Here is a 284,915-nt window from a genome sequence, read left to right as displayed (position 1 = left end):
AGCTCAGCAGGCACACAGCCCAGCGTGAGGCCCGCACCCCTGAATCCCCCGCCCAGGTCAGGAGCTCATCAGGTTAGTGGGAGAGGACTTCCCGGGGAGTCCTGACAACAGTGGGGACGCTCCAAAAGGAGCCACACACCCACCAGTCGCTCTCCCCAGATACGGCAGCCGCCAGGGCTGGCTCATGAAGCTAAAATCCCGGCTAGTTTTCAGGCAACAGAAACCCTCTCTGGGGACCCACCAGCGGGCTCAACAAACACGGTTTGGCAGGTCGGGAGTGGCTGACCTCGGGCTGCGCACGGCCTGGGTTCAGGGTTACTGGTAGACCCGGGGCTTCACCATCGCACAGACACAATGCTGGAACACAACCGCTCCCGCCTGCGACTGCACCACAGGATGGAAACGCCGGGAACGTTGGAGAGCCCAGTTGGCGGGGCTCAGACCACACATGCCACACGTCTGGGCGGCAAAGGGACTGAATCTCTTTTTAGGTGGTGTCCCCCTGCAAGCAATTCTAAAGGACACTCGCTCCCTCCCCATTTCTGCACACCACCTGTGGCTACAAGCTGACTGGCCACACGACTGTGTGTCAGAGGTCTTGTCGATGGCCCAAGACGTTAAGATATTCCACGACAGTGCCTCAATCTCCGAAGGGATTGCCAGGGCCTCGGAGATCCCCAAGCCACGTTCAGGGCTGGCCTCGAAGTCTGGGGCCGGGCTCCGCACTGGATTTCAGACGAGCGCCCGGGCAGTCAGTGCGGGCTTTGCCACGGTGCTCTTCACTCCATGGTGATCAGGCAATGGTTGGTTAAACGTGCTCTACCTGACTTCTAAGCCATCCTCTACCGGTCCTGCTAACATCGCCCCCCCCCCCCCCCGGGGGGTTCCCGGCATCACAGCAGGGGCTGACTGTCCCCAGGGGCTCTCCCCCTCACTCACTCACACACACTCACACACACACACACACACACACACACACACACACACACACACACACTCTCTCTCTCTCTCTCTCTGCATCACAGCAGGGGCTGATCTAGGGCTCGGGTTGTAAGGAAGCATCTGACTAGAGCTGGTGATCCCCAGGGCCTCCCTTCCAGAACCGTCCCCAGGGGCTCTCCCCCCCCCACACACACACACAGAACCGTCCCCAGGGGCTCTCCCCCCCCCCCCCACACACACACACTGCATCACAGCAGGGGCTGATCTAGGGCTCGGGTTGTAAGGAAGCATCTGACTAGAGCTGGTGATCCCCAGGGCCTCCCTTCCAGAACCGCTGCCTCAAATAAACCCTCCGCCAGCTTGCCTCTCCACCGCCACAGCCCCGCTTCCCTGTGTTTTGGAGATCTCACCCTTTGACCTCATTTTTCCCTTTCCAGGCTTTCATTCCCATGCGTCTGGTTGAAATTCACCGATAAAGAGGGAGTCCGGGAAACGCCGGGCACGGGCATCCCGGAGTCCCCAGGGGATGTGGCTGCACCTGGGGTGAGCTCCCCGCTCTGCAGAGCCCCGCTCACGGAGGAACGACCCCTGCCCCACAGAGCCCACCATCCAGAGGCAGAAGGAGAGGCCCGCGCAGGACAGAGTTTCCAACAGCACGGCAGCCCAGGTGCCCGGGGGGAGCGCGGAGCAGGGCGCACACCTGACGCTCGTTAGGAGGCCGGCTACTCTCGGGCCCACAACGCCAGGCCTGCGGGTCATCGTCCTTGATTTCTTTTGCCTGCGCAGACTGAGCAGGGCCCCTGGCAGCGCTCCCTCTAACGTGCTCCGGGCCGCGGGGCAGGAGGACAGGGCCTCCACATCCGTGCAGGGCAGGGCCCTGGAGGTCACTCGTCAGGGGGAGTGCATCCCCGAGGCCCACTACCTTGGGGGTCCCCGCACTCGGTCACCAGCAGCTCTGGTCCGTAGCAGCACCTCCCTCCACCCGCCCTGGCCAGTGGCCAGGCCCAGGAGCCCTGCTTTCGGCCCTCTCCCCGGCACATTCTCCCCGGCTTTGCCGGGTGGGCACGTCTCCCGAGCCTTCCCGTGGAACAGCCCCTGGGCCTTCTGCCTAACAGTGGTGCCCTCCCTCTGCAGCACCTTCTTCTGCACCTTCTATCCCCACCCCGACCCCGCAGACCCACTCGGCATTTCTGCCTCATCGACTGTGGCCCAGGGCTGGTTTCGGTGCTCCTGGGAGCCATCTTGGCAGCCCGGGGGGCACCATCCCCTGGGGGCCTGGCCAGGGGCCTCAACCTGTACCCTGGAAGAGTGCTCCCCAATCAACAAAATCTCCCTCCTCCAGGGGGAGGTCCTTCCCCCCTTGACCCTGAGTACTTACTGGCTGGGTCCTACCGGACCCTTGGGGAACAGCTTCCTTCAGCTCTTACCAGGCCTGGCACAGCCTCAGGGCTGGGGGTGAGGGGGCCAGTGCCGGGGTGTCTGCTGGCCTGCAGGGCCCTGACCTAACGGCAGGCCTGTGCCGGCCTTGGTCAGCCTTGGAACCTGGCGGCGCTGTGACTCAGTCCCGGACCCAGGCCTCAGCTTTCCTCCCCAGGCGGACTGTGGAGGGGGGGCGCCTGCTCCCGAGCTCCCAACAAGGCACGCGGGCTTTCACAGCGAGCTTTTAATTGCCCAAGAATCGCTCTCAGCTTTTCCTTTTCTTTCCCCAAAACTTAACTGGGCTTAGCAACAGCCACGCCATTTCACGGTCCTTATGGTTTCTCCCTCCCTCGAGGTTTTTCAAACTCCTGACGCCCGGAAAGCCCTGGTGAGTTCTCTCCGGCCAGAAGAGCACCCCAGGTCATCAGCGGTAAACATTTTAACAACTTCATGGTTACCTTGTTGCAGGGGCACAGAGGCCAGGAGTCTCCCTGCCAGCCCGCGCCCCCTGGTCCAGCTCAGAACCCCACACTGTAGCTGCCTTCTGGGGCCGACTCCTAGATGAAGCTCCCCATAAAGAAAGCGTATCAGAGGGCGCTCCCTACCTGGTTCAGGAGCGGCAGCTGCTGGAGAGGGAAAAGTTGTGAGAGGAGATGAGGCCTTTATAAACCCGCGGCCAATCAGGGCTGCGGGCTGCCTGGCAAGGAGGCAGGGCCTGGCTCTCAATGATTCTCTGCAGCTGAGGAAATGCCCAGAAAGGACGGAGAGCGGAGAGCTGCCTGGGGTGTCCACCACCCCTGTGTAAGCCGTCCCAGGATCCAGCAGGCTGGATAGGGCTGATAGGTGGCCAGGAACTAGTGAGACATTGTCCAGAGGTGAATGATGAACATTCTCGTCTGATCACTTCCGATGTTTCAGGTGGGTAGAAGCAAGTTCCTCTGTGCCCGGACACAGAGAAGGTGGGGAGCGCGCACTGAGTCAAACGCGCCTGACTCGGAACAAGAATATGGGGCAGCAGATCCTGTCTTCCAGAGGCTCTGTTTGCAGATGGGGACAGACTCCTGGTTCAATTGTGGACAGTTCGATTACCTGTACTTAACTGAGAGCAAAAATGTGTATTTGGAACATGGACATGTAAACCAACCTTTTCCACTGTAATTTTTAAGAAACTGAAATGTGGATCAAGTATTCCTTTCGAGATCTGAGCGTCTTGCTTGAGATGGGCTGTAAAGTGCAAGTTACACACTGGAGTTCAAAGACCAAGTATGAGAAAAAGAATGGAAAATAAACCGTTAATTCTAAAACACTGATTACATGTTGAAATAATAGGTACTTATACTGGGTTAAATAAAATATAGTAATAAAATTAAATCACCTATTTCTTTTTACTTTTTTGGTAAGGCTAGCGGGTAATGCAAAAATCACGGATTTGGCTTACCTTCGGTTTTGCACACACCCAGTTAGAAGGAAGTGAAGACGCAAGGCACTGCCATGTGGTTCTCGCACTGGCCACTAGGTGGCAACCTTAACCCAGGTCTGCGATTTTCAGATTCCAGGAGGCAGCTTCTGCCAAGATCAATCTCGAGGGAAATCTAGAGGAAAAGGTGGAGACAGGGAGAAAAGTGGGAGAAAGACCCGGGAGAGGAAAGGACGCTCCGAACTGCGGGTTGTGTGTGGCCATGACTGTGACCAATGGCAGGAGGCCGTGTTTCAGCTCCGGGAGAATAAAATAGAAGTGCATTGTCTAAGAGTGCCTGGGTGGCTCAGTGGGTTAAGCCGCTGCCTTCGGCTCAGGTCATGATCCCAGGGTCCTGGGATTGAGTCCCGCATCGGGCTCTCTGCTCAGCAGGGAGCCTGCTTCCCTCTCTCTCTCTCTGCCTGCCTCTCTACTTGTGATCTCTCTCTGTCAAGTAAATAAATAAAATCTTAAAAAAAAAAAAAAAGAATTTACCTTTAAATATTTCTTTGCTCTGCCCACTAGAAAGGCCTAGAATTCAACACAATAATCATGAGTGTCCCCTGCACCCAGACTGTGGTCTTGAAATTCCTTTTCCAACTAAAAGAAACCAGAGAGGTTTTAGACAAAGAGCTGACTCAGGCTGGGGGCATCTCGTCACCCCTGACTCAGGCTGGGGGCATCTCGTCACCCCAGACCGTGAGGAAACCCTGAAACCCTGTTTCAGTTGTCAGCGCACCTCTGAGCCAAGGGGAGAAGCATCCGCCGGTCGAGGCAGCATGGTCTGAGCTTCAATAAGGACAATAATTACAACAGGGCAAAACCCTCGTACACATTTAAATGTTTATCTTTTTAATATTTTTTAAAGTTTTTTTTTGTTTGCCTGTTTTTTGTTTGTTTTTTTTTAAAGATTTTATTTATTTATTTGACAGAGAGAGAGATCACAAGTAGGCAGAGAGGCAGGCAGAGAGAGAGGAGGAAGCAGGCTCCCCGCAGAGCAGAGAGCCCGATGTGGGGCTCGATCCCAGGACCCTGAGATCATGACCTGAGCCTAAGGCAGCGGCTTAATCCACTGAGCCACCCAGGCGCCCCTGTTTGTTTGTTTTTGACAGACCGAGATCACAAGTAGGCGGAGCGGCAGGCAGAGAGAGAGGAGGAAGCAGGCTCTCCACGGAGCAGGGAGCCCGATGCGGGGCTCGACCCCAGGACCCTGGGATTGTGACCTGAGCCAAAGGCAGAGGCTTTAACCCACTGAGCCACCCAGGCACCCCTATCTTTTTATTTTTAGAGGGGCTGGGAAGGGGCCAAGGGCAAGGGAGGGAGAGAATCTTAAGCAGCTCCAGGTCAGCATGGAGCCTGATGCAGGGCTTGATCTCACGACCCCGGGACCATGATGTGAGCTGAAATCAAGAGCCAGACACTTAACCGCCTGAGTCCCCGAGAGGCCCCCACCATTGTATACACTGAAATCTGCAGGAATGTCGTAATTCTAGAACACAAAAACATAAAGGGCTGGGTCACTTTTGGAGGATGATTGAGAACAACCATCCTGAAAATCAGTGAGAGAAAAAGTGTTAAAAACTCTGTAAAGGAGTAAAGAGGCACCGAGTGTCTCAGTGTGTGGGGCAGCTGACTCTCGATTCCAGCTGAGCTCATGACCTCAAGGTCATGAGACAGAGCCCTACATTGGGCTCTGCCCTCAGTGCAGAGTCTGCTTGGAGTCTCTCCCTCCTCTCCCCTGCCCCTCCCCAGTGAGCACATGCTCTCTCTCTCAAATATATGTCTTACCAAAAAACCTGCAAAGGAAAAGCTGGTAATCATTTCCCTTCCACGTGCTCTAGGAAAAGCACTGCTGGGCAACTGACTGAAAGATGGGGGTGTCCCTCTGGAACTATTCCAGACAACAGAGGAGAAATCCATGTTAAAACTAAGCTGCCCCCATGGCACAAGTCCCAGACGAACCAGCGAATCCAGGAGGCGAGCATCGGATCAGCTCACCTAATAAGAGAGGCAGCCAGTCCTAACTGCTTTGATGAAGGAAGCCAGCTCCCCCCTACAGCAGGGCCAATGGCATTGAACCTGAGTCTGACCCAGCCTCTAGATTTAACTGCTGAATCCCAGAAATAGAGGACAAGGAGGGAGCTGAAAGGACAGCGGTGCCAAGCTCTGGTACTGGACTGGAGATCTCCCGAGCTATGGAGGCATACGCGTGTCCAGCCTGCATGGGCGCAGGATCCCAGGCAGGGAAGGGCCAAGGGCGCTGGGTACGGCGGGAGCTAAAGGCAAGCGAAGGGGCCTGGAGCACGTGGTCGCAGGAGAAGGCTTCGTGGGCCGGCTATCTTGGTAAGGACTGCCACCTTCCAGAAAGCTCCTTGGGTAAAGCTGGGTCCAGTAAGTAGCACCCAGCTGGAGCCCATGGTAGAGTCCTGAGCAGGGAGGAGGAGAATCAGAGCTTCCCTAAGAAGGCGGGAATGCGAACGGAGAAGGTGATACGGCCGCCTGGGCAGGTGACAGAGACTCAGCCCCACGCCTCCCAGACCATCAGAGACACACGTGAGCTCGGTGCTTCCTTCGTATGCTTTTATTGGAAACACACGGGCTCAGCAGAGTAGGAACCCCGGGCTCAGTTGGCAGCAAGTATTTCCCGAACCCAAGGGATGAGCTCGGTGACGCGGGCGTACACAGCAGGAACAGAGGTGGAACAGACGCTGCTGCCCCAGGACACGACGCCCACCAGGGTCCAGACTCCGTCGTTCTGGCAGACCAAGGGGCCCCCAGAGTCACCCTGCAGGAGGACAAAGGACTTGTTTCCAAGCCCGAAGCGGGGTGCCACGGCCCCAGGGTGCCCTGACCTGCCCCAGCCCAGGTTCTATGCAGAGAAATGACACGCCTGGGCACAGTGACCGAGCAGGAGACCCTTCAATGTGGGCCCCACGGCAGCCCCGGCTCCGTCACCAACTCCCAGAGGGCCCGGGGCAGGTGGCCACCCTCTGACCTGGGCAGTGCCTGTGCAACGGGCCACAAAATCCCGGCTCCCGGGGGCTGGCATAAGAGGGCTGTGGCCACCGCGGCCCCGCAACACGCCCAGGCCAGAGAGCGCCCTCGGGCGGAGGCCCCTGCTCCTGCGGGTCCGGGTCCGGGCTGGGGCCCGGGCAGCTGGCCTGACTGAGGGGGCCAAGGCACGCGCAGAGAGGACCTGCCCTCTGGGCTGAGCAGGGGCGGCGCGAGGTCCGAGGGGGAGCACCAGGGTGGCAGAGCCGGGCCATACCGAGCAGGAGGACGCGCCGCTGGCGCCCGCGCAGACCATCACGTCGGTGACCTTGCTGCCCCAGAACTTCGTGCACTCGGCGTTGGACAGGAGGGGCAGGGCCGCCTGCTGCAGCTTGTCGGGGCCCTGGTAGGCTGGAGGGACACAGCAGGCCCGGAGGGGTCAGGGCCCCTCCCCCGCCCACCCCGCCGGACTCCCAGGGTCCCAAAGCACACCAGGACGTCACACTCCCGGCCTGGACCCCCTGGGCAGCGCCACACACAGCCACCGGCCTCGAGTCTGGAGAGAAGTCGGGCCTGGAAGTGGGGCATGGCAGTGAGGGGGGCCACGCTTGCCGGTGCTTCCGCTTCCATGCTTCTCCACAAGGTGGTCTTCAAGGATAGAGTGCTTAAGCTCATCTTTTTTTTTTTTCCTTTTTTTAAAGATTTTATCCATTTATTTGAGAGAGAGAGAGAGACAGCAAAGCAGGGGGAACAGCAGGCAGAGGGAGAAGCAGACCCGCTGCTCAGCAGGGAGCCTAACGTGGATCTCAATCTCAGGACCCCGGGATAGTGACCAAGGCCCAACCGACTGAGCCACCCAGGCGTCCCTAAGCTCATCTCTATTCATGTTTGGTAGGTTTCCCATTAAGAGGGTTTTAAATAAAGAAATGGCAAGATTTACAGCTGTGATGCAATTTAGACAAGAAAAAAAGGAAAAGCCACAGGGGTGGCCCTCCCCACCCCGAGACGCCCAAGCACACACACGTCTCCTGGGTGGAAACACGGGTCGTGCTCACCATTGTACTTGGTCCTTCCCCAGCCAGAGGTGGCGCACAGCAAACCAGGGGGAAATTCGTCTGTCACCTCAGGCAGGCACACGGGGGACACCGTCTGGGAGAAGCGGGCAGGCGTGGCCAGCTTCAGCAGGGCAATGTCGTGGCTGACGGTGAACATGTTGAACTTGGGGTTGTTGAAAACCTATAGGGCAGAGTCAAAACAACAAAATTAGGCCCTCGGGTTCACTGGCAATCTGCAGGTTGCAAGGAGATCAGCTCTTTCTCTGGCGGCCCCCGTGCAGGAAAGAGACCCACAGGAGCCCGTAATGAGAATTCAGAGGGCATCCCCATCCACGCTGGGCTCCTGTGTCTCCACCAGCCCTCGGGTCCTGTCCTTCCTGCTCCTCACCCCGCCCCCTCGGCTGAGCCCCCCAGGCCAGTCCCACCAGGCTCGGGCGTACCTGGGCGATCTTCAGGACCTGGATGTTCTCCTCATTTGAGCGCTGGTTAAACTCCCCAGCCACGACGAGGTGAGACGTACTAGGGTGATCACATGGACATTAAGGACTGGGAGTGGCCCTGCTCCCTCCTCACTCCCAAATGTGGGCAGAAACAGCTCTGAGCCTGCCCAGGCCTCACCTGACCCCGCAGTGGGCGGCAGTGACCACCCAGTCCTCGCTGATGAGGGAGCCCCCGCAGAAGTGGAAGCCAGTGCTGTCCTGGAGGAAGACGGGGAGGGGTCTGTGTTGGCTGGACGCCAGCAGCCCCCGGCCTGGCTAATACCGCAGTGTGTCTCCCACTCACCTGCAGGGACACCTGCCAGGGCCAGGAGCCCGGGACAGCGTCCTCCCCATTGACGATCCTGGACAGGCCACTCAGCACAGGCTTGATGGCGGGGACCCCGCAGTCTGGGGTGGGGCAGGAGGAGGGAGAAGAAGGTTGAGGCCCAGGGCCAATCTGCAGGACTCCTGGTTTCTTCCAGGCCGGTGCCGGACCCTGTACCACACTCCTCCCAGCCCCACACGACTGCTGCCGCACTCTTCAACCTGTAGGCACGATGGTCCCCCATGCAGCCTGCTCGCCCCACTCACACTGCCCTGCCCGGGGACTTCCTTTAAAGATTTTTATTTATTTGACAGACAGATCACAAGTAGGCAGAGAAGCCGGCAGAGAGAGACAGGAAGAAGCAGGTTCCCCGCTGAGCAGGGAGCCCCATGCGGGGGCTCGATCCCAGAACCCTGGGATCATGACGTGAGCTGAAGGCAGAGGCTTAACCCACTGAGCCACCCAGGCGGCCCCGGGGCCTTCCTGATGAAGGAGCAGAAAACAGGCGGAAAAATCAGACTGCGGGGCTGGACGCCTAGCCTGCTTGCTGTGAGCCCTCAGAGGGTCCCCGAATCGCCACTGCTCGCTTCCTCAGCAAGCCAGGGAGCAAACGAGGCTCACCGCTCGGGTCAAAACTCACCTGTTGAGTCGGGGAGTGAAATTAAAACTGGCTAACCCAAGTGCACAGGGGACCCTGGAACGTGGATGCCTGCCTTGGCGAAGCGGGTAGGAAATGGGGCCTTCCTCCCTGCTGAATTGTCTTTTCCAGAGATTTCAGGAACTATTCATGCATCAAGTTTACATTTCTTAATTATTAGAGAAAACAGGACTTCGGTTCCGCCCCATCGAATGACACACGGGGAACACACAAAACGTGGGGTTGAATTGTCCCAGGCGCTAAGACAGGTGTCTGTCCTTACTATGCCCGTGAGGACCGGGGGAATTCTCGGCACCTGTGCAAGCAACGCTGGGCTCCCGCAGCCCTCCCCTGGGCAACACAGGCCAGCACCCGCCCTGCTGCCCCTGGGTTACCCAACACAGCAGATTCTTGCCAAAACACGTCAGCATACGGATCGCTTTCTCTGTAACAGCAAAGATGTTAGAACTAACCCAGGATGAATTTACACAGCTGACTGCTTTACAGTGAACGGGTATCCGCACCAGTGGGGATAAATCTGTAACATAACACAGGCGGGGAAAAGCACTTTGTCTTTTGTTTTTTAAGTACGCTCTACGCAGCATGGGGCTTGAACTCTCCACCCTGAGATCTAGGGCGGCATGCTCCAAGCCAGGTGCCCCGCGCACGCTTTAAAATTGACGTAGTGTGGGGCGCCTGGGTGGCTCAGTCATGATCCCAGCGTCCTGGGATCGAGCCCCACATCGGGCTCCCTGCTCAGCGGGGAGCCTGCTTCTCCCTTTCCCACACTCCCTGCTTGTGCTCCTTCTCTCTCTGTGTCGCCCCTAGTTCATGTTTTAAGAAGAAAGTAATACTTGCAAAACCGTGATGGTAGATTCGTGGTTATCATATTATTTCCTGTACTTTTTACCATTTCTTCTTCTTTTTTAGTGGAAAATAAAGGACTTCACATGTGCCTGGCACAACAGATGAAAATCCGAGAGAGGCACTGAGAGTCTCCTGTGACCGCACCCCGCTCTGCTCACAGTACCCCTGCCTGAGCCATGCCTGGGGCCGTAGGACTCAGCAGAGCCCGGACTGGGCTCTGGCACCCTCCTGGCTCAGAGAGCCCGAGAAGGACCCCGGTGTTCCCAGAAGCCTCTGGGGAGAGGCCCCCGGGAGCAGGGAAAGGGGCTCCAAACTCCCTTGTGGCCAGGTCCTAGGGCTCGCCCTGGACAGAGCCCCCGAGCTCCTTCTGTGGGGCTGGCGGCAGAGCGACTGAGGGCTCGGGCCTCCTCCTCAGCCTGCTCCAGGTCTGGTAGGCCCACCCCCGGGGTCCCGACACTCACAACCAGAGGCAGCCCCCACAAGGGCAAAGCAGGAGAGAAGCCAGAGAAAGGCCATGTTGCTGCCGTCAGAATGATATGGGACAACCGTGCTGGGGGCCCTGCTTTTAAGTCCCCTGGGCAACCCCGAGCCCTGCCGGGACACTCTGGCCCTGCCCAGCCAGAGGAGCCCGAGATCCATCCTCCCTGTTATCAAAGGACCTTGAGCGATAAGTGGGGGTCAAGCCCCCGGCACAGCCGGGCTGGGCTCTCAGCCCGGAACGCCCCAGCCCCTGGGAAAAGGGCAGCTGGTCTGATGCATTGTCACCCCTAAGACTTGGCAATGCCTGGCATCCCAAAGGCTGAGTGTGCGGTGCTAGGACCCCAGCCAGGAGCTCGGGTCCCGCAGAGCCCAGCTCTGTGCAGCCTTTAGCCAGTGTCAGACGCGGGGACCAGCCACTGCCAGGGCAACGGGGAGCAATCCCAGGTCCTAACCATAGGCAATCCCACCACGGGGTTCAAAGAACCCCGGCTGTGGTCACCAGGAGGCCTCCAGTACACTGAACATAGGCAGCAGGTGTTCAGCAAACTGTATTTTCAGTGAGGGGAGCCTGGGTGGCTCAGTGGGTTAAGCCTCTGCCTTTCGCTCAGGTCATGATCTCAGGGTCCTGGGATCGAGCCCCACACCGGGCTCTCTGCTCAGCAGGGGGCCTGCTTCCTCCTCTCTCTCTCTGCCTGCCTCTGCCTACCTGTGATCTCTGTCTGTCAAATAAATAAATAAAATAAAATCTTTTAAAAAAAGAGTATTTTCAGCGCAATGTCATCTAGAAGTGTTCTACAGGTGGTCCAGGTCATCGAGGGGGTCCCCTTCAAACCAGCCCAGCCAGGCAGCTCCTGAGTGTGGCTGAGGGGGGGTGTGGGGGTGAGGGGGCATCGCCCTCACGGAAGCCACAAGCAGGTTCTAGGTGAGCAAACACGTTGACAGGCCATCGTGCCCCTAGCCCTGGGCTCAACTCGGTCTCTTTCTGTGGTAACTCACAGCGTAAGGAGCTCGTCAGTGTAGACAGCTCCACGTCCCGTAAAATGGGGCACTGGTTCCACACCATTAAATGAGCCACAGGGAAACAACAGCACGATGTCGGCGATCCCAGAACACTGAGAAAAGAAGGGGCAGGTCATCGGATGGCGATGCATTTGCCAGAAATAGGGGCCCAGTGACCTCTTGGCAGACCCTGGTGTAGACGCCAGGCTGGGTGCTCCGCAGCACACAGCACACGGTGCCCCTGTCCTCGTGAGGCCTGGAGCCTAGTGACAGAGTCACACACCGAAGCGACAGAAATATGACGCGGTGAGTCCCATTGTCCAGGCAGGGCAAGGGGAGCGCTATGGTTTTGGAAGGTGTTTTGGAATTCAGCCCTGAGCCGGTTTGTCGGGGAAGCTAGGGTGGCCAGAGGGGTCTCCTCCTGAGGCCTCTGGGCGCTGTGCTCCCCAGGCCTGCGTCACCCCGGGAGAGGCCCGCCAGAGCGAGTGGCGCGGGGTCACTGCTCCCGATCGGAACTCCAGCAGCAGCAGGTTTTGTCTTGGTCTGTGTGCGCTCGGCATGGAGTTTGTTCAAAATGCTTCCCGGGGGGTAAGCAGGAAGCAGGGGCTGTGACCTGTGGGGACAGTGGCCACGGCCGGGGCAGGCTTCCGGAGGGACCCCGTCTCTAGGGGAGAGCCGAGGGAGCCACATTTCCAGGAAGGTAGAGAGCCCCCCGAAGCTTTTTGACACCCCCCACTGTGTGTCCCCTCCCCCCCGACCCTGGGGGGTCCCAGCCGAGTGTCCACCTTGGCTGCGAGTGTGAGGAGTCCGAAGTTAAGGTCCACGTCAGGGTCATTTACATTTGCTGGGTTTTTTTTTCTTTTTTTCCTTCGCTCATTCTAAGCAGGTAGCCCAGCCACTTGTATTTTCCTTGCCTCGGGAACTTCTCCAGAGCAGAAAGCAGAAGGAGCTGGAAGTCTCCGGCTCTTTGGGTCTGTTGCAAAAGTAAACTCCTGGCCCACTGGAGTGTAAGAGGAATCTTCTGGAAAGGCAGGGAGAGCTCCCCCAGTTGCAGAGGTGAGCGTGGGTGAGGCTCGGAGCCACGAGGTCACGGCTGCTCCCATCTGCTGCCACGTCTCCTACTTTGACAGTAAACCAGGCCGTGAGCTGAGCCCTCCCGGGCCGCAGCCAGGCCTCCGCGGTGCCTGCCTGAGCCCTTCCCCCTTCTCCACACAGAGGGCTGCCGCAGAGGGTCAGCTCGCCCCAGCTCTCAGCCGGGAGGGGAGGCTCTGACTAGTATCCCTGGGTCTCCCCAGAGGGCTGTGGCGAAGCCAGCCCCGCTCCGCTGCGCCCAGGGGTCTCGTGGGCATGTGCCGCTTGGCCCGCGGGCCGCCATCTGGAGACCCTGACTCGGGACCATGACACCCTCTACCCCAAACTCCCAGGGGAACCTGCCGCCGCAAGCTCCGTGAGAAGCTCCTGTGACTAGAGCCCTGGGCACCTCACCAGCCTCGTTTTCCCTAAACCCTGCCCACACCTTCATAAAGTTCCCTTCATTTAAATTCACCTCAATAACCCAATTTTGAGGGGCACCTGGATGGCTCAGTGGGCTAAAGCCTCTGCCTTCAGCTCAGGTCATGATCCCGGGGTCCCGGGATCGAGCCCCGCATCGGGCTCTCTGCTCAGCAGGGAGCCTGCTTCCCCTCCTCTCTCTCTGCCTGCCTCTGTGCCTACCTGTGATCTCTGTCTGTCAAATAAATACAATCTAAAAAATAACAAATTAAAAAATAACCCATTTTGAGGGTGCCACCCGTTCTCCGGCAAGACCGTGACTGAGGTAGTGCTTGTGTCCCCGGGTTCTGGGAAGGCATTGCTCACAGACTGGAGAAGTCCATGGGCAACCTCTTTGTCAGAGAAGAGGAGACCCCGCTGGCCCACGGGGTGAGGCGGTGGCATCGCCAATTAGCATCGGCGGAGGCAGAGGCCGAAGGGCAGGTGGAAACAGGCCCTCGGAGGCAGGTGGCTATGGCACCAAGTCCCTCCAGGGTCAGCAGTGATCATAGATCCCGGGGAGTTGGACCAGCGATGCAGGAGGACACAAGAAGCTGATGAAAACCACCAGTCATCAGGGACATGTACGTCGAAACCACAGTGAGATACACACAGCTCATATCCACACAGGATGGCAAATAGAAGCCAAAACCAACAAAACAAAGCGAACAAAACATGCAAGCAAACAAGCAAACAAAAACCCAGGAAATAAGAATGAGAAAGGATGTGGAGAAATGGGGTCCCTACACACTGTCGATTCCTCAAAAAAAGAAAAACAGATTTACCCCATGATCTCACAATCCACCTTGGCGTATACACCCAGAAGAATTCAAAGCAGATATTTGTGCACCCGTGTTTGTATCAACATTGTCTGTGGTATCGAAGACATGGGAGTAACACACGTCTAACCACAGATGAACACAGAAACAGAAGGTGCTCTATGTAGAGAAGGGAATATCATTCAGCCTTAAAAAGGAAGGAAATCCCAGGGCGCCTGGGTGGCTCAGTGGGTTAAGCCTTTGCCTTCAGCTCAGGTCATGGTCTCAGGGTCCTGGGATCAAGCCCCACATCGTGCTCTCTGCTCAGCGGGGAAACTGCTTCCCCCTCTCACTCTGCCTGCTTCTCTGCCTATTTGTGATCTCTCTCTGTGTGTCAAATAAATAAATACAATCTTAAAAAAAAAAAAAAAAGGAAGGAAATCCCAACACAGGCTACAGCATGGACAAACCTGTAGGGTGTCAGGCTCACTCAAAGAAGCTAGTCACGAAAAGGCAAACTCGGTATGATTCCATTTATAAGTCATCGGACAGCAAGTAGAATGATGGCTGCCGGGGGCTGGCGGGGGAGACAATAGAAGGTTATAGTGTAACAGATGCAGAGTTTCATTGTAGCAAGATGAAGAGAGTTCTGGACGAAGTGGGGGGCGTACACCAGTGGGAAAGCACTTAATACCACTGACGGAGCTCTTTGCTCGAACATGGTTCAGACAGCAAATTTTATTTGCATTTTACCACAATTTGAAAATTAAGAAAAACACACACAGTGAGATGCTGCTTCACACCTACCATGATGGCGATGATTTTTTAAAAGGGAAAAAAAGAGGTTTTGGCAAGGATGTGGAGAAACTGGAATCCTTGCACATTGCTGGAGGGGATGGACAAATGGGGTAGTCTCTGTGGAAAACGGTACGATGGCTCCTCAAAGAGCTAAACATTGAATTACCATATGATCCAGCAATTTCACTCCTAGGTATATATATTCCCTCCAAAAATGAGAGCAGGGATTCAAACAGATACTTGTAAACCAATGTTCATAACAACCCAAAGCTCGAAACAACCCAAATGTCCATCAGGGGACCAATGGATAAATGAACTGGGCAGCCACGCAATGGAATATTACTCAGCCATGAAAAAGAAGAGAGTACAGCTATATCCTACAACACGGGTCAACCTCGAAAACGTTACACTCAAAGACACAAGCCGGTCCCAGTGGCCCACCTAGTGCACGATTCCAGTTCTGTGAGACATCCATAATGGACAAATCCATAGAGACGTACATGAAATTGAGGTTACCAGGGCTGGGGGAGAGGAAAATTGGCATTATCCTTCAGGGGACACACTTGAAGTGGTGAGAACGTTTTGGGACTAGGGGGCATGGTTGTGTAAATTGGGAATGTAATTACTGCCGCTGATCTGTACACTTAAAAATGGTGAAAATGGGGGCACCTGGCTGGCTCAGTGGATTAAAGCCTCTGCCTTCAGCTCAGGTCATGATCCCAGGGTCCTGGGATCGAGCCCCCCATCGGGCTCTCTGCTCCGCGGGAAGCCTGCTTTCTCCTCTCTCTCTGCCTGCTTGTGGTCTCTGTCTGTCAAATAAATAAATAAAATCTTTAAAAAAAAATGGTGAAAATGGATGGACACTGGGGAGGGTATATGCTATGGTGAGTGCTGTGAATTGTGTAAGACCCATGAATCACAGACCCGTACCCCTGGGGCAAATAATACATTATAAGTTAATAAAAAAATTTTTTTAATGGTGAAATGGGACATTTCATGTTATATATATTTTATTACAATTTTTAAAAACTAATGCAATAAACCTAAAACCACTGCTTCATCCACTTGAAATGGGTGAACTGTACGGCCCGTGATTTACACCATGCGGCCACAGATGAGCCTGGAGCCTGACTTCCGGCTTGGAGGCTTGCAGAGCCTGACAGACACTCAACCCCACCAGGTAAGGAGCTGGTGGGGCAGGAGTGGGGTACTTTAGGCAGACAGAGCAAGGCTGGAGAACTCTGAACCCCCAAATCTCCGTGAAGCCCCCCTTGCCAATACAGGTGCTCCCCGCCCCTGTCGGAGGAAGCCAGTTTCCATCTGCACAAATGCTCTGTGCCCACCTGGGGCAGCCGCCTTCTGAGAGAGAGCCAGATCTCCGCAGAACCTACCCCACCCATCCACACCCCTACCCCCGCCCATGGCAAGAGTAGGTCCTTTCCATTTCCCTGTACCCACACCTTTCACCCTTAAACTTAAGTGGCAGGTGAGACACTGAAGATACAAACGGATGAGAACCAGACCACAGAGAACAGAGGTCTGCCCCCTCCACGTCCCCCAAACCCCCCCAGTCTGCAGCAACCACCCCACCCTTTCTCCAAGACAAAGCTTTCCCCTGCGCCTGTCTGCCTTCGAGTTTGTGCCTGAGGCCAGTGATGGGGACAGACCACCTCTCGCTGTGGACAGCAAGCTCTGAATGAAGACCCCCCGTTCCCCTTGGGGCGGTCTTCACCATCTTCCACAAAGGCCAAGCTCCCATGGGAGGCCTCCCCCAGGCGTCCCCCCACCAACCCCACGGGGTGCAACGGACGCCACCTGCATTTCCAGCCAAGAACACAAGTGAATCACAAAACCATTTGGCTGAGTGAAAAGAATCCACATACAAAGACAACATATAGTCCGGTTCCGTGTATATCAATTTCTAGAACAGGCAAAACTAATCTGTGGCGAAAGAAATCGGAACAGTGGTTGCTGGTTGCCTGGGGGGGGGGGTAGCTGGAAAGAGGCATAAGGGAACTTTCTGGTATGGCATTACCTTATATCCCGGTTGTGGTGTTTGTTACACTATGGGGTGTGTGTGTGTGTGTGTGTGTGTGTGTGTGTGTGGTGTTTGTTACACTATGGGGTGTGTGTGTGCGTGTGTGTGTGTGTGTCTATTCGTCCCTCTGTCCCTCTGTTCACTTAAGACCTGTGCATCTCACCACATGTAAATACTTCAATATACGTTATTTTTAATATAAAGAAGAGTCTGGGATTTGACCTCCTGAGAGGCAGGGCTTCAAGAACAGGGGCCCCTTCACTTAAGGAAACTGACATTTGAGTTTCGGCCTCGAGCAACACCCCAGTCTTAGACCTGTCAGCGGTGGAAGGCCGCACTCGCTCCGCGCCGGGCAGAACCTGGACAACCCCCCACCCCGCCCCGCACAACCCCATCCAGAAGCCAGATTCTAGGAGGCAGCCTGGCAGGGACTGGCTCAGGGCCTGCTGTCCCCAGCAAAGCACAGGCGTCCCTGGAAAGAGTGTTCCCCTGCTGTTTGTTCCCAGGGCGCACTCGGAGCGGGTCGTCCTGAGCCACCGCCCCCCTTTTCCAGGAATTTCTTCAGCACCGGCCGCCAAACACACCAGCTGCTGCGCCCTTGCAACGAGGTGACCCGTGCAGAATTCAGCCTTTCTGAGATGGCACGCCACCCGCCAACAGGGCCATACCTTCTCCCTTGGGGTGTGCAGTAGAGACGGGTGCGCTCCAGGAGCCCAGGACGCAGGGTTCCAAACCCGAGGGTGGGAAGTTAGAAACAGCGAAAAATGGAAACCAGGGAAATACTCGATACTGTCAGTTTCGTTGGCTGAACAGCCGGGTCCAGACACCCGGAGGCTCACCTTGGGACCCTGACGACTGGCTGCTCGTCCCAGGCCTCACCGCGCGAGCGCGGCGGAGCCCCACGTTGTGAAAGGACCGGAAGGGCGCGGGCCAAGGGGTCGTTCCTCGGGCTCTGGGGTAGCGACGCCCCTGGCTGGAGGGCGTTGGGCCCCGCCCCCCGCAGGAGTGCGTGCACGTGCGGCCCGCCCCGCCCCCCGCAGGAGTGCGTGCACGTGCGGCCCGCCCTCCCCGCCCCCACCTGCAGCTGCGCGCGTTCCCAGACCTCCGCCGCCCTTGCGCGAGGGGCGTGGGGTGGGCGGGGTCCCGGCGCTCCAAGGCCGCGGCCCCACCCCCATCCCCCGCGCCCCTCCCACCTAGAGTCCTGCGGGCCCTCCCTCCGACCCACCGTGGCCACCTCGCCTGCTTTGGTATTAATCATGGTAACTCCTTCGCTGGTAGGAATGTACATTTTACTTTTTTTCTCCTCTTTTCAGTAAATTCTCCCACTCCTTTCCCCAAGCAGGAGAAATCTGTGTTTCTTTTCTTTTGATCCAGCCCGCTCTGGGCCTGGTAAGCTAGGCTGGAAAGGATAAACGGGTTTGCATGGATAGCAGGTCTCACAGAGGGGCCACCCTCCGCCTCCTGTTTCATGCCCTGCTTTCCCGCCTGATACAGTGTGGCCACCCCTCGCTGTCATTAGACAGTTTTCTAGAATGCGGCAAGGGCACCGATAGGAATTTGGAGAAGTACAGAGGACCAACCAACATGGATTGTGCGTTAGGCTGGGTCCTAGCACAGTATGGGTCATGCCCTTTCATAATGTGGACAAGCATCCCCATTTCACTACTTAGAAACAAAACCAGAGAGGTCACAAACCTGCCCAAGTCTGCACAGCTGTTCTGTGCGGAGCCCTGTACTGCGGAGCAGGCTACCATCAGTGTGACGGAAATTAAAAGCAGCCACGAGTTATGATTTTCTGTGTGTGTTTTGTGGGACTCACGCTGTACCTCACGCTCGCACCCTCTCCCTCAAATTTCTCCTTCCCTGGGTTCTCAAGTGCTGAGCAAGGGCCCCACCGTCCACCCTGTCACCCAAACCAGAAGCAGTCCTCCTTGCCTGCCCCCCTAACTCCCGTTTCCTCCTGCCTGACCCAGCCTCCACCAGTTCTCACTGACGGCATAACCCCAGGAGGCCCCATGCTCGATTCCAGGGGTCCGTGGCATCTGGGTGAAGAGACCCGGCCTGGTGTGAACAGGCAGAGGGTGCCTTGCCCCTCTGAGCTACGCTGCACGTAGCCCAAGTGACCACCCCAGATACCGAACAGACCCTCACAGAGCCTTCTTGACCATCCCCAAGGCCAAAGGAACATTCTCAGCCCTGGCCAGCTGTGCCTTGGTCCCCACTCCTCCTCCCTCCGTGACCACACTGCCCAGGGCTTTAGAATAACTAACACACCAACTCAATTACTCGTCCGAGGTTCTCCAGCGCATGAGAGAGTAGGCTGGGGCTCAAACCCTGCCCAGGCCTGGCTGCTGTCCCGAAGTCCCTTCCTGGAAGAGGAAGCCCAAGTTCTCTGAGCTGTTCTCCATGGCTACCTTGTTTGGAACCACCTTTGCCCTTGACCCAGACCCAAGCAGGACCATGGGCCACAGCTGCTGCCATCACACACCCCGATGCCAGCCTGGCTCTGGCACATTCTACCTCCGCGGGCACATGCCCAGGAAAGGGATTGCCACCTCAAGGTTTGCAGATAACAGCTTGGTGCACAGGGATATAATGGGGAGCTCCGCAGGCAGGCGTCCTACAGCTCTCTGACCCCAGCACCATGGCCTTCCTCTGGCTTCTCTCCTGCTGCGCCCTCCTGAGCACAGCCTTCGGTGAGTTCGGGGCAGGCAGAGGCCTGGAGGGAGGTCTCTGCTCCCCTACAACCCTGGGGCCAGAAGGGGCAACAGGGTCCCTGCTCCCTGTTCAGCTGCACGCGGTGGTGTGAGCCTGAGCGGGTCTCTCTCCCCCTCTAAGCCTCACCAGCCCCATGGCCACAATGGGACCAGGATGGGACCTGGTCCAATCACCCCCAGGAGGACAGGGAGGCCAAGTCCAGAGGGAGTGAAAATTCTTCTGAACAGCTAGTGGCTCCCAGTTAGGCTCAGAGGCCGAGCAGGCAGGTGGCTTGGCCTCCACCAGCTCTTTGCGACCCTCGAACCCAGTACTTTGAAACTTGCGTCCGTGGAGCCCTTAATCTGTGCCAGGAACAGAGCAAGTTCCTGCTTTGCCTGCTGAGTCTTCTTGCAGCCTTTTTTTTTTTTTTTAAGGATTTATTTATTTGAGAGAGAATTTGAGTGAGGGGAGGGGCAGAGGGAGAGGGAGAGAGAGAGTGAAGCGGACTGCTCTGAGCATAGAGCCAGACAGGGGGCCTGACCTCAGGGGCCCGAGATCACGACCTGAGCTGAAATCCAGAGTCAGATGTTCAACCCAGGCACCAGGTCTTCCTGCATCCGTATCCCAGCTCTGTGAGGGTAGCAGCTGTATGATCCCCTCTCTGCAGATGGAAAGATGCTCAGAACAGTAAGGCTAGGCAGTGGGGGGGCTGGGCCCACACCCCCGGATCCCTGCCTCCAGCCCGTGCTCGGATCCGGCCACCACCTTGCAGCCAACCTGCTGGGCTTGTCTAGGCTGAAGCACACGTCAGACTGAGTTGTCCCTGGGGGTTCCTGGGAGAGTGGGACCTGGGTGGGGAGCCCGGGCCCCCATCCCTTACCCCATGCTCCCACCCCAGGCTGCGGGGTTCCTGCCATCCACCCCGTGCTGAGTGGCCTGTCCCGGATCGTCAATGGGGAGGACGCTGTCCCCGGCTCCTGGCCCTGGCAGGTGTCCCTGCAGGTAAGGGGGGAGTTCTACCCCTGAGTGGGGGGCACACTGGGGTATTGGCTCACCTGGCGTCAGTCTGGGGGGGGCTGCTGGCGTCCAGCCAACACAGACCCCTCCCCGTCTTCCTCCAGGACAGCACTGGCTTCCACTTCTGCGGGGGCTCCCTCATCAGCGAGGACTGGGTGGTCACTGCTGCCCACTGCGGGGTCAGGTGAGGACTCAAGGTCCCCAGGAAACCCCTTGGTTGGGGGGAAACTCTCAGCACTGAGGGCTGGACCTTTAACTCCTTGTGCCTCAGTTTCCTTGTTTGGGAACATGTAGAAAACCCAACTCGTGCTGGTCTCCCAAGGGTCCCCGGGAAGGAAACACCCAGCGGGCTGTAGGGGCAGGTGCTCCAGGGGCAGTTACTGATATTTTGAGGTCCCATCTCCGGATCGACAACTCGGAGCACATGCACACGGCGCACACGCTAACACACGCAGCCTGCACCCGCCGCATGTGCCCCCTGCCTCACAGCAGGCCCCCCTTTCTCTCTTGGGCCCTCTCCAGAACCTCCCACCAGGTCGTGGCTGGGGAGTTTGACCAGGGCTCCGATGCTGAGGACATCCAAGTGCTGAAGATTGCCAAGGTATGGTGGCCTGGAGTCCAGGTGTGACCCCGGGGTGGGGCAGGGGGGCCCGGCCCTAAGGAGTGTGGTGCCCGGGCTGATGCCTGAACACCCCCAGCTGCTCCCAGCCTCCGCGGAATCCCATCGTGACAGGGCAAAGCAGAAAGCACGGTGTCCTGGGCCTGGCCCCAGGCTCCTCCTGGGGCCGCAGAAGGGGTTGCCATGTTGAAGACAGAAGCACTGGGGTGATCTGGGGTGGCCCAGTGCCCTGGTTCAGCCCCGTGTCAGCCTCTTCCCGGACCCCAACCACAGCCACCCGCCCCTGCCCCCGCAGGTCTTCAAGAACCCCAAGTTCAACATATTCACCGTCAACAACGACATCACCCTGCTGAAGCTGGCCACGCCCGCCCGCTTCTCCCAGACCGTGTCCCCCGTGTGCCTGCCCAATGAGAACGACGACTTCCCTGCGGGGACCCTGTGCGCCACCACTGGCTGGGGCCTGACCAAACACACCAGTGAGCGCCCTTCAGCCGGGTGCGTGGGAGACGGGGGGCCGGGCTGCGGTCACTGACTGCCACCCCTATCCTTCCAGATGCCAACACCCCTGACAAGCTGCAGCAGGCGGCCCTGCCCCTCCTGTCCAACACCGAGTGCAAGAAGTTCTGGGGCAACAAGATCACCAACCTCATGGTCTGCGCTGGGGCCAGCGGCGTGTCCTCCTGCATGGTACGGTCTCTTGAACTCTCCCCGCACCCCTCCCCTCCCAGCCCGGCGTGGGTTCCAGCAAAAGCCCAGGTCAGGGGCTTGGCCAGAGAGAGGACGTAGAAACCACACGCAGACCTCTTTGGACAGCCCGACACTCTCTCCCTGGAATTCCCGCTTGAGCTGTTGTAAAAATGCTTAGTTCTCCTGGCCGAATGCCCCCGCCCCCGGGAGCAGTGCTGGGTACAGCCTGGGTAGTGGACCGTGGCGCCCAGAGGTCTCCAGACGGGGTTGGGCTCCGTGGCCGGCCCGCACCACCCCTGCTTCCTCCCTGCCAATCAAACCAGCTTTATTAGGCGTCTATCACAGGGTCCCAGGCGATGGCCCAGACTTGCAGGGGCACAAACCACGCAAGGAGCTGCTGTAGCTTCTTTCGTAATCCTTTGTAATCCCTCCAATAGGCATGTGCCGCGTGTCCACGGGCTGCCAGGCCCCGGTCGGGGCTCTGGAACAATGTCCGGGGGCCCCTGGGCCAGGCCGCCTGGGCTGCCAGATCCAAGCCCCCCGTCTCTCTCCCTGTAGGGCGACTCTGGGGGTCCCCTGGTCTGCCAGAAGGATGGAGCCTGGACCCTGGTGGGCATCGTGTCCTGGGGCAGCGGCACCTGTTCCACCTCCAGTCCTGGCGTGTACGCCCGCGTCACCGAGCTCATGCCCTGGGTACGGCAGATTCTGGAAGCCAACTGAGTCTCCAGCCTCCCCCTGCCATCCCTGCTGACCTGCTCCCACAAAGCCTCAATAAATCAATAAAAGACACATTGATGATGTGCTCTCCTGTGTTGGGGCCCCTGAGACCTCATTCTGCTCGTGAACTTGGGTCTTCACTGAGACGAATGGCGGGAGGTACTGGAGAGCCTGCCTTTGGTCTTGCTCCTAAGAGATGACACGGGACCATGGCCCCCACTCCTGGCTCCACACTTCCGCCCCAGGAAGCAGCAGGGGCCTGGCCCTCCAAGCCCCGCTCAGGGTGCTCAGGGCCCCGCCCCGGGGAGTGGGCTGCTGGGGGATGGGCCAGCGGCCGGCCGCACACACCTGTGGTTCCAAGGAACCTTCCCAGAAGAAGCCGCCCAGGCCTGCCCAGGAACCAGGTGCTTCTCAGCCCAGGGATTCATGATAACGAAGGGGATGGCGAGGCAGGCTGCCATTGGTGGGCTGGGGAATATAACGAGGGTCCTTCAGGCAGACCCCATTCCACCTCCTGAGCCACACGCCATGGCCTTTCTCTGGGTTGTCCTTGGCTTTCTCCTCTTCGGTGGCAGCTCCGGTAAGTGCAAAGTTCGGGGGGCGAGGCAGCCCCACACCAAGCCTCTCTCACCCCCACGCCCACACCCCCAGAAGCTGGGACCTGGAGGGCCATGTCATAGCACCTGTCCTCACCTGCCCCGCCTGACCCCGGCCAGCCCTGCTGGCTCCCCTCAGCCGCTCTGGGTGCCTCTCCTGGGCTCCCCACTCCTGCTCTGCCTAGAGGTCCCTCGGGTCCCTCAGACTCCACGGCTCATGCTGGACCTGCCTCATCTCGGCCTCCTCCGTTGGCTCAGAAGCGGGGGTCGTCTGGGCTCCTTCAGCATCCACATCCGTCCCCGAGCCACTGGAGTTCGTCCTCCGGAAGGTCTCCCACGCCGGTCCCTTTGGCCCTGCCCCTTCCGCCCTGACTCCGGCAGCCTCCTGGGTTTATGCTGTTCTGGTGGGAGTAACACTCCGACCTTGACCGCAGACTCAGGGGCCGTGAGAGCACCAGGGACTCAAGCAGGATGTCTCAGCCCAATGACCCAGGACCCTGGGTTTGGAGCAGGATGGAGGCTCCTCTTGGGGCACACAGTGGGTTGGGGAGCTGGCTATGTCGGGTCTCCAGACCCAGGCTTATAGCTCTGGGCCCCAGAGCCACTGGAGTTAGTCCCGACTCCGGATGTCCCCAGCCTACAGGACCCTCCACAAGGGCACCAGGGCAGCCGCTGGCCGGGTCAGGAGGGGCTGGGTGCTGGGTGGCTACAGAGGCCGGTTCTTCCGCCTCGGCCCCCGTCCATTGACCAGCTACCCTGGCCCTGGCCCCCAGGCTGCGGGGTCCCTGCCATCCACCCTAAGCTGAGTGGCCTGTCCCGGATCGTCAATGGGGAGGACGCTGTGCCCAGCTCCTGGCCCTGGCAGGTATCCCTGCAGGTGAGGGGGAAGCTGAGGAGGGGGCGGGTTGGACTGGGAGGGGTCAGGCAGGAGCGGCGAGGCTGACTGTCCCGCTCCCCTCTCCCCAGACCGGCTCGGGCTTACACTTCTGCGGGGGCTCCCTCATCAGCCAGGACTGGGTGCTCACCGCTGCCCACTGCAGGGTCAGGTGAGGCCCAGGCTCGGGCAGCAGGGGCCCCCTGGGTGTCAGGGAACAGTCCTCACTCCCTCCCCAGGCCCCCTCCCAGGCACCACGCCCTGACGGGAAGGGTCTGAGGCCAAGGGCAGGTGGGGAAGACGCTGTTCCTACCTCCTAGCCACAGGCAGAGCCATCGCCTGCAGGAGAAAATCCCAACACTGTGCCCCCTGCCGCCTTGGACCCCCCGCTTGGTCCGGGAGCGGCCCTAGTCCGGTGCCTTCAGTGCACACCTGGGGAGCCAGGCCGCCGGTCCTCGTGGGAGGGAGAGGTTCAGCCGGGGCTTCCTGCACCGGGCACGGTGCCCGGGCACCCCTCCGGCACCTGAGCACCCTCTGCCACCTCCTCTCTCCCCAGGAAGAGCCACCGTGTGGTGGCCGGCGTGTCTGATCACGGCTCTGATGGCGAGGCTGTCCAGGTGTTGAGGATCGCAGAGGTACTGAGAGGGCGGGTGGGTGGGGAGGCTGCCCCTGCGGCCCCGGGACGAGGGAGGGGCAAGGTGGGCAGGGGGTGCGGGCACGGATGACCCTGGCCAACCCCCTCGGGCCTCACCCCTGCACTTCTCAGTCCAGAGCCTTCTTTCCCAAGGAGAAAGCTCCTTTACAAATACGGAATGCTGCTTCTGATGGTAAGGTGAAACTTTGCTCATTGTAGAAAAGCACAAAAATACAAAAACTAAATATCACCGACGTGTCAAACGCCAGTTTCCGGAGATTTTGTCTGTGCAGCTCCATCTGTGCTCCTTCCTCAACGACCGCCCGCCTGGCGCGGAGCCCTCTGCGTCTCCAGACCTCTGCCCCTCCCCACGTCAACCCCCCCCCCAAGTCCTCCCTCTGAGCTCTGCCCAGCCCCCACCACGTCTCCCCAGGTTTTTGAACACCCGCTGTGGGACAGGATTTTGGACACCAACGACATCGCCCTGCTGAAGCTGGCCACGCCCGCCCTGCTCTCCAGCACCGTGTCCCCCGTGTGCCTGCCCCGCGCCAACACCAGCTTCCCCCCGGGCTCCATCTGCGCCACCACGGGCTGGGGCAAGACCCACTACTACTGTGAGTGGCCTTGCAGGGCCTTTTCGGAAGGGAGCCTCATTCTGATTTTGGTCTAAATCCCAAGCATGTAAATTGCAAACCATACATCTTTCTGTTCATTTCTTTAAAACCCTCTTAATGAAAAATCTACCAAACATGAGTAGAGATGACCTTAGCGGTGCCTGGGTGGCTCAGCTGGTTGGGCGGGCGACTGCCTCTGGCTGGGGTCAGATGGAAACCAGTCTCCTGTGGGGTTCCCTGCTCAGCAGAGGGTCTGCTTGTCCCTCTCCCCTGCCTGCTGCTCCCCCTGCTTCACTCTCTCTCTCTCAAATAAATAGATAAGATCTAAAAAGGGGGGGACACCTGGGTGGCTCATCCGATTAAAAGTCTGCCTTTGGCTCAGGTCATGATTCCAGGGTCCTGGGATGGAGACCAGAATCTGGCTCCCTGCTCAGCAGGAAGCCTGCTTCCTCCTCTCTCTCTGCCTGCCATTCCCTCTGCTTCTGCTTTCTCTGTCAAATAAATAAATTAAATACTTTAAAAAAAAAAAAAAAAGGTGAGCTTAAGCACTCTGTCCTTGAAGACCACCTTGCAGAGCACGGAAGCACCGGCAAGCGTGGCCCCCCTCACTGCCATGCCCCACTTCCAGGCCCGACTTCTCTCCAGACTCGAGGCCGGTGGCTGTGTGTGGCGCTGCCCAGGGGGTCTGGGCGGGGGAGGGGCCCTGACCCCTCCGGGCCTGCTGTGTCCCTCCAGCCTACCAGGGCCCCGACAAGCTGCAGCAGGCGGCCCTGCCCCTCCTGTCCAACGCCGAGTGCACGAAGTTCTGGGGCAGCAAGGTCACCGACGTGATGGTCTGCGCGGGCGCCAGCGGCGCGTCCTCCTGCTCGGTATGGCCCGGCTCTGCCACCCTGGTGCTCCCCCTCGGACCTCGCGCCGCCCCTGCTCAGCCCAGAGGGCAGGTCCTCTCTGCGCGTGCCTTGGCCCCCTCAGTCAGGCCAGCTGCCCGGGCCCCAGCCCGGACCCGGACCCGCAGGAGCAGGGGCCTCCGCCCGAGGGCGCTCTCTGGCCTGGGCGTGTTGCGGGGCTCCCGGGGGCCTCAGCCCCCAGACCAGCCCCCACAAACCAGGGGTTTGTGGCCCGTTGCACAGGCACTGCCCGGGTCAGAGGGTGGCCACCTGCCCCAGGCCCTCCGGGAGTTGGTGACGGAGCCGGGGCTGCCGTGGGGCCCACATTGCAGGGTCTCCTGCTCGGTCACCGTGCCCGGGCGTGTCATTTCTCTGCACAGAACCTGGGCTGGGGCAGGTCAGGGCACCCTGGAGCCTTGGCACCCCGCTTCGGGCTTGGAAACAAGTCCTTTGTCCTCCTGCAGGGCGACTCTGGAGGCCCCTTGGTCTGCCGGAACGACGGAGTCTGGACCCTGGTGGGCGTCGTGTCCTGGGGCAGCAGCTGGTGCAACCCATTCTCACCAGGGGTGTACACCCGCGTGTCTAAGTTCATTCCCTGGGTTCGTGAGGTTCTGGAGGCCAACTGAACCCCTGCCCCACCCCCCAACTCCTACAAAACCCAAATAAAACTCTGAGAGCAACCACATGCCTTTTTCCTTCTCTGTCATCGCCAGGGTGCTGAGGGGTGGGCGGATGGCTGCCTTCACTGGGGTCCCCGCTGTGGAGGGTTGACAGATCCTGCCCTTCTTCTTAGGGGTAGGAGACCGGGGCCCAAGGTCACATGCAGAACAGTCAGGGCTAGGAGCGGCAGTTCCTGAAACCCAGGGCAAGGGCCCTGTGGATCCCCAAGTCCCAACTTAGAGGCCAAGTCTATGTGTAATTCAAGTAAGACGCTCCGGAGTAAGTCCCTGGGTGAAATTATGAGCTTCTAAGAGCATAGCTCTGGGTGAGGTCTGTGAAAACAAGTTTCTGTGGTGTCCTCCACGGGTTCTCTGCCTTGGAGCACGGGCCCCGGTGGAGCCCGGTGTGCTCTGGGAGCTGCTTCAGTCCACGCTGGCTTCCCGCCGACCTGGCCACGGGCGCACCCCTCCTTGGCCATCGCGCCCTGTTGTTTGAGGATGACTCAGCTTCTCTCCAGCAGCCTTGGCTCTCAAGGTCTCGGGGTCATTGGCAGACCTGCCTCCACCTTGCAGGAGATCCCTGGCCTCACGTCCTTGGCCGGGCTCCTGAAGGGAACCACTTGGTCTTCACCCTCCCAAGAAGCTTCCCACAGCTTCATCCCAAATCCCCTCCGTCTGTGGCTCCTACCCCGTGGCATCCGAGAGCAAGGACACCCCTGCCTGCATCCATGAGGCCTGTTGGCTCTCATTCCTCTCACACCAGAGGCTTTCCATTTTTAAAATTTTATTTAAATGTAGACTATTAGTCAAATGATTGGAAAATCAATAATGAAAAATAGTGTTTTAGAGTTTTTCTCCTGGTACAGTGGCGCTTGCGGTGTGGGGGGGCAAGGGACAGGGCCCCCCTGTGGGGCTAGGATCAGCTCAAGGGGTCCTCTGAGGCCATGTGGATCGAGGGGTCGTTGGGCCCCGGCGCCCAGTGTACGCAGGAAGACCACCAGCCTACTCCTCAGCCTTGGCTCCCGGGGGCCCAGCTCTGCTTGGGCTCTGCTGAGGAAATGCTGTCCCATATCCTGCCCCATCATAAATATGTACAAATCCCTGGACAGTCTGGGGCACCAGGCCCGGGCAGAGCTGGGGTGCCTGTCCCCACGCCTGCAGCATGGCAACTCTCTGGGGGCAGGTGTCCTCCCAACCCCCATCCCTCCGGTCACCTGCTCTCAGGCTGCTGCCAGCTGGCCCAGGACTCGGCGGAATTGCTGGGTGCTGTGGCCCAACTCCTTGACCCTGTCCACCATGTCCTGGGCGGCGGCGGGGGACGGGTACTGCAGGGCAGCGGCCTTGGTCGTGGCCACGATGCCACGCAGAAGGTCACACAGCAGGTTGCTGTAGTGGGTCACCTGGCTGCGCACGTCAGCCGCCTTGGCCTGCCGCGACAGCGTGTCCCCGATGAACACCAGCTTGTGGGCGCTGAGGATGACAAACTTGCTGTGTGCCACGAAGATCTTGGGGGGCTGGTTGGTGGCCACGGCAGTGAAGAAGGCGTCCACTGCGTTGGTGAGGGTGGTCAGGTTGGCCTCGCACTGCTCCAAGTAGAAAAGCAGCAGCTGCCGGTCCGAGGGCCCCAGGCTGCCTGTCCGCCCCGGGGCCAGTGGCTGCGCCGGGCTCCAGTTGGCCAGGTCGTGCTCTATGGGCCGGGACACCTCCTGCTCCAGCCGCTCGAACTGCTTCAGCTGCGGCAGAGGGAGAGCAGAGTGAGAACCGCGGCTGCGCTGCGCCAAAGCAGAGAACGGGACGGCTCCCAGCGGGAGCGGGGTCACGCGCCATCTCTAGGCCACAGGCAGAGCACGCGTCGGCAGCCGCCTCCCTGACACTCGCCAGTGACTTCTGCCAATCTCAAAAGGTAGGATTCCGTTTATGTAACATTTCTGAAACCACGAAATGATCGACACAGAACAAATGAGCAGTCGCCGTGGTTGGGGACATCAGTCTCTGCTTACTCAGGAAGCAATTAGTGCAGGAAAGTGCGTGAAGGGGACACGGGCCTGCTTTGTACTCTCTGCAGCTTCCTAGGAAGCTATCCATACTTCACAATGAATTTTAAAAGCCCCACATTTTGTCTTTAACATATATGTTGTCAAAAGATTCAAATGGGGACACCTGGGTGGCTCAGTCAGTTAAGCATCTGACTCTTGATTTGGGCTCAGGTCATGACCTTGGGGTCATGGGATGGAGCCCTGTGTACAGCGGGCTCAGCAGGGAGTCTGCCTGATTCTCTCCCTCCCTCTGCCCCTCCCCCTAGTCACTCTTTAAATAAATTCATCAATTCTTAAAAAAGAAAAACTTCAAATACACCAAGCAGAAGACAAGACAGTTGTCTGCTGGAATCTCGGTCCCCGGAAGTCACCCCTGGTGGAATACAATCCCGGTCAATTATCTTTTAGAACCAAACACTGAAGTATTTGCAGACGAAAGGCTGTAACGTCTCCAAGATGGTTTGTGGGGCAAGGCTGCCAGATACCCAGCTTAGAAGCTGTACTGAGAGGGGCTGGGAGTGGGTGAACGCACCCAGGGAACTGCCTTCTTTAGTTTTAGAAGTGAATTAAATTTCCCATTATAAAAACTTTAAACAGAAGAGATGTAGTGGGGTGTGCCTGGCTGGCTTAGCTAGGAGAGCGTGCAACTCTCGATCGCAGAGCTGTGAGTCTGAGTCCCACAGTAGCAATTACTTAAAATAAAATCTTAAAAAAAAGAAGAAAAAGAAAGGTCATGGTATTTGTAAAACTTGTTACATGTACCAAATGCTGTTTTCTTACAATACATAATTTTTTCAGTATTTCTAGGCTACATGGTTCATCTGCATGTTTTTTCAAACTGTCTTAGTCTCTAAAATACTTCTCCAATGTACTTATTAAAACAAAACTCCAGCTCTAAGCGGACCCATGCAGTTCACGCCCATGGTGTTTGAGGGCCTACTGCTATATGTTCTCCTTCCAGCCCCGAGCCAGAGGGCAGGGGCCCGCCGTCAGCTGCGTAAGTCCAGGGGGAGAGGGGCTCTCCATGACCCGCAGCCCCCGCCATGCAAGCTGCCTGTGTGGACTGAGCTGGTTCTGACCAGGGGCCTGCAGGGCTGTGATCAGATGTGCACAGGCTCAGGGACAGACAAGTTCTGTTTCATCCAAGATTCCAAGCCTTCATTTAATTAGCAAAACCAACATAGAATTGCCCCTTCCTCATCCCCGACACAATCGGCGGCAACCTGGGGAGATGCACCATTCAGCCCCCTCAGCCAGGGAGAGGCCGCACCCTCACTTTCAGTTCAAACTCTTCCATTCTTTGAGAATTTTTTTTTTTTTTTAAAGATTTTATTCATTTACTTGACACAGAGACAGAGATCACAAGTAGGCAGAGAGGCAGGCAGAAAGAGGGGGGAAAGCAGGCTCCCCGCTGAGCAGAGAGCCCGATGCGGGAATCCCAGGACCCTGAGATCATGACCTGAGCCGAAGGCAGAGGCTTAACCCACTGAGCCACTCAGGCACCCCTCTTCTTTGACAATTCTTAATAGCTACATAAGATTCTACGGTATTGTTGTTTTATTTATTCAAGCAATACTCTGGGGCGGGGGGCTCCAGATTTTTCACTGATGTGGAAATGCGACAACCGACACGCATGTCTGCATTTCATGAGCCTGTGCTGTACTGGTGCTTTAGGTCCCTGGCCGAAGAGCACGCGACCTTCCTAGAGCTTTTCATGTATATTCCTGTATCATCTCCCAGCTTCTAGTAATTTACCTTTGGGATCAAGCAGGTTGGTGAAGTGCCGTTCACAAAAGTAACTCTGGGAATACCCGAAACGTCCCACCAACAGGGACTAGATAAATAAATGCTGGCACAGTCCAGAGAAGACACAGAGTCTGATAAAGCGCAAGTGCGTTTCTTCAATCAGTGCAGATTCCATACATCAGACAGATGATGGGTGGATGGATAGAGATACCTCTAATTATGAACTTTTATCCCTTTACGGAGTATGTTCCATGGGCCAGGCTCCTGCTCTTTCCTCCCTTAATCCCCACACTGACCCTGAGATGGACCCGCTATGGTCCGTACCTGATAGCTGGGCCAATGGTGGCTCTGCTGGGGGCAGGTGGAGCTGGGAAGCTCTCCTCGCTCTGCGATCCTCCCCATGCCCGGGGCGGGGGTGGGTGTGGGGTGCGGAAAACCTGATGGGTGATTTTTCTGTGCTTACTTCGTGCTCGTCTGTATTTTTTTTTCATCTTCATCATCAGAATAAAAGTACCTTATTTATTTTTAAAATCCCTTTCCTACCCTTAGGAAATGATCCGAAGTATGAAGAAATTCTGTATCTGCACGCAAGTACGGCAGTACTGTTATAATCAGGGAAACTGGGTACGATGTAAGCATTTAATACTCAGAAATGTCCCGCGACCTTTAAAAACAACTGAGGAGGAATGTTTAATGCCATGGGACAATTTTGAAATAAAAGCAGATGTTCTGGGGCGCCTGGGTGACTCAGTGGGTTAAAGCTTCTGCCTTCGGCACAGGTCATGATCTCGGGGTCCTGGGATCGAGCCCCACACTGGGCTCTCTGCTCAGCAGGGAGCCTGCTTCACCCCTCTCTCTGCCTGCCTCTCTGCCTACTTGTGATCTCTGTCTGTCAAATAAATAAATAAAATCTTAAAAAAAAAAAAAAAAAAGCAGCTGTTCCCGCTCACAAACTCAAGAACACAAACACAGAGGCCATTCTGGACGCAGGAGCGGAGCTACAAACCAGCCCCAGGGCACCCCCACTGCCTCGGGGGCCTTGTTTCCTGCCTTTTTACACTTTCCTCTGTGTTCCCATGTCTATCACGATCACTCTGGTAATAACTCACACAGAAATCCAGCAGCCACACGGAGACAGTTCTGTGGCAGGGAGGGCCGTGGGAGGCTCGGCTCCGGAGGGGCCAACCGGCGGCCCCAGCCCAGAGAAGCCGGAGAACCCCGACGTGCTTACCTGCTGCAGCTCCAGCTGGCCCTTCCCCTGCCGCATGATGTTGCCCTTTTCCAGCAGCTCCTTCTGGGTCTTCTCAAACTCTTCCTTCCCCTGGAGGCAAGGCACAAGGACTGGGCTGAGTCAGGAGCCCCCACTGGCCTGGGGGAGTGCAAGGCCCCGTTGGCAGCCAGCGGCTGGCACTGCACGCCAGACCCAGGCTCGCACTGCAGGCACCTGGCCCTCAGCAGGAACAGCCTCCCAGGAGGGCGCTCTCCAGGCCCCTTCCACCAACTGCCGGTCCCTCCAGATGGCCAGGCCATCCGCCCTGCCTGGGCTCCCATACCAGGAATCACATTCAAACCCTTCCCTTTGGCGTACACGGCCTGTCCATCCATCCCTGACCACTGGGCCTTGGCACCTGCTGACTCAACCTGAAATGTTCCCTACTGGGGAACTCGGCTGGCACCCAGGTCTCTGTGCTCAGAGGCCCACCTTCCCATCTCCTGGTTTTCCTTCTTTCCCAATGCCCGTAATACTCTTTGTCTTTGCTTATACTTCAAAATCCCTCTCCCCACACCCAAGAGAGCTGCTTCTGTCCTGCTCACTGGAGCAGCTCAGCCCCTGCAAGTGCTCAAGAGCCGTTCCCGGCTGGCACTGCAGGGCCTCTGAAGACCTGGCCACGTCAGCCCAGAGGCCTGAGGCGGGTAGAGGAAGGGGTCTGGGTGGGGGATGCATCTGGCCTGGAAGGTCAGAGAGTGTGCACAGGGACTCACTGAGGCCTAGTGGAGCCCAGATTCTTCTTCTGGCCACAAGACTCAGTGTGGAGGGGATCAAGGTGCCCACGACAGGGACAGCAAACTTAGAGACCTGAGGAGGCCAGCAGGCTTCCCCAGGATGCTGCCCTGGGAGCCGGGACAGGGCTGGCACTTACCTGTAGGTGGACGTAGTCGTAATCCTCCATCCAGCCCCCCTCACTGTTCTCATACTGCCCATCTGGGGAGTCCTGCGAGGTGAACTTAGGGGGTGAGGGCAGGGGCCGGGACTGGATGCTGCTGGCCTTGTCGATGGGGTTGGGGTGCAGGGGGCCGCCCCCCTCTGGCCCCCCCATGGGGGCCTTGGTCCGTCTGAAGAGCAGCGAGGCGTTGCCGTGCAAGAAGGAGGCCAGCTGCTTGGCGTCCTCGGGCACAGCCCGCGAGCAGGCCACCAGGCGGTCCACGTCTTCGGGAGTGGTCCCCGTGCCTCCGCGGCCCCCCTCGAGGGCCTGCCCGTGGGCCACCAGCGTCTGGTACACGTCCTCCATCTTCTGCAGCTGCCGGCTAAGCTTGGCGTGCAGCGTGCGGTCTGACGTGTGCGCGGCATTGCCTATGGCGCCGCGGGCGAACTCCAGCAGCTCGTGGACGGCGCCCTGCACGGCGGCCACAGCGGCCCGCAGGTCCTGTCCCGGCGGCTCCTGGGGCTCGGGGGCGCCACGCCAGCCCCCGCCGGTGCCCGCGCTGCCCGCCAGGTCCAGCAGCTGGGCAACGGTGGCGCTCACGGCCTGCTGCAGCCGCGCCAGGGCCTCCACCGCCACCTCCAGTTCCAGCGGCTCGCGGCCCGGCCCGGCGGCCTCCAGGGAGGAGGCCGACTGGCTGCTGCGCGTGCTGCCCGTGCTGGAGGCCGACAGCCGCTTGGCCTCGCTCGGGGCCTCTCGCTCCGCGGGCGGCGGCACCGCGTACACGCTGTCGTCGGCCACGCTGCCGTCGGCCGCCTCGGCGGGGAGGAGCCGCTCGCGGGGCACGTCGTAGAGGGGGCCGGGGCCGGGCCGCCGCAAGCCAGGGGGCACGTCGTAGAGGTCAGGAGCGGGCGGGGGCACGTCGTACACATCCTCGGCTGGCAGCGAGTCCGGGGGCGGCGCGGCCAGGATCAGTGGGTGGCGGGTCGGGTCGAAGGGCTTGGCCTTGGCGAAGGCGGGGGGCACGTCGTAGGTCTCCTCACGGAGCAGCGGGCCATCGGGCACGTCCTTGCTCACGGACGGAGGGACATCGTACACCTGGCGGGCAGAGGATCGGTCAAGGCTGCCTGTCCACCCGCCCAGCTGGAGCCCCCGGGGCGGGACTGGGCCGCCCGTACAGACACAGTACCCGGTGTCCCGGTTCCCACCCACACAGGTTACCGTTAAAGCCCAACTCTGGAGTCAGCCCTGAGCTCAGAATCCCAGCTCCACCGCTGACTGGCTGTGTGACTTAAGGCAGGTGACTCAACCTCTCTGAGCCTGTCTGCGGAGCTGTCGGAGGGGAGAACCCACTCACAGGTTTGTGACCAGGATTACAGGAGTTTGTTCACTGTGTAACTACAAACACGTGCTGAGAGGCAGCTGTTACACCCCCTCACCCCATCACCCCCGTGAGGTCTCTGCTCTGCGCCAGGAACCTGGCTGATTTGGGTGTTGTATTTAGAATGACAACACGCTGGTTCACCCAGGACAGTGACGGCTTGTTCCTGATGCCCCCTCATAATTCCTGGTCCCCGCTCACTCTCAGAAGGGTCCTGCTTTGAAGAACGAATTCTGTGGTCTCCCTGCTAATATCCTGTGTGAGCCCCTCAAGAACCCGTGAAAGGCCCATGAGAGGGTCTTTGCAGAGGAGAGGAAGCGAGGCTGCAGCACTCAGTCTGCACTTCGGTCTCCGACTGAGGGGCAGAGCCGGGGCTGCAGACATGGGTCCCCACCCCCGGCCCACTCTGTCCCACCCAGCCCTGCACACACCAGGCCCAGCACGCCCCGACTGCTCACCGCGTGGTGGGTGGACAGCGGCAGGCCCTTCTCCACACTGGGGGGCACATCGTATACATCCAGTGACGGGTCCCGGCCATTAGGACCCTTGACAGCCATGGGTGGCGTGTCATAGACCTGAGGCAGAAAAGGTGTGGTGACACGGCGCCAGTGCAGGGCCCCCGGAGGGTATGGGAGAACAGAACCACCACAGCACCAGCCCCGGGACAACCCTGGCCGGGGCAGGGGTAGCCCAGCTCCCTAAGCGGGGCTGGACCGAGGTGCCCCCAACTCCTAGACCCAGTACCTACCTCTTGGCCATACTGGCTGGGCAGCAGGCCCCGAGCAGGGGGCACGTCGTAGATGTCCTGGGGCCCCGGGGCCAGCAGGTGGCGGGGGATGTCGTACTCATCCTGCTCTGGCTGGGAGGCCTCAAACACATAGCCCTGGCCCACACGGGTGGGCACCACCACCTGTGGGCAAGAGCCGTCTGTCATCAACCTGTCACCACCGGCCCGGAAACCATCTTCCAGGACCCACCCTCAGGTCCCCAGGGAGAGTCGACGCAACGGGGGCGGTCTCCAAGGGTGGGCTTGGAGGCCAGTGAGAGACAAGGGTATTGTCATCCTCTGTGTTCTTTACCCTTTCTTCAATGTGATACAGCATCTGGAGAGCACACGAACCCCCAGGGTTTGTCCAGAGTTGTCTGGTTCTGGCCAGGAAATGACAGTAGTCTACAGCTGCATGACCTGGGAAGTCCCAGACGAGGGTCTGCCCTGGACTGAGATGGCCCTGCCTGATGTCACCTCCTAGCTGCCCCCTCCCAACTTGGGGGGGACAAATGGAGACGATGGTGCCAGGCTGTGCCCACCGAGAGGCAGCCTGCAGGAGGTTCCAGTGGCTGGGGCGTGGTGCCTCCAGAAGCTGGTGTCCCTGCCCTCAGCCACTGAGCACAGCCTGGGAAGACTCCTGAAGGCAGGACCACCAAGGACTCCCACTGAGGGCCGTTCCTGGGCCCTGCTGGAAAGCTGGGCGTGGGCGTGAGGGAGGGGTCAAGACAGAGCCAAGAACCCTGAACTCCCCAGTACACCACATCCACAGGGCCACCCAGACCATCTCTAACCCAAAAAGGGTAAGACCTAAGTCAGGGGATGCTGGCTCAGAGAAGGGGCCAACACATTCCCCTCTCTGGTATCTTTCCCTGGCCTGCTGGCCTGGCATCCAGGACAGCAAGCTGCCGAAAGCGCCCCGCAACAGCCTCTTCTTTCCCGGCAAGCACCCTGGCCCTGTGGGGCCAGAGTGGGGTCTGGGGTCTGGGAGCCCCCACCCAGTGGAAGGGGCTGGCAGGATCTAACCCAGTGCTGGGCAGGGCACGCCTCCCCCACAAGGCTCCCTGCTCAGCGCTCTGGGACAGAAAGGCCTTTTGTTCCCTAGTCAAAGGGGATGTCTGGAACAGAGTTGACTCAGGCCCTCCCCACACATCTCTGGGGGTAGCAGGGCTGGCCCTCGGGCTCGGTGCTCCCAGAATCCTGCATCCCGTGCCTGCAGCGGGCCCCACGGCACTGACAGGCGGCCCCGCACGCCCGTGTCCTGTGGATCTGCAAGCACTGGTTACTCCGGGAGCAGCAGAGCACCCCAGGCCTGGGGTGTGGCGACTGGCACTTTTCTGCGCAGCCTCGGGCTTGGCACGGCCTCCACTGATGCAGCCTGTGCCCTCCTCCCAGGCAGCACGGCAGACAGTTAGTTGCTTGGGTGAGTGCCTGGGGGAGTATTCCCCACCCACCACACCCCACCCCCAGCGTGTCTGGCAGTGGAGCTGGCGGCCCTCCCCAGACTCATCTCCCTCCTTGAGCCCCAGACTTGAGTCTCCTCCAGAGCTATTTTTAGCCGCTAGAACCTGCCAACAACAGGACAGGCGGGGCAGGCGGGGGCTGGCGGGACGTGGCAGGTTGGCAGGGCTTTGGGGTGAGACCCGAGGCGTCTCCAGGCCCTGAAGATTCCAGATGCCCCACGAAGAGCCCCCACAGTGCGTCCCGAAGACAGAGACAGTGGGGAGCACAGGCAGAGGGGCTCCGGGGCCGGACCCCGGGCCCAGGCCATCGGCAGCCTGCCATCCCCTGCTGCAGCCGAGCCGCGACAGGAAGCAGCTGGCCGGGCCAGCAAGTGCTCTCCGGCAGAAGGAAGCGGGAAGGCAGCCCCCGGTGAGGAAAAGCTTGTCAGGGAAACCTACTCTCCGGGGAGCTGCTGAGCCCGCTAATCACAGGCTGCCCCACTCTGCACCTGAGGCCCCATGAGCAGGCCCCCGAGGTCCCCGGGGAGCTGGGTGACACAGCCAGAGCCCGGGAGGACACACAGAACTCCTGACCCAAGGCCCGTAAGCTCTCACACAGACACATCTCAACAGACAGAGAACACACAAAGACACACGCGAGACCCAGGCTGGGCTGGGCGTGTGCAGGGAGCAGGGGTGAGCCCAGAGATCCCACTGGGAAAGGCCAAACCCTCTGCCGCCTTCTGCCTGGGCCAGCCGGCCCCCCCCTCCAGGCCGCTCAGCTACTGGTCTCCCCCCTTCTGCAGAAGGGACGTCACCCCACGTGACCCAGGGTGGCTCCGGCTCTGGCCCACTCCCCTCTAGAAGCCTCGGCATCTTCCTCTGGAGCGCTGCTGGAGCGCTGCGGGACTGAGTAAGTGACAATCTAACCTCTCATCCAGACTGAGGGACGCGCTGGACACGGGTCCCCTTCCGAGCTCCTGGGCTCCCGGGAGGTACAGGCCTGAGCTCAGCTGCGTCTGCCCAGGCGCCTGACCCAGCACCACAGCTGTCCCCTCAGCACAGCTGCGGCCCCTAACCCAGAGGCACTCCCCCACGAGCGACCTCACCAAACACGTCCCTCTCTGGGGCCCCATCTGTTTCTGCCGTCTGTGTCCTCTGGCTACGCCCCAGCCTGGAGGATGCTAATGCAGCGGTGTGGGGGTGCCTCTCCCCAGCCACACGTGCCACTGGGCCCCAGGCTCCTGGCATCGATCTGACCCTTCCCCTCCCGGCCAGCGGCATCACTCGCCCCTGCTTCCTGGGGAGCAGGGCCTCCTACCTCACCCACAGTCCTGGCAGGGTCCCTCCTCACCCAACCTCACCTCTACCCCCCACCCCCGAACTAAGAGCCCCTGTTTCCCAGACTTCTCAGGAGCAGCACAAGGTTTATGAAAGCACAACCCTGAAATGTGGGCAAAGGGGCCTGTACCGAGACTTACTGTAATCCAGATCCGTGCGATCAGAAAGGTCCTGGAGCCCGCCCCAAGGGGAGGGGCGACACAACGAATCTGGGGTGCCCATTACAATCACCTTAAGGACCCAAGAAAATGCTTCTGACATCTGTGGGACTTACGGTCTCAAAAATGCAAAAGTCGGCGTACAAATCTGTTTAAGACAGATAAAAAATATGCAAAGATAAAATGTGCCCAAATTTCCACCGATCACCTCTTGACTGGGGAAGCTCCTCTCCAGGATTTTTCTTTTCAAGACTTAATTTACTGATTTGAGAGAGTGAGAAACAGAGTACAAGCAGGGGGCAATGGGAGAGGGAGAAGCAGACTCCGTACCGAGCAGAGAGCCCAAAGCGGGTCTCGATCCCAGGACCCTGGGATCAGGACCTGAGCCAAGGGCAGACACTTCACCAACGAAGCCACCCAGGTGCCCATCTCCAGACTTTTTCATAGAGTATATGTTTTCTAAGACAAACGAGCACTGCTTTCATGATCAGAACATAAAAGCAGAAGCTCTCGAAGGTGCCTAGACCCGGAAAAACGAGGCTTCGCAGGGGAGGGCAACCCGCCAGGCCAGGGCCCTTGGGACACAGTCCCGAGCAGCACTACCCCCAGGCCCAGCCGGCTGAGCCCAGAGGTCACCTGAGAGCCAGCACCTCACTTGGGAGGGACACAGAACCCACAGCCAAATTGTGGGCTCAGGCCCACAGCCCAGCGCATGGCTCCCGCTGCTGTTTCCTGGCCCACGGGCTTCCAGTGCTTGGAAGGACTAGGGCACCAGGACCAGCCTGTCGGTTTAGGGAGGGAAGTGGGAAGGGGAAAAGGCATGCCCCCCCGGGGTGTGTGTGAAGCGTGGATTGTGTGTGTGTGTGTGTGTGAGTGTGACCAAGTGTGAGTGTGCAGGGGATGGACTCTGGCCTGTCCTGAGGCTCTCCAGCTGGGCACTGCTCCCTGGGCCTCCCCACGGGGCAGGTGTTTCCCTGGCAGGGCTCTGCTTCTCTCCCTAAAGCCACCTTGGGAATGGCCTATCTGGGCACTTCCAGTCCCGCGCGGGGCGCTTCTGCCATCGGCCAGGCTCTTGCCAGGCCGCTGAAGGAGCAAGTAGGTCAAGAAGTGTGGCTAGTGACCCTGGTGACCAGGGTCCAGGCGCCTCACCTCAGCCAGCCAGCCTGATCCCTGGCCAGGTCTCCTGGTCACCGTGCTGTGCCCCGAGAGCAGGCCTCCCCATTGGCCCTGGACACACCCTGAGGACAGAGGCTCAGGAGCACGGGGGGAGCGCCCACTCAGCCACTGTCTCTCCGGGCACAGTGGCTCGAGAGGAGGCACAAACACGAGGCCCGGTCTGCGGCAGGGAGTGGATGCTCCAAGTTCAGCTACTGCCCCGGCACCTGGGCTCTCCGCCAGGGCTTCTGGGGCATGCTGGCTGCTGGGGTCTCTCCTCTGCAGGGGGCTGAGCTGGGCAGCGGGCGCTGGGCGGGCTGAGGGCCCTCCCTGCTGGCACAGGCTGCGTTTCGCAAGGTCCTCCTAGAGAAGCTGGAATGCAGAACAGCCATGGAGGGGACAGGGAGAGCCGGTGTGGCAACCCGGTCCTCCAAAGTATATGGGACACCCCCTCTGCTTCTGGGCTCCCAGGAATTCCACTCTGCAAATCTTCAAGGGATGTGGGCAAGGAAAGACACAGGCCAAAGGCGAAAAGAGGCTGCTCCTGTCTCGGCCGAGAGTGGGCTAGTGGCTCCCTCTTCGGTCGGCCTCCTTCTCACGCGCAGATGGACTTGGGGGTACAATGCACAGGCAGGCCGGTGTGGAGCCAAGGGCGCTGCGCCCAGGGCCCTATCCCCCAGCCCGGCATCCCCTGGCAACAGCCCACACGGGACCTCTGAGAGGCCCTCCTCCGGCGATGCTGCAGGCAGTGTCCTCCCCACGGCCTGGGCGCCGGTGGAGCCAGGAACGGCCGGAAGATGTGTTCCACGCCCACCCAAGGAGCAGACACGCACACCCAGAGGACTCATGGGAGCCCCTGGGCACAAGGTGGCCGGCCTCTCTGCTCCGTGTGCCTCCCTCCCCTGTTGGCAGGGATGCCGACCCGCTGGCTGGAGCTCACGCGGCAGCCATCGGGGCCAGGGAGATGCAAGCCCCTGGCTGAGGACGGCGGTGTTAACAAGACGGACTGGCGGGGGCGCGGCGCGGCGCTGAGACTCGTGGAGGGGCCTCCTGCGCCCTACGCCGCTCACTTCCGAACGGTGACACGGGAGAAAGCTAAGTCTCTTACTCCATCTCCTCCGATGGATTTTCGGCCGTGCCTGCCCCACTGCCACACTGAGCTCCTTCCTTCTAGTGCTGCCCCCGGGGACCCCTTGCTCTTCTGGGTGCTCCCCACCCCACTGGGCCCTGTACTCTGCCCTCTGTGGACTGCATAACATCACTAGAACATGGAGCCGGCAAGTCCCTTCTCAAAACCGCCCACCCTCAGGCAGGGGTCTGGTTGTTCTGGAGCATCAGGCCCCCTGCTGGGCTGACCACCGTGTCCCCCCTGCCCCCCCACACTGCTGCTTAGGGTTCATCTGCCCAGTCCTGCCGGCCCACCCCTTCCAGACTTCCAGGCCTTTGACAGACACTGCATCCTTTGCTGGGGACACCCTCCCACTGGGGTCTGTCTGCTGAAGGCCACCTCACGGTCCAAGGCCAGCTGGGATCTCTTCTCTGGGAGCTGCCTGTCCATCTTCAGTAGCCAGATAACATAGTCCCCAAACACTCACCTCCTGTCCCCGCCCAGACCAAACAAGCAGCTGTTGCTGGAGCCCTCGAGACCCCAAGGGTCTGGCCTGGGCCCAGAAACCAAAGCCTGGGGATGGATTGCCGGCTCAGGCCAAGACTGCCTTACCTTTGCTGGTGGCTTCGTCCCCTCCCAGCTGCGTGTGTCCATAGATGGGGGCACCTGGTAGATGTCATGCCCTATCCCAGCAGCAGGTGGCACCTGGTAAATGTCCTGGGCGGGGCTGCCAGGCCCTGGGGGCACCTGGTAAAGGTCTGGGGCTGGGCTGGGAAAAGGGTGATGGGGCATTTGCTTTGAAAATGTCGATGTCTGCTTCGCTGGCGGAGACTGGAACTGTGGGCTGGGCCCAGGCGCTTGGTAGAGGCCTTGCTGAGTCTTGCTGGGAGTGGGCACCAGGTAGACGCTGTCGGGCTGGGGCTGGTATGTGGCGGGAAGCATGGGCGTGTACTGGGCAGCCGGGGTGTGGAGGCCAGGCTGGGGTTGGGCCGCGGTGGCAGGTGGGCCAGGTCCGGGTCCTGCCGGCTTCTTGTCATGCATGCCCACCAGGATCTTAAGGCGGTTTCCGGGCACAATGCCTTGGCGCCCATGCAGTGAGCAGAGCCACCAGCCATCCAGGCCCTGTGTGTCCCGCTCTAGCACGGTCATGATGTCACCCTTGCGGAAGGAGAGCTCATCTGGGGACTCGGCCACGTTGTCATAGAGGGCTTTGGCCAGCACGTTCTGGGGAGAGAGGACACAGGGGTGCATGAGGATGGGTGCTGGGGGCTCGGCGGACCGCCCAGCTGCAACCCGAGGCAACTCATCTTGGCACTGAGAAAGGATGGTTTGAGGAGATCCTGGGGCCTCTGCCCCTCCTGCTTCCAGCGTCTCTCAAGTAAGCCTGGACACTACCTCACAATCCTCCGGAATGCAGCTACCCTCTACACGCCAGGGACGGCGCTCCACATACTCTTGGAAACTGCTCCAAAGTCACGCCACAACCCGCACCAACGCTGGGGAGGACAGCAGTAGTGACAACGCTGACCAGCAGGTTCTGGGAAGAAAACAGGATGCACACCCTCCCTGCTCCAACCCCAGGGTCCTGCTGCCCCGCCAGCCAAGAGGAAAACACGGGAGTGTGTGGGGAGGGCACCTGCCGGGACAAAGTGGTCATCGTCTGCAGACCACAGGACCAGCTCCCCAGTAACTGCAACAGACCAGAACCGGCAACTGATGAGAGAGAAACACAGACAAGTGGCACCAGCAGCAGCAGCAGCTACTCGTTACTTAGGAATTAATCAAGCAAAGACAGCAGGAGACCTCAGGGCAAAAAGTGTGCACGTTCTGCCAAAGGCTCAAGGAAAAAACCTGAATAAAAGAGAAAACACACCAAGTTCATGGTGGGATGACTAAGCACTATGAAAGGCCAATTTGCCTGAGCTCACTTAATAAGTTACAATGGTAACAAAAATGCCAGTTGTTTTTTTTTTTAAAGGAATTTAACCAAAGAAAAAGAATCCTTCTAGAATTAATGGAGAAATAGAGATCCTTGAATAAGCAGGTCAGTTCTGAAAATGAAATGCAACGGAGCACACTCTTTTTGGCGTATGAGGACATGCCAGGACTTTGCATCAGCGAGCGCGCTGGGGACCAGCGCCCCAGGACAGGGCTGGCAGACAGCCCCACGGGCAACCCCTCATGGCAGCACCCCAGGGCAGAGGGCAGGCCAGGGCTCTTTCACGGGTGGTATTAGGAAACTCATTCACCGTAGGAAGAAAAATCAATTCGCACACTTGCCTCAAGTTATAAACAAAAAACAATTAAAGACCCAAGAGTCAAAGATACAACTCTAGCTCTAACAAAAGAAAAAACTGGGGAGAATATCTTCATGACCTTGAAGTGGGAAAAAATTATGACATACAAGTCTAAAAACAAAGACCGCGAAAGCACAAAACACAAGGCTAACACTGAGGTCAAGCAGACAGATCCAACCTCACCAAGGCGGAATGGTTTCCACCGGGGGGGGGGGGGGGGGGGCGCGGGGGGGCGCGGGGGGGCGGGGCAGGTAACACAAAGCTGATGGGGTCACAGGTCACCAAACGATGAGAGAGGGATGAACCTAGAATCTGTGGCATTCTACATATCAGCAAGGCAAAGACAAGACAGACACCAATGGAAAACCAACAAGATACAAACAGCACGTTGTCTGGAGCAGAAAAGGCTGGCTAAGAGCACCACGGAGGCTGCGCAGGGTCCCCGCCGGCACGTGAGGACACCTCTGCCACTCTGCTCGGGCTCCAGCAGGTGCCCAGGCGTCCGGGGAGGGAGGCCGGCCACACCCCCCTGACACAACCCTTTATGTCAACATTATAAACGTCCATGAAACATTCTACGTATTTTCCAGCAGGACTGCAGACACACCACACCGGCATGGATGCTTCTGGAAAAGGGACAGGCAACAGGAATCAATGAGGAAGATACAGCAAAACAAGAAAGGGGTCTCATACGGACAGCAGATGGCCGAAGAAAAGCAGTACCCTCCCCTGGCCCTACTTTTTACCCTGTCACTCTCCTGCTAATTCTCCCAGCCACCCAAGAAGAGGCACTGCCGCGGGGCTTAGTCAGCAAACCCTCCTGGAGAGGGGACAGGAGCTGCACATGGCCCGGGCACAGAGAGGCCGCGTTGCTAAGCAGCCTGCGTGTGACCTGGGAAGGGCCTTGGGGGAGATGGGGTAGAGGCAGGAGGACCCCAGCACTGGCGGACACCAAGCCGGCAGGCCCAGAACCCCGCTGGCTCCTGTGTTCTCCGTCCTCAGTCTCTGCCCTGCCACTCCCCTCTGGCAGGTGCCAGGATCAGGGTGGACCCAGAGATTTCAGAGGGTCCCAGAAGGGGGTAGGAGTGAAGGAAGCACCTGGGTGACAGGAGGCCAAGGGCCGCTTGGGCCTCCCAGGGAAGGGACGAATGGGGATCAGCTGGGAAGCCATTTCTCCAGAGCCACTCAGAGTCTCCAGACCCAGAAAGAGCCAGACGCTGGGGGCCAGGCGGGCAGCTCACAGAGAGCACAGAAGGCGGGTTCACCTCGGCACCGTGGCTAGCACCGGGGCAAAGCCCTCGGAACTGCTGGGTGCTGCAACACTGCCCACATTACGACTGTGATGGTCACAGACGCACGGAAGCATTAACTACACAGTCACAAAATGTCACCTGAACTTAAAAAAAAAAATGGAGAGAGGGTAAGAATAACAGTGTGAGTGTTTGGGACAATGGGGGATGCTTTCTCTTCCTGTTTTTCAGAATTTCTCAGTTTGTATTTAATAAGCATTTCTTGGCTTGGGCTTTGAAAAAATACACATCCTGAAAAAGAACAGCGGACTACCTCCCTGGCTCCAAGGCAGGATGGGACAGAGGCGGCTGAAGCGGGTCCAGCGGCCACAGCCCCAGGAGGAGCAGGCAGGGGCAAGGGCCGTCCTGCAGCACGTGGGGGCCCATGGGCCCCATCCCCAGGCTGCCTGCAAGAAAAGCAAGTTTCCCAAATATGGTCTGCAGCCTGCCTTGGGGAATCACATCCCGTCAGGGGGCGGGACACCCGGCCCACCCTCCTCCCCCTGTGACCCCAGAACACAGAGAGCCACCCCACTGAGTCCCCCCCAGCCCCTGCCCTGGTGACCACAGGAAGTGCCAGCAGAGTGAGTCACAGGAAAATTCCCCTCTAGCCCAGTCAGAGGGGGCGGGGTGCAGACGGAAGGGACTGCCCCTCAGAGGCCCCTCACCTCTCAGGACGGCAGCTCAGGGAAGGCTGGCAGAGGGGTCTCGGCCAGACCCCCCCAGGCAGTGCCGGCTGCTCGGGAAAGCTGGGAGGCTCTGCTGAGGGCAAGGTCCAGTGGGGAAGAGGGAAGGAGGGGGAGGGTCTGCCCAGGCCCAGGAGAGCTACTGGGGCCTCCTGCACCCAGGGTGGCCAGCCCCCACCCCCTTGACGTGAGCTCACTGAGCAGTCAAGGCCAACAACGACTGCAACTGTATAGTCTGGGGCGGCTGGAGCCAGGCCGGGAAGCACCTCCAGAGCTGGGCACGTGGCACAGAGTGCCTGGCACCAGGGGCGCCTCCGTCTGCATCAGCGGGTGCCCCCACCAGGAGCCCCAGAGGCAGTCTCTCTGCAGCCGCCTTGCTCCAGCTGGCCAAGCACCCCGGCTTTGGGCCTCTAAGCCTCCCCAGCTGTTCCTGAGACACGTTCCTCCTTGCTCCTCCTTCCTTCGGAGTCGCTCAGCAGCAGCTCAAACCAGTCCTGGGTCTGGCCTTCCCTCCGCTGCTGGGTGACTCTGAACAAGTCCGTGAGCCTCCGTGAATATCCAGATCCCCATGCTAAAAGGACAGTCCTGATTTCATAGGATCGTTCCTTTGTTCCACAAAAAATCTGACCGGCTCCTGCTCTCTGCCAGGTGCTGGGCCAGGCTCTGCAAGACGGCACAGGCCTAGCTTACGCAGGACCCTGTCTGCATGGGGCTTACAGTTCAGTGAAGCAAAGCGCAAACGATTTGTTAGGGCACGGGGGGGGAAACCGGGGCACCCAAAATAATGTGGGAGACAGGGCCACTGGACATAGGGCAGTCAGAGAGGACCTCCCCAAGGAGGTGACATTCCAGATGACTCGTGAAGATGAAAACCAGGCACTGTGACACCGGCTAGGGAAGCGTGCACAGGCAGAGGATGGACAAGAGCCAAGCCCCCCAACCCCAATTAAAAAAATTTAAAAAGTAAAATAGCGAAAAAAAGAGCCAAGGCCCCCGGGGGAGGAAGAGGCTGGAGGGAGACAGGTTGCGGCCCTGCAGTGGCAGGTAGGCCGGTACGGCGAAGGCTCTGGGACAGTGCCTGAGAGCTCAGGAAATGTCATCAAACGGTGGCCGCCCACGGCAGGTAGGGCCAGCCAGGGCAAAGCCTTCAGACAGCACGTGAGCTACTCCAGACGCACCCCCAGGACCCAGAGTCTCACCCCAGCATGCAAGAAGGGCCAGCCCCCCAGAGCCTGGGCCAATCAGGTGCTTCTCCCCACCTGGTAAGGGGGCTCAGCCGTGACCTCTAGAGGTGCCATCACGGTCTGGGCGGACGCTGCCAGCCATCTGTGCACAGGGACCACAGAGAGCACTGCCTGACTCACCCCAAGGTTTTGGCCAACCTCATTCCTGCCTCAGGAAACCTTCCACAGTGCCCCACTCCTCCAGGGACGTTACCAGGCCTCTTCTTGGGCACGCACTCCCTCTCACCCCCAACTCCAAGAGATGACCAGAACGTCTTGTTACTGCCTACTTTGTGCCTCTGACCCCCGCGCCCAGGATGGGGGTTGGGGCTGTGTCCTTCAGCACGGACCCCGCAGGCACACGAGCATGGGGCCTGGTCCTCAATGGGCAGGCTTAGCGAGAAGTACCCCTTGCAGAAGCCCGAATCCTAGTCTCTCTGGGAGCCGCTAGGAAGACCCTCTGGGGCTCACTCACCCCAGAAGGACGGGGAGAGAAGAACCCCCAGCCTGATGCCAACACTTCCCAGGCAGAGGCCGGCCCGCCAGGCCCGCTCAGAACAACACCCTGGTTGTTGCACACGGAAGCCCACAGGGCCGCCCCACAGACCCTGCCTGGCTCTTAGAATAGCACGCATTGTGTCCTTGGGGCCTGTGGGCACCAGACCCCCCGGGCGGGGCAGGCTCTCAGACAAGGAGTCGCTGGGCTTTAGCCACAGGTGGGTGCATGTCTGGAGGACTGCAGCAGCCATCCAACGGCTTTGTGGGACTCCTCCTTGGCTTCGCCAGTTGTCTTGGGGAGTGCTGGATACGTTCTCGGTATATCCCCAAACCCTGACTGTGCCAGAAGGCGTGACCTGGTGGTTGGGACTGGTGAGAAGAAACATGACTGACAGGTTCACAACAATAACAGTAACGACGAGCTCTGCCGGGAGCAAGCTCTTTGCATACTCGAATCATCCCTTTGAGCCTTACGGGACACGGATACTTCCGCCTTACAGACAGGGAAACCGAGCAGAACTGTGACCTGACTTGCTAGGGACACAGTCGGGAAGCTGCACGGGCAGACCTGCGCCCGGTGATAAAGCAGAGCTGGACGGCTCCCGCAGCGAGCTTAGCTTCCTAGAAGGCAGGAGGGAGATCTGACAGGACTCTTCCTCTCCCCCATCCCTCAGTCCCAATGGAACACCCTAACACACACACACACACACACACACACACACACACACACACACACCCCAGCCCCAAGCACAGAGCTTCACACACAGTAGTCACTTGGGAAACACTAGCTCCCTTCATACCCAGAACCATCTCACACTCGGGCCAAGATTATTTCTGGGGTATTCTGTTTGCTTGTCCCAAGGAGCCCCCATGGCTAATGGACAGAGGCCCAATGCCCGTGTGTCTGAATGGTAGCCCGCATCCACAACCCCTACTCACTGGTGCCCTGGGACTCCCCCTGGAAAGACAGCAGCCAGGGGCCCACTGGTCAGGGTCCTGACCATCCCCTCCTACTCTTGAGGACAGTCTCTTCCCTTCCCAGAGGTCCTTGGCGGAACTCCGTCCCAGCCAGCCTGATCATCACTCCTCTAATACACCCAGGAACAACCGATTAGCCAGCGTCTGGGCTCAAGTCCTCAGTGTTGACTACCAAGGAGCAAAACCGTGGGCAAGCCTCTATTCCAGAGCCGGCCCAAGGGGAGCGCAGCTCCTGTCCTACCCACCTCAGGACAGGGCTGGGACAGTATGCGAGTCCTCAGCCCTCTGTCCGACACTCAGCACCTAGAGGGCAGCTCTGCTGAAGGAAGGACTAAGAGCCCGCATGTGCTGGCCGTCGCCAGCGGCTCCCTTCCGCAAACACGAGCTCTGGCTGCAGCAGCTGCAGGGCAGGCTTCCCTGTCCCAGGCCGGCTCAGGACTGGAGACAGCACCCTGCCCCCACCCCTGCCAGGGCATCCCAGGCACTGTCCCGGGGAGGCTGGGCAGAGAAGGAAAAGGGGCATGGGCAGGGCCCTCCTGCCAGGGCACAGAGCACCTGCAGCTCCCACACACCGCAGATGGTGACCGCAAGCAAACCGGAGTAAGGGTACCCAGAGGGTAGGGAGGCAAAGTCCTGGATCCTGCAGCCCACTCCCACTGCCAGCAGCTTGGGAAGGGTCCCCCAACCCCTCTAGAACCCTTCCCACTGCCACCCAGCCCAGGCAAGTGACCCAGGCTGGCAGAACCCTGACCTGCACACTTGACTACCCATTCATTACTCTCCTTCTCTGTTCCTGGAACCTTGCTGGAAGGACTCTGGATTCTGGAATGGCTGGCTGGCTCACTACCGGCATTTGGTCTCTAGGAGAGTCTCGGCATGAAGCAGACCTTCACTTCAGGGACAACACCAGCCCCAGATATGCCATCATGGAGGGGAAGAGGCAGAAGGAACAGCCCTAGCAGGGACAGGAGGGACCTCACTCCTTCTAAGACCCCAGTTTCTCTCCCTTGACCTCTAAAGCCCCCTGCAGCAGCTCTACCACTCTCCAGTCCTGAATGGTAACTTTCCGCAACCCTTTAAGCAGCACCAACCAACTCAGCAGGAACGGAGGGGAACACAACGGTACAAAAGTGGGGTTCTCACTCAAATAAAAGTACCAAATCCCTGATTTCTGGGATGCACAGTAGAGATGACGGTCTGAGATGGGGCCCTGCCACACACCCCCACCCCTGCCCCAGGCCAGTACCTCACTCCTCACTTAGAAGTGGAAGGAATCAGAGCAGCAAGACAGGAGAGCCAAGGCCTCTCTCCAGTGCCGGAGGGCCCAGCCCTGCCCCCCTCCTTGAAGGGCAACCACCCTTCAGCCCCTTATTTGGGGGCCCTGAGGGCCCAGAGAAAGAGAAGCTTGCCCAGTGTCTTTGCTGGAGAACAATCCCTATCACCCCAGCCCTACACCTTGCTCTCCAAGTGTCCCTCACCCCTCTGGGAAGCCTCCCGGGGAGCACACCTGGACTCTGCTTCTGGCCCCCCCAACTGGTTGTGGGCTCTTGGGAGCTGGGGGAGGGAGTTTTCCAGGCCCATGAGAAAAGGCTGATGGGAACTCCCAGAACAATGGATGCCAGGAGGGGACCACAAAAGCACAGTCCCGGACCCAGAAGGACCTCACCAAGTTGGCAGCCAGCAGAGCATGGCAGCCCCCCAGGGCCCAGAGCACTCCCAACCCAGGGGTGGGGGCGGGAGAGCACACAGGAGGCCGGGCATGGGGCTGTCTTGGGAGACTATGCTCTGAATCCAAGCCCATGAGAACAAGTACCTGTCCCTCTCTGTGCCTCGGTCTCCCCGTGTGGATGACAACAGGGAGAGCAGCTGTCTCAGGGGCCCTTCCCGCTCAGGAGGCCCTAGTGCTGCTGCCCTTACTTCTCGCCCCTGCCTGGGCCCGAGGAGATGGTCCTGGCAGCCCACAACCCTCACACCCTGGTTCAGCACAAACTGTAATGGCCAGAGGCTCCAGCTCTCCTCCTGGAACCAAGGCTGACTGTCCCGGCAGAACCTGGCCCTGCCCTGCCTCCACCCAGTTCCCACGGGGCTCCTTCGTGGCTCCGGGCAGGCGGGTAGTGGGTGCCGCTGCCAGGAGGGCATGCCAGCAGCTCCTCCCAGCACCCAGCACACACCTGCTTTTCTAGGCCCTGCCCCCCGGGACCCCACATCAGCAGCTCTGGAGCCGGGAAAGGAAATGGGACACAGGAGGGTATGTCTCCCCGCCCCAAAGATGAGGAACATGTCCCAGCCTGGAAGAAATCTGGAGTCATGCAAACGGGGAGAGTGCCTCCCAGCCTAGACCTTCAGGGCAGGGTAGAGAGAAAGAAGCCCCATGTCCCCAAGATTGACAAGTGAGCTGCTACCCCCACCCAGTCCGGGACCCAAGACCCCAAAATCTCCCCAGGCAATAACCCGCCAGGGACCCCAAGCACCCCAGCCCTCAGCAAGTCTTAGCTTCTCCAACTCCTTCAACAGGGCTCTGAGATGCACCTCGTGCAACAGTGAGGGGCTGGGCACTCTGGGGGGACACCAAGTGGCGGCCTGCTCCTCCCCCAGCTCCACGCTCTGAGACCTCAAACGCTGGGACCCAGGGTCACAGTGTGGCCCTGGATGTCGCCGCCAGGTGGCTTCTACCTCAGTATCTGCAACCAGGGTAGGTAAAGGCGGAAAAGCGCCTATCCCCAGGCCGCGGATCCAAGCGCACACAGGCCGGGGGTGAATCATTAACAGACCCAGGATCTGCTCTGCCGCAGCACCGACACCTCCGTCACCGCGCACTTGTTCGCTGGATCCCTAGCCTGGGGGCGGGGAGGGGCAGCTCCCCACGCCAAAACACACAAATGGACCAAGGATGGATTACCACCCCCGCGTCATGGAAATCCACGCCTCCTGGAAGTTCACCGTCCAGGGATCTCTGACCTGTCCCTGTTGCTGAGGAACCTGAGGCTCGGAGACGGGTCTCGCAGGCCCAAGGTCACCCAGCAGGCGGCGGCCGGCAGGGGGAGAGCGGGACTCCGGCCAGCAACTTTCCCGGATCCAGGAACTTTCCTGCCGGCCAGCGGCCCCTGAGTCCCGCCCTTCCAACCGCCCCGTGAGCACACAGGCTCTGGGATCCTCCGCAGTCTTCGCCTCCGCGCGCTCCCGCCACGGCGGAAGAGGGGCTCCAGGACCTCGGACCCCTGCCTGGTCGCGGCCCCGCGGAGACTCCAGCGGCCAGCGGTTCCCAGGACCCGCAGGTCCGGCAGGAAATGCCACTCATTTAACTCTTTCTCGCTAGGGACCGCCCCGGGCGCGGGCTGGGCCGCCGCCTGGAAGCCGGTACGCGGACGCCGGCCGGCGCCGGCAGGAGCCCGGACCCCGCCCCGCGCTCCCGGACCCCCGCCGCGTCGGCCGCACTCACCAGGTAGTTCATCGTGTCCGGCCGGACTGGGGCCCCGCCTCCCCGCAGGAGCGCACACCAAGCTGCCCGTGCCGCGCTCTCTCTGGGCCCCGAGAAGGCCGCAGCCGCCCGGGTCCCGGCCTGGGTCCGACCGCTTCAGCCACCACGCTGGCTGCCGCCACCACCGCCCAGAGAAGGTCCCAGCTCGCTCCGCCCGCCGCCGCCGCCGCCGCCACCGCCACCGCCGCCGCGGCCCGACCGGCCCAGCCCGGCTCCCAGCATGCCCGGCCGCGCGCGCCCATTGGCCACTGTGGCTCCCCATGCAAATGAGCCGCCTGCCGGCCCTAGGGGCGCGGGCGCGCGCCGCCCAGTGGGACCGCCCCAACCCCCCTCACCGGGTACCGGGCTCCAGGCGCCCGCCTGCTACCAGTCTTCGAGGCTGGCACGGGGAATGTCACTTTTCTCCAAATGCACGTCCCCCGTCCTCCGCAAGGACTAAGCAAACGCATCCTCTTCTGGGAAGACCGCCGGGATTACCCCCCCTCCCAACATGCGCCCCTGCAGCCCCCATGCAGCCCTCAAGATGCTGGCCTCAAGTCGACTTCTGCCTTCACCTCCCACCAAACCGTGGGCATTACGCACGTGTCCATAGGACCGTCCGACTCAGATACGAATCTATTAACAAGAAGGGGGTGGGACGCCTGGGTAGCTCAGTTGGTTAAGCAGCTGCCTTCGGCTCAGGTCATGATCCTAGCGTCCTGGGATCGAGTCCCATATCGGGCTCCTTGCTCGGCAGGGAGCCTGCTTCTCCCTCTGCCTCAGCCTACCTCTCTGCCTACTTGTGATCTTTCTCTCTCTGTCTATCTCTCTCTGATAAATAAATAAAATCTTTAAAAAAAAAAAAAGAAGGGGGCATACCGCAGCTGGCAGAAAACTAATAATGATCCCCCTCACCAACTCTGGTCAGGCCCACCGTGAAAGCCCCAGGAAATGACGACTCAAGGCAGGAGGCTGGGAACTCCAACAGGTCCCATAATCCATGAGGCACAGAGCCACAGTTCCACCAGACATGCCTGAGGGTCCAGACCTACTCAGGGTCAAGGAGCTCACCACCTCCCACCTTCTCCAGTGAAACGAACCAAGTGACCCTGAATCGTCCCCCATGGTCTCGGTTCTGTCCTAGGAGATCTGCTCCCACCCCAATCCCTCAGTCAGTGCTGTCCAGGCCTAACGGCATGCCCAACAACATGGGGGTGGGAGGTTGCCAGGAATGAGAGGGAAGGACGAGGCACCACAGGGAAACTGAGGGGAGAGCACCTTGGTTTTAGGGAGCCCCCCTCCCTAGGCTGCAGGACAGTGACCGTCACCCCACACAACACAATCAGGGTGTGCCAGAGTCCCTGAGCACCTCCAGGGTTGCACAATGGTCTGCAGCGAGGTCTAGGGTAGAACCAGACCGTGCAGCGCCTTATCTCCAGGATCCTCAGCTGTCCTCCTAGACCATTGGCTGAGCCTACAGACCCCATTAGGCAGCTCACAGTGCCAGGGAAGCAGGGGGTCAGACCTGGCTTTGTCCTGCAGGGAACCCTCCGGCATGGCCTACAAAATACATACAAGCCCAAGGTGGACCCACAGCTGCCCCTACACCTGAAGCACGTACCAGACACCCAGGGCTCGGCTGACTCAGTCCCTGGCCAGGTGTGCTGCCTCAGCCTTCTCCCATCTGTAAAAGGAAGGCATTGGGCTAAAGACCCCTGGACAGCTTGTTCAAAATCACATTCCTTGGGGCACCTGGCTGGCTCAGTAGAGCATGTAACTCTTGATCTCAGGGTTGTGAGTTCAAGCCCCACACTGGGTGCAGAGATTACTTAAAAATAAAATCTTAAAAAAAAAAAAAAGATTCCTACTTCTCCCTCCTTCAGAAAAACTGGGTGGGGGGGACCTAAACATCTGGGTTTCCTCAAAACTTCACAGGACCCACCAGACAGAACTCATGGCCTGGGGGGAGGGGGAAGTAAACAGTGGGATTTGTGGCCCAGAGTCCTCAAGAAGGAATGGGGCAACTAGCTGCCACCCTACACCCTCCCCAAGACAGGCCCCTTTATCACTCTTTTTTTTTTTTTTTAAGATTTTTATTTATTTATTTGACAGAGATCAAAGTAAGCAGAGAGGCAGGCAGAGAGAGAGAGAGGAGGAAGCAGGCTCCCTGCTGAGCAGAGAGCCCGACGCGGGACTCGATTCCAGGACCCTGAGATCATGACCTGAGCCGAAGGCAGCGGCTTTACCCACTGAACCACCAGGTGTGCCCCCCCCCCCCATCACTCTTAAACTGCCCGCTTCCCTACAAGAGGAACCAGTTGTCAGGAAATGTCTCTGCCCCAAAGTCAGTCATGGAGCCGTGGGCCCAGCCCCTCCTAAAAACCCTGACCCTGTCCTCAGCCCAGCTAGCACCGGAGGTTCCAAAGAGGCAGTTCAGAACCAACGGGGCCATCCGTGAGAATCTGTCCGTGCTGAATGCTCGAGAGTTGTCCCGGGTCTCCACTCTTGTGGGCGGAGGAGGTGAGACCAGGCCTCACAGCCCGGCAGAGAACCCAGCCTGCAGGGCTCCAGGCGGGTCTCTGCAGGGGTGGGCGGGGACACAAAAGGCCTGGCCCTCAGCGGGCTGGCCCTACTCCATCCTAGCCGGCCTTGGGAGAGAAAGGAGGTGGCTGGCTGGGACCTAGGGAACTGGAGACCCTCCCGACTCTGGCTCTGGATTAAAGCAGTGCTGGAGGCGGGGTCGCTGGTGTGGGCCAGCAGGCGGGGGAGGGGAACCCTGCTCAGGCAGAGGCATTTCAAAAATTTGCTCCTTTTCCACTTAAACTCCCTCCCACTCCCCAGGCCTGTGCCTCCCAGAATGGCATTTCCGCTTTGTAATCAAGGCCCTGGAATCTCTGCCCCACTGTGATGGAAGGGAGGTAACTGCAAGGGAAGAGGAATGCCCACTCCCAGGTCTGCAGGTAGATGGGAGGGGGAGGGGCACCAACTGAGCAGGTTCTGGCTGGGGTGTTTGGGGAACCAGACCCTCAGTGTCAAGAAGCTCTGACAGGGATTACAGCCCCCAGGACAGCCTCCATGCTGGCCCTAGACCAAGGGCTCTATCTATGACCATGTGCTCATTTCATGCCCACAGCAATCCTGCAAAACAGGCTTCATGATTAGCCCCATTTTCCTGATGAAGAGGTTGAGACCCAGTTTACGGCCCCCAGCCTCATCCTATCGGCTCCCAGCCATGAAGCGATCAGAGCTGGTGACCAGGGAAGGGACGATGAGGCTGCTACACAGGTGGGGCTCTGGGACAGGGCAGGAAGGGAGCAAAGGAGGCACTAGGGCTCAGAAAGCCAAAGAAGCTGTCACACTAAGAGACCCCAAAGGACAAGCAGCACTCCCCCAAACATGGCTGAGTTCAGAACCGGGGCCCCGTGCCCTCACTCCGACACGAAGGGCAGGGCACTGTGGGGGCGATGAGGCGGGGAAGGGACTACTGGCTGGAGGCAGCCCGGCATCTCCCGCCTGCTGGTGGACTCCCAGCTCACAGGCTGGAGGGCGACTGTCACCAACCCCTCTCCTGGGGCCCAGATCAGTGGGAAACCTGGTGGGACCAGCACAGGGGGGCAATGGCTCCCATCTATCCATTAAAGTGCCCACAGGGGTGGGCGCTGCTGCTAATCCCAGACCCTAAATGGAGAGGAGAGCTCGGAACCCTGCTCCCGCTCTCTGGGCTTTTGGGGTCCTCTTCTTCGGTTGGACCCGCCGCACGAAGAACTATTCTTGCTTTAGGGCCAACAATGTCTGTTGCAGTGTTCGTAAGAGCAAACAAAAGGGGGGCCTAACCTAAAGGTCCAGCTTAGACGACCACGGCCTCTCCACGGAACACCGTGCGGCTATTACGGTGGCCACGTTCAAAGGCCGGAATCTCGCGAGAAGATGCCAGTGACGACGGGCAGTGAAAAGAGCAGGCTAAAATGGCTGGCGCGGTGTGCCTGCAGGCAGCCCCTTTCCCAGCAGCGCGAGAGGGTGGCTGGATGGGTCAGCTGATGGCCAGCTCTGGGAGCTGCAGCAGGAAAGGATTTCCTGAGGCCGGAGGTGAGTCCTGCCAGCCCTGGGGACAGGAAGAAATGATGTATCTGGAGGGCCACAGGGTGTTGACGCCGTCCCCCAGCGCTGGGCGCTCACACTGGCAAGCTCACGACCAGCCTGTGCGCTGAAGCCAGCTGCCATCGGCCCCGGAAAGCCGGGCGTCCAGCTGCGTCCAGAACCTCTGCCGCACACGGGCTGGACCCCCGCACACGGGCTGGACCCCCGCACGTGGGCCGGCAGAACTGCCACTCCCCAGAGCCCCAGACAGGGGACATGCTGGGCCCAGGTCCCAGCACCAGAACTGAGCTACGACTACAGCCCACCCACCCAGTGACCCAGGTGTGTCCCCGCGGAAAAGCACCCCAGGAGACCCCAAACACGGCAGAGCACGTACTCCTAGGGTGAGGTGGCGATGTCCGACATGAAAAGCTGTCCCATTCGCCTCTGTTCTCTGAGGACAGAGTGACCAGTGGCCAGTGGGGCAGTTCATTCGTGGTGGTGAGTGGGACTGGGGGAAGGTGGGCGGGCACACCAGCCTGGAGCCAAATGGCAGCCTGCCATCCTCCTCCACGTCCCTGCAGGCCAGCGCCCGGAGACCTGGGTTCCAGGGTGAGGGCAGGGTGCCACCGCCAGGGCCAGGGCCACAGCCAGTGCGGGCCGAGGGCTGACTAGCCTCCCAGGTCCGAGCTCCAGGCCTGGCTCCCAGCCACTGCAATGCCCCCGCTTCTCACAGCTGCCTCCCCTCCTGCTCTGGCTCTTTCAAGGAGCGAACTCGAGGGAACTCAATACTCCTCTAATTCTTTTTCCGATGCTTTTCTAATTTGAAAATTAAAGACCAGCAGAGGCACCTGCAGGGTGGTGCCTGCTTGGGAGAGGGGCTCTGTTCCCAGCAGGCCCCAGGCTGGAGCTGCTGAACGGGGCTGGGTCCCGGAGCACTTCCCAGAGGCTTCCTGCCACACCCAGGGCACTGACTCCCTGTGGCCCAAGTTCCCTTTCTCCCCTGCACCCCTTCTCCCTCATCTTCCTCTGAGACCACCTCTCCCGACGGGATCCCCCTGCGTGCTGGCAGGCAGGTGGAGGCTTGGACCAAGAACCAGGCCCCTCAGGTGAGTAAGGAGAAGGTTAGGGCCTGGGTGCACCTGCCCTGTCTGCTGGGGCCAGAACACTACTCCCTGCACCCTCACTGCCCCCCCCACAAACACTGCCTGGGAGAGGAATGCAGAAGAGCCTGCAGGAGAAATGGGGGCAGGGGAGAGAGGAGCAAGGTCCTGGCTGGAAGTGGGGGATGAAGACAAGTCCCCGTCCCCAGAGAAAAAGCCTAGCTGCTGGTGGCTGCCCAGGCCTGGCTGACAGCCTGAGCCGGCGGGGACAAGGCGGGGACAAGGCGGTCAAGAAGCCACCCCAGCTAGCCATCTGCTCTCGCCTCTCCCCATAGCAACCGGCCCAGAGCATCAGGGCAGTTGGAGGGGGACGACTTCAAATGCCATCTGCCAACCCCCCCCAGCCTACTTCCGCAGGAACACAGGTGCCCACACCCACAGAGACCCAGGAGGGGCAGAACAATGTGGCCCAGCCACTTGGCTTGTGGGCAGGGGGAGACGCGAGGGGGCAGTGGAGTGACAGAAGGGGACTCTGGGGGCAGCTCCGGCAGGCAGGCACCGGGAAGGCGCTGCTGCTGCTGCTCCCTCCCTGGACAGTACTGTTGGGGCGTCCCACCCACCCTACTCCACTCCAGTCCACAGAGAAAGGTTCCATGGACCCCAGGACAGCCTGACCCCAGTCCTCACCCAGCTGGAACCCACAAGGACAGAGGCCGAGACTGTAAATGGCTCCAGCTGGCGTGGGACTCCCAGCCATCCCTGTACCTTTCAGAGCCTTGGCTGGTGCCTGTGTTCAGAGTAACGATACCAGCCCGTCACCGGGCCATGAGACTGCCGTGGATCAAGGCACTCTGGTGTCAGCAGCCCAGACAGGCACCTGCCGGTCACACAGCAGCCCCACGTGGGGCTGGCACGGGGCGGGGGCGGGGGGCCTCCCTGGGGCACTCCACTAAGCCCTCCCAACTCTCCCAGCCTCCGCTCAGGTGCCCTGAGCTTCCCTGAGTCCCTGAACCACAAGAGGAATAAAACCTCCTCTGACACCCTTGGACAAAACCTTCCTGTGAAACCCCATTGCCCCCACCTGGACCAGCCAAGGCTGGGGGCGCTGGCCGTCCGGGGAGGGGCCGGTTACGGGGTCTCTCACTGCCCACGTCCCAGTGCGCCGGGGATGCCTTCAGCACCCGTCACTACCAGCATAGAGCTGCCGTGAAATCGGGTCCCTGGCCTGGGGGAGGCGGGGGTGGGGGGAGACACACACGCAAACATGGGAACGCCTGTGGGGACGAGAGCCCTGGAGGGGACTGCAGCAGACCGCAGGGGACGGCAGGGGCTGTGTTATACAAGGTGCTGGGGCGGGGGGGGCTCTTGGAGAAGGTGGCATTTAACAGATGTGCGGATCTTCTACCAGGCTCATTATGCAGAAAACATAACAGTAAAGATTAGTAAAAATAGCACAGGCTAGTCAGTGCCCTCTGTGTGAAGTGCCCTGGATGCAGAGAGCAGTTCTCAAGCAGTCCCTCCCCCATTCCTTGAGTAGGGGGGTGTCCCCCACCCTGGGGCTCCCCAGAGTTGAAGCAGAGCAACCCTGAGTGTCTGCCCAGTGCGGTTTCTCGGAACAAAGAGCAGCGAGCCCAGGAATCTGTCTGGACCCGAGAGAGTGGAGGGACAGGGGCAGCTCCCAGGTGAGGCTCCAGCCTTTCTTCCCTCCTGCTCTCCCAGAGGCGTCTCCCCGCCAGGACCACTGGAATGGACTGGATGAACACGGGGGACTCTAAAACCTAAGACACTTCACCTCCGGGACAACCTAGCAAGAGGGAACACAAACCCGAGATACCTGGACAGGGCTGAACACAAAGGTGTGGGGTCACACCGCTTCCTGAACCGGATGGAACTTTGGGGGACCCCCAGGATCTGGAAGCGCAGACAACTCTCTGGGCACATGTGCTTGGATATCAGGTTTTATAAAATATTGAAATGGAGTATTACGCCAACGGCAGTGCCAGTGTCCCAGTACTTAAAAATAGCCAGCATACAAAAACCAGAGGCAGACATCCATCGGCAAGAGGAGGGCTAAGTACATAAGTTCATATTCATAAATGGAACACTACTCAACACAGCAGAGAGGAAAGAACTCTCGGTACACACTGCACGGACGAAAACAAGCAGACCTCAAAGAGCGCATCGCTATATGCTTCCGCTCACAGAAAATTCGAGAACAGGGGTGCCTGGGTGGCTCCACGGGTGGAGCGTCTGACTCTAGGTTTCCAGCTCAGGTCATGATTTCAGGCTCTGTGCTCAGCAGAGGGTCTGCCTGGGATTCTCTCTCTCACCCCCCTCCCCTCCCCCAACACGCATGTGCTAGTATGTTCTAAGATAAATAAATAAATCTTTAAAAAAAAAAGAAAGCTCAAGAACAAGCTAAACTAAGCCACAGTGTATGAAATCAGAATGCAGGCCACCTTACAGAGGGCTGGGGACAAGTGACTACAAAAGGGACACTTTCAAACTTTCTGAGATGCTGGAGATGTTAATTATCCTGATTTGACTGATGGTTACATGGGGTCTGCATTTGTCAAAACTCATCTAACATCTGTCCATTTCAATATATATAAAATATTCTTTAATAAAAAGAGTCTCATTGGTAAAAATAAAACAAAACACAGAGGAAAAAACACGTGGAATCAGGAATACCAAAGATAGGTATCGCAATCCTAAACCCACCGTGTTACCCTTTTTGCCCTGACTGTTAGGGAGCTTAAAGTGACTTATGTCTACCTTCCTCAAACATTACATAGCTCTGGATCTTTTGACCATCCCAGACTCTTTGTGTCTTTCACTATAATCTGCTTCAAATCCTTCTTGGAACTTGGAGAGGTTTAAATAATAAATTTAGATTACTGAAAAGCCCCTTCAGGCTCTAATCTCCTTTAGAGAAGGGATTAATTTTAGAGCTGCAACTTGTGACCATCAATCCGGCCAGAGCAGGCATCCAACACCACTTCTACCACAGTCCTCAACCTGTCCCTAGCCATTTTTCTTTTTCTTGAAGGGAGGGAGAAAATGGTCCTGCAAATAGTGACTAAGAGTAAACCAAAGAAAACAATGGGGTTGGACCAGGATGCAATCAGTGCAGGCAGCTGGGACAAAGCCCGAGTCAAAGGCTGGGGAGGCGACAGTGACCCAGTGGTGAAGGTGACACAGTGGCATGCTGGGGGGTGGGGGGAGGGGCAGGAGCCCAGGCACCCCTGACCAGGGAGCACAGCCTCATGCCTGAAGGTGGGAAGTGGGGGCTCGGTGAGTGTTGCTCTTATGGCCCGCTTGGCTCACTCCCAGGCTTAAGCCCCCCGAATGTGCCTCCTTCCTACAGAGGGGCTAGTCCCTTCCTGAGCAGGCGGCCGCAGATCACACCTGAGGACAGACTGCAGGGCCCCAGGCTTCTACCGCCTGCCGGTCTGTACCCACTCCTGGTGGCATGCAGCACAGGGCGTGCCTACCTGGCCTGGGGCCCAGCGGGCCAGCTGGTGGCCATAACAGAGGTCACTGTGTCAGTGGGATGAGGACAAGTACCTGGCCATCCAAAGCCCAAGAGGCAGGGGTCCTGTAGGCAAGGGGAGAAGGCGAGGGTCTAGGGTCACCCCATGCCAAGGTCTTGGCAGGAAACACACCAAGCAGCCAGCAGTGCAGAATAAAGATCATAACCTCAACCAAAGGAATTGCTATGACTTATTAGCCTCTTACTAAAAGCTTTCTGCAACCCTTGCCAAGTTCTCACAAAACTCCATGAGTTAGTGTGGTTAAGCTCCCCGTAATACAGACGGGGAGACAGGCTCAGAGGGCTTCAGTAAGAGCTCAAGGTGTAGACAAGCCAGCACGATTCATTCTGGAGCCCTTGCCCTCAACCCACCCTAAGTCCTCCCCATCCCGAAGCAGCCTCTCTGGGAACCCTCATTCGGCCCCCAGCCAGGCCTCCAGGACAGCAGCAGAGGCGCCCGGCCCCCGGGCTGCCTGCCCGTGGGGCTCCCCATACCCCACTGCCTGCTCTGCAGGCAGTCGGGGCCTGCTAGGGCAACGGAGCAGACATAGGCGAGCCAAGCAGGCCCAAGTCCGACCTCGAGGAAGCCTGCAGCCTGGGGAGGGAGCCTGACAGCAACCAGATAACCCCAACAATAAACATGCAATCACAGATGTGAGTCCCAGATGGCTCTGCAGAATGGTGCCCTCTGCCTGAGCACTTGAGGGTGAGCAGGAGTGAGCAGGAGTGACCTGGTGAGCAAGGCAGTGGCTGGAGATCACTTCCTACAGAGGGAGGGCCGGGCAGAACCATGGCCAGGTAGGAGGAGGGGCAAGCCAGGTGCTTTGGAGACTGACCAGAGGACTTTGGTCTAAGACCTGGCCTCCTCCACTGTCCTCTTCTGAGCCCAATCCATCAGGCCTCAGCTGTCCACAGCCTGGAGCAGTGAACCCAGAGCAGAGCCTCCCCGCTTCCTGGCCAGCTCTCCCATCACAGTGCTGGACAGCATGGAACCAGCCACCCCTGGTTCCTGGGATCGCTGGTGGATCAACCAGGTGCCACACCTGGTCCATTGATCTCCACCAATTGCAGCCGGGACCTCACGGGACTAGATCCACCCAGCCGCAGAGCTCGCAGTGCTTGGGGCCAGCTGCCTGGCCTCTCCGAGTCTCAGCTGCCTTATCTCCCCAGGGTGCCGAAGGGGTTACACAAACTCATTCTTGAAAAGCCACAAGCAGAGGGTCAGGCTCTTAGCAGCCTTGGCCTCTGCGGACAGCTCAACAGGCCGCAGCCCCCGCAATTAGAGAGGCCATGCAGGATGATGCTCACTTTCCGGCTCTGCGTCCTGCCAGACCCGGCTCCCACCCCGTCGTCGTCTCTCAGTGGCCACGAAACCCTGGCAAGACACAGGTTCTCCTCGACCCTGTGAAGCCTAGAGCCCAGCTCCTGGCACGCACATCAGCACCTTCACTCCTTGAAAGGACCCACTGGTAACCAGTAAAGGAGCAGAAGGAAAGAAGGTATTAATTTTAAAAAGAAAAATAAAAAGTAAGATTAAAATAAATGAATAAATAAAATATAAAGGGGCTGAGAGGTTAGCATGGTTGCGTCCATTTCACAGACAGGAAAGGAGTGGCAGGAACAGACATCAGGGGACTTATCCACAAGCTGGAAGCTGGGCTCTTGCCTCACAGCGCCGGGGGCAGGCAGCACCTTGTCGCTCCTACACATAAATCATGCCAATGCCCACCAGGGTTCTCGGGGGGGGGGGTGGCACAGCGGTTTGCCTTTCAAACGCTTCCTGCCTGACCAGAGGGAAGGGACAGGCCTGGGGTGCCAGATGGCCAAGCCCAAGAAGAAGGCCAATGTCAGGGAGCAGCCAGGAAGTAAATCTCCAGGTGCTATGTGGGCACTTCCCTCCGCTCAGGGAAGAGGAAGGAGCAACTGAGCAGGGATGCAGGGTGCCCCCGTGTGCCCTCCCGCCTCTGGGCCCCAGAGCCCCTGTGGGTCAAATATCAGAGTGAGACCAGCTAATCCCTGCCCAAGTCCCTGCTCTAAGAGAAACTCACTCCTGGCTCAACCTGGCCCATCCCAGCCTTTTCTCTCCCTGCCACCACCTCCCATTCCATTCTGAAGCATCTCATAATTTATATGGGCCAAAGTGCCTGCGTCAGCCCCATCCAGGAAAAGACTGCCCAAATGAATGGGTGAGCTTAAAACCCAAACACATCCGAGAGGACCACACGGGCAGTCACCATTCTGGCTTAAGGAGGCGCGGCTTAGCCTGGAAGCCTCCAAGGGGCCACACCACTCACAAGCACATGAAAGCAATTTTCAGAACATTTCACGGCAGGTCCAAAAATGAATCTCTCCTCCCCGCCCCACCAGCTTATACCCTGCCCAAGGTCCCAGGAGAGGGCCAAGGTACTCTGACAGCCCAGCCACTAGGGGCAGATGGTGAGACCCCCCCCCCCCCCATCCACCCCCTGCAGAACCCCCAGGGGCTGCGGCTCTAGGCAGGAGTGAGCGGAGTGACTCGGAGCTGGCAGTGATGTGGATGGCCTGGGCAGACCACGGCTTCAGGTCTATACAGCAGGTGTCCACAGCAGGGCCTAAGTCAGACCCCGCCCCCTGCCATACGTCTCCCTCTACAGAGGGGGCCACTGAGGTACAGAGCCCAGGACGGCTGCCCAGAGTCCTGTAAGGCAAGGGGTCTGGCTGCCATCCTGGACTCTGTGTCCAGACTATGACTGTGGACGCAGACCTCCCAAACTGAGACCATTCCAGCTGGTGATGTGGCCTGAGTCACATCCCCTGTTCACTACTGCCCTAGAGCGCCAGGCCCTCAAGCAGGCTCAGATGGTCCACTTCCCCTCCAGCCAGTATCTACAGGGTCACAGCCTGTCCCTTGATGCCCTGGGCCAGAAAAGATCCAGAGCTTTGCCGGACAGCGGAGCAGGAAGGAAGGGGGCTTGACAGGCATTTTCTGTCTTCTTTCTTTCTTTGTAAAGATGAGGCAGTTATGCTCTGAACCAGAGCAGGTGCTGGGGGATTCAGGGGCGGGGGAGGGGTGCAGTTCACCTCAGCACAGTCTGGGAGACTTACTTTTTTCATCTGTAACTCTGCATTAGCGCTCTGGGGGCGGCAGGAGCTGGGGGTTTCTGGTTCCATAATACCAGTGCTTTGCACTTACACAGCTCCTCCGCTCTCTACGCCTGCAGGATGGTTGGCCAAGAGGCCCCTGCCCTGCCAAGAAGCCCCTCCTGTCTGCCTCACCCTAAGAGTGGGGTCGAGAGTGAGGAGCAGTCTCAAAAAGGTGGTCAGGTGGGCAGGCGCTGGCCTACTGCGCCTTCCTGTCAGAGGGAAGAGACCTGAAGTCAGCAGAAACAATGGCTGAAAGCCACCGCTCTCCAGCCTGCAGGTGGCGCCCCTTCCGGGGAGGATCCAGGACTTGAGCCCCTACCTCAGTCTGTCCATCTGTAAAGCGGGCGGGGGCCCGCACCTGAGGCCTGCTGACTAGGGGTGGCCACGACTTGACACCCTCAGGAGGCGGCACCAAAGCCTCCAGATGCAGGCCTATGCCGGCGCCACGATGGCCTGGGAACTGGCCAAGCCTGCCTGGCTGGGCCAGAAAGGGAAGGTGACAGGCGAGAGAAGCCCCCGTGGTTAGGAGGAAGGGCTGGTCCCAGCACCCAGAGAAAAATTTCCTGGGAAAGTGAGTGCATCAGCCTTTCTGGGGGCAGGCACAGATCCGCACTCCGACCAGCAGTCCTGGGGGGCGGGCTGTCCCGGGAGAGATACAGAGCCGGCCCCAGGCCTGGCCATCCCGGGGACGTCCCTGGAGCACACCAGGGCAGCTATCCCGGGTGGTTTCCTGTGGGCGGCACAGACCTCCCCCCTTCACCCGGCCCAGTCGTCCTGGAGGGGAGTTCCCGGCGGGAGACACTGACCTCTCCCCGCTGGGCCTGGCCATCCCCCCATCCCTGGTGGGGGAAGGGGTTCTGCGGGACAGCACGAACTCCGGCTTGGCCCGGCCGTCCCAGGGTTTTCACAGGGCCCACAAAGGCCCCCGCGAAGCCAGCCGTCCTGGGGGGCTCCCGGAGGGAACAGCACGGGGCCCGGACGGAGCCGGCTCCTGGGAGATGGAAAGAAAGGCAGAGGCAGAGAGGCCGGCTTGGGGGAGACGCCCCCACGCTAACTCCCATGCCTGGCCCAGGAAGCCCCCAGGTGGGGTGACCCCCGCCCTAATGCCCGGAGCCCCCGCGGCATTAGGCCCGCAGCGGGCGGCGCGAGGTCTCAGGCCCGGCCGGGGGCAGCAGACCCGGGGTCCCGGCCGGCGGTCGGTACTCACCGGCACGGACATCTTGGCCGCCGCTCCCGGGCCCCGGGCGGGCAGCGGCGCCGGCAAGCTGGGGGCTCCGGTCCGCCGCGCCGCTCAGAGCCCCCCGCGCGGGATCCCGGTGCTCTCGGGGTTCCCCGCGGGCTCCTGCGCGCTCCCGGCGGCCGGACTGTCCAGCGGCTCCAGCCCGCCCCGCGCATGCGCCGCCTCGCACCGCCCCTCCCCCTCCCGTCTCCTCCCCGGGGGCGCGTTAAAGGCGAGGACCCCGGACCGCGGCATTTTTCTGTCGGCCCAACGCGGCCAGGAGGCTCGGTCTCCACCCCTCACCCAACCTTCAAGGGCCACCTTGAGTCGCATCATCTCCAGCTCTCCCACCCGGTTCTGGAGACGAGAGCCCCCAACCCCCACGTCGGCCAACCCAGGATGCTGGGCGCCTGCCCTGCGGTCTGGCGGGGCTCCCAGTCCCTGTGCCTGAAGACGATTGCAGGTCAGCCTCGCAGGGCTCCTAGAAACCGTCCCGCTCCTCCCGCTGAAAGCCCAGAGACCCAGGCACCCCCACGCTGCGCTGCCCAGACCTCCTCCGCCCGCCGTGTCCTCCCCCTCTGCCCCTCCCTCGGTGGTGGGGAGCTCCTGACTGCCTGGGAACAGCCCAGCGCATTGTCGGGTCATCTGACAAATAGAGCGGATAGAGCTGGACTGGCTTTTAGGGAGGATCCTGCCTCCCCATAACCCCCACTCAAGGGCCACCCACTGTCAGGCCACCCAGGGCCAAGGCTAAGCCCTCAGACGCTGGAAGAGGGCCTTAGCGGCCCCAGCCTTTCCTCTCCAAGGTTAAGCATCCCCAATTTCTTCCGCTGTTCCACATCTGCCATGGTGTCCACTGATAGCAGCCCTACCTGTGTACCCTAATTTCCCCCACCCCCTGCCAGGTGGGCCTTGCTGCTCTCATGTTACATTTAATAAACCGAGGCTCTGAAATCCCTCAGCTACCAGAAGGCAGAACCAGGAGTCTGACCACTCGGGTCCACCGCTTATGGTACACAGCCCATCCCTGTTCCCTGGTGACCCTTCCTGGGCAAAGCTGCACCCAGGGAAAGGGCTATTACCGCCCAGGAAGGATGAGTGAGCACATAGTCCAAGATTACGGGGCCAGGTCAGTCCAGGAAGATCAGCACTATTGCCCGCCCCCCACTCGGTGGAGGAGAGGTAGAGCGGGCTCCATGAGGCGGCCTGGCCACGGATGTGCTTCATGGTAGGACCTGGGGGACAGAGCTCAGGCTCTCAAAGAGGTCTGTGGGAGCAAGTGCCCAGGGCTACAGGCTCTTCCGTCCGCCAGGTGTGCAGTGCCAGGAGTCCTAAGGTCATTGAACAGAGGGACAAAGTCCAGCTGAGAAGCCTTCCTCAGAGACTCAGATCTGGCCCCAGGTCCCCAGGCCTCAAAACCCCCCAATGGCAGATCATCCTTTGGGGTTTAGGAGGCATTCCAGCCTTCTTCCCCCAAGAGGTGGGGCTGCCTTCGTCTTTCTCTAGGATGCTCCTAGGAAAGTCCTAACAGCAGGCCCCAGCAATGAGAGGGGTACTAGATGTGCAAGAAAGGGGGGAAACCGAAGCCTGCTATGAAGCCCAAGTCCCGATTCTAGGACTGATGAGCTGGGGTCCCTTCCTGCTGCACCTAAGCAGGGTTGTCCGCCCCTTGGAGCAGGCGTTGTCAAGCATGTGCCTCAGTTTCTCCAGCCCCGGTACTTGGTAAGGCATTGCTGGAGGGAGCAGGCAGGGCCACTGCAAACAGAGGGGGTTCTGGGCCGACAGCTGCCACCTCCTCAAAGGGCGCTCTGTGTGTGTGTCTGGCAGGCAGCCCTGCCCGTGCCCACCCGACCGCATCCAGCTGGCACTGGGGCTCCTGAGCTGGGAGCAGCAGCTCAGCCTGGCGCCTGGGCTCCCAGCCACATGCTCCCGCTGTCTCGGAGGCCCCCACTGCCACCCTGGCCCCTCCCTCCCTGAGCCCAGGCTGCTCCTCCTTCCTTCTCTCCAGCTTCGGCTGGATTCTTTTCGCCCACTGCTTCTGTGTTCTTTCCCATCAGCCCCTTCTCTAGGAGCCCAGGCCAGAACGGGGCATACAGTGGGGAAAGACCCCCTCCACACCCCTGAGTATAGGGAAATGGAAATCCCGGGGAGGGGTGGAGCAGGGGTCATGACCTCCAAACTGTCTAGCCCCGGCCTCCATCTGGCCCCCGACAATGGCTTACAGCTGCTTGTTCGGGGACGGTGTCACTAACTCATCCCTTAGCACAGGAAGAGGGATCTCTGGCCAGAGCCTCACTTACTCCAAGGCAGGGATCCAGCACTCTGGGAAGGGGGTTGTCCCCTCCCACCCCGACTGCATTCCCCCATTCCCCAGCAGGCAAATGATCCCAGCATGACTCAGTCCCACGGAAGACAGGCTCTGGAGGCCTCACAACTAGCAATTCACACCAGAAGGAACAGCTGGGGTGCCTGACCAGTTGCCAGCACCCCGAGAGGATCCTTGAGGGCCAACCAGGGCTCCAGGGAGACAACGGTTATTGTTGTTCCTGGCGCTGGGAGGGAAGGGAATTTGGACCCGGCCATGGAGTAAATCTGGACAGAGACAAGCTTCATATTCAGGTGTCTGGACACCGAGGCCTCTGTCCCCAGGGCCTTGCCACGTCTAGAAGGCGGAGGCCTGGGAGGTGGCTCCTTCTCCCCACCCCCACGCAGGTAACCAGGGACCTCTCTAACAGAGGGACTCCAGGCCCAGGAGAGCACAGTGAGCCTTTTGGGGCATTTGTGGTCCCCGTGTGATAGTCCTACATTAGCATTGTGCTTTTGTCACCATTGATGAACTGACATCAATACACCCTCATTAGCTAATGTTTAACTCTGTTCAGACTGCCTTAGTTTCCCCCCACTGTCCTTGTCCTTTTTCTGTTCCCAGATCCCATCAAGAACCCCACATTACATTTAGCTGTCATGTCTCCTTAGGCTCCAATGGGCTGTGGCCATTTCTCGGACTTTCCTTGCTTTGGATGACCCTGCCAGTCTTCATGAGTACTGGTCAGGGATTTTGTGGAATGTCCCTCGACTGGGATTTGCCTGGTGTTTTTCTTATGGTTAGACTGGGGTTATGGATTTTTGGGAAGACCTCCGAAGTAAAAAATCATTCTTGCTACATCATATCAAGGATGGATACTGTCAACGGGACAACTTACTATAGTCACGTCGGCCTTGATCATGCGGCTGACACAGCATCTGTCCGGTTTTCTAGTCTGTGCTCTTTGGAAGGGATGAGGATTTATGCTGCATCTCCTGAGCACAGAGTATCCACGTAAAAACGTTGGGAACTCTTCTGTGGGAAATATCTCTCTTCCTTTTTTTTTTTTTTTTAAAGATTTTATTTATTTATTTGACAGACAGAGATTACAAGTAGGCAGAGAGGCAGGCAGAGAGAGAGGAAAGAAAGCAGGCTTCCCGCTGAGCAGAGAGCCCAATGCAGGCTTGATCCCAGGACCCTGGGATCATGACCTGAGCCAAAGGCAGAGGCTTTAACCCACTGAGCCACCCAGGCGCCCCAGAAATGTCTCTCTTCTTCATTTATTCATTTTCTTATATCAGTACGAACTGATGGATATTCATTTTATACCTTATTGTTTTTTGCATGTATTGATCTTGCTTCGGCAATATGGAGTTCTTTCAGTTGGTGCATCAGATTTTCTCAAGTGAATCTAAAACCCAGATTGTTTTTTAAAATCACTGGATTTTGAAACGTGGACTGAGTGAGCCACACAGAATGCTTTCACAGGCCAATCTCAGGCAGCTCATGGCTCTGGTGTCAGAGTACCTGGTTTGAGTCCGGCTCTCCTGCTTGCTCCTGAATCATTTTGGGCAGGTGCATGAGTTCATCTGTCTGGGGCTCTGTTTCCCTCATCTGTGAAATGGGAGGATGATACTTCCTGGGTGGTTGAGATGATTCAGTTGAATGACTCAGGGAAGGTTTGGGGCACTGGGGCTGGCACAGAGCCCCTGCTCTGTAAACGGCGGGGACCATCATTGCCACATGCACGAGCCAGGCAGCTTCCTATGGAGAGCAAGATCTGGGCTTGTTTGAAGGAGACCTAGAAGAAGCCTTTAGGATTGGGGGTGGCCAAGGGACCCCGTGAGCTCTGGAGTGGATGAGAACAGGGACTACCACCCAAGCCTGGTTTTCAACTTAAAAGTTGATTTCTACTACTCTGTAGTAACACCACATTGATGGGGGGGGGGCGGTGTACCCAGACTAGATGTCCTTACTTACTCTAAAGTGTGAATGACTACCTCTCCCAGGGATGGCAAGTCAGCCTGGCACAGAAAGTGATGTTCAGCTTAGTGACATGTGTGGGGAACCCACCGGTCCACCAGGTGAGACCTTGGCGGTCTGTCTTGGCATCACTTCAGACTTATCCTGTGACCTTAAGCAAGTCCAGTTTCCAGTATCCTTGAGGGTAATTCCACAGTCTCCTGGAGGGTGGGCCCTAGGGGCTAGGGAAGGGCACTTCCTTGTGTCTCCCCATTCACAGAACCTTCGGTATGCTCTGCCTGAGAAGCTTCTGGTTAGGAGAGGGGGTTAATGTTCAGGTCACCAGATGGCTGCGTACAGAGGGAGACCATTGTGCCCCTGACAAGGCATCTTTAGGACCTGATGGCAGGAGGGAGATAGATGTATTAGTTTTTTGGTTTTTTTTTAAGATTTTATTTATTCATTTGTGTGACAGAGAGATCACAAGTAGGCAGAGAGGCAGGCGGAGAGAGAGGGGAAGGGAAGCAGGCTCCTGGCTGAGCAGAGAGCCCGATGTGGGGCTCGATCCCAGGACCCTGGGATCATGACCTGAGACGAAGGCAGAGGCTTTAACCCACTGAGCCACCCAGGCGCCCCTAGATGTATTAGTTTCTTATTGACGCTGTAACAAATTCCTACACACTCAGTGGCTTAACAATATGAACGTAGTATCCTATAGTTCTGGAGGTTGAAAGTCCAAAATGGGCTGGTGGGGCTACCTTTCTTCTGGAGGCTCTAGGAGAGGATAGCTTCTCTTGACTTTTTCAGCTTCTAGAGACTGCCTGCATCCCTTGGCTTGGGGCCCCTCATCACTCCAACCTCTGCTTCCCTCCTCCCATCTTCTCTGCCTTTGGCCCTCCTGACTTCCTCTTATAAAGAACTTTGTGACTTCCATTCAGGTAATCCAGGACAACCTCTCCATCTCCAGATCCTTAATTGAGTCAGAGCTCCAAAGCACCCTTTGCCTTGTAATGTAACCTAATCATAGTCTTCAGGGGTTCAGATGTGTACGGGAGGGCCCCTGGCCCCCCAAACTGCTCCCCATCTGAGCCCCACAGCTTGAATCCTGGCAATGGCTGAGTGTGGCCAGAGCAGGAACGTTCTTACTCAGCTCAAGCGGCATCTCTTGCTGGTGGTAGGAAAAGTTATAAATGACCTATGGCTCCCGCATACCATCTGGCAAGACAAGGCAAAGAAGCCCAACAGGCAGGGACCCCTTGACCCTGAAATTCCAGACATTTATCTTTAAAAATCCACTCATGAGAAGCCAAAGATATACATGACAAGGCTGTCTCTGGCAGCTCTCCTTATTAGCAGGAAAACCTGGGAACAACTTACATAGTCAATACTGGGCTCTGCTTAAATAAATCATGTAATATTGACATGATAGAATTCCATCCTGGCCATCACCACCAATGACAGAGAGTGACGTGGAAATATGTTTACTATAGAGTGTTAAGTGAAGAAAAATAGGCTTCCAAATAAGCATGGTCAGATCCTATTTTCATAAAACTTCACATATTCATATTTATGTCATATATTTGCATTGGGGAAAATGGTGGAAGGGTAGATAACACAGTTACCAGCCGTGGTTATCTCGGGGTGGGGTGAGATTTTGGTCACTATGTGTAATAGTTAGAGAGGGCCTATTGGGAGCTCGGATTGTGCTCGTTAATAAGGAGGGTTTTATCTGTCTTCGTGGATCAGAATTTCACAGGAGACTGTTTTCAGAGGAGGGAATGGGGTTTTGTTGTAACTAAAATTATTTTCTCTGTTTTCCAATGTTTTTCTAATGAACATCATTACTTGTGTGTGTTTTTTTAATAGTATATACTTTTTAAAATTGTGGTAAAACACACATAACATGAAATTTAACGTTTCAGCTAGGTTTTTTTGTTTGTTTTGGGTTTTTTTTAGATTTTATTTATTTATTTGACAGACAGAGATCACAAGTAGGCAGAGAGGCAGGCAGAGAGAGAGGGAGAGAGAGGGAAGCAGGCTCCCTGCTGAGCAGAGAGCCTGATGCAGGACTCGATCCCAGGACCCTGAGATCGTGACCTGAGCTGAAGGCAGAGGCTTAACCCACTGAGCCACCCGGGCGCCCCTCAGCTGGTTTTTTTTTTTTTTTTAATTTATTTATTTAAGTAAACTCTACAGCCAATGCTGTGCTCGAACTCACGGCCCTTGAGATCGAGAGTCACACGCTCTTCTCACTGAGCCAGCCGGGTGTACCTCATTTTAACTATTTCTAAGTGTACAATTCATGTCTAGAACTTTCTCATCATCCCACACAGAAACTATGTCTCGTCAAACCAAAACTCCCTCTCTCCCCTTTCCCAGCCCCTGGCAGGCACCATTCCACCTTCTGTCTCTAAGAGTTTGCCTGTTCTTAGGTGATTTTTTTTTTTTTTAAGACAGGCTTGGGAGGGGGAAATGCAACTGCCAAGTCCTAGGAAAGGCCAGCCACCGTGGACTGGTTCCCATGGACACTCTGGGGCCGGACACCCAGGAGATCCAAGCGAACAGCCAACAGAGCGAAGGCCCTGGGGTCAGTCCCCCGTGGATCCCGCTGCCCAATTGCTGCCCCTGCCCCCGTGCCCAGCAGGCAGGAGGCGGAGGGGAAGGGACTGGCCAAGGGCTCCCAGAACCGGACAGCTGAGCTGGGAGGAACCACAGGCTCCCACCTCAGCTAGCTCCGAGGGCCCTGGCCGTTGGCCTCCTGGTTTTCTAGGATGTTTGTAAACACCCAGAGACCAGAGCCCCTTCCAGGAACAGGCCTGCGTTCTCAGTGACTGTGACAAGTGGAATTTCACTGTCCGCTGGAAACAATCCCCAGGGCATTTTGTTTCTGAATCAAGGGATGAAGCTGCCTGCCTGAATAGTATGCATTCTCTACATTAGTAAGGAGCCCCAAAGAGCTGTCGCCACATCGAGATCACGAGCGTGAGTCCCCAGAGCAGCCGTTCGGTTCCCAGTGAGGCAGCCAGGCTGGCCCTCACACCCCCATCAGCTGCTCTGCTGCCTGGAGGCCAAGGGTCTGCCACAGGGGCACTGGCAAAGTCTCCCTGCTCCCCGGCACTGAGACGGACCCTTGTGGAAACAGGACGGAACTCATGGTAGGGAGTGAGATATGCACTTTGGCAAGAAGCTGGCCTCCCTGTCACCTTTGGCCTCTGGGGGCAGGACAGGACCCGGGTTCTGGTCCTGCCTTATGAACCTCAGCATGGTCCTTATGCTCTAAGCATGTTTTCATCCCCTCTGTCCAATGGGGCTTAATAAAGCAGCAAAGCGGCCCCCAGCTCCAGGAAGCCCCCTCCCTATTTCATTCTACATGAAAGCCACCCCCCCACCCCACCACCGCCGAGAACTGCGCAGTTCGTGGCCCTGGCTCGCACGTCCTGGAAGGACCGGGTCTACGGCAGACAAGGGCTGCTGTGGCACCCAATGGGGAGATACCCGTTAGCTGCTGCGTGGGAGCTGGAATCAGTGACATACCTCTCCACCCACCAGCCGGCCTTCTCTGGCCAGGAACTTTCTACTTCAGCTCCCCTGAGGCAGGAGTGGCCCCGCCCATCCTGATGGGGCTAAGAGGGGAGGCTAATAAAGATGGTGGAGGCTGGCCCAAGTCTTGGCCTCGAGGGTAACCTCTGGCAAGTTCTTTGCACAAGGCCTTGGGCTCAATGTGTGATGGGAACAATGTCTGGCAGAAGGTTCTAGAAAGACAAGGCTCCGTATCACTAGGATGACAGACCTTCCCAGTGGAACATAGTGATGCTTACTGCGGGGCATCCCAACAATGCCAGGCTAAGACCTGGAGACCCAGATAGAGGAGTGGAATTGGGCTCTGCCCTCCTGGCCTGCCTGCGATGGCAGGGGCTTCCTGGAGGAGGCAGCCCTCAAACAGGACCATGAAGGATGTGCAAGAGTTCAGGGGGCCTCTGTGGGCAGCAAAACTGGTGTGGAGAGGGGCTCCCTTCCAGGGTCCAACAGCCTGAGACCCACCCATTCCTGGGGAGAGACAAACCAAGGTTTCTGAAAGCAGACCCTTAGTGGGGAGGCCTGCATTCAAAGCACCACGGAGCTAAGGCTAGGACCCAGGTTTTCTGACTTCTAGTTCTTTCCCTGCTGGGGAGAATGCCCATGTAAGGAGGACCAGAGTCTCCCTTTCATCAGGGTAAGAGAGGGAAACCTCCCTTGGTGAGCGCAGGGAGAATCCCCTCTTACTCTCCAGCCTCTGGGCACATGGATTTATGTTGCTGAATAACCCAGGCCGCAGTGAGATGAGGGAACAAGGACACAGCAACCCCTGGGCCAGCCGGCAGCTGGAGGGTGCCTCATGGCCATGACTCAGCTTGGAGAGAAGCCAGGGCAGCTGCCCGAGAGCTCTGTGCGTTCTGGGGTATTGTTCTTGCTGCCAGCATCTCAGGCTCTTGAAAAGGATCTGCCTTTGGCTTGATTTAATTTAACTTAATAAATATATTTGAGAGACAGCGAGAGAGAGTGAGGGGCTGGGGCAGAGAGGGAGGGAGAGAGAGAATCTCAAGCAGATTCCCCGTGGCGCAGGGAGCCTGATGTGGGGTTTGATCCTATGACCCTGAGATCGCGATCTGAACCAAAACCGAGAGCCAGATGCCCAACCGACTGAGACACCCAGGTGCTTCATGGTTGGTTTTAAATGGTTTCCTTCCAGACAATCTCTGTAGCCAATCTCCAAGGAAGGAGCCTTCAGCAGCCCTGAGGCCCGGGATAGCCTAAGCCCAGCTCCTCCCAGGGGGCCTGGGGCCTTGCCGTAGTTGGCAATGAACCAGTTTGCCATCAGCATGCACAGAAGCCCCGGCCCGCTCTGGGTATCCTGCTGCCCCAGCCTCGCGGGCTGCCTCTTGTCCAAGGGCCCCCTGAGTGGGATGGTTGCCGTAGCCCCAGTCTGTACTGCTTTATACCTGCCAGGAAGCACCCCCATCTCACAGAGTAAAAGCAAAGTTAAATAAGAAACAATGGTGCCAGGACTGATGGTTGGGGTGTGGTCCCAGCTCAATGTCAAGGTCAAGGTCAAGGTGGCAGACCTGGAGAACACACAAAGAGGCTGAGATGAGAAAAGGGCCTGGCAAGCCATTGGAAGGAGGGGGATGGACACCTGGCTGGCTCCATCAGTAGAGCACCAGACTCTTGATCTGAGGTTTGTGGGTTCGAGCCCCACGTTGAGTATGGACATTACTTAAAATCTTTAAAAAAAAAGAGGAGAAAGAAGCCTTAGTTTGGGAAGATAAAGACAGAGAGGGATTGAGATTGGAGATTGAGCAGTCGGGAATAATACTTTAAGGAAAATTCAGACTTGCTACTAGACCTCAGAACCGCTGGGCAAGTGTGAAAGAAGGGTAGTGAAGGCCCCTCTTTTCTTTTCTTTTCTTTTCTTTTTTTTAAAGCAAGGTCTACACCCAACATAGGACTTGAACTCACGACCCTGAGATCAAGAGGCACACATTCTATGGACTGAACCAGCCAGGCACCCCTTGAAGGCCCATCTCTTAACTGCATAAAACCCATCTGCTCCGGGGCACCTGAGTGGCTCAGTCATTTAAGTGTCTGCCTTCAGCTCAGGTCATGATCCCAGGGTCCTGGGATCGAGCCCCATGTCGGGTTCCCTGCTCAGTGGGGAGTCTGCTTTTCCCTCTTCCTACTTGTGCTTTCTCTCTCATGTTCTAATAAATAAAATTAAAGAAAAAAACCAAACTCATCTGCCCTGAGAGGTAAGGCTATCTGGATTCAAAAAACCTTGAGAGCGACTCAGATGAACGCACCACAAAACTAGGTTTATGATGAATCAGGTCCTGGGGCATATTCCTGCTACATTTGTCGGATTCTTCAGAGAAGCAGAAGCAGCAGGAGACAGAGAGGCTGCCAAGTCCCATGGTTGGCCATCCGTGGGCATGAGACCCCAGGGAGCCAGGGTTGGGGGGAGCTGATGGTCTATGTCCAGTCCAAGTCTGGAGGCTCCTGGAAATAGGAGCACTGGTGGGTGGGAGAAGGTGTCTGTCTGAGCTCAGGGAGAGAGCAAATTTGCCTTTCTCCACCTTTTGTTCTATCCAGACCCTCAGTAGATTTGATGATGTCCACCCACACTGGTGACAAGGGTCTTTACTCAGTCTACCTATTCAAATGCTAATCTCTTCCAGAAAAAGCCCTTACAGACACCAGTGCAGTCCAATGTAGTTCTATGATGATGGAAACATTGGGTGCCCGCGCCGTGGACAATGATAGCCCCTAGTCACATGATTACTGAGCACTTGAAATCTTTGGTCTGTGTGAGAAACTGAATTTTGAGTTCTTTTCTTTTTCCTTTTGGATTTTGAAGGCTAATGAATTTAAATTTTAAATTTAGGGGCACCTGGCTGGCTCAGTCGTTAGACCATGTGACTCTTGATCTTGGGGTTGTGAGTTCAAGCCCTACTTTGAGCATGAAGTCTACTAAAAAAATTTTTTTTTCTTAAATATCCACACGTGGTCAGTAGCTTCTGTATTGAGCTGCGTGGGTATGAGTATAATTCCAATTGCCTTAAGAAAAGTTCTGTAAAAACACGGGGAAATGTCTGTAAGTACCTCGAAACGTAGCAGTTTTCTCTGTTGATAAGATATGAGAGATTTTAAATCCTGTTTGGTTTTTCTGCTTCCAAATTTTCCAGCAATGAGTGGTTTCCTTCTGTGATCAGAGGAAGGGAGAAGAGGGAGAGGAGAAGCCTGGAGCAGGCCAAGCTCATGCTGGCAGGAAGGCCACGGTGCGGGCTGGGCTGGCGGGAACTGGCCCATCCACCTCTCATGGGGCATGTTTTGACAGGAGTGTTGTGCCTCTGGTGGCTTGGGGCTTCTCCAAGCTGCAAGGCAACCTAGCTGACACACGGCAGAGCCCGTTTAGCGGGTGTGAGCACGTGTGTGTGCATGGGGGCCTCCGTCTGTTGCCAGCCTGCAGCGCCGTGTTCCCTCCTCAGCTGTTTGCTGGGACCTGGGTAGATTTTGTCGTCTGATTTGCTTGCTTGCTTTCCCTGGAGCCTTCCTTCAGCTGCTTTTCCCAGTGACTGCTAACTTTAAGGGGCTTCCTGCTAAGCTCTCTACGGGGGCCTCCGAAGACTCCTCGAAGTTGGAGAAAGTTCCTGCGGGTGCCCGGCGTACTCATTACGGTTTGCTGATGCGTCAGGAATTTAGGAGGCTGAATTATTTGAAGTGGCAAGACTAAAGGAAGATGGAATTTTCCTAAATATGCAGCTGGAGGCTTTTTTATTTTTAATAAGTAGGGAGGCGACGTGCAGGGGTTCTCCAGCTTGAGCGGGTCAGCGTCACCCGGCTGCTTGTGGGAAACGAGATTCCTAGTGTTCGCCCCCCCGCCCCAGCCCCGGGACTGTTTAATCCTTCCCCTTTGCTTTACAGATATAGAAATGCGGGGAAGGGGAGGCAAGAGGCCAAGCCATGTACCCAAGCAGGTCGCTCTCTGATGAAGGTGTCTCCCTAGACCGCGCCGGGGTGGGGGGGTGGGTGTAAGATGACTGGGAATGGGCAGAATCCCCTCCCTGTGTCTCAGGACTCCAACCTCAAATTCAAAGGCCCCATAATGGAGCTCAACAGCAGAGCATAACGGAATCGTGGGGTCTGGCTTGAGACAGCAGTAAAGACAGGGCAATCTTGATGAGGCAACTGAGACCCAGAGGGTCGCCCCTGCCCCAGATGGCCGTTCTCTGAACCCCAGAGCTTCCAGACTTAAAATGTGATTGTCAGTCCTGGGGCCTCCAACACAGGTGGGTTTGGGTTATAACGCGAAGATGTTAGGGTGCGAAAGGGAGGGCTGAAGAGAGCAGAGCGGCTGGGCAGCGACCCTCCGCACTCTGAAGACTCTGGCCACCCCTCCCTCTGAGGGGGCACCCGCAGCAGCCCCATGTCACAGCTGTGGCCCAAGCGCTGGGGACAGCTTGGGACACTGGGCCCAGTTTGAAGACAGGCAGCTCCATAACTTCTACTAGAAAACCCACACACTGTGATTCATTTTGGTGCCTTCAAATTTGAAGCTCGTTTCTCTGGGTCAGGGACTATTTATCTGCATCTAACATGTCGAGGCTCGCCGCATCTTCCCAACATATGGCCTGTGTGTGTCCTGTCTCCATGCAATCTGTCAAGGCCACGTGGGCAAGGGGAAGGCTGACTCGGCGGTGCTGGAACCACAGGCTATGCTGGGAGGGGGCACTTGGCCTCGCATGGACTCATCGGCTTCCCAGCCTTCCATCCTGGTTTTCAGAGAAAGGAAGTTCAGGGGCACCTGGTAGTTTACCTGAGGGAGTCCCTCGTCTCCTAGGGAAACGTTCCAGGGGCCATTTGGAAGATCATTCTGGAATGCTTGCTAGCCCAGGATGGGACACAGTGAAAACCCCCTGACACCTAGCAAGCTCATCGCCACGGCAAGCCCGCATCCCTGTGCTGCCCACCCCTCGGACACCTGTGAGATGGACAGGGGGAGTCTAAACGGGAGGTTGTCTTTCTTTTTTAAAAAATTATCTTCAAATACTTCAGAAAATAAAGGCATAATGAATAACCTTTATTTATGAAAAATCCATGTCCTCACCTCCCAATTTAAGATGTAAAACCACATCTGTTAACAAAGCTCCTTTTCTTTCTCTGATCATAGAACCTTCCCTATCCCGTGAGAGGTAACGGCTATGCGGAGTGTAGTGTCCATCACCCATTCATTATATATAATTATACTTATATACATGTTATATATGTGTAATTATATACCCTTCTTATGTTCTGAACCAAGGTATAATATCTTTTGCAAGTTAAAACATTTTTTTTGAGGTGGGAGTCACGTAACATAAAATCAACCATCTCAAAGTGTAAAATTCAGTGGTATTTAGTGCATTGGCAGTGTGGGGCAACCATCACTTTCATGTTCGTGTTTTTGAACTTGAATAACGGGGATCACACGTTAGGACTGATGCTGCTGGCTTTTCGCCTCGGCGCTGCTTACGAGGCTCATCTGTGCTGACGCGCCGCCCTTCCTCACTCGGTCACCGCTGTCCCGGGTCGCACTGTGTGACTGCTTCACGACCAATCCCTTCTCCTGGTGGCTACCGGGTGGACTCCAGGTTTTAATGTTCACCAAGGGGCCTGCCTCCTTGTGCTGCTTCTCCAGGATGTCAACCCGGGAGTAAAGTTGCGGTGTCAGGGGCTGAGAGCAGTCCCAGATTAGACATCGCCGAAGCGCTCCTCCAAGTGCTAATTTATGTTCACAGAAGCCTGGCCCGGCTGTCTTGGGGAGCTGGGGGCCAGGTGCACGATGTAATTAGAGTAACCTAATACTTGGAGAGTGTGCTTCGTTTCATAAGATTGAGGGAGGCTCTCAGCAGCTCCTGAACAAGGTGTCTGAGACTCAGAGGGACTCGGCCCTGGATCCCAGCACAGGCTTAGGATTGAAGGTTAGAGGCAGGACAACCTGGGACGGTGCTCTCTCCCCCCGCCCCCTTGTACCTTACTTCAGCATGGGTCACAGTGGACCCCGTCAGCCTTCTGAGGTGACAACACAATGAACGCCGGCTGGCAGACCACGGAGAGGAGACCCTGAAAGGCTCTCGGTGGTGTGGGCCATTCCAGGCTGCAGGGAAGCAGGGCGGACTCTCCTGGACTCGCACATTCCATTTTCCTTGTGGTGGTCGACGCGCCTGTGCACGAAGATCGCGGCTGATGGTATTTTGGGATCTAAGTTGCCCTGGGAGGGCACCAAAAAAAGAAAAGGCTTTACAGAGAAGTCGGAGGGAGGAAGTGTGAACACACCCAGGGAAGGAGGTACTGTGGGAGAGACAGTTAGGATTCCCGGACTGTCCAAGTTACTGTCAACTGGGCACCGGGTCCGTCCTCCCTGCACTCCCTGAAACCAGGTGGCCTCCTAAGAGGGCAACCCTGTGTACCTTGCTTAGCACAGAAACCTGGTTCTGGAGCAGAGCTTAAGCCTCAAGTGACACTTGAGCAGAGGCCTGTCTGGACAAGGCCTGGGGGTGTCTCCGTTGCAGAGAGTGGCTGGGCCGCTGCCCCAGGGCGGGGGCAGACTTGGAAGCCCAAGGGGTATGCCCATACCCCTGGGGTCCTTCTGCCACAAACTTTCGGCACCGGCAGCGCCAGCGGCCACTCCCTAAGCGCAAGCACCCCCCCGTCTTTGGTTCTTCCGGCCCCGCACCCAGGTCTGTGGGTCTGGAGCCAGAAGGCGGTGAAAGGCAGTTTCGCTTGGCCTGCCCGGCCCCCATCTGACCCTCCAGTCACGAGATGTAGGTGTGATCACCGGTGGTTTTGCAGTCTGACCTCAGGCAAGTTTCCTCTTGTGGAAAATGAGGAGGATCTGACAGATGGCCCGCGAGGAAGCAGCTGGTGGTGGGACCTCTCCGCCACTTGCCCGCAGGGGCTCCCAGCCCAGGTCCCCCGCATCCGCTCCCACGGGCGTTCAGCTCACGCACCATTCAGCTCCCCATGGCCATGCCGTCTCCTCTTCCCTAGAGACCTTATGGCTCACTCCTAATCGGAGCACCATGTTTCTCAGGAAATAGGTGAGCAGAATCGCATGAGGAAGCTCGTTTTATTCTTTGACCTTATGCTGTTCTGGGGCAGTTTTTTCAACACTGGGAAGGCATCAGATGCCCTAGAAATCTGACTCACCCATCTGGGGCAAGGAGAAGACAGACTGACGGCAGAGCAGGGCCAGGAAACAACCTTCAGGGATTCCACAGGCCAAGGCCCAGCCAGGAGGTGTCCTTGGGCCACCCCGCTGCTGTTCGCACCAGGCCATGGCCCCAAGGCCCACGGCGTCCTGCCCAACTGCCTCTTAGCACTGACTCGGTCTTTCCACTTCCCTACCCCAGGGCAAAGGGAAATTGTTTCCTTCTGAGTTGGGCAGGAGACTTTTCACTAAATGTGGATGTGAAGAGCTAGATACAACATTATCCACTTGTTCTTAAAAACTGTGGGCTAGGTGGTGCCTGGTGGCTCAGTTGTTAAGCATCTGCCTTTGGCTCAGGTCATATACCAGGTTCCTGGGATCGAGCCCCCTGTTGCGCTTCCTGCTCAGCCGGCAGGCTGCTTCTCCCTCTCCTTCTGCCCATCTGCAACCCCACCCCGTCCCCTGCTCGTGCACTCTCTCAAGTAAATAAATAAGATCTTTAAAAAAAAATAAAATAAAAAATAAAAAAAAAACCTGTGGGCTAGATGATGTCTGCCACGGTTCAGTCAGGACAGATGGAAAAGAGGATTCTGGATTGAACACGGTTAACACCTCTGTTGGCCCCGCTACCCTGCTGGCCTCAGGGGGTCCACCAGGAAAGGCCAGGCATTCACTGAGGCAGCTCTCAGGCCTTGGAGAGCGAGGTAGGTAGAGATGGGGACAGGTGGCCACGCTGGCCATGAAGGCAGGTGCCACCAAGGGCATGGACAGGGCTTAGGCAGGAGCATAGCTGACCAAGAGGAAGGCCCGAGGGTGGTCACAGGAGACCTGAGGCCCATGCCACTCTGCAGCCAGAGCCCCCGGCATGCTGCGCGCGGTCAGGTAGGGCTGGGAAGACTCCCCTCTCCCGGGGCCTGGTGTACACTTAGGATAAACAGCCATTCATGCCCCTGTCCCAGCACCAGTCTCGCCGGCCGGGTTCTGTCGCTGGGAACTGAGCCACAACAGCGAGCAAACATAGGGGGCAGAGAGGTCCAGGAGATGGGACATGTAATTTGCAAAGACCAGGCTCCAAGTTGTTAAAACAAGCCCAGGATCTGGGGAGGCGGGGAGTGTTCCCGCCACTACATTCCTGGCCACGGTCAGACCTGCGGGGTGGGAGCGGGGCTCTGGAAAGCCGCCCATTCTGCCCTGGAGCAGCTGGGCACTTCTTAGTCCTTTCCTGTACCTAGCTCCGTTCTCTCTCTGGCACAATTGAAAAACAAAGCCAAAAACAATTCATTATTAAAAACTCAAACCCAAAGAGAAGTACAGAGAACAGTGTAAAGGACGGCCTGTCTTCCTCACCCAGATTCAACAACCACCAACACATGGCCCATCACTTCTCATTTCTGAGCCCACCCACTCCTTGGTGACAATTTTAAGGACCAAATGGAGAAACGCCTGTTGGTTTATTATGAAGAATTGAGTGTTCTGGGTACCACTGTTTGGCTGACTTATCACCGATCACCTAATTCCACCCCCCTCTTCCACAACACGCTCCAGCCTCTGCTCCCGCTGGGGGCAGTCAGATGATCCAGCGTCGGCCAGTGAGACACACACGGCAGCCGGCTTCAAAGCTGCTTTTAAAAGTCTCATTGCAGGATGACACACGTGGGCACACACAGACACACCCACACCTGTATCAGCCACAGGAAGCGAGTTCATCAATATGATGAACTTAGTTCAACACAAGTGACTTTTCTTTTTTTTTAAGATTTTATTTTTAAGCCAACTCTACACCCAACCTCAGGCTTGAACTTAGAACCCCGAGATCAAGAGTCACACGCTCTACCAACTGAGCCATACAGACGCCCCAATGCAGGTGGCTTTTCAAGAGGTCCAATGGAGATGAAGAGAGAGGCAGTTGAAGTCAAGGCAAATGAAACTGCTTTAACTGTGAATGTCTGGGAACACGGAGGCAAGGTGCACAAATCTGGCAGAAAGGGCATCTGTAACAAGAATGGGGTAAGAAAGGCGCCTGGGTAGCTCAGTGGGTTGAGCCTCTGCCTTAGGCTGAGGTCATGATCTCAAGGTCCTGGGATAGAGCTCCGCGTTGGGCTCTCTGCTCAGCAGGGATCCTGCTTTCCCCCACCCCCGCCTGCCTCTCTGTGTACTTGTGAGCTCTCTCTCTCCATCAAATAAATAAATGAAATCTTAAAAAAAAAAAGAATGGAGGGGCACCTGGGTGGCTCAGTGGTTAAAGCCTCTGCCTTCGGCTCAGGTCGTGATCTCAGGGTCCTGGGATCGAGCCCCGCATCGGGCTCTCTGCTCGGCGGGGAGCCTGTTTCCTCCCTTCTCTCTCTCTGCCTGCCTCTCTGCCTACTTGTGATCTATCAAATAAATAAATAAAATCTTAAAAAAAAAAAAAAAGAATGGAGTAAATAGCTGCACATTCCTTGATAAGTGGCTGGATTCTGCCAAAAGGGGTGAGGCTGGAGGGGCTTTCTGTTTCACTGGCCACTTGGAGTTTACTTTCCACTTAGAGCAAGACACATGGTTCCAGGGTGTCAGGAAGGCTTGCATGTGGCTGTCAATTTCATCTAACGTAGGGCTCAGCAGGGATGCCTGTGTGAGGGCCGGCTCGTGGACAGAAACCGAAGGGCAAGCACGTTAGTGGGCTCGTCCGCCTTCTCTCTCCGCACCGTGGAGCACAGCAATAGCAAACCCTCCGTGCCAAGAACCCAGGGTGCTCTTGCAGCTGCTGTCCTAATCTCGGTGGCTTCAACGGCGTGAAGATTTGCTAAAGAAATAAAACCCTAACTTGCGATGGGCTCAGCACCGTTTATTTGGGGGGATTCCAGATCATTTCTCAACCCCGAAGAGGCACCGGTTCTCGCACCACTGCTGCGGCCCAGCAGCTGAGACGAAGAACCGTGGGAGGGAGCGCGGGCTGGAGGCCTCAGGACCCGGAAGGGGAGAGGCAGTGAGCAGAGGACGATGCCTGGAGGAGGCCACGTGGCAGGACTGGCGTCTCAGTCTGGGCTGTGGCTCCTGCGGGTCTGGACGTCCTTGCTCTGACCAGAGCGCTGCCTTGCCTTACCTTGCAGCACTTCCCCGTTACTCCTGTATCCTGCACAGGACTGTAACCGAGGTCTCACAGCCACCTGTTCTGATGTGGCCCAAAGGGCTCTCTGGCCACTTCAAAAATCCTTTATCGGAGTGGATGTGAACAGACAACGTGTTCACAACAGTAAACTGGCTGCATTGCTGAGTAGTAAGGTCCATGGCCCCCTAACCATGCAGTGTGCAGGATGAGGGCTTGGCTGCCATGAGCGTCTGACCACGTATCCGAGGACTGGATGTGGGAACCCCAGGTGTGTCATTTGCTCATTTCAGCCTTACTACGAAGTAGTGGTGTTCCTCGTACCATTTACAGACCAGAAAACAGAGGCTCAGAAAGCCCAGCTGTGGTCAAGGTCACAAGGCTGGTACATGTCCAGGCAGGGACTGGCTCCCAGTCTTCGGAACACGACCTTCCCCTAAACCTGTCCGGGTTACTCAGGACACCCTGACAAACACACCCCAAAAGCAAACTGTGGGGTTTACTGCTTTACTACTATTAAGTTTGGAATTGAAATTTTCCTCAGGAGTACACAAAAGTCTTCTGCAGTCTTCTATGACTGATAAAACAATTACTGAGGTGGGGGCACATCTTAACCTGACTTGAAACTTTGGGAAGAGGAAAACAATGTCTCTAATTCAGCAATAATACATGCTTATTTTCAGCCTAACCTTACACTAGTTACGTGGGAATCCCGTTCAGAGAGCGGGAATCCCGTTCAGGAGAGAAGCAGCAGCGGATCAAGAACAAACTGCCAGGGACTTGGCATTCCACCCACCCTCGGGAGCCTCCCTCCCCCTTGGTCTCTGGGGCAAGGCCGACTCCAGAACAGGCCCCAGAAATCCACCCCTAGGGTGGCCGGTTCTCCTCCCGGGGGCCAGTGCAGGCAGGCCGGGACGCGCGGGTCTGGCTGGTGGCCTTCGCAGGAGAACAAAGGGAAGGCCAGTGCTGTCCTCATCTTCACCAGCCTCTCGCAGAACCAACTTTTATTTTTATTTTTTTCAAGGACAAACTTTTAAAAGTAAAATGGATGAAGCCACGTGAGGTCAAGATACAAAGACAGAAATTCAACGTAGAAAAAAGACCTCGCTGGGAAACAGTTGGATGAGAAACACCGGAAACATTTCACAGACGCACCAGAAGCTCACATTGTAAACAGGATTAAGCTGCTATTGGTTTCCCGCATTAACATCAGGGTTTCATTTTGCTCAGCCTGAGATCTCGCTCGATTTCGAACTGCCTGTGGTCCACTCGGTCTAGAAAAGCCTTCCGTTCAATGTACCTGGAAGAAAATATAGGATGTTTGTGAGCAGACTCCTGTAGGAGAAAACCGTCTCCCGTGCACTGTCCCGCCTCCAGGTATCCCCTTGACCGGCGGGCTCCCCGAGTTAGAGCAAACGCAAACAGATGACCACAGCTGGTGTCTGGAGTGACCACCCACGACTCGCCCAGGAATATCCAGAGCACTCGCATTTGGTCTCAACAATGATGCTTCTGGCTCCGAGGTCACTGCAAGTAAAATGGAAAAGAGAAAGCAACCACCTGTCCGGGGGTTCGGCGGCAGGAACACGCGGTGGTTTTGTAACAAGGTTTTGGGTACAGAAGAACACAGGCTGAGTCAAGCGAGGACTCAGTGGGGGCCTCTGTTACCCATCAGCTGCGCTGTGCTGGTCAAAGGCTCAACACCTCTCAGCCTCATTTTTCTCAAGAGCAAAAGAGTGATGCTCTTTTTCTTGGTCTCGGTGGTGGGCTGAGATGGTCGGGGAGAGGAAAGTATGCATCCTGCCTATCCACGGTACATCAAACCGAGAAAAGGAGCACCTGACAATGGAAGAAACAGGGCTTGGTAGGAACGACTTTCTGGGGCTGTCGTGACGCTCCGGTGGGCACATAAAGCGCTCACTTTAAAGGGATTCCACTGCCTTCAGTGCTCTCCTTCCTTCCCCTGCTCCTCTCTGCTGTCCTCTGCCCACTTGGGTCCAGAAGAGGCCTCCCCGAAGTTTCTATAGGGGAATGAGAACAAGAACAGCCACCCAGAGTCCACCTACGGGGGCCCCTTAAAAGGTTGGTGGTCGGCATCCGGGTCAGGTTCAGCAGACACGGCTTCCCAGGTCCTCCCAGGCAAGATGGGAAGGAAGGAGGCGCAGGGCAGAAGCAGGCAGAGGGGGAGTGGCCGGCAGCTTAATGAGACACAGCTGCATTTTAATGTACCTTCTTGCCATAAAGTGGGCCGTGTCCTGCCCAGCGCGGGGGCGGGGGGGGGGTGTCTCTTCAGCTAATTAATCTATTGAGAGAGCAAAACTGCCATTGAAAATAGCAGACATAATTGAATCTCTGCACTCATTTTTCTTTTGTTACACTGTGTAAAATGTGCATCTTTTCATTACAAGGTCATTATGTTTATGGCGAGAATGTCAGCAGGCTCAGGAGCCTGTATTCCTTGGTGGGGTTTGGGGCCTGCTTGCCCTCCTGGGCTGCCCTGCGAGCTGTGGCCCGTCCCCACGACTTCCGCAGAGGCAGAGGTGGCTCTGAGTTCAAACCCTGACTGCCACTGGCCAGCTGTGGGACTCTGCTTAAAACACATAACTCTGGGGGCGCCTGGGTGGCTCAGTGGGTTAGGCCACTGCCTTTGGCTCAGGTCATGATCTCAGGGTCCTGGGATCGAGTCCCGCATCAGGTTCTCTGCTTGGCAGGGAGCCTGCTTCCTCCTCTCTCTCTGCCTGCCTCTCTGCCTACTTGTGATTTCTCTCTGTCAAATAAATAAATAAAATCTTTAAAAAAAAAAAAAACCACATAACTCTGCCAATTCTGCTTCCTAATCTGCCAAGAGAAGAAAAGAAAACGAATCACCATCCATACTCTGGAGGGCTGCTGTGTGCACTGAACGAAACTGTCCAATGTCAGGAGCAGAAGCTCCAGAAAATGGCAGCTATTGCTGTCACTGTCCTTTTTGGGAAGCCAGCTTCTGCCAGGGTCCTGAGGACAACAGATCCCAGAGGGGAGCAGCCAGGTCTCTTGATGGGTATTATCAGCGACCAGGTCAGGGATCAGGAATAAGCTGATGTGTCCACACCACCAATCAGAGGCCAGAATGGCTGGGAAGAAACAGTAGGACCTGCTCCTGGGTTTGACATAAGCCCTCAGATTTATGTCATTGATTTAGCCATCAGATTTAGCCACTGAAACACAGGACGCCTGGCTAAATGGAAATTTCAGGTTCCCCGGCAGACAGGAAAGCCACAGACACCACGGACCCCCTTTTGATAAAGAGAGAAGACAAGGCAGACTGTGGCGGGGAAGCAGACAGCCGACAACTTGCTTGCCTTCCACCCATCACCAAGGGGGCCGTGATTCTCCAGAGGGGGCTGCTAACCAAAATGGACCGAAGGGCTCGGCCACACTACAACCACCGTCCTCCCCCACTGTGGTTCCCCAGCCCTGGATGAAGGTCGAGACAGGAATCAGTACTTTGATAGCCCTAACTGCCCCTTGAAGTTCAGCAGGAAAGAAAGGGTGCACCCTGGCTAGAGAGGAATTTAGGACGTGTTTTAAGAGAATCACTACCCAGTGCTATCTGTCAGAGTGCGTGGAGGGAAGGAAGAGGAAGTATGTGGCTTTGAGCATTTATGGTCCTTCTTCTTGATTGTCCTCGAAGGAGGAAGTGAGACTTCAATGAGGATCTCACCGAGCATGAATGACAGACAGCCCGGCCGGTTCCTGGAGCGGTGCCAGGTCCAGCCGACTTGGAGACTCTCAAGACTGAAGCCAGGCTGGGGGCTACTCAGGCAGGTGCAGGCGGATCTCAGGTTCAGGGGAGGATTCAGGCAGCCAGGAGGGGTGCATGTGCGGAACACAACTGAATTCTCCAGGGCGACCCAGACAAAGGCCATCAAGGCAGGCCTGGCGACTTCATCTCCCCATTCAGAGCCATGTGCAGCTGCTAACAGCATCCAGCCAAGAGCTGCCCAGGAACCGAACTTCTATCGGACGGACATGGACCACCCCCTTCCCCGCTTCCCCCCGCCGCCGGCCGAGACAGGAAAGGTGCCGAGGATGAGAGTGGCTCTGATATTTACTATTTGTTTGCATTGGGCAAGATACGTAATTTCCGTGCCTTATTTTTCTTCTCTGTCAAACAGGAATAAAAATGATAGTACCCCGAGGACAGTGCCGTGAGCCTGTGGGAAGTGCTCTGTAAACAAAAAGAACAGCTGAGCACTGAGGGTTCTCGCTACCCATTTCTGACCTGACAGCATCACTACCAAGCCTCATACCCCGGGACAGCTGCAACAGGGGCCAGGAGACAAAGGGTTTGTGGGGCAGGCCGCCTCCTCCAAGGTGGCCCAGGTAGATGGCCTACTTAAATCGTGCTTCAGGAAGTTTTCAGGCACCCTAAGTGGGTTACAGCCCCAGAACACAAGCATCAGCTGTCGAGAGCAGGGGTACCTTTCTGGCCTGGGTCTGGCACTCCTGGGACCCAGCCTGATTGGGCCCAGTCCGCTGGGGAGCTGGGGGCTGTGGGTGGGGGACATCATCCCTTCCTGTCACTACTGCTCTACGTGGCCCATTTACGAGGAGGTGGCTCTTTACTTTCATTAATCAAACATGCTAATAGCACCAAAACCTAAGGGACTTTCTAGCATTTCCTTTCAGAACCAGGTTAGATACAACAGGTTCTGGCATCTTTTGATCTTCCGACCCAAATTACTTTTCTGGTACCAATTGTTTGAGATCCAGGCCAACAAGGAGGGACAGTGTGCGACCTGGAAACCTCCTGAGGGCCAGAGTAGAAGAATGGTGACTTTAATGAAGTTTCTCCCCCTGCTTTCCTCCCATCTCACCAGATGCTGGTGCTGAGAGCGTGACTCCTGGGGTCATGGAGGGAGACTGGAGAAAAAATGATTTTCTCTGGGCTCTCCTTCATGCCTCTCCGCATCACAAATACACCTGGTTTCCAAACATCTTGCTCCCTGACCTTCAGCTGACCTTCCCTGATCTTCAATTTGCTTGCCAGCGGCAGCCAAGCCCAGGCCTGCAGTCCCCTCAGGCACTGTGCCACAATTCCTCCCCCAGGCCTGCCAGCCTCTGGCTCAGCTGGCCATGCCCACTGCCGGGGAAGCTGTGTGGTCAGGGATGGGGCTGGAGGCAGCAAGTGCTAAATGCTGCTCCAGAAACGCTGGGCCGGCCGGGGGGTCTGGGGCTCAGGGCAAGAGCAGCGGCTCTCTGCTGGGCGGATGACTGACCGTCTTGGGTACAGGCATTTTAAACAACTCTGCTGCCTGGAAAGGATGCCTGGGCAGAGACATCACTCTGATGGATCATCCCCTCTTCTCTGGAGGGGCTGATTCTTGTCCCACTGGGTTCCATAACGAAGTCATGACTGTCTGGGGGCCACTGGGTCAGGCATCTAGACAGTGAGGAGGCTCAGCACCTGCTCTGTGCGGGGTCCTCTTCTGGGTGCTGGTGGAGGCTCACTGCATACGAAACAGGAGATGACGACACACTCCAACACCGTGATATGACTGACGGTTCCTGGGGGGGTTATTCCAGAGAGTGGCATCCGAGTCAAACCCTGAGTGACAAGAGCATGCCATCGTGGACAAGGAGCTGGAGGAGCCCTACAGAGGCTGAGCCATCATAAGCAGGGCAGAAGGGGGTATGAGGTGGGCAGGGGGAGCTCCGGAAGAGCCTAGAATGCTAGGGGAAGGAGCTGAACACTGACTGCAAGGGCTGCTGGGGGGTTCCAGCAGGGAAGAGAGGAAAAAATAGTTTGCATTAAAAAAACCCTTCTAGCTACTGTGGGGGAGGAGGGAGGGAAGGGGATGGACAGACAGAAGCAGGGACCACGACAGATGTCTATGGCTTGTACTGGAGTGGTGGCAGTGGGGCTGGTCAGAGGGCATGGACTAAAGTATTTTACGATAAGACTGTCTACTGGCTTTTCAGCATGTGAACTGAAAGAGGAAAGCAACGATGACTCTATGGTTTTTAACAGTTGAGGGGGTGGTAATGGTGTCATTTTCTGAGAAGTCTGAGGAAGGAGAGTTCATGGAAAGAAGGGCAGGTATTTGGTTTTGCAGGCAAAGTTTGCGGTGTGTCTTGGACATCAAATGGAGATGTCAACCCAACAGCTGGTATGGGAGTCTGGAGCTCAGTGGAATGGTCGTGCAGGGGAGAGCTCTTCTGGGAGTCATCAGCAGAATGCGGCACCTAAGCTGTGGAACTAGTGAGCTCTGCAGGATGGGGGGTGGTCTGCAGGGAATGCGAGGACAGACAGCTGCCCAGAGCTCAGCCCTGGGACTTCCCAAGTTTAAAAGCCTAGGGAAGGAAGAGGGAATAGCCAGGGAGGCTGGAAGGACATGCCCCCAAGCCATATTTGCCACCTCTGTGGAAAGTATTCCTGAAGGGTTGACACAAAGACATCATGAGGGAATTTAAAGGAATAAGGCACCCAGCTTCCCATCTGCAGTGACGCCCCTGACAGTGTGGTCAGGAATGGCAGATGGGAGAAAGAAGAGTGAGCAGAAGACTCCCGACATTTATAAACACACCAGACAACCCCTGTTCTTATTTAATTCTCATCATAAACTTGAGAGGTATAGTATACTGAAGAATTTCTGCTTTATAGACGAAGACATGGGCTATAGCACACGGAAGATTGGTAGCAGAGCCAGGATTTAAATTCAACCGCAATTTTTTTTTTTTTGTTTTTTAGATTAATCTGAGAGAGAGAGAGAAAGAGAGATGGAGCCCATGAGCGAGTTGGGCTGGGGAGGGGCAGAAGGAGAGAGAGTCTCTAGCAGACTCTCCACTGAGCGAAGAGCCCAACACAGGGCTGGATCTCACAACCCTGAGATCGTGACTTGAGCTGAAATCAAGAGTCGGACACCTGACCAACCGCACCACCCAGGTGCCCCAGTTTCAATTCAGTTTTGCCATAAAATGTAACACACAGATTAAAGTGAATAAAACGGGGAAGGCAAACGCCCTGTCATAAAGCAAGTGTTCACGTGGCCATCGGCAGATGAAGAAACGGAATGCACGAAGCCCGGAGGAGGCCCCTGCATAACTCTCCCGCCAATGCCAGCCCGGCCAGGTGCGAACTTGCTTGCATTTGAAGGCTCTGTGCTCTCAACATTATGGCCCAGTTGTGCCTAATTCTGAACTTGACATAAATAGACTTATACTGGGAATTCTTCTGTGACTTGCTTCTTTCACAAAGTGAGTCAACAGATGCACTACTTCTGCCTGTTTTTGACCTTTATATAAATGAGATCATGCTGTGTGAACTCGCGTTACTGTTATTGAAGTTTATCCACGTTCGTTCCAATTGCTAAAGAGTATCCCCGTCTATAAACTATTAAAACCTGAGGCCCCAAATCGTGTCACGTAGGTTAAAATCCCAAGTCAGTCAACCCAGACTTAATACCTAACCTCACTGCAGTTTCAACCCTCCAGGAATGTAACCTTTCCCCAGTCAGTCAGGAATTTTCTGGTCAGCACCGATAAGGTTATATATGTCACATGGGCCTTCATCCTCCAAAGGAAGGTGAGGTAATCCACCTCCTAAAACCCTTTTGTCCCCAGATGGAGGTGACCTCACCTGAAATAATCCTTCTTTCTATTTATGACTTCCTTGTCCTGCCTTTAACAGCCTTTCCCTTTCTGCAGCCCTCTGGCGCTCCCCTCTACCTGGCAGATGCTTGTGTGTGTCTTTCAAGATGGCAAAACTGCCTTTAAAATAACTGGACGATGATAACCCAACACTGACCAATATACTTCAAATTCTATCCGGTCTTTACAAAGGGAAAGATGTGTTAGCATCGACTGAATTGGAGTTAGTACCAAAACATAAAAAGCATGACACAAGCTTTTACTCTCAATCCAATCTTATTTAACTCAGGACTGTGTAACAGGAATATTTTACCACCCTTTATGACTTGAATTCTTGTATAAGAGATCAATTTAATTTTGGTACTTGCGAAAAGGTCTTACAGACAGCAGAGTTCAATCAACACTCACAGGGAGCTCTGCTGAGATGTTACCAAGTATGACTTCCCCGCTTCTTGGCTTCAGCAAAGAGGACTTTTACTCTAGGGGATGCCCTTGGGACTCTCCACATACTCCCTCAGAGTATTCCCTCTCGGGTAGTGCCTTTGCTATGGCTGGCATCTGTGTAAGAGAATTCGGGGGCCTGACTTGCCTCTGCGCAAACAGACCTTACAGGTTTGGTTCTCGTCCTTCCTTCCCTTCAACACTGTGGCACTCACTGGCCACACATCTCTGGAGAAATCTTCTTGCCTTCTTGACATTCCTGGTTTTGAACCTGAGTTTCTAGTTATGTATGTGTTGGAAAGGCTCAGCCAGCAGCTCTTACTCTCATCTCTAGAATTTCGAAGCTACCGTCTAGTGATTCTCAACCCTGGCTGTGCATCAGAAGCGCCCGAGGAGTGAGTTAAAGATACAAGTCTCTGTGACTCTCAATTCAGCAGCTCTACATAGGAGTGGCCCTGTCACCCCAACTCTGAAACCAGCCCCCCAAGACGATTCTCATGCTAAGCCGGGGTAAGAACCAGAGCTACACCCTGTTCCCTGAAGGTTGGGCCCCTTTAATCTTCTTGCAAAAGCTAGGAAAGGCAAGTGAGTGGAGGTGTGGGGGCAGGCACTAGAGAGAAGGTGAGAAGAGCCCAAGGCAAGCAAAGAAGTCATCAGATCTGCACTGGAAAACACAATCAGATGGGTCGAATCGTCTGGTGCGGGTAAGAATCTCAGAGAAGGCGGGGAAAGCAGGGCGCTTAAAAGCTGTTAGTAGTTCCTGAACCCAGTTACGTGATATTCCATTGCCTGAAAAGTCATCATTGGGCAGATGTCCTTTTAATCTTGTTTTCTCTTCCAGTCTACATATTACTAGCTCTGCTTATCTTCAACGGCTCCACTCCCTACTTTTATAAGACCTCTATTAACCTGAGCAGAAAGAACATTGTCCGACCCATATAATCAATACTCAGGGGACCAATAAAGCGTCGTACACACTGGCAGGTCCCTGCTGCCTTAGATCATCGGGCAGACGTGGAGAAGAGGAACGAGCTGTGAGCAACCAGAGTGGAGTCAAAGATGAGGTCTGGGGCAGACCTCAGAGGCCTTCTCTAGCCAACAGCAGCTCCTGCCTGTGCTTTGTCCTGGGCCTTCCTCAGAGGACTCTGGCACTTCTGCCTCTGTCCTGTGGCACTCCATCTTCGACAGACTGATTCAGAAGTCTGATGGTGAACCAAGCCCATAAAGTCACTTAACAGAAAAATTTTTTAAACATACTGATCAGCTTTCTAAGTTCATTCAAATAACCTCAAAGCCAAATTTAGAAATGTGACCCAGAAAATAAAGTCACCTATCTGTATTATAACTTAGCTGACATAGAACCTAATGACTACCACTTAATTTACGTTTTGTGCTCTGCAAAGCATGTATGTGCTCCGTGTGCATTACACGTATGCATCATACACGCGCTACACACGTTACCAGGAGAGCCTCACACTCACCCCCAGTGCGGGATCATTACCCCAATTAGCAGGCAAAGGGGCTGAGCTTCAGAAATGTTCTGTGTGCTGCAGGGAGAGCCCTTCCTGGTGAGGGGCTGGGGCAGGGAGGACCCAGACTGACAGCCACCTGACACTTTTCACCGTTAGCAGAAGGGAGTGATGACCTCGAGCCATAGACCCTGGTCTGCAGTAACTTTGCTTCTTAGCTCCTCCTGAGGTTCCTAAGTGCTCACTGAACACTGCCTTTCTCGATATTCTGGACTACAGAGTGTATCGACAGCCTCTTCGTATTCCAAAGTGAAGAGGAGGGGTGCAAGTGACAGCCAGGGGCCGTGTGAGGGCTGGCATGTCACACAGGTTGGAGCCCCGGCCTGGGCCACAATGACATGGACAGAAACAATCCGCAATAAGACAACATCCAGGCATTCTGTTGGCTCTGCTCTGGAAGCCCGGGGCCGGTCTGGCTCCTCAGAAGACCTAATCACTCTGATCAGGCCAAGGCTGATAGGGCGAGCCAGAGATGAACATGTGACAAACGAGGCGACTTACAGTTCACGGCAGCTGCCTGTCATTCGGCGAGCTCGGCTTGGCAAATATGATCGGCCCGAGAGCGGGGCTCTTCCCATACCGCTCCCCCACGGTTCTTCTCACCCAGAGCACGGGCCCCACGTTAGAACAGAGCTTTGCCGACAAACTGACAAAATTCGCTTCACCATGAAAAGTGCATGCTTATTTAAACTGGGTGGCCTGTCTACAATCAACTATTTCAGATTTTTTAGAGTTGTCAGAGCAGTAGAATCTACCAGTTCTTACCCCTCCTTCCCTCGATTATGGATGGCTAGTTCCTCGCCAATGCCCTCTTCCTCCTTGAAGCTCTCCCAGTCCAATTTGGACTTCTCCAGGGTGCTCATCTTCTGCTTCTTGGCTCCAATTTTCCCCAAAAGGCTGCTCATGCCACTTGGTCTTTTTAACCTAGAGAAAGTGAAAAAAATGAAATGTGTACCACGTAAGAACTATCAGACTCTTAATTCATGTCTTTTACTGGTTGGCACGGGGTCCCCTAGATTCGGGCTATTTATCTTAATGGAAACGATTTTTGTATGTAGGACACTTCCTGTCTGCTGTGGAGAACACTCTAAGTAGACCGGAATTCAGATGCACTTTTCCCGCCTACCAACTCTGACCGCTCCAAGGACCCAGGGAAAGGAAACCCTGCAGCCCTCTGTATGCTCTGTAGGACAGGTCTGTGCTCGCAGGCAGGGAGAAGCACAGCATGAGTCAGACACGACTTTGGAATCACATGCCTACATTCATATTCCAGCTCTAAGTGTGTGACTTCAGGCTACTGAACCGCATCTGCCCTGGCTTCCTATCACCCACCGAGTGAACAGTGACTCAGAGCACTGCAGTGTATTTTCTTTTTTTTTTTTTTTAAAGATTTTATTTATTTATTTGACAGATAGAGATCACAAGTAGGGAGAGAGGCAGGCAGAGAGAGAGAGAGGAGGAAGCAGGCTCCCTGCCAAGCAGAGAGCCCGATGCGGGGCTCGATCCCAGGACCCTGGGATCATGACCTGAGCGAAAGGCAGAGGCTTTAACCCACTGAGCCACCCAGGCTCCCTGCAGTGTATTTTCTATGTCAAGTGCTTTACGACAGCACCTGGCACGGAGCAAAGGTGCAATAAATGCCAGCCACCCTGAGTCAGTCATCACTCGTGCCCTCAAACCCTAGGGAATGCTTGTAAAAGAGAAACAGATCCCAACACTGATGGGCAGAAAGTCACAGTATCTCAAAAGGACTCTTAAGGTCAGTTTCCTTTCCACTCCTGTGAGTCAGAACCCTGGGTTTTCCCAGGAGGTGGAGAACATTCCTCACCCTGAAACGAGGGAACATACAGCCTGTGTTCCCCTTGCTGGTGACATGATCATGGACTGTGGGAGAAACCCTACATGCCCAAGTTCAAGTCTTGGCAGGTCACATGTTTCCAGTCATTGTTAAATGCAGGAGGAAAAATAAGGAAAACAGAATGTACCTAGTTAGTAAGAAGGTGGTATTAAGGGAAAGAACTATGGAAGGGACATGGCCCTTGGTTTCTTTAGGAAACTAAAATTTGTCGTATGCCACTATGCAGGAAAGTTTGGAAGTGACTTCTGTTTTCCTGGGAAATGTAAGAGAGGCAAACGTGTACAACTTCTGTAAGCTAGCATCACAAGGCCTTCTGATAACAGCAACAGTAATACCTTTCACTTGCCTACAATGCTAATTCTCCAGGTGCTTTATTCACTATTTTCTCATCGTCCTCTCACAAGGGCCTATATGAAGGAGGACCACTGAGCTCTGGATAGCGGGAAGAGCCTTCGAGGGAATCGAGTGTCATGCTACCCCTTCTGGAACCCACCTCTCTGCAGCACAGGGCCAGTGAAGGACGCCCTGTTCCTGCCCTGGAGCGAGCAGACAGGCAGGTGTCCACACTGAACACAAGACTCTCGGGGCCGAACCATGACCCTCCACACCCTCGTCCTATTCACGCTGGTCAGGAGGATGTCTGCTTCCCTGTTGTGGGCATTTCCCACCACACGCTGTTAGCTTAACACCGACTCAGAACAGGCTGGGCAGGCAATCATCATTCTCATTTTGAGTTGGACAAATAACCAGAGTTCAGAGAGGTTAAATGACACAACAAAGGTCAAGCCAATAGAAAACGCAGAACCAGGACAAAGCAAGGTCTTTCTGACTCCCAGCCTGGTGCCCTGGGCTGTCTCACGACTAAGCTAGAACTCAGCGGAGATATTTTCTCACAGCTCTTTTACCTTCCGGTTTGCTTCACAATCTTCCACACGGCTCTATGAGCTTTCAGTTCACATCTTCTAAAAATTCATTTCTAGATAACTCGCTCCCCACACCAATCTCTCATCTACGCATGCGCACACGCACACGCACACAGGCTGTATTTACCAGGAGCAGAGCATGAGTGAGGACAGAGAAACTCAGGATGTGTCCCCTGCTCTCCCTGTTACAGCCTCTCGCCCGGAGAACTGCAGTCTCTCCACTGGTCTCCCTGACTTTAGTCTGTCCCACACTCACTCACCTGCTCACCCTCACATCCCTTCCACATAGTGTCATTAGGGTGATTTTTCTAGAACAGAAACCTTACCGTGTCTTTCTGCTTCAATGTGTCTTCCCTGACTCCTTATTTGCTCTTGCAACGAAGACTACGCCCTTTCCCTGGTGAAGTTCTTCCTGATCTTCCCTCACCACATCTACCCTCGCCATCTAAGCGTCAACCGTACAGTCCTGAACCTACACTTCATCTCCCATTCATCTGGTCTTATCTCAGCCTAGAGGCCACTTCGTCCAGGAAGCCTCCTGGGACCCTGCCCCAATCTCTGGATGAGATGCCTCGCGGTGGTGTTTCTAGTGCACAGAGTCCTTCTCCCATTACCGCACCGATGCCTCTCTCAGCAGACGCTCAAGGACTCAGATTCCAGCTGCCGCCATACTGGCCAATTCTGTGCAAGTTCAGAGTCAGTGCTGACAAGATGCCCCAAAAGCACACACCTCGAGGCTTTCCTCTGCTGCCTGCAGGGCCTCCTCTGACCCTGCCTACAAGTCAGAAGCACTGCCTGGGCAGGTGATGGGAGTTCATGGCATTGGGGCCACCCTCATAGAGGACAGGGGCTGTGGCTACACAGCCCAGCCCCCTGTCCTCACTCAGGCAATTCTTAGGGGAACTCTGACTGCTTCTCAGAGGTTCTGGTGGCAAGGAACCCTTGCAGTCCTGGAAACACACTCTTGTACTGGCTTTCCCTCCTTCCCGACCTCACTCCCTCTACCTCCTCATGCCCACTTCCCAAGGACAGTTCCCAGTGAATGACCTACACTAACAGACTTACCTAAGGTTCTGCTCTGAAGGGAATCAAACAAGATGCTTAGGAGCAACACTATTTTCCTGTGTTTGCCCTCTCTTTCTGAGGGCACGTAAGCTCTGGGTCCCCAAATCTCTCTACAGCACATGGACTGAGTTGTACAAACAGCAGGAACTCAATAATGTCGCTTGGATCATGTAAACAAGTAGAGGCAGAGAATCAGATTTCTGTAGTTTAAATGAAAGGTTTCAGAACACTTTTAAATTGGGGGACCCTAAGGAGTGTAATTTCTATTTGCATTCATTCACCAATCAGCTCATAACAATCTAGAATTTCTGCTTTTACCTGGGCAGCCCCTTAGGCTCTGTACACCATCTCCCACTCTCAGCCTATAGCTCTGATGGTATTCCCAAATTATACCACCTTTCTGACAAAGCACTTTGAGAAGCCCAAGAAAATGATCTTTTGCTGCAAAGCAGTGAAGACAGTTCCAGAAAAGTAAAAAGCCATAAACCCCCGTTGCCTTGTTCGCCGCTAAACATGAGCAAATTGTCGCCAGTGCTAAGACACTTTAAGGGTAAGCTTCCAGGTCTGCCTTCACTGGCTCATGAATGGGGTTTGTGATTTCCTAATCTGACATTCTCAAAAGCAAAATTACCTGTCTTGTTTGTATTTGAGGCTAAATCAAAGTGAATGACACATTCACAGCAGTAGCCAAAACACGTAGAGGCTCATCATGACTGAGAGCCCATTTTTCCTGGAACCTGGCACGTGGGGTCCCTGCAGCCTTTCCAGCGCTCACACTCAGCATCCCCTTCACATGGGGCTCCCGTGGCACAATCCTGGCATTACTCCATCACAGCTTTCTGGACAGCACATTTACCATGACCTTGGCCCTATCTCTGCCGTGAAGGTTCATCGATCGGGCATACAGGAAAGCTGGGGCAGGCAAGAAAGCCTCAGCTTCTGGGCAAGGGCTGCCAGCTCTCTTGGCTGGGAAAGAGCTCAGTGAGAGCACTGCAGAGCTGCCCGAGAGGAGGGAGTCCATTAGCACCGGCCTCCCCCAGGCCTCTGGCAGCTGTGGAGAGGGGGAGGTCAGAATTTCAGGGGAGACCGCTCTGCTGTCAGCAGGAACTGGTGCATTTTGAGGCACCACCATAACAGAACCCCAGATTTCTCTATTTTCTGGATCCTAAGCCACAAGGGCAAGGTATGACCAGAAAGTTGGCTTTGACAGACCACCCCCTCCCCCCAGTCATGGATTTTCTGGTCTTGGGTCTAAAGTGTGGTGTGCTGTGCCACAGAAGCCCACAGTTTTCATTCAGGAGACTCTTCATCCACCTGTTACAAGGCAAAGTCCAAAGAAACGCACCATCTACTTGCCCACTGGCGGAATCCATCCATAATGTTATACTCAGACATGGCCAGCACTTTGCTGCCTAGATGTTTCCAGTATAACAATGGCATTTCAACCACCTCTTCCTGAAGGTCACAGTCCTCTACTGACCCAAGACTAAGTCTGTCCAAGCGGCATGGGCTCTGCTCGCCTCTACTGTAAGCAGAAGGCTTTCATGCCACAAGAGCATGGCTGAGGGCAGTGGGCATGCTGGTGAAAAGAGGCTCCTATTAACACTTTTTTTTTTTTTTTTTAAAGATTTTATTTATTTGAAAGAGAGAGAGAGAAGGAGCAGGTGGAAGGACAGAAGGTGAATCAGGCTCTCTGCTGAGAGGGAGTCCAATGCGGGACTGGATCCCAGGACGCTGGGATCATGGCCTGAGCCGAAGGCAGACACTTAACCGACTGAGCTACCCGGGCACCCCAAGCCCTTCTTTCTTACGCATTGTGTCTCGTCATCCCTCAATAAGAAATTATCGTCAATTCCCTTTCCACAGCACCCAGTCCAACATTTTATGCTGACACTAGACACAAATGTAGACCTCACACACAAAGATTTAGGACTCAAAATAGTAAAGGGACAAAAAAAGCAAAATAAAGTCATCTTTTTCCTTTCTAAATTCAAAGTTTACGGTGATAGTTTGCTAAAACTTCTTCTACTCCTCTTTGGCACCAGAAATGTAAGTTTAACAAAATTCACTGCAACCAAGTGATAAACTCTATCCCATGGATTCTGTCAGAAAGATATTATAGTAACTTGTTGTCTTTGTTCCAGCCCCATAAGCACCGACTCAGATTCACTCAACCAATTCGTTTTGTAGCCACCATCAAGATGCGCTGGACCCTGCTGTTTATTTACAAGAGGGGCTGGGGGCACCTGGGTGGCTCAGTCCTTGAGCATCTGCCTTAAGCTCAGGTCATGATCCCAGGATCCTGAGATCGAGCCCCGCATCCGGCTCCCTGCTCAGCGGGGACCCTGCTTCTCCCTCTCCCATTCCCCCTGTTTGTGTTCCCTCTCTGTGTCTCTCTCTGACAAAGAAATAATAAAAATAAAATCTTTAAACAAAAAAAAAAGAGGTGCTGGAAAGGAGCCAGGAAAAGTACTTAAGTGGAAAAAGAGAGGATGACAAGACACTGCAATTGTCTGTGAAGGAAAAGGGGTGCATCTTTCCCCAAGATCTTTAAAAATTGGCCTCAGGCACCCAGCTGGCCACAGAACAGAATTTTAGGTTTGGAAGTGAATTTAGAGTCCGTCATTCATTGTACTCCTCCAACAGATTACTGAGAAATGACTGTATCCCAGACATTGTGCTTGGAACTGGGGACACACACATATATAAGGCATGACCTCTGGCTTGGAGGCGACAATGTAATAGAGGTGATTGTCATATGGACAAATTATAACTGCAGACTCTGAGGGCACAAAAGAGGGACCACCTGAGAGGCTGTTTAATTCAATCTCCATATATCAGAGATGAGTCAACTGAGATCCAAGAAGGTTAAGAAACCTGCCCGAGTTCCCACGGGGAGATGTGGGACTAGTACTCAGTGCTTTTGACCTCCAGCCTGTCTTCTCCACTTGGCTGATGCTGGTGCTGGGGACAACCAGACTTTGGGGATCGTTCCGCACTTTAACGTCTATGATTGCTAATTTGGGGGGATGGCATTCCCACTTCCCAGTGTCCTGCTCCCTGTACACAGGGCCCGTGTCTTACTCATCGCTGCCTGACTCACAGTGTGGCACAAAGCCTTGCTATACTACGTGTTCAGTGAACTGAATCGCCGTAATTTGACAAATGACAAAACTCATTTGGCTTATCCAAATGAGTTTCTTTTTCTCGTAACAAAGAGTCACTGCTGCACTTGAACTGACAGGCCAGAAAAGGTAGTGCAGAAGTGGACCAGCAAGGATAGGGTCAACACACGTACAAGGAAGCGCTACTGACCTTTACTTAGAACTTCAGCACACAGAGCCTGGCTCCACTATGCCTTCCGTCTCGTAACTTGCATAACCACTAAAATGCAAATTATTTGGAACAAAGATTCTTTGGCACAGATACGCAGTTTCCTTAGTATTTGTCATCTGTTTACAAGGCAGGAGTGGATTTTTTTGGTAACTCACACATGGACTATTTTCCAGTACAACGGGTCTGGAACTGGCTGGCATGCTACTCCCTGAGAAATGGGAAGAAAGTCTGCGTTGATGATTCTTTGGTGCGAGTTGTCTGCTTGGAACCACTGTTCTTAGACCTTCTTTGGACTTAGCTGAAATCTGTAGGAATGAAAAGCAAAGCCCGATTCCCTGGGCCAGTTTCACGCCCCACCTGTGCAAATCTCTAAGCAATCGCCCCAAAGCCCAAGACCAGAGCCCTCAGGGAAACGGCCTAGAAGCCAGCAGTACAATAGGGAGAAGGTTTAAATAGCGCTCACTTCCCAACATTGTGCTGGCAATATTCTATGGGACACTGAGCTCAGGAAAATGGAAAATACTAACTCGGACAAGAAGTTCCAGAAGATTTTAAACATTTCGTGGCTAAAAAATTGTCAGTACTCTTGAATCTATTATCAACGTTGATACAGTGCCAGCCCTTCCTTCCCCACCAAAGTGGCATCTCTCAGCAAAAGGGGACATAAAGGCCAGCAAATGGTAGCAGCTTCAGTGTTTACACAAAGAGCAAGGATCTGCCACTCAATTCTACTGCTCTTAACCAGTCCAAGAATGAAGTATACTTAAGTCTGTCTGATTATTTTTTTAAATTTTATTTATTTGACAGAGGGAGTGAGAGATACAAGCAGGCAGAGCAGCAGAGGGAGAGGGAGAAGCAGGGTCCCCGCTTAGCAGGGCGCCTGATGTGGGGCTCGATCCCAGGACCCTGGGATCATGACCTGAGCCGAAGGCACTTGCCTAACCAACTGAGCCATCCAGGCGTCCCAAGTCTGTCTGATTTGATTTCAGCTGTGCCACATCTTTAGAACATGTCTCTGAAACAAACCTGGTTATTTTCGTGGCAAAGTCCTGGATTTTCATCTCTTCTGAAACAATGTATTACAGAAAGCACTTTCCAGCTCTTGCTTCTTTGTCTGTGAAGCACAGAGGCGGCTTGTGCCTTGCTCTGGCCTCTCAGCTAATGTTGGAAGGCCAGTCACTCCAGCTGACGTGGTTCTGCAGACACCAACAGCTCTTCCTGGAGAGGACGCACCATCCTTTCAGTCAGCCATGAAGTGTTCTCCTTACCTGCACCGTCTCCTGCTCACTCTTGTAATCAAGGCCATTCACCCTGAGACAAGTAACTGGGGTTAGGGGTTCTGTAATGACAATGAAAAGGACTTTTTTTCTGGGACAAGCTTTTTTTCCTGGGATCTGCTGGGCACTGTTTATTAGCATCACACACCAAGAGAAAGTTAATGTCCCTTTTCTCTGTGAAGAACAGTCCTCTACTGGTCTATCGTGCCGCTGAAAGCAGCCAGCTCAGTGAGCTTGGGACGCTTGCCACGAAGGGCCATTTTTTTTTTTTTTTTAAATTGTTATTTGTTTTTATTAATCTGCCTAGTGCAGACCTTTCAAAGAAGGTCAAAGTTAGACGACTGTTCAGGAGGAACAGGTCCTTCCCCTCCGGCCACCCTTCCTTGGTGCTCAGGGCGTCTGCAGTGCTCAGCTCACAGGTAAGACACAGACAGAAACCTACTGGGAAACCCACAAGGTCTTGTACTGCAGCTGGGCGAGCGGGAGCTTGAGTGGGAGCCTGAACATGAGCAACCATCCCCCCACGGCTTCTGGGGGGTGGGCGATGGCAGCTCTCAGCACAACTCTGCTGTGGTCCGGCAGAAACTCCCAGCTTTCCAGTCTGAAAAATGTCACGCTGACAGAAAACTTGAAAGCAGAGAACAACTATTATCTGAATGCCCTTTGCTTAGATTCGCTCGTTATCAACATTTTGTCACATCTGCTTTCTCCCCCCACCCTCCCCTGCTTTCTCTATTTAAATGTTCTTTTTTGGAGGCGTGAGACCACTTTTAAGTTGCAGACAAGAGGCCACTTCGACACGACAGCTCCCACTGCACCCAAGGACTGTGACACCGATACAACGGTGTCATCCAAAGTCGCTGCTCACACTCCCCTCACTGCCTCTCCAGATGGCCCTCCTTCCCGGCACTACATCTGATGTTTCTTAGCCTCCTTTACCTTTTAATCTAGCACAGTCTCCTGCCTTGTCTTCGGGTTGATTTCTGGTCTTTGATGCCGCTGCCAGTTTCTGGAGTCCAGGCCGGCAGTCTTATGGATATTGCTCTGTTAGGGTTTGTCTGTTTCTTCTGCCAAGGAGGCAGGAAGGGGAGGCTGGAGACTGCTTACTGCACCACCACCCAGTGACGGGCGCAGCGGGTCCGCCCTGGAATCTGATGCTCCCTGGGGTCCGCTGGGACAGGTGGGGACTGCCGGAGCCCTCACTTGTAAAGGTATTCTCTCCCTTCTGCGACAAATCTGTAATGAACGTGTAACTCGTAGGATAGCAGTCTCAGGATGTTCAGGAAGTTCTGACTGCTACTTAACTCTGGTACTTCACTCTATAAACGCCCTGGCAATGTCTCAGGACAGACTGAGGTGGAAAAAGTGAAGGATCCTATCTGAAGGAGAAATATTTGGGAAATCTCAAAGGGATCAGGAAAGTCTCTGAAAAGTGGAAGAGCAGTAGCTAGAGAAAAGGCCAAGGGTTACAGGATCGTCAGCAGAGTCCTAAACTGGCAGGCCAATGGTGAGTACAGAGATCTCTGACCAATATGGAGGCATTCACTTAGGTACCCGGATACTCTTCGTAAGGTTTTGAGGGCCTGCTATGCCTAAGGGTTAAGTGGCAGAAATCAGTGGCAAAAAACAAAAAAACAAAAACAATACCTTCTGGCTGGCCCACCAGACCTCTAGGAAACGATACTCCTGAATTTCCTTTCTCCTTTGTTCCACCCCCTGTGGTTTCAACTCACTCCCCATGGAGGAGATAACGCCACATCCCTTCCTGCCTCTGCTCCGGCAATTTCCTTCCTTACACTATTCCCATGGTGGGGGTCACGGCAGAGCAAGGCAGGGCCTCCATCATTTTATAGCAGCTGGGGAGTGAAGAAGGCCTGCCTTTCCAAGGTGGAAACCTTTAGTTTAATGGGAATGGGGACGATGCCGGGGAGCGGGATGTTCTCCCCTGAGGTGCAAACTGCTGTTGCTCTCATTTGTATGATTGGGCACAGCTGGGAAGAATAATTTATTGACCAACACAAATAGACCAGTTATAGTTCTGAGGCAGGATTTTAAAGGAATTATTAAATACAGCTTCTAAGGGAGCCCATAGTGACATTTTTCTTTAGGCAGTTGAGCCTGGGAGCTCAAGTGAGGAGGGCACAGGTGTTTTCCAGATCCTGGCTCTACACGGGCTTCCGGCCAACAGCAGCCAGAGGCAAAGAGGAAAAGAGGCAGAAGCAGGACCTGGCCGCTAGCAGTCAATGCCCTCTCAGAAGGACAGCCTTGGTGGCTTTCTCCTGTGACAGTGCTAAGCCACTGCGGGTCTGCGGACCACCTGCCTGGTCTGAGGGCAGGAGCCACACTCAGCCCGATCACTCCCATCAGGAAACGTAGTTGAGCAAACGCCACAACTCTCAAACCAGCCACCGTGAGAAGCAAAGCACAGGGCACCGAAGATAAATGTGCCTCAATTATGGCTTGTTTGGCTAACTGCTGATTAGGGACTTGGCATGCTTTCCCAAACCACAGCGTTCTGCTGCTGCTTTGACTTTCAGCTTTTTTTTCCTCCCTGCCAGGTCTCTATCTCCTCAGGAAAATGGCAGGATGTCAACATAAAATAAATGTTAAATTCCTGGGCACCTCCCAGATTGAGATCGGGTTAAAGATTCAGGATGTGGGGGTGTCCTCAGAGCAGAAATATTCCTTTTGTTTTACATCACGGGGACTTCATGGAATATGAGTCACGCCTGCGCTCCTCTCACAGACATGGCTAGGCACACGACCACATGGCTTTCAATGAAACTCGTACGCGCTGGCTACCATACGTCTTGCGAAATGACTCCCCCTCCGTTCCAAACTTCCCACGGCTCCTGAAGAAGTATGCTACATTCCAAATGCGAGGATATGGAAGTTGGACACAGCTGGGATTCCTGACACCTCAAAGTTCTTTCTGGAGGGGAGTACGCTGTATGGTCCTTTCACTTGATGAGGCTGAAGTGATAAGAAAGGTCATTTCTCAGCACTTGGCACTCCTGCTTGGGGCCTTGACTCCAGATTTCTCTCACAGTGGTGTCTGCAACATTCCTGGCTCACTCTGTAGCCAGGGTACCTTCTGGAGCCTCCCAGAAGCTGCAATCCTGTGAACCTCAATGGGCAACTCCAAGAGGCTTAGACTCCAACCTCCCCACCTCCTCAAGGCTGCTGCCACCTGTCCTCAAAAAGCATAAGCCTTAGTATCAGTAACCAGCATCAGCGGCTTCCCTGTCATGGCACCCTCTCAATCCAGCGCTTAGGAGCCCTTGGGAAGCAATTACCTGCACACAGCGATCAAAAGAATGGGGCTGTTTCAGCCCGAGCCCAGGATGTCACTTTGCTAAGGCAGAGCAGTGGATTTCCACAAAGAGAAACGTCTGTTCCCACGGAGTTTGGTAGAGAAAGCAGAAAACTTTCTTTATACTGTATGCAGGAAATGGTTTTCATAGAAGCTAACCACAGCTGGGCAATCTGTACAACCACAACATAGTTTCTCTTTAATAAATGGAAGATTTTACCCATTGCATCACTAACCACCAAAAAGAATTCCCACCCTCCATCTCTCAGGCAAGAGAAAGCGTAAGTCATCTCTCTTTCCTTTATCTGCCAGCCAAGGGCTGCTAGAGCAGCTTTTTCATTCAGAAATGAGGCTTGTTCTACAAGGTTCTGTGACCCAACCCTACTGATGAGTGATACATGAACCCTGAACAAATTCAGTTTCTTCGTGTTCTGGGGTCCCCTCACAGCATGTGCCAAATGACCATGATCCACCATGGGTCAATGGCCAAAAGGTCTGAAAAAAAGTGCTTTAGCAACTGCTGTCTGAGAGATGAGGGTCTACTAACCCTGGCCATCCCTGCCGTTAAGAGATGGCTTGAGGAAATCAGAACAAGACTGCAGCTCTGACCCGTAAGCTCCTTGCCCCCAAGCCAGCAGAGCAGCCTGTGAGAGATGTACCCCTCTCCTGCGATGACAGTTGGAGGGGTGTGGGGACGGGCAGGGGCTTCATGATGCCCTTCCCGTCCCTGTGAGGCTCAGCTGCTCATTCAGCAGACTGCATGCATCCTCATGGCCCAGATGAAGGAAGGAGGCTTGGCGCTAGGAAACAAGGATGTTCTTACCTGAAAGCTACAGCTCAAATGAAAACCAGCAAGGACACCAAAACAGAACCCCAAAACTACCCAGCTGTACTGGGGAAGAGGTTTCCTTGAAGAGTGAAGATAATGGTGCCAATAACCCAAATACAGAAGCTACTAAATTTACTAGGATTTTCAGAGTGCTGGAAAATCTGATGACCAATCACTTCTCATTCTCAGCTAATAGTTTTAAACCCACTTTACTGAGATATAATTCATGTACTAAAGAATTTACCCGTTTAAGTAAGCAAGTCGGTGGGCCTTAGTATATTCAGTTGTGCAGCCATTACCACAACCTAATTTTAGAACATTCTGTCATGCCCTTAAAAAAAAACCCTCACTCCCATCAGCAATCATCCCCATGTCCCCAGGCTTAGGCAACCATGAATCTACTTTCTCTATGGATTTGCCTGTTCTTTCAACTAATACTCTTTAAGAAAAAAGATTTATTTATTTATTCGAGGTGGGGAAGGGTGGAGGGAGAGGGAGAGAGAATCTCAAGCAGGCTCTGAGCTGAGCGCACAGCCTGAGGTAGGACTCAATCTCGTGACCCTGAGATCATGACCTGAGACGAAACCAGGAGTCCGACGCTCAACTGATGGCACCACCCAGGTGCCTCCCCTCAACTCTTACTTCTAAATACTAGTTAAGACTATCTTAAAGCATTCAGGAGCAATATGTTTCTCAGTCTGTACTTACTACATCTTCCTACAGGAAACGCACTGAAACTCCCAATCCGTCCCCTATGTTGAAGGTCACACATAAATTCTTTGGCCGGGGCGGGGGCGGGGGAGACAGGAAAATCAGAAATCTAGACTTGAGATGAGAACACTGGAGTATCTGAGCACTGCCTGGATGGCCAAGTCCCGCACATCACCAGCGCTAGTCTGGATCTGTTTATAAAATGGTAGGGCATGTTGGCTTGGTACCTGGTGCAGAAACCTGCCTTTACCACTTAATTTTTGTTGTTTTTAAATCCCAGGTGAGTTAATTTCTCTTAGCCGCAACTAACCAATTAGTAAAATGAGGATAATAATAACTGCCTTGAAGCATAACGATTACATGAGATCGTCATCAAGTCACCCCTTGTTCACTGGGCGCCTTGCATGTGCCAGACTGCTGGCCGCTGGAGAGAGAGACACAGGCTTCTTAGGCTTATTTGATTCTCTCACACAAGACAGATATGTAAGCAGCTAATTACATTAGGAGAAAACTGCTGCTTAGTGCACTAGGAGCGTGAAGGCTGCGGAGGGGCGTGGGGGTGTCTGAAGGACGAGACGGAATTTCCCAGGAGGACAAGCTGGGACAGAGAAATCCAGGAGATGGAATTAACGCCCGCAGTACACGTGAAAGCACTTAGCACAACGCCTGGCACAGAGCAGATAATCAGGATTTCCTGTTGTCCCCACTCTTACTCTTGTAAGTCCTTGAAAAGATGCTCTAAAATCCAGAAAGAAATTACAATCTTGCTGCTGCCAGAGAAAAATCAGTGGGTCTGGTGCTTGAGTTGCTTGCTCTTTTTCTGAGGCTAATTCATCTGCGGCAGCAAGTAGATTTCAAATTTTGATTTCTTCCCCCACCCCCAAACTTTTCATCTTGAAAAATTTCAAGCCAAAGAAAAGCTGATTCCTTAATCTAGAACAGTCCCCCGGCCTGTAGAACAGTCCCCAGTTTGGACCTGGGTTGTTAACCTCAGTTTCTTCGAAGGCACCTGGGAGTTCTCCGGCACCGATGCCCGGACGGCTCTTCTCCATCTACACCGGCTTCCTGAGCAACCTCATCCAGGCCCAAGGCTTAAACACCGGTTCTAGCCTCTACCGGTGGTGTCTTTCTTATCCTTGCCCCAGCCCTCTGTCCCGAACTCCGGCCTGCTACACCCTCCCGCGCAGGGGACCTCGCCTACAGCAGCCTGCCACATCCTGGGGGAGGGCTACGACACGTGGCCGTGCTTACCTGTCAGCCCTCCTCCTCTCCTGGGACAACCCCCACCATCCCGCCTCAGGCACAGGTCCACCCTGTGAGGCCTTCGAGCCCCGCCCCGCAGCGGCCCTCAATACCCCCTTCCCAGACAGTGTCTTGGTTACTTCCTCACCGCTGTCCAGTCTCGGCTCACCCGACAGTCCCAGCTCACTCCTCAGCCTCACCCCACACTCCCGATCCCCTCCCTGCCTCAGACTTCCCTTCCCGCCTTTTCTGACACAGCGCGTCGTTCGCTGTCATGTGTACTGTCTAGCTCCGTGCTGGAGACTCCACAAAGCTGGAACCAACGTGTGTTTTGTTCACTGAGAGAACCCGAGCACCTGGCACAGAGCCACGCACATGGGAGGCACCCGGAATCTGTTAAAAGAATGTATGACTATTAAGAAAACATAGCAACTTCACACATGATAAATAGTTTCAGTAATGATACCTACTAAAGTAACAGTTTTCTGCGCTGGCTAACCTCAGAGCTGCTACCCGCCCTTCGCTAGGTTTTCTATGGCGCCCAGTACTTCAGAGCTGGCCCAGGAAAAGCATTTGTTCACTGCGACAGATGGCAGACCCTGAATGGCTGTCGGGAGCCTGGAATTTGTCCTAGGCTGGCCTCAACGTCACCCCAAGAGTCTGCAGAATGTTCAATGATCTCGTCATAAACTTCAATCTGGGCTACCAGGGGCTGAGATGCCTCATTTTTTTCCTTTTTTAAAGATTTTACTAATTTATTTGGTAGAGAGACAGAGAGAGAGAGATTGAGCAGGGGGAGGGTAGAGAGAGAAGCAGGCTCCCCCGCTGAGCAGAGAGCCCAACTAGGGTCTTGATCCCAGGACCCCAGGATCGTGACCTGAGCGCAGGGCAGACGCTTAACTAACTGAGCCACTAGGGCGCCCCTAGGATACCTTAACTGAAACACAAATAGGGACCGAATTAAGGGAAATGCTGAACGAATCTTTTGCCCCCCCCCCTTTTTTTATTTCAGTGATAACAGAATTTACAAAGAAAACAAAAGAACACAAAAGTGGTATTTGGGGGTGCCTGGGTGGCTCAGTGGGTTAAGCCTTTGTCTTCGACTCAGGTCATGATCTCAGGGTCCTGGGATTGAGCCCCGCATGGGTGGGGGGGGTCTCTGCTCAGCGGGGAGCCTGCTTCCCATCTCTCTCTGCCTGCCTCTCTGCCTACTTGTGATCTCTCTCTCTGTCAAATATATAAATAAAATCCTTAAAGTGGTATTTGGATTTATTTTATATGAAAATGCAGTTCTGGAACAATGAGGTCAGGAGACCTCATTTGCTGTGTGTGGCAAGTGAGTTTTTCCCTTTGCCACTGGCTACCTTACGCAGGAGGCTTTGTTTGTTTGGTTTTAGAGGACTAGTTTTAAAGTCATTTACAGCACTATGTTATGAGCCAGAAAGCAATGTCTGAGTCCAGCTTTGAAGCTAAAACCAACTCTGAATAGATGTAATTGGAGCAATGAGCTAACTCAATACTCAGCCAACTGAACAACTTCTTGTCAGAATCTGCCAGAAAAAATTAGCCAGGTGTACAGAGTTGCTACAGGCAGCAAACTGAGCTGCAGAAAAGATGAGCACTCTCTCCAGCTGTCACACCAACCACGTCAAGGTAAGAGAATTACGAAGATACTAATTTTCTCTCTTGCTCAGTAAGAATCTGAGCTGGTAGACAGAATGTAAGAGGTAAGACAGTGACAAGAAGCTAGAAAAGGATGCAAAAAGGAATTGGTTCTTCCCACTGCTGGGGGTCTTGGTACTTGGCCAGAATCCCAGGCATAAATAGAAGATTCTAAAAACTTCCAAAGGGACCAGGGTGGCGGGGGTGGGGGTGGGGGGTGGGAGGGGACGGGAAATTAGGTCATATATAAATATTCAATAAGTCCAAATGGCTTCAGACGTCTAGAAGCCTAGTAGAGCACTGTCCTCACCATTTTATTTATTTATTTATTTTTAGGAATTTTATTTATTTATTTGACAGAGAGAGACACAGAGAGAAAGGGAACACAAGTAATGGGAGTGGGAGAGGGAGAAGCAGACTTCCCGCTTAGCAGGGAGCCTGATGTGGTGGGGCTTGATCCCAGGACTGGGATCCTGACCTGAGCCAAAGACAGACGCTTAACAACTGAGCCACCCAGGCACCCTATCCTCACAATTTTAAAGACAAATGATTTTCCACCTGCAACATTATACCTAGGAAAACCAGTAATAAAATGTGAAGTTAGAACAAAGTCATTTTCAGAAATGCAAAGTCTCAAAAACATATCCCCTATAAACTAATTCCTCAGGATGTTATTGGACGATAAGCTCTATCAAAATGGGAGAATAAACCTAGAAAGAAGGGATCCGAGAAACAGCAGCTATGCAAAGAGGGATAAAACAGCTGGACAGAAAGCCAAGAGAACGAAGAGCCCTGACTTGAGAGGAGGGTGGAAGGATCCAGAAGGGACTGGGGGCGGGGGTGGCGGAAATGACAAATTTTCTGACATAGTCAAAAACAGTACTGAGAGGGATTTTACAGCCCCTTTGAAAGAGTTTGGAAAAAAAATTTGTGACAGGGACACAGAAAACCAAGCAACGAACGAATTTATATATATATATAAACAAAACGTTAGTCCACATCCAGCTCAGCAGTGAACAACACTACAGTGACAACAGTGTCACTCACCTGCGAGAGCGGAAGGAGGACTTGTGTTGAGGGGCGGAGTGGTACAAGAGGTTATTCCTCTTCTTCCCAAATAGGGGCTGCTGCTTCTTAAAAACCAGTTAACAGGAAGTTAATAAATAATGTCTAAAATTGATAAATCAAGAAATAATAGTACACTAAACACGTAAGATTAAAATCTGAACCAAAAAACAGAACTAGCTGTAGGAGTTTAAAGCAGTTGCCTCTGGAAAGCAGGACCCAGGGCTGTGTCAGCAGACTGAACAGTATATCTGACTTTGCAAACTGTGCACCTGTATGACCTTGACTGGATACCTAATCTGGGTTAATACATCTTCGTGTTTCTTGAGTAGAAGAGAAGAGAGAGGGATTTTTCTGTGCAGCCATCAGTCTGGCAGGATTAGGCTCGCAGCCCTCCTGATTGGCAATGTGTCCTCTCTGACCTCTGCTGCTCCTGTCATTTAACACATTGCTTACTGTTTATCCTTAATACAGATTTTCTACATGTACAATCCTTCCCATAACGCTGAAGTACCTGAATTGAGCTGTATTTGACAGGGTTCTCTGCATGGGTCACTTGTTCCTTTAATTAATGTATTTACTCATTCAAAATGTCTTAACACTTCTGCCATATGCTAGCAGACACAGTGACGGCAGCCACACAAAGACAAGGACAGCCTCGTTAGGGTTCTGATGGAGCTACAGCCCCTGAGGACACCTGACACTTTCAGGGACGAAATCCTCTCCCCGTTCCTCCCTGAAACACACGGTATAACGGTATAACATTTTTCAGTGTTTTGTACTGTCTGAGAATCCCCTAGGGGTATTTAAAAACACAAACTCCAGGGTCCACTCTGCCTCCTGAATCACCACCTCTGGGCACAGGGCCCTGGAAGCTGTATAATACACGGAGCATTCGAAGATTTGAGGGCCATTATTTTAGAGAAAGTTTCTGATGCCGCTCACTGAAGCACATTACCATTTAAGTAATTATCCAAACATTATAGTTTGAAGAGAAACTGAATGGGCTGTCTAAACATCTGGGTAAGGCTGTGTACTCAATTTGGGTCAGCCAGGCCGTATCACTGAGCAGTCACAAGGCTAGTTTTCCAAAATAATGATGGATATGTAGATTGAGGATTTTTTAATCTTTTTTTTAAAGATTTTATTTATTTATCTGACAGACAGAGATCACAAGTAGGCAGAGAGAGAGAAAGGGAAGTAGGCTCCTTGCTGAGCAGAGAGTCCGATGTGGGGCTCGATCCCAGGACCCTGGGATCATGACCTGAGCCAAAGGCAGAAGCTTTAACCCACTGAGCCACCCAGGTGCCTAAGGATTTTTTTTTGTTTAAGATTTTATTTATTTGCCAGAGAGAGAGAGTGCACAAAAGCAGGCAAAGAGGCAGGCAGAGGCAGCAAGAGAAGCAGGCTCCCTACCGAGCAAGAAGTCTGATGTGGGCAGGACTCAATCCCAGGACCCTGGGATCATGACCTGAGCCGAAGGCAGCAGCTCAACCAACTGAGCCACCCAGGTGTCCTGGGATTTTTTTTTTTAAGAAAAGATTTTTATTAATTTGAAAGAGTGCATACAAGCTGGGGGAGGAGCAGAGGGAGAGGAAAGGCAGAGAATCCCAAGCATACTCTGCACTCAGCTCCATACAGGGCTCAATCCTACGACCCTAAGATCTTGACCTGAACCAAAACCAAGAGTTGGACACTTGACTGACTGAGCCACCCAAGTGCCCCTAGATTTAGGATTAAGGTGAGGTCAGGAAGAGGGTCTTTCTGTCTTCTACATCTGGTTCTGAACTCACTGGGCAGAATCAGACCACTGAAATGGCCTGTTGTCCAAGGAGTTCACTGCTGAGATGATGAAAGAGATGAAAGCGAGAACATTCTTCCAACATTTAACAGAAAAGGTTTCCTAGAATCACATTTATTTCTCAGTAGGTTCTGTATACTGTTAACTAGAATATGAGGAAAATAAAACTGTTTATAGCTCTCATAAGATGAGAATACCCCTCATTTTATTAACAGTCAAGCTTCACTGTCCATCCCCAAGTACACTGAGTCCGAGTAGTACAATTTTGCTATTATTCTGAAGACTGTTTCTCAGGCAGACAAGCCAGCCCTTATGATGACAAAATGAAGCACATTCCAGTTATTGAAAGCTGGAAAAAAAACACACAAAGTGGCCTTATTCACCAGGGCTACTTCAAGGGGGCAATGGCACTCATTCCACAGCTACTGGGGACGGGCTTCTCTGCCGTCAGGCACTGCCCCACCTGCTATGTGGGCAATCGGGCACGGAGGGCCACAGACTTAGAAGAAGAAAATCAAACTCCACAGCGCCTCAAACTTGCCCCCCAACCCCACAAAGGCGACTAAATGCAGTCAGCCCCCCCACCTCGGCCCCCACCCTGTGCTCAAGCATTCCCGCACTGACCACAGGGGAGAAGGAAGAGAGGCCCCTCTGGCTGTCACTTCAGTCTTTCCCAGCAGCACCCACCTGCCCATTTCTCAGCACTGAAATTTACTACAGTGAAATGCACAGATTAAGGGTACATTTTGTCCTCCAGTTTAGTAAATGCATACCTCTGTGTAACTCATGCCCCTAGTCAAAATATAGAATATTTCTATCATCCCAGAAAGCTCCTTCTCAGTCAATTCCCATCCCCCATTTTGACTTCTATCTTCATAGATCAGTTTTGCCTTGTTTTGAACTTATTCTTTATTTTTTTGCGTCTGGCCCTTTCACAGAGCACGTCTGAGGTGCAGCCACGTCGTGGGTATCAGTCCGTGCTGTTGGTGCCCGTGGCCTGTTCCTTGGTTTGCCCACACTTGGTTTAGCCATTTCCCTGTCAAGAGGCACCTGGGCTGTTTCCAGTTTTGTGCTACCATGAATAAAATATTCTCGTACAGGATTTTTTTGTAGACATGACATGTTTTTTTTTTTTTTTAATTTTATTTATTTATTTGACAGACAGAGATCACAAGTAGGCAGAGAGGCAGGCAGAGAGAGAGGGGGAAGCAGGCTCCCTGTTGAGCAGAGAGCCCCATGCGGGACTCGATCCCAGGACCCTGAGATCATGACCTGAGCCGAAGGCAGCGGCTTAACCCACTGAGCCACCCAGGCGCCCCTAGACATGACATGTTTTAATTTTTGGATGAAAACCTCAAAGTAGTGCTCACTTCGGCAGCACATATACTAAAATTGGAACGATACAGAGAAGATTAGCATGGCCCGTGCGCAAGGATGATACGCAAATTCGTGAAGCGTTCCATATTTAAAAAAAAAAAAAAAGAAAACCTTAAAGTAGAACGGTGTGTCACTGTTCGTTAACGGTGTTAACGAACCTCGAACTACATAGCCAAAATGATTAACCCCCGTGGCTTAGGTTCCCACTGGCAATGCATCAACACTTCTGGATGCTCCATATCCTCACCATCGCACACTGATCTCGGTCCTTTTCATTTTAGCTATTTCAGGGGGTCTGAGCGGAGCTCTACTATGGTCTGAATTTGCATTCGCCTGATCCTGATGACTAATGCTGACGAACATTTTTTTTTTCATGTGCTTGTATCTGTAATCTTTTGTGAAATGTCTGTTAATTTTTTCCCATTAAAAAACTGGTTTGTCTTTTTTATTGTCATAGTTATTTTAAGTATATGTATATCAGATCTATATTTTGCAAATATTTTCTTTCATTCTGCAACTTGCCAGTCCACTTAATGGTATCTCTAGATGATCGGGGGGGGGGGGGGTTGGGGGGGCGCACTACTGGGTCAACATAAAAGGGAAAAAGTAGCGACGTCCCAGATTTAAAGAAACAAGGTGATCAGCATTTCTTCTTCAGCAAATGCAAACTCATATTCATTCCTTTGCCTAAGATCAAGCTAAGTTTCAGAAGAGACACAATCTCTGAGGCCGCCCTTCAGAAAGATGCTGAGCTGCGGAGCCAAGGTAAATTACAGGAAATGGCTAAGAGGGAACGTGCCTTTATCAAATGAGAATTAGAGAGGGAAGTCCTGAAATGCCACCAAGACAGTCATCAAACCAGAAAGTTTTTGTTGTTTTAAATAGGGGGAGGGAAGTGAAAAAGGCAAGGCGAGGAAGTCTTTAAAGCCTTCATACCACATTCTGGTTATTATACGGCCCATTCCTTTTTTTGCTCTCTCCACAAGCTGATTAAAAAATAAGGAAGGAAGTTACGGTGGTGGGAGCAAGGCCGTACAACCGTGCAGCTTCTGGACTGCACTCAAATTCATCTGCCGTGTGGTTTGCCCCCACCCTGGAGCAGTCACTCCTTCACATTTTCTACTTCAGTGACGGAGACACAGAGAGACCAATTTAACCGCTAGAAGCCGTGAGCATTATTAATCATTAATGCTCTGCACAAGCCTCCAGGGCACAGAGGTGTTCCAGTATTAGTTACTCCTGATCATCCGGAAAGACCAGCAAGCATCACCACCCGCCCCCACGGCCTCCCACTGATCCCCGACTTGCTGCCTCCTTACAACACCTGACCTACTTGCAGCTGCTGCAAACTTTGCTTTTCCCCCTCTCCTATAATTAATCAATCCAAACAAAACTCTTTAAAAGAACTGAAACAGGTAAAAAGGAACAGGAAAGAGGATAATAATAAGGATAAATTGCTGCAGCAATCCCATCTGTCTAGACCATTCTGCCAGCCTGGAAAGCTCTGGAGAACATCACACTTCTCCCCAGAACACGGCTGCGGCCCGGCAGCCGGGTCAGGTGCCGCAGAAGCCTAGAACGGGAGGCGGTGCAGCGGGTGGCGGAGGTTCCCATCAGAAGGCGGGGAGAAGGGGGAAAAGGTGGGATCTTTTTGACTCTGCTGTGAGATAGTCAAAAGAAGGCTACAAAAGAAGTGAAAGGTGGGACACTCCTAGCACAGTGTAAATCCTACCAAACTGAAAGTCTGGAGACCAAGAAAAAAGTCTGTTCACCAAGTCAATTGATGGGCTAACCGTACACATACAGGGGGCTGAGAAATGGCTCAGGTGCCCCTAAAATTAGTCTCCCAGTGGGGACAGGCTATGGACTCGACTAATTCAGTGATTCTTCTGAAGCCAGCCATCTATTCGGTGTTGGCCCTGCCATCTTACAAATGCTGTAATCTGCCCTCTGGTCGGGTTTCAAAAGACCCCAGATCTCTTGATTCACAATGAAATGTTTGAACTACTAGAACATGAAGTTCCTATTTACCAGAAGTCTTGACAGTGACTCTTTGCTATCGGTGGGGGAGGTGGGTAGACTTAACCCTTTGCTTGGATCATGCAGGTGGTCAAAATCCAAAATGATCAAAAAGGGACCCAGCGAATATAACATCTTATCAGTCCCCTAGTCATCAATTCTTTTTCTGAGGCAATCGTGGTTACTGGTTTCTTGTGTCCTTCCAGAGCTGTTCTCTGCATAGGCGAACACACACAATTCATAGACTACTCCTCAGTAGCTACTTTCGTAGCTTTGTAGGTAGAACTTAACTTCCTACCTGATCTTTTGTGGCAAATCCCCATATATCTAGTTTCTGGCTCCAGAAATAAAACTCTGCAAATCAGAGTTTTAAAATCCCGTTTCCTCCTTCCAGAGCCATTTCATGCGTTTCCAAACCATGCAGGTAGTTGTATATATTCTTTCTTCTTAATAAAAATGACTGTACGCTCCCTACACTATTCCGCTCCTTGCTTTTTTCACTTACTTATATATTTCAGAGATTGTGACCTTTAAGTACATAAAGCGTATCCTCATTCCTTTGTTCTACTGTATGGAAGTACTGTAACTTATCTGGCAGTCACTCCTGACAGTCAATGACTATCTTTTGCCACTACAAACACAGAGAGCCACATGTCTTAGTTAAAACAGACTTTCCCATTAAGGCGGGTGATGCGCATTTTTTAAAGATTTATTTATTTAGAAAATGACACTGGACACCAGGCTTTCCTGCTCCTTGTCCCTCCTTACCATTAACACCTATAACTTGTCCAGCTACTTCCCTGTCACTGCTTGCTTGCTTGCACTCATCCTCCCTCTCTGTCAGGTAACTTTAATAACCACAGATCATCCAAACCTGGCCTCTCAATTTTTAACTTTCTCAGAGCCAAGTAACTTTCTTCTTCTTCTTCTTTTTTAAATATTGATTTATTTGGGGCACCTGGGTGGCTCAGTCGTTAAGCATCTGCCTTCGGCTCAGGTCAAGATCCCAGGGTCCTGGGATTGAGCCCCACATCAGGCTTCCTGCTAGGCAGGAAGCCTGCTTCTCCCTCTCCCACTCCCCCTGCTTGTGTTCCCTCTGTCACTGTGTCTCTCTCTGTCAAATAAATAAATAAAATCTTTTTTATTTTATTTTATTTTATTTATTTATTTGACAGAGAGAGATCACAAGTAGACAGAGAGGCAGGCAGAGAGAGAGAGAGAGAGAGAGGGAAGCAGGCTCCCCGCTGAGCAGAGAGCCCGACGCGGGACTCGATCCCAGGACCCCGAGATCATGACCCGAGCCGAAGGCAGCAGCTTAACCCACTGAGCCACCCAGGCGCCCTAAATAAATAAAATCTTAAAGAAAAAAAAGACTGATTTATTTATTTGGTGGGGAGGCGCAGAGGGAGAGACAGAATCCCAAGCAGACGCTCCACTGTGCGAGGAGCCCAATATGGGGATCAATCCCACGACCCAAGCCAAAACCAAGAAGAGTCAGATGCTCAACCAAGTGAGCCACCCAAACACCCGCCACAAGTAACTTTTTCTTTAGCTCAACTCAGCCACCTATCTCCATGGGCGTTCTCTGGTACAATAAACTCCCCACAAACTTATTTCAAAGGTTCTACTTTCTGGTTATTTCCTCTTAATGTTTGTAGCTTGAATACATTTGTACTTCCACTAACCTCAATGGCAAATCCAGGAAGGAAGAGGAAAGGGAATTTGGAAGCGGTGACAGGGTGTAGGGAAGACATGAATTTCACCTTCAGGTCTTGGGAAATGTGAAGCATAGGAGATAAAAACCAACTTCTGCCTGAGGCTGCTCTACAGGACCACTGGGCCCAGTTTCCCATGAAGGCAGAAGATCAGGGAATCATTCATCAAAGAAATTTGAAACTACAGGGGTTCGGAGTGTGTAACGCCAAAATATGCCACTCTGGCATTGATTATTTTGAATTAAGGGTCCTTGAGAAACAGCCCATGCAAGGAGGACACTCTGACCCTTTTCCACCCTTCTAAAAGCAGAAGATAAATTTCCCATGTGAAAGGGACCTTCACTGTGCCAGAAGGGTAGAGGGCATCCTTATCACCAGAGATGGGAGAATTCAGGGCTAAGAAGGTCATAAAAACAAACCTTTACTTCACCAGCTTACTACCCCCAGGTCAAACCCTTTGTCTTGTCAACTCTTTACAAATTTGTTTCTTTGTTTAAAGGGTATAAAAGCTTCCTGCTTTGGTCACTTTGTTGAGTCTCATATTTTTATGGGGCTCCCAAACATACAAACTAAAAATTTTCTCCTGTTAATCTGCTTTGTGCCAATTTAATTATTCGCTCCTCTGGAAAAAATTTTCCACTCCTATAAAACTAAAGAGACATCACTCAATCCTAAAGTGCACAGGAGTATCAGAAGACGGGGTGGGGGGGCAGAGGGATGGGGACTGGCACCTTACAGATGAGTGATCTGGATGCTGGACTTCTGGTGACAACCACAATGGATGTCAGAGCACATGACAGTAGGGGACCTCTGGTGTCTGCTTTTGTCTGTCTACAGATGCCACTGCTGTCAAGAGCATGGAGCTGCTCAAGTTCTAGATTACTGCCCCAACCTGTTCTCTGGGGTTTCCTCCCACTCATCAATGCTTCTTTTGTTTCCCTTTTCATTTTTCTGGATAGTATCTCTCTCGCCATTCTATAAAACAGGCATCATAAGTGGGAAGCTGAGTTTCTGGGGTGCCTGGTAGCTCAGTTAGTTAAGCGTCTGGCTTCAGCTCCGGTCATGATCCTGGGGTCCTGGGATCGAGCCTTATGTCCAGCTCCCTGCTCAATAGGGAGTTTGCTTTCTCACTCCCTCTGCTGCTCCCCGCTCTTGTGCTCTCTGTCAAATAAATAAAATCTTTAAAAAAATAAAAGAAAAGAAGCTCACTTTCTGTATACCTGAAAAAGCTCATTTGCCTGTAATACCCAAGGAATAGCTTTCCTGGTTATGGACTCTTGGGCTCTACATTATTTTCTCTCAGAACCATGAATACATTTTTTTTTTTTAAGAAAAATTTTTTTTAAAAGATTGATTTATTTTAGAGAGAGAGCACACAAGTGGGGAGAGGAGCAAAGGAAGAGAGGGACAGAGAAGCAGAGCTTCTCCGCCAAGCTTGATCCCAATACCCTGAGATGATGACTGGAGCCAAACCAAGAGCCAAGCACTTAACGGACTGAATGAGCAACCCATGCACCCCAGAACCATGACTATGTTTGTTGGGTCATCATCTTCTTGCACCAAATGTTGCCAATAAGACACTGATGCCAACTTGATTCTTGCTTCTTTTTAGGCTGGGCTGTTTGCTCTCTCTCTCTGGGATTTTTCCTTATCTTTCCTGTTCTGCAACTTCTGTTACATGTGTTTTTAAAAAAACAAAATTCGGGTGCCTGGGTGGCTCAGTGGGTTGAGCCTCTGCCTTCGGCTCAGGTCATGATCCCAGGGGCCTGGGATCGAGCCCCGCATCGGGCTCTCTGCTCACCAGGGAGCCTGCTTCCACCTCTCTCTCTCTGCCTGCCTCTCTGCCTACTTGTGATCTCTGCCTGTCAAATAAGTAAATAAATAAAATCTTTAAAAATAAAATAAATAAAAACCAAAATTCAACAGATTAAATTTTAAAGATCTAATCTGCCTTATTAATCAATTCGTGAATCAGCATCCATTCTAGCAAGTGGAGGGGAGCTCCCAGAAGTTGTACAAAATGGACGATATTTATAAGGAAGCGGGGCAGCAACTGACTGGCAAAAGAAAAGAAGGACTGTTGAGGGTGGATTCCCTTCTCTGAGGTTTTATGAGATCAGCTTACCTTCCTTTGAGGGATGGAGAGGAAGAACAGGCAGACTACTTCACAGGTGCCAACCAGAAAATGCCAGATTAATTGTGGTAAAATTCCATTCCAAGTGAGCCTGAGTCTGCACTTCAGTCTGCAGGGGACTTACCTTGAGCCTAGAGTTTTTTGTTTGTTTGTTTGTTTGTTTGTTTTTTTAAGATTTTATTTATTTATTTGACAGAGATCACAAGTAGGCAGAGAGAGAGAGAGGAAGGGAAGCAGGCTCCCCAGTGAGCAGGAAGCCTGATGCGGGGCTTGATCCCAGGGCCCTGAGGTCATGACCTGAGCTGAAGGCAGAGGCTTTAACCCACTGAGCCACCCAGGTGCCCCTGGAGTTCTTTTTTAACAGTGTAAAATGTGTCTTCTCACACTGATAAATTCACAGTGGGCATTCTATTCTAAGGATTCTTGCTTTTCTTCTGTTTGGGAATTTTTTTTTTCCATTATTTCTTTGCTTGTGTTCCCCTCCATTTTCTCTTCTCTCAGAACTCACTGGATAAACCCTGGAACCTCTGAAAGGACCCATTATTGTACTCGCTATTCTTGTCACTCTTTTTGTTATTTTGTATTCTAGGAGAATTCTTTGGCTCTTTCCTCTTGTTCTTGAATTTCCTTTAGTTGTACCCATTATACTATGCAGCCCCTTTAAGAAGGTTCTAGCCAAACAACGTTTTATTTCCAAGATCAAGGAAATAAACTTCATTCTCTCTCCTAAGAGCTTGTTCTTATTTCAAGAATGCAATATTCTCTTTTTATCCTTTTCAGGGTATAAACACACTATCCTTAAAGTCTCCTTCTTTATGCGGTGTCTGGGTGGCTCAGTCAGTTGAGCATCTGACTCTTGGTGTCAGCTCAGGTCAGGATCTCAGGCGGTGAGAATGAGCCCTGAGTCAGGCTCTGTGCTTAGTGTGGAGTCGGCTTGGGATTCGCTGCCTCTCTCTGTCCAGCTGCCTTTCCCTTGCTCTCTCTCAAATAAATAAATATTTTTAAAAGTCTCCTTCGTAATGTTCTATTTACTTGGATCCTGTTAGCTTCTCAATTTCTTGAATTTGGAGCTTCTCTTTTATGACTGATGTTGGTATTCCTCTGATGTTGGGTGACTGAGCTATGCGCTTGCTCTGATGTCTCAGATCCCCAGTACGTAAATCTATTCACCACGGCCCATATCTGGTACTCACAGGGAGGGATGGGACACACGGTGCTTTTAGATTCGGATTTCTAGGGGTGCCTGGGTGGCTCAGTCATTTAAGCATCTGCCTTCGGCTCAGGTCATGATCCCAGGGTCCTGGGATCGAGTCCGGCATCAGGCTCCTTGCTCAGTGGGAAGCCTGCTTCTTCTTGTCTCTGCCGCTGCTCCCCCTACTTATGCCCTGTCTCAGTCAAATAATAAATCTTTTTTTTTTAAAGATTTTATTTATTTATTTGACAGACAGAGATCACAAGTAGGCTGAGAGCAGGCAGAGAGAGAGAGTGGGAAGCAGGCTCCCTGCTGAGCAGAGAGCCAGATGCAGGGCTCGATCCCAGGACCCTGAGATCATGACCTGAGCCGAAGGCAGAGGCTTAACCCACTGAGCCATCCAGGCTCCCCTAAGTGAATAAAATCTTAAAAAAATAAAAATAAAAAAGACTCTGATTTCTACTTTACTATGATTCATCTGCCTTCTATCCTTCAGGAGTTCCTCAAATTTCTAGACTACTCAGGACATTCTTTTTTCCAGCACCGTTAAAGACTATCTTTCTGATATATTTAGGGATTTGGGGCACATGTATGGTGGCATGTGTTCAGTTTACCATCTTGAGACATTTCAGCAGTGGCCATATAGCACTCACCTGTTCTAAATACGAGCCACTAATACCAGGGACACTTCCTATAGTAGAATACTATAAGATTACTCTAATACTATAAGATTCTACTAGTCTCAAAATGGGCATATGTCCGAGGTGTCCTTAAGATGATGCCCCCCCCCCTTTTTTCAGTGCCCACCAAACAAAGCCTCCTGTTACTTTTTATGATTTTCCAGCTACTGGTTTTGAGATGCCTCAACAGACAAACTCTTCTGGTTAATGAAATAGGAATTATAAGTTAATAAACATTTTCTTTTTCTCCTTCTATTTTTTAAATAAACATTTTCTAAACCAAATGTAACATCAGCTTTAGGAGCAGGGCTGTCATGAATCATTTCCCCTGTATCTAATCAACTGATAAAATCACATTTCTAGAATTGCAAAGCTGAGAAATGACCCTGGGACAGAGATATCCACAACAACCCTGGGGCCCCCTGGGGCTCCCTCTGAATCATGGAACATTACCAACAACCAATCACTAAAAGAAAAAACAATTTGGGAGAAGAAATAATTTCTAGGGCTTGTCCAAGATAACCCCGATTTAAAGGAGACTGTTTTTTCTCTAGTAAACTGAAGAGAGGATATGCCTCCTGTAATAAATGCCAGGTTAATCATGTTTGCTTAGAGAAGTTAAAATTTGTCGTTCCTACACTGAAATATTCACATAAAACTCAAATACCTATCTCGCTCAATTCAAAGCTCTTTCTCGTCAGAGTAACGCGTGGGGAAATTCTTCAATAAAATGTCATTGCCTTGAGGTAAAAAAACAACGTAACAAATAGAAGATTGGTTTTTTTAAGGTTCTGCAATAAGAAGAAAATATTTTTTAAATGAGATTCCTGCCTGCACGTGAAGTTAATGCTGAAATAAAGAAATGAAGCAACAGAAGCCCATCGGTAGGCTCCCAGCTTCTCTGCCACCGGGTTCTCTAATCCCTGACTGCTCCTCATTTGCTAAGTAAGAAAGAGTTAACTCATAAATTAGACGAATGTTGTTTCAGCTCCACAGAAAGCTTTTAAGAACAGGGTCAACGCAAGGACTAGATTCTTCATTAACTCATTAACGAGACAGGTCACCGGCCTCAGGGTTCATTTATCAGCAGGAAGACCTCGGCTGGTAATGGCTAGTTGTTTCCTGCACATCTCAAAACTCAGAATGGAGAAGCAGACTCCATTGTGAGTCGGCTTCCTGACTTGGAAGGAAGGAAAATATTTTCATGATGACTATTCTTTTCTCAGGCTGGTGTTACACTCAACCAAAGGCCCAATGGGCAATCGCGGGGCTTCTACTCCCGGAGACGTTCTAATGCGTTCTGTTCCTAGTTAATTATGGTCTAATGATGTAATGTGTAACCTCATTGGGTTTTACTGACAAGGCACTACTTTTTAAATGAATTTTTAATGTAAATGGTAATAGCTGTAAATGAGGCAGGTTTCAGCAGTGACTGCCCTTCTGCCTGTACCACATACCAACCACTTCCATTCTCCTTGATGGCTACTGTTCTTGACTGTGACCTACTGTTCAGAGTCCAAAATGGATTCAAAGCTATCAACAACCCTATGGTTTTGCTATAATTGTTCAGAAAGGCTTTTTTTTCTTTTATACTGCTGAGCCTGGCATCTACCTTGAGGAGGAAAACCATGAAAGATCACAATCGTCACACAGTCAAAAGATTGGCAATTTCTTTTCAAAATAAACAACTGGTTGGATTAGCAGAAAGCTTAAAGCAAAACTCCAAAGTAAAACCTCTCAGTGGGGGAATTATAAGTTGCGCTCCTATGTATTTGGCACCACTCCGGCCGTTAAGCCCTGGGAAGGCTCCTGGCCTTACTGCTAACAGCAGGTTTCAGCAGGGTAAGAGGAAAAAAAGACATGACGTCCCCCCCCTTCACCGCCCTGAAAGGAGCGATGCTTACACAGCTTCCATTGCACCAAGAAAAGGAAAGGCAGCCACAGCATTTCCGAGAAGGTAGAGAGGCTGTGTTTTCTTGCCACCTCTCACTTTTGCAACCATTTCTAAGACTCCCCTTCTGTGCTCAATTTAGGCAGTGTGCTGTCAGAGGAGCGAGCGGGCTGCGGGATGGAGAGGCCTGGCTTTGGACCCTGCGCTGGTCCTCAGCCTCTCCGTGCTCCTTGCCCATGCTCTCTTTCACTTCTAAAACCCTAGTGGCATTATCTTAACTCCCCGTATATGGACAGAGCATGTTTTCCAAGCTAAACACTTCAAATCTGCACCTCCGGTGCCTGAATATCACAGGGAAACACCAAGGATGTTTCCAATGCTCTCAAAAGAGGGGCTTTAGAATCCTCTGATGACATCATCGTTCACTTTTTACTGTAAGATGGAGAGACCGGTGCTACTTTTCTAATTATTTCCTTGGGGAAAATGTCCGATTTATTGCTTAGAACAATTGCTACTCACATGCTGGCACTCCTATTTTCACTGGACCCCTGCTCCAGGAAGAACAAGTCAGCAGTCCGACAAGCGCGTACGAGCACAAAACTCTGCTGTCTCCACTTCACAGCAGTTTTGGCGAAAGAAGAGTGTTTTCTTTACCAGCTGACTCATTAACAGAAAGATCATGAAAATGTGTTTAATTAGAGTAAGAGAGGCAGGTAGTAAGGCCACACTGCTGACTCATCACTTCCCATCCCCAGTGGACGCCAGAGCCAAACTCAGGGACAGTTCAGATCGACTCACACAGCAGCAAACCTGCTGGCTAGCTGCACACAAAAGCAGGATAGGAATCCTTTCTCTAGGCTCTTATTTGGGAGAAAAAAAAAAGAAAACACTTTGAGGTTAGTGGCTGGCTTAAGAGTCAGGAATCCTTACCCTGCGTTTGCGAGAACTTTTAGCTCAGTAATTCTCAATCTTGGGCGATTTTGTCCCCAGGAACATTTGGCAACAACTGGAGGCATTTTTGGTTGTCCCAACTTGGAGAAGAAAGAGGTATGATGGGCACCCAGTGGGCAGAACCTGGGGACGCTGCCCATCATAGCTCTTTCTTCTCCAAGTTGGGACAACCAAAAATGCCTCCAGTTGTTGCCAAATGTTCCTGGGGACAAAATCGCCCAAGATTGAGAATTACTGAGCTCCCCACAAGAAGGCACGATTCCGGCCAAATGTCTGGGGTGCAGTCCTTGCGGAGCCCCGCCCTTGGTGAACCGGCACCCTGCGTCCAAGGGCAGCAACCCTGCGGAGCGGCTACAACGGGCACCGCAGCTTCCTTCACTTAGCACTCTGAGCTCCTTGGAAGAAAAGCAGATTTAAGGTCAGATTCAACAGTGAACAGGCTCCCTGAGCACCAACTTTTAGTTGCTCTTGGGGAAGACGAAGACGACCCTGGTTCTTGGGAAAATGGAAAAAAAAAAAATCTCTGGGTTAATTGTAAAGATTCTATTGCACGACACTAAGCATTTCTAAATAGCATCAGCAAAAACCCTTCCACATTTCAGCTGGTTAGAGAACAAAATGCTGGCGGCATGCGACAGCCGGGTTTCTTGGCACGCGCACACTCTTCTCTCTGGCCTCGTGGCAGCTCCTTGGTTGAGGAATCCACCTGTGAGCAGCCCTCCAGAGGCCTGGGAAGAGCCTGGCTAGGACTCCCTCACATTAACGTGCCAGCTCCATTTTTCTCCAGCAAAAAGGGTGCGGGTCCATACCATGGCGATGAGAAACAATCGCTAATGGAACCGTTCCAAGATGGGAAGGAATTTGAGAGAAAATATACGTCCATGACAAAACAGCTGGGGCAATTCCCACAGTCCTAAGGGCAGCATGAGGCCCCAGAGCACGAGACGGAAGCCTGGGAGGGATTTCATGACCTTATCACTAACCCAACTATTTTAAGAGCTTCTAAATAGAAACCAAGCATGGGACGCCTGGGTGGCTCAGTCGGTTAAGCATCAGCCTCTGGCTCAGGTTGTGACCCCAGGGTCCTAGGATCCAGTCCCGCATCAGGCTCCCTGCTCAGTGGGGAGCCTGCTTCCCCCTCTGCCTGCTGCCTTCCCTGCTTGTGCTCCCTCTCCCTCTCTCTCTCACTGTGACAAATAAATAAATAAAATCTTAAAAAAACAAAACAAGCACTCAGCTTTGGAATTACCTTAGTTAGTAAACTAAGTAGAAAGAACCCTCAAAGGTGGCCTGATGAGCTAAAAATGATCAATTTCCTAATACTGACGAACCCTACTCTTTCCTGCCATACCACTGTGCATCAATCAATGCAAGATCAGCTCTTGCAAGGCTGGTCTCCTAAGGAGTCAAAGAAAGGGAATAATTCAGCAGATGACTAGATAGCTGAGTAGGCTGGGTAATGAGCATGCGATTTTTATGCAGAATTTTTAAAACGCATTTGTTTAATTACGAGAACATTTTAAGAATCCCTAGTAAGAACAGTTTCTCCCTTATCTCCAAATTAAACCAGCATGGGTGATTTTAGAGCTCTTATTGGGTGCAATTATGGTAAGACAATGGGCTTTAATAAGCCACAGTTACTTAAAACCCAATGGATCAATTGCTTGGCTGCTGGAGGCAACTAACCAACCTTTAGAAGCCGCGCACAGACTCTGAACACAATGGGAAGCTTGCCCTGTCAGCACACACGAAGCTTTGGGGCCCATACATATTTCCTTTATCTGCTACATAGAAACATAAGAAGGAATCAGGGTAATGACTGCACAACAATATGAATGTACTAAATATCACTGAACGTATGGTTTAAATTAATTTTATGTTTTGTGAATTGTACCTCAGTAAGAAAACAAAGGAATCAGGAGTCGAATCAGTTTAAGTGCTTCAGAAAACAAAGTCACCAGGGCACCTGGGCAGCTCAGTCAGTTAATATCTGCCTTTGGTTCAGTCTGCCTTTTTTAAAAAAATCTTGTTAAAAAAAAAAAAAAGAAAATCATGAGAAGTAGGCCCATTCGACAAGTACCTATAAAATAATGGTACAATTCATGACCAAACAACTCTATTATAAAAGCTCATGTTCAGATGTTTTATAGAAGTGTATTCACAGGACCCCTGGGTGGCTCAGTCCATTAAGCGTCTCCCTTTGGCTGAGGTCATGATCCCAGGGTCCCAGGAGACCTACTCAGTGGGGAGTCTGCTTCCCTCTGCCTCCTCCCCGCACTGCTCATGCTCTTTCTCTCAAATAAACAAAATTAAAAGAAGGTGTATTCATGTAAGAAAAGGAAAAAAAAAAAAAAGGAAAGCTGAATGAAAGACTACTAAAAGAATTTTTTTAGAATGAGAATAATAATCTTTAAGAACAACACAGAAGCGATACCTTTTAGGGAAAATTTCCCCAAAACATGTGAGAGAATGTGGTTAACAGGAGTTTAAGATCATCTGTTTTCCTGTCATGACTGGTTTGAGGTATGCCAACGTGGAAGCTGGAATATAAGGAATGTAACTGACTAAAACCTTAAGATCTTGAGAAATGCTGATTATTCTTCTTTAAAGATTTTAAAAATTAATTAATTAGGAGAGAGCCACACAAACAGGGAGAGGGGCAGAGGGAGAAGAAGAGAGAGAATCTCAAGCAGACTCTGTGCCAAGGGCAGAGCCTGATGTGGGGCTCAATCTAACGACCCTGAGATTATGACGTGAAATCAAGAGTTGGATGCTTAACCGAATGAGCTACTCCCGAGTGCCCCAAGAAATGCTGATCTTTCTAAGACCTGTGTTAATTTGGTCCTAAGTTAGTCCCAGCTGCCACAAAGCCTGCCTGGTCTCCGGATAGTAACTGTATTTTCAGGATGCACTAGGGAATAATCAAGGTCTTCTTTAGATGAAGTCTGGAAGCTTCCAGATTTCTAATGAAGGAGAAATCGGCATGTTCATTAGGAGAAAAATAAAAGAGGGACGCCTGGGTGGCTCAGTCAGTTGAGTCTGCCTTTGGCTTGGGTCATCATCCCAGGGTCCTGGGATCGAGTTCAGCAGGGAGCCTGCATCTCCCTCTCCTGGCTCCCCTGCCCCTGTTCTCTCTCTCCCTCTGTCAAATGAATAAGTAAAATCTTAAAAAAAAAAACAAACCAACAGCAAACATAAAAGAGAAAATGAAAGAACTGGATGGTAGTGTGAACAGTGATGGTTCAAATATAAACATTTAGTGTCCAACTACACTGCCCATGAGGACGCTCCTCACCTATACTCTGCGAGGCACAGAGCATACTCGTCTAGTGTGAACAGAAAGGAGGTGAGACTATGTCCTAGATTCCCACATAAAAGCTCCTGGTGAAATGGAAATGAAATAGCCGAAAGGCCAGTAATGTTAATTTGCCGAAGTTCTTTGGGAGGAATTGCTCTACTGCACACAGTACCAGAAGGACAGATAGAGTGAAAGAAGCAAGAATAAACTAAGTTTCTAGATATTCTACACCAAGCATACTCGGATTTTCCAAAATAGCTCTAAAAACTTTTACTCAGAAAACAAAGCAAAACAAAACTCAACACCTCCTGCAAAAAAGATTAGTAAGCCGTCCAAATTCTGGAAATAACCGTGCTCCATTCCTCTCCTCTGAGGTAGTATTTTGCTGCCTAATAAAGATTTGGAAATCCAGTCAGTCATCAGGACTTCCCTGCCGCACCCCGAAAAGTGATTTTGCTTTCCTTGGGAAAAGGCGGATGTTCTCATCTACCCTCCCCACAGAACAGCAAGTGGGTCAGTAGTTGATGCCACAACACACTCTAGGAGCCTAAGCTCAGGAACTACAGTCAGTGTTCCTTTTTTTTTTTTTTTTAAAGACTTTATTTTTTTATTTGACAGAGAGAGAGCATGAGCAGGGGCAGTGGCAGGCAGAGGGAGAGGGAGAAGCAGGCTCCCGCTGAGCAGAGAGTCCGATGTCTGACGCAGGGCTCCGTCCCTGCACCGAGAGTCATGACCCAAGTCAAAGGCAGACGCTTAACTAACTGAGCCACTCAGGCACCCAGTGTTCCTTTATTAATATCAAGAAAACACTGACCTAAAGTACCCCCCAAAACTGAAAAACAGAGCAATAAAAATTTTCAATTTAAAGGGAAAAATAGCAACTTTAGGATGGAAAAACCTGGCAGACTCTACCTTAAACAAATGATCAAGGTAAACATCACCACTAATAACGTCGGTATCACGTGCGAAGTGAGGAACACGCCACCTCTCTGGCAGTCCTCACAAACACCTACCATGAGCTACCGCAGGGCTAACTCAAACGGAGGGACATTTATAAAACACCTGACCAGTACTCATCAAAACTGTGGCTCAGTGGATTAAGCCGCTGCCTTCGGCTCGGGTCATGATCTCAGGGTCCTGGGGTCGAGCCCCGCGTCGGGCTCTCTGCTCCGCGGGGATCCTGCTTCCTCCTCTCTCTCTGCCTGCCTCTCTGCTTACTTGTGATCTCTCTCTCTGTCAAATAAATTAAAAAAAAAAAAATCTTTAAAAAAACTGTCTAAGTCATGAAAAAATCAAGACTGAGAAACTGTCAGATTTGAGGGGACTATAGTGAACTGACAACTAACTGCAAGGTAGAACCCGAGTGGGGCACCTGGGTGGCTCAGTGGGTTAAGCCTCTGCCTTCGGCTCAGGTCATGATCTCCGGGTCCTGGGAGCGAGTCCCACATCGGGCTCTCTGCTTAGCAGGGAGCCTGCTTTCCCCTCTCTCTCTGCCTCCTTCTCTGCCTACTTGTGATCTCTCTCTCTCTCTCTCTCAAATAAATATATAAATAAATAATCTTAAAAAAAAAAAAAAAAAAAAAAGGTAGAATCCGAGCTTGGATCCTGAACACAGAAATGGCATTAGTAAAGAAACTGGTGAAATGTAAATATCAAGTCTACACTTTAGTGAACAGCACTGCAGCAATGTTAATTTCTTCGATTTGATAAATGTACCAGGGTTACAGAAGATGTTAACACCAGAGGAAGTTGGATGAAGGGCTCATGCAACTACTCTGTACTATCTTTACAACTCTTCAGTAAATTCAAAATTATTTCAAAATAAATAAAAAATAGTAACAAAAATAAATGAATTTAAGCCCAAAGCCTAAAATTTCTTGGCGTCTGCATTGACGGTCATTGTCTTGTCTTGAATGGGAAAGAAATGCTGATTTAGCATGAAAAACTGGAAAACCCCAGTAAACTGTGTTTCTTTTTGGTTTACCTTAAACCAAACTAATGAGGTAGTAATTTACTGCAAGCTCTTTTTTTGATGGAGACATGTTTGCGCATCATAAAATGCACTCTATTTTAAAGTGCACACTTCAGTGGTTATTAGTATAGTCACAAACTTGTATAACCATCACTAGAACATTTCCCTTGGGCTTCCTCTTGCCAAGCCACCCCCCCCCCCCACCCCCAGAACCATCAGCAGCCAGCTGCCCCTATTCCTTACCTTCTCAGCCCCGACAACTATTAATCTACTTTCTCTGTATGGATTTGCTTACTCTGGATACTCCACGTAAATGGAATCATAACATATGTGACCTTCTGGCTTCTTTCAGTGAGCATAAGGTTTCCGAGGTTAACCTATGTTGTAGCATGAAATCAGTACCTCATTTTTTGTGGCCAAATGATATTCCATCATATGGATTTTATACCACATTTTATTTTTCCATTCACCAGCTGACAGGCATCTGGATTGCTTCTACCCTTTGGCTATTACAAATAATGCTACTATGCTACTAACATACATTGTTTGTGTGGATAAGAGACACCCACTTGTCCCAGTACTGTCTGTTGAAAAGACCACTACACCATCTCCATTTAATTGTCTCGGCATCATGGTCAAAAGTTGACTGACCAGGGCATGGGGCTGGCTTAGCTGGTTAAGTGTCTGCCTTCAGTTGGGATCAAGCCCACTGGACTCTCTGCTCAGTGGGGAGCCTGCTTCTCCCTCTGTCTGCTGCTCCCTCTGCTTGTGCTCTTTCTGTAAAATAAATAAAACCTTAAAAAAAATTAACTGACCATAGGGGTGCCTGGGTGGCTCAGTCGGTTGAGCTTCAGATTCTTGGTTTTGGCTCAGGTTATGATCTCAGGGTTTTGAGATCAAGCCCTGCATCAGGCTCCATACTCAGCAGGGAGTCTGCTTTGATTCTCTCTCCTTCTCCCTATGTTCCACTCCCCACTCATGGTCCCTCACTCAAATAAATCTTAAAAAAATTTTCAGAAAAAACTGACCATAAATGTGAGGGTGTGTACGTATAGTAGCCCCCCCCATCCGTGGAGGGTGCCTGAAAGCAAAGATAGTCTAGAACCCTATATATATTATAATAACTAATAACAGTCATATGAGTGTGGTGTCTCTCTCTCAAAATACCTTTTTGTACTGTATTTCTTTACTCTTCTCGTGATGACGTAGATGATACAACACCTATGTGATGGGAGGAAGTGAGGTGAATGATACAGGCATCGTGACACAGCGCGAGACTACCACTGACCTGACCACACATCGGAAAGATCATCTACTTCTAGACCATGACTGACCACAGGAAACCAAAACCCTGGAAAGTGAAACCACGAACAAGGAGGCACTACTGTATTTTTGAACTCTCAATTCAACTCCACTGCTCTGTGTTTTCTTATGCTGTACCACACTGTCCTCATTATTGTAGCTTTGCAGTAAGTTCTGAAGTCTGAAAATGTGAATCCTCCAACTTTGCTCTTCTTTCTCAAAACTGTTTTGGCTATTCTGAGTCCCTTAAGTTTCCATACGATTTTTTTTTTTTTAAGATTTTATTTATTTGTCAGAAAGAGAGAGACAGAGAGAGAGAGCACACAAGCAGGAGGACTGGCAGGCAAAAGGAGAAGCAGGCTCCCTACTGAGCAAGGAGCTGGATGTGGAACCCAATCCCAAGACCCTGGGACCATGGCCTCAGCCAAAGGCAGAAACTTAAATGACTGAGCCACCCACATGTCCTTGATTTTATTTTTAAAGAATGTATGTATGGGGGCGCCTGGTGGCTCAGTGGGTTAAAGCCTCTGCCTTTGGCTCAGGTCATGATCCCAGAGTCCTGGGATCGAGCCCCAGTCGGGCTCTCTGCTCAGCGGGGAGCCTGCTCCTCCCCCGCTCCCCCCCCCCCCCCCCCGCCTGTCTCTCTGCCTATTTGTGATCTCTGTCTGTCAAATAAATAAATAAAATATTTTTTTTAAAAGAATGTATGTATATAATCTCTATACCCAACATGGGGCTCAAACTCACACCCTGAGATCAACAGTCACATGTTTCCAACTGCACCAGCCAGGCACCCCTCCATATGATTTTAGAATTAGCTTATCAATTTCTACAAAGAAACCAGCTGGGATTCTGATGGGAACTGCACTGAATCTGTACATCAATTTTGGGAGTACAGCCATTTACCCACATTAAGTCTTCCAACCCATGAACATGGATGTCTTTCCATTTATTGAGATATCTAATCTCTTTTGCAATATGTTAGAGTTTTCAATGTACAAGTCTTAAAGATCTTCTATTGAATTTATTCCCGAGTATATTATTCTTAATGCTTTTAAAGTAGAATTATCTTAATTTCATTTTTGGATTGTTCATTACTACTTTATAAAAATACAATTGATTTTTGTATAATTGATGGGGAGAACAAAGGCAAAAGAAATGTAGAAAAAAATTCAGTCTCCTTACAACTTTCAGCCCACTGACAAGTTCTTGAGACAGGCAGGGTGACCTTCCTCCAGAAGCTTAACTGCCTCAATGTTAATACTTTGCTGGAGGTGAAGGCAACCTTAGCTTGACATTAGCCCGAATTCCAGGATGCTGTAAGTCTTCTTTAACATCTAAAAATCCCTTTGGAAACATCCTTTATCTCTCCTCCCCCACCTCAAGATATATGTTAGCAACCATTCTTCAAACATATGGCCCAGTGATATCCATCTGCAAGGTCTCATGAACCAATCCTAACAGCAGCTAGCTCCTCCTCAAGGTTCTGAAAGCCTCGCTTCCAAATTCCTTAGAGACACATGCTCTCCCTAACTCCCTCGCAACTTAAAAGTATATGATCAGTCACTCCTCAAAATCCCAGCACAGCTCTTTCTGCCCACAGGTCCTGTCCTTGTGTTTTAATAAAACCACTTTTTATACTAAAAACATCTCAAGAATCCTTTCTTGACAGTTTGCTGCCAGACCCCAACATTCCCCATCATAACAACCTTGTATCCTGCCTTGCTGAACTTATTCATTCTCACAGTTTTTTCCGGAGGATTGCTTAGACATTTCTATATGTAAGAGTATGTCATCTGGGAACATAGTTTAACTTCTCCCTTTCCAATTTTGTTGACTGTTATTTCGTTTTCTTATGTAATTGCTATGACTAAAACCTCTAGCACAATGCTGAATAGAAAGGCGTGAGGGGACGTCCTTGCCTTGTTCCTATCTTGGGAAAGCATTCAGTGTTTCATGATTAAGTAAGATGCTAGCTGTGAGTTGGTTTTTCATAAGCTGACCTTTATCAGTTTGAGGAAGTTCTCTTCTATTCCGAGCATGCTGAGTGTACTTCATTCTTTTTTTTTTTTTAACAACTGTATAATATTCGACTTCCAGTGTATGGATGTGGTATAATGAGAAATAAATTTGGTCTTTGTCCTCAGTTCCTGGCCAGAGGTCTTAAAAACCTCAGAATTTCCTGCTCATAGGAGTGTCTTTTGTTCTTCCTACTAAAAGCCCCTTTTGATCACACAGGGAGTTTAATGCTAATGAAGTGACTTAAGGTGGAGCCCATAGACAGAGCCTCAGGATGGAGCTGGGCACCAGAAAGACTAAATGACTACAGTGTTGAAACTTTTAGTCCAATCACTGGCCTCAGGAAAGGGGAATGGGAGCTGAGATTAGGCTCCATGAAAACCCGAAAGTACGGTATGATGCACTTTAGGTTGGTAAACACATCCAGGTGCTGGGAGGGTGGGGTCCGTGGAGACAGACTGAAAGCTCTGTATGCACACTCCCTAACACCTACACATATCTTCCATCTGGCTGTTCTGGACTTGTATCCTTTATGATAAACTGGTAAACTTACGTGAAGTGCCTTCCTGAGTCCTATGAGCCATTCTAGTTGAAGACAAAATCCTAGGAGGTGATTGTGATTGTTAATTTACAGATAACTGGTCAAAAGTAGGATGGCCTAGTAATTGTGACTGGTGTCTCAAGTGGGGAGTAAGTAGTCTTGCAGGGCTAAGCCCTTGTCGACTTAGTGGGTATATGCCATCTCCAAATAGTTAGTATCAGAATTGAATTGTTGAACCCTCAGTTGATGTCTGGAGAATCAGAGAAATGGCTATTCGTATTGGAAAACCCTCCAGAAAGAAATGGACATTTTGTTTATCATTCTTCAGTGGGCAGACATTGGGCTGTTTCTAGTTTTTGACTACTGTGAATAATGTTGTTATGAACATTTGTGTAAAAGTTTTTGTGTGGATATATGTTTTCATTTTTCTTAGTATATACTAAGCAGAATTTTTGGATCATATGGAAAATCTGTGTTTAACTATTTAAGGAACTGCCAATTTTTTTCTAAAGCAGTTACACTATTTTACACCCTACCAGCAATTTTTCTATGCCCTCATCAACACTTGCCATTTCCATCTTTTTCTTATTTTTTAATTTTTTTAAGTAGGCTCCATTCCCAGCATGGAGCCCAGTGCGGTGTCCTGAACCACGACACTGAGATCAAGACCTGAGCTGAGATCAAGAGCAGGGTGCTTAACCAAGCGAGCTACCCAGGTGTCCCACCATCTTTTTTTTTTTTTTTTTTAAAGATTTTATTTATTTGACAGAGAGAGATCACAAGTAGGCAGAGAGGCAGGCAGAGAGAGGAGGAAGCAGGCTCCCCGCGGAGCAGAGAGCCCGATGCGGGGCTCGATCCCAGGACCCTGAGATCATGACCTGAGCCGAAGGCAGCGGCCTAATCCACTGAGCCACCCAGGCGCCCCCCACCATCTTTTTGATTACAACCATCCTAGTGGGTGTAAAGTGGTACCTCACTGTGGTTTGATTTGCATTCCCTAATGAATAATTATTTAATTGCAATCTCCTTTTAACTACATATTTAAATTTAAATTTAAAATCGTTGCAGACATCTAATTGGATACAATCTAAGTAAGGACAGCTTTAATTCACATTGAAATTCTAGTCAGAAACCACAAAAACACATCAGCATAAGATTATTCATTTTAGGACTCTTTACAATAGCCAAAGATTAGAAACAACCCACATGTTTACCAAAGAAAGCTAACTGAATCAACTCTGGTACATTTATACAATGAAATAGTTTGCATGTTAAAAGAAATGAATGCAGAAACTCGAAGTATTACTATCAAGTGATCTGCAGAATACATTACTAAGCAGAAAAAAGCAAGGCAGAGAAAACTATATAGAGTAGACCATTGTTAATCTAAGGGGAGATAAATGTAACCTTTTTTTAATGGAAGGATAAACCATTAAGAAAAGGTTACTTATGGTATAGAGAATAGGTAGAGGGAACACAGAAGCTAAATTCATTCAAAAATGTGTTTATAAACTTTGCATAAGTACAAAATAAAATTTAAAAGCAATCCCTAAAAATAAAAAATAAAACAAATGAGGGTGCCTAAGTGGCTCAGTCGGTTAAGCATCTGACTCTTGGTTTTGGCTGAGATCATGATATCAGGGTTGTGAGATTGAGGCCCACACGGGCTCCGTGCTCAGTGTGGAGTCAGCTTGGGATTCTCTCCCCCTCTGCGCCTCCTCCACTTAAAAAAAGAAGACAAAACAAACGAACCTAATACGCATCTAGTTGGTGGCATTATTGTAAAAAGAAAAAGCATTCCAAGAGAGTTTAGAATTTGACACTACATGTCTAGTGAAATATACTCTGAGGACAAAAAGCGCTGCAAAAACAAAACCCAACTCAATCCATTTGTACTAATCATACTCTGATGGCAGCGTTGGCACTGTGATTCTGAGACTTCCACTGCCTACTGGAATGAAGCAAATGGGTATTTATGTGACAGTCTATCATCCCGCTTGTTTGATCTCAGTTTAAGAAGGTAAAAGTTTAGGGGCACCTGGGTGGCTCAGTGGGTTAAGCCGCTGCCTTCGGCTCAGGTCATGATCTCAGGGTCCTGGGATCGAGTCCCGCATCGGGCTCTCTGCTTGGCGGGGAGCCTGCTTCCCTCTCTCTCTCTCTCTGCCTGCCTCTCTGCCTACTTGTGATCTCTCTCTCTCGCTGTCAAATAAATAAATAAATAAATAAATAAATAAAATCTTAAAAAAAAAAAAGAAGGTAAAAGTTTCAGATGTTAAGATAACTCAGGAGTCCTAAATTTGAGGAACCAATATACTGTTTTCCAGAATTGCTGAATCACTGTACTGTACATCTCAAACTAACATAACACTGTACATTAATTATACCAGAATAAAAAGAGAAAGACCTAAATTTGACTTGGAAGTAGCAGCATTGTTAGAGTAGGGAAATCAAAACAAAATTCTTGGCTTTGTGTATTGAAAAGTCCTTGTGTCAATGACCTCCTTCCTCAGCAGCAAACAGCAACTCCTTATCCCTAGTGTGTTGAAATAACGTTTCCTACTAAAAGGCCTCAGGACTCCTACGCTAGTAGCAGACACCAGGTCTCGGGTAGGACATACACAAAATGGGCCTAGGGTATTCTGACACACCAGATAACTTGGAAATGAGGGTCACTATCAACAGGACTTATGAACTTACTTGAAGATGTACTTACTGACCACATGAAATGACCGAGGATCAGTAATAAGGGCTGCAGTGGACTGAACCAGCATCGAATGTTTAACTTCTTGAGTTCAAAATAAGAACCATTGCTTCGGGGCACCTGGGTGACTCAGTGGGTTAAAGCCTCTGTCTTCGGCTCAGGTCATGATCCCAGGGTCCTGAGATCGAGCCCCTCGTCGGCTGCTCAGCGGGGAGCCTGCTTCCCTTCCTCTCTCTCTGACTGCCTTTCTGCCTACTTGTGATCTCTCTCTGTCAAATAAATAAAATCTTAAAAAAAAAAAAAAAAAGAAACACTACTTGGCTACTAATGGAGCGTGTGAGTGAACCAACTCATTTCAAAAACAGGTAAATAAAAACAAAGAATCAAGCATTTTTCCTGTCTTTCCTACATGAACTGGGAACCAAACAGAGGTTTATACTTATGGAACTATTACAGCTAATAATTGAAGAAGGAATGACAGAATCAGACTGTCCATGCCATAGACTGAATGTTTGTGTCTCCCCAAAATCCATGCCAAAATCTAATCATGATGTGATGGTATCCAGAAGTGGGACCTTTGGGTGGTGTATACGACAGGAGGGTGGAAGTTTCATAAACAGGATTCGAATCCTGAAGAAAGAAATCCTAGAAAACTGCCTAGCCCCTTCTGCCACGTAAGGACAGTGACAGGCCAAGGACCAGGAAGCAGGCTCTCACCAGACATCCATCTTCATCCTGAGCTTTCCAGTCTCCAGAACTGTGAGAAATAAATCTCTGTTATTTATAAACCACCCAGTCTCTAGTAATCTATTACTTCAGCTTGAAGAGACTAAGATAGTCACTTTTTGTACCACAGATGGACCAAGGATCAATAGCTACGAACATCACAAAAAGAGAAAACTAGAATTACGTTTCCTATATAGCACTTGGATAGTTTTGAAAACAAAAATTATATATATAATTGGAACCTAATCAAATCATTAGATATACATATCAACTTATAGGAAACAGAGGCCAAAGGAACATGACAAACTCTATTATGGGGATGTAATCAGCAAAATCTAGGATGTGGGAAACTCTACAGGACAAACAACCTAGTTTCTTCATCAAATACATTTCAAATAAAAATAAAGGAGATGGAACAGAATTTTTTTTTTTAAAGATTTTATTTATTTATTTGACAGAGAGCACAAGTAGGCAGAGAGGCAGAGAGAGAGAGAGAGAGAGAGAGAGAGAGAGAGGAGGAAGCAGGTTCCCCGCTGAGCAGAGAGCCGGATGTGGGGCCCAATCCCAGGACCCTGAGACTATGACCTGAGCCGAAGGCAGAGGCTTTAACCCACTGAGCCACCCAGGCGTCCCTGGAACAGAAATTTTAAGATTAAAAGGAACCAATAAGATATACCAACCAACTTGGGTGCCTGGGTGGCTCAGTAAAGCCTCTGCTTTTGGCTCAGGTCATGATCTCAGGGTCCTGGGATCGAGCCCCGCATCAGGCTCTCTGCTCAGCAGGAAGCCAGCTTCCCCGCTCTCTCTGCCTGCCTCTCTGCCTACTTGTGATCTCTCTCTGTCAAATAAATAAATAAAATCTTAAAAAAAAAAAAAAAAAAAGATATACCAACCAACTGCCAAGCCTGGGTCTTACTGAATCCTGATTCAAAGAAACTACAGAAAAATCACCAAAGGCAAGACAAATCAGACAATTAAACAATGATTGGATATTTGGCAATATTATAAAAACAATGTTTTTTCAAGCGTGATATGGTAACTGTGGTTATGTTTATAAAGAAGAAATACATACTAAAATATTTATAGGTAAATATTTTTCTTTTAGAGACAAGTATTAAAATATTTATAAGTAAAATTATACCCTGGGATTTGGTTCAAAATAATATGGTGGGGTTAGGTAGAAGTATAGATGAAATAAGACTGGGCCCTAATGCTTAATTACTGGTGGCAAAAAAAAAGAAAAAAAAATAGGCCATGGTACTAGAGAAATAACAGTAATAAAAAAATCTTTATCAAAGTTTTTAAACCACTTTTTTTCAATTTTAAAGCTTTTAATCATTTTACTGAATCACAATTCTATGCCTCTCTCTGGGAACAGAAGAGACTATTGGTAATTGAAGTAGAATGCTTATACTCTCTGCTGTAATTACTTTTTGGGTTTAAAAGAATTTCCACAGAAACTACCATAAAATCCATTCTAAGAATCTTAAGTATACAATCATGTCTCCAATGAAATAGTTGTTTATGTGATACCAATATTATAAAAGATTTTTTTTTAAAGATTTTATTTGACAGAGATCATTGGCAGAGAGGCAGGTGGGGGGCAGGGAGCAGGTTCCCCACTGAGCAGAGAGCCCGATATGGGGCTCAATCCCAGGACCCCGAGACCATGACCTGAGCTGAAGGCAGAGGCCTTAACCCACTGAGCCACCCAGGCGCCCCACAGAAGATTTTTTTACTATAATATAATGCAAAAGTTAACAGAAAAATAAGCTTGCTTGCTTTAATGAGCTAAGTGGTTTTCACTGGGAGTATACTTAAATACAAGAAAAGTTAAATGTGAATCACAACCTTCATGTAATTCCTGTTTCTCAAGGAATATTTAAAGTCCAGACAGCACGAAAGTCATTCATTTAGAAAACTGATGGGGTAAATGTCCAAAGGGAAAATTATCACTTACAGCAGGGATGACAAATATCTAGCAACCATGTCTTTGCTTCCTGGCTTCCCTTTCCTTTGGAATAGCATCACAAGGAGTGTCTAGGTGGCTCAGCTGGTTAAACATCCAACTCTTGATTTTGGCTCAGGTCATGATCTCAGGATCCTAATATTGAGTCCTGAGTCAGGCTCTGTGCTGGGTGTGGAGCTGGCTTAGGATTCTCTCTCTCTCTGGTTCCTACCCCAGCTCTTTCTCTCAAAAGAATTAAATTAAATTTAATTTAAAATTTTTTTTAATGAAGAAGGAAAGAAAGAAAGATAAAGCATCATAAGACAGTGGAAGGATTTTGAGCTTTGTAGTCAGACGAACCTGGGTGTGAATCTGGATTCTGTCTCTTACTACTTTGAGCAAATGAACAAATATATCTAAAACTGTTATCTATAAAATTTAGTAACTATTGCCATCATTCTCTCCTGAGACCGGCTGAAGAACGGAATGCCAAGCCATTACTGCTACTACTACCTGAAGGGTAGGAGAATATCTAGCAGGGCTGGGGGAAAAGAAGATACGGGCCCACAAAGAAATACTGGACTGCCTTCAGGCTCCACGCCTGTGTGAGAAGTCGTATGTGAAAGCCCTGCAGTGAACTGTGGTGATCTGTGAGGAAGCAGCATAGAGGGATGTGCACGAGCCAAATGATTCTTCTTTTTTTAAAATGAGCGTTCTATTTTATTTTTATTATTATTTTATTTATTATATTAAGTTAGCTTTACACCCAATATGGGGCTTGAACTCACAACCCTGAGATCAAGAGTCATATGCCCTACTGACTGAGCCAGCCAGGAACCTCTAGTCAAAAAATTCTTTTTTTCAGATTTTCTTTATTTATTTGAGAGAGAGAGAGAGCGCAAGCACAAGCAAGCGAGACAAGCAAGAGGAGGGGGAGAGGAAGAGGGAGAAGGAGACTCCCTGCTGAGCAGGAAGCCCAATGCAGTGTGATGTGGGGTTTGATCACAGGACCCTGGGATAATGACCTGAGCCGAAATCAAGAGTTGGACACCTAACCAACTGAGGCACCCGATGTCACCAAGTGATTCTTTATGTGGGCTGGGGATGACTGCTTCACATCAACAATTACGAATGATTTGCGTTAAAGTTAGCTGTAGAGATATTTCCCTTTCCACTAGAATTTGAGTCCTTTTGAGGACAGAGACTTTTTTCTTTCTTCTCTGTATCCCTAGCACAACACTTTGCCAAAAGTATTCTTTACTGCCAGGCAAAGGAAGAAGGGAGAGAAGGAGGGAGGGAGGGAGAAAGACAATTTCACTTAAGAACGAAGCAGCGGGGCACCTGGGTGGCTCAGTTGGTTAAGCATCTACCCTCGGCTCAGGTCTTGATCTTAGGGTCCTGAGAATTGAGCCCCACATCGGGCTCCCTGCTCAGAATGGAGCCTGCTTTTCCATCTACCTCTCCTTCCACTTGTAATCTCTCTCTCTCAAATACATTAAAAAAAAAAAAAAAAAAAAAAAAGGAACGAAGCAGCAGGGGCACGTGGATGGCTCACTTGATTAAGCATCGGCCTTCAGCTCAGGTCATGATCTCAGCATCCTGGGATCCAGACCCTTATGGGGCTCTCTGCTCAGTGGGGAGTCTGCTTCTCCCCCTGCCCCTCCCCCTGCTTTCTCTGTCAAATAAATAAATAAAATCCTAAAAAGAAAGAAAGAAAGAAAGCAGCAGCAGTTTGCCGGGAGCCTGCCACCAGCACTGCATTTGCCCACCTGGGAGGAGGAAGCGGAGGTTCAGGGAGGTCACACAGGAGGACATGGCCGGGTGGGATGCAAAACCCTGGTCTGCCTAGCTGCAAGCCTCACAGATACGAAGATGCTGAAAAATCTATGACACATCTCCAGGGGTGGTGTCCTCAAGAGGATAAAAAATCACGGTGGCCTCAGAGGTCTATTAGTTCGGAAAAATGCACTGTGGTTAGGCAAGACATTCACATCTAGGGAAACTGGGTGAAGGGTACATGGCACTCGGTTTTATCTTTGCAACTCTTCCATAAATCTAAAATTATTTATGTTCTTAAATATGGTAGGGCAAAAGGAGAAAGTGCAGTTTAAAAATTAGCTGCCTAGGATGCCTGGGTGGCTCAGTTGTTAAGTGTCTGCCTTCAGCTCAGGTCAGGATCCCAGGGTCCTGGGATCGAACCCCGCATCCGGCTCCCTGCTCAGCGGGGAGCCTTCTTCTCCTTCTCCCCGTGCTTGTGCTCTCTCTCTCTGTCAAGTAAATAAATAAAATCTTAAAAAATAAATAAATACGAATTAGCTACCTAAATGCAAGGGGGTATTCTGGATTGGATCTTGGAACAGCAAAAGGTCACTTGGGGGAAAACTGGAATAAAGTCTAGAGTTCGGTTAATAGTTCTGTCTCATTGTCAATCTCTTAATTTTATTCTTTTCCATATTATTTATTTTTTCAGCGTAACAGTATTCATTCTTTTTGCACAACACCCAGTGCTCCATGCAAAACGTGCCCTCCCCATTACCCACCACCTTCAATCTCTTAATTTTAGCAAATGTTCCTGGTCATGTAAGATGTTAACTTTAGGAGAAGCTGGGTGAAAAGTGTATGGGAACTCCGCTCATTTTAACAACTTTCCTGAAATAACAATCTATTCAGATTATTCAATAAAAAAAAATTCTAAAATAACATTTTTTTTTTCAAAGTAAACTCTATGCCTAATGTGGGGCTTGAACTCATGACCCTGAGATCAAGAGTCTCATGTTCTACCAAATCAGCCAGCCAGGTGCTCCTAAAATAACTTTATTTTTATAAAAAAGAACAAAGAGTAAAAACTAAGTAAAATAAATATTTTCGATACCATATTTAAAATACAATTATATTTGTAATTAAATAAATATAATTTTATTTAAAAATGAGGTTAATTTATTAAACCTTAATTCTTAAATAGGTGTCTTTCTAATACTGTTTTACAAAGTGGGAAGTAAGCCGCCCCTCTGCTCAGTATGATGATCTCCAGGAAAAGCATCTGTGCAACTTAGTTGCAAGCTAAATAACCTGCTTTCCCCAGATAAACTATGGTTATTGATACTTGGGTATTTGGGAGACATTTTCTCATTTCTGAGAAATGAACAAAGTCTGTCACTTCAAGGAGAACAACGACTGGAGCCAATGATAAATTCTGAGCTTTTGAATTTTGGAAAACTTCAACCTACCACTGTGAGCTGGACAGCTCCCCAGTCCTTGAAGACTTTCTGATGAGATTCGCAGTATATTAACGAATGGGGCTTGTTAATGAAATTAGCCAATATTACATCTATATAACCCAATAAACTAAGATTTTCCAAATGACTCAAGCGTGGTGTTATACATCATGTATATTGATTTAAAGAAATTCATTCAAAGTGCGAGTGCTAAAGACTTTGATGTAATAGTTCAAACCCTTTATGGTGCAGTCTCAGATCCTGTTCTGCACCAAACTTTAAGAAACCATCAGCATTAGGGACACCTGGGTGGCACAGTTGGTTAGGAGTCCGACCCTTGGTTTTGGCTCAGGTTGTGATCTCAGGGTCGTGAGATCGAGCCTTGCATTGAGCTCCACACTCAGTGTGGGGTAGGCTTGAGAGTCTCTCTCCCTCTGCCCCTCCCCCCCCACATGCTCTCTCAAACAAATAAATCAATCTTAAAAAAAAGAAAGAAACTACTATCATTCATATTTTGGTGTAGTATCACAGAGTGATGTCCAAAATTATATAAACAACTACTAGGATACTCCTTCCTCTGCAACTACATAAATGTGTGAGGCTAGATTTTTTTTTCATATAATTCAATCAAAATAATGTATCAAAATAGACTGAATAGAGAAGCCGACCCGAGATCCAGCTATCTTAAGCTTGACACTACAAAGATAAAATCACAATATGGCAGCCCCTCTTAACCAATTTTGCTTTCATTGGTTTCAGTTACCTGCAGCCAATCACAGTCCAGCAGCAGATTCCCCTCCTCCTGCCCCACAGCAAGGCCAACAGCAGCCTGACACCACATCACAACGTCTACATCATTCCACTCACTTCCTCTCATCGCATAGCCATTTTATCATCTCACATCATCATAGGAAGAAGGGAGGAACAGTACAGTAAGATATTCTGGGAGAGAAACCACATTCACAGAACTTTCACTACAGTGTATTGTAGTAATTGTTCTGTTACTAGTTATTGTTGTTAATCTCTTACAATGCGTAATTAATAAACTAAACTCCATCACAGGAATGTATGTATATACGGACGAAACACAGTATGTAGAAGGTTTGGTACTATTATCTGGGCTTCAGGTACCACTGGATGTCTTGGAATGTAACCTCCACAGATAAATGGGATTACTGTACTACTCTCCCCACTAATTTTTTCTGGGGGAAAATACAGTTATTTACATTATGTTAACATGTAATAGGTTATTATTATTTCTAAATGAATTAACACATATTTTAAACTGCTCTCAGTTTTAGACCCTACATCATCTGTTTTGACTCTTATTGCAGGTAAGTGAAAGATTCTGTTTAATTTCTAGATTCTATCTTGCAATAATTATATCTTTGTTAACTAAAAAAAAAGTTCTCAGTTTTAATTTCTTACACTATAAGCGACAGCTATGACCCACTCAATAATTGTACAGAGTTGCAAAGAGGTCCCGGTAACAAAATGTTTAAGGATAGTTGATGTGGGGTCATGTGCACACAAGCTTCATTTCTGCAACAATGGGAAAAAAAAGTCAGATTCTTTTTTTTTTTTTTAAGATTTTATTTATTTATCTGATAGACAGAGATCACTAGTAGGCAGAGAGGCAGGCAGAGACAGAGAGAGGGGGAAGCAGGCTCCCCGCCGAGCAGAGAGCCCGATGTGGGGCTTGATCCCAGGACCCTGGAATCATGACCTGAGCCGAAGGCAGAGGCTTTAACCCACTGAGCCACCCAGGCATCCCAAAAGGTCAGATTCTTACTAAGAGAATAATTCACACCATTGGCTCCAAAATAGCAAAGCTCTGCAAAGGCTGATATGCAGTGAAGTGGATTAAGTTCTGACTTTAGTTAGTTTATGCCCTGATTTTTTACTCTTAGAGAGAGAGAGAGGAAAAAAAAAAAGAAGACAAAACCACAAAATCACTGAAACCTTACGCCCTGGGTTTGGCAAACCATTAAGCCAATCCTCCGAGACTCCTGCCTCTGTGGCCTCTGGCAGCTTCCCAGACTACCGGCACCTCCACCCAGCGCTAATGCAGGCTCACTTCTGTATGATTTTCCCATCTCCTTCTCCAGGGGTAAGAGCCCAAAACAAATTTGGAGACACAGGACCATGAAAAATAACTGGTTTGGGGGGGGCACCTGGCTGGCTCATGTGACTCTTAATCTCGGGGTGCTGAGTTCAAGCCCCACATTGGACATGGAGCCTATTTAAACACAAAAACAAACCACCTGGTTTGAATTCAGAACAAAAGGATAACTAACCACCTCTGGCCCCAAACGGATATGCTTTGCTGTCGACTCGACCAAAGTCAGTTTCTCTGAGTGCCAGTGTTTCATAAGTACCATCTAAAGTTTTCCACATTTTGTTTACTGTGCTAGCAAACCAAACCTCACATTTGCATTGCTAATGGCTACTCTCCAAAGAAAACTGAAAACAATCTTCTGAGAGACAACTAGTTTCTACTTGGCTAAATCTTGTATACTTTCTACCTTTTCAAACGTTCATCTCCCAACACAGCTTGGAATACCTGTTTTGTGACTTATCCACACATGCCTTCTTATCACATCAGATAAAGGATGGCTTCTGGAAGGATGTCATTTCAGAAACTGAACACACAGGTCCTATACCACAATACAGCTTTATTTCTTAGACTTGGGGACTGTTGGGTGGAAGGCAGGGAAGAGCTAGAGGCGTCTCCAAAGAGAATAATGCATGTCATCAGTCTCAACCCCTGACTGGGTGTTGAGTCAGACAGCTGGGTGGTGAATAAAGTTCCTTGGAGCCAAAGTGGTGGGATAAATTCTAAATCCTGGCATTAGATGAATAAGCAAAGCCTGGGGGGAAACAGAGCTAAAACAATTTCTATGGTAGTGGCAGATAAAGAAAGTAGAAATCATTTTTCTTTTAAGATCAATTTACACATATAGAATTATATCCACCTACTAATTCTACCAGAAACATGAGCAAATTAGGTTGTAAGTGGGACCCATGTAATTCTTATCAGTTACCAAGGTGTCACCAAGGCCTCAAGGCTACTGGATTATCCTGTCTATTAAGGTTTAAATGAAATTGGTTTGATCTGTCATCTTGTATCTAGGGAAAACATGCATCCTGCCACTCTCTTCTGGATATTCTTAGGATCTTTCATTTATTAGTTGCTCCTCTCTTCAATTCTTTTGGTTGTGTGGATTTCATAACCTGCACTGTCACTCATCTTTAGCATACACTGTCCATAAACAGAGCATTCTATCTGCTGGGGCCCCGTGATGGATACCAACTCAGATTCTGCCACCAATGCAAAGCTGCAGGCCATTTCAAACCTTTACAGAAGGTTTTGGGATGGGGAGGTACCAGGAGAGTTTGGGTGTGAAGGAGGGGTGTGAAACCTCAACACAGCACAGTAAATGACTTCTGTAATAGATACTCAGCCATCTCTCTTTTCTGGAGTCTGTGGGAACTTCTCACCAGCTATCTGTTCCCCTGAAGGTCCTGAATGGTTAAGAACTCTCTGAAGTTTTATGCCAAATTTATGTATGTGCATATATGTAATTTTTCTAGGAGGCAGGTCCATAATTTTCATCTGATTTTCAAAGGCCTCGAGAACCAAGAAAGGTTAAGACCTACTTTATATTTAGATGAACATCAAAGCACACTCTAATAACAAGATGAAATCACTCTCTCTCTACCAGATAATCTAATCAGTAATAGGGAAGAGGGATATGCAAATTAAAATTATAAGACATACCATTTCACACCTGTGAGACTGGCAACACTGAGTCTGGCAAGGACTGGAGAAACAGAACTCTCACTTGCTGCTAGACTAAGTAACCATGTTGAAAAACAAATTGCAGGGATGCCTGGGTGGCTCAGTCGGTTAAGCTTCTGCCATTGGCTCAGGTTGTGTTCTACGGTCCTAGGATCGAGTCCTACCTCCAGCTCCTTGCTCAGTGGGGAGCTTGCTTCTCCCTCTGCCTGTTACTCCCACTGTTTGTACTTGCTATCTCTTTCTCTGACAAATAAATAAATAATATCTTTAGAAAAGGAAAACAAATTTCCCTAATCTTTTTTAAAGAAGATTTTATTTTTTAAGCAATCTATCCACTGATTGTGAGCCTCAAACCTACAATTCAGAGATCAAGAGTCGCTTGTTCTACCAACAGAGCCAGCCAGGAACCCCTAAATTGCCATAATCTTCCTAGGTTAACATTTAAATATATTTTATCCTCAGCAAATTCACTCTTAGAGAAATTTTTCAAACTGATTTTTGTATTCCAATGGACCCCTAGTCATTTAGTGGGTCACAACCAGTATTTTATTTTAATGAAAGAGAACAGAATAGAATTTTATATTTTACCTCTCTACAAACAAGTACTGCATTTTACCTTATTATACATTAATAAAATTTTTGTCTCAATAGCATGTCCATGTGCACTGGGGTCATAATGAAAATGATTTCTTTATATGGGCTCACTTTCCAGAACATTGACCTGGGCAAACTCTTATGCAGGTACAAGAGGAAACATGTATGGGATTGTTCACAAAAATATTTTTCCAAAAGCAAAAAACTGGAAACAATGTAAAAAAAAAAGTAAGACTGTGGCACACTCATACAATGGAACATAATAAAGCAGTGAATATGAATGAACCAATGCTAATGTGTCAACACCGATCTCAAAATAATGTTGAATGAAAAAAGTGAGGGAAAAATACGTATCATAAGACAGCATTTATTTCAAGTTTAAAGACAAGGAAAACTAAATAATGATTGTCTAGGGGCACTCTTACATGTGATAAAAACTATAAGGAAAAGTAAGAGAATAATAAAAACATAAATTAAGATGGTGGTTACTCACCTCTCTGGAATGGAAAGGGGATGCAATACAGGAGAGTTCACAGGGAACTTTCTGGTTGAGTAGTGGACTCCTTTTTAAGCTGGGTAGGAAGTGTGAGGGTGTGTGTTCTATGTGTATCTATTATATGCACGTTACACACATATTTTTTTCTAAGTAGAAGTATCTTGTAACAAACAGGAAAACAAAGCTGTCACTAAAATCAATTTAATGACAACAGCTTTCAAGCACTTTTGCTGATCACCAACACTCATGAGCTCCCTTGAGTCCAGATCTGACCTCTAATATTACTCCCCACTAAAAGGAATAAGGACTCCTAGACTTGGAGGTGACTCCAAGGCTTGGGGCAAGAAAATAATCAAGACTGTTCTGGCACCTTCTAGCACTGCCAGAAAGCAAGAATACCTAAGTCAGTCTGACTTGGACAAAGGGAAAGGACAGAACAAAGTGGTCAGCTTAAAGACAAAGCCATTAGACTACGACAGCTACAACATCAAAAAGAAAATAACCATGGCTAAGTGAAACAAACTAATTTTGTAAAAATAATTTAGCATCACAAATGGGATGTCCAGAGGTTCTAAAATTATGGCAAGAAAATAGCAGCTCTCTTCCTCCAGCTCAGTAATGCCAAAAGGGAGCATAAGATAAAGACAAAAACAGCAGATATGGTAATTTAACTTTTCTATAGCAGATTAAAATCCCCTCCCTCCTACTTTTCTATTAGCTGCAAAAAATCAAGATGATTGGAAATTAGCACCAGTTTACCCCCAAGCCAGAGAGTAATAAGTTGTATATTTTATCTGTTAAGTTGTTTAGTGTTTAGAAGAACAAGCCACATTAAAATTTAATTAATGTTTAATATTTAAACATTAATTTCCAGTAAACAAATTAAATATTAAACCACAGAAATGATATAGGCAAAATGTTTAAAAGTTGGATATAAGGGGCGCCTGGGTGGCGCAGTTGGTTAGGCATCTGACTCTTGGTTTCAGCTCACGTCCTGATTGCAGGGTCATGAGATTGAGCCCCTTGCGGGGCTCTGCACTGAGTGGGGAGTTTGCTTGGGATTCTCTCTCTCCCTCTGCCTCTCCCCACTCATGTGCCATCTCTCTCTCTCTCAAATAAATAAATCTAAAAAAAAAAAGTTGTATATAAAACTTTTTAAAAAGCAATAATAAACAGCAATTCATTGTCTACATGGTCTCTAGTCTTAATTCAACTTCTTGAATGTTAAGAGAAATTTCTGACTAAATTTCAAACACCCCCCCCCCCCGCCCCGGTTCCCCAATTGTCTTCCTATAACCAACCATTTGTTAATTCAACAACTATTTATTGAGTGCCTATTTTTAACATACACTGTTCTAAGTGCTGCTGCTACAGAGGTAAGTAAACAAAGACTGGCTTCCACGGCCTTGGGGCTTATGAACTCATCATATAAATACGGCCCTGTATACATTAACATTACCCAATCACAGCAGTGAAATTCTGGGTTTAAGTCACAGACTCAAGTCCCCATAAATGCCTCCTAGAATGATAATGGCTGTCAGTGTTATAGAGGTTGCTGCTTTGGGACAAGAGATACAGCAGGAACTGTAATTCTCATTTCAAAACACAATCTTAGGTCTGATATTACAAAAAACTTAGAAAAGGATAATGATATGAAAAGCTCAAAGAATGAAAATAACATTTACAATACACAACAGAACTGCCAAGGCACCTGTGCCCTCCATAAATATGCTGCAGAAAATAACTCTGAACACACGGCCACGTTCTCTACTTGTCTGGTTTCTTTCTGAATTTCTCATGTTTGTTCCTTTTTGGTTCCCTTGGTTTCCTTGTATTTGTTTTCAGAACTTTTGTTATTTCTTTGCTCTCTTCCTTCTCCTATTCTGTAGCGTGTATCTTACAGCAGAGGCTGGAAGTGTGGCCTAAGAAAAACAAGTCAAAGAGCCTGTCTTGACCACTAATTCCCATACCTTCAGGAAGTTATTTGTATAAGATGAAGAAAGCCCAGAAAAAACCAGAGTATTCAATGAAGTTCTTCTTTCCCAGAGGGCTTTTTCTAGCATCGAACACTTGCATGTTCCTACAGTGTCTGACCTCTACAGATTAGGTGATGACAGGCACACAGGACAGTCCTGGGTCACTACCGGCTTGTCCTGTCCCCACTTGTCTGCCCTGCAGGCTTCAAGGCGTAAGTGGCCTTCATGCCAGAAGCCACATCTGCACGCAGACCGAGGGCGGGGCCAGGGTGCAGCCCCGGGAGTGCTGATGTCAACACTGTACTGAAAGACCAGCAAAGGAGAACTTAGCAATACAGCACACTGCTCTTTTAAAGAGTCAAACTCTTGTCTTCCTTCCAGACAAGGCAACCCTATCGGCTGGATTCTCCAGGACAGTCCCAACTTGTTAACTTTATACTTTTTAATGTATTAACTTATTTAATATTAACATTTATTAACATTCAACTTATTCCTCATACCACTGTAATACCCATCTGGTATATATATCTGCAAATAAAAAAACCAGGTGACACCATAATGAAGATAATCTCCATCTACAGCACACGCTGGGAACCGCAGTAACTTCCACAAGAGCACTCTGGGCTCTTGACGGCTACGCTTACAAACAGATGTATAGTTCAGTTTACAAGAACAGCAAGAATTATTTCACTGTAAGACTGTATGTAGTTCACCGTGGGCCCTACTAACGGCTGTAAACCTTCCGCTCTGTGGGTTGTTTTAAAGAGAAAAGACACTAACTCTTTTTTTTAAACCATGGTGTTACATGGCACCAGAGGCAAGGGCAGGGGCAGATCTTGTGCCAATGGAGGGTCTTGGAGCCATACAAGCAAACGGCCGGCTCCACAATCCGGCTGTTTGCCTCTAATGACCTCTTGGTGAATGAGCGGGGAATCCTGAATGCACAAACCACCACAATGAAACCGATGAAACATCTGGCCAGCTTCATCCAGACCCAAAATGTTGTTGTTATTCTTGTTTTTTAAAAGATTTTATTTATTTATTTGACAGACAGAGATCACAAGTAGGCAGAGAGGCAGGCAGAGAGAGAGGAGGAAGCAGGCTCTCCACGGAGCAGAGAGCCCTATGCAGGGCTCGATCCCAGGACCCTGGGATCATGACTTGAGCTGAAGGCAGAGGCTTAAACCCACTGAGCCACCCAGGCACCCAATGTTGTTGTTATTCTTTAAGTAGACTCCCAACCAGCATAGAGCCCAATGTGGGAACTGAACTCAGGACCCCAAGGTCAAGACCTGCGCTGAGATCAAGAGCTGGACCCTTAACCAAGTGAGGCACCTGGGCATCCCAGGCACAAAATGTTTTGGTGTAACGCTCTTTACCCTGGCACTAGAGTCAGGTTTGGTACAAATCCAAATGGGGTTTCTTCTTTGTTTCTTTCTTTCTTTTTTTTAAGATTTTATTGATTTATTTGACAGAGATCTCAAGTAGGCAGAGAGCCTGATGGGGGGCTCAATCCCAGGGGGATCATGACCTGAGCTGAAGACAGAGGCCACCCAGGCAGCCTGGTTTTTTTCTTTTTAAAGTTTATTTAGAGAACAGTATAACAAAAGGATGAGAAGGAAATCTTTAAAACAGCAAGATGACTTCTCCGAAGGCAGAGGCTTAACCCACTGAGCCACCCAGGCGCCCCTGCTCATTAATACTTATTGCTCATCTCGCACAACTGGGAAACTGGAAAATGCAGGAATCTTTTCACCCATGCAGAGTTGGTGTTTGGGCAGGATATCTTCTTCTGGCAACTTCCCAGAAGTGCTCAGCACTGACAAATGGGGAACTGATGTAAGCTCCCCAAAGATCCCCACTCAGGCCTTTAATAACTATGCCCCGATGAACTATTATGAGCCAAGTGCAAGACCGAGAATGGTATGCCAATTCAGGGAGCTAACGGTCTAGTGGGGGAGAACAGAGGTGAAAAAATAAAATTGACCTGAGTGCCCAGAAGATTCTGAGAGAGGATGACAGTTGGAACCAAGGAGACTGGAGAGGTCATCTCCTGAGGCTCTTTCGTATGAAGTTTTCCATAATAAAAATATTTTCTTTTTAAAAGGACTCTGAGATCTCGATGCTTCACTGGCATCAGCACTTTCATTTTTCAATAATTTAAACAAGGTAAGAGTAAAATGTAATAAAATATCCCAGTACTTGCACTATCCTGTCTTGCTTTATGAAGACCAAGACACTTACGTGGCCAGTGAGCTAATGTATCAGATTTAAGGTTTGGATAAAAATAGGTAGATCAGAAAGAGAAGTTAAATATATATATATATATGTAATGTAAATAAATACGAGTTGCTCAAAAGTCAAAAGTAAATATAGTTCTCCTTTATAGCTTTCAAAGTAAAATGAGACTGATCTCATTAGGCGTAGAGAAATTTTTTTAATTGGAATAACAATAACAATAATTAAAGAGGTTTAAGGCGCATATGGCTATTACAGGCTTAGGTGGGGGTGGGCTTCTGCTTTACTCTACACATTCGGACGCACGACGACGTTGTAGTGAGTAGCCTATTTTTCTGCGATAATCCAAACCCATACTATCGCTAGAGACTACGACCCCACACTTGTTTCCCTTAATGAAAGTGGAAAAGCAATGATTGCAAACTGTCCATCAGACACAAAGGGGATTAGGAGGGGGAAATAGAACCAGTCTGTTCTCTAGGCAAAGGCGATCTATTCTCTATTATTCAGTCTCAAGAACTGGTTAAGGAGCCAGATCAGAGTTTCGAAACTGGCCTGCTTTTGTTTGACCGCCACCATGTTTTTTTAAAAACAGGGAAAAAATTCACACACAAACTCACATAAAATCCAGATCCCCAACATCTCTCGAAAAACGGTAAGATCTGGTAACATTTCATGAGGCAACAACTGATTGGTAGATATTGGGAGTTTGAGACTTCTGTCCTAGACTGATATAAAGACAGACACAAGACATGACATTCCCTGTCCTTGTGTCAATCAGGCCAAAATTAATACAACTGAAATGAAGGTGGTGATGGTGGGATTATGTGTGTGTGGGGGGGGTCCTCTTAACATTTTATTATTATTTTTAAAATTTTAAGTACAATCTACTCCATAATGTGGTGCTCAAAGTCATGACCCCAAGTTCGAGAGTTGCTTGGTTTACTGACTGAGCCCTCTAGGTGTCCCCCCCCTTACAATTTTTTAAACTCTCTTTTTAATGCTATATATTCGGGTGCTCAGACATGGCCATCTTATATTTTGGGAGGCTTCATATATCATATATATCTTTAATATAAGAGTTATATCCAACAGTTCATTTATGTTCCTTAGGAGTCTTTAATTGGCACTAGGCTCAAAAGAAACAGCCCACAAATCTTACTAGACAACATTAAAGATCAATCTGCAGAAATCAACTAATTTGCAAAAGCACCTGCCCACAACAGAATTCAAGACAGGACCTGCCTCAGTTTATTTGTTTGTTCATTTATCAAGTATGTCCTATATATGAGCAAATACTGTGGCAAGTACAGAAAAAGACACATTTTAGAACTGTAAAAACAGAGAGCTAAATATTCACATGGGCTTCACTGTAGTGCTACACAAGGTTTTTCAACCTGGGAACTGACATTTCAAACCGGAGAATTCTTTCTGGGGCGGGGGCGCTGCCCTGTGTAATACCGCAGGAAGTTTAGCAGCATCTCTGGTTTCTAGCCCCTGGACGCCAGTACTGGCCTTGCTTCTCCTGCACCCAGCCCTGCTTATGATATCTACAGACACTGCCAATGTTCCCTGGGATACGCTACAAATTCAAACATTTTAAATAGTGTCACCAGGAACACATACAACTTTATAACTAGTGACGTCTTTCACTGTATATACACATATATATAAATATATATATGTAAAATGATCAAATATCGGTTAACTAATGATCTAAGTAAATGAAAATGAGGACTCAAAAAAATAGTGATACCAAAGCAAACTAAGAAACTTAAAGATTTCTAGAAACTCAAATGAATGTTTTAAAGGCTAATATCTTCATATATCCTATGGTTAAGCTTCCTCTGTAGCTGAGAAGTTCTTATTCTGCTAACTCAGGCTCTTTTCTGGATACACGTTTATATATTCCAATACATTCAAACATTAATTAATATAGTCTAACATTCATGGGAAGAACCAGTTTCTGAGTCTCCACCACCACCACCCCCGCCCCACCCCGCTCAGAAGTTTCTTTACACATTAGGATAAGCAGAGGAAAGCACAGTCAGTGAAGTTCCAGCCAGAGAGCATTCTCCTCCAATTCAAAGAGTTCACTGGAAGGAAAAGGTTGTAAATACAGGTTAGAACTACACGGGTTTTTCAGCAGTTTTAAGTTTCACCTCTTTGTTAACTCTGCTTCCTATTTTTCCCGGTCATTTTATAATTTCCTTATCCAAATATTCACTAGTAAATGAAAATCAACGTTTTTATTTAAGAAGGGGTCAAAGGGACCAAGAACCAATTTTTATTGAGTCCTTCTGTGCCAGCGACTGTATCAAGACACTTTATCTCATTTCATCTCAAAATAGCTCTATGAGGTAGGAATTATGATCCCTATCTTACAGCTTAAAGAACTATGTAAAGCTAGGGTCTGAACCAGGCTGGACTGTCCAAGTCAAAAGCACATATAATTAATACTCTACCTACTTCTAAAGCAGGAGCCAAGAGTAACATTAGTGAGAGCATTCTCTTCCCTTTACTATAAAATACCAGAGGCTCAAAATAATGGTTATAATAAAAAGGGTCTTAATCCAAGGAGTCTGATAAAGAGCCAAGAATCTCTAAATAAATACAAATAATGTGTAAGGTTTCCGTATCTGTTCACAAATAACAATACTGGGCAGAAGGAACACACCCACGATCTCAAGACTCCAGCTGGGAGTGCTGAGTCAAAAAAATGTCAACTTCTGCCGAAGGGTCCAGATCAGTGAAACTTTCCAGTTCTCTAGGAAGCAATATATAGTCGCCTGCAAAAATGGTTCCAAATCCCAATCAGGACTACGCAATGTTTAAAAACTTAAGACCAGGCACAGAGCGCCAGTATCTTCCATGAAAGAATCAACAGAAAACCTAGGAGAGGTTAAGGTATGCCTTAACCCAAGGGTTTAATGTCTAGCAGTCAGTCTACTTTTTCAACTGCTCGCAAAGTTCATTCAACTTTTTCTTCCGGGTTTTGTTTCATGAAAAAAGATAATGCCACCACTTTTTTTTTTTTTAAGATTTTTTATTTATTTATTTGACACGGGTGGGCGGGGGGAGAGGAACACAAGCAGAGGGAGTGGCAGAGGAAGAAGCAGGCTTCCCACTGAGCAGGGAGCCCAATGTGGGGCTCGATCCCAGGACCCCTGGAACCACGACCTGAGCTGAAGCCAGATACTTAAACTGAGCCACCCAGGCGCTCCAAGCCACCACTTTTTTTTTACACAAGAGTGTTAACTTTTCCTCCTGGCCCGTCTCCCACATATTTAAAAGCGCGCGCACACACGCGTACGTACAGTCACATACATGCTTCCAATGCCTGGTTGAATCCTAAATAAACCAGAACACATTTGTCAGGAAGAGGAAAATAAAAGCCTCACCAAGGAAACATTTTAGGTCCAAAATTCTAAAGGCAAACTGTTAACTATAAAGGGAAATTCATTTTATCAACTGTAATATAAAGAAAAAAGTTCATGACCTCATTGTTTTAAAGGAATTCCCAGGCATGGAATTAGGTCACAGACTGAATTCCCAGTTTAGGAACTGAAACAACTCTAGTCTGGGGATAAAAGAGGGATGATGCATTGGACACAATTCTGCTGGAGCAGCTGCTTCCATCTGTCCACTTTCCTCCCTTCCTCTCAAAACTTCAAGGTCTGGATTTATCAGCTCCCTGTGCTAACTGAAAAGAAGGCATATTTCCCAGGCCATCTAATTTATGGAAATTAGATGATGACCCATTTCAGCACTCACAAACAGGTGTTAAATTGGCCAAGTACATTTAAATAATCTCATCTCATTCATTCCTGCTAGTGTTCACAGATTTTTCTTTTCGGGGTCTTTCTTCCCACAAAATGACTGGTCATACATTGTTTTATAAACATTAGGAAGGTTGCTTTACTCTGAAAAAAAAAAAAAGAAAGAAAAGAATTGGAAAAGAAGGAAGCTTTTCGAAAGAATTTCCATATGGCAGGCATTAAAAACTCCCCTAGGTGGGGCACCCTGGAGGCTCAGTCTGTTGAATGTCTAAGTCTTGGTCTTGGCTTGGGTCATGGTCTTATGGGTTACAGGACTGAGCCCAGAGTTGGACTCCACACTCTGGCGAGTCTGCCCAGGATTCTCTTCCTCTGCCACTCCCCCCACTTGTTCTTGCGCATGCGCCCGCGCTCTCTCTCTCTCTCTCTCGAATTATCTCAAAAATGAAATAAAACAAACAAACAAACCACACTCCCCTAAGCTGTTGGTTGAGCTTCCACTCTTGGTTTCTGCTCAGGTCATGATCTCAGGGTCAGGAGATCCAGCCCCACACTGGGCTCCATGCTTGGCATGGAGTCTGCGTGGGATTCTCTCTCTCTCTCCCTCTGCCCCTCTCACTTGTGCTTTCTCTCTCTCTAAAATAAATAAATATTTAAAAAAACAAAACACACACACACAAAACAATCCAAAAAATTCCCCTAAGCTGAGATGCAGAACGCTGGGTTCTTTTCCTTTGTGACCCTCTATCCTGTCTAAACTCACAGGACAAGAGAGGCACAGTCTGAACTCCAGCAGGAGAAATATACTATATTGTATTTTTCCCCTTAAGATTGTTCTGATTTTAGCTACGAAGTTATTCTGTCCTTTACAAGGGAAGCCCTGACCTCCCCTCTACAATTCACCCACCCTAGCAGGAACCATCATTTCTATTTGGGAAGAAAATTCTAGTAAGTTTTATCGCCTTTCTAAATACAAAGCTGTCTCTACAAAGATATTTTTTTTATCAGAGAGCAAAACAGTAAATAATCTAAATGTCTTTATAGGGAAGAGGCTCTGTAAGATACAGAACATTCAAAACAGAACACTATGCAGCCATTAATGAGAGTATCAGATAAGTCTACATGCACTAACATGAAATGTCATAGTGTATGCATGCATTTTGTATTTTTAAGCAGAAATGACAAATTTCAGGAAAATAGGCTTAGAGGATACTATTTATGTAAATAAAAACAATTTTATATGTGGGAAAAAGCATCCCATACACAGATGCATATACACAGATACTAAATACTCAGGGAAAGGTCCAGAACAGAGCTGTCCAACTGAAATATAATGAGAACCACAAATAGGAGTCACATGTAGAATTTAAAACTAGAAAAAGCACATTAAAGATTGTAAGGTAAAATGAATATTAATCATTGATTCTATTTAACCAACATGTTACCACCTTACTAAAGTAAACAGACATAAAAATTACTGAACCAGTCTGCTTATGATTTTCTTACTAATAAGTCTTTAAAACTTAGTGTGTATTTTATACTCAGAAGGCATGGGAAGCTGGACCCCCCACATCTCAGGTGCTCAGCAGCTACATGTGGCTGTGGATACTGTACTGGACAAAGGAACCCAAGAAAGAGAAATGTCGCACTATTAATGTCCATTTCATCTTCTTCATTTTTTAGCATTATTTGATTTTCTTAAATAGCCAGGTATTACACCTTCATGACCCTTTTTTTTTTAAGATTTTATTTATTTATTTGACACAGAGAGAGAGAGCACAAGCAGGCAGAGCAGCAGGCAGAGAGAAAGGGGGGGAAGCAGGCTCCCTGCTGAGCAGAGAGCCTGATGTGGGACTCGAACCCAGGGCCCTGAGATCATGACCTGAGCCAAAGGCAGAGGCTTAACCCACTGAACCCACTGAACCCAGGTGCCCCTCTTCATGACACTTCTAAATGTGTCCATATATAAAAATCAATCCAATATAGTACAAATCTAAACTTTAGCCATGAACCATAAGGTTTTTTGTTTTTTTTTTAAGATTTTATTTATTTATTTGACATAGAGAGATCACAAGTAGACAGAGAGGCAGGCAGAGAGAGAGAGAGGGAAGCAGGCTTGCTGCTGAGCAGAGAGCCCGATGCGGGACTCGACCCCAGGACCCCGAGATCATGACCTGAGCCGAAGGCAGCGGCTCAACCCACTGAGCCACCCAAGGTTTTTTTAAAAAAAAGAAAGTTTGGGCGCCTGGGTGGCTCAGTGGGTTAAGCCACTGCCTTCGGCTCAGGTCATGATCTCGGGGTCCTGGGATCGAGTCCCGCATCGGGCTCTCTGCTCAGCAGGGAGCCTGCTTCCCTCTCTCTCTGCCTGCTTCTCTGCTACTTGTGATCTCTCTATGTCAAATAAATAAATAAAATCTTAAAAAAAAAAAAGAAAAAAAGAAAGTTTCGGGGCGCCTGGGTGGCTCAGTGGGTTAAGCCGCTGCCTTCGGCTCGGGTCATGATCTCAGGGTCCTGGGATCGAGTCCCATGTCGGGCTCTCTGTTCGGCGGGGAGCCTGCTTCCCTCTCTCTCTGCCTGCCTCTCTGCCTACCTGTGATCTCTCTCTCTCGCTGTCAAATAAATAAATAAAAATCTTAAAAAAAAAAAAAAAAAGTTTCTCAGCCTTAAGATAGGCAGATTTCTTATGACACAAAAATCACAAACCATAAAAGGAAAAAAACAGATAAACCGAACTTCACCAAAATTTTAAATTTCTGCTCATCAAAACACACCAGAAAAAGGTGAACAGGCAAGACAAAGACTGGGAAAAATACTCATAACATTTATATCTGACAATGTACCTGTATCTAGAATATATAAAGAACTTCTACAAATCAACAACAGAATGATGACCAATGCAATACAAAGTGAGCCTGGAAGAGACACTTCACAGAAGAAGAGATAAAAATGGCCCATCAGCTCACAAAAGGATGTCATCAGCGTTAGTCTTCAGAACAATGCAATTTAAAACCACAAGAGATAGCATTTCACATCCACTAAAATAACAACACCAAGTGTGGGCAAGGAAATGGACCAAGTGGAATCCTCATACACTGGCTGCAGGGACATAAAATCGTACAATCATCCAGGAGAACTGTCTGGCAATTTGTTATAATATTAAAAACACATCTGGGGCGCCTGGGTGGCTCAGCTGGTTGAGCGACTATCTTCAGCTCAGGTCATGATCCTGGAGTCCCAGGATCGAGTCCCGCATCAGGCTCCCTGCCCAGCAGGGAGTCTGCTTCTCCAGCTGACCTCTCTCTCTCTCTCTCAAATAAATAAATAAAATCTTAAAAAAACATTAAAAACGCATATACCCTGTGCCCTAGAAATCCCATTCCTAGTATCTACTTACCCAAGAGAAATAAAAACATATTAAAAGACCCGGAAACAACCCAAATGTCCATCACTAGGATGGATGGATAAGCTGGTATATTCTTATACTATGGAAATAAGAATGAATGAACTACTGATAGACACAACAACACAGATGAGTCCCAGAATCACTAGGCTGAGTGCAAGAAGACAGGCACAAAAGAGTTATACAACAGATGATTTGATTTATATGAAGTTCTGGTACAAGCAAACCTAATCCATCGTAATAAAAATGAGCGGCTGCCTGAGGCCGAGGGTGTTGAGGGGGTGGGAAAAAAGAACCAACTGGAAGGCACATGATGGAACTTTCTGGGGTGATGGACTCACACTAGATCTTATTTTGGGTAGTGGCTACATGTATGTATACAACTGTCAGCATTCACTGACCTGAACACTGAAGGCTGCTGTGAAAACTAAGCTATCTCCTGCCAGGAGTGGTCAAGTGCTACCAGGAACTCAAAGGGACTACCTAATGGACACTATTTGATACATCTTTTGAACAGATAAAGACAGAAAATAATGAAGCAGGGAATATGGGGAACTATCACTAAAATGCTCTCCATCATTTTTTCCACTATATTGATGTGAGTCATCACAAATCTCTTCAACGTACTTTCCTATAGTTTTGTAATTTATAAATGAGTTGAAGGAATACTAATTGCAACTAAAATGAACTTTAGCTCTCTGAAATTTTGCTTTATTTATATCTCACCCTTTCTTGAATATTTTTAGTGAATGTCCATTTAACAAGGCATCTAGCTGAAATTACAGCAACAACAAAGAAAGAGAGGGGGGGTAGCGGGGGAGAGGAAGGAAGGAAGGGAGGGAGGGAAGAAAGAAAGAAGGAAAGAGTGGCAGAGAAGATAAGAAATGAAGTATGAGAGAAGATCTAGAAGGGACTTCCCATGTTCAAGTGCAATCTAGTCAATTTAGTTTCAAAGCAGGAAAAACATGAAGCCACTAACTATGTTCATAAATGAAAGTCAGGTAAGTCACTTAAAAAATCCAACAGTTTATTTCCCTGCTGCCCCTCCCCACAGGTTCACTCAGTTTCATTATTATTATTATTATTTTTACAGTAAAAGCTGTAAGAAAATCCCCCAAAGCAACAAAGAAACAGTCACTCCAAATTGCCTTAACAATAGGAAAACATGCCAAGTGGCAGAATATTTAGCTCACATCCCTGTCACGTCTCCTACATCTACCGCATCTACTCCACACAGGAATTTTACTAGTAGTCACCGGTCACAGCTTGAACACTTTGATAATAGGACACCTTCTAGTTCAGAATCCCTGATACATTTTAACCTGGTACTTATGCTAAATGGCAGAAAACAACTGAAAAGGTTATCCGTAAGGAAACCCAAAGTTAAGTGCAGGAAAGGCTGAGGGAATGCCATGTGCTTCCTGACTGGGAAACCAGGCTTCCAGGCACACATCAAAGCCTTTGCTCACTCTGACAAGAATGTGCACTGCGAAACACACTGCTGTAACAACAGTTCTACCAGAGGACAAGTTAACCTGAAATAAAGGAAATAGTAGGAGTTGCGAAATAAGTCTTCTGGAATGAGTAAGGAACTTCCCACATGTCTATGCTTGAACTATGGTATGATTAAGCTGAAATAAAATGTCATTCCAATCATAAAATAGATATTACAGTCTATTTCTGAGGTCAATTACTTGCTGAACAGCTGTGGAACCAAAAGCACTCTACTTTTAAGATGAAGACTGGTAGAACAGATATAACCAAAAAGATAAGAATGAACTCTCCATAGATCAAAAGTTTACCCAAGGCTTTTAAAAAATGATGATCATTAATAAAAGCTATTCATTCATTTGACAAATGCCTACAAATTATTTACCATGTATCAGACTGGACATACAAAAAAAAAATTCAAGGTCTATGCCCTCAAGTTCACAGCTCAGTGGTAGAGACTAATATGCAAACTGAGTGAAGTACAGTAAGTGCTAAAATAAAGACTTTTAACAAATGCAGCTTGAGAGGGGTACTGAGATTTTTAGATGAAGACACAGAAACTGACTCTCACTAACTTAGAGAGAAAAGGAGTTTATTTAAAAGACAGTACGAAGGGGTGCCTAGGTGGCACAGTCAGTTGAACACATGACTCTTGGTTTCAGCTCAGGTCATGATCTCAGGGTCATGAGATCAAGGCCCACGCTGGGGTCTGTGCTTGGTACTGAGTCTGCTTGGGTTTCTCTCTCCCTCTCCCTTTGGTCTTTTCCCTCCTCTTTCTCTCTTCCCCTTCACCCTAAATAATAAAAGCTTCATTTATTTATTTGATGGAGAGAGATCACAAGTAGGCAGAGAGGCAGGCAGAGAGAGAGAAGGAAGCAGACTCCCCACTGAGCAGAGAGCCCAATGTGGGACTCGATCCGAGGACCCTGAGATCATGACCTGAGCCGAAGGCAGAGGCCCAACCCACTGAGCCACTCAGGCGCCCATAATAAAAGCTTTAAAAAAAGATATTGAGGGGGGTCTGGGTGGCTCAGTGGGTTAAGCCGCTGCCTTCAGCTCAGGTCATGATCTCAAGGTCCTGGGATCGAGCCCCACATTGGGCTCTTTGCTCAGCGAGGAGCCTACTTCTCTCTCTACTTGTGATCTCTGTCAATAAAATAAATAAAATCTTAAAAAAAAAAAGATATTGAGAGGAAAAGAAGGAATATTGGGCCTTACAAGTGTCCTCAGAATATATACCAAGACAGATCATAAAACTAATGTCAACAAATTTAAAAGTTTGAAATCATAAAGAGTATGCTCTCCAACAAATGCAAATATATGCAAATGCAATACATAAAGCAAGCAGAAGTAAGGAAATAATAATGAGCAGAAGTCAAAGAAATCAGAGAAAAACCAATATATACAAAAACTAACTCAAAATGAAACAAAGAGCTAGTTCTTTAAAAAGCAATAAAACTGAAAATTTTCTAGCAAGACTGACACAAAAAGAGAAGACACAAATTACTGATATCAGGAATGAAATGAGTCATCACTACAAACCTTACAGACATCAAAAGGATTGTAAGAGAATGCTATAGAATCTTACTCACATAAACAATACAGATAAAATGGGCCAATTCCTCAAAAACACAAACTACCATAACATATCCACTCTGAAAGAGATGATCTGATGAGCCCTGTAACTATTAAGGAAAGAGAATTTATAACTTAAAAACTATCAAAAAGGAAATATCCAGGTGGTTTCCAGATGGTTTCATTGGAGAATCTATCAATTTATACAATCTCTTCCAGAAAATAGAAGAGGAGGGAACACTGTCTGATACCAAAATGATACAAAGATAATACAGAAACAAAACAAAGGAAGAAAACTAATACCAACATCTCTCATAAAAACATATACACGTAAGGGGCGCCTGGGTGGCTCAGTGGGTTAAAGCCTCTGCCTTCGGCTCAGGTCATGATCCCAGGGTCCTGTGATCGAGCCCCACATGTGGCTCTCTGCTCCTCAGAGAACCTGCTTCCTCCTCTCTCTGTCTGCCTCCCTGCCTACCTGTGATCTCTCGCTCTATCAAATAAATAAATAAATAAATAAATCTTGGGGCACCTGGGCGGTTCAGTGGGTTAAGCCTCTGCCTTTGGCTCAGGTCATGATCTCAGGGTCCTGGGATCGAGCCCCGCATCGGGCTCTCTGCTCGACAGGGAGCCTGCTTCCTCCTCTCTCTCTGTGCCTGCATCTCTGCCTACTTGTGATCTCTCTCTGTCAAATAAATAAATAAAATCTTTTAAAAAAAAATCTTAAAAAAAAAACATATACACTTAAAATACTCACAAACAGAATTCAACAATAATAAAAAGAATTACACAACATGACCAAGTGGGTTTTACTCTAGGGATAAAAAGCTAGTTCACTATTTGAAAATTAATCAATGTTTACAGGTTTGAGGATAGACACAGAGATCAAAGGATAGAGTTGAGAGTCAAAAAATAAACCTAATTAAAATCAACTGACTTTTAACAAAGTTATCGAATTCAATGGGGAAATAATATACTTTTTTTCAAAAATGGCACTTGAACAACTGGATATCCACATGCAAAAGAAGGAAGCTGAACCTCCTATATCACACTATATGCAAAAATTAACTCAAAATGATCAAAGACCTAAATGTAAGCACTTAAACAAAAAATTCTTGAAACAAAACATAAAGGTTAAATTGATCATAGGTTAGGCAATAGTTTCTTAGATATGCCACCAAAATCACAAGTGACCAAAAAAAAAAAAAAAAGATTCACCGGATTTCATCAAAATAAAAAATGTGTGCTGCAAAGGACACGATCAAGTGAAAAGATAACCCACATGAGAATATTTACAAATCATCTATGTGATAAGAATCTGTATTTAGAATATACAAAGAACCCTTATGACTCAGTAATAAAAAGACAAATAACCCAATTAAAAATGGGGAAAGGATGAGACAGATACTTCTCCAAAGAGGATATACAAAAGGCTAATAAGCACACAAAAAGATCATCAACATCATAAGCCACCAGGGGTATGCAAATCAAAACCATAGTGAGATAGCACTTCACACCCCCTAGAATGGCTATGATCAAAAAGAGGGATAATGACAAACGTTGATGAGAATGTGGAGAAACTAGAACCCTAATACACTGCTTGTAGGACTATAACAGTACAGCCACTGTCTGTCACTTCCTCAAGTGAACAGTTACCATACGATCAAGCAATCCTACTTCCACCCATCCGAAAGAAATGAAAAAGGTTCCACAGTAAAACTTACGTAGAAATGTTCATAGGACTATCCATAATAGCCAAAAAGTGGAAACAACTTGAATCCCCATCAACTGAAAAATGGATATCCATTTAATGGACTATTATTTGACAATAAAAAGAAATAAAGTACAAGGGCACTTGGGTGGTACAGCAGGTTAAGCATCTGACTCCTGGTTTCAGCTCAGGACATGATCTCAGGGTCATGAGATTGAGCCCAGCATCAGGCTGTGCTCAGTGGGAAGTCCATTTAAGATTCTCTCTCTCTCTGCCCCTCCCCTCCATATGCATGCTCTCTTTCTCTAAAATAAATTGATTTTTAAAAAAGAAAAGAAAAAATAGTGGGGGCACCTGGGTGGCTCAGTTGGTTAAGCAACTGCCTTCGGTTCAGGTCATGATCCTGGAGTCCTGGGATGGAGTTCCACATCGGGCTCCGTGCTCAGCAGGAAGTCTGCTTCTCCCGATGACTCCTCTCCTCTCATGCTCTCTCTCTTTCATTGTCTCTCTCTACCTCTCAAATAAATAAATATTTTTTTAAAAAAGAAAAAATAATGAAATATACTACAACATGGATGAACCTTGTAAATATTATGCTAACTGAAAGAAGAGACACACAAAGCCACACACTATATAGTCCATTACATGAAATGTCCAGAACACAGAGAAGTCCATATAGAGAGAAAGACTAATGGTTGCCTAGGCTGGGAGTGGGAGGAGTGGGAAGAAATGGAAGCGAGACACCTAAATGGGAGAGTGATAGCTAACAGGTGCAGTATTTCTTTTTAGGGTGATGAAAATGATCTGAAATTAACTATGGTGATGTTTGCCAAACTCTGTGAATATATAAAAACCAATGAATTGTACATTTTAAATGGGTGAATTGTAGAATCATCTCAACCAAGCTTAAAAAGATTGTAACAGGAGCTCTGATAGCGTAATCGGTTAGCATGCGGTACTTATAAAAAAAATTGTAAAAAAGTTATAAAAAATAAACAGTGTAATTCATCATATTAATAGGCTAAAGGGAAAAAAATCACATGACTCTATCAATCTACATAGAAAAAGCACTTGACAAAATTTAATACCTATTCACAATAAAAACTCTTGAAATTAAGAACAGAGGAGAATTTACTCAACTTGATTAAAAAGCACCTACAAAAAACCTGAAGCTGATCAAGAGACTGAATGCTTCTCCCTAAGTTGCAAACAGGGCAACGATGTCCACTCTCACTGTTTTTATTCACCACAGTGCCAGAAGTCTGACCCAGTGAAATAAGGGACAAAAGGAAAAAGCAATACTGATTACCGATGTAGAAAATCCCAAAGAGTATATTAAAAATTCCTAGTAAAAATATGTAAGTTCAGCAAGGTTGCAGTTTATAAGATGAACATACAAAAATCAATTATTTCTATATACTAGCAGTGAACCAGCAGTCACTGAAACTTTACAGTACTACTTATAATCACTGAAAAGAAAAATAGTACATAGAAGTCTAACAAAACATGTACAGGACGTGCAGGCTGAAAACTACAAAATGCTGATAAAAGAAAGAAGATCTAAATGAATGGAAGGACACGGACATACCATGTTTATGGGCTGGAAGACTCAACATAGCAGAGATATCAATTCCCCTCTGATTGATACATAGGTCTGTATTAGTTGGCTTGGGCTGCCATGACAGAGTACCATACCCTAGGTGGCTTACTTAAACAACAGAAATTTATTTTCTCACAGTTCTGAAAGCCAGAAGTCCAAGATCAAGGTGTCTGGTGAGACCTCTCTTTCTGGCTTACAGATAGCTGTATTCTTTTTTTTTTTTTTTAAGATTTTATTTATTTATTTGACAGAGAGAGAGAGATCACAAGCAGACAGAGAGGCAGGCAGAGAGAGAGAGAGAGGGAAGCAGGCTCCCTGCTGAGCAGAGAGCCTGATGCAGGGCTCGATCCCAGAACCCTGGGATCATGACCCAAGCCAATGGCAGAGGCTTTAACCCACTGAGCCACCCAGGCGCCCCCAGATAGCTGTATTCTTGCTGTGTTTTCACATAGTCTCTTTTCTATGCACACTTGGAGAGATCTCTGATGTCTCTTTTCTTTTTTTTTTTTTTAAGATTTTATTATTTATTTGAGAGAGAGAGAGAGCGCACGCACATGAGCAGGAGGGGCAGAGAGAAAGGGAGAATCTCAAGCAGACTCCACACCAAGCACAGAGCATGACGCGGGGCTTGATCTCATGACTCTGAGGATCACAACCTGAGATGAAACTAAGAGTCAGACACTTCACCAACTGTGCCACCCAGGTGCCCCTCTTCCTCTTTTCATTCAGACACCGGTCCTAATAAATTAATACCTTACCCTTACGACCTCATTTAACGCTAAGTACCTCCTTAAGGCCCTATCTCAAAATATACTCACATTTGGAGGTTAAGGCTTCAACCCATGAATCTGGGTAAAGGACAGGCAATTCACACTTGATCTTAGCCAAAAGGCCCAGAAGCATGGGACAGGCAATTCAGTCCATGACAAAGCTTAACGCAATTCCTACCAAATTCCCAGGACTTCTGAAGATAGAGACAAAATTATTCTAAAATATATATATATGAAAAGGCAGGGGTGCCTAGATGGCTCAGTCGGTTGTGTCCAATTCTTGGTTTCGGCTCAGGTCATGATCTTAGGGTTGTGGGATCAGGCCCTATGACAGGCTCTACGCTCAAGGCAGGGTCTACTTGTCCCTCTCCCTCAGTCTCTCCTCCTCCCCTAACTTTTATGCCACATGCGTGCTCTCTCAAATAAACAAAATCTTGAAAAAAAAAATTAAAATAGGGTGCCTGGGTGGTTCAGTGGGTTAAGCCGCTGCCTTTGGCTCAGGTCATGATCTCAGGGTCCTGGGATCGAGTCCCATATCGGGCTCTCTGCTCGGCAGGGAGCCTGCTTCCCTCTCTCTCTCTCTCTGCCTGCCTCTCTGTCTACTTGTGATCTCTCTCTCTCGCTGTCAAATAAATAAATAAATCTTTGAAAAAAAAATTAAAATATATATGGAAAGGCAAAGGAAATAGAATATTAACTTTGAAAAGAACAAAGTGGGAGGAATCAGTCCACCAGATTTTAAGACTTATTATATAGGTTAGTAATTACGGCTGTGTCATACTGGCAGAAGGATAGATACATGTAAAGAACAGAGTACAGAAATAGAGCCACATAAATATGCCTAACTTTTTTATAAAAGGGCAAAAGCAATTCAATGACAAAGGTGCAAAAATAATTCAAAGATGGTCTTTTCAACAAATGGTGCTGGAAAATGGACAGACAGCATAAGCAAAAAGATTGACCTTGACCTAAACATCCTAACTTATGTAAAAATTAACCCAAAAACGCATCATGGGTTTAAATGTTAAACATAAAATTATGAAACTTTTACAAAAAAGCAAAGGAGAAAATCTGGGATCTAGGACTAGGCAAAGAATTCTTAGACTTGACACCAAAAGTGCAATTCATAAATGGAAAAAATGAAAAACTGGACTTCATCAAAATTAAAAACATTTGCTCTGTAAAGAAGACAAGCTACACACTGGAAGAAAGTATTTGCAAACAACATATCTGATAAAGGACTAATATCTAGAATACATAAAGAACTCTTAAAATTCAAGAGTAAAGGGGCGCCTGGGTGGCTCAGTAGATTAAAGCCTTTGTCTTCGGCTCAGGTCATGGTCCCAGGGTCCTGGGATCAAGCCCAGCAAAGGGCTCTATCCCAGGGTCCTGGGATCAAGCCCTGCATCGGGCTCTCTGCTCAGCAGGGAGCCTGCTCCCCCCTCCCCCGCCTGCCTTTCTGCCTGCCTGTGATCTCTCTCTGTCAAATAAATAAATAAAATCTTAAAAAAAAAAATTCAAGAGTAAAAACCTAAGCAATACAATTAGGAAGTGGGCAAAAGGCATGAATAGGCATTTCACCCAAGATACATAGGTGGCAGAAGAGTACTTGCAAAGATCTTTAACACCATTAGCCATTAGGTCAATGTAAATTCAAATCATAATGAAACATTAATACATAACTATCAGAATGGCTAAGATGACGAGATTGGTGACAATACTACATGTTGATGAGTATATGGAGAAACTGGATCTCTTACACACTGCTAGTGGAAATGTAAAATGGTACAGCCTTTCTGCAAAAGTTTGGCAGTTTCTTACAAAAACTAAACATGAGGGTGCCTAGCTGGCTCAGTTGGCAGAGTATGCAACTCTTGATCCTGGGGTCTGAGTTCGAGCCCCACATGTGGTGTGGAGTTTACTTAAAATTAAAAATTAAAAACAAAAAGCAAAAAAACTAAACATGCAACCACCATATGACCCAGCAACTGCACCCCTCTCTGAGCATTTATCTCTGAGAAATGAAATTTTAATAAGGGCTACCGAAACATCCACACCCTTTCCCCCACTGCCACCAAAATCTGTGAATTAGTTACCATATACAGCAGAAGGGATGTGATTAAGAGTATAGACCTTGGGATGGGGGCGTTTATCCTAGGTTATCTGTGTCGGCCCAATCTAATCATAGGAGTCCTTCAAAGCAGAGGACCTTTCCCAGCTGGGTCAGAGAGATGAGATGAATGGAAGGAGGAGTCAAGACCACAGCTTGAGAGGGAATCAACCAAGTTGTTGCTGGCTTTGAAAACAGAAGAAAGGGGCCATGAACCAAGAATGGGAATGGTCTCCAGAAGGTGGGAGGGGTCCACAACTGACAAGATCCCAAGAAAATGAGAACCTAAGTCCTACATTCACAAGAAACACAAACCTGCTTTGATTTTCTTACAGTGAGACCCATCTTAGACTTCTGTCTATAAAATTAAAAGAGAACAAATTTCTGCTGTGTAACAGTTAAATTTGTGATAATTTGTCATAGTAGCAATAGAAAATTTGTTATGAATATTTAGAATATTTATAGCACTTTATCTGTAATAGCCCTAAACCTGGAAACCCAGATGTCCTTCATTGAAAGAACATGAAACATTCATTCACAGCACAGAATCCTCGTTAACAATAAAAATAAATGAACTACTGATATACACATAACCTGAATGAATCTGCAGAGGGAAAAAGACCAATTTCAAAAGGTTTTATACTGTATGCTTTCATTCTTAAAATGACAAAATTACAGAAATGAAGAACAAATTAGCAGTTACCAGAGGGGCAGCAGGAAAAATGGGTGTGGTTATCAAAGCAACATGAAGGATCTTAGTGGACTGGAAATCTTTTTTTTTTTTTTTTTTAAGATTTTATTTATCTATTTGACAGACAGAGATCACAAGTAAGCAGAGAGGCAGGCAGAGAGAGAGGAGGAAGCAGGCTCCCTGCTGAGCAGAGAGCCTGACTCGGGGCTTGATCCCAGGACCCTGAGATCATGACCTGAGCCGAAGGCAGCGGCTTAACCCACTGAGCCACCCAGGCGCCCCTGGACTGGAAATCTTTTAAAGATTTTTTTATTTCAGAGAAATAGAGAGCTTGCGCATGCATGCGTGCAAGTTGCGGGGGAAGGGCAGACAATCTTTTTTTTTTTTTTTTTTAAAGATTTTATTTATTTATTTGACAGAGAGAGAGATCACAAGTAGACAGAGAGGCAGGCAGAGAGAGAGGAGGAAGCAGGCTCCCTGCGGAGCAGAGAGCCCGATGCGGGCTCGATCCCAGGACCCTGAGATCATGACCTGAGCCGAAGGCAGCAGCTTAATCCACTGAGCCACCCAGGCGCCCCAAGGGCAGACAATCTTTAAGCACACTCCCTGCTGAGTGCAAAGCCCCACATGGGGGCTAGATCTCAGGACCCATGAGATCATCAGCTGAGAGTTAGATGCTTAACCAAGTGAGCCACCCATGCACCCCGTCCGGAAATGTTTTCTATCTTGACTGTACTGATGTCATTATTCTGGTTGTGATATTATAAGATGTTACCATAAGGGGAAACGGGGTCAAGTGTTCAAGAAATCTCCCTGTATTATTTTAACAACTGTATATAAATCTACAATCTCTCAAAATAAACGCCTTAATAACAATAATTAAAAGCTATTGGATCAGGCACCCAGGTGGCTCAGTGGGTGAAGTGTCTGTCTTCAGCTCACGAGTCCCGTGGCAGGATCCCTGCTCCACAGGGAGTCTGCTTCTCCCTCCGCCCCTCCTCCCAATCATTCTCTCAATCTCTCTCTCTCTCAAATAATAAATAAATAAGATTTAAAAAAAAAAAAAAGGTATTGGGTTATTCACGAAATCTGGGAGGACTCAAAAAGCACATTCAGAGGCCAGAAACAAGGGCTCCCAATCACACCACAGACTACACTGGTGAAGACACAGCCATCAGAGTTGCTATGCATACGCTGCAGCTGGTACCCCCAAGAGGGCCCGAGATTCGCAGTGCTCCTTGCCTCTGCCTCACCAGCCCTGGATTCACACCTTGGGCAGATGTCTGATTCATGAAGCCGAAGTTCCTAACTATAAGAAGAAAAGGAGGGTGGGAAATCAAGGGTTTTTAATAACTTCTTGCCTCCCAAAAGAGTGGCAACTACAAGTTTGAGGGGGTCAGAAACTAGACAGACAAAAAGGTCCACAATGAAGGATAATGATTTTCAAAACAGTAAGATGGAACTGAAAGGGGGGGTTACAAATAAATTGATACAGATATAAGAGAATTTCACACAAGAAAATTCATGGATGTTTTAGAGATGATATCAAAAAAGTTATTTCCAGATACTTTGTTTCAAAAAAAGAATAAGGAAACCCAACAAACAGTACAATTCAAATAGCTCAAAAGAGAAAAAGAGCCTTGAACATTTAAGAGATGCAGTATTTTAGTAACAAAAATTAGCAGATCTTGGGTAGGAGAAGCAATAGCTTCTCCGACAGCTTCTCCTTCTAATATGAAATATTAGATATTAGAAATATGAGGTGGCTCAGTGGGTAAAAGCCTCTGCTTCAGCTCAGGTCATGATCCCGGGGTCCTGGAATTGAGCCCTGCATCGGGCTCTCTGCTCAGTGGGGAGCCTGCTTCCTCCTCTCTCTCTCTGCCTGCTTCTCTGCCTACTTGTGATCTCCCTCTGTCAAATAAATAAATAAAATCTTAAAAAAAAAAAAAAAAGAAATATGAGATGTATTTTTAAAGGTAGTGGCTATTTCCTCTTAAGCTCAGACTTGTCAACATGTTTCCTTTAAGTCATTTCAAAATCATTGAATGGAATGAACGACTTTGTGCTATAGCACAAACAATCAATGTAGGGTATTAGCCCTTGAAGAGCTCACAACGAATTTCTTAGTTCACACAAAATGGATGTTTAATATAACCCAAACGCTTTCCAGATAAAGACCTAGAAATACTAGATAAAATATACCCCAAATTATTTCAGATGCGTAGCTAAACTGACAAGAGAGAAAGGGAAACCCCAAGAGCCAGGGTCAGGGAAGGAAGTGCAAACCCCAGCAGAAACACATGAGCAGACACAGTGGCTATAGGGCTGTGCATGGGGAGGGGGAGAAGTTTCAATAACTTCCACCGGGGTTTTGTTATACCCACATAACAGGACTGGTCTTGGGCTCACAGAAGGTGGAGAATTAGAACTAAAACCCTAAGGACGCTTGGGTGGCTCAGTTGGTTAGCTGGCTGCCTTCGGCTCTGGTCATGATCCCAGGGTCCTGGGATTGAGTCTCACATCGGGCTCCTTACTCCGCCAGGAGCCTGCTTCTCTCTCTCCCTCTGCCTGCTGCTCCTCCTGCTTGTGCGCTCGCTCTCTCTCTCTCTGTCAAATAAATCAATAAAATTAAAAAAAAAAACAACTAAAACCCTAAATAAAGTGGAACTCTATGCATGCTCACAGAAAGGACAGATCAGGAAAAATTCACCTAACAGCCTGGGGAGCAAACAAGAAAGCCTCTCAGCCTGGGTTGTAGGGAGAGGGGAAAAAGTATCCCCTGAGAACTGAAACCCTGGGTCTGGAGTCACACAGATTTGAGGGTCCCAATTCTAATTTCAACTGTAATATGTGAGTGTTCCAGGAGCTCCAAAGCAAGAAATTAACAATAAAAATTAGCCTAAGCCAGGGCATCTCGAAGACACAACTTCCCCCCTACTTTTGAGAAATACAACTCATCCCAGGCCATAGGATATCACCTCATAGACAAAACACTGCTAAAGATGAATAAAAAATACTAAACACAAAAGAAAATAATCCACGGGAAAAGGGCTAACAGATAAAATAAAGATAACTTTAGAACCCCAAGAACTTCTCATAAAAGACCTATCAGGGGCGCCTAGATGGCTCAGTGGGTTAAAGCCTCTCTGCCTTCGGCTCTGGTCATGATCCCAGGGTCCTGGGATGGAGCCCCAAGTTGGACTCTTTGCTCAGCGGGGAGCCTGCTTCCCTTTCTCTTTCTCTGCCTACTTGTGATCTCTGTCTGTCAAATAAATAAATAAAATCTTAAAAAAAAAAAAAAAGACCTATCAGACAGGAACTATAAATAAGTATACACTTAAAATGATTACAAATATAAAAGAAAGCCTCAAAAATCAAGATCCTATGGAAAAAGAACAAGCAGATTTGAAAACAAACCAAACAGGGGTATCTGGGTGGCTCAGTTGGTTGGGTATCTGCGTTTGGCTCAGGTCATGATCCCAGAGTCCTGGGACAGAACCCCATGTCAGCTCCCTGCTTGGGGGGGGGGGGGCGGGCGGGGAGGCTCCTTCTCCCTCTGCCCCTCACTCCACTTGTGCTCTCTCACTTTTTCTGTCTCTCAAATAAATAAAATTTAAATTTTTTTTTTCAAAAAAATCCCCAGAATTAAAAAAAAATCAAGTGCTCAGCCACTGAATTAAACCCAATGGACAGATTAAAAGAGATCAGACACAGCTGAGAAAAAGCAAAGCCCTGGAAAACAGAAGTAACTGGAAGGCCACTCAGACAAATAATGAGATTAGAAATACCAAAGAGAAGTGGAATAACACGGAAGACAGACTGCTAAGATCTGACATACACCTAACGGGAGTTGTAGAAGACGACGGTAGAATGCCAAAAAGGCAATATTCAAAGAGACAATGCTTGAGAATTTTTCAGAACTTTCAAAAGCCATGAAACCACATTGTATTAAAACTGCAGAAATCCAAAGTCAAGAGAAGAGCTTAAAAGAGCCTCTACTCTTTGTAGGGCACAAATAAGAAGGAATAAAATAACTATACTTCATGGTCAAACATTTAAGGGACCATTAGTGGAAAAGAACTACAAGGAGGGCATGTTATGAGGGAAGAGTGTACGAGGGCAGAGACGGGGCTTGAAAAACAAGCAGGATTCCAATCGATGGGGAGAGATGAGGGTGTGTAGGGGAGAGGAGAGAACAGCTGAATAAAGCTGAGGGAGGAGAAGATGGGTTAAGGGAAGGACTCCTTCCTGGTTGTCAAGGTATGTCAGAACAAGGTATGGTTGGCTACAGCTACAGTACAGCGTTCACTAACAGCAGGCTACCAAAGAATGTGAACGTAACTGTACATGGGTATCAAACTTTTGAGCAAGTGTCATAATCTAAACTGAATCTCTGCCAAATTATCCCACCAGTGGCACGCAGGGTGGATGCAGGAAGAGGGACTGCAGCCTTTAAGTAAACTTAGGAAATGATTACAATAGTCCAAACCTTGAGAAAATATTCCAACCACAGAGACAGATGCTTAAGATCCAGAAAAAAGCCAAATGGGAATGGAGATGAAATACAGAGAGAAGAGGGGAGAGGAGGGAGCGAAAAAAATAGGAATGAGTGTTTATAGACACTGTGAATGTAGAATTAAAAGCTCTGAATGGACTGGGCAGTTGGGGAGGCAAGGAAAAGAAAGGGAAATAACCGAACATGCCCTGAGTGACTGGGGGAAGGATGGTGGCACATTTTCTCCTCCAGAGATAGGCAGGCAGTTTGGCCCAGCAGATGACCACGCTGGACTGGAAAGAAGCCTTTAATTCTAGTCCACGCCCTCTCCCTTGGACAAGCTACTTAACTTCACAGGCTCCGTTTCTTCAGCTCTGTAAAATGGGAGGACTCAGAGAACATGAGTCGAATGCTGGACCAGTGTACACGTGTCAAGGAAATCCAAAATAAATTTCTAGTAAGCAATCAGAAATATGGGTCTGGAGCTCAGGAGAAAGGCAGTACTGGAAGGGCAGAGCACAGAATCACCAACATCAAAGAGATGGGTAAAGCTTTAAAGTACAGGAACGGTATTATTAAATGCACAAAGAGAAGAGGTCTGTGAACCTTGAGAAAACCTTAAACAAATACAGTAAAGGCGGCAGCAGAAAGCTCAGAGGTGTACCAGTCTTATCAGGAAGGAGGGGCCTGAGACAGTGTATCATAGGGAGAAAGGACTTGTGTTTCATTTTCCATTGCCAACCAATTTCGTCAGCAACTGATAAAATATAAGGAAAATAAACGTCTTTATCACAGACCCTCCCTACCGTGGCTAAGAAACATCAATGCTTTGCTTTCATTATGGTGTTAACCAAACTCCTACCTCAAAGGGGTTTAAAAAAAAATACAACTCCAATTTCATAAAGACAGAGATACTTTAAAATCTAGCTCTTCATGCAGCTGGAATTCTGCCTGGCTGGTTCTTACACAATACTGTCAAACACACAGCTGACCGAAGGTTAGCCCAATGGGAAAGCTGGCTTCACCACATCAAGACTGAGAAATTGAGGTTCAGACTGGTCCAACCAAAGCTAAATCGGAATGAGTTTCTGAAATGGCATAAAAAACTCGGAATTACTTCACCCACAGCACAACACAGAAACACGGCTGGAAAGCAGACATGATGCTTGTGGTTACTGTTCTAAAGGGAACTTCTCAAATCTTTTTTTAAAGCTCGTTGCCATTAGACAAGAGACCAAGATCAATAGTGTTTTGCACATGGTTATCCTTGGATCTGATTCTCATTTCTGGTCCAAACAAGTCACGCTTCATCTGACTGGAGAGAAAACTCCTCCTCTGGTTTCTCCCTCCTACAGCTCACCATCTATCTCACAAGGAACTGGGCTAAAAGATCCCAGTTTAAGCAGAAGCCAAGGCGACACATGGGTTTTTCCCGTTCATTCTCAAATTAGCAGCAATTGAAATTGTACCACATTTCAAATTCAAGAAGAGGCTAATAATCAAAAGCCTGTGACTTTTTTTTACGGTCTTATACATCCAGAATTATTAGATCTAAAGATTAATGATTGTTCAGAATCTTCCATTTTCTCAATGACAGAAATATTAGCCTCGTTTAGAAGTTTTAAATGAGTTCAGTTTAAATTTATCATAGGTTCCCTTGGGTAGCCGTTTTGGCAAGAATCCAGGCTAAGCAAATGAATATAGGAAGTGCTGGACTTAAGAACAGACTGATTTTCAACCCCTGACCAGAATAATTAGAACACATCTGCCTGGCCTCTCCCGTAAGAAAAATTCCCTGATCCAGATTAAAATATTTACCTAATATGAATCTTTCTGTGTGATTACAACCTTCCATGAAATGGCAGCAAGATGCCTATATGAAAACCTGATCAGAAAACATGAATCATGGACTGCTATGCTTAGGATAAGTAACATTCTTCACTGACTTTAAAACATTTGGGAATACTAACTTCGAACATTAAGGACTTAAGAAAGAAAGAGCACAGAGCACTTTAATGGACCAATAACACTTAGTTCCTAAATTGGCTCACAATTTCTCTCAGCGTTTATAAAACTCGGATTTTTTACCTGAACTCTCAGATGACTGAGAATTGGCTAACTGTGATGACTGGATACAGTATGGAGACTACCTATGGGCGATACTCAAATCTTAACTGACATTTGGCAAATATACAGAAATATAGCATTAGGTTCTCTTGAAAAAAATGAAACCAGGAGGCTGTGAAAAATCCAGTTAATGTCACGACTATGGAGAAAGCCCTGACAGATGGGAGTCACGGTGTGCGGAAAGGGCCCTCTCACCTAACACCAGAGCCACTTCGTTCAGATGGGTACTGCCTATTTGGCAGCATCTGATAGGACTTAAGGTGTATCCACCTGATGACCCAGCAATCCCATTTCTAAGAATCTGTTCCCCAGAAACAACGGCATGAGAACCCTAAAAATGCACGTGCAAGGATCATTAGAGAATTATTCATAACTGTAAAATCTGGAAAACTAAATGTTCATCAGTAAGGGAATGGTTACTCAAACTACAGAATATTTATATAATGGGAGTACAATGCAGGGATAAAGAATATATAGATGTTTACACGAACCTGAAAAGATGCCCAGTATAACTGTTAAGGAAAAATACACATTATAGGCTAACACACTCCATTTTTGTTTTAATGGGTTTGAACTGCACAGGTTCACTTATATGCGGTTTTGTTGTTCTTTTGTTTAGGCTCCTTGCTCAGAGTGGAGCCCAATGTGGGGCTTGAACTCACAACCCTAGATCAAGACATGAACCGCAATCAAGAGTCAGATGCTTAAAAGACAGAGCCACTCAGGCGCCCCGTACTAGATTTTTAAAAATAGGACAGTACTATAAATGCATTTCCTTTCCCTTATGATTTTCTTGTCTCTAGCTTATTTTACTATAAGAATGTAGTATCTAATACATGTAACATTTAAAATACGTGTTAAACAACTGTTTATGTTACCAGTAAGGCCTCTGGTCAACAATAGGCTATTAGTGGTTAAGTTTCCGGGGAGTCACAAGTTATACTTTTGACTGCTTAGAGAGGGAGGTCAGCAAAAACAAATACCACGTTGTTTAAAAGTTAACTGTGTTAGCCTCTGGGGTTGGGAATAAAGAACAGGCAGGTGGCAAGGAAATTTCATTGCTCTTTTCTGAAAAAATTTAAGTGGTGGAACTATGGGTCATTTCTGCTTTCTTATTTGTAATAAAAAAGCAAACAACGATAAAAGCTTTTGCAGGGGAGCCTGGGTGGCTCAGCTGATTGAGCGACTGCCTTCAGCTCAGGTCATGATCTGGGAGTCCCAGGATCGAGTCCTGGGATCCAGTCCCATGTCAGGCTCCCAGCTCCAAGGGGAGCCTCCTTCTGCCGCTGACCGTCTCTTCTCTCATGCTATCTCTCTCTCTCTCAAATAAATAAAATCTTAAAAAAAAAAGAAAAAAGCTTTTGCCTTTCCAAGAAAAAATGAGAGAAGAAAAACCCTCTTTCATTTTCTAAGCACAATGGTAGAGTTGAAAACAAAACAAATTTTAATTTAGGAAAAATGTAGAAACAGTGTAGCACACTGGAATCTCATGCCAAAAGACTAATCTAATTAGGCAAGGAAAACTGTACAGCACTCATATATCAAAGCTCCAAGCTCCTTGTACCCTGCCAAAGAAGTATCTTTTCCGGGGCGGTTCTGCCCTCTAGTGTACACTAAAAGAAGCTAATGCACATGAAACAATGAACTCAACAAATCAGCATTTTTATTAGGTAACCAAAATAGTTCTCCTTCATTCCAAGCCATCGCAATTCTCTCCTTAAAGAAAGGTTTCCACAACCTTGTTTCCAACCCAATTTCCAATGACCATGCTAAGGAAACTCTGTGAACACCACAACTTCAGCCATCCTTTCTATTCTTCCTACACTCCTAGCAAAGCATCCCATGTACTTTCCTGACTTGAATTTCACACCAAGAGAAAACTGGTACAACCAAGGGTACAGTATTAGAGCAAAACAAAATTTTTTTTTTTTTTTAAGGTTTTATTTATTTGACAGAGAGAGACACAGAGAGAGAGGGAACACAAGCAGGGGGAGTGGGAGAGGGAGAAGCAGGCTTCCCACTGAGCAGGGAGCCGGATGCAGGGCTTGATCCCTGGGATCATGACCTGAGTCGAAGGCAGAGGTTTAACTCACTGAGCCACCCAGGCACCCCTATAGCAAAACGAAGTTTTAAGAAGTTTATAACACATATAGCCACCTTGTTCTTAAACTCAGATTTTTGCAACTTGCTGCAACTATAACTCAATGATAAGAGAGCAAAAGGAAGAAAGCTGCTCTGTGTAATAAGGTACAAATCCTCTAAGGATTTTCTAAAAACACTAGAATCTATTCCACTGTGGTTAGACGCTCACATTGGCTGGCACTTCACTATTTGACCCAACTGGTCAAATCTTCTACCACCCTCCCCTCCCCAAACCAAAAAAAAGAGTATTACTAGTCTCTCCATTTGTAATTATTCTGGTTCCTAGCTTAGCCTGGAACAATATCTTTAAATCAAGAATGTGAATGAGATAACCTTTAATGAACTCAAAATATTCCAACTATTCATGGGGAAATCTTTAGGGAATTAATTTAATTTCAACTTCAAACTCATTTACTCTGTACCTGCAAAACCTACAGAGGTATATTTAAAAAGCAAGTTAAGAATAAGTTAAAACTGGGGCGCCTGGTGGCTTAGTGGGTTGAGTCTGCCTTCGAATCAGGTCATGATCCCAGGGTCCTGGGATGGAGCCATATCGGTCTCCCTGCTCAGCTGGCAGCCTGCTTCTCCCTCTCCTACTCCTCTGCTTATGTTCTCACACTGTCAAATAAATAAAAGTCTTAAAAAAAAAAAAAAAAAGAAAGAAAAAAAAAGGACGAGTTAAAACTGAATGAAGCTAAATAATTAGCATCCACTGAAAAACATGAAGGTGAAAGTCCAGTGCAGAGTTTTCTTGCCCCATTACAAAACACATTATACTGGAGGGCCAAGTAAGATAAAAGCAGGACCACCAACACTGCCAGAATCAATCATTTCCACAGTCATAGCAGGTCCTTAAAAAATCATCTTGTGGCACATGGGTGGCACAGTTGGTTAAGCATCAGACTCTTGGTTTTAGCTGAGGTCATGATCTCAGGGTTGTGAGGCTGAGTCCCTCATGGGGCTCTGCACTCTGTGAGGAGTGAGATTCTCTTCCCCATCCCACCATGTCCCCCTCATTCATGCTTGCTCGCTCTCTCTCAATAAATCAATCTTAAAGAAAAAAAAGAAAGTAGTATCTTCTCAAAAGCTATTCTCCTACCCTGGAAAAATGATGGCCGGAAGAAACACACTGAACTCAACTGGGCAAGGATTATCTCCCACCTGGCTCTCCTGGCAACACCCTCATGTAAGCTGCCTGCAGTGTAGGACTCAGACCTCAGTAGGAGCCAATCACCACCCAGAAGCTGCAATAACCATTACTGCTCTTACCCCCGGCTGACTGATCACATCTCGTCCACAGCTTCACTGTGGCTTGCTGATAGATTATCAATGTACAAACATACCTGCAACACATTTTTTAAAATGTGCTACCCTTTCAATTTCATGAGAGAGTAACGGAACTGAAATCCAATACAGGAGACCTGAATTAGCTGTGGTTATTAATGGGGGGAAAGCCTACAAAGGAAAAGGGAGGAAACATTAATCTCAATACCATAAAAAAAAAATTCAAAATAGCTTTCAAAGAGCCCCTCATTAGTTATAAAGCTGAAGAGATACTTCTTACCTAAAAAGACCAATTAGTGGGTAAGAAAAATGGTTGTATGACACAGCGGCTGAGAGTTCAGCCTCTTGTCTCAAATAGATGTGGACTGGAATCCTGCCTCCACCATTAACTAGAGAAACTCTACAAGTCAATGGTGCCTCCCTGAGCCTCAGTTTCCAGGTCTGTGAAATGGGTACCAAGTTAGCACCTACCTCTTAAAAGTATTTATGTAGATACAATAAAATAATACATGTGAAACACTTGGCACTGTGCCTTAAATTTGGAAATCGATCAATAGGAGCTATTGATCCTTTTGAAGAAAGGTAAAAAACACAACATGCAGCATCAGAAGATAATATGTCTGATATTTAATCTAAAGGACAAACTGGTGCCAAAATGAAACTGATCCGGTCATTGAAGGGAAACATGTCAACCCAGTGTTGAAAACACCTGACTACAGCAAGAACCCAGCAGGTAACAGGAAGAGCGAAGCAGCTGAGTCTGGGCCAGGAAAGGGCAAACCCCATCTACTCTGCTCCAGCTCACTGCTGCTGTAAGGGAAGACGGAGGGCAATGGCACAACTTCTCATTTCTAAAGAAAAGCCAGTAATCCAGATTTTTATGTTAGCCTCCTGGTTTTTAAATACCAGCCAAATAAAAACATCCAAGGACAGGCTTGGTCCATGGATTGCCAGTTTGTGAATGCCTGCCCTGGAGTGGAGTCTCAAACCAGAAACTGAAGAAAAGCCCAGTGGTTATATAACTGAGGGACTCCAGCTCCCTAAGACAGTGTCTCTCTAAGGGGATTTTGGAAAAGAAAATTCTTCCCTGTACAAACTGTCCTAAGCCATGCAGATTTTTAGTATTCCTGAACTCCACCCACCAAGTACCAGTGTGGTCTCAAGTCTTGTGACAACCAAAATATCTCACCACACATCTCTGAACACCTCCTACTGACAGCACCACAACCACTAAGAATAACAAAGTTAAATCCAAAAGTTAGTGGTAAGGTCAAGAACATCTATTTACAAACAGCAATAAAGTAAGAACAGAGCCAGCGCTGAGTCAACCAAACTAAAATCCCAAATTATCATCCAACAGGAAATCTCACTAAGTAGAAAGCTTAAACCTCATTGTGGGAGCAAATCAAAAGCCTTAAATCACTCTTCCTACTTCTAGAATTAATTAAGATGGAAGGAAACTGCCTTACCTTTTTCCTAGCTATTGCTTTAATAGTGTTAGAACATCACAGTTTTCCATCCATCCTTTTTCCTACAGCCAGAGCTTACATACAGAACTGTACATGCTTCAGAGAAATCACAGTGGAAGAAATCTAGGCACCTAAGGCACCCACCCTTCCTACCATTCCTGGATTTTTCTCTTATGGCTCATTCTCCTACTCAAGAGCGTGTCCAAGTTACCATATGACCGAGCAATTCCACACCCAGGTACGTACCCAAGTGAAAATGAAAACACACGTCCACATGAAAACCTGCACATGAACATTCAGAGACACATTATTTGTAATAGCAAGGAAGTGGAAACAATTCTGTGTCTATCAACAAATGAATAAATCTTGAAAACATTATGTATGCTAAATCAAAAGAAGCCAGACAGAAAAGGACAAATATTGTATGACCCCAATTCCAATTATAAAATGTCCAAACAGGCAAATTTAGACACGGAAGTTTGGTGGTTGCCTGAGAGCATGGGAGATAGGTAGGGATGGAGAGAGACTGCATTCTTTTTTGGGGTGATGGAATTACTGTGGTTGCATAGCTTTACAAACACATAACTATGCAAATATGCTGAAAACCAATGAACTGTGCATTTTAAATTAGTGAATAAATAAAAATAGCTTAATAAAGCTATTCCTAAAAAGAAAAAAAAGCACATCCAATTTTAAATCACTAAATTGACTAACACCATTTGTTCTCTTAAAGACTATATAATATCACAGGTCACCTGCTGAAATACCCACTTTCTTCCAATTATCTTGGTTATTATAATAATTACCAAGATGAGGGCTCCTGGGGCTCAGTGGGTTAAAGCCTCTGCCTTTGGCTCAGATCATGATCCCAGGTCCTGGGATCGAGCTCGCATGGGGCTCTCTGCTCAGCAGGGAGCCTGCTTCCCCCCACTTCTCTCTCTGCCTGCCTCTCTGCCTACTTGTGATCTCTCTCTCTGTTAAATAAATAAATAAAATCTTAAAAAAAAAATAATTACCAATATGCCCTTAATCATGATATTTACTCTTTTGAAAGGTGATCTTCCTCTTCTTGGAGTGGCCATTCTCTAGGCATTAAAAGAACCTCACTGGGACGCCTGGGTGTCTCAGGTTAAGCGTCTGCCTTCAGCTTGGGTCAGGATCCCAGGGTCCTGGGACTAAGTCCTCCATCAGGCTCCTTGCTTGGCAGGTAGCCTGCTTCTCCCTCTGCCTGCTACTCCCTCTGCTTGTACTCTCTCTCTCTCTGGTAAATAAATAAATAAAACGTTAAAAAAGAAAAAAAGAAGTAACCTATGTACATCTCTTCACCAGGAACAGGGGCACATGCCAACTGACCAGGCATTTCACAAGGGTATCAAACCAGGAGATAAAAGTAGGATTTCTGGGGGTGCCTGGGTGGCTCAGTGGGTTAAAGGTCATGATCTCAGGTCCTGGGATCGAGCCCTGCATCAGACTCTCTGCTCAGCAGGGAGCCTGCTCCCCCCCCACCCCGCCGCCGCCTGCTTGTGATCTCTCTCTGTCAACTAAACAAACAAAATCTTTAAAAAAAAAATTTTTTTTTTTTAAAAGTAGGATTTCTGGGGTAGCTTGTCTTTTTTGTTGTTGATATGAATATATTTACTGTGAATAACTTGGAGGTCCTTTCTTCTCTGTTAGTAAAGACACCTGAAATATAATTAGATGTAGATTTTTTTAAGGATTAATTAGGATAGGGATACAAGGAACATAATAATGTGTCACATTTATGAACAGAATATCAGACTTTCTAAAGAATTGTTTTTTAAGTTCATCTATAGATTTCTTGCTGGAAACAAAGCTTTCTCCAGTGGAAAAATGTTTAGGTATTTTTTAGGATTTTACCTATTTATTTGAGACTGAGAGGGAGCACAAGCAGGGGGAGGGGCAGAGGGAGAGAGAAGCAGACTCCCCATTGAGCAGGGAGCCTGACATGGGGCTTAAACCCAGGACTCTAGGATCATGACCTGAGTTGAAGGCAGATGCTTAAATGACTGAGCCACACAGGCGCCCCTAGATCTAGCTTTTAAATGTTCTTCTCAGCAAGAAAGCAACCCATTTAAAAGTAAAGGGGTTTTAAAAAATATCAACACAGATCAGAGTTCTGATTGATCATTGTAACAAGAGAATCTGATAAAAAATTACAAATGGGGGCACCTGGGTGGCTCAGTGGGTTAAAGCCTCTGCCTTTGGCTCAGGTCATGATCCCAGGGTCCTGGGATCGAGCCCTGAATCAGGCTCTCTGCTCAGCAGGGAGCCTGCTTCCTCCTCTCTCTCTCTCTCTGCCTGCCTCTCTGCCTACTTGTGATCTCTGTCTGTCAAATAAATAAATAAAATCTTTAAAAAAAAATTAGAAATGCTTCCACCTAATATTGTGGCTATGCCTAATTCTTGCTACTTTAAGTGACATGCACAATGCTCTCAATCAGAAGACTGTATGTTGAAAAATGCAAAATCTTAAAAGCCAGTAAGGTCTTATTAACACCTGTCCAAGGAGGCTGGGAGGGACGAGGTACCTGCTCGGGCAGGAAGAATGCTGCACCAATGAAAGGCTCCTGGGTGCCAACTGGTCAAACACACTGAGCACAGACAAGGCCCAGAGACAGGTGGGGGCTACTGTCTTCACAGGTCTCTAGTCTGGGTCTTCTACCTTCAGCAGGACACTGGGCAGAATTCTGACTTTTCTATATGGGACGGAAACGTTGCTAACCTGACACCATATACGATGTTGTGTTGAGACTCAACAATAAGGTCTTTGTTTTTTTCTCTCTCTTCTCTCAAAAGACCAAGACAACAAGACAAAAACCACATGGGAAAATGTTTTTCATTTTTAAATGTTTTGCTGCTTCAGATCATTCCCAATCTATAAGGTGGCAACTAAATAGTAAGCCCTTAATGTACCAAGCTGATGCCTGTGGCTAGGATTATCAACTTTTAACAAGTCTAACAGTAGCCTCCTGCTGGAATAGGTGAGTAATAAATATGGGGTGAAGGCTGCTTTAGCCGAATACCCGCGAAAGCTGCGTTCCAACGGCCATCAGTGCTGGAGTGAGGACTGGGGCAGGGGGCGGGCAGGGCTGCAGGACGGGTGGAGGGCAAGAAATGGATCCAGTGGATCAATGGGTTAGAGCCACGGAACTGCAGGAATTCAGACACACCAAGCTGAGTATACTGTGCTTTCTACAGCCAAATGTGGAGAACGCTTCTTATCGTCTGTGACGCTTCTTATCGTCTATGACGCTTCTTATCGTCTGTGACTCCTGCCTCTAATTAAAACTGGGTGTTTGGTTTACTTCATTCCCAAAGCATAAACCTTGGCTTTCTATAGCCCAAGCAGTGTGCTATTTTAAACACGTAGAGGAAATGCATTTTCAGTTACAAACATTTGCTCCTGTGAATCTGTTCTTATTTGCTAGCAAAGAATGTGGGACAGGATGTTTTACCCTCCTGCTCTGGTTTTCCTGTATTGCTTACATCTGTTTAGAGAGAAGAAAAATAAACAAATAAAGTGTTTCTGCTGGACAATTTCTACAAACTGAAGCAACTTCAAAAATGAAAATGAAAAACATCTGTGGAAAAGTATTATAATAATTTTATCTTAATAAATTGGATTATTTTTATAGATGCTCCCCTGAAAAGACCTCCCACACCAGGCCCGGGCAGGCTGCAGCATATACTACTATCTGCACTGATAAAATGGGCTTGGACACCCCAGACCAGACGCATTCCTCTTGACCCTGTCTTCTTCCACACACAATTACAACTTGGAGAAGCTTTCTGAAATGCATTTCAGAAAAATGATCATGGTAACTCTAAAGGTCACCTTCTGGATTTATCCAGAAATTTATTCAGATATTTTCATGTACAACTCTGAGCACTTTTTTTACTCAGTTAGACGTATCCTTGTACTCTCTTACATTTCACTACTGCACCTTCAAAGAAACGGGGGTCCCTAGGGGGCTCAGCTGGTTAGGTGCCCAACTCTTGGTTTGAGCTCATTCAGATCATGACCTGAGGTCATGTTGGGCTCCATGCTAGGCTACAGCCTGCTTAAAGAGTCTCTCCTTCTCTCTCCCTCCACACCCCCCACCCCTGCACTCAAATAAATAAATAAATAAATAAATAAATAAATAAATAAAATCTTTAGAAGAAACCAATCTCAATCAAGAAACTGACTTAGTGAAGTTTCACTTGACCCTTTTATAAGGGAGTTAGCAGTCCATTCATCTACTGAAAGGTATTTTACCAGCTGGTCCCTCTAGATTCCATCTGTCCTTCTGCTCTATGTCCCAGATGTGGTCCTGTATGAAGAGCTGGAGAAAGACACTCTTCAACAAACTTTAGTCAGGCTCCTTTGAGCCCTCTTCTCAACTAGGCCTCAATCTTGGCCTCTATCCTTGCTGGGTGTGCGTTTTAACAATTTAGCCCAATTTTAGCAAGAATCCTGCTAGGTCAGTTTTAAGAGAATGCTCCACTCTTGATATCTGATCAGCCTGGATATCTGATTAAGCTCCTCATTCCCCACCCTCGACGTGTAAGTACGTACTCAGCCTGCCTTTAGTGAGGATCCCGTTAAATCTGTTTAGCAAAAATCTCCCTACCCCTGGCGTCTCTCAGTAACGTTCCATTCTCAGACACCTTCCTACTGCCCTCATTCCGCTCCCTGGCCATAAATCCCCAGCTGTCTTTGCTGTACTGATTGCTGAGCCCCATCCCTCTCCCTTATTGTGACAGTCCTGCCACCTACTGCAATAATCCCAATGATGTCCTCCTTACCATTTTAATAAGCATCAGAATGGAGTGTCCTGGCAAGAGATGGGAGAAGAGGAGGAATGGGAGATCTGGGTATTAATGTCCCTGGCTTCCCCCTGCAGAGTCCATTGCTCAAGTGAAGGGCTCAGTTCCTGTCAGAGGCCCTCCCTGTCTTCAGTGCCAAAACTGTCCCCCGTTCTCGCCCCTTCAGGTCTAGGGGAAGTAATACAGCCCCATATTACTAGTCCCAAGCACACCACACTATCCTCTCTGGTTTTTCATCACTTTGTGAGTTATTACATTCTCTTCAAAGCATCCCAATTTGAGGATGCTATCTGTTTCCTGCTGGGTCTCCCTAATACAGATATCATCTCAGCAATTTATCCTTCAGAATTATTGGCTCTTTCTAAGAAAGGAAGGCATGGATCCAGAAAGCAGTGAGGCTTCACCGTGTGACTCAGTGACTGAGGCAAGCTGACCTTGCTAAGCTACCACTTCTCCCTCCTCTAGTTATCTTCATCATTATAGCAACAGAGTATTTTCTGAAACACACATGGTTTCCAAGCAGAATCTCTAAGCATCAAGAGGGGATTATCTAAAGAAATATCCAAGGAAACTAAAAGTAAAAAATTGTGCTCGTTGGGCGCCTGGGTGGCTCAGTGGGTTAAGCCTCTGCCTTCGGCTCAGGTCATGATCTCAGGGTCCTGGGATCGAGGCCCGCATCGGGCTCTCTGCTCAGCAGGGAGCCTGCTTCCTCCTCTCTCTCTGCCTGCCTCTCTGCCTACTTGTGATCTTTCTGTCAAATAAATAAATAAAATCTTAAAAAAAAAAAAAATTGTGCTCGTTGAAATGAACTATGCTTGAACCCTAAGGTACAAGCAACTTTGCCTTTATTTCTATATGGTACTTAATCCCAACTTAACTTTTACAGTAAAACTTTTAATAGATGTCAGAGACACTGTTTAGTAATACCACATATATGACTGGTAAACCAAGTAAAAAACTTGGGTTAAGTTTTTTCAAAAGATGATCTGTCGGGTGCCTGGGTGGCTCAGTGGGTTAAAGCCCCTGCCTTTGGCTTAGGTCATGATCTCAGGGTCCTGGGATCGAGCCCCACATCGGTATCTCTGCTCAGTGGGGAGCCTGCTTCCTCCTCTCTCTCTGCCTGCCTCTGCCTGCTTGTGATCTGTCTGTCAAATAAATAAAATCTTTAAAAAAAAAAAAAAACAACTTTTTTTTTTTTTACAGTCTGTCAAATTCAGACTGTAGTAGATTATGAAATCAGTTCAGTGGCCCATGACATTTTTTTTAAAAAAATGATAAATATTCCACACTATTATGTAAAACAGAAAATAAGAACTCATCATATGTAGCAAAGGTAAATATTTCACCAGGTTTTCTTTCACTTTTTTACATCTATTGTTATGAGCGTACTAGGGCATCCTATAAAATGCACTCCTTACTGTGAGTCAATCAAGTCTGAAAGCTACTGGTCTGAAGAGAATCCCTTTCAAACAATTTAACACTTACAAGGCAAAAAACAGGCTGCTTCAGCCTACAGCCTCACATTTTTTTATCTCAACCCTCACTAAAATTAGTTAATTTTGTCACTCAGTATAAAAACTTTATGAAATAGGGGCGCCTGGGTGGCTCAGTGGGTTAAGCCACTGCCTTCGGCTCAGGTCATGATCTCAGGGTCCTGGGATCGAGTCCCGCATCCGGCTCTCTGCTCGGCGGGGAGCCTGCCTCCCTCTCTCTCTCTCTCTCTCTCTGCCTGCCTCTCTGTCTACTTGTGATCTCTCTCTGTCAAATAAATAAAATCTTTAAAAAAAAAATTTAAAAAAAAACACTTTATGAAATAACACTTACCAAATAGCATAGTATGCTATTTTTTAAAGAGATTTTATTTATTTATTTGACACAGAGAGAGAGACAGGGCGCAGACAGGCAGGCAGAGCAGTAGACAGAGGCAGAGGGAGAAGCAGGGTCCCCATGGAGCAGGAAGCCTGATGCAGGGCTGGATCCCAGGACCCTGGAACCATGACTTGTACTGAAGGCGATGCTTAACCAACTGAGCCATCCAGACACAACCACCCCCCCCCCTTTTATTTCTTTTAAATGATAGTTGTAAACCACAGCCTGAAAACTGCTGGCCTAGAATCTGAGCAGGGCCAGTGAGAAGAGCCCTGTTCCCATCACTCCGTTCCTCCCACGGCTGCTCTCTTCGGTGTTTACATCGTTTCCACTGTGGTGGCAAGCTCTCAAATCCCTTTCCTTCTTAGGTTTCTATGTAACCGCTACCTGACTTCTGCCACATACTCGATCCAGTGAGAGTGAAAGCCTTGGGGTAAGGAGCGATGAAGAGCGTATGGGAGGTGTGGACAGGGCCTGGCGATGGACTTGCGCTCACCCTCACGGCACACGCCGAGTCGCATCTTACCGCAAGCAACTGCTGCTCACAGCCTGAGGACTGAGGGCATGTGGATGAAGTTGTGGCCAGTGACAGATGGGAGCTGGAGGAGAACTACCCCAGCATCCTCGCCCTTGCCCTGTTCTTCACCACCTCTCCGAGATACTAGAAGAACCGAGGGAGCACCAGCCGCTACTGGCTATAACCTGCTAGAATCTACATCCTACCCAGGCTTCCTTCCCAGCCTGTCCACCTCCCTGCTGGGGCTTCCTGGAGTCAGCTCCCACACGAATGACCTGTACCCAAACCTCTGTCTCAGGGTCTGCTTCTGGGTAAACACAGTCTAGACGAGCACACAAGCTTACACAGCACCGTGTGGAGCCAGGACTACCAAGATGAGAAAGGCCTGTGCTAGGAAAGCTCATAATCTGATAGAAAAACTAATGATTTTTTTTTTTAATGTAAAAAACAAAACAAAATTTTACTGTTCGTAGCAATGAGATAAGTACATATGTTTAGGGAGGGAAGGAAGAAGTGACAAGCTGTGTGACTGAAGCGCCTGGAGGTGACATGTTCCTCCCTGAACCCTCTAGAAGACAGCCTTCCCCACAGGAGTCAGCGGCTGGCAGGTGCTGCCGATGGGCCACAGTCCTCGTTCCCGTCCCTGCAGGCTAGTGCCCCGGCTTATCGTATTTACTGTGATGCTTTACATCTTACATACAGGTTATAAAGAAGGGAATTTCTGTTTTCCCCAATGGAAAAAAATTCTAGTCTTCAGCTAACTCAAGTAATATGGAAAATACGAAGAAAGAAAAACTATTACGTTCCTGGCAGTGTGTCAACAGAATTACTTGCAAATCAGCTCTGACCTTCCAATGTTCCTTTGAGGTCCCTGGGGGATGGGACTGAGGGCTCAACCCAACCTCCACTAGAAGTTCTAATAAACCGTTGACATTTTCATTCAAAAATTATTTTTAAATGTAAAACCTCCTACACGTTCAGCTCTGTGGTCAACACTGTAAATCAGCACTTTCTTCAGGCTGGAATCAAACGAGAAACCTAAGGCTCATTTTTCATTGCACCTTCCATTTTGGCAAACATTTCAGCAAAGGCAAACAAAAACACGTCCTGCCAGCCACAGTTCCAGCGGGTGCTTGTACCAAGAACGGCTTCTGCTGCACGCCAGGCACACGGAGCCTGCGACCAGAACACTCACCCAGACCCGGCAGGGAGTGACGGCAGCGCTGCAGCGACAGGAGCCGGTGGCTTCTCCTTCTCATTTTGCTTGAAGAAAGATTTGGCTTCTTTAGATGTAGCATCCACTTCCTTAGTCACCCTGTGCCAAGGAGGGAAACGTCAAGTTTATAAGAAGAGTAAGAAGAGAACAAAATCTACGGAAAGGGGTAAGTGACAACAAGGAAAACACCCAGTGGGCTTCCAATGAGTTCTGGCTGCTGAGGTTTCTGATTCAAGTCCACTTCCACAGTTCTAAACAAAGGCATCTTCCCTCACTAAAGAACAACAACGTGTGTACTTGATCTCCCTCAAATCGCCTCCGTTTCTTCTGTCAGCTTGCCACACACACCAGTGGTCACTGCTGAATCACGGCTTCTGTGGGCTGCGGACTGCAAGGCTGAGAAGATTCTCTCACTGCCCCTCACATGCGGATTAGGACTCACAGTTAAAGGTCTGGGGAGCAATGGGGAGATGGAATCTCTGGGAGGAAAACACTAGCATTATTTTGAGAAGAAGAGTAACAATATAAACAACTGGAAATATTCTGCAGAACACTCCTGTTTCACAGCTTAAATAACCCAAAGATGGAAGAAAATGCCTTCGATCCGGCTAAACAACACTCATGTGGGAGTGGAAAAAAATACAGGATGGAGAATCCTGTCCAAGTTCAAATCTGGAAAAACGGTCTTCAATAAATCTGAGTCCTGGGGCGCCAGGGTGGCTCAGATGGCTAAGTGTCTGCCTTCGGCTCAGGGTCCTGGGATCAAGTCCTGCATCAGGCTCCCTGCTTGGTGGAGAGTCTGCTTCTCCCTTTCCCTCTGCTCCTCTCCCTGCTTGTCCTCTCTCGATCTGTCAAATAAATAAATAAATAAAATCTTAAAAAAAAAAAAAAACAACAACAAAACTGAGTCCTAAAGGTTCATACAATGCCTGAGATTTCAACTAAAGAGAGAACAAGTGTTTAATGCCTGCTTAGTCTTGGCAAGTCAACAAAAACATCTGAAGAATTTTGTTTAAATTCCAGTCTATCTGTAGGAGGGTCCAAGATTAAGGTCACTGTCCTGTGAGTGGTCAGCCAGGTCCTCCGGAATGAACTGGTCAAGAACAATTGCAGGTGAATCGGATAAACTCCACCTCCGCAGGCATGTAAGTCTCTGTCTCTTCTCTCCTTCCAACTGCGCTTCTGGGGAGCAGAAGCAATTTTTCTTCACACCTACACTATGTCACCTATCAAGTGGCACCGTATAAGAGCCTGAGCGTTCTGTATTGAGAATCTTCACTAGGGAGCACTGGCAAGTTAATCTTGAGCGGTGACTCAAAACACCACCACCTTTTGTTACTCCCCTGTCCATGGTCTTGCAATGGTCAGTATTATTCAGAGGATCAAATGGAAATTGCTGAACCTCTAAAATCTGGTCTCACTCTTTCCCGGGCTTGATTTGTGTGTCTCTCTACTCTCCCCAATGACCTTCTCAGTAATGAGAGCCAAGAGTGAAAAATAAGAGGGAGACTATACACCACAGATTAGACCATCACTCAGCAAATACATGCTCCTTCCCTTGGACCACGAAGAAACTTGTCTAACCTACTGATGTTGAGCTTAGGTACACGTTTCAATGGTCAATGAGACGGGAGCTGATCTGAGAGGAAAAGCAGCTTTAATGCTGGCGCTGTTTCACCTGCCCCTTGAGTTCCTCCCCTTTGCCTCATAAGAATACGCCTCAAGTACCAGCAGGTCCAAGACGGCTGAAGGACACACACTGAAGATCTGACTCCAGCAAGCAGCCTGGAGCCAGACGCAGACTGGCTGAACCCCAGACACCCAGAAACACACGGACAACAAACAAATGCTTACTGCTGTATACCAGAGGTTCGGAATGGCTTGTCACGTAGCATTTCCGTAGCAATGGCGGACACATTTACCTTTCATGAACAAAACATCAGAAATCTAAGGGGCTAAGTTACTAAGATCAGTAGGAGTGGCACCACGTGACTTTGGAGACCCGCTGATAAAAGGTGACACAGCTCTCACCTGCTGCTCCCCCTGGAGCACAACTCTGAAACTTCAAGTTACCACACACGAAGCCTGGCTACTCCGGATCCACCATGCTACGCAGAACACCTGGGAAGGCCAGAGAGAAAGATACCCGAGGAGCCTGTTCCAGTCCAGGCCCGAGACGTGGGAGCAAGGAAGCCTTCGAGATGGCTCCACACCCAGCCACTAACTCCAGCTGCATAAGAGACCCCGAGCAAGAGCTGCCGGAGTCCAGCTACCCTCCACAACTATGGAAAATGACAAGAACACAACTGCTTAAAGCCACTACATTCTGGAGTAATTCCCTACACTGATATACAGGTGACCAGAATAAACCCACATCCAAACATAAAGCTTAATGCAGAGTCCCAGTCTACTGGACTAGAAAGAGGTACTTTAAATCTCCTTGCCCTAGGTAAAGTCTGGGGCAGACCTGAGATGTCTCATGAAAAACAAGTGGACGCCTGCACTTAGAAATGACAGTCTGAATACAGACTTTATTCTCTACTCCTTACTAAAACCCTAAAAAATAGTGGTAAATAAATTTACAAAAGCAAAACTACATAAGGATATGGAGAAGAGATAGAACAGAGAAAATATGCCAATCGAGTTTTCTGAAGGTAGAAAGTAAACAGACAAGTAGAAATTAGTTTTGGTTTTTGTTTTCTCTAATCTAAGTCTGTAGCCATATGGAATGGCCAATAACAAGCCAATCTACACCACGGTATTCTACAAAGGCTCAGTAAATTGAGATACCAGGAACCTTTGAAGGGAGAAGAGATGAGCAGGGCTAAAAATCAGTTGAAAATTAATCTCGGGAGCAACTAAGTCCAGATCGCCTTCTCCAACCTCATACCATAGGCTACTGTCCCCCACCCAACCCAGCAAAACCCATTACTCCTTAGAGAAAATAAAAACCACGGATGTTCGAAACTCACAGGGCAGGGCTGAAGTCTCATTCCAAAAACAAGGTAATTAAATGAAAATCTATTTATTCACTCTTCCTTTTTGCACAACAACCTCAAAAGCTATGTGTTCCAGACGGCTGAGTTAGTTACGAGATGGAGTGCTGCCCAACCTGTGCAGGACTTTGCTTCAATAAGAAATAAACAGGCAGAGTTGACCCTTGAACAATGCGGGGTTTAGGGGCACCAACTCCCCACACAGTTGAAAATCTGCGTTTAAGTTTAGACTTCCCCAAAACTTAACTACTAATAGCCTATTGCTGACAGAAAACCTTACTGGTAACATAAACAAATGATTTAACGCATATTTTGGATATGTATTTTACATTGTATTCTTACAATAAAGGTAAAGAAAAAATACTGAGAAAATCATACAAGAGAAAATGGATTTACAGTATACAATTGGACCCGTGCAGTTCAAACCCATGTTGTTCAAGGGTCAACAGTATTGTGTTATGCTACTGAGTTTCTGGGTTTATTGCCACAGCGTGGCCTAGCATAACTTTACTATTATATCTATTTAATAGGAATTTCAGAAGAAGAGAAAATATGGAAGAGGTTGTCAACAAAAAAGAAAATTTCCTAGAAGGATAACTTCTCACAAAAAGAGCCACAGAATACATGACATGGCAAGTTTTAAGATTCACTGTAATATGTTAGACTGATACAGAGAAGATAAAGATCAAGTGGGTCAAAGAATAAGGAAAGTAAAAGAAGCCTTTATGCAAAGCATCTTTTGTTCTGTTTACCTATTTTACCACAGGACTGACAGAGCTCCTGCAGCAGCCAAGCAGAGCAATTCAGTGAACACTTTCTAAAAAGCACCCGAGATCCAGGCATTGCGTCGTATGTCGATCTTAGAAATAAAAATATATGCATGTTCTCTGTCCTTCAGGGGCTCGGGGTCCATCAGGACAGCAAACCATGAAATAAGTTGTGACAACACGATATATAGTAATTACCACAAAGAAAGCAAGAAATGAGTACAGCCTATCGGGGTACCTCTGTTAATTTCTCAGTGCCAAAGTCCCATCCACAGTCACAAAGAAATGACATCTATAAACTGCTGTTTCTCTCAGGGACCTTGGGAATCAATACAAAGTAACACAAGCAGACTTTTAGTCTTCATTAATAGTATGACTGGAAGAATTCCATTTTGAACAAGCAATAAGAAAGATTCAGCTCTCAAAATATCTTCAAGGAGGAGAACAGTTTAGTAACAGACCACTTCTAATATGTAAGAGGGAACCCTGATAGGAAAGGCCCACTATTAGCAATAATTAGTTCGAGTGTTATCAGCAGAAATGTCATTTTAACTTCATTTCACTTACTTAGAACTTCCTGAAAACTATTTAGGCAGAAACTTTCCATGACTGGCCTTTTCCGAAAGGTGATTCACTCAGGAAAGTCTGAGCCAACTGGCTCAGCTGGTTATCAGAAGGGTAAAAAATACTATTTCTCCTCATTCCCAAAGGTTAACAAGCTACACGTTTTTCAAGAAGGAAAAAAAATAAAACGAAAAAGATAAAAATTCAAAGCTTAACAATTAAAACATAATTAGAAAAAACTAAAAGACTAATTTTGTGCCAACACTACCTTATGCTTATACTTACAAATTCTTCCCAGTCATTACTAGCTCTTTCTCACCTTTCTTAAATATGTTCTAATGCTCTTAACTTGATACAAAGGAAAAAAGAAAAAGCAGGAAAATGACCTCAAGATATTAAAAGATATGCTCAAACCCATACATCAAGTTTACGTCTCGCTGTCAACTAAACCTCAGGCCTCCCAAGTTCCTACGTGAGGGCTCCTTGCAACACCTAAATTTTACGTATAAGCAATTTAAGTTAAAAAAAAAAAAAGAAAAAGAAAAATCCTGGGGCGCCTGGGTGGCTCAGTGGGTTAAGACTCTGCCTTTGGCTCAGGTTATGATCTCAGGGTCCTGGGTTCAAGCCCTCCTCCATCAGGCTCTCTGCTTGGCAGACAGCCTGCTTCCCCCTCTGTCTCTGGCCACCTCTCTGCCTACTTATGATCTCTCTCTCTCTCTCCGTCAAATAGATAAATAAAATCTTTAAAAAAAAGAAAAAAAGAAAAATGCTGCCAACATGCCAATTAACAGGGTTTTCTTTTCTTTTTTTTTTAAAGATTTTTATTTATTTGACAGAGAAAGATCACAAGTAGGCAGAGAGGCAGGCAGAGAGAGAGGGGGAAGCAAGCTCCCTGCTGAGCAAGAGAGCCTGATGTGGGGCTCGATCCCAGGACCCCGGGATCATGACCTGAGCCAAAGGCAGAGGCTTAATCCACTGAGCCACCCAGGTGCCCCTACAGGGTTTTATTTTCTTTAGGAGGAAGAATTTATAGAGAACATTTGTTTATTGTGTTATTTATCTCAGTAATGTATGTTTTTTAAAGTAATAAGCTTGTATTTCTTTTGAATATAAAATATGTATGTGTGAGAATGTGTATATTTGTAGGGGGAAAAAAGGCGCTTCCCTGAGCATAGTTCTTTGGGTTCCTTTTTTTTAATAGACATGGTGCTGCCCTCTTCTGACAAATGACAGAAATAGCAGGCTCCCAAATACCCATCCAGTACTTCAAATTACCATCCACTTGTTTTATAAAATGAAATACGAAATTTGTGCCATTGATATAAATATTAATACATCCACAAAATTTATTTATCAGGAAATTTAATGATTTCTTCTAACAGATATTCACGAGCTTTTCTCACTCTCTCTGTTGGGCTGATGGTAAAATTGTAATAAATCTTTCTTGGGTATCCTATGAGACATATGGGAAGTAATACAAGCCAAGAAAGATTTCTAAAACTTTAAATACGTATTTCTAATGGCATATCACACACTTCCTGCATTATTTTGTAGGATTTCCAAACTATTAAAGGCTTCCTGTCAGTGTTCTGCTACCCCCTACAGGACAACTAAATAGTTCCAGTGTGATTTCTGGCAGCAAAATAACATTACTAATTCACATCACCAGGAATTACCTAATGGATCCCCAAAATGATTGATTATCAGAGAAACGGTGTCTTTGCAATGGAGAATTCTGAAAGGTATTGCCTAAGTGGTCTAACTTATCACTACCAATACTGAGTGTTATTGATGTCATGTACCGGGGAAGACAAAACATCGACATTATTTGTCTAGGGACTAATCTTAAGTTAGTCATGAGGAAACTACGCAAAATTCCAAACTGAGGACCATCCTACAAAACAAATGGGCTCCTAAAAACATACAGCTAACCCCTGAAAAAGCAGCAGTTAGGGGCACTGCCATCTGTCCACCCCACAGTTGAAAATCTATATGTAACTTTGACTCTTCCAAAACTTAACTAGTAATAGTCTACTGTTACCGATAACATAAACTGTCAAATAACACATTTTGTATATGTACTATAGGCTATATTCTTATAATACAGTAAGCTATATAAAAGAAAATGTGATTAAGAATATTGTAAGAAAAATACATTTATGGTACTGCATTGTACTGAAAAAATAACTACATATAAGTGCACTGTGCAGTTCAAACCCGTGTTGTTCAAGGGTTAACTGTCTATGTCAGATCATGAAATACTTAAAATGAAAGGCTTTAAAAAGGAACTTAACAAGAAAAGACTAAAAAGACTAAATGCAGAGTGTAATTTTACACTGGATGTTGGACTGAACAAATAAAACAAGCTATATGAAGAATATTACTGAAATAACTGTTCAAAATTTTGAGTAGAATCACATCTAGAGCTACTTAAAATATGGGCTACAAAACTAGTTGTTACTGGTCCAAAACAAGATGCGTACAGAAAATTTAAGTTAGTATTTGCAAATTTGTTTAGCAATTTGACAATGTCACAACGGTCAAGACATGACAGGTGGACTCACTGTGTTAACCAGAACAAAGACCAATTTGGGTACTGTTAAACTGGCCAGCTGGTCACATGTGACATAGTGTATTAGTCATGCACAGTGAGACATAATGCGTATGATAGTTTAGGGTTATTTTATCAAAACACAAAAATGTGATAAAATGTAATGATTTTTTTAAAATGTAACCATTATTTTTATAGATTATTTTTACAATCATTTTAGTTGTTAACCAAGTGTGACTTTTTAAATTCATATTAACCGTTAACCGAGTATAACTTTTTAACTTTACAGTTTGAATTAAGTTAAGAAAGTAAAATTGGTATTATTTCCTTAATCCTAATGTACTGATAGCAAAACGAGCCTCACTGTATATTTCTGTAAAGAAAACACATCTGAATGCAACAGCAGTAGCAAACCACATGTTGAATGGGAAGTAATTCCAAAGAAACAAAGGCCAACTGAACTCAAACTGTTTTTACATCATGAGCCCTCACAGAGTTTGGTTGTTGATCATTCAGTGCTAAAACCATAGTCAGTCAGTGAGTTCTTTGCAAATGTTCTGGGTAATGGAGCAACGAATTCATCAAAACTTCAGTGGTGGGGCGCCTGGGTGGCTCAGTGGGTTGGGGCCTCTGCTTTCGGCTCGGGTCATGATCCCGGGGTCCTGGGATCGAGACCCACATCGGGCTCTCTGCTCCGCGGGGAGCCTGCTTCCTCCTCTCTCTCTGCCTGCCTCTCTGCCTAGTTGTGATTTCTCTCTGTCAAATAGATAAAATAAAATTAAATTAAAAAAGAAAAAAACTTCAGTGGCATTTATGTACAAAACACAAAGAAATTCGAAATCAAAAGAATTCTTTGAAGGAAATAGTACTGATCTAAAAAGCCAACAGAAAGAGATGTAAGATTCCAAAAATTAATGTTAGTGCATTGTAGTCTTCTGAGAAAGAAGCATTTTTGGCTGCTAACTAAAAAAGAATAAGCCACTGCCAAGATATTAGTAAAAAAAGACTCTATCAATGATGTCTGCTTGGAAAGCCTGGTGAATATGTAACAAAGAAGGTGATTCAAGTGCAGGATTCCAGGGATGACACAGCTTGAAGTCCTCAGAATCTGGCTTATGACAGTAAGAACAATAATCAGATTAGCAGAATGTTTTCTCAATGCGATTAAAGAATGCCAGGTTATTATTAACATAAAAATTAACATATATGTGTGACTTAAACATGACAGTGATATGAAGGATTCTTTGATTGGTTTCTGGCTGACAGACATAACTGACACTGATCTCTAAAACAAAACTAGAATTACACTGTCAACAAATGTGATTTGAAGTTTAAGTGTATGCAAGAGTATGTCCTAACAGCACAGGCGCAAGACAGGAAAACAGATTAGATTAAGGAGCCAGTGCCAGAACATAGAATTAACACACTGCTTCCTTATCGAGAAAAATCTTGCTACCAAAACAAACAAACAACCCCAGTGTTCTGAGTACAGTAGTAAAAACTATAAATTATGTAAGACTAATGCATTACATTTTTCAATGACTGCCTCTATGTGTGACAAGCTGAAAGCTGATCATAAATGTGCACACGTTACATTGCACAGAGGTACCATGGTTACTCAAGGGGAAAATGCTGCTAAGAATAATGAGCTTTCAAATAAACTTAATGTCTTTTTTTTTACTTTTTTTTTTTAAAGATTTTATTTATTTATTTATTTGCCAGAGAGAGAAATCACAAGCAGGCAGAGAGAGAGAGAGGGAAGCAGACTCCCTGCTGAGCAGAGAGCCCAATGCAGGGCTCCATCCCAGGACCCTGAGATCACGACCTGAGCCGAAGGCAGAGGCTTAACCCACTAAGCCACCCAGGCACCCCAACTTAGTGTCTTTAAAAGAAAAAAGAAAAAAAACAGTTGGGCTTCCAATTTTAAAGGTCTTAATTAGACAGTAAAACTTGACTTATTTGTCTGATCTTTGTATTTTTAATAATCTTAAGAGTACTTTCATGCAACGAAATTTTCAACATGTTCTTCGGTAGTAAATAAATTACCAGGATAAAAATGAAAGCTAGAAGGCTGGAGGAACAGAGCTTCTACAGATAAACATGTTTCACTGAGGGGCGCCTAGGTGGCTCAGTGGGTTAAGTCTCTGCCTTCGGCTCAGGTCATGATCTCAGGGTCCTGGGATGGAGCCCCACATTGGGCTCTCTGCTCAGCAGGGAGCCTGCTCCGCCCTCTCTCTCTCTGCCTGCTTCTCTGCCTACTTGTGATCTCTCTGTCAAATAAATAAATAAAATCTTAAAAAAAGTTTCAGTGAATGTTTTGAATTCCATTTCCTATCACAAGAATATCTACACACAGGTAAAGCATGCATGCAGAACTCCTTATTTCCACTGAACTCTAACTTAATTATGACTTGACAGGATAAATTTCTGAAACTGGCTACTGATGAAGCACTGAAGATGAACTTTGAAAATACGGTGTCACTGACTTCATTTTATATAAAAGTAAAAATAAAAACCCTGAATTTACTGAAACAGCTTAAAAAACTTTATTTCCATCTTCATGAAAATATCTCTGTGAGATGGGTTTATGACAAATGTTATTTAAAAAAAAAAAAAGAAAACCAACACAGAAATAATTTCCATGTACAGTACCCTCCAGTAGTACTGTCATGTACCCAACTAGAAGCAGTAAATTAACAAGAAAGAAAGGAGTTATTTCGTCACATTAAAAACTAAGTACACACATCATTTATTCAAAGTGTACATCTAGATGTTAAGTATTGAGAATTGATTTTTTTTTTTAAAGATTTCATTTATTTATCTGACAGAGAGACAGAGATCACAAGTAAGCAGAGAGGCAGGCAGAGAGAGAGGGGAAGGCAGGCTCCCTGTCAAACAGAGTCCGATGTGGGGCTCGACCCCAGGACGCTGAGATCATGACCCGAGCTGAAGGCAGCAGCCTAACCCACTGAGCCACCCAGGCGCCCCAAGAATTGATATTTTACTCTTAGTCTGTTTCGATTATAGAACGTAAATATAACAGTGATTTCCTATACTAATTATTTATACTCACGCTCTCGGTAAACAGCATGCATAACTATACAAATCTTTTCCTATTCCTATTTAATGATCATTTTGACTGTTTTATTGAAATGTCAGTTAATGTCTGTTGAATTTCATTGTTAAAAATATGAGCTTGTATTTTCTACAACTTTTCAATTTAGTTTTCTAGCTATTCCTTTTTATTGTGTCTTACAAAAGTATTGGTCTGCAACAGGCTGAAATTTTAAAATCAGCCTCCTTCACCACAGATGTAGGTAATAATCTACATGATGTGAAATTTACTATGGTAAATTTACAGCTGCACTGTACCATAAGGGAGAATGCCCTTTGTTCTTGGGAAACTCATATTTAAGAGTGAAGTGTCATGATGTCTACAAGCAATTCTCAAACGGTTCAGGCAAGACAAAAAGAGAAATACAGATCTAGATGGAGAGAGAGGCAATCAGTAATGTGTATAATAAGTATATGGGTGATCACTGTAAAGCTAACTGGCAACATTTCTGGGTATAATATTTCAGAAGAAAAAGTTGGGGAGAAAAAAATTAAAAAATAAGAGTTTTGCTTCATACCCTTTATAAAACTAATAATGCCCAAATTCTTTACACCAACATTTGTATTAGATGAAATAACTGAATAGATAGTATTTTTAAAATACAACTTTGGACGCAAATTCTACTTTCAGAGAACATACAGGTCTACTTAATTACTGCCAAGGAAAATAAATGTGATCACCTATAAAATTATTAACTGGTACCTTACCTGTTCCCATTTAGCTCTAAATTTTAGATCTGCTATTTTCAAGTAATGAAATTTAAATAAATAGGGAAAAGGAAATTCTAGGCATGTGGCTCTCAGCTAGAAAAGCCAGGAGGTTATTAGGCCTCTACCATTTTTTTAAAGTGATAAACAAACCTATAAATCAATTTAAAAAATAGTATCAAGATCAGGAAATAATACAGGGAACTGAACTTCTCTCCTACTACTTTCAATTTTTACCTGATTTCAGATGCCTCAGTGGGGCTCAGACTTCACAGGTAAGAAAATAAAGGGAAAAATTACTCAGCCAAAGTCACAAATCATGACAACAAGTGGAACCAAACATTTAACTCTTACATTTTCTTGTTTCTGTTTGGCCAAATACTTCATGATACCCACAACTACACCACCATATGTGAAAGGACCTTTCCTCCCATGTTCCCTGATAATTCATGGAGCCACCGTTCTCCTGGAGTGAGAAAAAGAACTCTTCCAAAATATTATGATGATAGGGTGGAATGAGGACAGATGTCCAACACCATTTAACAAGATTTTTTTTAATTTAAATTTTAAAAAAATTTTAAAAGAACTAGTTTTGAAGTTTGTGAAGGTCACCTTACCTGACTTCTTCACCAGCAAAATCAAACACCTTAGTGATTTTAACTTTTTCAGCTTCTTTCGGTTTCTCAAGCTCTTCCGCTCTGACCAATGATTTACTTGGACTTGTCTCTTCAGTATTCTCTCCTCTCTACAAAATAGGTAAGAAATGCAATCAGTTTCACATAAGGATGAAACGTAAGAGAACCTTTCCACAATTCTATTACGGCTATTCTTAAATGTTCCATCTTTAAACAGTTAAAGACCTATCAGAAATTTATTTGATTAAAAAGGCTTATTTTTTCAGGACACCTGGGTGGCTCAGTTGGTTAAGCCGCTGCCTTCGCCTCAGGTCATGATCCCAGAGTCTTGGGATGGAGTCCCATATGGGGCTCCCTGCTCAGTGGGGAGCCTGCTTCTCTCTCTGCCTGCCATTCTGCCTGCTTGTGCATGTGCTCGCTCTCTCTCTCTCTCTCACAAATATATAGAATCTTAAAAAAAAAAAAAGGCTTATTTTTTTCTACAATAGGGAATGCTTTGCTTTTCACATGAAAGAGTTATTATCAAAACACATCTGGTTTGATTTCTGCTGTAAACACTGAATCTCATTTTGGAAATAAAAACGTCTATCTGGGGAACTTAGGGTACTTCTGGGGAAGCTTACATCTCATTCAGCTATCAACTTACGTTAACTTGTGTACTTGGGGGCCCTTTAGGTTTTGGTCCCACATCGTTGAGGAAGCTGGCCCACAGCTCGTCCTCCTTCTTCCTCCTTGCAGCCTCCGACCCCAGGCCTTCTTCCTGCTCTGCAGCTGCATCTCCCTCCTCACTGCTACTTCCCTCCGACTCCTCGTTGGCATCCTCCTCTTCTTCATCTTCTAATGAGAGGCCACCTTGTTTTCTCTTCCTAATCACCAATGGTCACAAGAAAAAGGAGAGAGAAGAGAGATCAAGCAAAATGATTTCAGCGATCCCTTCCTCAATTCCAAACATAATGCTGCAAACCTGAGAAAACTTTAAAATCCAGGGCCTACTGATCAACACCCACCCTAGGGGGAAGAAAGAGGGGGTAAGCTGAGATTCTGTGGAAGAAAACAAGAATTGAGCTCTCACAGTTAGCAATTTCCCCCAAACACTTAGAATCAAAATGCAGTGTTCTACTTCCAAGTCGGGACCAGCTATTTTCACCAAGAAAACACCCAAAAATCACCTCGCTGAATCAATCTGTCCAGCAAGTGTGTTCCAAGAATATATACCCCAACTGGAGAACATTTCTATTGACGAAAGCCTTAAATTTACTTGCAGTTTCTTCCTAGAGTTCGCAGGGAAGAGGGGTGGGAAACCCATCTTTTTTCCCCACTTTCTGAAAATTTGACAGCTGGACTACAGAAAAACTCAAGGACAAAAGAACTGGGCTCAAGACCTATGAGAGTAAATTGTTTCTTAGTCTATTTTGACTTCAAGTGAATCATTTAATACCTAAAATTCTTTTTTTTCCCTTTTTATAAACTATAACCTGCTTTTTTGCTTCAACGCCCAGAAGGAAAGAAACACTCATCAAAGAGAGGTAACAGACTTCTATGGAAGCTTTTCATATCTGAGCTAAATAATCTGTCAGAATTTTCATAATTGGAGGGGGGGGTGCAATTCAGTACCAGGCCTGTGGAAGGTAATTTGCTAATCTTTATGAAAAAATTTTTTACTACAGATTAACTCCGGATCAAATAATTCTACTTTTACAAATCTGATTTATAGATGTACTTATACCTGTATACAAAGCCATAACAAAGAATATTCACTGCAGTCTTGTTTGTGGTAGTAAAGACAGGTATAATCTCAATGTCCCTCAGTAAGGGAATACTTACAAAATGCAAGGTGGACCCATATAATGTTACATTATGCAGTCACTGAAAAGAGTAAGGTACAGCTAAATGTACTGGCACAGTATCCATCTCCAAGATGTGAAACAATGAAAATGAGAAACTGTAAGCAGAGGATGCCATTCTTTGTTTTGGAGGGGCTTTTTGTTTGTTTTTTTAAAGAGTAGGAAATACATGCCTACCCACACATACAAGCTGTGTCTGACAACATAGTTCTTCTGAGGCAAAGAAAGCAACAAGGGATACACTGAGGGTACCCATTTTTGCAGTAATTGAGTTTTTAATTTTTGCCAAGTGTACAGGATACCAATTAATTTTTTTTAATTAAGGCTCAAAAACTTTTAAAACTTCCCCGAGACTGAGAATTTAATCCTAAAATATCACCAAACGTTTCCCTTGAATAGACAAAGGTAAGAAGCCCCATAGGAAGAACTCATGAGACCAATCCCAGGCATCTGGATACTGTGACATTAGTCCCTGACTTCTAAGGGCCTTGAGGGCAGCATCACCTGGCCGGAATGCTCTGAGCCTTTCTTTTTTTCCCTTTGGTTTTCTGTGTCTGCTCTTCACCATCCACTTCATCTTCCTTCACTAATTCATTTACATCATCTTCACTATACTCTCCACCTGCAATCACATAATAGAGTGGTCAGACATACGGGAATAAAGGTTTTCACATCAAGACAAAACATTTTCTTTCATTAAAAATAAAGTCTAGTACTTTCCTCTATTCTCTAACTAAAATATCATTTCCTTAGGGAAGCCTTCCCATCCCTAAAGACTAGGCTAAGTTCCCCAATCTAGGCTTTCACAACAGGCCAAATTATCCTCCATAAATGTACCCACTTATGTTTAATGTTTGCAATTTCTGCTATGCTCTACACATGGATCTTGTTTAAGTATGTGCTGAATGAATGAAGAGAAACTGCAACTGTACAACTAAACTGTTCAAAGAAATTAATGTTCCCACTGTATCTTGGATATCTTTCAAAAGTAATCAAAAGAGACTTTGACAAAAAAGAGGGCTAAAGACTTCCAGTTAGACACAGCAGAAAGAACAATCATGTCTAGTTCCCATCTTCAGACACTAACAGTCAGGCATCCCCAACAAGAGGGGGTTACCTGGACGATCAGGATAAGCACACTCTGTGGGCACCAGTCAATAAATCCCGTCCACATGAAGATTCAACTGGATTTTTTCTATTTTACTTCATGTAGCCTTTTATTTGAAGTATAACAGACACACTGAAGAACACACAAGTCTACTGTACTGCTCAATGAAATTACACAAAGTGAACACACTTGTATAACCAGGCCCAGCTCAAGAACCAGAACATGAACCAGCCTCCCAGAAGGCCCCTCAGCATCCCTGGAACGCCCCGTTCCAGGCATCAGCCACTACCCCATCCAAGAGCCATCCTGACTCCAAATACCAGAGATTAGCTTTGCCTTTCTTTGACCCTTAAACAAACAGATGCACACTCAAGTGTCTGGATTTTTTCACTCAACCTTCTCTGTTGGTCATCCATACTGTTCGTTGTAGCTCAAGTTTATTCACCCCCATTCCGAAACAGTGTGTCATTGCGTGACACCATGTGTTTATCCATTCTTCTGCTGATGAGCAATAAGGCTGTTTCCAGTGCGGGGCTATTACAAATAGTACTGTTTTGAATATTCCCGTACATCCAATCAGCTTCTAAATATTTCACTCACAATCAATCAAGGGCCACCAAACACTTGAGGAAAGCCTCCAAAATGAAAGGCAAGACTGAAAACAAGAAAGGAATTCAGGAGAAACAGAATTTTAAAAAACCCAACAAAATCCTTTATAACTCTGGCACCTGGGTGGCTTAGTGGGTTAAGCCTCTGCCTTCAGCTTGGGTTATGATCTCGGGGTCCTGGGATCGAGCCCGGCATCAGGCTCTCTGCTTGGCGGGGAGCCTGCTTCCCACCCCCCCATGCCTTCCTCTCTGCCTACTTGTGATCTCTCTCTCCTTCTCAAATAAATAAATAAATAAATAAATAAATATCTTAAAAAAAAAACAAAACACCTTTATAATTAATATCCTCAAAGAGGGTCCCTGGGTGGTTCAGTCGGTTAAGGGTCTGCCTTCAGCTCAGGTCAAGATCCCAGCATCCTGGGATCAAGTCCAGCACTGAGCTCCCTGCTCAGCGGGAGCCTGCTTCTTCCTCTCCCTCTGCCTGCCATTCTGCCTGCTTGTGCACGCACGCGCTCTCTCTCTCTCTGTGTCAAATAAATAAAATCTTTAAAGAAAAATAATGTCCTCCAAGAATAAGAGAAAATATGGCATTCGTGAAATAGTGACTTAAACATTTTTCAAAAAACTTTAAATTTGGGGGCACCTGGGTGGCTCAGTGGGTTAAAGCCTCTGCCTTTGGCTCAGTCATGATCCCAGGGTCCTGGGATCAAGCCCCACATCGGGCTCTCTGCACAGCGGGGAGCCTGCTTCCTCCTCTCTCTCTCTGCCTGCTTGTGATCTCTCTGTCAAATGAATAAATAAATTAAATCTTTTTAAAAAAAAAACTTTAAATTTTTTTTTAAACTCTTGAAAAGTACAAATATGATGGCAGAGATTTAAAAAAAGAACAAAGCTGATAAGAAGGAGCCAGTCAGGGTAGCCGGGGTGACTCAGTGGGTTAAGCCTCTGCCTTCAGCTCAGGTCATGATCCCAGGGTCCTGGAATCTAGCCCCGCACTCTGCTTAGCAGGGAGCCTGCTTTCCTCTCTCTCTCTCTCTCTCTCTCTCTCTGCCTGCCTCTCTGCCTACTTGTGATCTCTCTCTGTCAAATAAATAAATAAAATCTTAAAAAAAAAAGAAGGAGCCAGTCATGTGAAAATACGCAGAATACACATTCAAGGCTGAATACCACACACCAAGTGATAAGTGAAAGTGTTTCCTGAACAAAGGACTGAGTTCCCGGCGAAGATGGCAGTCTGAAGACACAAATGTCATTCTGCTTCCCCTGAAACCCCAGTAAAATCATTACAGCAAAAAGACTTTTAAAAAGCACAAACCTACAAGCTAAGTAGATATGTAGCTGCATTGTACTAGTTTATATTTGCAAAAAGCAACACAGGAAGGATAAACAAAATACTAATGAAAATAGGTATCTTATAAGGGTCAGGGTAGAACAAAGTGGGATAGTCAGGCGTAGAAGCAAGAACTCTCTGTGTTTATCTTTCTGAAGAATTTTGAAAAGCCCTTAAATTAAGAACAGTTTAAATAAACAAATACTTGTTTGAATGAATGTTTGAAGCAATAACAAAACTGACAAGGGAAGGATTTATTCCAAAGACTTCAGAAACAGTATTTTGACTATACACCCTTAGCAAGACCCATTGTAATGACAACACAAACAAATAAAAAACAACTCTATTCTGTGTAGTAATATTGATTTTTTTTTCTTTTTAATTTTATTTACTCATTTGAAAGAGAGAAAGAGCATGGCGGGGGGGAGGGGCAGAGGGAAAGAGAAGCAGACCACTCCCCACTGACCAGGAAGCCCAATGAAGGCCCCAACCCAGGACCCTGAGCCACCCAGGCACCCAATGTTGGTATTTTGAAACTATTTCCTTTATATAATAGGCTAAAGCAAGTAAGTATTATGTTGTCAGGGATCCAGATCTTCAAAGCAAGAGAAATGACCCACGATTATAAAAATCAAAGAAATCTGATGAATATTCAAATGTTAAAACTGAACTAAAATATCAACGTGAGAGGCGCCTGGCTAGCTCAGTAGGTGCAGCAGGCAACTCTTGACCTCAGGGTTGTAAATTCAAGCCCCATGCTGCGTGTACAGATTACTTAAAATTCAAATCTTTAAGAAAAAAAAGTATCAATATGAACTCTAACTCTTTTTAGGATAAATATTTTCTAGTTCTGTTCACTGAAGTGGCATAGAAACAATGTCACTTTGGTAGCAATGGGCATCTCTTCAGAGTCCAGATTATATACCTTGATACGATTCATGATGAAAAGGGCTCCCAGCTAATTTCAGGTCTGAGGGAAGGAAAGCGTAAGGTGAAACTGGGACACCTTGCTCTGTCAGAAAGCAAGGAAGCTATTTAAGAATAAAGGGTCACGGGCACCTGGGTGGCTCAGGTCATGATCTCAGGGTCCTGGGATCGAGGCCCGCATCGGGCTCTCTGCTCAGCAGGAAGCCTGCTTCCTCCTCTCTCTCTGCCTGCCTCTCTGCCTACTTGTGATCTCTGTCAAATGAATAAATACAATCTTTAAAAAAAAAAAAGAATAAAGGGTCACATTAAAAGGAGTAACTGTTAGTAGACTAAAACACAATCAATAAAATCTCTAAGTCCTTTATATTTTTCTTAAAAAAAGACAAAAAATACATTGTATAGGGGTGCCTGGATGGCTCAGTCTGTTAAGCATCTACCTTTGGCTCAGGTCATGATCCCAGGGGTTCTGGGGTTGAGCCCCGTGTCTGGCTCCCTGCTCCGCGGAGAGTCTGCTTCTCCCTTTCCCTCTGCCCCTCCCACAGCTTGTGCGTGTGCTCTCTCTCTCTCAATTAAATAAGTAATTTTTAAAAAAATTTTTTAAAGATTTTTTACTTATTTGACAGATAGAGATCACAAGTAGGCAGAGAGGCAGGCAGAGAGAGAGAGGAGGAAGCAGGCTCCCTGCTGAGCAGAGAGCCCAATCCCAGGACCCTGGGATCATGACCTGAGCCAAGGGCAGAGGCTTTAACCCGCTGAGCCACCCAGGTGCCCCAATTTAAAAATCTTTAAAAAATAGTTTATACTGGGGCGTCTGGGTGGCTCAGTGGGTTAAAGCCTCTGCCTTCGGCTCAGGTCATGATCCCAGAGTCCTGGGATCCAGCCCTGCATCAGGCTTTCTGCTCAGCAGGGAGCCTGCTTCCCCCTCTCTGTCTCTGCCTGCCTCTCTGCTACTTGTGATCTCTATCTGTCAAATAAATAAATAAAATCTTTTAAAAAATTTTTTTAAAAAGTTTATACTACTTAAAGCTACTATTAAAATTATTACCTAGTTTGAAAGTTAATAATTAAAGAAGAATAATCAAACATTTATCCTGTTCCAATTGATGAGAGAAAGCAATACTTTACAAAAGAATATCAACTAATAAATGTAGAAAAACCACAGAATTAGAAAAATATCACTTTTCACACTGTAATGATAGTAATTTAGGCAAGAATTATTGGAATGTTCACAAAAAATGAAGTTTTAACCATTAAGTATATTACAACACAGAATACTTCAGTTCCAAGGGAAGAAACAATTACACAATAGAGGGGTGGGCTCTCATCCCCTGAATCCAGTGGTCGCAACCATGGGAACCAACCTGGGATTGTATATCTTTCGATGTTATACATTATGAAACACACAGTCAGCTATAAGTTATTCTAGCCAAAAATATTTCATATGAACCTACCAAGCATCCAGATCTAACTTCCAAAAATTTCAGAGCTCCAGAATTACAGAAAATTCAAAGGACAAAGGAATAACCTAAAATACCCAGGAGGGAGCCATAAGGCAAATCCAGAAGGAGAGACATTCTGCAGGACATACTGCGTGATCTCTTAAGCAAATCAGTGTCATTACAGACCATGCTAGATTAAAACGTATTTAAAGGATGGGACAACGAGATGATATGGTAGCCCTGAATCTAACTGCGATTTGAATAAACAAGCTACAGTCTGTTCAGGGTCAAGTGGGAAAATCTGAACAAAGTCTGTATATAGGATGAGTCCAAAGTTTACTGAAATGAACACGGAGAGACTGTTCACTAAAAAAAGCAGGTTATAAAGTAACCTGAAAAAGTATGACTTCAAATTGGGGTTAAAATACAAATATCTATACCTGGGTGTAGAAAAGATCAGAGTTCACTACAGGATTCTTTTTTCTTTTTTTTTAAAGATTTTATTTATTTATTTGACAGACAGAGATCACAAGTAGGCAGAGAGGCAGGCAGAGAGAGAGAGAGAAGGAAGGAGGCTCCCCGCCGAGCAGAGACGTGGGGCTCGTTCCCAGAACCCTGGGATCATGACCTGAGCTGAAGGCAGAGGCTTTAACCTACTGAGCCACCCAGGCACCCCACTACAGGATTCTCTAAAGGACTAATATTGATAATGCATGGGTGGTGGGAATGCAATGATTCTTTTTTTTGTGCTTAACCATCCAAATCTTCTCATCTTCTACAAAGCTCACACACTACTTTTGTAGTAATATAAGGTTATTTTTTCCCCATAAAAATGGGTAAATATTGCAAACAGTTCAGACAAGGAGAAAAATACGGCTCTGATCTTACATATGTAAAAAATGCTCAAGTCCACTGATAAGAGATAAGCAAATTTTAAATTATACACATGCACAAAATGATCAAATTGCATGCAGTTACTGTAACAAAAAAAAAAAAGAGAGAGAGAGAGAGAGGGAGAAAGAAGCAGAATAACATCCCTATAGAAAAAGAAAAAGAAAAAAAAAAAGAACACAATGAACATATCTTGTCCAAGGACTCAGACCTTCTAATCACCTTTTTATCTAATCACCTTTTTAGTCCCCCGTGGTTAAACATGAGCCAAACAACTAAGAGTTACTGAAAATCTGAGAAAGTATCTAATAAAACCAAAATACACAGGGTGAATAAAAATCACCATGGAGAAATATTTCCTCATATTATGAGGCTAGTATTATCTGATATTAAAACAAGACAAGGAAATTACAACTACAAACAAACATCCCTCAAAAACAGATACAAAAATTCTCAACAAAATACTAGCAAACAAAATTCAGCAATGTACAAAAAGATTTTATTTATTTATTTGGTGGGGGAGTGCCGGCAAGCAGTAGTAGGAGCAGAGGGGGATGGAGGGGGAGGGGGAGAGAATCTCAAGCAGACTCCATGCTAACTGTGCAGCTCAGTTCAGGGCTGGATCTCACAACCCTGAGATCATGACCTGAGCCGAAATCAAGAGTTGGACACTTGGGGCGCCTGGGTGGCTCAGTGGATTAGGCCGCTGCCTTCGGCTCAGGTCATGATCTCAGGGTCCTGGGATCGAGCCCCGCATCGGGCTCTCTGCTCTGCGGGGAGACTGCTTCCTCCTCTCTCTCTGCCTGCCTCTCTTCCTACTTGTGATCTCTCTCTCTGTCAAATAAATAAATAAAATCTTTAAAAAAAAAAAAAAAAAAGAGTTGGACACTTAACCAACTAAGCCACCCAGGCACCCCAGAATGTATAAAAAGAATAATACATCATGACCCAATGAGTTTTATCCCAAAACTAAAAGGCTGTTCAAAATTTAAAAATCAATTTTTAATTTTTAAACAAAATTTTAAAATCCCAAACACTGTAATGCACTATATTAACATGAAGAAAAAATCACACATAATCCTACCAATAGATGGAAAAAAAGCATTTGACAAAATTAGCCTCTCAGCAAATCAAGAGTAGAGAGAACTTCTTTAACCTGATAAAATGCCTCGGTGAGGAGCAGTATACACACACTGCCAGGGTTTAAATCCCAGCTCAGCTACTCTGTAGCTGAATGATTTTGCGCAATTTGCTTAAATTCTCTGTGCCTCAATTTCTCTGTCTGCAAAATGGGTAGAAGAGCACATACTCAGTAGTGTTATGTGAGTGAGCTAGTAATGTGTTAGTTAATGTAATGGACTTAAAACATGCAGACACAGGGGCGCCTGGGTGGCTCAGTGGGTTAAAGCCTCTGCTTTCCGCTCGGGTCATGATCCCAGGGTCCTGGGATCGAGCCCTGCATCTGGCTCTCTGCTCAGTGGGGAGCCTGCTTCCCTTCCTCTCTCTCTGGCTGCCTCTCTGCCTACCTGTGATCTCTGTCTGTCAAATAAATAAATAAAATCTTAAAAAAAAAAAAACACGCAGACACAAAAGGCATCTGTAACCCATAGTTAATATGGGTTTCAGTAAATAGTGAAACACTGATAATCTCCTCTTACAACTGGGAACAAGACAAGGATGTCTGCTCTCACCACATTCAACATCATACTGGAAGTCTTATCAAGAGCAGTAAAGCAAACAAAAGAAACAAAAGGCATACCTATTGGAAAAGAAGAAATGAAACTGTTTCTTTTTATTTATTTATTTGACAGACAGAGATCACAAGTGGGGGGGGGGTGTCTGGCTCCCTGCTGAGCAGAGAGCCCAATGTGGGGCTCGATCTCAGGACCCTGGGATCATGACCTGAGCCAAAGGCAGAGGCTTTAACCCACTGAGCCACCCAGGTACCCCAAAACTGTTTCTATTCAGGTATCATGGTCTATGTTTTATTTGGGGGGGGGGGCCTGGAACTGTTAATTTTGGTGATGGTCATTCAACTCTAGTATTTATCAAAACTGATAGAACAGTACACTGAAAAGAATAAATTGTACCGTACATAAGCTAAACATCAAAAAATTTAAATTAGTATCAATACCCATAGAGCAGTAAGATACTTCACTATGAAATGAGAACATGAGCTATAAAAAATGACTAGAGAAGAAAAAAGTTATTCAAATTTAAAAATATGAAAGGAGGAAAAAACACAAGAGTTTAAGATACTGAGAATTCTTCCACTAAGTGGGAAAAAAAGTTAAAAGAGTTAGAAAATATGGGGCACCTGGGTGGCTCAGTCATAAAGCATTTACCTTCGGCTTAGGTCATGACTCTGGGGTCCTGGGACTGAGGCCCGCATCCGGCTCCCCGCTCAGCAGGAACCCTGCTTCTCCCTCTCCCACTCCCCCTGCATGTGTTCCCTCTGTCTCTCTCTCTGTCAAATAAATAAACAAAATCTTGAAAAAAAAAAAAAAAAAGAGAGAAAATAGGAGATAAAATTAGAGGGCCAGTCCAGAAGATCTAAAATAAGAGTCAATATCTGAATAATGTTTCCAGAAAAATAACATAAAATGAAGAAAGGAAATTACCCCCCCCCCCCCAAATCCAGAAGCCAAGCACTATGGATGAAAACTGACTCATACCACAGTACATCATTGTGAAATATCAGAAAAAACAGGAATAAAGTGAAGATTCTATCAGCTTCCAAAGACAAACGGGTCTTATATAAGTGAACAGAAATCAGCAAAACAGACTTCTTAATTGAAACACTGGAAGCTAGCAAGTAATAAAACAACACCCTTAACATTCTGATGGAAAGCTATCATTATCGTTACCATATCATTATAAAGCCTAGAATTATTATTACAAAACACAGAATTCTGTACCAGACAAAGTATCAGGTATGCCCTGGGGGTCACATAATTACTTTTAGAAATACTATTTTGACACCCTGAATATCTATTATACATCTTCTGTCCTCAAGTAGTTGAGAATTTATTCTCATTTTGGTGGAACATACCAAGAAAAAAAGGTAACACAAGATCCAAGAAACGGAATCCAACAGAAAAGGGAGATAAATGGAACACCCAGAGTGGTGATGGGGACAGGAGATCCTACGTTTAAAAGTGATAAAACCGGGGTGCCTGGGTGGCTCAGTGGGTTAAGCCGCTGCCTTCGGCTCAGGTCATGATCTCAGGGTCCTGGGATCGAGTCCGCATCGGGCTCTCTGCTCAGCGGCGAGCCTGCTTCCCTCTCTCTCTCTTTCTGCCTGCCTCTCTGTCTACTTGTGATCTCTCTCTGTCAAATAAATAAATAAAATCTTAAAAAAAAAAAAAAAAAAAGGTGATAAAACCAGGGACGCCTGGGTGGCTCAGCTGATTAAGCGGCTGCCTTCAGTTCAGGTCATGATTCCAGCGTCCTGGGATCGAGTCCCACACCTGGCTCCTTGTTCAGCAGGGAGCCTGCTTTTCTCCCTCTGCCTCTGTGCTCACTCTCTCTCTCTCTCTGATAAATAAATAAAATCTTTTATAAATAAATAAATAAAATTTTAAAAAGTGATAAGACCAAGGCAAACCAGAGGTCAGAAGGCAAAGATGGACTTCAACATGAAAGTAAACGATTCTTTACTCAATCTGATTGCCTTGGGAGACGACTTATAAAAGTCTGAGAGTTTAGGGTCAAATTAACATTAAGGACATGGACAACTACGCAATGGCAAAATGACAATTAATTCCACACAAAAAAAGTAGAGTAGGAAAAGCAATCAGAGTATACATACACCACATGGTTCAGACCTGAATGCGGTGTTCAGTTATTACAAAAAAGTAAACAGGGAATACTGATCTAACCAAGATTGGGGCATAGGAACAATGGCAGGCTGGGGAGCTGGGGAGGGCCTGAGGTTGGAAGGGTGTGTGTTTTAGGAATGATCCCGATGACCTAGGAGGGTATTAAAATAAGACCTACCAAGCACGGGTTAAGTCAACATAAAACGAAAATAGATTAAAAAGTGGATAAAAAAGTAGATAAAAAAGATTAAAAGGTGGAAAGCAGTTTCTCTTGAGGAGGAATGAACAGGGATGCAGAGTGATGGGAACTGTTAGTTTTCAAATAAAGGCTTTTGAGCCTTCTTTTAAAAAAAGATTATTTTATTTTAGAAATGGAAGGAGGGACAGAATCTTAAGCTGGCTCAATCTCACCAGCCTGAGATCACCACCTGAGCCAAAATCAAGAGTCCCACCCTTAACAGACTAAGCCATCCAGGCGCCCCTGACTATGTTTAAGTATAGGTATGCACAAGTTTGATTAATGTGAAAACTAGTTTACAGGGCGGCTGGGTGGCTCAGTTGGTTAAGCGACTGCCTTCCGCTCAGGTCACGATCCTGGTGCAGGGAGTCTGCTTCTCCCGCTGACCTCTTTCCTCTCATGCTCTTTCTTTCTCGCTCAAATAAATAAATAAAATCTTTAAAACAAATGAAAACTAGTTTTCAAATAACCACTTCGGCCATTACCGTAAGACCAATCTTGATAAACAGGAATAATGGAAACGCAATCAGGGAAACCAGTTGGGAAGCTATAAGCTAATCCTAGTGAAGAATAATGGCAGTTCAGTAACCGTGAGATTGGCGAGGAAGCGGTCAGAAACCCATTTCCCACAACACAACAGAACTTACTGACTGCTCGAACCAGAAGACAGAAGGTAAGGATGAATGATGGGTTTGGGGGTTTTTTCCCTCTGAGCGACAGTGTGAATAGATACTTTAAATGACATGGAAGTCTGGGGAAGGCGTAGGTTCGAGTGACAAGATTTATTCTGGGCCGCTTTAGTTTGTAACAGTTTATACCGAAGAGAGAGAGAGACCTGAAAAACGAGAAACAGGTTTATGTCGCAAAAAGACAAAATGCACCATCAGATGAACTTTCCAATAACCCTGTGAGGGCAAAAAGTGGAGAGATCTTAGACGCGGTGCTAGCGAGCAAGTCCCTCGGGACGGACGGTCTGACGATAACGTCCAACGCTCACACTGCCTCGCATTAGACTGAGCGCGGGTGCAGTCGGTCCGCGGACCGACCGACACCGACTGCATCCCCAGAGGCGGGCCGCGTTCACGTGCGGGTTCCCGCGAGCCGAGAGGGGGCGGCGGCCCGAGGCAGGCCGCGAGCGGCGGGTGCGCGAGATGCCCCCGCGCACAAGTCTCGGCCCGCGGCGACTGCCCGGACGGAGCAGGCGAGCGAGGAACCGGGAATTGCGCGGCACGGTCGCTCGAGACCCGCGCCGCCGGGGCCACCGGGGCCACCGGGCCACGCACCGCCGGCCAAGCGCGCCTCACGTGAAGCGCGGGGCGGAGCAAACCTCCTCTCGCCTCCGGCCAAATCGCTCACCCGACGGCACGTAGTCTTCGTCCTCCTCTGAGGTAGAGAAGTCTTCAGAGTCGAACTCCTCCATGTCGCTGCCGCGCGGGGCGGCCGGAGCCACAGGACTTCAGCAGCTGTCCCGAACGGCAAAGCCCTAGGGAGAGACCATAGAGCTGCAGCAGGGGCGGTGGTGGCTGGGGTGGGCTCCCCCCGACCCCCCGCAACGTGTGCGCATGCGCAGAGAGCGCTACGCAGTCCAAACGCGACATTTCCGGGGCCAATGCCTCGTGCTTGACGGTACTGTAGTGGTTGACAGAACAAGGGCTCCGCGCTGGAGCGATGCATGCTGGAACTTGTAGTCTTCAGCACTGTCCGGTCGCTCTGATTTAATAAATGCGTTTAAACAGAATTACGTGTCTTTGGGCATACAGTTGATCTTCGTTATTCACAGGTTGGTATTTTCGAATTCGCTTACTTGCTTAAACTTATGGTAACCCCCAAATCAATATTCGCCGTGCTCTCGGGGGTTATTCGCGGACATGCGCAGATGGTGAAGCTCTTGAGTCCACCGCCGCTGCGATGTACTCGCTGAGGTTGAACCAAGCAGATACAAGGGGCTTTCTTGCTTATCTCTCCTGCTGTAAATAAATGTCCTTTCGCAGTCTATTTAGGAACACATTTTGTGCTTCTTGGTGGTGATTTTGCTGTTTAAAATGACCCCCAAGCGTAGTGGTGAAGCGCTGCCTAGCGCTCCTAAGTGCAAGAAGGCTGTGATGCGCCTTATGGAGAAAATACGCGTGTTACACAAGCTTCGTTCAGGCATGAGCTGTAGTGCTGTTGGCCGTGAGTTCAACGTTAATGAATCAACAATCCGCTACACCAAGAAAAAGGAAAAGGAAATTCGCCGATCTGTGCGTGAGGCTGCCCCGGAAAGTGCTAAATAACGTCTATAGTGCGTGAGGAAGCAATGGAGAAGATGGAAAAGCGGCTAAGTTTATGGATTCATGAGATGACAACTGATAAAAAAAAGTGTGGTGGACAGCATTGTCGTGAGGCTGAAAGCCAAAGAAATTTACGGTCATGTTACCCAGGGCCAGAAACATGTTAAACCTTTCTCCCCTAGCCCTGGCTGGCTTGCCTGTTTCAAAAGGCAGTGTGGTGTGAACAATGTGAAACTTGCAGAGGAGGCAAGTTCTGCAGATGAGGAGGCTGCGGAAGAATTTAAGAAATACTTGGTGAATGTTATACAAGAGAAAGGATATGTGGAAGAGCAGGTTTTCAACGCTGATGAGACTGGCTTATTTTACAAGAACTTTGGCAAAAGAACCTATGTAACTCAAATGGCCTGCAAAGCCCCTGACTTTAAACCATTCCAAGACAATGCAATCTTGCTGTTGTGCGTCAATGCCAAGGGCGACTTCAAGTGCAAACTCCTAATGGTATACAGAGCCCAGAACCCACCAGCACTGACAGGGAAAAGCATGAACCATATGCCGGTCCACTGGAGGTGGAACAGAAAAGCATGGATGACATCCGATTGGTTCCACAACTGCTTCATACCGGAAGTTGAATGCTATCTCCAGGGCAGAAATCTTGCCTTCAAGGTTTTATTAATTTTGCATAATGCCCCAGTACATTGCTGTGAAGAACTCAAAAATGCCCACCCTAATGTAGAAGTTCTTTTCATGCCCCCAAACACCACGTCTCTCATCCAACCTCTGGATCAGGGTATAATAAAAGTTTTCAAGGCACACTATACCAGGGAGCTTTATCGCAAGGCTGTTGAGGCTCTCAATTCCAACATGGAGACTACCATGTTGGACTATTGGAAGTCAGTCACTCTACGCAACGTTATTGATTATGTTGGGACAGCCTGGAACAGCATCAAACAAGTTACTATCAATAGCTGTTGGAAAAATGTTTGGCCAGACTGTGTGCAAGATTTGGAAGGCTTTGGGGCGCCTGGGTGGCTCAGTGGGTTAAGCCGCTGGCTTCAGCTCAGGTCATGATCTCAGGGTCCTGGGATCGAGTCCCGCATCGGGTTCTCTGCTCAGCAGGGAGCCTGCTTCCCTCTCTCTCTCTCTCTTTCTGCCTGCCTCTCTGTCTACTTGTGATCTCTCTCTGTCAAATAAATAAAATAATAAAAAAAAATCTTTAAAAAAAAGATTTGGAAGGCTTTGAAGGTGTTACAGAAAATATAAAGGACAGTGTCAAAGACATAATGCATATCGCATGGCAAATAAGTGGGGAGGGCTTTGATGACATGAAGGAGGAAGATGTGGAGGAAATTCTGGCAGAGAAGGCAGTAGAACCCACCAATGAAGACCTGGACGAGACGGCAAAACAAGGCATTGGAGTCAGCCATGATGAGGATGGCGATGAAAGCCAGCCTAACACTTCAAGAACAGACCCTCTTTCAGTGACTAAAATATCAGAATGGAATTCTGCCTTGGAAAGAATTTTCAGTGACATGGAAGAGTGTGACCCTATGCTTGATCGCAGCCTCGAATGTAAGCGCCTCACCTCCACGGCATTTGCCCCGTATGCCAAGATGCTTAAAGATCTGAGGCAAAAAGCAAAGCAGACAAGGCTGACCCAACTTTTCGAGCCGGTTTGGGGCGGGGGAGTTGCCAACTCCAACAAGTCATGAGAGACATATGCCTGATGTTGAACTGCCGAATGTGGACATGCTGCCCTCTTCCTCTTCCGCAGAATAAATTCCACCTCCTTCTTCCTTGGTTCTCGTGGGGCGACCAAGGTTTAACCACACTGTGTGCTGCCGCCATCACACATTCCGCCGTTCCGTCAACAGTGAGATTCTAGTTAACGTTTTCATGAAAATGTCTGATTTTTTTTTCAGGACGCTGTTTGCATTACTGTGCGGTATACGGTATGTGGTCACAGTTCTGTGTTTACGTGAATATTGTATGTCTTACCGTGTGTTTACTATATCACGGCATGTGTGCATATGACTGGGAAAAGAGTTAATACAGTCCCAGTACTGTGGAGGACATTCCACAAAAGTGCTGTGACTGAAATATTGTTTCATTATAAAGAAACACTGCACATAACTATTGTAAGAAATGTGTATTAAATAAGGTGTCTTTGAACAGAAACACACATAAGACAAGATTATGTATTGGTGTTGACAGAAATGTTGGGAGCAGAAACTCGCAGGAACCCAGCCCTGTATTTCCCCCAGTAGTGGTGCGGTATGCGCAGAGTGTGCACGATGACTTTAGAGACATAACCACTGTCAGCAGGAATCGACTGCATTCTAGAATTCAGGCATCATCGCACGAATCCTTCAAATGAATCCATATGGAGATAAAGCCGCGTACAATCTTTATAGTTTTACCAGACTAAAAATTTTTAAGTTATATGTACGAGGGTTTCAGTTTCTGCGCATCTTGCCAATACTCTTGTCTCTTTGATTAAAGCCATCCTAGTGGGTGGGAAACAGCATTTCATGGGGTTTTTGATTTGCACTTCCTGTTCAATAATGATGTTAAGCATATTTTCATGTCTTTTTTGGCCATGGTTTATGCCCTTTGGAGAATGTCTATCGAGATCCTTCTCCTGTTTTAAAATCATGTTGTCTTCTTATGGTTGAGTTGTAAGAGTTCTTTATGTATTCTGAGTACCAGTCTCAAAAACACGGGCCTTGAAAATACTTCCTCCTGTTGTGTGCCATCGCTCTCTTGATGGCATCCTTTGAAGCACAGAATGTTTTCATTTTGATGAAGTCCCATTTCTCTCTTTTTCTCATCCCTGGTGCTTTTGGGCTTCTAAGCCCTTGACTGACTCAAGATCACAAAATTCAACTCCTATTTTAAGTTTTATGATTTTCGTTTGTGATTTAGGTCTATGATCCATTTCAGGTCTCCCTTATGGGAAGAGAATAGAAAAATAGATGTGAGATTTGGACCCAATATTTGGACGTTTAACATGCTCAGCCTTTTCCCTTGGACAGGGTAAATGGAACCTGCAGTGACAAACTATGGTGTAGCCTTTTGCCCCATCACCAGGGTCCAAGTCTGGGGAAAACAATGTTCTCTAGCCAACTCTCTCCTCCAGCATCATCTCATTTCTCCCAGTCTCCTTTTTATAGCTCACTAGCACGCCATGCATTTGTTCAAATTCACTAAGTTTCTAACCACTTGAAGGATAACCAGGGTAGGAGCTGTTTTCCATTGTTTCAAATAGTTTAACGAAGAGGCCAACTCCAGCTCAAAGGCATGGGTTGCTTGACACAAATAGCATTTTATGTGGATTCATATTAATTGCAAGAGTTTAAAGATATATATTTCAGATAATCTGGATTTCCAGGGGCACCTGGGTGGCTCAGTTGTTAAGTGTCTGCCTTCAGTTCAGGTCATGATCCCAGGGTCCTGGGATAGAGCTCTGCATCGGACTCCCCGCTCAGTGGGGATCCTGCTTCTCCCTCTTTCTCTGCCTAGCTCTCTGCCTACTTGTGATCTCTGTCAAGTAAATAAAATCTTGAAAAAACAAAAACAATCTAGATTTCCAACTTCCCTTGAAAAACTGAAAATCTGGCTCAAAGTCCCACCAAGTAGAAATAGGCTGGAACTAAGCAGTGGTTGGCCCCTGTGGACAGGGCTCTCCAGTTGGCCAAAGTACAAATTCCCAAACTCCCTAGAAGATTCCAGGTTCATTATTTTAGTATATGTGCTGCCGAAGCGAGCACTCCAGGTTCATTATTACTGTTGTCTTAGCAATAGTTTATGGGGTCCACTCTACCATACTCAGCACTTTTAGCCCCTCATCTTACACAGTCTCTTTCTGTTGTCCAATCTGGGGTAATCACCTTTTGAAAATTAAATAAAAGTTCCTCATGCCTTGGGTCCTGGATACATACAATCTTGGGAACTTTTGACCCCACTGTGCGTGTAGGGTTCTCCTGGAGTCCTTGAAATTGTTCTGTGCCTTGTGAGTAGTATTCACATAAATGTATGAATATGTAAAAAGTCATCAAGCTATACATTTAGGATGTGTGCACTTTAATATGTATTATACCTCAATAAAAAATAATGAGAAAGAATGGATGGGCGGTGTCCTGCCAGACATTGTATGTCTGTCTACAACTCCTGGAACTGTATGGGTTATGTGTCTTGTGCCCATGATGTCAGAAACCCAAACTGGACAATTTGCTGAAAATGGCAGAGCAGAAAAAGACTTCTGTGATGTCAACAAGTGCTCAATCGACATGGTAGCTGCTCTTCATGTGAACCTACTGCTGAAATATTTTTTTTCGTACACTTTATCAGCTCTCAGCCATCCCAGTGTGGAATCAGACAAAAAGCTTCTTGATGGCAAGGTACCGCAAAGTACAGTTAACAGGACTCAAGTTCCCATGTGCATACAGTTTAATCACATCTTTGAACAAGAATTTTACCATAAATTAGTAAGAAGTTGAACGTAAAAGAAATACAGATAAACATATGTTAAGTAGTAAGCTATTTAAAAACCCAAAAATCTGGGGCGCCTGGGTGGCTCAGTGGGTTAAGCCGCTGCCTTCGGCTCAGGCCATGATCTCGGGGTCCTGGGATCGAGTCCCGCATCGGGCTCTCTGCTCGGCAGGGAGCCTGCTTCCCTCTCTCTCTCTCTCTCTCTGCCTGCCTCTCTACTTGTGATCTCTCTCTGTCAAATAAATAAAAATAAAAAAAAATAAAAAATTTAAAAAAAAAACAAAAAAAAAAACCAAAAATCTAAGTCAGACTTTATTGCAAAAGATTAAATTCATTGGTCACTGAAAAAAGAACCACTCCAGTTCACAGAATTGAAATTCTTTATTGATAAACATTTATACTAGAATTAGAAATGTCAGTAGAAAAATAAAATTTAAATAATTTTCTGTTGTACAAAGATTTGATCATTTTGACTATAGCAGTTAGTGAAATAATCTAATACAAAACTTAAGCTGATTTTAGTCACAACCAGCCTAACAGAATGCACAAAAAAGAAATGCACGTACACAAAACTTACTGTGTGTGGATAGCTAAGGGTACGAGGGCTTCACATTCCAGGAAATGATGTCTTAGGAAAAGTTGGTATGCACTGCAGTTGTAACAAGAGCTTAATTCAAACCAGAGCAGTCAGAAAGGGCACATACAATTTAAAGTTTCAAAAACATAGGAGTGGTTTAATTATTTGCATCAACTTTTTCTCACTGATTTAAACACTTCCTAAGAAGTAATGTTTTCCTGCAAAATTAAAAAATGAGTTAAGGGCACAAAGAGGGGCACCTGGGTGGCTGAGTAGTAAAGCGTCTGCCTTTGGCTCAGATCATGATTCCAGGGTCCTGGGATCAAACTCCACATCGGGCTCCCTGCTAGGCGGGAAGCCTACTTTTCCCTCTCTCATTCCCCCTGCTGGTGTTCCTTCTCACTGTGTCTCTCTCTGTCAAATAAAGTCTTAAAAAAAAAAAAAAGCACAAAGAGACATCCTTCTCTTGGAATATTCATTATACATTTGTATATGGACTTGTCTTCATGAAATGCCTTCATCTCCAAACCCCCACATTAAAGAATGAAGCTTTTATGGTTGGGAGCTGCCTCCCCTGCATTAAAAAAACGGTGGGGGTGGGGGGGTAAGAAAGAAAAGTGAATGTCCAGCTGGGAAAGTATGGGTTGTATAGGCCCTAAGAAAGCCAGTTGTTGGCAAAACTTCTTAAAAACAATATATAGTAAAATAAAATGTTCAACACATATGCCAATATTTTTCCATCTGAGTGACTGCCCCCAAATAATTGTGTATTTGAAAATTTTTTAAAAAGAAAAAAAAAAAAACCCAGTGTGAACTAGACATATTCTTTATCATTCAAATAGTTTCTCCTTAAAAACATTTCAAGCTACAAAGCTCCATGTATACAAAGGTCTATATAAATTAATTCACAGGAGAATGTTCACATACTGGGATGGATGAAATATTAAATAATTTAAAGACACATCTTATATTTAAAGGTTTTAAAAAGCATGGGTAATCAAAATACAGCAAAGAAAACAGATGGAAACAAAAACACCTTTCAAAACACATTAGAGGCACCGGGGTAGCTCAGTCAGTTAAGCGTCTGCCTTCGGCTCAGTTTGTTATACCGGGGTCCTAGGATCAAGCCCCACATCAGGCTCCCTGCTCAGGAGAGAGCCTGCTTCTCCCTCTCCCTGCCACTCTATCTAGTTATGCTCTCTATCTTCTGTCAAATAAATAAAAATATTTTTTAAAATGCATTAATTTCTGTGTCTTGGCTCTAATAACCAAATATTGAAATCATCGATCAATATGTTCAAAAATTAGTATTCAGGGGAGGGGCCTAACAACCATTGGCCCATATGTTCCATTTGTAAAATTCTATCCAAAAGAATGTTTTTTCTTTTTTTTTTTTAAGATTTTTAAAATTTATTTGACAGACAGAGATCACAAGTAGGCAGAGAGGCAGAGAGAGAGAGAGGAGGAAGCAGGCTCCCCACGGAGCAGAGAGCCCGATGTGGGGCTCGATCCCAGGACCCTGGGATCATGACCTGAGCTGAAGGCAGTGGCTTTAACCCACTGAGCCACCCAGGTGCCCCCAAAAGAATGTTTTAGATTTGAATCTTAGTAAGAGGCATACTCCAAGAGAAATGATTAAAAAATGACTTTCTGTAACAAAGGATATAATGTCCTGAATTTCTTAAACAGAAGGGCTACTTTGCAAAATCAGTTCCTTGAACTGAAAATGTGGAGTCTCATTGAAAGACTTAGGGGCACCCAGTTGGCTCAGCCAGGGGAGCCTGCGACACCGCATCTTGGGGTTGTGAGTTTGAGCCCCACGTTGGGAAGAGAGAGAACTTAAAATCTTGGGGCACTTGAATGGCTCAGTTGGTTAAGTGTCTGCCTTTGGCTCAGATTCTGATCTCAGGGTCCTGGGATACAGTCCCATGTCGTCATTGGGCTCCCTGCTCAATAGGGAGTCTGCTTTTCCCACTGTCTTCCCCTGCTCGTGTTCTCTCTCTCTCACTCTCTCAAATAAATAAATAAAATCTTTTTTAAAAATCCTAAAAGACTTAACATGTGCTTGAAAGAAGAATTTCCACATTGGAGAAAAACTTGTTGGGGAATTGGTAAAAACATCTGCCGGCATTCCAAGTCTACTTTTAATCTTCTATCTTGTCTGAGCATATGTCACTGTAATTTTGTAATTTTGATGATTTTGACTACTGAATTTGTCACTGTAGGCTGCGGGCTAACAGCCTCTTAGTTAAAAGAAAATGGCCAGTTGATTTCTGTGATCTCTTTGTAATTCTTCCTCTTTGCCGTTCAGTGGTAAGTTGGTCCCTCTGGCGATTTTTAATCAAAAGCCAGAGGGCATATTGCTTTAAATGGAATAGATATGTTTGTGTGTACCTAACCTCACCGGCTGTTAGCCTTACTGTCACAATGAAAACTTTCCTTTAAAAACATCAGATTTAATGATCAGAAACTATTCTTTTTTTTTTTTTTTTTTTTTTTTTTTTTCAGAAACTATTCTTAACACAGAGAACAGTGACTATATTCCATTCAACACAGTTGAGGCGGTAAGGATCAAGAGACAATTTTTGCAATCCTTTCTCTTTTGAAAGTCACAGTTTTCAGGCCTTTTAATGAAAAAGAAAGTGAGGCAGTAGGAGAAAAATTAAGATAGTTAAAACTGGGTTTAAAAAATTCAATGTTTAATTCTCTAGAAAGATATATATTCTCTTGAAGGGAAACGTAAAGTGGAAACTAAACTTCAGGCACTTTCTGGGAATGACACCCAATACTGTTAAGAGTGGTGACCACACTAAGACTAAGAAATGAATAACCACCACCTCTAAGCTGCATTTCTATAATTTCAACCAAAGTCACCAATAAAAACTTTAACAGAATGTTTTAAAAAAAAATTTGGTACCTCAATGTCCAGAGAGCATCCTAACCTATCTGGCTTAAAGTTTTGAACTCAAACTATTTAATAAGGTATGTTTCCAATTAAATTAAACAAAATCAACAGAATGAAAGTGATGGGAAAAGGGATATAGGAACTGTGGGGGCGGGGAATGTCTCGATTAGTTAGCTTATTTTGATAAAATGTAAAAAACAACAAATGCACATCTCTTAAAATATTATTAAGTCATCAGAGGTCAAGATAGTTATCCAGAAAACATCACATCATCCTGTTTTTCTTTCAGCAGTGGAACGGAAGCCACTACTTCCATTGCAGGATTTTTTTTTTTTTTTTCCTGTTACATGTCAACAGATTTGTTCTCAAAGCTCGACTCAACCAAAACCTACTTGGCACTTACTGTCATGAAGATGAAGTAAAAGAGGAGTCTGCCAGATTTTAATCAAGTTAGATTAGATAAGATTTTAGTACGGTATGCTCAGAAAGAGAAACTACTTTTCATAGTTTCTCTAACACACGCCACACTGCATTTTCTCACAGAATATTGTACATTTTCATTTCAGTGGGAAGGATCAGCCCAGAAGCACTGGTGACCTAGGTGGGTAAAGGTGCACCTCTAAAACTGCTTCAATTAATTAAAAAAAAAAAAAAAGGCCCTAAGAAACTTAATTTGTTTTGGTTGAGAACAATAGGGAGTCCAGAAAGATCTTCAATTCCTGGAACTTCCAACTGAAGAAAGGGCTGAGATGTCATTTTTCACATACTTCTTTATCCAAGTTTCCTCCATTTGAAGAATTAAGAAAACACTACATTCCATAATGTATTCTTTCTGTGAGGAGGCTCTCAAACTTAGGTTCAGCATCACGGCCTAAGGGTATATGCTACAGAGTAGCTAAAATCCGTAAGAAGGAGACCACCACTACACAAAATGTCTGCCCAGTGCCCAAGGTGAGGGCTTCAAATGGTATCATTTCCTTTCCTGCTGCTCGGTACACTCCAGCAATTGCAGCACCTGTTCAAAAAAAAACCGTGTTAAAAAAAATTAATATAATCAGGAAAATACAGCATTTAAAATCCTACTGTATGTAGAATGTTTGAGATTTTTTACATTAAAATTTAAATATTTAGAAATGTTCTGTTTTCCCTGTACTTTTTTTAGTTGCCTACTCTAGGTTTTAAGTACTCCCCATACAACTTAAAATCACTGGTTAGTGCTTTCAGATGTTGAAAAGTGTGTCCTTAAAACCGAGTCTCCTAGATTTACTGAATAAAATAATCTGGAAGTCATAACCAAAATCATGAAGATATAGCAATTTCCCCATGACCTAATTACACACTCAAAAACTGCTCTTATTTGCCATGCTTAGCACTTACAGGTACCTAAAAAAATCTTGGCAGTAAATGCCAACAAAACTTCTGTGTGAGACTAAGCAGGAAATACTTCAGAAGCCACAGGGAGTGGGGACTCCACCGTCTACTGTACTCAGAGCTCCTCTCCAGAAGCAGATAGAGGAGGGAGCAGAGGATGCGAAAAGGAGAGGATGACTCTACACTTAAGAATTGTTATTAGGGGCGCCTGGGTGGCTCAGTGGGTTAAAGCCTCTGCCTTCAGCTCAGGTCATGATCCCAGGATCCTGGGATCGAGCCCCGCATCGGGCTCTCTGTTCAGCAGGGAGCCTGCTTCCTCCTCTCTCTCTGTCTGCCTCTCTGCCTGCTTGTGATCTCTGTCAAATAAATAAATAAAATCTTAAAAAAAAAAAAAAAGAATTGTTATTAATTCGGGGCGGCTGGGAGGCTCAGAGGGTTAAGCCTCTGCCTTCGGCTCAGGTCATGATCTCAGGGTCCTGGGATCGAGTCCCGCGTCGGGCTCTCTGCTCAGGGGGAACCTGCTTCCCCCCCACTCTCTGCCTCTCTGCCTACTTGTGATCTCTCTGTCTCTGTCAAATAAATAAATAAAATCTTAAAAAAAAAAAAAAGAATTGTTATTAATTCAAAGGGCATGAGGGGATAGATCCTAAGAGGATCCTTTCCCCATTATCATTAATCGTTTTTATTGTATTAGTCACCACAACTTCCTAGAAACTGAGTAAACCAAGCAAACACAAACATCTTAATCTCCCTAGAAACCCCTCTTATAGCTACAGGGACTCAGCATTATACTGAGAAAGCCAAGATTTCATTAGTTGAACAAGAAAAGAGCCAAAGTTCCCGGATGACCCTCCTCTTAAAAACTGTTCCAAACAGAATCCTCTTTGGTCAGTGTGTTCATTCATGCAAACTATTTGTTTACCTCTATGTCTAATAAGGTATGATCCCTGTTCTCATTAATGCTCAGAATCAAGCTGAGATACAGAAAGAAAGTATAAGCATAAAGCAGATTTTGATTAATGCAAGATAGTATACAACATCTCAATCAAATGTCTATGCATTTTATACATGGGATATGAGAGCATATTAACATATTTTAAGAAGAAAGAGGTGCGCCTGGGTGGCTCAGTGGGTTAAGCCTCTGCCTTCGGCTCAGGTCATGATCTCAGGGTCCTGGGATCTAGCCCCACATCAGCAGGGAGCCTGCTTCCCCCCTCTCTCTGCCTGTCTCTCTGCCTACCTGTGATTTTTCTCTCTGTAAATAAATAAATAAATGAAAAGAAGAAGAAAGAGCAAATGAAGCGTTTTCCATACTGGCTGCCAGGAGGATCTGTGACTCTGAAAAGCCCATCTGCAGGGGCTAGGCATACAGACTGTGTCACTAACATCCGCCAGGCACCTGTTACATTGGGTCCCTTCGTAATTCAGTTCCCAGAACAGTGCGTTGGGTAGAAAGAAGCACAAGAAAGTTGAAGTGGGCCCTAAAGTTGGGTTTGGATGATGAGGTAGGGAAGAAAGGGAAAAGCAGACCAGGCGGAGCAACAAAATGGGAAACCGGCTCTATTCACACTGGAGTCTTAGAAATCGAATGGACACACTCATTGCACAGTTCCCGAGCGTTAGGTATTATGTTAAGTTCTTCAAGAAACATTTCCTTTGGGCGCCTGGGGTGGCTCAGTGGGTTAAGCCACTGCCTTCAGCTCAGGTCATGATCTCAGGGCCCTGGGATCGAGTCCCGCATCGGGCTCTCTGCTCAGCGGGGAGCCTGCTTCCCTCTCTCTCTCTCTGCCTGCCTCTCTGTCTACTTGTGATCTCTATCAAATAAATAAATAAAATCTTAAAAAAAAAAAAAAAGATACTTTAGGGGCGCCTGGGTGGCTCAGTGGATTAAGCCGCTGCCTTCAGCTCAGGTCATGATCTCAGGGTCCTGGGATCGAGCCCCGCATCGGGCTCTCTGCTCCGCAGGGAGCCTGCTTCCTCCTCTCTCTCTGCCTGCCTCTCTGCCTACTTGTGATCTCTCTCTCTGTCAAATAAATAAAAATAAAATCTTTAAAAAAAAAAAAAAAAAGAAAAGAAACTTTTCCTTTTATCATCACACAGCCTCCGAGGTGGGTGGCCTTATCCTTATTTTACTGAGGAGAAATCTGAGACAGGTCCTCGGAGCCAGGAATCCAATAAGGAAACTGGGGCAGAAGGTCTCTGAAGAGCAGCAGTAGGTGAGACAGTTAAAAATACGACGTAAAGCCAGTTACGGAAACATCTTAATGCAGACGGGAGAAAACTGGCCTCCTCCTATTGTTACCACAAACGTTTCATGACCTACAGAACACACAGAAATGAGGCCACTCTGTCCCACCAAAAAACTCAAGTCAAAGAAAGAGGGACAGTTTTGTTTAGAGCTCAAGGCTTAAATTCACAGACGTGTGCACGCACACACGTTACAAATTAGTAGGAATGTTACGTTTCTAATTTTTATTTTTTTAAAACATTTTTACTTTTATTTTAAGATTTTATTTATTTGACAGAGAGAGAGAGATCACAGTAGGCAGAGAGGCAGGCAGAGAGAGAGGGGGAAGCAGGCTCCCCGCTGAGCAGAGAGTCTGATGCAGGGCTCTATCCCAGGACCCTGAGATCATGACCTGAGCCGAAGGCAGAGGCTTAACTCACTGAGCCATCCAGGCGCCCTATGTTTCTAATTTTTAAAAGCATGTATTTATGTTGACCTGTATACCTAGGAAAAAAGCCTAAAAGCACATACCAAATTGCAAATTGCGGTTTTTCACTTAGGGATGTGATAATGGAGTGTTTTTAGTTTTTGCTTTCTTATAATTTTTAATTTATATAAAACAGAGATGATATTTATAATCGTACACTTAAAATGATTTAAACATATTCTCATCTTTGTGACATGACCAAAAGCCAAAAAATGAAAAAAAAGTAAAAATAATTTATAATTTGTTATTCCAATTCTTTTTTTTAATTTTTTTATTTTTTCAGCATAACAGTATTCATTGTTTTTGCACAACACCCAGTGCTCCATGCAAAACGTGCCCTCCCTATTACCCACCACCTGTTCCCCCAACCTCCCACCCCTGACCCTTCAAAACCCTCAGGTTGTTTTTCAGAGTCCATAGTCTCTTATGGTTAGCCTCCCCTTCCAATTTTTTTTTTTTTTATAAACATGTAATGTATTTTTATCCCCAGGGGTACAGGTCTGTGAATTGCCAGGTTTACACACTTCACAGCACTCACCATAGCACATACCCTCCCCAATGTCCATAACCCCCTCCCCCTCTCCCAACCCCTGTTATTCCAATTCTTATTCAGAAAGTTGTGAGAGGGGACTCCTGGGTGGCTCAGCCAGTTAAGTGTCTGCCTTCCGTTCAGGTCATGATCCCAGGACCCTGAGATTGAGTCCCACATCAGGCTCCTGGCTCAGCGGGAAGCCTGCTTCTCCCTCTGCCTGCCCCTCCCCCTGCTTGTACTTCACTCTTTTGCACTCTGACAAATAAATAAAATCTTAAAAAAAAAAAAAATCTGAAAAGGGGAAAAAATAATCAGAAGACAAATCAGGTACTTCTTTAAACAAGAATTCTTGTCATCAGAATTAGCCTTCCATCCTTAAAGAAACCACCCCCGAGTGAGTAGCAGTAACTCATCAGTGTTGCTAGCTGACGAGAAAGCAGCAGTTGCTTCTGAAAAGATAACAGCTTCTCTCAATGGCGACCTATCTCATAAAACCTCACCTGGCTTATCTGAAAGACAGGAGAAAACACGACAGAGGAAGTCAAAGATGTCAGTCAAATAATGGGGGATGGGGGGAGGGAGGATGTTAGAGGTCAGAAAAAAACAGTACACCAAGAAAGAGGCCCATGGTTAAAAGCCACTCTATTTTTCTCTTCATCTCACTCAGACATGTTTCCCAAGTGGGTCCTGAAATTAAGTGACTAGTCATACGAAACGTTTTGACTGGTATTTGAACGTCTAACATACTTGTCAAGATTCCAGCAGTAATTGGTCCCACGATGCCCATCAACAGGATGCTTACAGACATGAACCTACCATATTTGTGATGTCTGAGGGTGAAGAGGGCCAGTAATCCAGCGGGGACATGGAAGAAGAGAGAGGACACCAGTGCCCACAGGAACACACCATACCACATCTCTACAGAGAAAAGCAGAGAGGTCACAAGTCATTTCCTAGTACATGGATTACCAGGGGCTACTCCTTGTACCTGCGTATTTCATTTTCAAAGCCACCCAGGCACAGTGTAGGCTCATCAATCAAATATCCAAAGAGTGGTGGTTCTAGAGGGATCGGCATATTGTGGCCCACAGGCCGCCAGCAGGTTTTGGGTATAAACTCTTCCTGGAAAATGGCCATGATCATTCAGTTAGGTCTTGCCTTTGGCTGCTTTCAAGCGACAGGAGCAGAGCTGAAACGGCACACAGCCGATAGAACCTGAGCTATTTACTGTGTGGCCGCCTCCAGAACAAGATGGTCAACCTCTAAAATGGCCAATCATGTTAATCTTCTCAAATGAAAAAGCGATACGATTTTATTTGCTCAACAATCATTTTTCAAGACAATGCAGTATCAGGCCATCGCCCCTTAGAATAGCAAAGCTCTTTAAGAAATGAAATAACTACCAGAAAATAGAAATGTCTAGCTTAGAGACAAATAGCATGTAAGTGAGGGGGCCGGATGGAGGAGCTGGTTCCTATGGAGAATGTCTAACTTCTAAGATGACTGCAATTCAGGCAACATTAAAACATTTGATAACCAACTCTGGTCTAAAAACCTATGCATGAGTCCCCTTGGGAAAGAGACAAAAGGAGCAGATACCATTCTGCCATCATGACTTTGTGATCTGATAAACAGCGGACGAAGCAATTTCCCCCACTGAGCCCTGGCAAGCCTTTAGAATCTCAAAATAGCCCTTTAGCTACCCACATGGATACAATGAAGGTGTCACGTCACATGAAATCTGTTGTACATCCTCGCGCTAGGAGCAGGTAAGTAACAGGCAATTTCAGAGATCGGTCAACAGCTTAACTCAGTACTACTGACATGTGGACCACTTAGCCCTTTGTCGTGGGGGACTGCCTGTGCACTGCACGACATGGAGCAACAGTCTCTCACCCTCTTCCAGTTGTGACAACCAAAAAATATTTCCAGACTTTGCCAAATGTCCTGGTGGGGGAAGGAGGTGGTCAAAAATCACCCTGATTTAAAACCACTGGCCTGGGGCACCTGGATGTCTCAGTTGTTAAGCATCTGCTTTTGGCTCAGGTCATGATATCAGGGTCCTGGGATCAAGCCCTGCATCGGGCTCTCTGCTCAGTGGGGAGTCTGCTTCTCCCTCTCTCACTCCCCCTGCTTGTGTTCCCTCTCTCTCTGTGTCTCTGTCAAATAAATAAGTAAAATTTTTTTAAAAACCCGGTCTGACTGAACCAGAGGGTCTATAAAACTAAAAGCAGTTAAAACAACAAAAATAGGGGCGCCTGACTGGCTCAGGTGGTAGAGCATGAGACTCTTGAGTTCAGAGTCATGAGTTCAAGTCCCACAAAGGGCATGGAGCCTACTTGGGCGGAGAGGTGGTGGTGAGAAGCTACAAAGACAGATGGGGTCATGTTACAGTGGGTTTTGAAGGTCAGACTAAAGACTTCAATGTGAAAACCCTAGAAGCACCATTAAAGGTTCTAAGCAGTAAAAGCTGTCTGGCCATTATTTCACAGGTCCAACCTTACACTCCCAGGAGGAATACAAGCTAGAAACCCTTTCTGGAGGGTAATTTAGAAGCATGTGTCCAAAAAAGTCAAGTGTGCATTCCCTTGGCCACAGCGACCTCACTTCCAGGAAAATTCCAGGACCACCACCTCCAGGAACACACATGCAGGCAAGGGCAGCGGTACCAAGGTCCCGGCAGCGCTGTCTGTAGCGGCAAAGGCCAGAGGCCAGCTGCGCGTCTGTCAGTGGAGGACTTGTCAAACTTGTGCACCTCTGCTGCACCCACATAACGTCGCACTGCACAATCACGTAAAAACACGGGCTTTGGGGTGCCTGGGTGGCTCAGTGGGTTAAAGCCTCTGCCTTCGGCTCAGGTCATGGTCCCAGGGTCCTGGGACCGAGCCCCGCATCGGGCTCTCTGCTCAGCTCCCTTCCTCTCTCTCTGCCTGTCTCTCTGTGATCTCTGTCTTTCAAATAAATAAATAAAAAAGCTTAAAAAAATGGGCTACATCTTTATATACCGAGGGGATTAAAATGCCCAACCCACCTTGGGAAGTAAAAAAAAAAAAACCAAGGTGCAAAAGCGTGTATAAGAGATCCTATGTTTTTGTTTTTTTTTAAGATTTTATTTATTTATTTGACAGGCAGAGATCACAAATAGGCAGAGAAGCAGGCAGAGAGAGAGGGGTAGAAGCAGGCTCCCCGCTGAGCAGAGAGCTGGATGCAGGGCTTGATCCCAGGACCCTGGGATCATGACCTAAGCTGAAGGCAGAGGCTTTAACCCACTGAGCCACCCAGGCGCCCCAGAAGATCCTGTTTTTATAAAAACAAAAGAAACACCAACAAATGTGTGTGTAAATAATTCTATGCCCTTGGAGAAAAGTCTAGACATAGGTGTATTTAATAAGTATTTATGACATGCACAGGCACTATTCTAAGTGCTTTATAAATCTTATCACATGCAATCCTCTATTACAACTCCATGAGGCACAGATCATGAATTTCCACGGCTCCTGGATGAGGAAACAGAGGCGGAGGGAGGGAAGGAATTTACTGGAGTCCACAGTGCTGGTGAGTCCACCAGACCAGCAGGAGGCAGAGTTGGAGGCCTGCTGGACTGACACCCCAAGCCACGCCCTTCTCTTCGATGCCACACAGCAAGTAACAGAAAGCAACAGAAAAGTGTTATTTCTGGGGGCGCCTGGGTGGCTCAGTCATTAAGTTTCTGCCTTTGGCACAGGTCATGATCCTGGGGTCCTGGGATGGAGCCCCGCAGCAGGCTCCCTGCTCAGCTCCCCCTACCGGTGCTCCCGCTCTTGCTGTCTGTCAAATAAATAAATAAAATCTTCAACAAAAAAAAAGTGTTATTTCTGGGGAGTTGGATAGGCTGGGAAAGGGCTGATGAGCATTCATTTTTTACTTTGATTTTTCCCCCCTCTTTTTAGGTAGGCTCCACGCCCAGGGGGCCGGCGGGTGGGGGGCGCAGGGCTTGAATTCACAACCTTGAGATCAAGACCTGAGCCGAGATCAAGAATGGGAGACTTAACTGACTGAGCCACCCAGAAGCCCCTACTTTGATTTTTTTTTTAAGCTTTTCTAGTTGTTTACTGGTTTTATAAAATTATTATTAAAAGAAACTAGAAAAAGAAAAAAAAAGAGCCTTTGTTTCTAAAAGAGCAGTTCAGGAAGGCTGATCTGATTGGAATGAACAACTGCAGAAACCAAACAGCTTGGGGACAGTGGAGGGAGGGAAGGGGAGGACCAGGGGCTTTTCTCAAAGCTGTCTCTGAAGCGGTCCTTGAAGCCGTTGTAAGAATTACTGCTGAGCATGCTTTCTTTCCAGATCAGTTTTGAATTGTTGGGGGTGGGAGATTAGGAGTGGACGCCAAATCTCTCCAAGTCACCCCTGGCATTGTCAGTGATGACTGTTGTAATACAAAATCAGATGCTCAGAAATTCTGACTCACATCAAGTTTCAATTAATACCATATTCTATACCTAAATTAGGACACCTACCTCAAGCTTTGGATGATAGGCTCCAAATGAAACTATCAGGCATGCCCCATCTAGGACTCAAAGTTTATTAAAAATAACCAATGATTAGGGGCGCCTGGGCGGCTCAGTAGGTTAACCATCTGTCCCTTGGCTCAGCTCACGATTCCAGGGTCTGGAGTTCGAGCCCCTCGAGGGGCTCCCTGCTCAGCTCAGCTGGGAGCCTGCTTCTCTCTCTCCCACTGCCCCAATCCACCACTCAAGCTCTCTCTCAAATTAATAAATAAAATCTTAAAAAAAAAAAACAAAAACCCGAGGTACTTTTGCTCTGGTGAAAAGCTATCAGACAGCTATAAAAAGTTTCAAACCATTCGTGAAACTTTTTTTTCCCCCTGCTGAACAGGATATATCTTCCGAATAATTTTTTTTTTACTGTTGAAACTGGTCTGTTTGATGGCGTTTGGCAAATTCTGCTAAACCAAGTTAGATCATGCAATACGGAGCATGAAGTGATTAGACAGTAAGGTCCCAAGCTTAAAAATTAAATATGTATAACGTAAAAAATATGTGTAAAATATATAAGTATATATACATACACTAATTAACTACTGTCCCTCCTCAGCCAAAGAAAAAAAGCTCCTCTCCAGCCAGGATATTGATTAGGAAAGCAGGCAGGGTTCGCAATCCCCGGGGTTGGAGCCCTGTTCTCTTTGGAAGTAAGCCTGTCTGCTACCACAGCCTCCTTTCCAGCCTCGGCCAGGAGCTCCTCTTGCTTCCACAACCTAGGACACTCGCCCTCTTTTGTGGGCAGCGGCTCCCAGAGTCCCTACTGGAGAGCAGACAGTCCAGATACGGCCCCTCCAATAAATGTGCACCCGCCAGAGCTCCGGTGCCCACAAACCCCTCCCGCCTGGGCAGCCCCTGTTGCACCCTGGCTCAGGGAGAGCAGCCTGGTCTTCCAGGCCTAAGCCACCACTCCCCCCCCCCCACCCCCCCAATGGCTGGACCCCAGGCCACAGCACGGCACCATGCTGTTCCCTTCCAAAGCAGTAACCCCTATCTTCAGTCCAAGTCCTTACTAGCTACTCCCCAGGGCATGCGCAGACTCTGCCCTCCATCCCACCACCTGGTCTGCAAAATGCGATGGGGGCACCAGGAACACCACCGTCCTGGAGGGGTTGGGGGGGTGAAAATGGGATGCAAACCTGCCTCTGAGAACTCCGAGCAGTGGCCATCCTGGCTGCTGGCTGCGACAACTGACTTAAGACCCCACCACCGACCTGGCACCATTCTCAGGTCTTGCTGGGGCTCCCCGAGTCTCAGGGGTGACCTGGGGAGCCAAGTGGGAGGTGAGACACACCAACTTGGTAAGTTCCATGAAAGTGGGTCTGACAGGACTGAGGCCTTATAAGACGAGGAGATCTCTCTCTCTCTCTCTCTCTCCCTGCCTTGTGAGGACATAGCAAGAAGGCGGCCCAAGAGTGCCCTCGCACCACGGCCATGCTGGCCCCCGGTCTTGGCCTCCCAGTCTCCGGGGCTGTGAGAAACTAAGTTTCTTTATTTAAACAACTCAACCTAGGGCATTCTGTTACAGCAGCCTAAGCGGACGAAGGCATCACCACTCACTGACTCCCGAGCTCCCTGCCGCACAGCTGCTGCCCCAGGAGGACTGCTGGGCCACCAACCTACAACTTCATTTTCCTAAAAGCTGAAAGGCCTATCGGTAAACAAGGGCTGGCACAGCAGGCCAGCACTTCCTTGGGTTTCGGAGAAGGGGACGCGCACCGCCCCCTCCTACAACCTTGAGCTGCCTCCATTAGCTACCTCGGGGCCCACGTATTTTATATAGCGACTCTTAAGAGTCTCATTAAGTAGCAAAAGAAATTATGTTAGATGAGTAGGACACTTTATAAAACACTTTTCAGTTGGATGAGATTATTCCAGCACTCTTAATAGCAAAGGCAAACCCCGATCAATAAAACACTTAGAAGAAAACTAAGTGATTTCCTTTTAACCTACTGCACCTTAATTTGCTATTTAATAGCTGTTTATTGATCATCGTATAGTACTTTTCATTTCTCTGGTTCAATATGCTGTCAAAGATCTATGTCTCAGGGCGCCTGGGTGGCTCAGTTGTTAAGGGGCTGCCTTTGGCTCAGGTCATGATCCCAGGGTCCTGGGATCCGGCCCCACATCTGGCTGCCTGCTCAGCGGGAAGCCAGTTTCTCCCTCTCCCACTCCCTCTGCTTGTGTTCCCTCTCTTGCTGTGTCTCTACCAAATAAACAAATAAAATCTTAAAAAAAAATCTGTGTCTCTACATCTCACAACGTTTCTTTGTTCACTGTTTCAGATCAAGTGCGTTACCTTCAGCTTTCCTTACTCTGACGGCTAAAGTCCCATCACTTCCCATTGTTGAAGTATAAATCAGATAATTTATCTGTAACAAGAAAATTATAAGCGGAAATGGGATTAAGCACTGGTGGGAGAATGGGCCCCGAAGATATCCACGCACTCATCCCCAGAACCTGTACAGACATGACAAAGGCAGTCTGCGGGTATGATTAGATTAGGGGTCCTGGGACAGGCGAGAGGCCTGGCTTCTCCAGGTGGGTCTAATGTCATCACAAGGGTGCTCGCAGGAGGGAGGCAGGAGAGTTGGAGAGATCTGAAGATGCTACTGGGCTGGCTTTAGAGATGAGGGGAGGGGCCGTGAGCCAAAGAATGCAGAGGCAACTTAGAGAAGCTAGAAAAGGGAAGAAAACCAATTCTTCCCTGAGCCTCCAAAACGAAGGCAGCAAAAAAAAAAAAAAAAAGGAAGGCAGCATTGCTGACTTATTTTGGATTTCTGATTTCCAGGACTCTGAGATGATGAATCTGTGCTCTTTTAAGCCACTATACTGCACTAAGTTGTTACAGTGGCAAGGGCAAACTACTACCAGCGCTGAGTTCATACACTCAACAATCAAGTGGTTACTGAGCTCTTCGCCCAGGTCAGCAAAACAAGACGAAACAAGACAAGCCCCAAGATGCTGCCCATAAGGAGCTTATTATCTTTAAGAATCTGTTTTTCAGACAGACACTTCAGTTAGATAGCTAAGCCACAGAGACTGTAGAGTCCTCTAGGTGAGTTCTGTATTAACAAAAGGGGTTGGTAATGGCGGGCCCTCTAACTTCTACAACTGAGACATCCGGTTTCCAAGCAAGGCCTCAACACCAACCTGGCCCCAGTTAGCAGGACCGGAAGAAGCCTAAGCCAAGGGGGCATGGTGAGGCTCAGCACTTACCTATCCTTTTAGCTGGCCCCACTCCACCCTATGCTCCAGGTCAAACAACCATATGAACACAGTCAGCTCCTCTGAAGCTGGGGTTCTAAGTAGATCACATCAGTCCTCCTGGGAACTGGAGTCCTACCTGGCCCTGCCACTCAATGCTGACCTGCCTTGATATTAACTGTCCATGAGCCTCCATCTCCCCATGGTGCCCACTGTGAGGATCCCCCCTTACCAAACCCCACCCACCAACGGTGGGGGTTGTCCATCTGTTCTCCCGGGAAATAGTAAAAAATACATATATTGGTTCCTGACACAGAGCTCCTAAAACCCTTAAAATAGTGGTGCTGGGGAGTACCTGGGAGGCTCTACCTGTTAAACATCAAGTGATGATCTCAGGGTTGGGGGATCGAGCCCCATGTCAGGCTCCGTGCTCAGCAGGGAGGCCGCTTAAGACTCTCTCTCTCCTTCTGCCCTCTCCCCACTTGCATCTGTGATCTCTCTATCTAAAATAAATCTTCAGGAAAATCTTTTGTTCTAGTATTTAGTCTTTGACCTGGGTTTCTGATACAGAACTAAATCCCTTGGAATTTTTAGCACCACTTTCGTTGTCATGAGGCAACTCTCCGTGGGCTCCAGCATGGGGGCTGGTCACCCGAGAGCCATGATTATAAGCATGGAAATGTCAGGCCCACCCTCCATTCTCTGGAGCAGGGAGAAGGGCTGGAAGTAGAGTTAATAATCAATCATGCGAACGTGATGAAGCCTCCATAAGACCCCGGATGCATGGCGTTGGGAGGCTTCTGGGTTTGGTGACTACACCTAATGTGCTGGGAGGGTGGCAGTCCCCCAACTCCACAGGGACAGAAGCTCCTTTGTTCAAAATCCCTTCTGAACCTCACCCTATGTATATCTTTATCTGGTGTTCATTCATAACCTTTAATATCCTACATAATAAACCGGTGATCTAGGAGGTAAACGGTTTTCCTGAGTTCTGTGAGTTGCTCTAGAAATTAACTGAACCGAGGAAGGGGGTCCAATTGTGACTCATTTCTTTAACTGTTGACCCATTCTTGACTCTAGCAATGGTGCAACGTAACATAAGTAGATTTAATTATAATACACATACTTTTACATTGATATTCATAAAATTCATACCTTCAGAGAGTTAATGTCATTCCTGATAAAAGGAAAGCTCTGCCTTTCTTGGCAATCAGATTTACCAAAAAATGATGACAACAACAAAAGAAATCGGAACATCCTGGAATAAGGAGGGTTAGTCAGAATCTAAATGGCTAAACTGCAAATGCAGATAAAAAAAAAAAAAAAAATCAATTCCAAGCTTCCTGATAGTGACGAACCACAGGGTATTTTAAAGATTTTTTTTCTTAACTGGAGAGACACAGAGGGAGCCTGCTTCTCTCTCTCCCTCTGCCTACACCTCTCCCTGCCTGTGCTTTCTCTCTTCCTGTCAAATACATAAATAAAATCTTAAAAAAAAAATAAAACCAGTGTGTGATCCTTGATTAGAACTGGGGTTTTGTTTAAAAAAAAAAAAAGGCTATAAAAGGCATTATTCAGACAACTAGAAAATTTAAATAAGGCCTGTACATTAGACAACGTTATTCCTTTTTTTTTTTTTTTTTTTTAATTTTAAGTAGGCTCCATAACCAACATGGGGCTTGAACTCAAAACCCTGGACTGAGTCGCATGCTCTACCGACTGAGCCAGTCAGGTGACGCCAGACACCAAGATCCTATTGTTAAATTTCCTGGGTGTGATAAAGATTTTTTGGCTATGACAGAAAGTGGACTCATTTTAAAAGATACATGCTGAAGTACTGGGCGTCAGATGCCATCACTTCGATAACTTCCTTTCAAATGGCTCTGCAGAAAGTAAAAATGTTATGTGTGTATATATATTTATATATATATATATATATATTTATGTGTGTATATATATTTATATACACACACACAGAATACACACAAAAATATGCATATATATGCACAGAGATTCAAAAGAATAAAAATACTGAGAATGAGTCTAAGTAAAGGATATATGCTCATTATACGAGCACTGCCATTTTTCAGTACGTTTGAAAATTTCAAAATAAAGAGTTGGGGGGGAAATAAGGAAGCAACAACAGACTAATCTGGTCCAGTAGTAACTCCATGAACACTTCATTTTTTAAACAGTGTCTGCAGAATGCCATATATTTCTGTTGTCAATGTCAAATGCAATCTTAGTAGCTTCTGAGACAATGAGAGTTGCCAGATTACCATTTTAGGTATAATTTTTTTTTTAAGATTTTATTTATTTATTTGATAGAAATCACAAGTAGGCAGAGAGGCAGGCAGAGAGAGGTTGGGGGGGGGCAGGCTCCTCGCTGAGCAGAGAGCCCGATGTGGGGCTCCATCCCAGGACCCTGAGATCATGACCTGAGCCAAAGGCAGAGGCTTAACCCACTGAGCCACCCAGGCGCCCCATTTTAGGTATAGCTCTAAACTAACATCTGCGTCTGCACCAACACGTGCAGCTGTGCGGGGAAAATACTAGGCAGGTAAAATACACAGCAAGTCCCGGGTGTCCACTGAATGGCGCCCGGCAGTCGCTTCCCAGTGGATGAGAAATCACAGGTGCCTTGTTTATGACCGAAGTCAGTAATCCAATCGTCCCTCCTTTGCAGGTCTCAGGCCCAGTTCTCGAAATATTACTCAAGGTAATATACCAGTCAGCTTTGCTGGGCAGCCCAACCTCACCCTTCAATCGCCACTGTTGTGTCTTCTTGCCTTTAAAGGTCCAACACAGAACTGTGCCCTCCCCTCAAAGCCTTTATCAGCTTCTCAAATAATTTCTCCTCCTCCCAGCTTTCTGAGCATGCAGCGCTTTCTACCTTGTATTATAATTCTGAAAAACCCTTACACGAGACCCAGCAGAAGCTCCCGTGCACGTTACCAAGAGTGATAAGGAATCTGTGTGAAAGAGCTCGAACGCAGGAGTGGGGAACTCTGCAACAGGTCTCAGAAAGTGATTCCTAGAAAGAGAAGCTGGCGGAGTGGGCGCATTTGGACGCAGGTGCGAGCGAACCGCAGACAACCTGGGGGTGCCGGGGGCTGGGCGAGACCAGACCTCGTCAGAGCCGGAGCACTGCGTTCGGCCCCTCAGCCCCGCGGGGACGGTTCGGCGTCCGAGCTGCGAGAGCCGCGGAGGGCCGCGCGGCCGGGCGGACCGCAGGGGCCAGGCGTCGCGCGCCCCAAACAAGGAGGGGCGACCGCTTCCGGGGCTCCTTCGAGTCCCAGTCTGACCCTGGGGCGTCCGGAAACTCCAAAAGCAAGATCAGTCCAAGTGGCCGTCGAGCTCCCTCCACTGACCGGTCCACTCCCCGCCGCTCCCTCCGCTCTGGCCCCCAGCGCGGGGTCGCGGTGACCGGCCCGAGGTGCCGGCGAGGAAGCGACGGGGGAAGGGCCATACTCCCCAGCTCCCCGCCGAGAGAGCGGGAACCTCCTTCCAGGAGGGAAATAGCCCGGGAAAGGTGGGACCGCCGGGCGCAGAAGCCACCCGCCCGCTCGCTCGCCGGCTAGGGAAGGGGTGCCCCCCTGCCGGGCGGCGACGCCAAAACGCACAGTGCGCAAGCGCGGCACGGGGCGAGACCGGTACCTGGGAAGGAGCAGAGAGAAGTGGAGTTGGGGCACAGGGTCCCGTTGCCCACCCGTGGCACAAGCTTCAGGCTGAGGATCTGCTGTAGGAGCCCGGCCGAACCCCCGCTGCCGCCGCTCCCCTCGTGCTCCATCCCGCCGCCATTCACTGCAGAGAGATGGAGAGAGCGTCCAAACTGCCTCCGAGTTTCGCTCGCACTCACGGACCGAAGCGCTACCCGTACCTCCGCCTCCTCAGCTTCACCCTGGAATGGGGCCCTCTTCCTCCCACCCCAACCGCGGGGCCAAGTGATGGCTCCTCCTCCAATCACAGGGCGCTGTAGATGGCAGGGGCGGGGCGAGAGTTGTTCCCGCCCCTGACGTTGCGCACGGCTCTCCGGTGGCACCCACGGGCTACGCCCCCTACTGGACAAGTCTCTCCTCTCCAGGAGGGTGCGCTCTTTTCTGTTCTTCTCTGCAGCGCCACCTTCAAGAATGTAGGGGAATTGCATACCCACCCAGACCTGACGTGTAGATTTAAAAAGGGATCTGGAAGACAGTAGCAACGCCTTCAACATTTGGAAGGGAAGCGATTTTTTTGAAAGCTGAAATACCTTAAATTAAACGTTCCGTGCAAAATTCATAGTATTTTACGTAATATTAAGTATTGAGTGGAAAATTCATGTATTTTATGTAATATTAATTCAAGAACATTAGCAAATTGTTTATTAGAGTTCCCTCTTGAAGACTTTGTTGTTTTTTTCTTAAGATTTTATTTATTTATATGACAGACAGAGATCACAAGTAGGCAGAGAGGCAGGCAGAGAGAGGGGAAGCATGCTCCTCACTGAGCAGAGAGCCTGATGTGGGAATCCCAGGACCCTGAGATAATGACCTGAGCCAAAAGCAGAGGCTTAACCCACTGAGCTACCCAGGTGCCCCTGAAGACTTTGTTTTGAGAGCTAATGTCCATGCCTCAACACTGCAACTGCGATTTTGCATCACCCAAGAAACTTATCTCAAATAGCAATAGTAAGCATAAAAAAGTCATGAAATATTTAATAATACTATCTTTTGGTACATTTCCCAGACCACCAGTGTGTAAGAAGTGGAAGAAACCACTTAATTTAGGGTTATATAACAATCAATTGTGTGTCACATTAGGGAATATTATTTTGAATTTACAATTCTATCCCCAGTCAAATTCTGAATTGAAAGGTTTTTTAAAAAAAAGACATTTAGGGAGCCCAGGTGGCTCAGTCAGTTAAGCATCTGCTTTCCACTCAGGTCATGGTCCCAGGGTCCTGGGATGGAGCACCGTGTCAGGCTCCCTGCTCAGTAGGGAGTCTGCTTCTCCCTCTACTTCTGCTCCCCCTGCTAGTCCTCTCTGTCTCTGTCTCTGTCTCTCTCCCTCTCTGTCAAATAAATAAAATCTTTTTTTAAAAGACATTTATACTTGCAGGACTCAGAAAACGTATGTTTTATATGTTCTTTCTAAGAAAGTTGAGTTTGTCCTCCAGTGAAGTTAAGGAGTGATAACCAAGAAAAAGAAAGTTGTGCAATGCAAGAAATGATGGATTTAACCATGAGTATTAGCCTGACTTCCGTGCACAAGTCCTAACAGCCACCTAACCAGATTAGAACAGAAAGAAGAGTGTCTTCAGGAAAAATCGTGTAATTGATTTCAAGCTATGGACAAAATGGTTAAGAAGCCCTACTTTTTAATGACAGGGTGAAGAAGGTACCTATTTCTTCTCTTAATGTGAAAAAAACTGAAAGGCAATACTAAGTCCAGGAAAAACAGAAGCCTGCAAGAAAATTATGAAGTAACCAGATCTTTTGTTTGTTTGTTTTTTAGAACTCCATCACTTGTCTCACTTATTTCACTTATAGTGAGATGCAGAACTATAAAACTTTTAGAAGAAAATGCTGAATATCATTATGACCTCATAACAGTAAAGGAGCTCTTAGATAGAAAAAGCAAAGGTTATAAAGGAAAGGCCTGATAAATTTAACTACTTTAAGAACTTATGTTATTCAAGTGTTATTATAAAAACAGCAAAAAGACAAGCCATAAACTGGGAAAAGATGTTTGCAATACATGTAACTGGCAAAGCAGTGGTATCCAGAATCTACAAAACACTCCTAAAACTCAATAAGAAAATGACAAAGAGGGGCGCCTGGGTGGCTCAGTGGGTTAAAGCCTCTGCCTTCGGCTCAGGTCATGATCCCAAGGTCCTGGGATCGAGCCCCACATCGGGCTCTCTGCTCAACAGGGAGCCTGCTTCCTCCTCTCTCTCTACCTGCTTCTCTGCCTACTTGTGATCTCTGTCTGTCAAATAAATAAAATCTTAAAAAAAAAAAAAGATAATGACAAAGAGACAAAAAACCTGAATAGGTTACTTCATCAAAAAGAGAATATGAGGGGCGCCTGGGTGGCTCAGTGGGTTAAGCCTCTGCCTTCGGCTCTGGTCGTGATCTCAGGGTCCTTGGATCGAGCCCCGAGTCGGGCTCTCTGCTCAGGGGGGGAGCCTGCTTCCTCCTCTCTCTCTGTGACTGCCTCTCTGCCTACTTGTGATCTCTCTCTCTCTCTGTCAAATAAATAAATAAAATTTAAAAAAAAGTAATATAAAAAAGAGAATATGAATTGCCAACAAAAATAGAAAAAGATGCTTAACCTCATTATTAATCAGTGGAACACAGAATGAAATCACAATGAGATAATCTATCAACCACCCAATAACCCAAAATTTTAAAGTCTGAGAATGTCAACTTTTGGTGAGGTTGTAGAGCAATTGGAACTCTGGGGGGCTAAATTGACAACAGCCATTCTGGAATAATGTTGGATGAAGATTCTCATGATCTAGCAAGTCACTCCAAGATGAATATCCTATAGCCTTTGTAGCAGGAGATTCATACGAGATGGTTCCTAGTAGCATGGTAATAGCAAGCAAGTGAAAACAAGACAGGTGTCCATCAAGACAAGAATGGGTAAACAAAACTGTGATGTAATTTTCAACAAAACACTGTTCAGTCGTAGAAATAAACAACTTAAACCTGCAAGCAACATGATGAGGCCCAGGAATATAAAAGTGAGGAGAAAATCTAAGTTGTAGAAGATTAATCACAGTGTGATTAATGTTTTTAAGGTTTATTTTTTATGTAAGTAATCTCTACACCCAGTATGGGGCTCAAACTCACAACCCCAAGATCAAGAGTCACATGCTCTTTCAACTGAGCCAGCCAGGTGCCCCCCACAATGTGATTAATTTAAATCTAGTTAAAAAACTTGAAAAACTGACAATACACTAATTCAGAATACAACGTAGGCAGTGATATAATAATGACATATTTATTTAACTGGGTGCTTCTATTATTTTTAAAATATCTGACATATTATACACATATATAATATTATATGCACATTTATTTGTTTCACAAAGGAGTGCCACAGAGCAACTCTGGTCTTGGACACCCTCTATCTCATTCCAAGTAAAAGTCCTCACCAAAGCTCACAAAGTCCTACATGATCTGACTCTCTCTCTTACCTTCTCACCTCCTAGCACTCTCCCTTTGGCCCAACACACCAGACCCACTAGCCCCTTGCTGTTCTTCCAATATACCAAATGGGTTCCCTCCTTAACGATTTTTGTATTGTCTTTTTCCTCTTCTGGGACACTCTACCTGTAGTTACCCCTTAATTAACTGACTCACTTCCTTTAAGACTTTGCTCAAATGTCACTTTCTCAGTAGACCTACCCTGATCACCCCATTAAAAATTGCAAGTCACACCCCTATGAGCATACATTCCTAATCCCCATGATCATTCCCTACTTGTGCACTGGTCAATACTCAATTCATAATGTGTATTGAACAAATGAATGGAGGTGCAGAGGACCTGGAGCCTGGGATCACAATGGCACTAGAACCATAGGGCCAACCAGGTTCTCCAGTCATAACCCGAAGGGAAAGAACCCACGATTGGCTGAAGGACTTGCCATTCCAGGAAAATTCAAAGTCCAATCTGAGGTGATTGCTTCAGTCTCTCAGTGGTTGGCCAAACCCTCTCATTTGAGCAGACTCTCACATCTTCCTGAGGCTACCAATGCTTTTACTGCAGTTTTTTAAGAAGACTTAACCTCTTTTTTTTTTTTTAAGATTTTATTTATTTATTCGAGAGAGAATGAGTGAGAGAGAGGAGGAGGTCAGAGGGAGAAGCGGACTCCCAAAGGAGCTGGGAGCCCGACGTGGGACTCGATCCTGGAAGTCCGGGATCATGACCTGAGCCGAAGGCAATCACTCAACCAACTGAGCCACGCAGGCGCCCCTAGAAGACTTAACTTCTTTAGAAGAGTTTTAGGTAACAAAATAAAGAGGTACAGAGATGTCCCATACACCGCCTGCCCTCACACATTCATGGCCGCATTCATTGCTATGATCAATATCACTTACCAGAGGGGTACATTTGTTACCCAGGATGAACCTACATGCACACATCATAATCACCCAAAGTCCCTAGTGTACCTTAGAGTTTGCTCTTGGTGTTGTACATTCTATGATTGTGAACAAATTGTTAGTGACATATCCCCATCAGTATAGGATCATGGAGAGTATATTTTTTTAAGATTTTTTCTCTTTATCTGACAGACAGAGATCACAAGTAGATGGAGAGACAGGCAGAGAGAGGGAGGAAGCAGGCTCCCTGTCAAGCCGAGAGCTGCATGCCAGGCTCCATCCCAGGACCTAATCCCATGACCCAAGATCATGACCTGAGCTGAAGGCAGAGGCCTTCACCCACTGGGCCACCCAGGCACCCCTCATGGAGAGTATTTTATTGCCCCACAAACCCTCACTCCATCTAGTCATCCCTTCCCTCCCTATCCCCTGGCAACCACTAATCTTTTTACTGTCTCCATGGTTTTGCCCTTTTCAGAGTGTCATATAGTTGGAATTGTACAGGATGTGACTTCTTCACATTGGCTTTTTTTTCCCCCCCTCACTTAGTAATAGGCGTTTCAGTTTCCTCCACATCTTTTCGTGGCTTGATAGCTCATATCTTTTTAGCATGGGATAATATTCCATCGGGTAGGTAAAAGTGAAAGGACTGATTTACCCTGCATAGGTGATGGTGGTGGGTGGGGGTGGTGAGGAGGAGAGGGATGGGAAGGGCATTCTTGACCCCATTTTGGAGGGTATAAGTTGTTATTCCACCTTTAGAGTCATTTGGCAGTTTCACCTTTAAAGACATGAAAGCTCTCTGACCGAGCAGTGCTCGGAGACACACAAACTTGACCACCTCTGGAAGGCTTCTCTCATCTCATGAGCCTAAATTTTAATTTTTTCAAGGAAACTGGGGACCCATCCCTTACTCTTTCTTTTTTTTTTTTTTTTTTAAAGATTTTATTTATTCATTTGACAGAGAGAGAGATCACAAGTAGGCAGAGAGGCAGGCAAAGAGAGGAGGAAGCAGGCTCCCTGTGGAGCAGAGAGCCTGATGCAGGGCTCGATCCCAGGACCCTGAGATCATGACCGGAGCCGAAGGCAGTGGCTTAATCCACTGAGCCACCCAGGCGCCCCTCCCTTATTCTTTCTATGGCTCCTTTTCTTCCCCCTGTCAAGGAGCTTGATGAGCTCCTATCCATCCTTCATGTATTCAAATCAATGCTTCCTCTCCAAAGAGGTCCTCCTTACTCCCCAGACTAACCATCCTCTCCCCATTTTTAGTATTTCTTCTCAGAGCACAATTGACATCTGTTTGCATGTTTATCTGTGGGACTATTTGTTCTGGGTCTGCACTCCCCACAAGAGCAAGGTTTGTGACGTCTCCGTCTCCCAGTATGTCCCCAGGGTCTGAACTGGCCTGACTCATTGAACCACTGGGTTGGCTGCTGCCTGTCCTTGTCCTGAAATTTGATCTGGGTTCACCCCCAGGCTTGCTTAGAACCAGATATGCCAGGGAACTCACCCAGAGGCTTACCCCGAGTTCACTACACACAGGGAGTGAATTCTGGGAGCCAGTCATCCCCTTTCTGGGACTTTGGGTGTGCAGCCAGAATGGATAAATCACATAGCAAAGATCATTAATTGTTGCCATCAATAAAGCCTGTAACCAGAGCAGAGGTAAATGAAAATTGTATGATGCCATGATCAGGCTGGGCTTTGAACTATCCCAAAAGCCTTCCCGGACCCCACAAGGGATCAGTGTCTTTCTATTCTTGGCACCATGAACTTCTTGCTTATCCCTCTTCACCTGAACATACTACATTGTCCAGGAACCTTCCTAGGCTGACTCCTCCACTTGACAACACACTCCTTCCAGGCAGACTAGCAGACTACTTTTATCCCCAGTGGCCAGCACAGGGGACAGGAAGGGAAAAAGGGGTCAACAGCATGGGCCCCAGTGCCCCAGGCCACCGCTTACCATACCCTTCAACATCCAGTCCTGGAGATGTGTGCAGCCATATGCCAGCCAAAAGCTGGGATGGCTCACTCCCTCACACCTAGAGACCGTTGTCATTACTGGGGGAAATGATCTGGCTTTCAAAGCCTGTAGTGAGGTCCTTTTCGGCAATCCAGTTCAGTTAGAACTGTAAGCCCTGAAGTCAGAGATGAATTTGAGGTGTACCCCTTATATGAAGCTATGTGGCCGGAGCCTTTCTAAGTTGCAGAGTCCCCATTGATAAATTCAGGGCTTTCAATTAATTATTTAGTTAGTTAGTTCTGATTTATTTGAAAGAGAGCTTGAGCAGGGCTTGGGGAGGGACCGAGGGAGAGGGAAAAGCAGACTCCCTGCTGAGCGGGGAGCCCAGAGCAGGGCTCCATCCCAGGACTGTGGGATCATGACCTGAGCCAAAGTCAGGCACTTAACCGCCTGAGCCACTCAGGTGCCCCAGTACATTCAGGGTTTTAAATATCCTCCCCATGTTAATATGAAGGGCAGATTGAGGTTTTATGAGGCCTCAAGTTTTTACAGCTTGACAGATCCTTAACTGAGGTGTGCTGGAGCTTCAGCTTCAAGGTCAGTATCTCTCTGCTCCCTGCAAGAAAATAAGTGGAAAACACCAGATTCCCCATTGACCACCTGCTCCGCAGCAAAAATAGGGGTCCACAGTTGAGGTCCCACCAATCCAAGGCCACACTCTTGGGCTGAAATAAAGAAGCTAGCAACCTCCAGAACATCCCTCCTGGCAATTGATGGCAACAGCCCACTCCTTTCCAGAGGTAACGGGCACACGCGTGCTGACAACTGCCACTCCCGGCACCAACTCCATGCCCTAAAGTGTGTGCACGCTCAGGTCTGCGTCCCGGTTCTTCCTTCCAGCCCTTGTTCCTTTCTCCCTCTACCTTTCCCCCTCACTGCCTCCCTCGGTGCTTATCCGGTAGGTTCTCGAAGGCTCTGCACTCTGGGCCCAGACGTGTCATCATCTCCTATATCCTGCGGCTCTGGCCCCAGCCATGGCTGCCTGCTCTTCCATCACACAAACGGGTAGAAGAATCCGACCCTCCTTCAGCACGGAGACAGGTCTCTGCAAGCCTGATTGACCCTCTCCTTCTAAATGTAGCCTCAGAGCAAAACCCCCTCCTCCCTTCGTCCTCCTCAATCATGTGACCCTGGACAAGTCCTTTCAGTTTTGCGTTTTGCTTGTCAAACTTTACAGACTGTGAAGTCTAGCATCACACGCTTAATTATGATGTCTGTTTCTGTGGGTAGGATCATTCCTGTCAGGACAAATCAAACGTTCACCCCAGGTTAATTGGGAAGGCAATGGGGGCATGTGGGCTCCCAGGAGATGGGGCCGAGAGAGGCTACCGGGAGACCACAAGGTAAGAAGCATCTTGTCTGATTTCTTTCTGAAAGTACCGAGTGAATATAAGCGCCAACAGCTCTGATTGAGTGTGGCAGTTGGACATGGGGGAACGAAGTCGGGAACGCGGGCCAGCTCACCACAGTGCCTCTCTCTACTCCCAGGCAGGGCGGGGAACCCCTTCTCAGCTGCTGGATGACGCATCCAATAGGAAAAGAAACCTAGGGAGAAAGCGCTGGAGGAGCAGCCAAGTCATCTGAGCTTATTCCCTGCACGCAGGGGAAGGGGCAGACACAGTTTTCCATGAAGTGTGCGCCTGATGGGAACCCAGCTGCTGCGGAAGACTCAAAAGAAAATTCAGAAGCAAGAAGAAACATGGAGCTCTGGGGACCCAGTCCATTCATACTACAGAGGAGGACTCCCAAGCTCCTGGTCCCTCCAGTAAGCGGCGTGCACCCCGGGTGCCCGGCTCTCTCCCTAGCGCAGCAACTGGGGGCATCCGCTAAGGTTAGGGGTGTGCGGCCGTGGAGGACGCCCAGCTGAAGCTGCTAGGGCCGCGGGGCAGCACTAGGTCCAGGGCGAGGTCGCGCTGCTCGCTCTCGGAGGAGACGGGCCGGTAGCCCAGCAGCTGCAGCGCGCCAGCACACAGCTCCTGCACGCGGCGGATCTTGGCGAAGGGCAGCGCGTGGCGCCAGGCCTGGGAGACATTGACGGCGTCCCTGGATGAGGTCTTGAAGGCCTCGCGGCGCGCGCCGGGCCCGGACCCGTGCGTGATGTTGTGGATCCAGGCCTGCAGCTGTGGCGTGAGGCTCAGGCCGGCGAAGGCGTAGAGCGCCCGGATCTCGGGCAGCGGCGCCCGCGCCAGGTCCTCGAAACGTACCAGGCGGTAGCGGCCTCGCAGGAAGGGCGGCGGCTTCTGCGTGGCGGCCTCAGCGATGCGCACGTGGCTGCGGCACACCTCGCGCACCACGCGTAGGCCGGGATCGGCCTCCACCCATGTGCCATTGGTGCCCAGGACGATGCCGTTGTCGCGCGCCAGCGCCTTGGCGGTCTGCTCACGGGAGCGCAGCACGGCCCGGGGGTCGCGCACCAGATGCACGATGCGGAGGTTGAGCGCGGGGTCGTTGAGCAGCTGGTAGAGCACCTGCAGGTTGAAGAAGCGCACCTCCTTGAGCACCACGTGGCTGTAGGCACGGCAGGCATCCTGGGCCCGGCTAAAGGGCTGCCGGGCACACAGCGGCTTGCACACCGCCTCGCTGCTGATGGCGCCGCGCGGGAAGGCGCTGCAGGCAGGGGGCGAGCACAGCGCGCGGCTCACCGCGTACTGGAAGAGGTCCGACAGGTTGCGGCGCCACGGCAGGTAGGCGTCGAACACGTCCATGTCGCACAGGAAGACGGAGCGCACCACGTCGCGCACGGCCATGTGCAGCGCCGGCGCGCTCCCCTGCGACAGGGTGGTCCACACGTGCCACCCGGGCTCCATCAGGTAGAAGACGTCGGGGTGCTGGCTGAAGAGCTGGCCCACGAAGGACGAGCCCGAGCGCCACGAGGACAGCACCAGCACGTGCACCCGCTCTTTGCCGCCGGCTGGGGACGGCGGCCTGGGCCAGGAGACCAGGAAAAGCAGGATGCAGGTCTGCGCCAGCAGGAGCACGGTAACCGCCGTGCTGGAGACGCGCGGCAGCCACATGCCTCTCACTGGGGGCCTGCGGGATGAGAGGGCAGCCGTTAGGGACTCGCCCTGCCACACCCCAACGCCTTGCAGGGAGCAGTCCCCTCCCTCCCCAACCCCCATTCTGACCACCCGCCAGGTAGGGGCCTCCTCCCCAACCCGGACTATGGCCATCTCGCTAGGTCACTCTCCCGGGAGTAGGACTTTAAGACATCCACCAAAACCTAGTCTGTGCAGAGCACAAGGCCCGTTGCAGAATGTCTTTGGAAATATAGTCCTTACTTTCTCCCTCCCTCTTCCCCTCCCCTTTCTCTCTCCCTCTTTTTCTGGAGAGGGAAATATTATTTTTAAAACCGAATTCCCACCTTTTGCTTCAGAATTCTTTTTAGGGAGACAATTTTAGGTTTAGCTCAACAGCTTGATGGGTGATTGGACTCCCTCACCAGGCTCGGCCACTTTCTAGCCTGTGATCCCGGACCACACGCTTCATCTGTCTGTAACTCACTTTACCCATCTGTAAAAAGGGGATTAGTACTTGTATTGGAGTAATGGAATGAGCCTGGAGGGCAGGGCATGTCCTAACTCACAAAACTGATAACGTGGGTGCCCTTTCCGCCCAGTGTGCTTCTGGGTTGTCTGGCTTCTTTTAAACAAGCAGACGTAGCTTCTATTATTACAAGTAAGTAAACGACATAGAGCACCTCAAGTGTTGCTATCTACAGGGAGTCAAGTGCTACAGAGGGAGGGAACCCTTCTGGAGCTGTGGGAATGTGCAGAAGAAAGCAGTAAAGGGCAAGGGGACGGCAGGCAGGATCCTGGCCACCATCTGCCCTTTTCCACGCTGTTACTCACGTAGCCCAGGGTTGCTGGGGGAGCTGCCTGCCTCAATCACAATCCATGGACGATGCCTGCAGATTTTTCAGGGCCTGAGAAAGCAGGAGAGACGCTGGGTCAGAGTGGGAGTGCATTCCCAGACGCAAGGACAGAAAGTCCCCTGCAGGTGGGAACAGAGCGGCCCAGCCCCTGAGCACATTTTTTCAAGTGGGTGTGAACTGATGGTGTTTCCTGCTGGGTGGAGTAGAGAGGGCTGCCGTGAGTCCTGTGATGCCACTTAGGAGCTGTGAAACCGGGCGGAAGTGACTTGACTTCTCCAAGGCTCAGTTTCCTCCTCGGCAAAACGAGGATGGTAACATCCAGCCTCTTGGGCTTTGCCATGAAGAAGCTGCTAGAACACACATGATAGAGGGCTTGCTAGTGCCATACATTGGCCCAGGGCTACTGTGGCTGTTGCCGTGTTGGGAGAGGCAGCACCAGGGGAGGTCTCCACCTAGCTGAGACACCCTGAGGTCACCCACATCGGGAATCCCAGCATCTCCTGCGCCCACCTCCGGGGTCCTTTACTGGATCTTAAGAATATCACACTTGTCCCACAGAGTGAAAGGGACGCAGAGCCAAGCTTGTGCACCCCGAGGTCCCAGACTTCTTCCCTCCTTGTGCCTGTTGCTCTTAGCACGATCCCAAGGAAGAGCTGCTATGGGAGGGCGGGGCCTGAAAGTTCCCTCCTTGCTTTCACAGCATTTGCTCCCCTCGAAGCCCCTTCCCTGCCCATGGCATCTCCAGGAGAAGGCAGGTGTAAGTTGTGAGCAGATCCCACTGTTCCGGAGGCTGCCGGAGCAGACAGGGGTCAACCCAGCAGCTCTGCCTCCTGAACCACAAGGGCTAGATGTGAGGATTTCACTCACTGGCTCCATTTGGTGGACGTTATAGTTTCCATTTTTTACGTGAAGGATGCCAGGCTCAGAGAGACGACAGGGAAAGAGGGACCCTCCATCCAGGACTTCCATCTCTAAGTTTCTGGCATTTTCTGATTACACTCAGCTGGCCTCTCCCATTCCTAGGAAATCCTGCACAGCACTGGGGACCCAGGTGTTGGGCCCAAACATAGCTGCCCTGGCCAGCCCATCCCTTTCCTGGCTAGGAAGGATCTTGACCGTAAGCTACCAATGTGTCTGTTACCTGCCTTCCAGGGAGACGAGAGGTTTTCTTAGGTGACTCACACAACACGGAACTGATATCTGATCCTATTATTAGAACTGGAGAACTAAGAAGAGAATTGACACATGCAACCCCCTGCAGAGTGCCCAAAGAGGTCCAGGTCCTACGGGAGAGTTTTCTGATAAGGAGCCTTAGGTACAGGATACCCAGTGACAGGTTAGGAAGACACCAGGATAATTGTTTTATCTTCGTGATTGAACCGCATCCTCCCAACGCTCATGGGAGGTAGAAATTACCTCCATCTGATTTATTTATTTATAAAGATTTTATTTATTTATTTGAGAGAGAGAGCACAAGCAGGGGGAGGAAGAGGGGCAGAAGGAGAGGGCGAGGCCTGGGTGCCAAGACCCTGAGATCATGACTTGAGCCGAAGGCTGCCGCTCAGCTGTCTGAGCCACTCAGGCACCCCACCTGTTTTAACTGAGGCAATGAAGCTCAGAGATAGGAATACTCACTGAGGGACAGGGCAGAGAGATAGGAATACTTTTTGTTCTGTTTTGTTTTAGAGAGAGAGAGACAACAGGACTGAGCCAGGGGGGTGGGGGCAGAAGGAGAGAGAGAATCTTAAGCAGGCGCCACAGGCTGCTCCGAATCTGACTCAGAGCTTGATCTCAACAACATGAGATCATGACCTGAGCTGAAATCAAGAGTCAAGGGCTCATGTGACTGAGCCACCCAGGTGCCCGCCCCTAGGGCAGAAGTTTAAATCCAAATGCCAGACACCCAGAGTAGAGCTCTGGGGTGGGTCTCACTCCTAAGCCTTTCCTCAATGAAGTCCCCCATCTTGGAAGGCCTAGGCCCTTCCCCTATAACTTTTTTCATTTTAAAATTCCTTCGGGGAGGGGGCACCTGGGTGGCTCAGTGGGTTAAGCCTCTGCCTTCGGCTCAGGTCATGATCCTGGGGTCTTGGGATCAAGCCCCACATTGGGCTCTCTGCTCAGCGGGGAGCCTACTTCCTCCTCTCTCTCTCTCTGCCTCTCTGCCTACTTGTGATCTCTGTCAAATAAATAAATAAAATCTTTAAAAAAATAAAAAATAAAAATAAATAAAATTCCTTTGGGGGTATATATATATATATATATTATTTATGTTTCATTTTTTCCAACAGACGCAAACTTCTAGAGGTACAGATGAGGTCATCATGGACTCATGTCTTCTTTGTGAAAATTGGAAAGGGGGCCCCATCTTTTGGCAGACACAGCCCCACACCAGAGCGCAAGGGCCACCGAATCAAAGGGAAGTGACATTCTCTGTCCCTAGGCCTCCCCCAGGTCCTCCTTAGAGGCAACTCTGCCTCTAACTTCCACCAAGTCTTGGATGATAGTGATAAAAAGAATCCCATCTTTTTGGGGAGGAGGGTGGGAATAAAGTACAATGAGACCAAAGAGGGAACAGAAAGTTCCCTACTACCCCACAACCCAGGACCACTTTACGGAGTAGGTTTTGTCCCGTCACTGAAAGTTTTCTCGTAGTAAAGTCAACATTCAAACTGACGTCATTCGCAAACCAGCATACTGCTGAAGTACACCGAGTGCTAACGGCCCCTTTCCTCCCCCGTGTAACCCCCTGTTTTCCCTGGAGTTCAACTGCCCTAGAGATTAAAACTGTCCGGTTGAAAGATAAAATTGAAGAAGGAGAGAGGGTAGAACAAAAAGATCAATGATGGATAAAAGATGGAGAAGAGATAAAAGACCAGAAAGAAAGCAAGAGGATCAATCCAAGAAGTCCAAGTCCAAAGCCCTTATCCTAGCACAGGTGACAATCTAGCCTAACAACCTCAAAGACACACCCATGAAGTGGCCTAGGGAGCAGGTGGGAGTCGAGTGAGTGACCCAGCCATCTCTCTCCTGGATTCTGGAAAAATTCCCCACCTGGTCTCCCTGCATTTCGTATTGCACAGAGCCCCCAGAGCTGCCTACACCGTATTTGGTCCTGTCATTCGGCTTTACCTCATGTCCCAGAATTCCCCTCCAGAGCCCTGTGTATCAGGTCCCCTGGAATCGTTATTCCGTGCTCCCCTCTGCTCTAAGTGCCCAGCCCTGGTTCCCCCCAAGAGTCATCCTGGCTTCCTCCTAAGTCACCTCACCTGTGTGTTTCTCAAGGCATGCACCACTCCTCCCCCAGTGACACTTTGCTTCCCCTTCTTGCCTGTGAGCACCTTGAGGGTCAAGACTACGGTTATTCTTCAAGTGAGCGAGTCTGTTCTCAGGCACCCTGTGTGGGACTCAGTCTTGCAACAGGTTGTTGCAATAGACAGGGTTTGCTTGGGTCCACTCATACTTGTTCCTCCTATCCTGCTAAGGGCCTCGAGATTTTTCTTTGAGGAACGGACCTCGCTCACACCAAGTGCGTGTGGTTTGCGTGGGGCTGACTGCCCACTTCGTGGTTCCTAGGGAGTCAGGTGTCTTCAGCCTGGTTCATCTTTCTATTCTACACACTATCCCCTGACCGAGTGGTGGGCTTAGCCATGGACATCCGCCCCAAGTCCAATCCCAAGATATTTGTAGATCTGCAGGGAAGAGGGAAACTGCCTGGGTAGAAGCCAACACAGAAGAAAAGTGAGCAGAGAAGGAACAGTCTGAGAGCCTGTGAGCGGCTGGCAGAACGCGGATTCAGCTGGCCAGACTCCATGGACTTCCCAGTGGGGGAAAATGCTCCATTATTTGTCAAACCAGTGTGAGTTCAGTTTCTGCCATTTACAACCCAGTGTTTTGATTGGAGAATGGGTCCCCTTGGTGGGGCGAGGGGATTGGGGGCAGAATTGTCAGGAGCATGGAGGGAGCTTCGGGGGGCTGGTCATGCTGTGTTTCTCGATGAGGTGCAAAAGCTGTGTGATCAAGCTGTGTTTTTCCGACTTGTGCTCTTCTCTGTATGTGTGTTGTCTTTCAATAAAGAGTCAAGAACCCTCGGGCGTCTGGGTGGCTCAGTCCGTTAAGTGTCTGCCTTCAGCTTAGGTCATGATCTCAGGGTCCTGGGATCAAGCCCCCCATCCGGCTCCTTGCTCAGCAGGGAGCCTGCTTCTCCCTCCTGCTTTTGCTCTCTTTCTCTCTCTGACAAATAAAGTAATTAATTAATTAAACAATAAAAGAGTTGGGGTGCCTGGGTGGCTCCATCGTTGAGTGCCTTCCGCTCAGGTCATGATCGCGGGGGCTGGTCCTGGGATCAAGCCCCACATGGGGCTCCCTGCTCTGTGGGAAGCCTGCTTCTCTCTCTCCCACTCCCCTTGCTTGTGTTCCCTCTCTTACTGTGTCTCTGTCAAATAAATAAATCTTCAAAAAAAATTTTTTTTAATTAAAAACAAACAGTCAAGAATCCTGACTAAGACATACAGTTAAGTGTCATGTCCGGGAATGTCACAAAGACTGAACGAGTACCTGATATTAATAATATTTGCCAACTTCATGTCAGATACTCTGTGATCCAGATCCCCACGTAACTCACATTCCTTCCCGCTAAGTAGTTTACCTTTTTTTTTTTTTTTTAAGATTTTATTTATTTATTTGACAGATAGAAATCACAAGTAGGGAGAGAGGCAGGCATAGAGAGAGAGAGAGGAGGAAGCAGGCTCCCTGCCAAGCAGAGAGCCCGATGCGGGGCTCGATCCCAGGACCCCGGGACCATGACCTGAGCCGAAGGCAGAGGCTTTAACCCACTGAGCCACCCAGGCGCCCCCCCCCTTTTTTTTTTAAAGTAGGTTCCAGGTGGAGCCCAACAGGGGGCCTGAACCCACAACCCTAAGATCAAGACCTGAGCTGTGATCTGGAGTCTGATGCGGGGCTGCCAGCTGAGCCCCTCCAGTGCTCCCTTGCTGAGCATTTTAATGTGACGGTATCTTCGAAATATCCCTGACTGTTGGCCTGAGAGACACAGGAAGGAGCTGTTGTTCCATGTGATTGGCAGGTGGGAAATATGAGCTACAGGGAGGGCCAGTTTGCAGTAGGAGGGGGCGAGCCTGAGCCCCGGAACCTAGCTCTCTGGGAAATCCCCACCTGTACCCCAGCTCTGCGTGCCCCTCACTCAGCAGCCTCTCCCAGCCCTGGCAGGGTATCTAAGGAACTGAAACGTAATACTAGGTACAAATTCATGGCTCAGATTTCTCTCTGTTTGACATTGGCTGGAGGCCATCCCTGTTCAGGAATCCCAAAGATTAGAGAAAACAGATTCCAGATCAGGGATCAGTGGACTCTTGGCATCAAGGGCCACCCCTGGGGGCAAACCGGCTCTGATCGAGCCCAGGGCATGTTAGGGAGAAGGCTGAAAAGGAGGGAACGAGAAAAGAAAAAACGAGAGGGGCGCAGGGAGAGAGAGGAGGAGTAAGATGAATGCTTATGGTGGGATAGAAATGGAACACCAGTAAATATCATCTGTTGAGGGCTTCCTATATGAAGATTTTCTGTCCATTTTCTGACTTAATCCTTACAACAACCCTATGACGTGGACCTGATACTCCTCCCCATTTTACAAATAAGGAAACTAGGGTTTAGAAAGATTAGGAAACTGGCCTAAAGGACCCACACACCAGCTGAGTCAGAATTTAAGTCCTAGCCTTATAACTTTAGAACTCTTAACTACATGGTATCCAGTGGAAAAACCACAAGTTCTAAAGCAAAGAGTGGTGTTAAAAATGCACAAATATAAAAAAAAAACCCCACAAATATCAAAGGATATCATCAAGAAGGTGAAAGGACACCCCCAGGAGGGAGAAAATACTTACAAATCATATGTATAGCAAGGGATCCAGAACATATAAAGAGCTCTTACAATTCAATAATAGAAGACAAATAACCCAACTCAAGAATGGGCAAAAGCTTTGAGTAGACCATTTTTCCAAAGATATACAAATTGCCTACAAGTGCAAGAAACGATGCTTGACAATTCTAGTCATTAGGGAATGCCAGTCAAATTATGAGACTACGTCCCATTAACTAGGATGGTTATAATAAAAAGGTAGATAAAAACCAGTATTAGTGAGAAGATGGGGAAATCAGAACCTTTGTACAGTGCAGAAAATGGGTAGTTCCTCAAAAGGTTAAACATAGGGATGCAGTAATGCCAATCTAAAATACACATCCAGGGACACCTGGGTGGCTCAGTTGGTTAAGCAGCTGCCTTCAGCTCAGGTCATGATCCCAGCGTCCTGGGATCGAGTCCCACATCGGGCTCCTTGCTCGGCAGGGAGCCTACTTCTCTCTCTGCCTCTGCCTGCCACTCTGTCTGCCTGTGCTCGCTCGCTCTCTCTCTGACAAATAAATAAATAAATAAATAAATAAAATCTTTAAAATACACATCCAGGGCGCCTGGGTGGCTCAGTGGGTTAAGCCTCTGCCTTTGGCTCGGGTCATGATCTCAGGGTCCTGGGATCGAGCCCCGCATCGGGCTCTCTGCTCCGCGGGGAGCCTGCTTCCCCCTCTTTCTCTGTCTGCCTCTCTGCCTACTTGTGATCTCTCTCTGTGTCAAATAAATAAATAAAATCTTAAAAAAAAAATACATATCCAAGGGGTGTCTGGGTGGCTCAGTCCTTTAAGCTTAAGCATCTGCCTTCCACCCAGGTCATGATCTCAGGGTCCTGGGATCCAGCCCTGCATAGGGTCCCTGCACAGAGGGGAGTCTGCTTCTCCTTCTCCCTCTGCCCCTCCCCCCACACACCCGCACACCTGCACTCACTCTCTCAAATAAAACTTTAAAAAAATAGAATAAAATAAGTACATATCAAAGAAGACTGAAAACACATGCCCACACAAAATCTTTTTCATAAACTTTCATGGCAACATTATACCTAATGGCTTCAGAATGGAAATATCCCAAATGTCTATCAGGTGATGAACGGATAAACAAAATGTGGTCCCTCCACATACAGTTGACACTTGGGCAATGAGGAAGTTGGGGCATCGACCTCCACATAGTCGAAAATCCACATATAACTTCTGACTCCTGGAAAAGTTAGCTACTAATAACCTACCACTGACCTTAACATTAACAGTCAATTAGCCCATATTTTGTATATTATATGTATTAAAGTAATTTAGAGAAAAGAAAATGTTATTAAGAAAATAATAGGAGGGCGCCTGGGTGGCTCAGTGGGTTAAGCCGCTGCCTTTGGCTCAGGTCATGATCTCGCGGTCCTGGGAGCCCCACATCGGGCTCTCTGCTCAGCAGGGAGCCTGCTTCCTCCTCTCTCTGCCTGCCTCTCTGCCTGCTTGTGATCTCTGTCTGTCAAATAAATAAATAAAATCTTAAAAAAAAAAAGAAAATCATAGGAGAAAATACATTTACAGTGATGATCGAAAAAATTTGCATACAGGTGGATCCACACAGTTTAAACCCATGTTGTTCAAGGATCAACTGTAATTCAGTATTATCTGGCAATAAAAAGGAATGAAGTATTGATATGTACTATAACATAGAGGAACCTTGGGGTGATTAACACACCACATGAATATACTGTAAATCACTGAAATGTACACTTTAAAAGGGGGAACCTTAAGGTATGTTAGTTGTATCTCAATAAAGCTGTTATTAAAAAAGTACGCAGGAAAAAAAAAATTTGGAAGGGGAGGCGAACCATAAGAGACTATGGACTCTGAAAAACAACCTGAGGGTTTTGAAGGGTCAGGGGTGGGACGTTGGGGGAACAGGTGGTGGGTAATGGGGAGGGCACATATTGCATGGAGCACTGGGTGTTGTGCAAAAACAATGAATACTGTTACGCTGAAAAAATAAATAAAATGGAAAAAAAAAAAGTACGCAGGGAGGGGTGCCTGGGTGGCTCAGTGGGTTAAGCTTCTGCCTTCGGCTCAGGTCATGATCTCAGGGTCCTGGGATCGAGCCCTGCATTGGGCTCTCTGCTCAGCAGAGAACCTACTTCCCCCTCTCTCTCTGCCTGCCTCTCCGCCTACTTGTGATCTCTGTCAAATAAATAAGTAAAATCTTAAAAATAAAAAATACGCAGGGACACCTAGGTGGCTCAGTGGGTCAAGAGTCAGCCTTTGGCTCAGGTCATGATCCAGGGTCCCCCTCTCTCTCTGCCTGTCTCTCTGCCTACCTGTGATCTCTCTGTGTCAAATAAATAAATAAAATCTTTTTTTTTTTAAGATTTTATTTATTTATTTGACAGAGAGAGATCACAAGTAGGCAGAGAGGCAGGCAGAGAGAGTGAGAGAGTGAGAGGAAGCAGGCTCCCTGCCGAGCAGCGAGCCCGATGCGGGACTCGATCCCAGGACCCTGAGATTATGACCCGAGCCGAAGGCAGCGGCCCAAACCACTGAGCCACCCAGGCGCCCTAAATAAATAAAATCTTAAAAAAATATTAAAAATAAAAACATTATCTTTCTATGGCCAGGTTACAGGTAAATTTTTTCTTGTTAATACTTTGCTGCATTTTCCAGGTAGTCTACAGTAGACTTGTATTACTTTGGTAATCATAAAATTGGTGACAGGAGGCACGGGTAGGACCAGCATGCTCCAGCTTTCACTGCGGGAAAAGAAATGCCTGCAGGCCCATCACCCAGCTGACCTGAGTACCAGTTGGCCAGAGGAGGACAGGGGCATCCTCCTGAGCATGGAAAGATGTCAAGATCCCCAAGCCCACCCCGAGCCTCAGGGCTGTGGCGGAAGACAGTCCTGGCCCCAAGCCCTGGCCACATCTGCTATCTCTCTGCCAGTCTGAAACAGCAGCTTCGTGGAATCAGCCGAGGGCAGGGAAGCTGGAGTCACACAGCCCAGATGCTGCTGATTGGCAGCAGATTGGCCTGCAGGAATCTATTGGGAAATGAAATCAAATTGTTCAGGGACAGGAGCTTCAAGTCTCCCTAGCTCAGAGCTACCCCGTGGGACATTTCAAAGCAAATGAACAGATAACGCGTCACACCTCTCCCTGGCCCTGAACTTAGGGGATCCTCTAAATGCACTTTGCACAGGACCCAATCATAGAACCTTACAGCTAGGGAGACCCGAAGTCTGGGGGCTTCCACCTCTTCTCTGAAGTAACACATGCAGGGGGTGGGGGAAGGGAGTGCACATTTAGCACACACCCCGTGTTCCCCTAGGGGTTGACTGAGCTCAATTATTACAGGGATAATCTGGAATGTTCTCTGGCTTATTTTTTCAATGTTTTATTTTAACTAATTTATTATTTTTGAAAAGTAAGTCATTCTTAGAATTCAATGACTTAAAAAAAAGGCAGGGAGGAAGGGGCTGTTTTAGAAGAAAATGACTCCAAACATGTAACAGCTGGATCCCGTGTGCAGATGTTGTTTGGATTCTGATTCAAACAAACCAAGTCCAAGAAGATATCTTCGAGGCATTAGGAAATTTTAACACGGACTGAGTATTAGGTGATTGTGAGAAATCATTGTCCATGCTACTGTCACGCTGTACAATACTTTTTTTTTAAATATATTTCTGTACTTATCTCCCCTTACTAGACTAGAAGCAGGAGTCTGTCTCATGATGAGGAGTAGGGATACCACAGTGGCTAATGAACCCCATTTGATCATTTACTGTGTGATCTTGGTCAAGTCACTTAATCTCTCAAGGCCTACTGCTGTTTAATCTATAAAATGGGGGAAATTGGGGTGCCTGGGTGGCTCAGTGGGTTAAAGCCTCTGCCTTCGGCTCAGGTCATGATCCCAGGGTCCTGGGATCGAGCCCCACATCAGGCTCTCTGATCTGCGGGGAGCCCGCTTCCTCCTCTCTCTCTGCCTGCCTCTCTGTCTACTTGTGATCTCTGTCAAATAAATAAATAAAATCTTAAAAAAAAAAAATGGGGGAAATTCACCTTGCTGGCTCCGGCCATAGAGCATGCAACTCTTGACCTCTGGGTCATGAGTTCAAGCCCTAGGGGGCCTAGAGCTTACTTTAAAAAAAAAAGAAAGAAAGAAAAAAAGAAAAGAAATGGGGGAAATAATATCACCCAAGTCAGGGCTTGATTTTAATTCAATGAGTTACTATTGCTAAAACACTTAGAACAATGTCTGTCATATAGCACATTTGTATTTGCTCAGAAATCCTCCAAATCCGGGTTACAACTATATTCTATGGATCCAAAAGATAGCCTCTTCATAAGGAAAACTCAAGAACAACAGCCAGGGGAGCCTGGATGGCTCAGTGGGTTAAACCCTCGGCTTTCAGCTCAGGTCATGATCTCAGGGTCCTAGGATAGAGCCCCATATCGGGCTCCCTGCTCAGCAGGGAGCCTGTTTCCTCCTCTCTCTCCGCCTGCCTCTCTGCCTGCTTGTGATCTGTCAAATAAATAAATAAAATCTTAAAAACAAACAAGCAAACAAACAAAAAAAAACAGCCAGGCCTGGTTCGGGGACCTCGCACCCTAGGAACAGAATGGTAACCCCAGGCAGGGGCAGAACATGGACCCGCAAAGCAGCGGCGAAACATGCCAAGAAGAGAGGAGTAAGTGGAACCATATAAGCCTTAACACAGCCAACGCTCAAGGAGCCACACACACACCCTTCCAGTTAGCTCGGGTACTTGGCACACTCACGCACTCTCTGCCCCGGGGCAGCCAAGTCCTTGCTGCCCTTGAGGCCTCCGTTTTCCCACCCTCACGCCTCCGGTTCAAGATGGGGAGAGAAAAGAGGGTGAACTTATCCCGGGGCACCTATGCTGAGGCCGAGAGAGATCTTTCTCGTTGCTCAAGAGCCAGCAGCAAAACAAGCCAGACTCTCATTTAGGTGCTTATGGTTCTAAATTCGCTCAACAACCCGCTTTTCCTCAAGAGTGCCGTGGGGGGAAAGCTTTCTAGATTAATACCATGCCCTTGGAATCTCACGTTTCAAGAGTCTAGGGATCCCCAGCAGGGATCCCAGGTGAGCTGAAGCCGCAGGAAGACACTTACCCACCAGCGCCAGGGGCTACCATGTCCTTCCCACGTTCGGATAGAAACACCACCCGCAGCTCTTCTCCCCAGACCCGACCCCCGGGCTACAAGCTCCGTGCCCCTGACTGCGGGCATCCCGTGCAGAGGGAGGACCAACCAACGTACCCGTAAAGCTGGCGCCCCTGCCCGGGTGTCTCCTCTTCCAAGTTCCAGTCCGCAACCGGCCCTGTCTTCCCTGGCCGAGTCCGCAGGGGCCGACGTGCTCCGTAGGCTCTCAAGGCTAGTAAGGGGCCCCCAGTGGCACCGGAGGGAAGGCTCCCAGAGGCTCCGGCGCGGATCAGCAGACACCGAGGTAGTGGAGGCACCTGGAGACCTAAGGCGGAGGGAACATGGAAACAGGGCGGGAGTGTCCTGGAGAAGGCGAGGCGTCTTAAGAACGGGATGTAAGTGTGAGGGGCGCAGTCGTGCGGCCGCGGCCAGACACAGACTCGGGCACCACTGCTCCCGAGGCTCTGCAACCCCGAGACGCGCGCCGCGCCCCCGCGCCGGAGCCCTGCGCTGCCGCTCCGCGCCGCCGGCCGCAGAAGAGCGCACACAATGAGGCGCTTTCAGACGTGGCGGCGGTCCCTGAGCCGGCGGGCGGGAGCCGGGGCGGGAGGGACGGAAGTTAAGGAAGGAGCCGGTTGGCCCCCGGCTCTTGCTACCCTCCCCACCTCGGGGGAGGGGCGGTTCCCAGGGGCGGGCACGGGAGGACCCGGGGAGGGCGGGCACAGGTGGGCCCGGGGCGGGAGGACGTCGAAGGGCGCTCGCACTCACCTCTCATCCGACTATATGACCAAAAAAGTTGCCTCCTGCTCCGTTCGCAGAGAAGGAAGCCTCCCGGGGGCACAAAAGGCCCTTGCGAGGGAAATCGAATCTTACTTAATCTTGCCCCTCCTTGCGCTCAGTGGCATCCTCTTAGGGAGGTGACTTGGAACCCAGGCCGCTTCCCAAGCCCCCAGCCTCAGACCTAAACCAAGTGCATCTCAGTGCCAGGCGGACACACGCGTGGCCTCCCCAAGCAGTAGCCGAGCCGAGAGGGGCCCAGGCGCCTGGAGCCGAAACACTGAGGGGCCGGGCCCAGAGCTGGTTGTCCCCCTCCCTGTTCTAGTCTCAATCCCGAGGCCGAGGCTTGATAGCAGGTCGGGATAAATACAGGACGTGTTTCTGTAAGTACAGCAGTCCACCCCCCTCCCTTCCCCGCCCAGATAACAACAGAGTCCAGGCATCTGAGAAAGAGAATTCTGACCTCTTGTAATCTGTGGTGAGATCTAAGAGAAGTCCCTGCTGCTGGGAGTATAAATCAGTGCATTCTTTCCAGGATGCGGTTTGGCAAGATGAATTTAAATCCTTAAGAACGGCCATAAGCTTTTTGAATTAGCAATTCCTTTCTAGGATTTCTCTCTCTCTCTCTCTCTTTTTTTTTTAAGTAGGCGCCACGCCCAGCATGGGGCCCAACAGGGGTCTTGAACTTAGCACGCTGAGATCAAGACCCGAGCTGAGATCGAGTGAGATGCTTAACTGACTGAGCCTCCCAGGTGCCCCGCTAGGATCCATCTTAAGGAAATAACTGGCAATAAGGATTTATACACAAAGTTCATATAAGTGTTGTTTATGAGAGAGAAAAATTAGAAACAGTACAAAAGATTGAAAAGACATGTACCAGAATGCCAATAGGACATTTAAGGACAACTTATTTTCTTTAGGTTACTATAATTATATATTTTCCCCAACAGGCATTTAGAATTGGTCTAATTGGCATTTCAAATCTGGTCAAAAAGAAATAAGACATCTCTCTCTCTTTTTAAAAGATTTTGTTTATTTGACAGAGAGAGACACAGTAGAAGAGGAAACACAAGCAAGGGGAGTGGGAGAGGGAGAAGCAGGCTTCCTGCTGAGCGGGGAGCCCCATTCGGGGCTTGATCCCAGGAACCTGGGATTGTGACTTGACCAGAAGGCAGATGCTTAACTACTGAGCTACCCCGGCACCCCAGAAACAAAATCTTAAAGAGCATGAACATGATGGGGTGCCTGGGTGGCTCAGTCAGTTGAGCATCTGCTTTAGGCTCTGGTCATGATCCTGGGGTCCTGGGGTAGAGCCTTTGAGAAGGGGGGGGTCCCTGCTCAGTGGGGAGTCTACTTCTCCCTCTTCCTCTGACCCTCTTCTGCCCCTTTGCTCTCTCTCAAATGAATAAATAAAAAATCTTTTAAAAAATTTTTAAAAACATGAAAACGAGGAGAAAGAAAAAAGACCAAGAATTGCTTTTTAGTTGATGGGACCTAAGCAGGGTCTTAAGGGCCCTATGTGATTCACACAGAAACTGGATAATCATTTCGCAAGATTAGAGATCTTCCCCATCCCAAATATCGCATAATTGTCTCAAACCCTGACTTAGCTATGAGTTACAGCTCAGCTGATAAAATCCTGTGTATTTCTCACCTTTTTCCCTCTTGCCACTACACTGTATCATTCAGGTTCCGAAGCTACCAACATCTGATCTGTAAATAATTTGATATTCGCCAGACACAGTTGTAATTTTCCAGCCTGTGGTTTCCACATGCCATGTGGATTCCACCGAAAACTCACATGTACTTGGGACTGGACCAGGAGACTCTGCCAAAAAGCCAACAAAACCTCCAAGGTCTTTGGGCAGAGCCCTGGCAAGGCAAGGCGGCCGGTGAGTAACTCGGAGAAGTGTGCGCAACCTCTCCCCTCCCCACCCCCTTTCCAAACCACACGCAGCCTTCAGTTTTGAATATTTTAATTAGAAAGGTACAAAACATCATGGTTCTTTATACAAATTCTGCATTAAAATAATTTAACAAAACGCAGTGTTTGTTTACATCTTGAGCTATCTTCCCACATCTCATTACCTTCTTGTGATTCAAACCAGAAACCGGTTTTGGGTCTTTTTTTTTCCATTTATATCTCAAGAGAAAATCTTTAGGTATTATCAACAGCCCTAGATGTTAAAAGAAAAGGCAGAGGGGCCAGTGGTAAGCTATTTTTGTGCTTGAATCCTTCAAAAGATTTCTGATTTTGGTCAGCCTGAAAGACAAGGTGCTTTGGAAATGAGAACTGAACCTCCAAGGTAAACTGAGGCATACGGTGAGGAGTGTGTTTGTGCGTCAGCGTAATGCACGGATCAGAACAGGCATGTCTCCAGCGCCAATATCTTAGGAGCATAAAGCAGATCCATTTGTCCTTTGCGGCAGCTTGTCTCCCCAGTCCAAGAACGGAGAAGCAGTCTTCCATGAGCAACGGGGCCCATTTCAGTGGTCCCACCCTGCAGGCGCTCACTAGAGCAAGAGGATGAGCCTGCCCGCCTGCCTGACATTCTGCTACCCGCGAGGCCAGAGTGGGCTGCCTGGGCGAACATTCCCTTGATCCCCTCATTGTACCTCGTGTGTCCCCCCCAAAGCCGGTCCCCCTGATCGGCACCCTGTTCCTTCATCAGGGCAAATTTGAGTAGCCAGGCTTCCCGCTGGCCGTCCAAGTGAGCTCTGTGGCCGTTGGCAGTGGGAGCCAACACCAACAACAGCTTCTCTGTCACCCATGTCCTCTTCAAGAAGGGGGAGGGCTGTCAAGGACGAAGAGTGGCAAGTGTCCAGGCTGTTGGAGGAGGGCCAGCGAGAAGGCGACTGTGGTTCTCATCCTTACTTCCCCCACTGTTGCTGCGGGGACTGTGGACTAAACAGCACTCTGGCTGAAGCCTGCTGTTTCAGGGGGCACAGACAGGGCGAAAGGCAGGGCAACAAGCCAGCCCCGGCAGGGCAGGGATAAAGGGCCCCGCAGCTGAGCCGATGACAGACGACTGTCTGTTAGGCCGAGGGCAGGTGGACAGTCCTCGTGTTCTGGGGTCGCCCACCTGCACACGTGTGCGTGCATGTGCTCCCGAGCACTCCCTTCTTCTCGCTCCCATTCTCCCCTCCACGGCTTCTCAGCGCTGGAAACCGAAGTTCTGAACGGGAAACTTAGAGGCTCAGGAGTGGAAAGTGCTGCCGATTTGCATCTCTCTCACAAGAGAGTCCTGGGAAGAGTAAGAAGTGGTTTACAATAGTGGGAAGAAAGGTATAGCACGTTTCTCTGTTCAAGAGAGGAAAAGTCTTTGCTTGACCAGAGATGGGACTCTTTCCAAGAGGTCTAAACTGACTGTAGTTTTCTCCTGAAATTCAAGCCTAAGGCAAAAAACAAACAAACAAAAAAACACAAAAAAAACCCACAAGCAAATTATAGCCTTCGGGAACCCCTGGATGTTTCCACAAACCAGTCCCTGATGAGTGGTGCTTACGTGCCAGGTGCTTAGAAGATATGGATTTGTGTAGAGAAAAATGAGAAGGGACTGTCCTTTGTCTTTGACAGGAAAAGCACACACACCCGCAGGTGTCCACAGGCTCTTTGCAAAAACTTCTTAAGGTGGCAGTTCTCAGAAGACCACAGTGAGGTAGCCAGGATCCTGCTGAGTTCTCAGAAACGGTCTTCTTATGATAAGTGTTCCTTATACACTTCTCCCTGGGGCATCCCTGCGACAGGGATTGTGGTCACCACTTGATTTTGAAACACAAATCTTTTGATTCTTTCAAACACCCAGAGGAAGATAAGCAGGATACTGACATACTGAACCCAGGCAAACTTGATCATTTCCCAGAATCCTGGTAGATATGTATAGACAGTTAAGGAGTCACAGATGGTGTTTTCTAAATGGAAGTTAAACCAAAGGTTTAGTTTAGACGGGAAATGGCAAAAATGTTTCAAATACTCTTAAGATAAAAGGGAATATGATTAAAGATTATTAAGGCATAAATATGGATGATTTTGACTTGGAAGACTTGCCCAGAAAGAAATAGGAAGAGGAAATGAGTTTTGTTTTGTTTTGTTTTTCCCTGTATGAATAGCAGACAGAGTCATTTGAGTGGGGCCACGAATTGCCATTCCCAGTTGGAGGCCTCCTGCATCTGTTCCTTCTTGGGATGACGGAGGAACCCTCCTTTTCTGAAACTGAGCTACTGTGGCTCTTTTAACAGAAAGGATATGAAATGACTTCCACCGGGTATTGGATGACAGCGTTAATCACGAATGGAGCTTCAGCAGCCCTTCCCACCAGCCAGATGGGGTGAGGGCCCGTGAAGACGGTGGTTACTGTAATGCAAGCCAGAGTTAATCCATGAATAAAGTAATGAGGGCTAGAAAAGTATTCTTTAACCTCTCAGGCAAATTCTGCACACCACAACTTATTCCAAAGAGATGACCCCAAAGGAAAGAGAACTGAATGTGCAAAGTTGCTCACAAATTATTCATTAAAATACTCGTCAAAATATTTATGTTTGGGGCGCCTGGGTGGTTCAGTGGGTGAAAGCCTCTGCCTTCGGCTCAGGTCGTGATCCCAGGGTCCTGGTATCGAGCCCCGTGTTGGGCTCTCTGCTCAGTGAGGAGCCTGCTTCCCCCTCTCTCTCTGCCTGCCTCTCTGCCTACTTGTGATCTCTGTCAAATAAATAAAATCTTTAAAAATTTTTAAAAATAATAAAAAATAAAAAAAAAACACTCGTCAAAATATTTATGTTAAAGGGGCGCCTGGGTGGCTTAATCCGTTGTGTCTGACTCGATCCCAGCTCAGGTCTTGATCTCAGGGTTGTTAAGTTTGGGCCCCGCGCATTGGGCTCTACGCTGGCTATAGAGCCTATTTAAAAAACAAAAATTATGTTAAAAACTTGGAACCGTCAGGGCGCCTGGGTGGCTCGGTTGGTTAAGCATTAAGCGTTGACCCTTAGTATCGGCTTGGATCATGAGCTCAGGGTCACGGGATTGAGCCAAGTGCAGACGGCGTTCAGCAGGGAGTCGGCTTCCGGATTCTATTCCTCTGCCTCTCCACTCATGCTCTCTCTCTCTCTAATAAATAGACAAATCTTAAAAACAAAAAAAACCTGGAATGGTCTACATGTTCTACAGTTGTTGAATGATGAAGTAAAGGAATACTATGCTGGGGCGCCTGGGTGGCTCAGTGGGTTGAAGCCTCTGCCTTCGGCTCAGGTCATGATCCCGGGGTCCTGGGATCGAGCCCCGCATCGGGCTCTCTGCTCGGCAGGGAACCTGCTTCCCCTCCTCTCTCTGCTGCCTCTCTGCCTAATTGTGATCTCTGTCTATCAAATAAGTAGATAAAATCTTTTAAGGGGGGGGGAGGAATATTATGCTGCCACTAAAAATAATACCAATTAAAACTTTGTAGCAGGGTGGGAAATATTTATATTACAAAGTACAGGGGTGCCTAGGTAGCTCAGTCAGTTAAGTATCTGCCTTCCACGTAGGTCATGATCTCAAGGTCCTGGGATTGAGTCCCATGTCGTGTTGGGCTCACTGCTCACTAGGAGGCCTGCTTCTTCCTCTCCCTCTGCTGCTTCCCATGCTTGTGATCACTTTCCCTCTCTCTCAAACAAATGAATAAAAACTTAATTTTTTAAAGGACAAAAAAATTGGAACCTAAAATGTTTCTAAACTATGATAAGCGCTGAATATAAAAAAATCTGCCATGGACAAGGACTGGAAGGACTACAGAAACCAAAGTTGTAGATGAGTGTTTTTGTCGTAAAATACTTTTAGCCGGGGCGCCTGGGTGGCTCAGTGGGTTAAAGCCTCTGCCTTCGGCTCAGGTCATGATCCCAGGGTCCTGGGATCGAGCCCCACATCAGGCTCTCTGCTCCGCAGGGAGCCTCCTTCCTCTTCTCTCTCTGCCTGCCTCTCTGCCTACTTGTGATCTCTGTCTGTCAAATAAAGAAATAAAATCCTTAAAAAATAATAATTTAAAAAATTAAAAAATAAAATAAAATACCTTTAGCCACCAGTGCGTTACTCAAAAATCAGGACTACTGGAACTGCAGTCCTCCTATTTGATACGTATGTGTGTATAGCATCCCTGATGTCTGGCTGCCAGGGAACACTTCAGATGCCTTTAGAGAAAACCTCAGAACACCAACCCACCAAATGTGCGGAGTCAAGTACACTGGGCTGGCCTGACAGCCTTTTCTCTGTAAGGAGTGGACGCACTCTGCCTTCCAGCTAGAACCTTGGGCCCTCTGTTCCACCTCCACTGCTCATGTGGGGTAAGTCACTCACATTCTTCAGTTCTATCTGAAAACCAGGGATAGCAATTTGTCTTTGTGTGTGGTAGTGGGGCCGACTCAGTTAGGCGTTTACATTAAGAAGGAAATCTATCAAGCCAGTGGTGGATAAATGTGGCACTTAATAAATAATTATGGGGCATAAATCAGCAGTCACCTGCTGGACCATAAGACTAGCGGTAAGGTGTGGGGGTATGGTATGGGTCTTTAGATCAGGAGGAAAAAGACAAATCGGGGCAGCCTGTTCCCCTCCCATCACTGAGTATTCACTGGTACTGACATTTTCATCATGAGAAGGGCTCTAATTCTATATATATATTTTTAAGATTTTATTTATTTGTCAGAGAGAGAGAGAGCACAAGCTGGGGGAGAGGCAGGCTCCCCATTGGGTAGGGAGCCCGATACGGAACTTGATCCCAGGAGCCCAGGATCATGACCTGCGCCCAAGGCAGATGCTTAACCGACTGAGTCACCTAGGTGTCCCATGGGCTCTAATATTGTTTTTGTCCAATGTTCCCACTAACCTGGAAGGTCCTTGAGAAGCTGAACGAACTGTACCTATGACTCACCATTCCTTTCCTGGTAAGCAGCAACAATGTGGGTGAGATCGTAGTCATAGGCAAAAGGGCTGGTCCCATTGATTACAGACACCTGGGAAATGGCAGGAGGATATGGGGTAAGCCCCCAGCCACTTCTCCATTCGTCTTTCCACCCTCCCGCCCCTGCAGGCTGATCTCACAGACCACCCTCTTGGGCTTGGTGACCTACTCTAGCATCAGGAGTCCTTTTTTCAAAGATGGATGATAGGTGATCACCCCCGCCCCCCTCTGACCCCCGCCCCCCCTCGCCCACCTTACAACAATTTAAGTTGTCTACATTCAGTCTCCCGGACCCTTTTAAAAAAGATTTATCTACTTTCCAGCAATAGAAGCGAGAGAGAATGAGGCAGCATGAGTGGGAGGGGCAGAGGGAGAGGAAGAGAGAAGGTCAAGTGGACGATGAGCTGAGTGCAGAGACCACCACAGGGCTCAATCTCATGACCCTGAGGATCATGACCTGAGCCAAAAATCAAAAGTTGGATGCTTGATCAACTATGCCACCAAGGTGCCCCCGAGTCTTCCGTTTTACAGGGATGGAAAAGGGGTCAAAATCCACCTTTAACGGGTTTTAGTTACTTATAAAACACCCCCTCCCACCGTTCCAAGGGGAGCAATAATTCTTTTAATTTTTTTTTAAAGGAGCCCATATTTTCATCTCTTTTTCTCACTCTTCTTGGATGCTCTGTAATTTAGCTCTTTCTCTCTTTTTTAATGATTTTGAGAGAAGACTTCCCAGTGAGCAGGGAGCCCGATTTAGGGCTTGATCCCAGGACTCTGGGATCAGATGCTTAACTGGCTGAGCCACCCAGGCACCCCTGTAATTTCTCTCTTTTAAATCTAGAGATGAAAATAGGATAAAGGGCAAATAATAAGCACATAATCCTTTAAAGAAGTAAACTATCTCCTGCCTTGTATTATTACATTCCTGTTGATATAATCAATATCTAAATCTTCAAATAAAAAGTTTTTATCTTATAGTCCCCCTCCTTTTTATGTAAACCTATATTGAGGGGAACAGGGAACCTGTTTTAGGCTCCAGTGGAGAAGATGTCTGTGCTTTTAGCACTGGGGGAGACAGGACACGAACAAACCAAAACCTTATCTTTACTATTTCCGGTGGAAGTAAGGAAAATCAGTCAAGGTGAGGGATGACGGCCAGGAGGAGAAAGGTCTTTCAAAAGAGGAGTCAGAGAAGGACTGAGCTCGGGCACATTTGGACAGGGACCTGAATGGAGCGGGAGAGCAAGCTACCTGGATATGTGGCAGAAGGAAAGGCCAAGGCCAAAAACTGGGGGGCAGGAGCTGCTCCGTGGGATTGAGGAACAGCGAAAGGGCCGGTTTGGCTGGAAAGGAGCCCTGGGGGACCATGACAGGACAAGCGGCTGGAGAGCTGGAAAAGGACAGGAGCAGGATCCCCAGAGGCGGCTGCCGCTTAGTGAACAGCGGTTAGTTGTTGACTTCCCCAGTGTTTTACACGAACTGGAAAAGGCCACTTGGCATAAGCCACGTGTCGCATGCGCACCCGCAAAGAAGAAATACTTCAGTTCTTAAAGGCATGTGTCTGGTCTCTTTTTAGATGCAAATACCGGTGTATCTGGCCTTGTATTTTGAAAGAACTCAAGGCGAGAACTCTTCTGGGCCACCCACAGAGAAATGCTATTTCCAACTTTCACACCTACTTCTTTAAAGAACCTGACAAGCAGTAACCGAGAGAAACAAAACAGACGACAGCGACAGTGGGGAGCCTCCTTACGTTGTATCTCACGTCCAGGCCACCGCAGCTTAGCGGCTGCTTCTGCTGCAGCCTCAGGTCCCCGTTCACATACAGCTGCGAGCCGGGAAGAGCGAAGGAGGACTGCAGAAACGCCATGCTCTGCATCACGAACGTGGACATCCTCTGAAATCATTAGAGGGAGACAGTTTTGGAGGATCGGAAGGCTCTGGGCATCCCTGTCTGGGGTGGCAGCCTCCCAGCCCCTCCAACACCTGCTTGGCCACGCGGGAGCTGTCGGCCGGGAACCCTGCGAGCTGTGAATAGCCCACACACACCAACATGGCCCCAATGGGAAACGCATGATTTGCCTCAATTAAATCCCACACTATACTTTGGAAGAGAGCAGGGGTTTTCCTAGAAATCAGACAGAGGGCTCAGTTCTATGAAGGCACAAAAGGGAGGGGATGGGCTTCCCTGAGCAATGGACTCACGTGCAGTTGGTAGGAGAAAGTCAGGATGAGCTGCACACCGAGAACGTGCTCCGTGGACTGCAGGGGAAGCTCCAGCTTAAAATGTAACATGTCCATTTTCCCATCCTGGTTCCTGTCTTCTTCTCGAGTCTAGGAAACCCAAAGACAGCCAGTGGCCCTGGTCCTTAATAAGTCCGGGAAGAATCTGGACGCCTGCCGTTAACAGAGTGACCCACTGTTCTGCTACATGCGGGAGTTAGCTCCCTCGCCGGAAGTAAAAAGGAAGAGTAAATGTGTGTAAGGGGATCAAGAGCGGGGAAGGAGACCTGAGGTGCTGGCCCCGGACTTCACACTTGTGCTTCTTAAATGTTCAAGCGCCACACTGAATGGGAACTTGAAGTGGCAAGAACATCTGGATGACATTTTTTTTTTTTTAAGTTTTCTCCTTGGATCTTTTTTGTTTTGTTGCTGGTGTTTTCTTTCTTTCTTTTTTTATGAGAGTCTTTTTTTTTTTAAGATTTTATTTATTTGACAGACAGAGATCACAAGTAGGCAGAGAGGCAGGCAGAGAGAGAGGAGGAAGCAGGCTCCCCATCAAGCAGAGAGCCCGATGCCGGCCTTGATCCCAGGACCCTGGGATCATGACCTGAGCTGAAGGCAGAGGCTTTAACCCACTGAGCCACCCAGGCACCCCTTGCTGGTGTTTTCTTTTCTTCCTTAGAAAAACGTTTGAGTTTGTACGGAATATTTAAATAGCACATTAGTACTGACTTCTACTTCTCCAGGAGTCCATTTTTTTTTTTTTTTAAATAGAAAAGAAACAGATCCTAATCATCGTGAATTCATTCCCCAAACAGACTCGGGAGAAAAACACCAGACTCTATTTATACTTTCTTCAGCCACAAGTGTCTTTGCTTCAGACTGTCGATAGTGGAACTCATTCTCATCACTGATGTCGGGGCTTGAAAGCCTCGTGCATCTTTTAGTACCAATCGATACAGTGAAAAGGAAGCTAAATCAAATCAGCAAGTCATTAAGACTACACAGACGGTTTATAAATTATGGATACAAAAGGAGGGAAAACAGAGATCTAAGGAGGGAAAAAGACAAAGGACAGCCCATAGAAAACACCAGAATCCAGTCTCACCACCCAGTCTGACCTCATACTGATCCTAAAATGACTAACAGGAAAGATGGCACTGAAATGTGACCACTGGGGACGTGATTCTTTGGGACAGCCCTGGATCTTGTTGCTACAACTGATCTTTCCCACTGTAGGTTCCCAGAAGGATTCTGCTATAGCATACCAACATTCCCACTGGCATGCTCCATGAACAGAATAGCTTTGCTTTCCACTGTTATTATGATGCAAGGAAGAGATTCTTTGTTCTTTTTTAGGCTCCCAAGGTTGACTGAGATGGAGCTCAGTTTTCAGGACCTTTCAATCATGTCCTTCCTTCAGACAATAATGTCCTTATCCTAGGTCTTGTTATAGCAAAATGTACCCTTTCTCTTCTGCTGGATTCTGTTTTCTCTGTCCTGTTCCATCAGCTTCACAGGTGTAGGGCAGGGATATTGTTACCGGGGTTGACGATCAAGTTACTGAGGCAAGTATGTATTAGCAATTATGAGTAGGACAGAAAAGAGGCTGCCTTGTCTTCCTGTGAATTTTCTTCAGTTGGAAACACTTGCAAGACAAAGTCGGATTCACTCTCTGTAGTGGACCCATGCCTTCTGGATCTTTAGGGCTGGACAGGAAGACAAAGATCAAATGTCTCAACTTGCAAGACAGCATAGTGGGCGAGGGGGGGTGAATTGCCAGAAGAATCCAGACCCCAACACAATGTGGGAGGGAGAGAAACACATTTGTTCATTTGATCTTTACAATAAATCCTGACGTAAACAAAGCAAAGATTATACCCACTGTACAGAAGAGAAAATCAAGGTTCAGGGAGACTGAGGGATTTTTTTGGGTGTGGCTAGTAACGGTAAAGATTGGAAACCATGTCTGTGACTCCAAATTGGGTCCTCTTTCCAGAACGAAAATGTCCAGACGTAAAACAAAAAACTCTCAAGGAGAAAATGGTGGGTAAGATTAATCTTTTTGCTAAAGCCAGCATCAAAGTTTGAGAGCAAGTCAGTGTGGTGTTTGTGCAACATTTTTACTCCACGTTCACATGGGAAGAGATCTGCCACAGCACCATAATTAGTGTCTGCTTGTTAAGTTCACTCATTACTCTGCCAAGTATTTCTTAGGGGCCTACTATGTGCCAGGTACTGCCAGGGGCTGGAAATACAGCCAGGGAGGCAGAAAATAAATCCATAAACAAATAAATGTGATAAATGCCACAAAGAGAAATGAGGCAGGCTTCAATGAAAGAAGGAAAGGGAGGATCTCACAGCCATTTTTTACAGGAAATACTCAGGAAGATCTGACTGTGGGTAGTCGGAAAGAAGGGAGGTGAAGAGGTACAGAAACATCTAGGAGCAGGGTGATCCCTGCTGACAAAGTCCGCCTGCTCTGCGAAGTGGGTCAGTGCTTACCGGAGCGGTGAGGGCAGTGAGGAGGAGGGAGGTGGAAGCCACGGCCCAGGTAGTCCCGGGGGGAGGGGACGATGCTTATGCTGCATCCCCACGAATGCCATGACCAGGTCCTGCTCTCATCCCCACAGGGCTGGCGAGGCGGGCCACATTCCCCTGCCAGCACTCGGGCCAAGGATAAAATCCACCTTTTCATTCCATTTAGTTCAAATCAAGCTTAAAATGGGTGCAAGTTACAAAGGAGGCACTCCGAGAGCTAGTACTTCTTTAACACAACTTCAAGGTTAGTATCTAAAACCCAATGGGTATGTTTGGCGAAGGGAATTCAAAAATTACATCAGCACCTAATTTTTATAAGACATTTGTGCCATGGGAGCTCTGTGCCTAGAGCTGGAGAAGGAAGGAAAGAGGCTGTGGTACCTCAAGAAGCTGGGCCAGACCTCAGAAGCCTGGACAAAGAACCCACTAGAGGGAACAGTAAGGTTGCTCCTTCCTGTTTGCATCCCCCACCTCCACACACACAATGGTTCTTCACTCTGGTTAGAGTCTTTCTCCCACTGCCAGAAGGCTCATCATGCCTCCTACACGAAAAACCTCACGGAGAGCCAGTGAGCAAAGAAGAATGTGGTTTTCAGCAACTCAGCATGACCATCACAAAGCGGCACACAGGAGAGTGGCTTGGGGCAGGCATAAGACTCACTAACCCGCACCCCAACTCAACAGTCACTGTAAATTTGGGGCGCCTGGGTGGCTCACTTGGTTAGCATCTGCTTTCAGGTCAGGTCCTGATCCCAGGGTCTGGGACCGAGCCCCACACTGGGCTCTCTGCTCAGCAGAGAGTCTACTTCTCTCTTGCCCTCTGGCTCCTGGCTCCTGCTCTAGCTCTCACTCATCTCAAAATAAGTAAATAAAAATCAATTAAAAAAAAAAAAAAAGAGTTCCATGCTATACCGAGCCAGCCAGGTGCCCCAAGGTTAATGTCTTTGTTTATACCAGTGTCTGTTTTACCATATACTTGTCATCAATGGGTGTTTCCTTTTTTTATTTCGTTTAATGTTGAAAATACTCTTTGGAGTCTTTGGGTCTCCAACAAAGTAGGGACCAACACTTCAGGGCTCCTAGACTCATCAAATCCTTGCTGCCTGTGTTTCAATGAATCTAAGATACCATCAATTATAAAATGCACCATTACTTTAGATACCAGCAAAAAACCAAAACTATTTCTAATTAAATTATGACACAATGCTTTCTAATTACTGCGAACATTTCTTTTATACTTATTAAAAGCTTTTAGACTCTAGGCATATTTATATCAGATATCATATTTATGCACATAAAAATACAAGGAAAATAAATGGACCTAGGGACTCCTAAAACTTCTTTACATTCTGATTCTTTCGCATCATTTTGTGACTCAATGATATCCACCCTTTTCTATGTAATGTTGTCCTTTGTGCCATCAAGCATATTGGAGATACAACATTAAAAAAAATCCATAAATGGAACTAAATCCATTGGTCTGGGTTCTTAAGTAGGCTTTAGGGGCACCTGGGTGGCTCCATCAGTTAAGCATCAAACTCTTGATTTTGGCTCAGGTCATGACCTCGGGGTTGTGAGATCAAGCCCCACACGGGTCTGCATGGTCTGTGTAGAGTCTGCTTGAGATTTTCTCTCCCCCTCTGCCCCTCGTCTCGCTCCCACTCTATAAATCAATCAATCAATCAATCAATCAACCTTTTAAAAGGTATGTAGATCTGGCCTATGTTTAAGAGCCTCTTAAACCTTCCCTGACCTGCTCAACATTTGGTTCTCAGGGTTAAAATAATGTTTTGTTATTGTTTCTAGGGTTTTCTTTCAAGATGCTGATGTCACTTCTCCAAGTTTTGATGCTGACACATCGGATGTTTGCACATGTGCAGGCAATAAGGATTAAGCCAAGCCTGTCTCCCGGCAGCAGCAATTTTTTTAAAGATTCTGTTTACTTAAGTGAGAGAGAGGGAGCACGAGCACATGAGCAGGGTTTGGGGGAGAGGCAAAGGGAGATGGAGAAGCAGATTCGCTGCTGAGCAGGGAACCCCAATGTGGGACTCAAGCCCAGGGTCCTGAGATCATGACGTGAGCCCAAGGCAGATGCTTAACCATCTGAGCCACCTGGGCGTCCCACAGTGACAATTTTAAGATACCACAGAGAGGATACATTCTGATCTCAGAGATGTGAAAACTGTATCTCAGATACGACAATGCTCTCCACTCACCTCCCTGCACTTAGTCTCTGGGCCCACACATGCCTTAAAGAGCTCAGTCAGGGGCACCTGGGTGGCTCAGTGGGTTAAAGCCTCTGCCTTCGGCTCAGGTCATGATCCCAGGGTCCTGGGATCGAGCCCCACATCGGGCTCTCTGCTCAGCAAGGAGCCTGCTTCCCCCTCTCTCTCTGCCTGCCTCTCTGCCTACTTGTAAACTCTGTCTCTCAAATAAATAAATAAATAAAATCTTAAAAAAAAAAAAAAGAGCTCAGTCAGGCTTGAAAGGAGAGGTCACCCTGTGGTTTTTCCTTCTGTCCTTAACCACAATAGCAACAACAAGAAACTTGGATTTACAAAGCGTTCAAAGCACAGGGACTTCTAGAGATGCTGTCCAAGGTGAGCTGACCAAAGCAGAAGCAAGGCCATTTCTGGCTTCTGAGGCATTTTCCCAAGTTAGTAACCACAGAGCCACCCCCCAGCATTTGGTCAAACCTTGACCTAAAACCACTGCTTCTCTGGTCTTCTGCACAGTTTCTCAGATAGGCTGTGGTTAGTCTAGCTTTACCTTGGGAGTTGAAGGGGGAAAAAAAGAACTTTGTTGCAATAAGGGTTAAGAATACATGCTATAGATGGGCACCGGGGTGGCTCAATAGGTCAGCTAGGGCTGTGATCCCGGAATCCCAGGATCGAGCACAGCATCGGGCTCCCAGCTGGGCGGGGAGTCTGCTTCTCCCTCTGACCATCTCCCCTCTCATGCTCTCTCTCTCTCTCACTCAAATAAATGAATAAATAAAAATCTTAAAATAAAAGAATGTATGATATAGAATGACAAACCCTTGTGTTGCAGTCTTGACTGTTTGGTTGAGAACTAAGCAAATGGGGGGCGCCTGGGTGGCTCAGTGGGTTAAAGCCTCTACCTTCGGCTCAGGTCATGATTTCAGGGTCCTGGGATCAAGACCCGCATCAGGCTCTCTGCTCAGCGGGGCCTGTTTCCCTTCCTCTCTCTCTGCCTGCCTCTCTGCCTACTTGTGATCTCTGTCAAATAAATAAAATCTTTAAAAAAAAAAAAGAGGTAATGTATGTAAAAAAAATTAAGAGTTAACACTTAGTGATTATCACAGGCCAAGTACTATGTAAAGGACTTTAAACATATCATCTAATGATGAAATGCTAAGCATATGCCTGAAACAAAGTAAGTCAACAGTAATTTTTATTACTATGGCTCATAAGTATATCACCAGAAGATCGTCCACGTGCTTTAAAACAAAATTGAGACATAATTCCTGTACCATAAAATTACGTAAAATAATAGAGTTTGGTAGATTTTAGGATATTCATGAAGTAGTGAAACTATCGCCCCTACCTAATTCCAATTTCAAAATGTTTTCATCATCCAAAAAAGAAACCCTCTTCCTATTAGTAGTCATTACCTGTCTCACCTGACCGTCAATTCCCCAAGCCCCTGGAATCCCTAGTTTCTGTCTCTGCAGATTTGACTCCTTTTTTTTTTTTTTTAAGATTTTATTTATTTATTTGACAGACAGAGATCACAAGTAGGCAGAGAAACAGGCAGAGAGGAAGGGAAGCGGCTCCCTGCCCAGCAGAGAGCCCGATGTGGGGCTCGATCCCAGGACCCTGGGATCATGACCTGAGCCGAAGGCAGAGGCTTAACCCACTGAGCCACCCAGGCGCCCCAGATTTAACTCTTCTGAACATTCCATATAAATGCCATCAGACACTGTGCTATCTCGTGGCCGGATCCTCTCACGTAGCCTGTTCTGAAGGCTCATCCATGCTGTAGCCTGTGTCACGACTCCATTCCTTTTGGTGGCTGAATAACATCCCATTATATGGCTAGAACCCATTTCATTTATGCATTCATTTGTTGATGAACATTTGGGTTGTTCCTACTTTTTTGCTATTAGGAATAAAGCTTCTGTGAACATCTGTGCCTGAGTTTTTGTGCAGACATGACTCTTCAGTTCTCTTGGATATACATATACCTAGTAATTCTATGTTTTACTTTTTTTTTTAAAGATTTTATTTATTTATTTGACAGAGAGATCACAAGTAGGCGGAGAGGCAGGCAGAGAGAGAGGAGGAAGCAGGCTCCCTGCGGAGCAGAGAGCCCGATGCGGGGCTCGATCCCAGAACCCTGAGAACATGACCTGAGCCGAAGGCAGCGGCTTAATCCACTGAGCCACCCAGGCGCCCCATGTTTTACTTTTTGAGGAACTGCAAACTATTTTCCAAAGTTGCCATGTCATTTTATATATTTACCTGCTTTTGAATTTTGGGAGCTTTTTTTTGCTTTGTTTTTGCCTTACTTGGGCCCTTTCTAAATTTTCTTTAAAAAATTATTGTCGTTACGGGGCATCTGGATGGCACAGTAGGTTGAGCGTTCCACTCTTGGTTTCGGGTCAGGTCATGACCTCAGGGTCTCGAGATCGAGTCCCACGTGGGGCTCTGCTTGAGATTCTCCCTCTCCCTCTGCCCTTCCCCCTGCTCCCTCACTTTCTCTCTCTAAAATAAATACATAAATCTTTAAAAATTGTCATTATAATGTAAAAATGTTGAACGCGTATCACATTTTCATGATACAAAATGTAAAAGGTACAGAAGGATATAAAGTAAAAAAAAGCTTCTCTCCCACCCTAACCTCAGCCACTTAGTTCTTTCCCCAGAGCACTCAGTGCTGTCTTTTGAATCCTTCCAGAGAGAGTAAGAGCATTCATGTACGTATATGCATACACACCCATACACATATTCTTTGTTACGTTTTCTATTATTTTCATGTGAATGGAAGCATATTATATACAATTTTTGTTTTTTCTACTTATCGATTTCTTTTGGAGGTAATTCCACATCAATATGTAGAGATCCGCTTCACTAAATAAAAAATAGCTATGCAACATTCCACTGCGTAAATGTACCACAACTTCTCTGATGAGTCTTCCTTACTACGTTGGTTGTTTACCTTATTACAGTGCTGCACCATGTGACTTTCTATGTATGTCATCTCACCTGCTTGCACAAACCCCAGAGTACCTTACTAGAAGTGGAAGCAGGCACACGCATCTGTAATTCTGATAAATATGGACAAATATTGGGGCACCTGGGTGGCTCAGTCAGTTAAGCATCTGCCTCCAGCTCAGGTGGTGACCTTGGAGTCCTGGGATCGAGTCCTTCATTGGGCTCTCTGCTCAGCGGGGAGTCTGCCTCTCCCCCTGCTGTGGTCTCTCTCCCTCTCTCTTTCAAATAAATACATAAAATCTTTTTTAAAAATATGGACAAACGGGACGCCTGGGTGGCTCAGTGGGTTAAAGCCTCTGCCTTCAGCTCAGGTCATGATCCCAGGGTCCTGGGATCGAGTCCCGCATCGGGCTCTCTGCTCAGCAGGGAGCCTGCTTCCTCCTCTCTCTCTGCCTTCCTCTCTGCCTACTTGTGATCTCTGTCTGTCAAATAAATAAATAAAATCTTTAAAAAAAAATATGGACAAACATTCCTCCAAAGATGTGCATCAATCTACAGGCCCACCAGTGATACACACAAATGCTCACAAGTTTCCCGATGTCTTGGTCACGGTGTGGTGAAACTTCAATTTTTGCCTATTTGATAGATTAAAAAACAGCATCTCAATATATTCTTTGCATTTCTCTAATCATGACTGTGACTTCCTAAGAGTCACATGTGCTTCTTTTTCTTTGAACTGTTTACATTCTTTGCCCGTTTTTCTGTTAGATGGTTAGTCTTTTATTTATAAATCTACAGGCACTTTATGTTAGAAAAATGAGCTTTTTATAAGTGATACAAATGATAAAACTTTTTTTCTAGTTCTATTTGTATTTTGATTACGCTTATGGTTTAACCATGCCAATAATTTTTTTAAAGATTTTATTTATTGATTTGAGAGAAAGAGAGATAGAGGGAGGGACAGAGCAACAAGCAGACTCCCCTCTGAGCAGGGAGCCTGATGCAGGGCTGGATCCCACCATCCTGAGATCATGATTTGGGCCATAATCAGATGCTTAATTGACTGAGCCACCCAAGTGCCCCATTCCATATTTTAAATTGAATCTTGACTATCTGGACATTAATTCGGGTGTACAGGCTGAGCACTGGCTCCATCTTAAGTTTTTCCAGATGGCTTCCCAGTCTCCCCTACATCATTTTATTATGTAAGTCATCTTTCACCACTGATTTAAAATGCCACCTTCATCATATGTGAGACCTTTTCTATACCTCTTTATACCAGTCCCCCAAGTCAAAACTGCTTTATATATTATGGCTTTAAGGTATAATTTAATATCTTGGAGAGCTATTCTCCTCTTACCCTTCTCTTTTTTCCTAGAATTTTTCTTCCTTTTTCCATATGGCTGTCTGTCCCTGCGTACTGTCGTGTTTTCACTGAGAATGCATTACAATTATAGATCAACCAAGGGACAAGAGGCATCTTTATGATGTTGAATTTTCCTGTCTAAAAATATCAGAGATATTACCATTTTTTAATCTTTGTGTCAGTCATCAGTGTATTTAAAGTTTTACTCACATTGTTCTTGCACGTTTCTTTTATTTATTTATTTACTTACTTACTTACTTAAAGTAGGCTCCTTGCCCAGCCTGGAGCCCAATGCTGGGCTTGAACTCACAACCCTAAGATCAAGACCTGAGCTGAGATCAAGAGGTGGATGCTTAACTGACTGAGCCCCCAAGGAACCCGCACTTTAAAAAAACATTTTTTTTTAAAGTATACATTTCATGTTAAGCCTATTCCTTTTTTTTTTTTAAGATTTTATTTATTTATTTGATAGGCAGAGATTACAAATAGGCAGAGAGGCAGGCAGAGAGAGAGAGAGAGAGAGAGAGAGGTGGAAGCAGTCTCCCTGCTGAGCAGAGAGCCGGATGTGGGCTCAATCCCAGGACCCTGGGAACATGACCTGAGCCGAAGGCAGAGGCTTTAATCCACTGAGCCACTCAGGCGCCCCATGTTAAGCCTATTCCTAACGAATTTATATTTTGGGGCTGTTGTTGAGATCTGTACTTCTACTATATCTTCTAGCTCATTTATTTGTATTTCATGATTTCAAACCATTCTCAAACCCAAGAGCTCAGCTAGGAAGGAAGCAAATCATTTACTAAAAAATACTTATAGACAGGGCGCCTGGGTGGCTCAGTTGTTAAGTGTCTGCCTTCAGCTCAGGTCATGTCATGATCCCAGGGTCCCGTGACCCAGCCCTGCATGAGGCTCCTGCTTAGAGGGAAGCCTGCATCTCCCTCTCCCATTCCCCCTGCTTGTGTTCCCTCTCTTGCTGTGCCTCTCTCTGTCAAATAATAAATAAAATCTCTTAAAAAAATACTTGTAGGGCACCTGGGTGGCTCAGTGGGTTAAGCTTCTGCCCTAGGCTCAGGTCATGATCTCAGGTTTCTGGGATGGAGCCCCACATCGGGCTCTCTGCTCAGCAGGGAGCCTGTTTCCCCCTCTCTCTCTGTCTGCCTGCTTGTAATTTGTTTGTCAAATAAATAAAAAAAATCTTTAAAAAAAAAAAACCAAAAAACTTATAGACACTGCCCTAGAATGGAGGGGGGAAAAGACTAAGAAAAAGGAGCTTTGGTTTTGCATTTTAGAGTGTAAAATTACCCAGTATTATAAAGGATTAATAATTCTGGGCACCCTAAGAATAGAGGCAGTCTTAAAAAAAAAAAAAAAAGAATAGAGGCAGTCTTGCTTTCATGGATCAAAATTCAAAATTCTCTCTCACACACACACACACACACACACACACACACACACACAGGCGCGGGAGAAACAGGGGGAACAAGGGCTGTGCTTTCAAGGTCACCAAGATAAGAGCCTTTCTAACCAGCCATCCAACTGGAGAGTCAATCTGCTGTGTTGGAGGAACAAATGAAAAGAAAAAAATGAATGAAACCTAATGCTTCGTGATTACGTTAACTTTTCATGATTATTTCTTACACTTAAGTAATCAGAGCATATGACGGAGAAGAATACACAAATGTAAGGAAAACAAAAAACTTCTACGAAAAACAGGTAATGTTAACCTAAAGTAAAACTAACAAGGGGTTCCCGGGGGGCCCGGGAGTTGGCTGAGTGTTGGACTCTTGATTTCCACTCAGGTCAATCTCAGAGTTATGGGAACGAGCTTAAGAGTCTCTCTTTCCCACCTCTCTCCCTTTGCTCTGCACACTGCACTCCCCTATTCCTACTCTTTCTCTCTAAAAAAAAAAAAAATAAAGCTAAAAAGTTAATATTTTTGTTTGTTTGGAATAAAAAGAAACATTTTGCTTTCACTTTTAGAAAGGAAACACATGCATGTGGAGCACCAGAAATACAGTGGATACACCTGGAAAAGTAAGCATACCTTGACAAGGCCTCTCATCCACAGTCACCCTTCCCCGCATTCATTATCATCTCAAAAAAGCATAAAAATGGGCTGGGGCACCTGGATGGCTCAGTTGGTTAAGCGTCTCCCTTCAGCTCTGGTCATGATCCCAGGGTCCTGGGACTGAGCCCCATATTGGGGTCCCCACTCAGTTGGAAGCCTGCTGCTCCCTCTGCTTGTCTCTCCCCCTGCTTGCATTCTCTCTGTCAAATAAATAAAATCTTTAAAAAAAAAAAGAATTGGGCAACATGTCATGATTAGTGAGGAATTATTGACAGAAATTTGTCCGTCCTCCAGTTCTACTTCTTAAAATCAATTTGAAAGACCTGATCATTTAAGAATCAAAAGCAGGAGACTTCCAGCCCCATGGCAAATATTTTCAGAAATCTATCTCCATGTCTTTATTTTTTTTTTTAAGATTTTATTTATTTAGTTGGGAGAGAGTGAAAGCGAGCGAGAGAGAGAACACACAGAGGGAGAGGGAAAGGAGAGGGAGAAGCAGACTCCCCGCTGAGCTGGGAGCCCCATGCAGGGTTGGATCCCAGGACCCTGGGATCATGACCTGAGCTGAAGGTAGAAGCTTAACCCACTGAGCCACCCAGGCACTCCCTCCATGTCTTTAAATAACCCGTGCACTGGCAATTGTGGATTTCTCAGTTTCAGGCATCCTCTATTGACTTCCCATGTGAAAAGATGAAATTTTAGTTTTCTTCCCTCCACCACCCCCCATTGAGTTAAACTCTCATTTTGGTTAGTCAATCAACATTCAGTGTTCATATACTTATGACTATGTGAATCCTATTTCTTTCTCCCTTTTCCTTACTTTTTATTTCCCTGAATTTAATAATTATTTGCTTGCTTAGTTTTCTATTTACAGGTACAATTTCAAAAAACAGCCTGTGTTCCAATTCCTCACCATTGGCTGTTTAAGGTGTAAGATTGATTCAAAATCTTGTTCACTGCAGTATCCTAATAGTGAAAAAGTAAAAGCCTGTCAAATACCCACCAACGGGGAACTGGTTAAATCCATTAGGTTTTCCCTATCATGAGAATTTTATGCAGATCTTAAAAAAAATAAGGTTGACTAACAAATGTGCATGTTCCAAAGTCAGCCTTTAATTTTACATCATTATGTATACCTGTAATTCTTTGATATTTTACAATGGGAATGCATTTTTATAATCAGAAAAAATATGAATTATATTTTGTTTGGAGTTATTCATATGATCAATCAGATGTAAAAAGTTTTTTTGTTTTGTTTTTTTCATTTTATTTGGCTGCTGGAAGAAAGTCTGATTTTTTTTTTTTCCCCAGCTACACAAGTTGCCTTGTCGGCCAATCATCTCTGAGATGTGTAAAGAGATTCAACTTTGGAAGAAGAAAAAGTAGAATTTTCCTACTTCTAAGGGAGAATGTTTTCAGAAAATGAGCAGAAAGGAAATGGCTGTAAAGTTAGCACTCACTCATCCTGTACCAAATACTAAATTAAAGACAGGAAAATGCTTCCTTTTCATCCTGGATAACTGCAAGCTGGGGCCGCATCTAATCCTTCAGACCAGGGAGGCGGGACGGGGACCCCCAGCACATTCTGGGTAGGTCGCTTAGCCAATCAGTTCCCCGGCTTCCACGTGTCAGGTCTGCATAAAAATGCGTGCCCTTACCGGTGGGTCCCTGCTGCGAGGCACAACTCCAGCGACACTTTAGGTTAATTCCTAAGCACAGCGCTCGGCCTTCGTGACTCAAAGAAACTTTCGCGACCACCCACCCATCAGGCTAGGCCCACGGAAATGGAGGGGGACCAGAGACAGGCTCTCCCCCAGCTTCCGTAGGACACATGCTCACGGCAGTGGCTAACGTTCTTGGGGCTGTGGACTGCTTGGAGAAGTCGAATTGAAACAAGAGAGTCACTTCCCGGGAAATTAAACTTATGCTCAGGCCAACGCGTCTGTGTACACAACCTCCGTGAGTTCACAAACCTTTAAGACCCAACCTGGGTTTCCCTTGGCCGGGGCCGTTCATCCTCTCCCCGCCACCCCCGGCCACCCCCGCCCAGTCCCGATGGGCCTCCAAGCCCGGACAGGAACCACGCACCGAAACCAGCGGGACGCGCAGGTGATCCCCCTGCAGCCGGTTGAAGGCGGGGAACGTGCTCCAGGCCAGGAACCCGCCGCGCTCCGGTCCCAGTAAGGCCACGAGCAGCACCTGGTGCTGGAAGCGCACGGTCGGCTGCTCCTCGTAACTGCTCCGCTTCAGCCAAAACCCTGAGGTGGAGAGGGCGGTGGGGAGGAGGTCAAGGAGGCGGGCGCGGGCGCAGCAGGCCTTGGGGAGCTAGCTGAGCGCGCAGCGGCCGCGAGCAGGCTCACCGTGGCTCCGGAAGGCCACCAGCAGTGGCGGGATGTACGTGAGCGCGGCGGCCAGCAGCAGGAACAGAGCGGCCTTGGAGCAGAGCCCCGCGCGGTAGCCGCGCTCCACCGGGTGAGAGAAGAGCTCGTAAAGCGCCATGAACGCCGCGCGGATTCCGGCCGCTTGCCTGGGACCCCTACGCGGGCGGACAGGAAGGACGAAGTTTGGCTTCTCCTGGTTGCCATAGCCTTGGTCTCCACGGCAACCGACGGAGCCGGGAAAAGAACCAATAGGAAGGGCGCGGGGCCTTGGCAGGGGTGGGGCCAAGCGGGGGCGGCGCTCCGCTGGTGGGAGTTAAGTTTCCAAAGGCTGAATGGGATGAGGGAGTGTCCGGGCTCAGAATCGTGGCCATTTCCTGGGTTAACATTTGTGTAAAATAAGATTCCCATAAAAATTGACTTAAAGTGCTTACCTGCTTATGTGTCATCTGTTAATCCGCAATGTGGTTCGTACTTAAATCCAACCCGTCACAGCACACCCTCCATCGCAGGAAAACCCAAAACATGCGTGGCTGTGCTCCTGGACCTGGCCTGGGCTAAGACCAAACCCCGGTCCCTTTGCCCCCAACTTTCCTGTCGCTTTCACTACCCGCAGAAACAGGGCACAAATCCCCAGTTCTTCGAGGATAATTACTACATGGCTCTCTCTGCTGAATTTCATCACTTTATACTGGGTACAAACTTGGCTGCCGGTTTTAGAAGCTGTGGCCCCCCCCCTCAAAGATGACAGTGGCTTATCACCTAATTGAAAGCTTCCACTTCCACCTCCAACCAGTATTTTGAACATGGTAGAAGGATTTTTTTTTCTTTCTCATTGTCAACAGCCAAGTTCTTTATCAGAAGGTCCTGAAGGATCACATTGCAGTGCCAAATGATAGTGTGAGGTTTGCGGTCTGAGCGCAGGCCAGGAGGTGATGCCTCTATTTTGAAGGCAACCTAGAAATGGCTTTCAGATGAAGAATACAGCTGAGATCCTAACAACACAGATGCTTGAGGGGTCAAGACTTGATCATTTGGAAAAATTATCCAGGGTCCTCTCCACGGTTCAAGATGACAAATATTATCAGCCATAAGATTTTGTCATTTTGGGTCCGGTATTACTCATTCTTGCTTTAAAGCTTTTCTGGGGTGGGAACACAGCTCCTAAATACAGTAATTGTTAGGCTTAAATCTATATTATTATTCTGACATTATACTGCATCTGTGATCTAAGTGAATGACTTTCATTTATTGAAAAACTGTTAAGGGGCACCTGTGTAGCTCAGTGGGTTAAAGCCTCTGCCTTTGGCCCAGGTCATGATCCCAGGGTCCTGGGATCGAGCCACGCATGCATCGGGCTCTCTGCTCAGCTGGGAGCCTGCTTCCTCCTCTCTCTCTGCCTGCCTCTCTGCCTACTTGTGATCTCTGTCTGTCAAATAAATAAATAAATAAATCTTAAAAAAAAAAACCCTGTTAAAACCATATTATTTCACTCATATGTGGAACTTAAGGAAACGAATGAACAAAGGGAAAAAAGAGACAAACCAGAAAAAGACTATATATTACTATATAGAACATATATAGAACAAACAGATGGTTACCAGAGGGCAGGTGGTTAGGGGGGGATGGGTGAAACAGGTGAAGGGGATTAAGAGTGGACTTTTCTTGATGAGCACTAATATATGGAATTGTTGAATCACTATATTGTATACCCGAAACAAATTAACGTTATGTTAACTACACTGAAATAAAAACAAATAAATAACCATCAAAATAAGATTCTGGAATAGATGGTTCTAGTGTTACTTCCTGAGGGTAGCTCTACACTGAGGAAGGAGGTATTTGCCTTCAGAGGTCCTTCTTCCAGCACAAGGAAACACATACTGTGGCCAGTATCAGCTTAGTCACTGCTGAGACACAGGGTGGTGATTGCTAAGAATTTAGGTGTGTGAAGTGCCTCCCCTGAGATGCCATGAGCTTTGCAAGAGTATTTAGTAATAATGGATACTAAGATTTACTCTTTGCTTCCGTGGTCTGAAGAAGCTAGTCTTTGTGGTTTTGATTCTTTAAGATGGAATATTAATTTTTAAAAACGCTAAAGATCTGTGTATATTGTGTCATTTTCATATATTCATAACTGAGAACTGACTTCGCAGTTTCCACTTCCATAATTTTCTCATGTTTCATACAACTTACTTTTTAAAAAGATCTATTTATTAAAAAAATAATAAAAAGATCTATTTATTTTAGAGAGAAAGAAAGAGAGCCTGTGAGCATGGGGAGAGGCAGAGAGAGAGGGAGACAAGCAGACTCCCTGCTGAGCACAGAACCTGATCCCACGATGCTGAGATCATGACTTGAGCTGAAACCGAGTCAGGCAATTAACTGACTGAGCCACCCAGGCACCTCTTGATGCAATTTTCTTTTAAGGGCAAAGAGAGTTGTTCTCTTAAAACTATACATTTTGGGGGCGCCTGGGTGGCTCAGTGGATTAAGCCGCTGCCTTCGGCTCAGGTCATGATCTCAGGGTCCTGGGATCGAGCCCCGCATCGGGCTCTCTGCTCCGCGGGGAGCCTGCTTCCTCCTCTCTCTCTGCCTGCCTCTCTGCCTACTTGTGATCTCTCTCTCTGTCAAATAAATAAATAAAATCTTAAAAAAAAAAAACTATACATTTTGATCATGTTCTACTCCTCTCTAGAATCTCCCTTTCAGGGTTATCTTCAGATTAGAATGTCTGAAAGTATGCATCAGGGCTTTCCAGTATCTAGATTACTTACCCATTCCCTCTCCCAAACCCACCCTTTGTTTCTATCTATTAAGGGAAGTTTATCCTTTGGAAAATGTACCCTTTTCTCTGAAGCGTAAGATTCACACTCTCTGTGAAGTCTTTCTTGACAAACCTCATTTGGTTCGATGTCAGCCCCCTATTGCCCTAACCACCCCTCAGCATCCATGTTTACAGACCTCTCCAGCATTTGAAATTTATTCTGCATGTTTTATGAGTCTGTTAATATGTAATTGCATACTTTCATTTACCCTATTTTTTTTTCTTCTGACTCACCTTTTCAACTAGCCCCCCCCCCCGAAGGGAGGCATTTGGTATCTTTAGAGCCTTCAATAAGCTACATACAATGACCCCATAGGTAAAGAAGAGGATGCATATCATCAGGGCAGATCAGGGAAGCCAGTTAGAATGGTAAACTGGAAAAAGACATCAAAAAAGTGGGTAAGGATAGAAGACAGAAAGATACTGCCCCGTATTGAGACCATCTGGTTACATGCTTATAAGTGGGTAACTTTCGGGATCTTTCCCCTGAGAAGTATATTAAGGTCTTCCAGCAGCAAGGTGGTATACACATGCCTTGGATTAGGATACAATGACTAGTTCTGTAAAAGGAAGCAGTGATCTTCAGTCCAATTTCAAACTCCTCCACTGATTCACTGACTGTCCGATTGAGAACATCTACCTTGATTCTCCAGTGTTTAATTCTATTTGCAAAATAGGTATTTTCAATTTTTTCACTCACTCTCTAGCTCATCTCATCCAGCTCAATAGCTTTAAATACTTCTCTCTTGAATTTGAGACTCACAGACCTATTCACTTACACCATGTCTTCATTTGAATGTGTCTCTTGGGCATCTTAGACTCAGTATAGCCAAAACCAAACCCTGATTCTCACCCTCTCAAGCTGCCTCCACCCTATTTCAGTAAATGGCAATTCCATCCTTCCAAAAACCTTGACTTTGACTTGTACCTCACACTTCAGATCCAATCAATCATCAGTTCTGTTGTTCTACCTTCAAAATATATCTAGAATACAACTATTTCCCACCAACCCCACAGACACTATCTTGGGCTAGGCCTACCTCATCTTCCACCCAGATTATCACAACAGTTTCTTAACTGTTCCCGGGGCTTCCATTCTCAACTCCTTATAGTCTGCCTATAAAGAAGCTCGACTGCTCACTTCAAAAGGAAAGCCATACCATGTCACACCTCTACTTAAAATCCACCACTGACTTCTCGTCATTCTAAATAAGAACCAAAGTTCCTCATATGGAATTCAAAGCTCACTAGTTTTATTACACATCTCTTTGATCTCATCTTCTAACACACT

At 48.2% G+C, this 284,915-nt stretch overlaps 8 protein-coding genes and 1 non-coding gene across 12 annotated transcripts; 3 read left to right on the top strand and 6 right to left on the bottom strand.

Moving 5' to 3' along the window:
- Window positions 1-6,406: 6,406 nt before the first annotated feature.
- LOC123930490 (chymotrypsinogen B-like) lies at window positions 6,407-19,182 on the bottom strand. Its single transcript, XM_045986722.1, has 9 exons — window positions 19,108-19,182; window positions 18,744-18,816; window positions 17,614-17,886; window positions 8,647-8,750; window positions 8,482-8,561; window positions 8,304-8,382; window positions 7,864-8,044; window positions 7,086-7,219; window positions 6,407-6,602 (listed from the first exon to the last, which is right to left on the bottom strand). Exons 1-9 carry the CDS (start codon window positions 19,180-19,182, stop codon window positions 6,441-6,443), a joined length of 1,161 nt encoding a protein of 386 aa, XP_045842678.1. The 3' UTR covers window positions 6,407-6,440.
- Window positions 19,183-19,305: 123 nt separating this feature from the next.
- On the top strand, window positions 19,306-22,588 carry LOC123931409 (chymotrypsinogen 2). The gene is made up of 7 exons (XM_045988466.1): window positions 19,306-19,470; window positions 20,370-20,473; window positions 20,593-20,672; window positions 21,011-21,089; window positions 21,403-21,583; window positions 21,661-21,794; window positions 22,353-22,588. The coding sequence occupies exons 1-7, from the start codon at window positions 19,419-19,421 to the stop codon at window positions 22,512-22,514; spliced, it is 792 nt and encodes a 263-aa protein (XP_045844422.1). The 5' UTR covers window positions 19,306-19,418; the 3' UTR covers window positions 22,515-22,588.
- Window positions 22,589-23,039: 451 nt separating this feature from the next.
- LOC123930489 (chymotrypsinogen 2-like) lies at window positions 23,040-27,335 on the top strand. Its single transcript, XM_045986720.1, has 7 exons — window positions 23,040-23,091; window positions 23,881-23,984; window positions 24,074-24,153; window positions 24,538-24,616; window positions 25,049-25,229; window positions 25,965-26,098; window positions 26,581-27,335. The coding sequence occupies exons 1-7, from the start codon at window positions 23,040-23,042 to the stop codon at window positions 26,740-26,742; spliced, it is 792 nt and encodes a 263-aa protein (XP_045842676.1). The 3' UTR covers window positions 26,743-27,335.
- A 282-nt stretch (window positions 27,336-27,617) lies between these two features.
- On the bottom strand, window positions 27,618-50,775 carry BCAR1 (BCAR1 scaffold protein, Cas family member). The gene is given in 8 exon segments (XM_045987465.1): window positions 27,618-28,508; window positions 31,789-31,878; window positions 32,699-33,796; window positions 34,538-34,654; window positions 34,828-34,989; window positions 40,662-41,273; window positions 50,460-50,486; window positions 50,488-50,775. Coding segments are annotated over 8 exon segments (2,892 nt in total). The 5' UTR covers window positions 50,761-50,775; the 3' UTR covers window positions 27,618-27,995.
- Window positions 50,776-82,578: 31,803 nt separating this feature from the next.
- CFDP1 (craniofacial development protein 1) lies at window positions 82,579-211,260 on the bottom strand. Its single transcript, XM_045987864.1, has 7 exons — window positions 211,048-211,260; window positions 199,834-199,951; window positions 198,132-198,351; window positions 197,468-197,595; window positions 186,130-186,249; window positions 91,974-92,132; window positions 82,579-82,906 (listed from the first exon to the last, which is right to left on the bottom strand). Exons 1-7 carry the CDS (start codon window positions 211,109-211,111, stop codon window positions 82,816-82,818), a joined length of 900 nt encoding a protein of 299 aa, XP_045843820.1. The 5' UTR covers window positions 211,112-211,260; the 3' UTR covers window positions 82,579-82,815.
- LOC123931915 lies at window positions 111,653-111,759 on the top strand. Its single transcript, XR_006816337.1, has one exon. It is a non-coding gene; the product is annotated as a U6 spliceosomal RNA (small nuclear RNA).
- An 8,878-nt stretch (window positions 211,261-220,138) lies between the features above and the next one.
- Window positions 220,139-236,206, bottom strand: TMEM170A (transmembrane protein 170A). Of its 4 annotated transcripts, none has more exons than XM_045987865.1 (3): window positions 235,955-236,206; window positions 225,296-225,466; window positions 220,139-220,946 (listed from the first exon to the last, which is right to left on the bottom strand). In XM_045987865.1, exons 1-3 carry the CDS (start codon window positions 236,085-236,087, stop codon window positions 220,816-220,818), a joined length of 435 nt encoding a protein of 144 aa, XP_045843821.1. In that variant the 5' UTR covers window positions 236,088-236,206; the 3' UTR covers window positions 220,139-220,815. The 4 variants fall into 4 exon arrangements, with proteins under 4 accessions (XP_045843821.1, XP_045843822.1, XP_045843825.1 ...); XM_045987866.1 differs by having other exon boundaries at window positions 225,365-225,466; XM_045987869.1 differs by lacking the exon at window positions 235,955-236,206 and adding an exon at window positions 235,427-235,896 and having other exon boundaries at window positions 225,365-225,466.
- A 5,237-nt stretch (window positions 236,207-241,443) lies between these two features.
- Window positions 241,444-257,859, bottom strand: CHST6 (carbohydrate sulfotransferase 6). The gene is made up of 3 exons (XM_045986911.1): window positions 257,462-257,859; window positions 246,262-246,335; window positions 241,444-245,443 (listed from the first exon to the last, which is right to left on the bottom strand). Exon 3 carries the CDS (start codon window positions 245,425-245,427, stop codon window positions 244,246-244,248), a length of 1,182 nt encoding a protein of 393 aa, XP_045842867.1. The 5' UTR covers window positions 245,428-245,443; window positions 246,262-246,335; window positions 257,462-257,859; the 3' UTR covers window positions 241,444-244,245.
- Window positions 257,860-260,150: 2,291 nt separating this feature from the next.
- Window positions 260,151-281,443, bottom strand: TMEM231 (transmembrane protein 231). The gene is made up of 8 exons (XM_045986938.1): window positions 281,232-281,443; window positions 280,780-280,955; window positions 280,508-280,677; window positions 267,253-267,381; window positions 266,801-266,944; window positions 265,018-265,099; window positions 262,370-262,475; window positions 260,151-261,999 (listed from the first exon to the last, which is right to left on the bottom strand). The coding sequence occupies exons 2-8, from the start codon at window positions 280,916-280,918 to the stop codon at window positions 261,819-261,821; spliced, it is 951 nt and encodes a 316-aa protein (XP_045842894.1). The 5' UTR covers window positions 280,919-280,955; window positions 281,232-281,443; the 3' UTR covers window positions 260,151-261,818.
- Window positions 281,444-284,915: the final 3,472 nt, after the last annotated feature.

Source organism: Meles meles, chromosome 19 (genome assembly GCF_922984935.1).
Source record: "Meles meles chromosome 19, mMelMel3.1 paternal haplotype, whole genome shotgun sequence".
Classification (NCBI taxonomy): Eukaryota; Metazoa; Chordata; class Mammalia; order Carnivora; family Mustelidae; genus Meles; species Meles meles.
Note: the sequence above shows the minus strand (reverse complement) of the source record. Positions and strands in the feature narration are given on the sequence as shown.

Coding starts and splice junctions, on each gene's coding strand:
- LOC123930490 (XM_045986722.1), bottom strand. CDS start 19,182: ATGGAGAACAGCTCAGAGAACTTGGGCTTCCTCTTCCAGGAAGGGACT. Junction 8,383..8,481: donor GCCGCCCACTGCGGGGTCAG/GTGAGGCCTGGG, acceptor TGATCACCCTAG/TACGTCTCACCTCGTCGTGG. Junction 6,603..7,085: donor GCGGCGCGTCCTCCTGCTCG/GTATGGCCCGGC, acceptor GTCCTCCTGCAG/GGTGACTCTGGGGGCCCCTT.
- LOC123931409 (XM_045988466.1), top strand. CDS start 19,419: ATGGCCTTCCTCTGGCTTCTCTCCTGCTGCGCCCTCCTGAGCACAGCC. Junction 19,471..20,369: donor CCTCCTGAGCACAGCCTTCG/GTGAGTTCGGGG, acceptor CTCCCACCCCAG/GCTGCGGGGTTCCTGCCATC. Junction 21,090..21,402: donor AAGTGCTGAAGATTGCCAAG/GTATGGTGGCCT, acceptor CTGCCCCCGCAG/GTCTTCAAGAACCCCAAGTT.
- LOC123930489 (XM_045986720.1), top strand. CDS start 23,040: ATGGCCTTTCTCTGGGTTGTCCTTGGCTTTCTCCTCTTCGGTGGCAGC. Junction 23,985..24,073: donor CCTGGCAGGTATCCCTGCAG/GTGAGGGGGAAG, acceptor CCCTCTCCCCAG/ACCGGCTCGGGCTTACACTT. Junction 25,230..25,964: donor GGGCAAGACCCACTACTACT/GTGAGTGGCCTT, acceptor GTGTCCCTCCAG/CCTACCAGGGCCCCGACAAG.
- CFDP1 (XM_045987864.1), bottom strand. CDS start 211,111: ATGGAGGAGTTCGACTCTGAAGACTTCTCTACCTCAGAGGAGGACGAA. Junction 198,352..199,833: donor GCTCAGAGCATTCCGGCCAG/GTGATGCTGCCC, acceptor ATTGGTGATTAG/GAAGAGAAAACAAGGTGGCC. Junction 92,133..186,129: donor TCACTCCCTGCCGGGTCTGG/GTGAGTGTTCTG, acceptor CACTTTCTCTAG/GTTAAAAAGACCAAGTGGCA.
- TMEM170A (XM_045987865.1), bottom strand. CDS start 236,087: ATGGAGCACGAGGGGAGCGGCGGCAGCGGGGGTTCGGCCGGGCTCCTA. Junction 225,467..235,954: donor TTCTCTCTGCTCCTTCCCAG/GTACCGGTCTCG, acceptor TTTTCTCTGTAG/AGATGTGGTATGGTGTGTTC. Junction 220,947..225,295: donor TACTGCTGGAATCTTGACAA/GTATGTTAGACG, acceptor TTTTTTGAACAG/GTGCTGCAATTGCTGGAGTG.
- CHST6 (XM_045986911.1), bottom strand. CDS start 245,427: ATGTGGCTGCCGCGCGTCTCCAGCACGGCGGTTACCGTGCTCCTGCTG.
- TMEM231 (XM_045986938.1), bottom strand. CDS start 280,918: ATGGCGCTTTACGAGCTCTTCTCTCACCCGGTGGAGCGCGGCTACCGC. Junction 280,678..280,779: donor GGTGGCCTTCCGGAGCCACG/GTGAGCCTGCTC, acceptor TCTCCACCTCAG/GGTTTTGGCTGAAGCGGAGC. Junction 265,100..266,800: donor GCCTGGACGTGAGATACAAC/GTAAGGAGGCTC, acceptor GCCATTTCCCAG/GTGTCTGTAATCAATGGGAC.